This window comes from Solea senegalensis, linkage group LG8, assembly GCF_019176455.1.
Source record: "Solea senegalensis isolate Sse05_10M linkage group LG8, IFAPA_SoseM_1, whole genome shotgun sequence".
Classification (NCBI taxonomy): domain Eukaryota; kingdom Metazoa; phylum Chordata; class Actinopteri; order Pleuronectiformes; family Soleidae; genus Solea; species Solea senegalensis.
In genome coordinates this window covers 7,868,620-8,156,977 of record NC_058028.1, presented here as the reverse complement: position 1 = coordinate 8,156,977, position 288,358 = coordinate 7,868,620, and the positions used below count along the sequence as shown (strand labels likewise).

At 39.8% G+C, this 288,358-nt stretch overlaps 9 protein-coding genes across 25 annotated transcripts in view; 7 read left to right on the top strand and 2 right to left on the bottom strand.

Annotated features, from left to right (window-relative positions):
* Window positions 1-3,042, top strand: part of LOC122773340 (integrin-linked kinase-associated serine/threonine phosphatase) — a 6,694-nt gene extending 3,652 nt beyond the window's left edge. For all 3 annotated transcript variants that reach the window (XM_044031949.1, XM_044031950.1, XM_044031951.1), the window contains 3 exons: window positions 267-386; window positions 1,923-2,004; window positions 2,776-3,042. In XM_044031949.1, the coding sequence (XP_043887884.1) occupies window positions 267-386; window positions 1,923-2,004; window positions 2,776-2,916 (343 nt within the window). In that variant the 3' untranslated portion in view covers window positions 2,917-3,042. The remainder of the gene's footprint in view (window positions 1-266; window positions 387-1,922; window positions 2,005-2,775) is intronic.
* A 493-nt stretch (window positions 3,043-3,535) lies between these two features.
* zgc:162872 (BAR_ACAPs and ArfGap_ACAP domain-containing protein) lies at window positions 3,536-13,458 on the top strand. Its single transcript, XM_044031948.1, has 22 exons — window positions 3,536-3,929; window positions 4,009-4,066; window positions 5,096-5,215; window positions 5,328-5,381; window positions 5,556-5,614; window positions 5,781-5,964; window positions 6,078-6,122; window positions 6,218-6,313; window positions 6,404-6,478; window positions 7,546-7,649; window positions 7,736-7,787; window positions 8,045-8,145; window positions 8,407-8,518; window positions 8,748-8,941; window positions 9,152-9,221; window positions 9,417-9,511; window positions 9,913-9,989; window positions 10,063-10,214; window positions 10,372-10,481; window positions 10,571-10,681; window positions 10,948-11,009; window positions 11,094-13,458. Exons 1-22 carry the CDS (start codon window positions 3,877-3,879, stop codon window positions 11,231-11,233), a joined length of 2,124 nt encoding a protein of 707 aa, XP_043887883.1. The 5' UTR covers window positions 3,536-3,876; the 3' UTR covers window positions 11,234-13,458.
* Window positions 13,459-14,867: 1,409 nt separating this feature from the next.
* wdr74 (WD repeat domain 74) lies at window positions 14,868-17,360 on the bottom strand. The gene is made up of 2 exons (XM_044031447.1): window positions 16,632-17,360; window positions 14,868-16,044 (listed from the first exon to the last, which is right to left on the bottom strand). The coding sequence occupies exons 1-2, from the start codon at window positions 17,238-17,240 to the stop codon at window positions 15,466-15,468; spliced, it is 1,188 nt and encodes a 395-aa protein (XP_043887382.1). The 5' UTR covers window positions 17,241-17,360; the 3' UTR covers window positions 14,868-15,465.
* Window positions 17,361-18,066: 706 nt separating this feature from the next.
* Window positions 18,067-33,154, top strand: LOC122773373 (protein IWS1 homolog). Of its 2 annotated transcripts, XM_044032010.1 has the most exons (15): window positions 18,067-18,267; window positions 19,084-19,166; window positions 19,754-20,432; window positions 22,148-22,207; window positions 22,410-22,608; window positions 22,685-22,742; window positions 22,830-22,939; window positions 23,018-23,168; window positions 23,246-23,328; window positions 23,934-24,063; window positions 24,155-24,272; window positions 24,420-24,531; window positions 27,146-27,202; window positions 27,483-27,594; window positions 31,038-33,154. In XM_044032010.1, the coding sequence occupies exons 1-15, from the start codon at window positions 18,225-18,227 to the stop codon at window positions 31,161-31,163; spliced, it is 2,121 nt and encodes a 706-aa protein (XP_043887945.1). In that variant the 5' UTR covers window positions 18,067-18,224; the 3' UTR covers window positions 31,164-33,154. The 2 variants fall into 2 exon arrangements, with proteins under 2 accessions (XP_043887945.1, XP_043887946.1); XM_044032011.1 differs by lacking the exons at window positions 27,146-27,202; window positions 27,483-27,594; window positions 31,038-33,154 and adding an exon at window positions 25,704-26,370.
* A 1,258-nt stretch (window positions 33,155-34,412) lies between these two features.
* On the bottom strand, window positions 34,413-42,410 carry ostn (osteocrin). Its single transcript, XM_044032012.1, has 5 exons — window positions 42,367-42,410; window positions 40,034-40,123; window positions 38,060-38,292; window positions 36,868-37,013; window positions 34,413-36,763 (listed from the first exon to the last, which is right to left on the bottom strand). The coding sequence occupies exons 1-4, from the start codon at window positions 42,370-42,372 to the stop codon at window positions 36,926-36,928; spliced, it is 417 nt and encodes a 138-aa protein (XP_043887947.1). The 5' UTR covers window positions 42,373-42,410; the 3' UTR covers window positions 34,413-36,763; window positions 36,868-36,925.
* Window positions 42,411-62,428: 20,018 nt separating this feature from the next.
* On the top strand, window positions 62,429-68,268 carry gmnc (geminin coiled-coil domain containing). Its single transcript, XM_044031506.1, has 5 exons — window positions 62,429-62,691; window positions 65,115-65,306; window positions 66,061-66,146; window positions 66,616-66,732; window positions 66,827-68,268. Exons 2-5 carry the CDS (start codon window positions 65,174-65,176, stop codon window positions 67,844-67,846), a joined length of 1,356 nt encoding a protein of 451 aa, XP_043887441.1. The 5' UTR covers window positions 62,429-62,691; window positions 65,115-65,173; the 3' UTR covers window positions 67,847-68,268.
* Window positions 68,269-115,611: 47,343 nt separating this feature from the next.
* On the top strand, window positions 115,612-161,194 carry LOC122773699 (elastin-like). 5 transcript variants are annotated; one of them, XM_044032556.1, is made up of 51 exons: window positions 115,612-115,922; window positions 125,364-125,432; window positions 126,047-126,094; window positions 126,898-126,984; window positions 127,184-127,210; window positions 138,780-138,830; window positions 139,007-139,078; window positions 140,022-140,051; window positions 141,237-141,311; window positions 141,699-141,776; window positions 142,974-143,021; window positions 143,157-143,219; window positions 143,453-143,488; window positions 143,568-143,642; window positions 144,931-144,972; window positions 145,070-145,150; window positions 145,262-145,312; window positions 145,434-145,565; window positions 145,840-145,872; window positions 146,202-146,405; window positions 146,561-146,707; window positions 146,837-147,023; window positions 147,222-147,307; window positions 147,425-147,592; window positions 147,680-147,763; window positions 148,639-148,797; window positions 148,903-148,971; window positions 149,059-149,091; window positions 149,237-149,287; window positions 149,418-149,456; window positions 149,562-149,678; window positions 150,518-150,637; window positions 150,748-150,783; window positions 151,058-151,108; window positions 152,059-152,061; window positions 152,160-152,186; window positions 152,289-152,303; window positions 152,380-152,409; window positions 152,496-152,525; window positions 152,695-152,718; window positions 152,903-152,950; window positions 154,515-154,553; window positions 154,635-154,841; window positions 155,099-155,152; window positions 155,385-155,420; window positions 155,776-155,844; window positions 156,407-156,463; window positions 156,914-156,970; window positions 158,092-158,127; window positions 158,800-158,883; window positions 159,610-161,194. In XM_044032556.1, exons 1-51 carry the CDS (start codon window positions 115,847-115,849, stop codon window positions 159,654-159,656), a joined length of 3,588 nt encoding a protein of 1,195 aa, XP_043888491.1. In that variant the 5' UTR covers window positions 115,612-115,846; the 3' UTR covers window positions 159,657-161,194. The 5 variants fall into 5 exon arrangements, with proteins under 5 accessions (XP_043888491.1, XP_043888488.1, XP_043888487.1 ...); XM_044032553.1 differs by lacking the exons at window positions 146,202-146,405; window positions 146,561-146,707; window positions 146,837-147,023; ... (1 more) ...; window positions 147,425-147,592; window positions 147,680-147,763; XM_044032552.1 differs by lacking the exons at window positions 146,202-146,405; window positions 146,561-146,707; window positions 146,837-147,023; ... (1 more) ...; window positions 147,425-147,592; window positions 147,680-147,763 and having other exon boundaries at window positions 127,181-127,210.
* Window positions 161,195-162,356: 1,162 nt separating this feature from the next.
* Window positions 162,357-207,827, top strand: limk1a (LIM domain kinase 1a). 3 transcript variants are annotated; one of them, XM_044032190.1, is made up of 16 exons: window positions 162,357-162,679; window positions 164,558-164,657; window positions 180,822-180,960; window positions 193,224-193,333; window positions 195,331-195,540; window positions 195,812-195,917; window positions 196,839-197,050; window positions 197,664-197,850; window positions 198,104-198,190; window positions 200,350-200,481; window positions 201,120-201,179; window positions 201,574-201,639; window positions 202,077-202,245; window positions 202,404-202,459; window positions 202,965-203,122; window positions 203,810-207,827. In XM_044032190.1, exons 1-16 carry the CDS (start codon window positions 162,619-162,621, stop codon window positions 203,976-203,978), a joined length of 2,022 nt encoding a protein of 673 aa, XP_043888125.1. In that variant the 5' UTR covers window positions 162,357-162,618; the 3' UTR covers window positions 203,979-207,827. The 3 variants fall into 3 exon arrangements, with proteins under 3 accessions (XP_043888125.1, XP_043888126.1, XP_043888127.1); XM_044032191.1 differs by lacking the exons at window positions 162,357-162,679; window positions 164,558-164,657 and adding an exon at window positions 169,810-169,891; XM_044032192.1 differs by lacking the exons at window positions 162,357-162,679; window positions 164,558-164,657; window positions 180,822-180,960 and adding an exon at window positions 187,994-188,198.
* A 1,354-nt stretch (window positions 207,828-209,181) lies between these two features.
* On the top strand, window positions 209,182-250,695 carry sept4b (septin 4b). 8 transcript variants are annotated; one of them, XM_044032559.1, is made up of 13 exons: window positions 235,844-236,195; window positions 242,354-242,500; window positions 243,727-244,065; window positions 244,429-244,525; window positions 244,642-244,728; window positions 245,249-245,372; window positions 245,552-245,686; window positions 246,425-246,542; window positions 246,628-246,729; window positions 246,912-247,008; window positions 247,107-247,269; window positions 248,690-248,789; window positions 250,162-250,695. In XM_044032559.1, exons 1-13 carry the CDS (start codon window positions 236,160-236,162, stop codon window positions 250,228-250,230), a joined length of 1,614 nt encoding a protein of 537 aa, XP_043888494.1. In that variant the 5' UTR covers window positions 235,844-236,159; the 3' UTR covers window positions 250,231-250,695. The 8 variants fall into 8 exon arrangements, with proteins under 8 accessions (XP_043888498.1, XP_043888500.1, XP_043888496.1 ...); XM_044032561.1 differs by lacking the exon at window positions 248,690-248,789 and having other exon boundaries at window positions 235,842-236,195; window positions 250,162-250,226; XM_044032558.1 differs by lacking the exon at window positions 250,162-250,695 and having other exon boundaries at window positions 235,842-236,195; window positions 248,690-249,642.
* Window positions 250,696-288,358: the final 37,663 nt, after the last annotated feature.

The following is a 288,358-nucleotide window of genomic DNA, read 5'->3' as shown; positions in this document are numbered from 1 at the left end:
CAAAACTTATTACTGAAAATGGCAAAGTAATGAAAATCCTATTAATCCTATCGTGGGTGCCATTTCAGAAACACTCTTAAACAGTTGCTCATTCACAACAGAGCGTTCCAGCTGACTAATCAGACCCGACTGTGATTTTTGGGAGGATGGGGCTAAGCATTGAAAAAGGATCGACAGTTTAACATTACAGACAACGAAGAATTAGGTGATTAATGAATCTCAAAGATGAAGTGAGGAAACATTTAACTGTTGTGCATGTTTTGCAGAGATGGCAGGGTGCTGGGAGTCCTCGAGGTCTCCCGCTCTATCGGAGATGGTCAGTATAAACGCTGTGGCGTCGTTTCTACGCCCGACTTGAGGAGGTGTCAGCTCACAGCCAATGACAGGCAAGAACTAAATCTTTTTCAAACAACTCGCTCATCTTTATTCCCTTCCATCACTCAGTCGACCACAGAATCACTGCTGTTCCTTTCCATGGCGACTTCTTACTTGGTTGACTAAATCCTGCTTCAGTACCAGTGTTTGGAATAACGCCGTTTAAAAGAACGGCGTTAGGTATCAGCGTTATTTTTTCAGTAACGGGGTAATCTAACTAATTACTTTTCCCGTCGTTACAGCGCCGTTAACGTTACTGGACGTAAAGTGCGGTGCGTTACTATGCATTGATTGAATAAACTGTGTAATCCCAACGCACCCCTGGCTCACAGCTAGTGAGGAGGCGGGTTAATAACGAGGTAAGCGATTATGATTGACCAAGGCAGAGTCACGTTTCACGCATTCCAGCATACGCGCCACACACACACACACACAACAGCTAAACAGAGAATCGATGAAGCAGCAGAGATGGCAAGTCAGGACTCCGATGTAAAGTTGGCATTTTCATTGTTTGTGGCGATAAAATCACTTCTTCAAGTTCATTGTGATCAAAGGCAAGAACGTATATGAAATGTGTACATTATGTCCCGAAGCAAAAACTCCGTTGTAAGCAATTCTAATTTAATGAAGCATCTCACAATGGCACACACATCTACAAAGTTAGTTGCCAAAAACACTGATTATTGAGAGTTTGATTTATTTAATTAAGAATAAGACTACAGAGCTAAACACACTTTTTGTTGATTAAAAGTTTACATTTGTTGTCTCAGGTTGAGAGAGTTTGATTTAATTTGCTAGAGTTAAATGCACTTTATTTGGTGTAACTGTTTACTTTTCTTACAAAGATAATACTTGAAGTTCAGGATAAACATCTTGCTGTCTGTCAACGTGCAATAAATATGTTCTACTCATTTCAACTGACTCGTAAAAACTACACAAAAAAATCCAAATTCTTTATATATTTGACTTTAGTCAACAGTAACGCAAATAGTTACTTTCCCTGGTAACGAGTTACTTTTATTATAGAGTAATTCAGTTACTAACTCAGTTACTTTTTGAAACAAGTAGTGAGTATCTATAACTAATTACTTTTTTGAAATTAACGTTCCCAACACTGTTCAGTACTGATTTTTTTTTCTTTTTTTTTCTGATGACTTTGACACATGTCGGATCTGGTCTCTCTGGGATTGTTTTGTCAAGTTCTCTTTTGGTTTGGAATGTGTTTCTACAGATTTATTTGATCAAGCACCTATTTGGATAATCAGTCAGTTTCTAAAGTGTTGCTGTGATTTTAGCTTCTTAAATGTAAATATGTTCTGGTTTCTTTGCTGCTCTCTGACAGTTTGTTTGTGAACATCATTATTTTTGAGGCTTGGGAATTACTTATATTAATTACACATTTTATGAACCAAAAAGTTATTGATTAAGTTTCAGCCCTACTGAGGACTCATAGTTACATAGACTGACATCCCTTGGATAAAAAGCTGCAGCCTCTTGTAACTGTCTCTGATGAATGTGTGTAATGTTCATGTGTCTTCTCTCCTTAGGTTCATCATTCTGGCCTGTGATGGTTTGTTTAAAGTCTTTTCTGCTGATGAAGCTGTTAAATTTGTCCTCAACATCATGGAGGTGGGAAACTTCTATGCTCATAGTTTCTCACTTTAGTTTTTTGTATTTCACAAGAGTTTTTTAGTGGACATTGAATTAGTTTCTGGTAATTTTTTAATGGATTTTTTGAGTTTTGTCCTTCTGAATCTTTTGTTTTCCGACAGTCAAAAGTAATACCTTTGAATCATTAATCAGTCAAATTTTAACATACACTCAAAATAAACATGTTTATTTTCACTTTGCTGAATTGTCACAATCTCTGTAATAAATGTCTGTCACTACACCGGGAGAAATAACTACAGTGGCCCTGAGAGGTCAGGGCGCTGCAAATATCAAAACACATAAAGAAAAACACGCTGCAAATATCACAACACAACGGAAGTGTTTTCAGGGGACACTTGAAAGTGATGCACATCTGTCTCCACACCTGCAGGCAGGGGGATCTCTACAGTAAACAACTGTGGTCAAGCCATGGTAAATGCATTGAAACGATCCCGTACGAGTGGACTGGCAGGATTAGGACATCCGGTTTTCAAAATAGCGTTTCGTAATATGTTGTGTTGTGGGGTTTGCAGCGTGTTTTTCTTAAGGTGTTGTGTTGTGATATTTGCAGTGCCCTGACCTCTCAGGGCCACTGTAAATAACAGGGAAAAAAACTATTTCTTATAATTCAATAGAACTTAATGTTAGTTTGTTATGAATTTATATTTTCAAAAAATGTTTGATGTTTTTGTCATTACCGCCAAGGTGTACTTAGTCCTAACCCTCCTATCGTCTCCTCTACCCCTGCAGGAGGGCAGTGTAGAGCCAAAGTCGGGCCTGACGGAGGAGGAGGTGCGGTTTGAAGCTGCCTGCCAACAGCTCGCCAGTGAGGCAGTGAGACGAGGTTGTGCTGACAATGTCACTGTCATCCTGGTTTCTATTGGCTGCTAAATACATCCATCATTCATCATCATGAATGCAACATACATGTGCATGGTGGACCCTGACACACACACACACACAGTAACAATTGATCTGACAGTCTTAATTTGTTTTGTTTATTTTCCAATAAAAACATTTTTCTTTACTGGTGGTTTATTGATCAGAGTATTTGTGTTTCTCTCTGTCCATTGAGTGATGGATGAATAATGAACTTAATTGGAAAGTCTAACAAGGAACAGGAATTACCCTCAGCAAGAAATCCTTTGTTTTTCTTTGATAAATAAACTAATAAACAATATACAATACAGATAACTGCAACTACTTCACTGTGATACTGAGGGGAATATAAAAACAGTAACTTTATAATCAGGTTCTTAGCTGCAGTTTTGTATATACTCTGATACTGTGAGAGTCACTAATTGTAAACATTTTCCTGTGTGGATTTCTCATGTCCATGTGTGACTGCTACTGCATGGTGACCGATATTGATCATTTAGATAAATCTATATTTTAAAAAAGTGGATAAAAAGTTGGTGAATCAACATTAAACTATGGTGTGTGTGGCTGTAGTCCCACCCCCACCCGCTATGTGTCGCTGTTTCCCAGCTGTCTGGACGTGATCCAACCGGATCTTTGGCGGAACTTAGCGGTCGGTTAGCAACGACCACATCAACAGGAGGATGCTGGGAGTGGGACAGCTGTCACCCTGAACCACTACAAACTGCGTTTTAACCGTATGTTTGTTCAAATTACGCCAATGTGCATAGTGCGCTGTAGCGCGTGCATGACACCTAATTGTTCTCCCGGTCTTCCGGTTAGCAGAGAGTTTGAAAATATGAGCGAGACGAGTCACCGGAGACGAACAAATAAGACACCCGTTACTGTCGTTGCTGCAGCGCGAACAAGCTAACGAGCTAAAGAATGACGCAGTCTTAAAAGTTTTTTTCAACTGCAGCGCAGGCAGCTAACATGGACTCACTGTTGGGCTTTGAGGAGTGTGTCAAAGATTCACCGGAGTTCAGGTAAACACACACACACACACGCGCTATCTGAAACTGCGCATGTGCAGTCGTCCTAATTGTGGCTGATTGTTTTATTCAGACTGAACCTGGATCAGTTTGAGAAGGAGGTTTCACTGCTGGAGTCACACCTGGACAAGGTACTGCAACTACAGCTGCTCTTGCTACTGTTGATACACTCACTGCTACTACCTCACGACTATTACTACCACTGCTTTTTCTATTGTTATTGGTACAACCTCATTTTTCAATATTATTTTCACTGTAGTTACTACAATTAGTACTAATACTGCCATTGTTGTTACTGTTACTGCTGCTCCTGCTACTACTAGTAATTGTGCTTTTGCTACTTTTATTGTTGTACTCTTACCACTACGGTTGATGCTGTTGCTATTGTAACTGATGTTATTATTGTGACTGCTGCTGCTACTACTGTAGTTTCCATTTAGTACTATTACTGCAATTATTTGTAATACTCTATTATCACTAAGTTACTACTGCTAATACTCAATTCTGTGACATTGCCAGTAGTAGGGATGGGAATTACAGGGTATCTCACGATACAATGTGTGATACATGCTCCACGATAACAACAATATCACAATACAACGATTCTGTGACACTCAATATATTATATTATATCAATATATAGCGAAACATCACAAGTGAAACAGAAAGTGCATTAAGTCTATATATTGAACATGGATCTCTTAATGTAGCTTTCTCCACCATTATCCCACTGTAAACTACCTCATCTTTGGCCAGTTTACTTTGCCCAAGTTTCCTTTACTTTATTTCTTTGAGCAGCAGTGCCACAAGGAGACATGAAGTAGTAACGCCTGGCAAGTGAAATTTGTTAATTAAAATATCGATATTTGCACAGGCGAATCGATTCTTGTATTGCATGAGGAAGGACAACAATATATTACCAAATCGATATTTTGACCCACCCCTAATCACTAGTACTAACTATTTCTATAAATACCATGATGATTTCAAAATGTTACTACTATTATAAATATAACTGTACTGTTTTTGTTTCTGCTGTAACTGTCACTACTGCTCTTAAACTGAACATCACTAGTGTTACTACTACTACACTACGGTACTACTGTATTCTTGTGTGAAGGCTTTTGATTGGTTGATAATGTGTGTCTTCCACCCATCAGGTGATGAAGCTGTGTGGTAGGATGGTGGAGGCGGGACAGGTGTACAGTTCAACCAATCAGCTGTTTCTGAGCAGCCTGGCCGACCTCTCCACGTACCAGGAGACAAATGGAGTTGTCACTGTATGGAGCTACATGATGCTAATGCTAACAAGAGAACAGATGTTCAGCTCATTGTTTTCATGTTTTCCTGTGAAATGTTTCACACCTACTTCCTGTTTCCTTCTTCCTCCAGAATTGTCTGAACCAGTTTAACCAGGGCCTGCAGGAGATGGTCAGCTTTCACACTGTGAGTACACATACACACACACACGCACACGCACATGCACACGCACACGCACACACACACACACACACATTACTGGGGTTTATGTAGTGACTTGTTTACATTTATCAGATTTCAACTGCTATGTTTAAAATTACATTTTAAAGTTAAATAGTGTATGTTGTGTCTTGTCCTCAGATGTTGTTTGATCAGACACAGAGAGCCATTAGTCAACAGCTGAACAACCTCTGTACACAGTAAGTCCAACACTCACATTCATTTACTAAAGGTCTGGCTTAAGATGGTCGTTCAGATTTTTTGATTTCTCCTTGGCCCTCCATCGACCTAAGAGTCACCATGTGCAGTCTCCTGGCTGACACGGATGGTAACGACGACAATGATGAAGGTCTTTCTGGTTCTCAGGTTTCTCCCTCAGCTGGCAGAGACCAGGAGAGAGTTTGTTCGGATCGGTGAGGATCTGGAGACGGCAGCTCTAAAAAACGCTCAGGTGTCACGCCACAAAGCCAGTGAAGCAGAGAGGGCAAGTCACCTGCTGCTGGCCACACAGAAATGCTACCAACACTTCGCCTTGGACTACTGTCTGCAGGTACACTAAGCATAGAGATCTGATGTTGTGACGTCCTAATGTCAACATTCCTTGGACGTCTGTGTCAGACATTTTGTTTACTGAAGGCCTCCTTGCTGTTTCTTTTTCTTTAGCTGAACAGCTTCAAGATTCAGCAGAGGGCAGATATCTTAAACTCCGTGAGTTCATCTGCTGTTTTTTTTAAAAGCTGTATTCAAATTCAAATATTAGCTAATGTAACATCAGTTTATTTGTGTGTCTGTGTGTGTGTCAGGTCTTCTCCTTTGTCCACGCTCAGTTCACCTTCTTCCATCAAGGCTTTGACCTGCTTAGAGACATGGAGCCCACCATGAAGACCATGGCAGCACAGGTCTTGACCCTTAAGATCACTCTGCCTTTCCTTCACTTAATTAGAATACACATTGTCTTATATCGTCTCATGGATGTGTCTTGTCCTCAGCTCTCCCAGCTGTCAGCCGACTGTGTGTCAAAAAGAAAAGACCTGGAGAACAAACACCTACTGGTGCAGCAGAGAGTGAGGGGCTATTTATTATCATTCTTTTAGAAGTACTGTACCTTTTAATTGTAGCACAATCCTTGGGTCAGAATTAGGGCTGAACGATATGGACAAAATTTCATATCTCGATATTCATGCCAGATATCTCGATATCGATATGATACGATATGACTACGGGTTCGGTGAAAAGCAAGCATTTTTCAGAAAAATAAAAACATCATAATACAAAAGACTGTGGAAACTTTCCACATGGAAAGTGTTTTATTGATGAGAACTCACTGTGAGACTGTGTACACGGGTACCATGTCTTTTGCAATGTGGCATGTTATAGCGTCTGTAACGCCTTTATGTCTGGTGGACGTCGACTCATATGGTGTAACACTACTGAACGCATCAGTAAACACACTTAACTTGGGCTTCTTTTGGGATACCTGAGAAGTCCCCGGTGTTTCTCTCATTGTAATACACTCTTCGTGCAGCACGCGATGGTGTTGTTTCAGGTGGTGAAACATGTTTGTTGTGCTACCTTGGTTCGTTGCAATTTTCGCCAAGCACGACCTGCACAACACCTCACTCGGGTTGACATCCTTTTTAAAATCCAAAATACCTCCAAATAATGGAGGATGATTTATGTTTTGGCACAAAATCGCCACCGGCCGCATTATCTTCTGTCACTTTTCTTTCCCGCTGTGTATGTCGTGTGTGTGTGTGTATGTGTGTGTGTATGTGCGTGTCTCAGTCCCCGTCTCCCTCCCGCCCTCCTATGTTTGTCATTGGTTGGCTTCAGCTGTCGTTCCACAGCAAGCATAAAATAAGGTTTGTGGTTGGCTGGCCGTAGTGGTGCATTCAAGGGCAATCGTAAAAATGAAGTTTATTGTGACTGCCAGAGCTGTACATGCAGGGCGAGCGCGGGGGAAAATCTATTTTGTTTATATCGTTGCTTTTTCGATATGAATATCTTGAATGTTCATATCTAGATATCGATACGATAACGATATATCGTTCAGCCCTAGTCAGAATTCTATAAAGTCTATCTTGCCATTTGTCTCGTGGATAACCCGGGATATCCCGTTTGTATATGTCAGGATGCTTCAGGTGAGCAGATGGTCAGCCCGTGTCCGGGAAGTGATGACATCATCCAAGGTTACCTGTTCAAACGTTGCAGGAGGAAATCTAAAACCTGGAAGAGGTACGCAGTGTATTATACAGATAAAGGACCACAAAATAATAAAATAAAATCATTACTATGTTGATCAATATGTATTTTTGTTTCAGATGTTGGTTTACAATCAGAGACAATCAGCTTATTTACAGAAAATCACACAAGGTAAGACTGAATATGAACTTATTGAGCAGTATCAGTTTTGTATTGTTACAGAATCACTACAATGAATTATTGTTTATTGACTAACAATTTAGCCATAAAACCAGAGATTACAAAATCTGTTGGGAGGGAAATGACGTACACCTTGAAGATGTTCAGCAGCATACAGAGACACAGAATGTCAACAATATTTCAGCAGCTGTATGTTGTTATTTATGTTGTAAATAGATAAATAAACAGGAGACTGTTTTTTGCTGCAGGATGACACCATGGTTCTGTTTGAGGATCTCAGACTATGTGCTGTCAAATCCCTGGAGCACACCGACCGACGATTCTGCTTTGAGCTGCTTTCAGTCCAGAAGTGAGATTCTCTCGCTCTCACACTCACACATACGCACACTTTTATGCTCAGAGCCAGGTTAAAGCTAGTTAAACCTGTTTAAACCTGTTGAATCCCAATTTACTTTTTCAACCTGATTTGAATCCAGTCAACTCTGTTTTATCCTGTTTTAAACCTAGTTAAAATGGAGTAAACCTGGATTAATTCTGTCAAAATCCAATATGTGTGTGTTTGTGGTTGAAGTTAATTTTCACACATGTGGTGTTTCCTTGTTTGTGTCAGGAGCTGTGCTCTGCAGGCCGACTCGGAGCAGCTTAAGCAGGCGTGGCTCAGCGCTCTGCAGGGCAGCATTGACCTTGCCTACAGAGAGAGAGGAGGCACACCCCTCACACAAGTGGGTGTCTGTCTTATTTTATTTCTGTTATTTTGTCTGTTTCAATGACTGTTAAAAAAAAGATCTCCTCTCCTCCTCCAAACATGTGGATTGCCTCCTGGTGGCTGGTTGTAATAAAGGTCATAAACCCCACTGCCTTCATTTTAGCAGATAGAACAGAGTTGTAATAAAGTGAAACATCTGTTAACACTGTCTTCCTGGTAATTGTATCTTCTTTACCCATCTGCAGCCAAAAGAACCCCCCTCTCTACTGTGTGGAGAGGAAAACCCACCGGTGCCCCCAACTCAGAGGCCAGCTGCCCTGGGTGTTGCTCTGAGTGGCCCCGGGAACCAGCGGTGCTGCGATTGTGGGGAGGAGGAACCTCGCTGGGCCTCCATCAACCTGGGAGTCACCATGTGCATTGAGTGCTCTGGCATACACAGGTAACCACAGCAGGACATGTGTCTTTTTATTGTGCTGCTGCACCCTTATATGTTAGCTTTAACACCATTGCTATGGTTACAGTCTCAAAAGCTGGGACTTTAGGTTAACACTGCTGCTCCTGTTTTATTCTGAAAACTGCGGGGAGGCATTTTACTGTGGACAAACAGAAACTAAGACTTTTATTTTGAAAACTGTGTTTGTGTTTGTAGGAGCCTGGGTGTTCACCTGTCAAAGGTGCGATCTCTCACTCTGGACTCATGGGAGGCTGAACAGCTGAAGGTAGCTTTTATAAAGAATTACATTTTCAGTTAGATACTAATGTTTTGTGAGCTGAGACCCATGGCTGATAAACAACACCTGCCTTCGTCAGACACATAGACTGCTTCCTCCGAAGGCGGCAAACCCCAAATTGAGCCACAGCTTTATACATTTTTGTCACTCTTGTCACATGATATGGAACAACTCTTTCTGCAGCTACTGTGCATTCTGGGAAATGATATCATGAATGGAATCTATGAGGCGCGGTGTTCAGAGGAAGGAAGAGTTAAACCCACAGCTGACAGCCCACGGTAAAGTCACTCATCTGCACTACACTGCACAGTCTTGTGCAACATGTCCCAAAACCAGCCTGAGACATGGAGGCTTGTTATCAGTGGGGACACAAGGAAAAAAAAACATAGCCACATAACCACAGTCTCAATATACAAGATCTAAGTGAGTCGAAGTCTGTAATATCATGAAAAATATGTGAAGAATATGATACATTTATTTCACTATTGACGGGCTCTTTCAACAAGAAATATGTTGTGTTACTTCGTAAATCTTACAAAAATCAATAGAGAAAATCAACATTTTTAGCCGATGGTGACAAGGGACTTGCTAGTTTACTTTTGCCTATACTGAGACACAGAATGAAGCGAATTCTGATGTGAAGCTTTTTGTTGACCTGCTGCCCCTGATTTTTCCTCAGACCAGAGAAAGAGATGTGGATCAAAGAGAAGTATGTGGAGAAGAGATTTGTGCAGAGCAGTGGTTCTGATGCAGCTCGTAAGTCTACCAGTCTTAAGTGACACAAATTCACTTGTAACTGCAGAATATGTAAAATATGTGTCTGCTTCAGAGTGTCCTAAGGTCAACCCTGGGCATCTTTACCAGGCAGCTTTGGCTGGCGACCTAGTTGCCATGGCAAAGGCATTGGCTGAAGGAGCAGAGGTCAGTGGCTGTGTCCCTGAGGAGGAGGGACGCACAGCACTGATTGGAGCTGCTGTTGGGGTAAGAAGGTTTCCCATAAAGTAAAGTATATATACTCTTCTGGAAGCAGGTTTACGTCTTCATTTGACCTACGCCTCATATCAGAGATAAGATTTGATCATTGACTTTGTTCAAATGATCCTTTTTCAGTGTTCGTGATTCTCCATGTGCCCTACAGGGGTCACTGTTGGCCTGCGAGTTCCTGCTGCAGAACGGAGCAAACATCAACTACCGAGACCTGAGAGGACAGGGAGCACTGCACGCAGCTGCCACTGCTGGACACACTGGGTAATCACACCTATAGGATTCACACATGTAGTTCAACACTGATTTGTTTAAATAAAGCCAAAACAGAGCTTCTTCATTGGCGGCTGTAGACAGGTGTGTCTGCTGCTGAAGAGAGGAGCTAATCAGTACGCTGTGGACGAGACAGGACAGGATCCACTGGCCATCGCCGTGGAAGCCGCTAACGCTGACATTGTCACACTGTGAGCCACAGCTTATTATCTTTTTGCAGTTACACTCTGTATGTCTGCTCTATGTTTTTCCCTTTCCCTTGAAAAATGTGTAGTCATGTGACCCTCACCATGCATGTTGAAAGTCTAGAATCTTCTTAAGTGTAGGTCACAACTTGACGCCACCCTCAGGACAAACTGAGATCCAGCAGCTGTTTTTGGTCAAATAGTTTGAAAACAAATAAAAAAAACTGGGTCTAATAATAAAGATAAATAATCTGTTTTGTGTGTGGTCTCAGGCTGAGGATGGCCCGGATGAATGAAGAGATGAGAGATTCAGAGGGCATCTTTGGAGCCATGGGTCAGTAGACTTTGTTCGACCTCTAACCTGTTGCTGTCTGTAAAATGGCAGTGAGCTGATTGTACATGTGACGTCATTTCTCAGGAGATGACCAGACTTTTCAGGACATCTTCCGCGACTTCAGTGATATGGCCTCTCACGACCCAGAGAAACTCAGCAGACGGCAGCTCATTCGTGGAGGAGACAGCGAGCTTGGCGAGGACAAGGAGCGGGATAAATATTGAACAGGGACAGCAGTGTTGGAAAGATGTAAGACATTTGTCATTTGACAGCGGATCTCCTCACGCACGGTAGACTCACTGAAACCTCAGACACATTACATTTCAAGATTTTACTGTCTAATGACAGACAAGTTAACAGTCTAAATAACTTTTTTCAGGTCTTTCTTCAATAGAAAAATGTGGCGATTTTGTAAATTGTGTTTCCTTTTAGAGGAAAATTGATGAAATAATTCCATACATTTATATTTAACATACAGTTACTGTGACTGGACAAAATGTTACAGTGCTGAAGATGACTGAAACCGACTAATCATTAATAGTCAGTCTGACAATAATGATTTGATTTTTTTTTAAATGTCTGAAAATGTGTTTTAATTTAAACATTTTAGCTTAATCTTCAAGCTGTGAATATTAATTAATATTAATGATTCTTTTTAAAAATTAAGAAAACCACTAACTAAATATTTACTTTTGGAAACCTCCCCCAAAAAATGTCCTTCAAAAAGGTAAAAAGTCTCGGAGAAACTTTTCCAGGCAAGGATTCAGAGGTAATATTTTGTAAGAAGTAGACGAAGCAAAGGACAAGAGAAGAAGGCAGGGATGCAACGTTACAGATGCTAACTGATGTTAAACCCCAAGAAGAAGAAAAACAAAGAGACACTTTTACAGTATCTTATTTACTTCACTCTGATGATGAAGTTAAGACATTTGTTGATGAATACATGCCCCGCCCCCTCACCCAACCTGTTCATCCAACATCATTGACAGCAGCTTTCAGGTCATAAGGTCATAAGAGGTCATAAGACATCAAAAAGTCCTTCATCTTTTCTCTTAATGGTGACAAATATTTTAGTGCTTTTAGCTTTTATATGTAATTTAATTGCTTAATTGGTCCATTTGTTTATGGAAGTCATGATTAATGGTTAATTGATTAACTTGCTAGTGTGAAACACCTCATCCTTGTTACTTATGCACCTGTTTAGACAGGTGTCAAGTTACATTTCATAAAAAATGTTTTAATGGAAAACAATAGTGTCGATGCAAACTCAAAGCATTTGCACTAAAATGTGTTTAACTTGATGTGGACGTTTTTACTTGATTGTGTCCTACTGGAGACACTTGTGTCCTCTTAGTCCTCCTCATTCATCTGAGGGAGTCTTCACCCTAAACACAACCTCTTCTTCTTCTGTAGCAGTGAACGCAGTGTTGGTGATGATTGTGTTTGGTTGATGCAGTCAGTGATGGTGGATTCACTGCTCTTCCAACAATTTCTCTCAGAGTCACATGTCTCTTCTTTATGGTTGAAAGGACATGTACATGTACTCAGCATTTATTAAATTTTTATTAATGCCACACACTAACAAAAGTGGGATTTATAGAGGGTTTTTTTATGCTTGCAGTTTCTAACTTGACATACTTTCCTCTTATTGTTTGGCTTCATGTTTTCAGGTCATCTGATTCAAGAATAATTCAGTGAAGCTTTTATTTTATTTATTTATTTTATTTTATTTTTACAAATTCACAAAAATGCTACAATGTCCTGAACTCTCTTTAGATTTTTTCTTTATTTTAACTGAAGATGGAAAAGTATTGTTGAAAAGGTCAAGGTCATGTCACACGTTGTTTAACTGAAGCATGTCTGTCTTTAAAGTTGTTAGATACCAAGTAAAGTAGTTCAAAGTTTAAACATTCCTCTTCCTCATCAACCAGCTGGGACACTTTATTGCCCCCTCAGGATTGACTGAGAGTTCATATATAGCGCCACCAGCAGGTCATCATTACAATGGGTCTCAAACTTTACTGGTTAATGACTAGAGAGTGTACAGAGGTGGCATCACTGCCAATATTTCACTGGATCTTACTTGTAATGCTAAAGCTAATGCTAATGTTACATATATTTTGATGTAAAACAGGGTTTGATGTTGCGCATGTTTATTCGTTGATATTTAGATAAATTTGTATAGTTTATTAGTGACTCGTGGTCTTGCCGATCATAGATGATGGACCTTCACTTGCTGCTGTAACTCACTGCCAGCTGTTTTATTTTATTTTACTTTTCCTTTATTTAGCCAGGAAGGTCCCGTTGAGATACAAGATCTCTTTCAGGGAGTCAGGGTCCTATAAATATCTACGAAGACAAAGCAATTTCAGATATAAACAACAAAATGTGGGCCACACGGTGGTGTAGTGGTTAGCACTCTCGCCTTGCAGCGAGAAGACCCGGGTTCGAGCCCCGGTTGGAACAAGGGCCTTTCTGCATGGAGTTTGCATGTTCTCCCCGTGTGTGCGTGGGTTCTCTCCGGGTACTCCGGCTTCCTCCCACAGTCCAAAAACATAAAAAATTGGTAAATTGGACACTCTAAATTGACCGTAGGAGTGAGTGTGAGAGTGAATGGTTGTTTGTCTCTATCTGTGTGTGGCCCTGCGATGGACTGGCGAACTGTCCAGGGTGTACCCCGCCTATCGCCCGATGTAGCTGAGATTGGCACAGCACCCCCCGTGACCCTCTGGTGGAGGATAAAGCGGTTAGATGATGACTGATGACTGACAACAAAATGTAAACGCTAAAAATACAGTCAGTGCTTACCAAATGTTCACATTGAAACTGCCTTCAAAATGTGTACGTTTTTGAACGCATCATCGTCGGTGTCATGAGAACACTGTTGCTAGGCAAAGATAAACAAACAGTGCAAATATTGTCATGCTCTCTCCCTATAGGTCAAAGGCACATTTACATGAGCCAATGTTAACCATCAGGCCAAATGGAACTAGTGACTGAGCAGCATTTCGTCATGTGTTCTGTAGCTGCGCGTGGATTAAGGAATTGACCACTCTGTTTTGTTCCGTTCAAATAGCGATAGTTGATGTTACAGAAGTCTTGATGGTGCATTTAAAGACCTGTATGGATTTCGGTTTGTTTTGAGGTGCCTTCAGGATGTTCCTTATGACATACGGTTCTACTGTGTTTTATTAACTTTGATGTTTTACTGTGTGACAAAGGGATGTAAAGGGATGTGACGTCACACTGACTGACGTGTGTCTCATTTCAGAGTCTTAATGGATTGAATTAACCAATCGAAATAAGCCCTGAAGCAGAAATCACAGGTCTCTGCTGTTAAGTCTCTGTTTTCACTGAGAGTTTAATCCTATATGGTTCCTCTGCCTCATTTCAGAATCATGGTTCTGATCCTTTTCCTCTCCTTCAGGGTGAATTTCTGACTGAAATGAGATGTAAACATTTCACTCACTGTTACAAATGTAATGTTAATGTGATGCTACTGCTAAATAAAAAAAGTTTTAACTCATGTTGGTGAGTCTGTATGCAAGTCTATACATTAACATATTCAATCTCGTGTAGTTGGTTCCATTTAAAACACGATGAACATATATATATATGTTCAATTGGTTTCAGATGGGGCTCTGTCAGGAGGTTCATGACCCTGTGAACATGGATTTATAAGAAAGCAAACTTCCCATGGGGCCTTGACAGAATGAGTACTTTTACTTTACTCAGACATAATAAAAATCTTATCCTTCATAGCAAAATAGCTGCTTTTCAGTGACAGTCACTGGGGATGAGCAGACATAATCAGGGAACATGACACCAATGCTTTAAACAGGTAGAATATCCAGCCAATCAGATTCAATCTTTATTGACAAACTGAGAACAGACATTTTCATCAATAAAGACCTTAAATATTAATGTTCATTTAACATTAATGTATAGGTGTGAGAGTCAATGTAGCAAAACAGTTTTGAAACATCACTGCTTTTTCAATCCTTGATCTGAGTACAGTGATGATTTTTACCGTTTGACTATAAAAGTTTCTTTTAATAGATGAATATTTTCTAGTTTTACTTTGCTGCTTGAAGACAAAAATAAAAATATATTTGAGGACACTGCTATTGTGAGGTTTAAGAAAACAAATCAACATTTGACAATTTTCTTGACAAAATAACTTGGTTGATCAATAAAAAAACAGATTAATTGATTATGAAAACAATTATGTTGAAACATGTTTGCATTTACTGTAGGTGACAAGTAGTCATCTCTGCGACTCATTTAAAGTTTAAAGTTTTATTGGCTGTTAAATGACAGAGAAGATGAGTGAAGGCACAACTGTGGCATGACGTATTCAGATTGAGACTTTCAGGTGAGTCTTGGTCTTAAAATCATGTGTTTCAGTCTGACAGTTTTCAAATGTCCCACACTCCGATCACACCTCAAACACCTCTCAGTCTTGTCCTTTCTTCCTCTTCTTCTTGCTCTTCTTCTGTGGTTGTGGTTGTTCTTCCTCCTCCCCCTCCTCCTCCTCCTCCTCCGTTATTGTTGTTTTTCTCTTTGGCTTCTCCACCTCCTTCACCTGCTCCATTGTGTCCCACACTTCGTCCTCCTCCTCCTCCTCCCCTTCCTCTTTCTTCACCTCCTGATTGCCTTCTTCTGCCCCTGCTCCTCCATCCTCCAGGTTGCGGCTGGACAGCAGGAGGCAGTTGAGTCTGGACTTGAGGTAGACTTTGTGCTGCAGCTTGCGGTCCTCCAGATCATGAATACGGAGGAAGCGATCCAGCCCACAGGACGCCACCACCTGTTGGGAGGGGTGACACTGCAGCCACCGCACACCCCCCGCCAGCCCTTTTAGGCACCCACGGACCAGACCTTTCCTCAGGTCCAGCAGGGCGATCTGACCATGGGTGTTCCCCACCACCACTGTGTTACCAGTTGAGGGCAGCGACAGAGCTGTGAGAGGGTATTCTCCGTAATCAGCCTCCAGCACAGGACGGCGCTGAGGGGAGGACGGGTCAAAGACATGGACCTGGGGAGACAGGACAGAGGTGTCAGAGATGTCACTGGTTTAAAAGGGACAGGTCGGCGTATTTGAAATATGGCTGTATGAGGTACTGACAACGCTGAGTGCACACACCAGCCTGACACATGGTGTCCCTGTGAGACAAATATGATTTGTTTTCTATGGACTTTGCTATGGGAGAGTGAGCAGTTTATAAACTTCAGTTGTTGTTGGATAAGGCTGTCCAAAAGCCTGGTAAAACAGAACATAAATACACCAGTCTGACTAAACCCAGACTTCTAAAAAGGTACATAAACATGTTAGTAAAACTACAATTGTACAAAGCCGAGTTTGGATGGATGTAAATACCAGGTTTGCCAGTGGCACCTCAAAAAACCTATCCCATTAAACAGTTTGACTTTTCAAACTTCTTTTACTGACCTGTTTTATTTACGGAATGTCCCTGTAATGAATGACACGGTCAGACATTCATCAGACCATGTGTGTTTCAAAGTTAAAGGTTAAATTGGTCATATTTTGAATGGGATTTGGTTTGTGTAGCGTCTCTGATTTGAAGCTCACTATTCCCACTGTCAGCAGCGCCGTGAACTCACTTGGTGGAAGCCTGTACAGGTGACCACTTTGTCGGAGTCCGGGATGAAGGCCATGTCTCTGACCCAGTGCGGCCTCCGCAGGTCCAGCCAGTCGTCCCGCAGGTTTTTGGCGGTGAACACGGGTTTCTCCGGCCGCTCCAGGTCCCAGATCTTCAGTCCGTTCTCCTTCCCGCCGGTCGCCACCTTGTGTGGGTGAACCGGACTCTGTCGCATCCTGCTCACGTTCTTCCCGGCGTCCAGCTCTGTGACGGGTTCGCCGCTGTCCTCCCTCCAGACCCGCAACGCACCGTGCTCCCCGCAGGTGATCAGCGCAGAACCGCCGAGTGCGGCCAGTCCGGTGAAGCAGCCCTCCGTCGGGTCCCCGCAGCGCCGGGCCTCCGTGAACTCGCCCTTCTCGGTGCTGAACGTCTTCACGAAGCCGTCCACGGAGCCGACCAGCAGCTCACTCTCCGCGGGGTCTCCCCAGCACAGAGCCCGGACCTCCTGGTCGCGGCTCAAGTGGCTCGTGTTGCAGAAGTTAAAAGCCTGTTTCTGGGCCACACTGACTCCCTTCAGGATGCCAGTCTCCGAGCCCAACCACACAGAGCACAGCCGACTCCGCTCCCCCATCACCACGGTTTTAAATGGACCGAGGACTGGATCAAAAACTTGACTTCAGTTGCTGTGGATCCTGGTCTTGACAACACGCGTGGTTCGTTCGTGTCGCACGTAAATTACGTCACTCTCTCTGTTTGCTTGTACTTCTTCTTGATCGTTTTATTGGTGGTTGGCAAACGAAGTCAAGGTGTATTACCGCCATCAACTGGTAAGGTGTGTGGACCCTGATCGCTACATATGAATATTTTGTATAAATAAATAAAATTACAATAATAAATCCAGTTTTCAGAATATGCTGAAACTAATATTTGAAACAAATTTGAAACGTTGATTTTATGAACTTGTTCGGGAAATCCAGGGTCGGCAAATAAAAGCGTGTATAACACTTCAATCGTTTTATTTTATTGAGAAAGTGCTCGCAGGAACAACTTGTAGGTGATCATGTCCGCTTTTACAGGTTGCAATTTGCATAAAGCCTCCTACGGTCAGTTCACTTTAAATTTAATTTGTAGGTTAGGTTAGGTTATGTTGTGAGTAACATTACTGCTAATGTAGTTACATACTATGTCCACCAGATGCCGGTGTACACACATAACGTGTTGGTCAGTTAGATTTATTACATCAGTTGGACACAGACTGACGAAAGGTGTGTTAAATTATGTTCCAATCACAATTAATACCGTTTTAATGCATATATTTAAATCAGTGACTTTAAATATATTTATTTATAAATTTTTCAAAAGCGTAAAATGCTTTGTCAACGTCTGTGTTGATAATAAAGTTTCATTTAAAGTTGTAGTGACGCGATTACGCAGCGACCGCGTGCGCAGATGACGCAGTTCCTCCATTTTGGGTCTGTGGCTTCTGTAGTTAGCTGCACATATTAGCTGGCGAAACGCGTCGTGACTTTGTTCGGGGTGTTTTTTCCCGCTTTGATATCCAAGTGTAGTTGTGTCCGTGTTCAGGTGTGAACCTGAATCCGCCTTAGTCTGACAAATGGACGGAGAAGACGACGACTTTATGTCCGGAAGCCACTCTGGTAAAATAACACATTGCTGCTCTGCTTTGTTTCCCAGTGAAGTAGCAAACACAGCCTTACTTTTTTATGACTGTTTGCCATCTTCGGTGTGTTTTCAGTTAAGTTTTACGTCACACACACGTGTCGGAGGAAGACAAATACAAGTTAAATGTAAAAGCAATGATAATTTAGCCTCCTGGCATCGCGCCGATGAAGCTCTGTTTCGTAACAACCAGAATGCTTCTCTGTTGTTCAGTGTTTATCATATTAGCAGAAGTCACAAAACAATAACAGAAAACCTCACCCAGTATTCTAATTTTTATGCACATTGTCTATGTTGAGAATTATAAATGTGTTTCTACCACGTGCCTTTTATCTACTAACCCTACAATGCATGTCGTTTGCATGGGGCTAGTGTGTTGACTGTACACGCTACCGTTATTATTGTTTTAACGTGTTTGCAGTAGAGCCATTGATTTGTAATGGTTTACCAATTAAATTAAATGTCGTTTCTCAAATTTCTTTCACTTAACAGTCTGTCTGTAATATGTGTTACTGCAGATGGTAATTTGGAAAATGAGGAAAAAGCAGTGTTGAGTAGAATTTATCTGGTGATAAAGGTACAACATTGAATCAATTGCCACAATAATCTCTTACTACTGTTTTGACAATGGATACATTAGTTTGTTTTTTTGTGATTTCAGCTTAGTAAATGTATATGTGTTCTTGTTTGCTCCTATGTGGCAGTTTATTTAAGGATGTCATTATGATGGTGTTTAAAAACAACATCAGTTAACATTTTCTCACAATTTTCCCTAACCAAACTTTGTTTTGCAGATGATGGCGGCGGCACTCCAGTTCAGGATGAACACCCAGCATCCGATGGTGAGGACATGAGGAGTGATGGACACCAATCTGAGGTAAGACTAATGTTTAACCACTCTGTTCTCAGTCGTTTTCATCATTAATGAAATATATCTACAGAAAGTGCTGTTTTTCCAACACAAGTTGTGTGTGAGTCTCTGTGTCTCAAACAACTACATTTCTATAAAACTGAGATATCCTTTTAACAGTTTATTTAACGTTTGGGTGCCTGATACTGAAAGATATTCTTCATGTTAATGTTGTGTGATGCTCACTCTTGGGGGCATTTGGCAATAAGTTCAGGTGGTAGAACTTTGATGATCTAAACATTTACTGACGATGATGATGATGATAGACATCCTCCTTTATCTTCGTTTCCATTTTCCAACTGGAACTGAGCCCCTGGAAGCTTTTAAGAAAGTAAATGTTTACTCCAGACTGAAGTTAGTCTGTGTTTAAAGACCAGGGAGTGCCCTGACCTATGAAAGACCAGTGTCTCCAGCACGTGATAGACCACCACCAGTGTCGGATATATTAAAGGGAGTTTGTGTGCTGGTCTGTGACATGGTTAGATCCTCCAGTTTTATTAAATGATGTTTATGTTTTTCCATTGCCAATGACCTACTGCCGTTTGTCTCAAAAGGATGAGGGCAGCAATGATGCCCACGCCATGGAGACCAGCAGGGCAGCCAGTGGTTCTGAAAACGAGGGCCACGGAGGAGCCGACAGCGACTCAGAGGTCGAGGCCCCCCAGGGCCAAGGTGGTGTGGACGAAAAGAGTGACTCTGAAGAGGAGGCTACTCGCCCGGGTGACAGCGACGAAGATGAAACCCCGGTCAAACGCAGGATAACCGATTCAGACAATGAGGACTCGTCTCCTGTCAAACACAGAGGTTCAGATAATGAGGAGGGGGAAGGGTCATCTCCTGTTGCAAAACACAGAGGGAGCAGTTCGGACATGGAAGATGGGGAGGACCGACCCAGAGCAGCCGCAGACAGTGACTCGGACAATGAGGATGCTAAACCAGCAGCGTCCAGCAGGTCAAATGCTGATAGTGACTCTGACACAGAGATGCCAGCCAGACGCAAGGCAGCACAGATAGACTCTGATGAGGAGGGGGAGGGGGAGGGAGATGGGGGGAAACAGCAGGAAGATACAGAGGAAGCAACAGGAGGAGGAAAGTGGAAAGCTGTGATGCAGTCCGACAGTGAGAACGAGGATGAGGAGGGAGGAAGGAAGAAGGTTGCAGCAGGAAGTGATGACGAACAACAAGAGGAGAAGGAGAGGGAACCTGCTGATGACAGCGACGATGAGAAGCCAGGTACTTACTTCGTAACAGCTCACACATGAACGTCACTGCAGTCACACTGATGCTGGAAGTAGGCATAGGATGATGTGAAAAATTCCTGTCACGATTATCCTGACCACAATAGTTCAGATTCAAGATATAATCGTGGGAATGAAAAGCCGTAATGTGTATCAAACCATTGTCAAATTAGTTTACATGACTCCTTCCTCAATGTAGCATTGTTTTGTTTTCATGTCTGTGGTGACACAGAGTGATGCGTTTGCCATCATGACTGATGGAGGGGAGGCAGAAGCACAACAGCTACACTCACAATGTGAGAAGACAGTGAAATTTAGGTTAAATAATTATCCCCGGTTCTCAAGGTAGTAAAAGTACTTCAGCTTAAGGAATTATCACTGGACATCTGAAACATGAGTGAGGTGAAACGATTCTCGAAAGTGAACTTTAGGTTAAGAAACTAACCCCGAATCGCTGAGGAGGGGGGGTAGCGACACTAGAAGTGTTTTAGCAAAATAATATACACCCTGGAGCTTTACGATGTTGTAGTTTGTTGTTTTTTTACTTTGTCTATAATCAACCTTCATTTGATGAGTAAGTAAATGGTAAGCTTTAAGAAAAGGTCTACATTTTCTGAAATGTAACGCCATCAACAGTAATGTCTAGATGCCTAGGCTTGACACTGCAACCAGTTAGCTACTCGATACTTGCTATATCTGCTCCTGTGTTTGAGTGGAATTTGTCAACTTGCAATCAAGAGGATACAGTAAATCCTGAATTTGTAGTAGGCAGAAAACATCGTTATCAGATTGTGAGTGTGGGAGTGTTAAAGTGAACTTGGTGAACAATTCCATTTAAAGGGGACATATTATACCCTATTTCCCCCATTAAAATAGTTCCCTGGTGTCCTAATGAACATGTCAGTGACATGCTTTGGTCAAAATACCATAAGGATGAAGCATCATAGCAGTTCAATAACCCTGCTAAACCCGCCCCTTTAAGAACGCTCGGTTTTCATGCATGGTCCCTTTATATGCAAATTAACTGCACACATGTCCCTCCGTGTTGACATGATACCACTCTTCCTCCCTCGCCTGCACTCTCGCAGGGACAAGGTGGAGCTAAGGTGGAGCTCTCGAAGTAAACTTACTGGTAGGGTGGTAACATTTGCGGTGAAATGCGCATGCTGCCGTCATAAGCGCAGGGAATTCAACATCGAGTGTTTTATCGCCTATACTTACACTAAGGGGGACCACGAAAACATGACTGAGTATTCTTTTTCCACACTTTGGCGACTGGTAGGGCCTCCAGAGTCCCAAATATAAGTATTGAAATGGTTAAAAAGTTGATATTGCATAATATTTTCCCTTTAAGCACAGCATTTTTCTAAACAGAGTCCAGCATTTCCAATGGTACTCAAATGCAACAGGTGGACTGGTGGCTTGATAACACACAGGAGGAATGTGATGTCAAATATGACACAGTGCAAATCTGAATGTTGAATATTGGAGCTGCAATGTGAAGCCAAACTCTGACTGACTGATTTCTCTAAGAAGCATGTTTGATCTGGTTCAGTCTCGTGGCTTACAGTCAGTTTACATCGTGTCACAGCATCAGTCATGAAAGTTGATCCTGTAACTAGGCAAATGCATTTAATCTCTTATTTCCTCAGAGGTAATGTCAAAGGGACCGATTAGGAACTTAATTCATGTCTGTGTGCGACTTTGCAGTGAAGAGAAAGAAAGCCATTTTGTCCGACAGTGAGGATGAGGAGAAGGCCGAAACACCAGGTAAGAGACATCAGTGTTTTATTACCTTAACCATGTGATGTTTATCTTTGAATATTCTGTGTGATAAAAACCCTTATTTGATTATAATATTAAGATGAAAATTAAGCATGAGATGAACATTTCCTGTCTCAATTATTCTGAGCAAAATAATTGTGATTCACAATTTTATTGCAATAATTATTTTTAAAAATGCTTTACATAGCGAAGAGGAGTCGGGCGGTGTCGGATGATGATGAGAATTCGGACAGTGATGATGGAGGTCCAGATAAGAGTCTAAAGGCCAAACTGAGAGAGCTCGGCTCTGACAGTGGAAGCGAGGATGAGAGCTCGAAGGCGACAGCAGAGAAGAAGGATGAGAAAGCGCTGTTTGGCAGCGACAGCGACTCTGGAGACGAGGAGGAGTGAGTGCTACTCTGAGTTCACAGTTTAATTTAAAGCCTAGCCTGCTGTGACATTTAACCTTTGTGTTTCCTGCAGGAAAATGATTGCAGACATCTTTGGAGAGTCTGGGGATGAGGAGGAGGAAGAGTTCACAGTGAGTCATCATCATCCTGTCTGATTACAAAGAATCTACTGCTTTTCTGCTTTTTATCACATGACATCTGTCTGCTCCTGCTGTTAGGGTTTCAACCAGGAGGATCTGGATGGAGACAAGGTGCAGGCGAAGGAGAAGAAGCAGCAACTGCAGGAAGAGTCTGACTCTGATGAAGGAGTTGACCGCAGTGGACAAGAGTAAATCAGTTTCAGCTATCTTTATTCTTTTTTTTCTCTACTTATAAATATACTTACATACATTGTGTGTGTGTTCAGCACAAGCTTCATGTCTGACTTCGACATCATGCTCGCTCGGAGAAAAGCCATGAATAGCAAGAAAAGAAGACACCGTGACGGAGGGACGTTCATCAGCGACGCTGATGATGTGGTCAGCGCCATGATCACAAAGATGAATGAGGCTGCAGAGGTCCGCCTTTCAAAAGATAAGCTCTGATGCATTTCTGTTTAGTGTGAGTCCAAACTGAAGATGTTTTGTTTTTGCAGGAGGATCGAACTCTGAACAGTCAGAAGAAACCAGCCCTGAAAAAACTCACCCTGCTGCCTCAGGTCGTCATGCACTTGAAGAAGTAAGAGCGCCACTATGTGGGTCACATCCTCAACACAGCTAGTGATGCTAACAGTAGCTGCACTTTTAACTTTAATGACTGTTGGTACCAGGAGGCTGCACAGTTCCATTAGCAGCAGCAGGAACATCATATACACTCCAGCTTTATAGACTGTGTGTACCTGTGTGAACAATTTGCCTTGGGTTTTGGTGTGACTGATTTAACCTCAGCCCAGCTTTGTTCAGAAGTTGTTTTGATTAACCTAAATTAACTATTTTTTCCCCTTTGTATGAGCGACATCTTTGACAGTTGTTTACTTTTTTAATAGTTAGGTTAATGAAATCTGACAAGAGTTTTAACTATATTATGTCTGTATGTTTGTCTAAATAATCAGTCCCCAATTTAAGTGGGGGCTTGCTCAAGGGGTCCAGAATAAATCATGGGTCAGGAGATTATGAGATAACAAGACAACAAACTTGAAACATTTATTCACACTTTCTTTATTTTATTCTTGTTAATTCATTTCTCGTAAGTGTAAAACTAAAGCAGTTTGAGGAGTAATCCCATTGTTGTTTTCCTCTACTTGAGCTGTGGTTTGAGGTGTTGTGTTGCTGTTTGTCCCTCAGACAGGACTTGAAGGACACGTTCATTGACAGCGGAGTGATGTCAGCTATCAAAGAGTGGATCAGTCCTCTTCCAGATAAGTCTCTGCCTGCGCTCAGGATCAGGGAGGAACTGCTGAGGATCCTGCAGGAGGTAAGGACACTGGGTCACCTGCGACTCACAGTTTAAAAAAAAAAACGAGAATTCACTGTTTTCACTGTTTCATTTATATTCTCTCCCGTAGCTGCCCAGCGTGAGTCAGGAGACACTGAAGCACAGCGGCATTGGCCGATCCGTCATGTTCCTCTACAAACATCCCAAAGAGTCTCGATCCAACAAAGACCTCGCGCTCAAGCTCATCAGTAAGAGCCACAGTCACTTTGCTCGCTGCAGTTGTTTTCTTGTTTTAGTTTCAGTAGTAAAACAAACAGAAGTGAGAAAATTAACCAGTTAGTTTGAGGTGTCAGTTTGACCATGTAATGAACACTGCATCTGTGTTTTGTGTCCAGATGAATGGTCGCGGCCAATCTTTGGTTTGACATCCAACTACAAAGGAATGACGAGAGAAGAGCGACAGCAGAGAGACCTGGACCAGCAGATGCCTCAGAGACGAAGACTCAGGTAATGACGTAAACCAGCCACGCTTCTATAACCAAGCTGTGTAGAACAAATGGAAATAAGGTACAACAATAATTATTTATTTGTTGTTAAAATGAGACATAAAAAAACATGTCAAAGTAGAATAAAAATTAAAAGGTCCACTGAGGGCACAGACCAGCACTAGGTGCTTCTTATCTAAATAGTTAGAGATTAATTTAGCACAGTTTGATGTCAGATATTAAAAGTGTTGGAATCACATTTAGATTTAGGACAGAGCTCAACTGACATAATAATACAAGGCATGTTTTATTGCAGTTGAACGACATTTTAATTTATTTTAGTATCTTGGGTTGTTTCCACATTTGGTCAGTGGTAATTTCACTGAAAAGTTTGGGTAGAATAAGGTGATGACTGCATATGCTCAGTGATAACATGGCTCCTAGGAAAAAAAAACCTAAAAAACCTACTTGATTTGAGATGACAACTGCTGTATGCTGTGACTTTAAATCACAGATTTCTTTCATTTGACATGTGAGTCAGCGCAGTCATTGCTAACTATATATCGGTACCTTTTTACAAGCACACTTCAAAAAACCTCAACTAGCCCATTAATATGGCTTTCACTCTTTTTCAACTTTTTGGGGCATGTCTCTCTTTATCCTCCATAATCTGTCTGCTCTGTTTCGCATTCATTTTGTAGACCATGATGTCCTGCCGTGATCCTGTAATTAACCCTATTTTTATTTTTATAGTTTTGATAACATAAATTGTTGTTTTGCACTGTAACTGTATGACTCATGCTCACTTTCATACAGGCTGGTGCTGCTCTCATCCAGACAGAGAGCAAAACCTTTTTTACCCTCAGCTGTGCACTAGTGTCACTCTGGCTCTGTGAGCCTGTCGGTGCCGTGGCTACATATGCACACTATGGTAGTATTACGGTAAATTAATGGCATTAAAATAAAAATGAAAACTGCCCCCAGCTGTGTGCTCCCACCATATTCAGATAAATGAAACAAGAAACACCATCTGTCTCCTTCAGTTGCCTAACATGTTTCTGTTCGTTCTACCTCCTCTTCACCACCTCCCATTCTTCCTCCTATGGCATTTCTGTTTTAATGTTCTTCACTTTTTTTTTTCCACTCTTCATGTTTTTTTTCTTTTGTTCCTCTTCATCCTTCCATCCCCCCCAGTCAGCCTCAGAAGGTGGAGAGGGCGGAGGAACCTGATGTCTTTTCTCCGCCAATCAGGTTCAGTCATACAATTTGCATGGTTGCACTGCAAGCCTCTGTTCCAAGACAGAATTGAACAGAAAACTAACAGGCAGAAAGGCTGGATATCCTTCTGTGGGCCTGGAAACAGGAAGTGGTCAAGATAGGTTTTTTTTTCATGTCAATAAAGATCATAGATGTGTTCGACCATTGACCCAGGACTGATGTTCATAAATTAAACTGAATACACAAAGTAACAACGTTGGGTTATTTTGACAAGTCTGAGTAAAGTTGTTGATTTGTTAGTTGACATAATGGACTGTCATGGCATCAGGATCAAAATTTAGGCCTTGCTTAGACCGGATTTTAACATCCTTCCTGATCACAAAGTTGAGCCCCACGTTTGTTTGTTTGTTCAGGCCTTGTGGATGCATTCACAATGCATTCTGTTTATGGGCCCTGTAAAAATACTTTGACTTTACTGTGAAACTGCAGTGGGTCAGAGGATGTCAGCTGAGGAAGCAGGTCTTAAAAGGGCTAATTTGTGTTTTGGGAATTGTGGCCGTATAAAGTACGTTGTCGGTGCAAAATCTGCAACTTTACATCAGGGCACACAGGAGTTGTTGATCCCCTGCTGCCTCCATTAATAAGTTCTAATGTGTTCATTTGTGACATTGGTGTTTGAAATCCTTCATTTAGATTTACATAAATAAAACAAACTTGCCAGATGAAGCAACAGTAACAGCACTTGTGACACTCTGAGATAAAAATTCTGATTGGAGAGTGAGTGTTCTACTAACTTCAATTTCCTATTAGAAAAGGCTGTCAAACAGAGAGATGGGGTAGCAGACATATTCAAGATATTGTAGACCTTTAGATTTTATTCAGAGAGCCTTATGTTAAATGGCTAAAATATTTTTTTTTCTCTGGCGTCTGTGTCTCAGGTTAGTTCTCAGCTCAGAGGGCATGCACAGTGCAGTTGGTGTTCATTCTTGTCAGTACGTCACACAACTACACTTTCTGAGGGATTCTGAACTATCCCGTTAATGTGTCTGTTTGCACATACAAAAAAGGATTCAGAGTGATTACATTTGATGTATTCAGGACGTTCACATCTGGTCGGTTCACAGAGGACTGATGCTAACAGTTCTGAACCAGGCCTAAATGTACTCTCTGGTTCCTTGAGGTGCAGGTGAGTATTACCTGACTCTGTTTCTGGGCCACAGGTTACAGACGTGTCAGAGTTTATAGCACTGAATTGCCGACTAACTGCTGTGAAGTGGAGAACGCTAATAAAAGCATGGATACAATTGGGTTTTTCTCAAGTGAGAAGAAAGTTCTTCAGCTGCGAGGGGTTCTTCTCCTGTCATGGTTACCTGTTGATTCATTGTATAATGATGTTGTGTCTCTGTGTCTACCTTTAGTTCAGGGGGACAGACACCTCGGAGGGACCTGGAGAAGCAGCTAACTGGAGAGGAAAAGTAAGTGGTGATGTTTTCCTGCTGCGTTTGTGTGAACACGAATCATATTTGAGGCTGTTAGGAAGTCAGGAAACTTTAACCAGAACCTGGATCCACACCAAACGTAGGAAAAATGTGTTGAATCATCTTCTCAATTTGCTGAAATTGAGTTTAATACAAAATAAGCCACCAAAGCCAAAATAATTACGATATAAATTGTTACATTGAAAAAGGATTATACCCTTTATTGTGTTGAGATATTAGCAGCATCTTTTTGACTGGACTCTCCTCCCTCCTGCAGAGCTTTGCGACCTGGTGACCCTGGGTTCTGTGCCCGGGCTCGAGTTCCCATGCCCTCTAACAAAGACTATGTAGTACGACCCAAGTGGAACGTGGAAGGAGACTCCAGCAGGGTGAGTACGACCTTAGCAGTTAGGCCGTTATGTGAACTTAATTTTGAAAGGGCACCTTCTCACTGTTTGAGTTTACCACTGAGGTGTATTCAGGTGTTTATTTGAGTTTGGACAAAGAGGCTTCAGATGTATCCCCCAAAGAAAGTATCTAAATAGAAATTAATGATCCATAAAATAATCACCCTTAAAACAGTAATTATAATAATTTAACTGAATCATATACAGTTAAATCATTATTTCATTTGTTTCAATTGAATTATTAACCTTAACCTTTTTTTAGTTTTTTTAAACTTTCATTTGAGGTACTGACACAAAGTACATGTCTTACAAACTGGTGAGTGCCTAGTGAACTTTAACCCACAGAAGACAGGCAGGTGCACCAGGTAAAACAGATGGTAGCTAACTAACAAAAGGCTGACAAAGTCGGTGATATTTTCAGAATACGTCCACTGTTTTATCTTGCCATGATAGAGCTTTTTCCATCAGTGCAATAAAAGCAAACATGAGGTTTACCAAAGTTACCTGTTGTACTGTTAGCGAGATGAAGCAACAATCAAGTGGTTACGATCTGGTTTACCTGGTGTTCCCTCCAGCAGCCATGTTTGTCACTGAATGTGCGGCACTCTCAGTACAATCAGCTCTGATTATTTCAGTACCTCATACAACCCTTCACAACTATTACTTAAAACAGTAATGTTGATAGTAGAGAGTTAAATAATTCATTATTTTAATCGAAATCTCTTTAAATGTGAATTGGCAAAATTTATTTGATAAAATGACATTGAAACATTGCTCTGAGTAGGGCTGGGCAAACGAGACACCCACAAAAAATAATTGTTTTCCGTTATATTTTGGCTGACAAGCAATAAATCTTATTTGTTCCGTTATATATAACCCTGTGCCGTTACCAGCTCCAATGTAATTAATCACTGCACCTTCCCCCCAAACAAACACACACACACACACGCGCACACACAATGCTCTGGACTCAGGTGTGCAACCTATAATGTGCCATAAAAATTGTCATACTCATTAATTGTGTGGGGATCAGAACCTGGTCCTAAAGAGGCAGAACCTCATGTCTGAGGAATGGGTAAAGTTTAGGGGTGAGATTTTAATTGTGTTTAGGGTTATATTAAGGACTATGGATAAGAGTTTTTTTAGGCTGTCCAAATGAACAGAAGTCAATGCTGTGTTCCAAGAAGAATGGTTACATTTTTAGAAATAATTAAAGCTCCACTACTCACTTGCAATTGGAAACAAAATGTTAACAATTAGAAGTCAATAGTGTCAAATAAATTAAAGCCTTGGTTCAGTTTAGTGTGAAAATAATGATCACGGCTTTACACTGAGATATCATTCTATACCACATTTGAAAATATATTGATATAATTTTAAAAACTTCTGCCTGGCCCTAGCTCTGAGGTATGTGATGGAATTTGTGTTTGTTATAGGTTCATAATAGTAAATGTTTATAATATTAAATGTGATAAAATGTTAGTTTGAAGAACTTGTTGTTGCATAAATGTAAGAAACAAACCCAAAACATTACATTACATTAGTCACTAATAATTAAAAGTGTTTAATTTATATAAAGTTATTTTAAGTTGTGATGTTTAAGATACTACATAATTCACCCTTTCATAAACATAATTTTTTACCACAAAAAAATTATACATTTGAGTGGAGGTGTGAGCTGTGATTGGTCCTCTTTAGTGTGGCTTTAAGAAAGGCGTCAGCCTGCTGGAGAAGCACAAGCGTCGCTTTGCTGAGGAGAGGAAACTGCGTCGCCCACAGGGAGCAGTCAAGATCAGCATAGAGGGAAACAGAATGCCCTTATAGTTCCTGCAGTTCACCAGCGGGGGGCAGTAAGTCCTGCTGCATGGTGTGATGGTCCAGGTGACCACACTAACATGGCAGCCCATGGGTGGAGGATTTTTTGTTCATGACTTACTGTGCATGACGTCCAAAAAAGTTGTCGCTTGTCTTCCAGGTGACATCACTTCCTGTGACGGCTGTAACATGGTGGTGGTTTGTCAGACGATGTTTGATGGGTTTAAGTGATGTCAACGTCTGACGTGAGCTGGCAGCTGAGCTCGTAGTAGGCACCAGTCGACAGCATTGTAGGTGGAGCTGAAACGATTAGTGGATCAATTATGTAAATGAGATGATAATCGTTAAAGCTGCAGTAGAACATTCAGCTTCTCAAATCTGAAAAAAACCTTATTTCTCATCTGATATTTTAATAGATATTTCTTTTAATGAAAATCATATTCTTGTCCCTGTAGATGAGTAAAAACAGCAAATATATAATATATTTGAGAAGATGAAATCAGGTGAAAATGACAAAACAGTTCTGAAATTGCTGCAGACTAAATATCAATCAAAGAAGCACGGATTAATCGTTTCAGTTCTGTGACTCAGTGATTCCTGCACATATTTCACATGAGTGTCCAAATGCAGCTTGAGTGGCTGATTTAAATATGAAACATGTGCAGGAAGTGTGGTTTCAATGGACAATTGTCTATTGGTGGAAGTACTAAAAAACCTTAATTTTAAGGTATTAATGTTGAGTAATATTCCTGTATTCAATATCATGCCTCAACTATATTTTACTTTCCTGTTGCACATTCGTTGTAAACAAAGTCTTCACATCCTTCCATCCTACCAAAATAAAAGCTAAACATTCCTGTTTCAGGTGATGGCTACAATTGCTGTAACCAGTTTAGGATGGCAGTGCTTGTATTAGTTAGTTTTTTGCCTTTTTTCATACAGTGAGTCGAGCATAGGGATGGGTATCATTAGAATTATATTGACACCAACAATGGCACTGATTAACAATACCGATATTTTGAATTTTAAATGATTTAATGATAGTTTCTGCATTTAGTTAGTTAGTTTGTGTGCCATAATGACAGGAGATTAAACAATGCAGTCCAGTGTCAGATGTAATCGCCTGACACAGTTGGAATTGATGTAACATAAACATCTAAAGCGACACCATAGCGACACACACATTGGTACCAACCAATGAGAAACTATTAATTTGCTACCAGTTCTCGATACCTCGTCCCATCTATCCTAAAATACAGTTTTCAGTTGTGTTGCTATCTTAGATGGCAGGAGATGTCATTTACACGACACAGGATGGCATTCACTTAGGCATTTACTTATTTAGTAAATACAACACAAGGCACAAGATACTTTGCTTTGTGTTTTTATATCAGGCCTTTATTTGTTTACAACAGCATCATCACCAGCTGTGAGTTTGACCCCATTTTTTTAAGAAATGTATGCTTGTGATTTCTCAGCAACAAAAACTATACTGATTTTGCTAAAATGTTTCCCAGGTGTTAGTAACACACGTAGATGGTAGAGATATGTTTTTCCTAATTACATTGTTTTTCTGACTCCCTGTTTCTGTGTCTGTTTTTATCTCTCAGGGTCCGATGAAGAAGGGAATGTCCCGGGTTGATAAACAGATGCGTAGAATTGCTGATATTCGCCGTCTAACGAAGCCAGGTCATGCTGTTAAAATCAGTGTTGAAGGCAACCGGATGCCGTTGTGATTTTTAAACGCCATAGGATTTATTTACTTTTTTTTTCTTATTAATGTTTTGTTTCATGAACAATACCATTGTTGTCCTCTCCCATCCCTCCATCCTCCCTGCTGAGGTCCAGCCTCACCCTACTGCCGACTGAAGGTTTAAGGTCACCTGCTGATGTCACAGACTTGACTGTGTCTGGCCAGAAAATATTAAATATCATCCAGAATGATCCTTGGAACGAGAGATTACTGCCTTTTATGTGAGCAATCACAGCTGCCTATCTTAGTATGGGAGTCCGTAACGCTGACCTTTGAGCTAGAACTGAACTCAATATGTTCATAATTGTTGATAATGTTAGCAGTCTGCTACATTACCTTTATTTTCTCAGCCAATCATGTTTCTAGAAACATTAGCTGTGTTAGCTGTGTAGCATACAGCTACATTAGCTTTAGGTCCATTTTCTTAAAGTGAACTCCTGTCGCCCCCATGAGGAATTCAGATTAATTACTAAAAATATCAATGAACATTTTATGAGTGCTTCATGGAGCTTTCAGTCATATTTACTGTTTGCAGCACTGTGTTGCTGTTGCTTTGTCTCAATCACAACATGACGTAAATGAATTGTATCCTGTGCAAAGAGCAAAGAATATCACCAGTCGGCATGAGAACAAAACACCACTTTACTGAGGAATCGAGTCACAGAGGAGCTGACATGCTTGATCACCATTCTGTGATCAAGCGATGTGATCCGCTCTACACTTTTCACAACTGTTCACATTGTGTTAGAGGTTAGCAGTGAGCTATCCATCCATCTTCTACCACTAGTCCATCACAGGGCCACATAGAGACAGACAACCATTCACTCTCACAGTCAGTGGTCAATTTAGAGTGTCCAGTTTGCTTAATTGAACAATCTGCATATTTTTGGACTGGGAGGAAACTGGAGAACCGGGAGAAAACCCACAAGAACATGCAAACTCCATGTGACCGGGTCATAAACCCAGGTCGTCTTGCTGCAAAGGCAAGAGTGCTAACCTCTTCACTGCAATGAGCCATCTTTATCTTTAACGTCATTGGCTTATGTTGGCAGCCAACTGCACATGCTTTATTTATTGTTAATAAATGGTAGCATTGAATTTGATTCTCTAATGAACTAAGTTGGCAATATAAGTTAAAACTGTTAAAGCTAGCTTATGTTAGCATTCACTGGTATAAATTTGATATATTTAATTTGATATACATAATTAATTATCAATTAATTATGCATTTGTTCAGAGTCGGATTAGATCAGAATACACTCACACCAGGGGAAGTCACTTGATTAAGCAGCAAAGAGGTCAGAGGAAGACGAAATGGAATAGAAGCTATGTTAGCTCTTTCTGCCAACAATACATCTGTCTACTATAGACTCGTTTATACATTTTCTGAAAACGAACAAAACAAGGTGAATATGCCATGTCTCTGTGATACAGTAAAAATAAAAAGTGTAACATTCTAAATTAATGTAAATTTAATCTACAAATCTCACTCAAAGGGCACATTTTCCTCTTGCACATTTTCCTCTTGCTTTAAGAAAAGAAGAAGAAATGTGCGTAATAAAAATCCTCCCAAAATGAGGGTTTTAAATTTAATAACTTGATTCAAGTAAAACTAAAGCAGCTAAAAAAGAGTGAGTAATGTGGCGTTGGTGGCTTGGAGATAAACCTGTAGCTTGTCCAAGGATCATTTTGGAGATATTGAGTTTTTTTGACCTTAGAAGCCTGAACTTCAACTTTCCTGGACTCAAGAACCAAATGTTCTTTCCCACCTCTTATTTCTTTCTAAATGTGAAGGTGTTTGTATATAGGCCGATGCGTCTCCCCCTCTCTGCCACCTTAGCAGCTGTACAGACGCGTGGAAATTGTGTGCTGAACACTGTTCACACACACGAGATAACATGAGGTTCAGGTCTGTGCACTGTTCTGTATCAGGTAATACTTTTCTTAATAAAGACTCCACACAAACTCTCTGAACTCTTGTGTTATATCAAGTTCTGTCCAAGTCATTCATCAGCACGTAAATAATCACATATTCACTTTAGCCTTTTATTATTTTATTGGAGGGACTGAAATTAAAGCTGCATGCAATGCTGAATGGGGACTCAATATTTGAGCCAGATCTGGTCATTTCATCAGAAAAAGTACAATAAATGTAGAACATTTAACATTTATTCCTCCATTTTCCAGTAGGTGGAGCAATGAGTATACACGTAACTATTGACATGGATGTCTTCAGCTCCAGGGGCCTATTGCAGAGTCTTCATCTGTGCCACTAAGTTCATCCTCACTTAGTCCATTGCACGAACATCGTCCCAGGATAAGAAGGCCCAGCTTGGTCAAGTCAGGTGTAATTTATCCTGGTAAGTGCACGTTCACGTCTCTTTGAAGTAGACCGTGATCACAGATTTACATTTTGTCACCAAGCTAAAAACAGCTTATAATGGAAACTTATGAGATGAAGAGATGAAACACTTGATACTTATCACATACAGTTCTGATAGGACAGTAAATCCTGTGACTATAAGAAAATGCAAAACTGATAGTAATGTAGTCCCTGCCTGATCATCTCACAGCTCTGTACAGTGTGATGATTAATTTAAGATGATTAATCACTTATCTCATGAAACAACGTGTCCCCTCAGAAAGTTTGTCTAAGTATCAGAGCATCATCATCATCTAAAACATCACTGTGACACAAACACAGATGAATGAATGAGTATTTTATATAATTGCTCTCGACACTGACTTGAATGACACCACTTTTACAACCTCAGCTGTTTCTAATCCTCTAAGACTTCTAAGGTCTTTATGCAATCATTCAAGACTAATCACAGTTAAAATGACATTGAACCACATGTAATCACTGTAATATTTTTATGCAGGTTAATAAAATTCCAAAAACATGAATAACGTGTCAAACAGATGCATTTCTGAACAGGACGTCTGGGCAACACTGAAAAATGTATTTAACATCCACAAAAACCTCCACTTTACAGTGTTGCCAAGAAACAATGCATAGGTTAAATATGTAGTATTTTGTTTTAAAATTAACAAACGTGTAAAATGCTCAAATTTTGAAAATGTAAGTGAAGTCAAATATTTGTTTAGGTGGTATTTCCTGTAACCACACGGTGGTGCTGTCACTGTACCTGAACATTGACATGTCAAGTGTGAGGCAGGGAGACAGTTTAATGAATCAGATTAACCTCCTCTAATGTTGACGTTGATTATTTGCCATGCAGCCACAGGCATAGTGTCTAAAATATAGTATTTCAAAGACTGACACAGTCTGACAACTGCAGATTATACAACAACTTAGAAATGGCTTACTTTCTGTTGGCTTTACGTTTTATAGAGATCTGAGTCCATCAGTCTTGTAATGAAAAGTGGCAAGTGTTGTATTTTTTGGCCACATTTGTCCCTTTACAAACAAAAAGTGTGAGCATGGGATCATTAACTCTTTATTAAAGCACAATGAAAATCAAGGCAGTGAAAAGCATTAAAAACCAGCAGCAGTGAGCAGGACTGAACACAGACAGGAACAATGAGATGAGGTTTGAACCTCCACTGCACCACCGTGTCGCACCGTCGTCCTATAAATCCTCTTTATGGTTCATTTCATACACTGATGCTGCGCTGATGCAGCAGAACCTGAATCTGCAGCTGACAGGAAGTTGTTTTTCACCAGAAAACATCACTGCCGGGCGTCGGCTCTTACAGGAATATTCTGGAAGTTGGACATGTCTTAAACAAATTTAGAAACAATACATTTTCCATTCATCTTTTATCGAGGAAACGTCTTTAATACAAGGTTAAAAAAAAAAAAACAACCTGACCACTTGAATTTTCTGATGGGAAACTTACCCTGAGAGGAGACTGCATTTCTATTCACTCTATCACTTAGACATGTACATGCTTCTCTAACCTAACTAGAAGTTACAAGTCAGAAAACCCATTTGTTTGGAAACCCACGCTGTGGAATTGATCAGAAACGATGCACAAAAGTAAAAATGGACCTGACTTCTTTCCATTTTTTGAACATTGACTAAAGATTAAATGTTCAACAGAAATGTAATTAAATAGCCGTGTAACGACTCCTGAAACCAGAAACTGACTTTTACTTTCGATGATCAGTCAGTAGTGTTTATTTTTGACCTTATCGCAAAGGCTGTTTTCCAGGTGGTAAACTCTGGAAATGGTTGTGCCAAAGCATGGACTCTGCATTCATAACTGTTTACTTAAAAATTCCCACATGGCAGGAGCTGAGGAGGCTAGCCTAGCATTAAGCAATTACGAGCAGGTCAACGAAAGCACAATTACTAAATTAATCATCAACTGTATATTTATTCAAGGGTAAAAATTGCTTAAAATGAAAATTATTAAGTCGAAGGCTTTTTATATGTACAGTTGACAAAGGGCGTGCTTTAACAAAGTCGTACATGGCGCTCACACAGAAGGTAATGGTATTAAACATAGTCAGGATGTCGTCTCCTGCACACAGCCAATTATAGAAGTGAATCTGTTGTTGCTGTGGACTAATGGGCCCCTGATCTCAACTCAGGATCCCAGGTAATCCCTCTGTTGCTAGGCTCCTGCTTTCACATAAGTGGTGTCACTGTGCAGCGTTAATATCTCAGTGTGTCGTCCTGCTGTAAACAGCCCTGCACTGCTGATAAAAAAAACTCAAGTCAAGTCGTGTCAGTCTGAGTGTTGAGGCGGCAGACTCCTCTGGTCGGGTGGTGACACGTTCAAGTGCATTTGTTTGTTTTTGATAGTCAGAGAGTTACAAAACGGAGGGATTCAGATTGGAACACATTTTGAATTCAGTCTCATTTGAAGTTTTGTTAATGTGTGGTTATAGAAGGTACTGACTCCACATTCCCACTGGTTAAAAAACAAACAAACCTAAAAAAAATAAAACAAAAAATAATTGAAACCCCTCACTCTCCCAAACTAAAGGTCCAGTGCAAATGTGTGATTTAGGTGTTAAATCTGCATTCTGATTTACTTATATATTATACAAACATAGCAAAGATTGATTTTATCTACGGACCTTGGTGTGAGAGAGTGAGTCGTTTACAAACTTTAGTTTCCTCTTAGAAAAGGCTATGTAAGAGCGAGATAAAGAAAGACTTAAGTAGATGCAGATTTTATTCGGTGAGACTTTGTGTTGTGGCTTAACTCTGTTTTTCCTTGTGTTCCCATCATTGACTTTATATCAGTACCTCACACAACCACACTGTAACTGTGATTTTAGTCGTGGAAACGACACAGTTTTGATTATGTTTCTGTTTTATATTAAGACTGTACGGCTGTGACATAAATATTTAATCTGATCAATTATCGATCACATTTCATGGATCTGAGAAAAGATTTAGTTTTAGTCTTTTCTTTGGTCCTGACACATCTGAACGTGTTATGGATCTACAGAGCAACACCTGAACACATCGTCATTAAACATTCATGGCTGTGAGGGGGCAAAGGTGAAAGGATGAATGACGGGTGAGAGGCTGTGGTGGGCGTGTCCCAGCAAGTGACTGGCAGTCTGTGATTGGCTGTTTCATGCATCTGTGGGGGAGTCATCTATGAAGAGAGAGGGTACAAAGGCCATTTCAACTTTTTTAAAATGCCATTAATCACAAATGAAACGTATTAAATGATGTGAACGACAGCTGCAGTGACTGTACCTGGTCAAAGGAGGGCACTATGGAGAGGGGGCGGGTCATCTGGGGAAGTAGTTGTTGTCTACCCTCTGCTGTTTGGTAGACGACTCATGCCAATCCTGTCCATGGGTGGAGGATTGACTCGTCGGCGTGGCGACTCCACAACTTTGCTGGGACGAAAACAGAAGATTAAGAGGTGAACGTTGTCGTAGATTAACCAAAACAAAAGTTTGTACAAAAGGGGCAAAATACAGTTTAACAGGAGAAGACCTGTGAAAGCAACTTAAAGGTTGTGTTTGCAGGCTTTCGAGTGGTGAAATGGCTGATATCAAACAAGTAAAAGTCTCTGTTCATCATCTAGTCTAACAGCTCGCACTGAAAAATCAGCGATCACAGGTTAATCACAATGAATTTTGTGTCAGTCATTCCAGGTTAGAGCATGGAGACCCCGATCCCAGCTCCTGACTGGTTGAGTTGGGTTGAAATGATTGTCGGACTTGTGTCAGATTCCTTCACTAAAGTTGCTTTAATGAAACACAGGGTGAATTTAAATGCTGTTCAAGGTGATTTATTGAAAATTTGGTGTAAACATTTAACAAACATATGCATCAGTCATCATCTACCGCTTTATCCTCCACCAGAGGGTCGCGGGGGGTGCTGTGTCAATCTCAGCTACATCGGGCGATAGGCGGGGTACACCCTGGACAGTTCGCCAGTCCATCGCAGGAGAGACCCAACCCGGAGAGAACATGCAAACTCCATGCAGAAAGGCCCTTGTTCCAACCGGGGCTCGAACCCGGGTCTTCAGAAAAATGTGGCCTGAGCCGCACTCTATTCAAGGTAATGTGAATTTTTGGGACATTAATTTTGCTTTGTTTGCTTCAGTCACTCCAACACTGAACTTTAGTACATATTTGCGTGACGCAAACGTCTTGAAATGGAGGGCAGTTGCTGCATTACCCAGTGAAGAAGGAGAGGGTTGAGGAGAAAGTGTGTGACGATTATGGACTACCTGATAACTTCTGAAAATAAGAGTGTGTCACTTGATTTAAGCATTTGGTCACACTTTACTATAAATGTAGTAAACTAAGCATTAACCACATTTCTAAAAATGTACTGGTCTAGCATCAAACAACTTGAAAGAAACCTCTTGTTATTAAAAGGAGAAAAGTGTCGTCCTCTAACAGAGCCACAGATTTCATCACACTCGTCCTACCTCTGCTTGTTTGTTGTCTGTTTGGTTTCCATGGAGCTGATTGACAGGCGGTCCAGAGGTGAGCTGTTCCCGGGGAAACTCCTCTTCCTCTTTGGCTCCATGACATCGTTCTCCATTCTCACCAGGTCGTCCATCCGGAGCAGTTTGGCTGTTAGCTCCTCCCCTTCCCTCTTCACTCCTCCAGGGCGGAGGTGCAGAGCCATCAGAGGCCTGGACACGGGTCGGTCCACACGCTGCAACACAGACGTGAGAAATTACAGGTGAGTGGATATTAAAACTACAACTTTTCATCAGTCTCAGTCCTCATCTGACTCTTCGTCAGTCTCTCAAAGCTACAGTGCTGAACCTCTTTTGTCCCCTGTGCAATTCTAAGTAATTACCCAGTACAGTAACACTGTGGTCTCTATAACCATGTTTCCATCATGGTATGGTACAGTTTGGAACGGTAAAGCCCTCAGTCAGCCTTGCGTTTTTGACTGATAACAGTACCTTTACTTGGTAGGCAGAATGTGCGCTGTGCCTGATGGCCGCGTCAGCGAGATACGTAGCGCGTACAGGTGCGACGACAATGTCAATGTGACACAAGAGACAACAACGGAGGACATCCAGCAGGTTTTTTTCCTGCTCAGTTGGTATGAGACAAGACTGCGGACATTGAAGAAACACCAGTCATAAGGGAGTGACGTTTTTCTGTCTCCCAATCAGCTGGCTGTGGTGGGTCTGGCTCCATCCGTACCGTACCATTACTCTGGTACCCAAAGGCAAGTGTACCAAAAAAAGGGAACGGTTGGGGCCAGTTATTTTGGTACTATTCCTAAAGGAAACGCAAAAAAAAGAGACATGGACAGAAGTGGAGCATCTTCTTTCTACATCCACTCTTTAAGTCTGTCTGTCTTTTGCTGTGACCTCACTTGTCCTGCTTTTGTTCCACTGTGTGCTTCTTCCGCCTCGCCTGTTCAATCACAACATGAAATGTGTCGCCTGTTGCACCCACGCAACAATCATTTCCAACTCCTACCATCACGAAGGAGATTCAAACGTATGACATGCCCGCTTCAGCAGAAGCCTAATGTTCAGCCATCTCTACTTAAACAAAACCAAAGCTAACTAACTAACTGGAGTGTGGGAATGTCGGCAACACAGAGAGACTCGTGTGGAACTTCTTCACCTGAATCTTCATCAGCCAACTCTTCCTCAGTGGACCCGTCGTCGTCCAACTCTTTATCACCACTGACTCTTCCTGAATCAACTCTTCATAACCTGTCTCTTTCTCATGTCTGCGATGTGTTTTCTCTGAGGGCGTCTCCGTACAGAAAACACTGGCCTCGGCGGAGACAAGTCTCCCGCTCCGTTCACTGTTTTCTTACGTCAGGACACCATCACCTCTTACATCATGACCCCGACAGTCTGACTTCCCGTCCGCCCTCGGCCCTCGATGACTCAGACGATCGGGTTTCGTCCAGACTAAACAGAAACCACCTTGATCAGCTGATGTTGGCAACAGGCTCCTAAGGGGGCGGAGCCATTTGGTTTGGCTTCGTCAGTGATTTGATACCACACTGTGTGTGCGTGTGTGTGAGATACTTGTAGTTGATACCTCTTTAATTTTTCTGGCATAAACAGAAGACTCCATGGGAACTACTGCTCCTCACAAGGACCAAAACCTGGTCCTAATGAGGCAGAACCACATTTCTGAGGCTCTGTTTAAGTTAAGATTTGGATCGTGGTTAGGTGAAGGTTTTAGCGTTAACTGGCCCTGGTAAAGTTAAAGGATAAGGTTTTGCTTACCCTTAACTTAGACTAAAACCAAGTCCCCGTCATGTAAATTGTTACATTTTAAGGTGAAGACATATGGTTAGGATGAGGTTCAGGTTAGGTCAAGGTTAAGGTAAGCCTCCAGGAAGTCAATGTCAATGTAAAGTCCTCTGAAGTCATGGAAACCAGACTGTGTGTGTGTGTGTGTGTGTGTCTGACCTGATGTTGGACTCTGAAGCCATCCACATGACAGTGCAGCACAGTAATGACCAGCAGGCAGGTAAACAGCAAACAGCCACAGGACTGCATCTACAACAACATCAACATAAACATTAACTGGTGACGTAAAAACACCCAGATGTTTTGTGACAGTGTGGACATCGAGAAACAGTTAGACAGGCTTTACTTTCATGTGGTCAGTTCAAATGTGAGTGGCATAAGTTGTTTATTGAACCTGGGGCTTACATAGTTTTCCTTAAAATACTTTTTCAACATGTTTTTTTTTTTCCCTGTGGAGGGCAACATTTTGCGTCTCAGTGAACAGCTGGTCTGTATTGTTAAAAGAAGAACAAGTTGTATTTTTGAAGCACATTTGTACTTGAGTTTTTTTATTTCTAATAATTGTGTCTAGTTTTTCTCCATAGTTTTTTTTTCTCCACTTCATATCCTAAAAAGAAAATAACACTTTTTCACTGATATATTGTGTCTTTCTCACATTGTTTCTTAAATGTTCTTCTACTAAAGAGGATGCTGGCATCCTCACTCTGGTCCCGACAGATAAGAGCCTTAATTTCAGCACATTTGGGTAACGTTGCTGATCTGTCGTCATAACTTACATTTTGGTCTAACATTGGTGGTGAATAAACGTATTGATTCTAACCCAATGAACCAGTTTCACCTTAACCTGTTTCTGCTTAAGTCTGCAAGAACTACTTTAAAGGTTACACACTTTTTCTTTTACTCAGTGGTCAGATTCCACGTCAGATACTACATAAACCACCACCCTGACCCTAACCTGGAGGGAGCACCGTGATGCAAATGTTAGTGAAACTTTGTAACCATCTTTTGTACTTGTGTCAGTGTAATATATACACCTGCAAAAAATGTGTCTGCATCTTTTCCAGCGATCTAAAATGATTCTGTTTTAAAGCAGGACTGACAGGAAAGAAGTGTTACATGTTGGTTGTCTACATTTGTGACATCAAACACGATTCACTGGAGAAAAAAACAAAAGGAATCAAACTACTTTTGTTTCAGTATTTTTTTTTTTTTGCAGGTTTACCTGTGTTTACCCACACATAGAGAGAACAGAGAGGTACTGTTCAAGTTAGTGCTCAGGAATGTGTCTGTAATGTTTTAAACTGACTGAAAATTACACTTTATTGCTCTAATTCTAGGTTGAAAGAATTACTTTTGACTAGTACTTGATTTGACTGGTACTTGATTTGACTGAAAATCTGCAGAGAACTCATTTGAAGCCTGGAATTGGGACGTGACATTTTCTCAAGTTTTAAAGTCATCTACCATGATACCACACACACACACACACACACACAGCAGGACAGTTTTAGCTCAGTTGATGGGCAAAGTGTATTGTCCAGCAACATCTGCTAATTTTAGCATTTTCCATCCCTGCAAATAAACGCCTTCTGAACAGCACGTGCACGCTCTCCGACATGCACGCTCTTGCATTCCCCCTCCTTACACACACGCACACACAGAAACAAACCTTTGCCTTCAGCCTAACACACATTCTTAATGACGCAGACACTTGTGCGCACAACACACACGCAGACAGATCAGATGCTGATGCTGTCATTCATGCACATGTGAATACACACAAACACACACACACACACACATATTCACATAAATCCCCTATTTCCTCCCTGCAGAGCACCAGACTGAACCTTCACTTTAACAGATTCATTCACTTGAACGCACCATCAGCAGTTAAACTGCATCAACACTTTAACACTAAATTAAAACTTTGATGTTCGTCCACCTGTTCATCACCACATGTTAAATGTCTCTCATCAGAAAACCACACTGGACACAGCTTTGTTAATCATCAATAAAACAATTACTACTTTAAGTATTTTTTAACTGTACATGGCATGAGTCATGCACAGGATCCGATCACAGCTGTAATCAAAGCTCAAATTTAAACTTAAAATCAGCTGCTGAAAATGTGACCTGCCGCTGCAAGAGTGTAAACCTATGTACACCTGTGTGCATGCACGTGCACACACACACACACACACACACACACATATGTTTGCATAGCATTCATATTGAGGACATTCATTGACATAATGCATTCCCTAGTCCCTTTCCCTAACCTTAACCATCACAACTAAGTGCCTAGCCCTAACCTAAACTGAATTCTAACCCTAACCCTAAAACCAGGTCTTGAAAAAGCCATTGTTATGGGTGTCAGAATGTGAGGACCAGCCAAAATGTCCTCACTTTCCCAAAATGTCCTCACTTCCTGAGATATATAAGTTTTTTGGTCATCACAAAGATACCCATACAGGAACACACACTCGTACCTTCATTGTAGGAATCTCTGTGAGAGGAGGAGCAACTCTCTGTGTCTCTGTCCTTCTGTGTCGTCTCTTCTTGTTGCTTCACATCAGGTTTTATAGCAGCTGCCCGGGAATCTCCTGTCCAATGAGAATCCCCGCTCCTGTGACATTACTTCCTGTGCTTCTTTTCCTCACAATGTGTGTGTGTGTGTCATCATCAGACCTATTACCTCTTAATGAAAGCTCCAGGGACTCATCACACCTCCTTCCTTTCCTCCTCCTCCTCTCTCCTCCTTCTACAGGTCACTTTCCACTTTTTTGTAAAAATAAATTGGTCAGCAATTTTACCTCACAGCGACACACGAGTTGGTGATCCCCTGCTGCTTCCATCAGTGAGTTCAAATGTGTTATTTTGAGACTTCATTCAGCAGCAGACCACCGTGTCACCACAAGCTGAAAACACTTATTTTCTCCGTGGCCTTTGGTGTGAGAGAGTGAGCAGTTTACAAACTTCAGTTTCCTGTTGAAAAAAGGCTGTTTATCAGCGACATAATGCAGTGAAAGTGTTCTTAAGATGTGGTTAGTTTAGGCTGGCGTAGCTGAGCCTTTTGTTAAGTTTAATAATGTCATCATTTTAAAGTGTTTGACACCCAGAGTCAGTATGCTACCAAATATCTTGTTTTAAATAACTCGCAAAGCTAATGTACATGAGTAACAGGTCGTTTCATAATTTACTTATTGTCTTATCTTTGTTTGACTGGAATCAGGTGTGTTGACTTGCATTGTTTGTGTGCGCTTTAACAATAAGTTTGACAACAAGGATGGGATTTGAACCCATGCGTGCAGAACACAATGGATTAGCAGCCCAGGGAAAATCATGGAAAAACTAGTATATTTTGACAAATTCTTGGAAACATTTAGCCTTTTTCTATTTTGTATTCTGCTCTTATTTTGACTTTGAACCCTTGTTTAAGTGCCTGATTCTTGATTCCTCTCATTTCCTTTTTCTAAATAAGCACCAATCATAAGATGCAAGACAAAGTTTGTCGACGAGGATGGGAAAAGTTTCCCCTTGCATCTCTGCTGGTAGCCATGTTTTTACTCAATGCATGCCTTCCTGGAACAAACAGAGAGAGCAAGACGACCTTCTGGTTCTCCGTTGTTTCTACAAAAGAGGAAACGAGTACCTAAACTATCACCTGCTAAATGTTTATTTTGGGGTAAGTAGTACTTAATCTGATCCATCCATCTATCTTCTACTGCATTATCCTTTACATGAGGGTCACGGGGGGCTTTTGTCAGTCTCAGCTGACACAGGGCAAAAGGCGGGGTACACCCTGAACGGTTCACCAGTCCATCACAGGGTCGTATAGAGACAAACAACCATTCACACTCACACTTACAGTCAACTTAGAGTGTCCAATGTGTCTGCATGTTTTTGGACTGTGGGAGGAAACTGGGGAACCTGGAGAAAACCCACGCACACATGGGGAAAACATGCAAACTCTATGCAGAAAGATCCTTGTTCTGACCGGGTCACAAAACCAGGTTTTCTTGTTGCAAGGGCAGGAGTGCTAACCACTACACCAACCATGTGACTTAGTCTCATTTAAGACACATTTGTGGTGTGAGTTTAGTGAGCGAACGAGTGGGTAAGTGCCCACAACTCGACCCAGGCCCCGCCCCTTTTCTGGATGTTCCTGCTGGTGGGAACACATCTGACCTGATCTTCTTCACATGTAAACAGAAGAATCCAGTGTTCAAATCTGACAATAGCTTCTTATGTGATCATAATATGAATTTCTCTGCGCTCGTGGCCAAAGAATACAGATTTTATTCGTAAACATGTTTCTGACTCTGCATGATAACTTTAATTCCTCTCTTCGGGATGGAGGTTCAAGTTCGTGCAGAGGATTTTGTTTTTGTGTTGCTGTTGCTAGGGGTTACAGGCTTCTCTCCCATGGTGGCCTGTCCCCCCGGGGCCCGATGACCTCCATTCATCTCTTCATTCATCCTTCTCTCCATTCATTCAGGACGGAGGATTGGATCATTGAGAAAACACACCTGGGCTAATAGTGGTAATGACACTGCAGCTAACAGGCTAATAATGACGGAAAAACCCCCCTCAGTCTGCCCGCCCTTTAATTAGCGACGACCTTCTGTGCTCATGGTGATGTCATGTGACCTCCCTGATCACCCCCCCAACTCATTCAACATCACACACACGTAACACACACGTGTTGGACCTGCAGGACTCAGACCAGCACCTCTTCTTCAAAAACATGACAGGATAAACCAGGTTTGCTGGAGTCTGGTGCAGTAGGACCATCATGCTTCATCTGCTCCGTCGAGTGCCACCAGTGGCGTCAGTGGTGTCCCATGGCTCTCTGGTTTGACTTGGCCCCACAGAGATGTCTGTGATGCTGGACAGGAATGAGCAGAGGTCAAACAGTAAAGTTTAAACTCACACAACCTGCCATTAAGGTGAGAAACACCGAGAGTCATGACTCTGGCTCTCAGTGTTTTTGGACCACTGACGTTGGTAACGTCACTGTAGCAACAAGGGCAACATGATCATCCCGTAGTAACGACCACAGGAAGGACACTCGGGAGCCAACATGGTGGACAGTCATGCTCAATTTAAAGTAAAGAATAGCGCATAATCTCTCAATATAAAAGGACCATTCCCAGGTTTTTTTCTGCACTGTCGGGGCCTTCACATGGTGTTCCTCGTGTTCATGAGATTCCAACACTTTCCTCATGTCATGTTTACATCAGAGTTCGTAAGTTGAGATGTTTTTGCTGATAATGTTGAAATCGGCAGATCCCATAAAAGTTTATTTTGTAGTGGAAGGTACCAGCGGCCCCTGTGGCCCTCATGCGGAAGATGAAGCGGTAGAAGAAGAGTGAGTGAAAGAGAGAGAGAGTTCACAATAATTTAATATGAAAAGTAAAAGTTTCGTAATGTATTATGTTAGGGTTACCTGCAAACATCTGTTTTTGGCAAAGTGCTCACAAATGTACTATTTGACTGCTAAGCCTCCATCCATCCATCTTCTACCAGTTTATCCTCCACATGAGGGTCGTCGGGGGCGCTGGTGCCAATCCCAGTTGACATTGGACGAGAGGCGGGGGACATCCTGGACAGGGCGCCAGTCCATCACAGGACACAGCTAAGCATGTCTTTTTCAAAATGTATGTGTTACATTTGAAAGCAATTTTGCTGTTGTACTTTTTCCCAGATTTATTTCAAATGTGTCGTCCTGGCCAAAGACTGCATCACAGCACTGTAAGTGATTGGTTGATTTTCTCAGTACAGCTAATGCATCAAAACCACACAGTGCTGCTTTATATTGACGTTTGCCAGTAGTTTTAGAGTTTTATTTGAAGGAGGCAGTGACATAACAGGTGCCTGCCAGAAAACACCAAAGAATGAAAAGAAGACAATGAACCAAATGCTTCAGTCATCGGTACATGCACTAAAAAGACTAATCAAACCAGGTTAGCCTGTGATTGTTTACGTGGTGTAAATAAGTCGAGCAAAGTCAACAACAGGCTTTTCATATATTTATTCATCCTCCTCTTCTTCCTCACATACTTCACACACTGGTATAGTGAAATTAGATTAAGATAGAGTGAAAGATAAGGTGACTCTCATTTTTTTTATTCCACTCTGATCACATACCCTGGTTTATACAGTAGAATATTATTTATTTACCACCACCTCCAAGTACCACCAGAGGAAGCTTGTGTAGCACTGGTGGTGCACGCACTACAGTTTGAGAACCACAAGTTTAACACACTGTGTGCTAGGTTCATGATTTGGTTATCTGTCTATGTATAAAGGCAAGGAATGTCTGTCTATCTGTCAGCAGCAGTTTGTCAGGCGCCGGTGTTGAACTGTCCTGATGATATAACCTGTCAAGCTAACCTCCTGTTTCACAGCTCTGGGTGGAGCCTTTTACACAGGGATGAACTTCAGCTGATGACCATAACAGAGCTCTATAAAATGTTCTGGAGACTCCTGTAATTCTGTGTTCGAGGAAAAATCTAATTTCCCAAAAGGGAACGGATACCCAGAAGTAAAAACACAGAAGCTTTAATGTGTCCAGTGAAGGACACAACACTTATCAAAGACAAACAGAGGGTGTTGCTCATTTGTGTCCCTGCAGGATTTGACCCAGTTGTCCTGCTGACTCGGCAGTCATGATGTAATTGTAAAGCTTCAGTTGGTGATGATCACTGCTGGTGCTTCACAGAGATCAAATGACTCAGATCTTGAGAACGAAGCATCTCTCAGCCAAATCGAGACTGAAGGATTCCCCTGGTTTCCCTGCTGTCCTTCGTCTCTTGCCTCCAGCTTTCCACGACCTCACTGTTTACTCAGACTGTATTCACACTGACAACTGACACTTAAAGTGGCAGTTCATGGTTTTTCATTTTTGAAGTGTAGCTGTATTAGAAACAGACACAGTTATTGCTGACAGTGCTGTGACAGTGCTGTGTTCACCCCTTCCATCATGCTACAGTTTGGTTTGGTACAGTACGGTACAGTTTGGAACAGTGAAGCCTGAGGTTCTTGTGGGGTCATGCTTCTGTCCCATCTGTCGTTACCAAGCAACCAATACCTGGGAGCTGCTGAGACGATGATGAATTCAGCGTCACTGCTGCATGATGCATTTGTGGGAAAAAAAATGCTGTCCTGTCACCAACTGATTCAGGAGCTCCGGTTGAAAGCTTATTTCAGAGAAGACAAAGTTCTGTTTGACTTATTTCTCTGGGACCCACAAATCAGTGCTCACTGCAAAATATAAAATGAGAAGAAAGATAGAGCTTCAGTGCAGACACATGATTAAGACCTTCTTGTTGTATTTCACCTGCAGAAATCGCTCAGACAAAATGAGGCTCCTCCAGCAGCTGTGTTCCTTACGTCCGCTCCCAGAAGGAACCCGAGTGTGTTCTGACTTCATTTCCAAGAGACGGATATAATTCATTTCCTGATTTTTGAATAACAGAGTCTGTAAAAGTGGAGTATTAGATAGACAGTGATACATGCACACGCACACTGACTCATGTTGTAACCATAGACTGTAAGTCTCTGTGTCTGAAACCGGTGTGTATGTTCCCTGAGACCTGCATTCTCTTGAATGTCCATCAGGGGCACACTCCACTGGTTTGTATGTAATTTTATGAGGATTTTGACAGGATTCTGAATATAACATAAGAAGAACTATTTTCTGTGATATCTTAAAAATACCAGCGTGATTGACAGCTGATGTCATGCAATAGATGCCTGTTGCAGGTGATGACAGAAGAATCCCCATTGTTATGACATCACTACCAGTTGCCACTTGGGTTACTGGACATAAAGCAGTAAATCTATTCTTACATTAAAATAATCTATGAATCAATTCATGCATTAAGTGTCTACCAATTGTTTATCCTTAATGCTCCACATGAGGGTCACAGGGCCCACTGTAGCCAGTCACAGCCAACACATAGCTGGGGTGACGGTAGCTCAGTGGTAGAGAGAGTTGTAAGACAATTCTGCCCAACTGTAAATCTTGTAGTGTGTCTCCATCTTAAATCACACAGGAGCAGCTTTCTGCAAAGCAGGATTCTGCTGTGATTCTGCTGTGATTCTGCCGTGATCGTGCTGTGATTCTGCTGTGATTCTGCTGTGATTCTGCCATGATTCTGTCGTTTGATACATGCAGATGTGTGAATGGTGAATGGCAAAACTGTAGTATAAATCAGCTTTGAGTGGTCATCAGGACTAGGAAAGCGCTATATAAATACAGACAGACCATAACATAGGGTAAAAGGCGGGGTCACACCCTGGACAGGTCACCAGTCCATCACAGGTCAGGAAAACAACCGTTCACTCTCACATTCACTCCTACCGGCAGTTTAGAGCGTCTAATTACCCTCTGCATGTTTTTGGACTGTGAGAGGAAACTGAAGAACCCGGAGAAAAACGTGCACACACACACACACACACAAGAGGAGAACATGTAAACTCCATGCAGAGGCCCTCAAGGTCCTTGGTATGAATTATAAGTTTATAATTTATAGATATGGTAGACATAAGCAGAAGCCATGCCTCCTTGTCTCAGGTTGGTTCTTGGCAAAGGGGGCACTCGCACTTCAAAAAACTTTAAATCTCACTTTAAAATTGGCATTTTTGATTTAAAATATCTATATAATGATTTTAAAATAGAAAAAGAGTTGCTTGTTCTTCATCTTTCACAGCAGGTGTGTTGGTCAGGTCCGACTTTAGTGCAGAGAGTGGAGATGTCTGCGTGAAGTTCTCTGGGTGAATGTAGGAGGAGGAGGAATCAGTTGCTCAGTGCTTCAGTTAATGTGGTGGGAAAAAGCCTCAAACCAACTCTCCTGTGTCTGCTGCTCCAACATGAGGCAGACTGCTGAGATGTGTGTGAGGTTACACTGATACTAAGTAAACACAGCGGTGTTTCGGTGCAGACACACAGAAGTCTGCTGCTGTTTGATGGATGACCAGGTCCTGCTGCTCACAGAGAAGGGGTCATGAGACAAAAAAGGTCTGAGGTTCAATTCCCACTCCAGCTGCAGAGTGCCATTCGGCACAGCGTTGAACTTTCGTACTCGCCTCTGCCTCACAGCTGCAGCACCTGATGTAGTTTACAGATGAGAACAAATATAATGAAGCCTCTGCAGACACGACCTGCTTGTTTCTGTGTGTCTGTGATAATGACAGCTGCAGGGTGCTGGACGGGCTGATGGAAAAGGACAAATTTATTTAACACATACAGCTAGTGGAGTGGTGGGCCGGAGGTGGTGGGGGTGTGGGGACTGGGGATTCCCAGTTTCCAGTGTCTCTAACCTGCAGAAGCTCCCACACACTCACATTTAACGTTTTCAGTCACGACTTCCTGGATTTGAGTGAGAGTCGACCCGTCCTTACAAAACAACCTGAAGCTGCAAAAACCATCAAAGACTGCCTGAAACTCTCCACTGGCAGCAACACTGCTGGAGATAAAGGCACCGTTCACACACGGAAGGAATAGAGTGAGGTATAACAGTGGTTCTCCCAAACCTTTTGTACCAAGTACCACCTGAGAAAATAATGAGCTCCTGAAGTAAATTTGTAAAATTTATTCCAAAAGATAATTCACTCTCTCATTATCCTCCTCTTCCTCACATATATTTCAGACATTGGAATAATGAAATTGGATCGAGATAAGTTGACTTTGATTATTATTATATAATTTATTTAGTTTTCTAGGCACTCAGCTCCACTGTGATCACATACTCTGGGATACACAGAAGAACGCAGTAGAACAGTATTTCTGATTTTCCTCCAAGTACCACCAGAGGAAGCTCACGTACCACTGGTGGTACAGTACACGTACCACAGTTTGAGAACCGTAGATGTATATGATAGTAAGCTGTATGGTTGCAAAGTCATGGTAAATTTCCAGAAACTTTCCATGGAAACTTTAGTTTGGGAATTTTGGAAATATTCCAAATTGGAAACTTTCCACAGGAATTATGAAAATTTTGGAAATGTGTGGGAATGCATTTAAAGAAACGGAGGCATTCACCAACATTAATATAAACATTTTGTTTTGTCATAAGCAGACATTGTTGCAAAAGGATACTATTAAAAATTATTGTAAGTAGAATTTTATAACACTTAATTCTTTCATTGAACAATCAATTCTATCACTGAACAACAAAAGCATTTCCATCAACATACTGGGTGGCGTATGTAGCATTTTTCTCTTATATAAGATGACAAAAATGCAGATATGTAGATAGTTAGCTGAACTAATGGAAAGGTCTTCAAAACATTTTACAATTTGATGTATGAAATATTGCGTGGTTACAATAAACTGTCAAGCAGGAGGCAGGACAAACAGCTAGCACCATCACAAGCTAGTTTCCATTTAGCATATAAGAGTAAGTAAGCCATACATACACATCAAATCTGATTGTTTTAGTTAAGATTATGCTACAATATTATTGTTGTTTTTTTGTTGTTTTGTACCATATTTATGTTTGACACTGAGAGACTAAATGGTTTACAAAGTGACACAAATTCAGTTTCCTTTGTTTTTTTAAAAAATGCTGTCAAACAGCAGGATAAAGCAGTAATCATATGCGTAAAATATCGTAGCCTCAAGCTTTCAGTTTAAGATTTCATAGGTGAGTCTTTTGTGAAGTGGCTCAAATCTGATTTGATGATGGCCATGATGTACAGAAATGCTATTTTTGTGGAAAACAGGTCCCAGAGTAGGAAAATCGTACAATGCCAAAATAAGGTTTGTACACAGCATGCATGCTTTATGTGTGTTCCATGTCGTCTTCTTTGTTTTTGGTGTATTTTTGTGGTGGCCTTACAGTGCTACACGCAGGCCTGGCATATGTACTACAGCGTTTTGTGTGGATAAAGACATTTGTTGAAACAATGGCCATGTTTGCCTTTTTAAAAACGAAATATAAAACAGATCTTTCCCTATATATATATATATACATATGGGACATTCTGTTTTATGTGTGAATAAGGCCTGAACCATTTGTTGTCTTTTCAGTTGTATCTGCTGTTTCACATTACACACATTATCCTCTTTTTCCATCTTATTAACCTGTATGTGTGTGTTCTACACACGTGCACGTGCCTGTGTGTGTGTGTTCACATGGTCCATGTTAACTGGTGTTGTGGTGCCTAACTCTGTGAATGTATGAACAGTGTGGAGACCTATCTGTCACATAATGAATTGTCCTCTAAAGTAACAAGACACAAGATTATGTGTGTGTGTGTGTGTGTGTGTGTGTGTGTGTGTGTGTGTGTGTGTGTGTGTGTGTGTGTGTGTGTGTCAGTGAGCTGTGTGATTGGCTCTTGACTGAGTAAACAAACAATAAGACCCATCCGACCAATCAGCAAAAAGAAAATATACCTCTCCTGTGCTTTCCCAGAATCCCCTGGGAAAGAGGAGGTGCACTTAAAACTCAATGAGCTGACACTGAAGCTGGAGTGAGTTCTTCTGTTCATCCCATTAAACTTGTGATGGAAACGTACCACTGAACTCCACACAGTCAAAACTTTACAATTATGTTTTACTGATAATCCATAATGGAATTATACAGTACTGTGCAAAAGTCTTATTGTAGAAGACTTATTTCCTTTTGAGAGTGACCTTGCTGGTGCAGACAAGCAGAACAAATGCAGACATTACCGTTGATATTAATCACAGTTCCACAACAGGATCCTGCAAATGTTCAAGCAAAAGAGGAAATCACACTAAATACTTTAAAAAAATACTGTAGAAGCAGAATTTTGTTCATTCCTGTAATACTACTCATAATGAAGACATTGAGGAAACTTTTAGACACTTATTACAGTATTGCTGAAAACAACAGTTCTAATGGTTTCCTAAGACCTTTGCGCAATCTTTTTCTAGCTCTGTCACAGATGTAGGTTCCCATATGGCCACTAGTCGGCAGCAAAGTAGAGCAGGAGTGGACGCTGACACAGAAAGAGCAGTAGAGTCTGTTAGAATGATCAAACACAGTCAGGTAAATATGATCCTGGCTGTAATATGTTATATAGTTTATTATATACATGTGTTATCGTGAGCTGATATACATTTTAAACCTTTATTTATTTATTTTTTTAACTTCCAAACAGGAGACATTAAAAACCATCAGAAGGAATACACAGTCCATGTCAAGCACCTTTTGAAGGGTGGTTGCATGTAAGTACTGACTCATTATTATTCAGCACTGACTGTACTGTAAGTGCCCCCTGCTGGCCGCTTGGGCCTCTACCACTCACACACTAACAGATTTCTCTGCCAACTAGCCAACTGTCCCCAACTAGTGCTGACCAATGCAGATTCTGCCCAACTGTGAATCTTGTAGTGTGTCTCCATCTTAAATCACACAGGAGCAGCTGTCTATGATTTTGCTGTGATTGTGCAGTGATTCTGCTTTGATTCTACTGTGATTCTACTGTGATTGATTCTGATTTGCTCTACTGTGACTGTGATGATGATTCTGCTTTGATTCTTGATTGATTCTGATTCTGCTGTGATTCCTACTTTGATTCTGCTTGAGTGATTCTGATTCTGTGCGTGATTCTGCAGTGATTCTGCTGTGATTCTGTGATTCTGCTGTGATTCTGCAGTGATTCTGCAGTGATTCTGCAGTGATTCTGCAGTGATTCTGCAGTGATTCTGCTGTGATTCTGCTGTGATTCTGCAGTGATTCTGCAGTGATTCTGCTGTGATTCTGCTGTGATTCTTCGAATCCAAATGAAGGATTTCAAACACCAAAGTCACAAGAAAAACCCACATCTGAGCTACATGATGGAGGCAGCAGTGGATCCTGTCTGACAAGTTTAAGTGAAACTGACTTCAGTTTCAAAAGACAACAAGATATTGTAGACTTTTCTTCTGTGATGTTTTTGTTCAGTGACTGACAGCAGTTACACTTTCTAAGTCATTTAAGCTGCCGCTTTAATCTGTTGGATCAGACAACACTTTAGAATCCTGTTATCTCACTGATCGTCTGTCCCTCACAGTGTTTCTGCTGTCGAGTCATATCTGTTTACCTACAGCACTGACATTTTAAACATGTAACACGAAAACGTCATCTCCTTTAAAAGCTAATCATCAGTGAGTCAGCAGACAGGGTTAGAGGCTCCTGCTGGCAACAGATGAAAGCAGCACCTTGACGTGACGTGCTACTCACCAAAAGGTTTACTAGCCATGTTTTCAACGTAAAACATACCTTTGATGTTGCTAAGATGTGAGATTGACCCCAGATTAGGAAGATGAAACAGCCACAAACGTTTTAGACGAAAAAAGAAACATGAGAGTTTTTTTCGCTTGACTAGAAATCGGGTCATAAATCAACTTCTCATTTCATTACATCGTGTGCCTTATTTTTATTTAATTCGTCAAAAAATCCTAATTTTGTGCCCTAGGCTGCGTGTGTGTGTTGGGGGCGCCCGAGGGCTTGGACGGCCTTTTCATGTCGTTAATAACAAAAGCTTCACCTGTCTGTGACCTGACCTCTGATCCCGTCATGTGATTCAGCAGCACCACATTTTAGGAACATTATTGTTTATTCATTTGTTAATATTTATTATTTGCAAGAGAGAACACACAAATGAGGGCGACTGGGAATAGAAAATCATTTTTATTTTCATTGTTTTAAAAATTTAAAACAATGAAAATTTGTTTTCATTGAAAAAAAAATTTATTTATTTTTTTGCTGGAGGGGCGCCTCGCAGCGCCCCTCCAGCAGATGGCGCTCTAGGCGACCGCCTATATCGCCTATGCCAAGAGCCGGCCCTGCGTGTGCGTGTGCGTGTGTGTTTGTGCGTGCGTGTGTGTGTTTGTGTGTGTGTGTATATGTCCATGTCCATTACCTCTTTAGGACCTGTTTTGGCATTAATACTGGCCTTCTCAGGACCAGTAGTCCTCATGGAGACCATGCAGAACCTTGTCCTAACGGAATTGTGGTTATGTTAAGGTTAATGTCAATGAATGAAACTCAATGTAGTTTTGTGAAAAGAATAACTGCACAAACCTGTGTGTGTGTGTGAGAGAGAGAGAGTGAGAGAGAGAGAGAGAAACAGCAGTGTCTCTTTTCACCATAGTGATGGACTGAGGCCAAAGTGTCCCCTGCTGAGTCTGCTCAGACCAGAGTGAAATTCACCAATCACAGCACTGCTGCTGCATTTTCACTCACTCCCAATAACACACACTCACACTCACGCACACACACACACACACACACACTCACAGAGGTTTGCATGGCTACTCTCATTAGGACTCTCCACGTTTGTTCATATTTACTTTAGTGATTTATTTATTTATTTATATGTTTATTTCGGTCATGCGAATGACCTGCAGCTTCAACACACATTTTCTCTATGGACTCTGGTTACAAATCAGTCAGTGAATCAGCCTTCAATTATATCGCACAGAGAGGTAGAGTTATAGATCAATAAATAAATAATACGCTATAAAATTTGCAGAATTAAAAACATGTAATAAATAGGGTGATCTAAGAATGAGATCCATGGATTCAACTGTGACATTCAGACCAGAATCAGCCGTCCATGACAAAGGAGCTGAATATAAACACCAGTCTATTCGCAAGGAAACAACAGAGATGGATAGATACACAGGTTGAATAGATAATAAATCTGTAGGTAATAAGTGGCAGAATTGTAAATAAAGAAGTAGTCATTAGTTTCCACTATTAAAAAGTGGAAACTAAGTAGGAATTCAATTAAAAGCCAGACTAAAAAGGTAGATCTTTAGTCTCCATTGTGAAACAAACTTCAGTTTCCTGTTAGAAAAGTCTGTATTTGTTTTTTAGTGGCTTAAATCAAGTTTTCTGAGTCTGTGTTTGTGTGTCAGGCAGGTTCTTGGTACAGTGCTGCTCTATGTGTCATACAATCACGCTTCAGAAAGCTTAACTTTACTTATTATGTCCTTGTCCCCACCGTGGAGACATGTTTCACACCAATGTCGCCACACTGTCAAATGTCCAAAACATTATTTTTTGTTGATTTTGTGGCATTATTCATTTTGAGCCAACAGTTTAAAGCAAAATTCCACCTGTTTTCACAGAGTAACACATTAAACTGTGCCATCAATGAATAGGTCTGCCTCTCTACTACTACTGTTACCAAGACGACCACAGTTGTTGGCTCGCTGGTCGCCCCTTCAGGCTTGGCGGCTGCCCACACCCCCACACACACACACACACACACACTTTGACACAGGGTAAATGGTTTAGAGACACAACAGCCACCAGCAATGCCTCTCTCTGCCTTTTCTCCTCTGTTTCACCATGTTTTTGTGTCTGAAGGTGTGTATGTGTGTGAGTGTGTGTGTGTGATTCTTAAATGACCATATTTTAATACCAAAATAATGAATAAAGCATGATATAAATAATATTTATATTTTTTTTATTAAAGGTTTCAACACTGTACTGTACACTTAACAACATGAGATTTTAAAGAAGGATTTCAAAATGAAACACTTTATCATTAGTGACCTTTGACCTCAGCATTTGTGGCTATGACGATGATGATGTTCCAGCTCTGGGCTTTTTTTGGGGTGGACATTAGCCACAGAGTGTTAAATTGAGCCGTCTTAGCTCAAAGCTCTAATATGGAAGTAATGAAAAGTTGTGTGGTGGGATTACAGAGTCACTTGGTTTGATGGATTCCTGTTGGGATTAAATTAGATTAGTTTGTGACACAGAGGAAACCTGCAGAGGGAACAACTGAATGCAGGACCGATATCTTCAACTCACCGCATACAAACACTTCTGTACAAAGTGAGTGAGAGTGTCTCATAGCAGCAGTCACAGCCAATCACAGCTTTTCTTATTGTGTGTAATGTTGAGTTGTTGCAGTGAAAAGTACCTCTTTTTATCGTCCCAGCTCACCTTGGCACAGCTCGAGTCTACACGGTTCAGTTTTTTTTCCATTAAGTACCTCCTCAACGTGGGCAGAGTCATCACTGCACGGCTGCATGAAACTTATTTTTACACTTAACATACAAAAACTAGTGACTAGTTGTTTTCAGTGTAACTGAATCATTAGACTAAGTTAATTAAAAAGATTAGTTCAGTACTTCCTGCATGACTGGACCACAGACTGCGTCTGTCACTGATCTGAAATACGGCTGCAGGGGTTGTGATGCGGTCGCTAAATACACCAGACTCCTCTGTTAAATGTTGGCCTTGCTAAATGTTGGCAAGTGTTTCAGGAGTTTCAAGTGTTTTTAAATGATCTACAGTTCGGCATTGTTTTTTTTTATTGTTATTCTTGTGTAAAACATCTTGCTCATGCCTCTTCCAGTGGCGTCACTCTCTGACCAATCAGTGGCCGGCAGCCTGACCACGTCACGCATCGTGTCGGCTCAACTCGCTTGGAACCTCGACAGAGCAGGTACTAAAGAAGGACCAGGTATTATCGCTAATGGAAAAGCAAAACAAATGTGCCGTGCCGTGCTGTGGCGAGTCGAGTCGTGCCGGGACCATGTAGTGGAAAAGCGGCATTATTGCGAAAACATGACTGACAGCAGGGACACCAGGAAAACAGATGTGAGCCACATAATATCATAATATGGTTTATGATGGCATCACAATCTGCTTTATATCACTGTGAGACAGTAAACTGCTCACTCTCCCACACCAAAGTCCATAGAGAAAATCTGTGGGGTTTTTTTTAGCTCGCATGGACACAAGAGGTCCACTGCTGCCTTGTTTGGTAAGTTTTTGTTACTGAGGTAAATCAGAACAAAGATTCACAAAATGTCACCTTTGGACTCACTGATGGATTCAGACGTGGTCTGAAGCTAACGTGACACGTGTATTCAGTTTGGTTAGGTGATGTTCTGTGGTGTGTGTGTATGGAAGAAATCATACCATACTGAGAGTTAATGACAGTATACAAGTAAAATAAACAACACACACACACAGAAGTAATATCAGATCTCTCTCTCTTTACACTACGGTAACCAGAAAGAACTCTTTGTTCAAACGCAACAAAAAGCATTTACAACGCTTCAGTGGCGGCACACGTTTGGCCACACACATTGACCCACACACACACACACTGAGACAGCTACTCAGGTGAGTGTCGGTGTATTGTTGAGAAAGTGGAGGGGAGGCACGCTGCCCGGCGACACCCGACTCCTCTCCACTGTTAAAGGTGTCAGTAACGTGTCATTAACCACCTCATTTTCAACTTAATCTGATTACACTGAGCTGCACTGGTCCAGGAACATAATCATCTCTAACAACACAAATTCATGTTCTTTCAAAAAACAGATCCATCCACAAACTGTCTTTGTCTCGTTACCTGGAAGATTTAAATGCTTCTTTCACACTGCATTCCAGTTTTACTCAGCGCTCATACTTTACCTTAGTGGGACATAAGAAATTCTGCCCACTGGTATACTGTTTACATATTACTACTGTACTTTGATTAGGGATGGGAATCGGTATTGGTCCAATACTGGTCAAAATCGATGGATCGGATATCAGACAGAAAAACATTTTAAATCCGATACGATCCAAAAATCCTTGATGCTTCTTTTTGAACTGACTGTGATATCGTCCCATCCTTAGATTTAATGCATGAAATAGCACTGATGTGTTAATAGACTACATTAACTTGTATCAACCTTAACATTAAAGGTTTTTATGTGCCTTTTTATAAATCTTCATAATTCTAGACTGTTTTCTTTTTTTATCCTGTTGTTTGCACTGCTGATTTGTGTGTTTTCTAAATGATAGAATTGTGTTATTTGTTTAAGTTATTGTGTACTGCTCGTGGAGTCCACCTCCACAAAAAACAAATCTTGTCATTCCTAGTTCTCACTAAGGAGGAAACAGTAAACACTATGAAAATGACAGTGAAGTGTGAGGTCACGACTGTGTCTCCATCACAAGACCAGGTGTCATCGCACAGGTACAGGCGCTGACCCGTCATCGCGTCAGCCACGCACAGAAATCCCGATATGAAAATATATTTTGAAAGCAGCTGCTTTGCCTGTGATCAGCATGCTGGGCGAGCGAGGTTTGAGACCTGGAGGTGTTTCTCTTCCTCTCGCTCTCCCTGTCTGTCTCCCTCTCTCTTTCACTTGCTCTCTCTGGGCTTTAATTGGCCTTGAGCTGTCAGCGGGATGCCATTGTGGCCATAAGAGAAGCTTAAACAGCATGGCACCAATGTCCATACACACACATACACACACAGATGTGTTTGCACAATTATCTGTGTAAGTAGGTGTTAGGATGGTATTACAAGTCCTGCATGTCTACATTTGTCTTCTGAGGGGGGTAGTTAATATGTGTGCGTGTGTGTGTGTGCGTGTGTGTGTGTGTGTCCAGGCGCAGTGACCTCCTGTGCAGGAGTCAGCCGTTCCAGCCTGTTGTCTTTAGTTCATCTCCATGGGGAACAAACACATTCAGGATTAACCAGGCAGGTTAACACACACACACACACACACACACACACCTGAACATGAACTAGTCAAGATTTAAGAACAAAGATGACTGAATTTTCACCTTTGACCATATTAAGCATATGATAATTAAAAGATGACTGTACTATTGTTGTAACACTACACTGCACTCACAGGTTCGTTAACATGGACCCACAGGTGTGTACGTGTTGTTATAGTGTTGATGCACAAAAATGATGATTTAAAGTAGAGGTCAAACTCGTGGCCTGTGAGTCAAATGTGGCCCTACACTTAACATCCGAAACAAGTTATATTGAGTTATTTATGTATGTTTTTTTTTAACTATAAATAAATGCATCTTATTATGTATATATATATATATATATAAACACTATGAAATTCTGTGAAAAATCATACATATTATTGTCTCTGCTATATCATGATTAAAAAAAGGCACAATATAATTTTAGCTCATATCACCCATGTTTACGGGAACAGTTGTTTTTTTCCCAAACTGTTGGATGACCAGCCCCCTCCTGACCAGACTATGGACGCTCACTGGCCCCCAGGACATTTGAGTTTGAGGCCCCTGAAGTCAAGTTTACAACAAGCTTGAATGACACATAATATCTTTCAAGTCATATTGTGTTTTTGAGCTTTGAGCTAAGCAGTGGCTGTTTGTGTTGATTAATATAGTTATCATTGCCACCTCACAGCAAAAAGGTCACAGGTTTGACCTCTGTGTAACTGTGTGTGTGCGTGTGCGTGTGCGTGTGCTTCTTTCTCCCACATTCCAAAAACATGCTGATTGGGGTTAAGTTCATTAGACTCTAAATTGACCCTAGGTGTGAATGTTTTTGTGAATGATAAATGGTTTGTCTCTGTATCGTTGGTCTTGTGATTGACCTTTGACCTTCCAAGGATGAGCTGTAGATATTATTAATTTACGAATGTTATTCCACTTTTTCCCTCTGCCCACACAGAACAAAGATTGTATAACAAGAAACAGAAACGTAATTGTGTGTAAAAGTAATCAGGTCTGAAGTTGCTCTACACATGATCATGAGTTATTTTTAATCGATAATTCTGTAATTATGTATGACACACGTATGTGCCAAGTGTTTCTCGTCTGCATGGATTTCAGATGGTGCCACAGTTTGACTGCAGCGTAGAACGTACAGGTACAAGAGTGGTTACAGTAGTAACTGTGTGATCTGTGGTCATTCTTATGGTTGATGTGGTCGACAGACGTGTGTGGGTGGAGCTGTGGTTGTTAACGTTCATTAGTCGTCTATGTGAGTGTGTGTGTGTGTGTGTGTGTGCGTGTGCGTGCGTGTGTGGACATCCAGTAGAGAACAGGCTGCTGGCAGTCGAGGCAGCCGCCGCTGTTGTCCAACAAATCCTCCTGTCCGTCCCCCTGTCATTAGGATCCCAGCAGGGGGTGAGTTGGGGGTATTGGGTAGGGGTGTGGGTGGTTAACATCTGCCCCTGAGGCAGAGTTAGGTCACCAGGTCACCCACCTGTAACCTGCTGCTGCTGCTGCTCCTTACTGCCCTCCTACTGAAGGGTAATTATCGGTCAATTGTGTCTCATACAGTGCTACGCGGACGTCTCAAGAGCTTTGTTGTTTTTATGTCAGTGTCATTTGGATCGGAACGATGTGACTGAAATCTGGTCTGATATATATTGACGAGCTGTCCATTCGTTTAACTCATACATACAACATGTGTAAAACTCAAGCATGTCTTGAATAAACCTGGTGTAATAGAACAGAGTTTAGCTGTAACTTTTATTAGTGCAGTCTTGTATAAAGTACCTAAAAGGTTAAAATACGTAAGTAAAAGTACAAGTATCATACCAGATAATGACTTTGGTAGAAGTTGAAGTCACTTCATATAATATTACTTACATAATATTATTACTTAACTAACTTAGTAGTAAGTCTTAAAGTATATGACATTTACTGTACTTCAAAAGTCATTTTCTGATATAAAATGTACTTGTAAAGTAAAAGCATTAAAAAGGTGAGGAGTTAGGGTTGAGCCATGGTAGTTCAGTGGTAGGGAGAGTTGTCTTTCAACAGGAAGGTTGTGGGTTCAATTCCTAGCTCTGCTAGTCTATATGTATCCTTGAGCAAGACACTAAACTCCACGTTGAAGTGTATGAAAGATGTGTGAAGAGCTCTATATAAATACAGACCATTACCAACTTCTTATTTTATTTGTTAGTAACGAGTCACAAAGATAGTTAGAGAAAATGCAGTGGAGTAAAAGTAAAAGTTGCTAGAGATATTAATACTAAAATAAAGATAATAATAAAAGAATTTTGTACAGTAAGGAAATATTTGTACTTCGTTCCATTACAAGACTGAATTAGTTCCGTGCTATTGTTAAATTTTAAGGGTATAGGTCACACTAAATACTTGACACTTTAACCTGTAGAAGTTATTTTAAAAGTGCAAACAGGTTTCCCGTGTTTTCTAGATGTGTTCCGGTAAAGCGATTGAGAAATAATTACACTGAATGTTCCTAATTGCTAAAACAACCAATCTACTGGTGGCCTAAGACTTTTGCAGTACACATAATCGTCAAATACACAGTATATACAGTAGGTTTAAATCATATATACACAATATACAGAACATTGCTGTCATACAGTTTGTATATATGTATTTAACGTGTGTGACCTGTGGCAAGTTGACTTCAGGCTATTTGTGGCTCCTCAGCACAGACACGTGTCTGTGAATGACAGCAGCTGCTGTTGAACCTGAGGCCACAGAGGTTCAGTAATCCTCCGACCTGCGGGTCGCTACGGCAACTCGCAGTTTCCGTTTAATTGACGGAGGGCCGTCCCGGTCGACGGGCGACAAATGAGACCTCAGCATGTCACCCGGTCACATCAAAGAGGAGCTGAGGACGACCTGCTGACACACACACACACAGGGGGAGAGAGAGAGAGAGAGTCAGCCGGTCAGTTAAACTGCATCAACAGATTAGAGAATTGGTGGTGATACATTAAGAGGAGAGGAGACAAGGGGGGAGGAAAGAAGAGAATTACAGGAGGACACAGGGAAGAGAGGGAGAAGATAAAGTCTGGTGTGATGCTGCCTTCATTGTTTTCTGTTTTAAATGTTCAGAGTCTTATGAGGAGAGGATAATGTTAGTGGCAGAAGTGTGTTGACCTCCAGCTGAGGGACAAATCTGTCCACCACACACACACACACACACACACACATCTGACCATTAAAATTGACTTTTACCGTCAGCTTTTGTGGCTGGTTAAGTGGTCGTGGAGGGGGGTTAATCACCTCCGCCGGCTGCAAATCAAATAGCAGCAGAGTGAACATGGCAGCAGCGGCGGCGAGAGCGGCCATATGGAATCTGCAGGAGAGGACACATGCAGGATGTCGTCATGTCTGACTTATAAGTCAACAGCTTTGTCGGTCGATGTCCTTTAATGTCTTGTGTTTCTGGATAGAAAACTTATCGTCAATAAGACAAGTGCAAAGGACAGATGGACAGAGCTGAGACAAAATTAAGAAATAAAAAGATTATTAGACATCTTAAAAAATAAAACTCTTATAAAGGGAGCAACTCTGGAAACTGTACAAACACAGAAAGCCACACAATATCCAGGTCAAAATGGGGAACTTTCTGTATATTTTTCTTTTCTAGGTTTTCTACTGTTTAGCTTGCTAAATTCTGGATTATATATCTTTATATTCTAATTGTTTTTAGACCTAGGATTAGGACAATATGTGAATTCATGGCAATGCAGCACAATAATTCTTTCCACTTTTTAATATTAAAAAATGGTGTATTTCATGATTCATGTAAATAACTTAAATGATCTGTCTGTGAAGGTTCTCAGTCTTCCAGGTCATACGGAACTGGACTTTAAAAATATAAAATATCAGTACAGTAAGTATATGCACTGTAGTAGTTATAGTACCATTCAGATCTATTGACAGTTTTCTGTATAAATTATATTTATATTTTTCTTCTTTCACCTGAGCGCGTGAACTAACAGTTGAATGTCTGGACCGCCCACGTCACAGCTGTGACCGAGCAGCTGATTGGACGGAGCGATCTGTCGCCACACACACTCACAGACACCTGCGTGTCAGTGAGCTGGAGTTTTTTCTTCGAGTCTCTCTGAGGATGACTTAGCTCCTCACGTCTTCTCTCAGGATTTACTTCACTTCTGCTTTCACTCTGAAACAGAATCAAACATTTAAACTTCTTCCTCTTTTTTTTTTTTTTTTTACTTGTGTCAGTTGTTGCTCTTGGAGACTGCGGCGCGCTTTTACGCACAGCTTGACGCAGCACGTGCAGCGGAAAGACGCAGATCGTGGGCAGATTTGAGCGCAGTGAGTTCACACACACACACACACACATCATCATCATCATCGTCATCTGTGTATATTTCTGTCAGTTCAAATCAACCGCTGAAAGTGAGTCAAAAAAGATTGAAAAGTAAGAACATATAAACTGTGTGTGTTTAAAATGCATCTATAATTCAATATGTAAAATATGCAATGTATTAAATAATATAGAAAACGAGTTTTTTTATTAAGTCATTAAAAAGTTTTTTTAGTATTACTATTTTCCTGTGATGTCACCAGGGGCGTTTTATTGGACCTGGGGGGCCCTACACACAAAAAATAAGAACACATCATGGTTCATTAATGAAGTAATTGGTTTTGAAAAATATCTCTCCATTGATTTATTATTCGAAAATATAACATATATACCTCATTAACTTCTAATCCCAGGTTACTGGGATACAATGGATTACACACATACGGCCAAAATTATGCAGTTAAATTATGTGTTTTTCCTGGTTTGGACATATTCGTTCAGCTGTATAGAGCAGTGATCATTAAAGACTTGGTTGGGACCTACACATTTGCATAATTTCCTTTATCTTTGAGTTAAGATTTAAGTTTATATGTTGTTAGTCAATTACCAAACACCTCTAGGAGATTTTGCTCTTTTCATGATTAATATTGTGATTTGGATATTAAAAAAGTGGGTTCCCATATAAAAGGTTTGGGAAACACAACTTTAGAGAACAAAAGTGTTTAGGTCACTTTGCACAAAGACAATTTTGTAAGTTAAAAAAGTGCAGGGGTCTCAAACTCCACTGACCTGGGGGCCACTGAGTATCTAGTCTGGTATCATGGTATCAAAAAACAATATTTGTATACTGAATTTCAAAATAAAAGTGTCTGTGTTGATATGGAACGATATGTTTATATATGTATATATATATATATATATATATATATATATATATATATATATATATATATGTATACATATATACATATATGTATATATGTATATATATATACATATATGTATATATGTATATATAGGTATTCAAATGTAACTCTGTTGCAAAATGAAAAAAACACTCATTATACACTAATTATAATATAGTATATATTATATACTAATTATATACTAATTCTATTCTATTATAACTCTTTATAACTTGATATTAAGTGGCGGGCTGCCTGAAATCGATTGGAGGGCCACATGTAGACCTCTGAGATAGTGCTTCACAGAGGAAATAACACTTAAAACATCCACATATACACAGATATCAAACTGATAAACACAAACAAACACAGAACATAGAGTAAAAGGCAGTAGCCAAGATGGTACAAAATCAAGGCATGAATTTAATGATTATTAATAAGGAATGGGGTGACGTGAAAATGACGTCATGATTATACTGAATATATGATATCACTCACATTATTGTTTTAAAATTATTAAATTATTTAAATGTTTCTGAAAAAAACAACTGAAATCACTTTAACTTACATGTGGTTTACATTTGTCATAAAATACACACAACTTTCACCTGGGGCAGAGTTTTGATCACGATTCATGCTCCACCCTGTGAGCAAAAATAAATCACCACTCTCAAGTGAAATATTGCAAGTTTTACCCTCTTAATAGTTGGAATAACGGAAATCTACCATGATCAGATTATTGTGAGAGTCCCATTCAACACCCTGGACAATGACTGTGATCCAAACCTTAGTTTGCATTAGTTAGTTTGCATGAAAGTTGAAAAAAACCTGAACAATTTAGTCTGAAACCACTAAAAGGCAGACTAACACATCCAGATTATGTAATTGGGAGTGGGATTATTACTGCATGTGAACCATCTCTCCGACCAGAGTTGGCCTGACCTCTCCGCAATATCCAGAAATAACAGAAGAAGCCGACACACCAAAAGAAAAAACACAGCATCAACAAAAACAAATTCAGAATGAGACTCTTTTGGATTTAGCTGAAAGGATTTAATATTACAAAGTTCACAGACAACAAGTTCAACTGGAAACTGGCCTAATAGTAAAAAGTAGAAAAGGCAGCGTATCGCCACCTAGTGTCATGGAAGCCGGCACACTTCAGTCTATTTCCCCCGTCAGTGCTTATGTACTGGGACGAGGACAGTAGTGTGTGAGTTTCAGGACCAGCAGAAGGAGCTGAGTCTGTTAGAGCATCACATTAAAGTCTACAGCAGAGAGGGATCAGGTGTCCACATACTTTAGAATTTATGTTTTACAAATGTGAGCTATTATTATTCTGCTGAGGTTGGAAGGAAAACTGTTTTTTGTTTGTCTGCATTTAAAATGTGAGTGAAGTGTTTATCGCCATCACCATATCAACACACAGTCTGCTGGCACTGTTCCACACACACACACACACACACACACACACACACACACTCCCTTCTTTTCATTCACACACAACTCTCTCTAACTCTCTGCAGGGAATTCCCCCCTCTTCCACCTCTTCCTACTCCTCCTCCTTCATCATCATCATCACCTCATGCTTCAGGACTTCACCCTTGGCCCTGACACTGTTGACGTTTCCATGGAGACCCTGGCCTCAGTTTGGGCCCCTGACCCCTGTGTTCTGAGTGACCCCGGAGAGAAGCGGCACGTGCCATCCACCGTGTGGGGTGAGTTCACTTCTCAGAGATCTCAGATCGCACAAGTAAAGAAACACAAACACAAACAAACGATGTATATATTTTTGCTAATTGATTTACTTTTTTTTGGACTCCACATTCACAATGTTTAATCTTGAATCTTAAAAAGCTGTCAAATATCTTTCATCACAGAAACAGGAAAAATATTCAGGTCATATTATGACCTGAATAAAAATCAGCATCACATCTGAAATAATATGTGTGTGTGTGTGTGTGTGTGAGGGACAGAGGTGTGGGGACGTAAATCACATTATGGGGACTTGTCTTCCTGATAAGGACAAAAACCATTTCCCCATGACGTACATTGTTACATTTTAAGGTGATGACATGTTATATGGTTAGGATGTAAGTCAATGTAATGTCCTCTAAAGTCATGGAAATCAGTGTGTGTGTGTGTGTGTATACTCCTGGCTGATTCTGCCTGATCTGTCTCCACTCTCTCTCTCTCTGATGATGATGATGATGGAAATATCCAGACAATTTATATTAAGATTCATCCTTTAATTTTCTTGATGTCGCTTTCCTCTGACACTTCAATTTATCACTTAATTCTGAGAGTAACAGAATTCACTGAGCTGGTGTCTCCTTCTGGTGTCAGAATCACAAGCTACATTTCCACTCATGGTCACTGGGAGCTGCTCCTGTCTCTTTACGTGAATAACACACAGTATAATAACAATAACAACTCAACATCTCTCTCTGTATGTCTGTGTTTGTGTGTCAGAGTCTCCTCGTGTCCTTAGCCGCTCGCCCCCTGCTGGTCTGACGTGGACAGAGCAGTTTTCGCCTCATCTGCAGAGAAACAGACAGGTACTATCACTTGCACAGCATCCAGCTAAAACTGCACTTCTTATAGCCTTGTCTATTTATCTTTATAAATAAAGTGATTTCACTTGTCTTGAGTTGAATTACTGAACACAAAGTGGGCCCAAGCAATTTATAAAAACCGAGACATTTATTTCAAAAAACATAGGGCTGGGTTTTAGTGTGAAAAATGAGACGTTTGGACAAACAGGAACTAAGAATTTGCCCATGTTCTCTTCCTCAGTCATCACTCGAATACCACCATTGAATCACAGTATTTCATCAGTGATTCATCCATTCCCATTTCACTTTTTCTGAGCAACTTCTGTTCGGTAACAGAAAGAAGCTTTTAAGAAGTGTTTTCAGGAGAGTTTGTGTGGTCACAGGTTCATTCATTCATTCATTCTTTTTAAAATAAATAAAAGATTGTTTGTGTGTGTTGCATATTTTAACATGGCATTAACATGTTTGGCAGCTTCATGACACTCTGCTGCAGCGAGAGGAGGAGCTGGTACGACTGCAGGAGGAAAACATCAAGCTCAGGGAGTTTCTCACCTCCTCATTTGTCAGGAACCTTCAGGAGAAGGCTAAAGTTAGTTCACTAACTCATAAATGTTTGCATATAGAGTCCCTAACCAATAAAATGTTACTCACTATAGTGAATTTTCTCTGTGCCTCCACAACAGAAACTGCCCATTGATAGGAAGAGAAAGCTGAAGAGAAACCTGATGCATGTCGATGAAAGACCTCTCCAGATCTGTGGTCATCAGCATGTGGCCTCACAGCACGTCAGTAAGAGAGTCTGCAGAAACCTTACTGCCGAGTTCTGCTCTGAATCCTCGGAAACGTCATCATCCTCAGAGCCGAACCTTGACCTATGGGTTCTACGAACGCTGGGACTGAAGGACAGAGACACTATCGATACATCTGCTGATTCCTTGTCGTCACCGGGACACAGCCTCAATAGTTTTGGTTACGATGCTGCAGTCACCTCGTCCTCATCCTCTCCCACATCCTCTGCATGCTCCTTAAACTCTTTCAACCCTTCTGCTGCTGCTTCACTGCCCCACAGCGTCTGTCAAAGTTCAACACATCAAACCAAGTATCAATACAGTCCTGTCCAGTGTCAAGAATCAAACCACAGCGATCCTGCTCAGAATTGCACACTCTCACCAGGTCAGAACTCCAACTTCACTGCCAAACATCTGTCCGCACAGTGCGGAGAAGCTCCTAAAACTGCCTTCCATTGTCCACCAGTAACAGACGAATCACCCTTCACCCAGTCACCAGACACAGCTGAGATCTGCACAGTCACTGCCTTGAGTCAAGCACTCTGTCCGCAGGGAAACCTGGCTTACCATCCAGCAAACTGGTCTCCACTGGAAGGCAGCCGGACACCATCCAAGGACACCATCCCGTTCAGTCAACCAGGAGAAAGAATCAGTTTCTCTCCCGTTTCCTCTTCAAGTCCGATCAACATGAAACAACATTGGACGCCTGGGTGGACACCAATGACCCCATCAGAAGAATCCCTTCCCCCTGCCACACCTGAGACACCTCGAACTCGGACAGATTTGGCATTTAGTATGTCACTAAGCCCCTCTAGCAGTGTCAAGACCCACAGCTTTCCCCAGGGACAAGCCTTTGTCAGAAAGGACATGGAGGGAAGATGGAACTTCACTTGGCTGCCCAGACAAGGACCGTAAGCAGCTTGTAGGTCTTCCCTCAAAGGACTTTTAAAATAAAAATTAAAAACCCAGGCTTCCTGAACAAGCAGTTCTGAACAACATTTTCTTGACATAGGTATATGTTGAACTTGTTGCTGAGGTTCTAATTATATGAGAAACAAAGGTCTTTAAAAGGTCCTGGGGCAACACTTAAAGGTAGAGTTGGAGATCCAAAAATTCAAGCCTTCTTCAGACTTCCCTCCAAAGCTATGCCTCCAGAGCACAGGAACGTGCAATGCTTGTTTGCGAAGAGTGTTGCGTTGGTTACACACAGACTCATGAGCACTGCGCAGCGTTGGTAACTTTTGGCACTTTTCAGTGATGCTAACCTTTTTGGATACTTAGTTCAAATGACAATGTGATGCCGAAAAAAAACACATTTTCTCAAAAGATCACAAAGACATAAAGTAAACCTACCTGTCCAGTAGAAACAGAGCCAGGGCATCACTTTGCAGCCCTTTCTGTCGCCACTGTTCGAACGCAGCACCAATGTTCACTTTGCTCTACATCAGCCTTTTTCTTGGTAGTAGCTTTCCCAAAAAACGTCTTTCATTTGTGACCAATACCTGTTGTTGGCACCTTTTCTGCCATGAAGTTGCTGCAACTGTCTTGTGTCTCGTCAAATTTTTATCAAGCTAGCATAAGCTGGCGTTGTCTTCTGAGTATGCACATGCACGATTGATGCATGAAGCGGGGTGCGTGCATAGGGGAGAGGGAGGGTTAGATGGCAGTTTGATTGATGCATCGCGATTAAATTGCTACCTCCAATTGCTACCTTTAACACCAAACGTGATGCAAGTAGTAGTCACACATTTCACGTCAGCTGTGACAAGCGTTATAAATCACGGGTCTTGCAAAATACACAAAATCATATTAATGTAAGGTCACGAAAGTCTATAGGCATTGAAATTCTTCCAACGTCCAAATGTTGTTAATGAAATGGAGGACAGTTTAGTGAGACCAGGCACAAGAAGGAGAATGCTGGGCAGAAAGTGGAACATTTGAAATATGTGTGAAAAATCACTTCAGTCGCACTTCAGTATGAATTCACCATGAAGCTGCTTTCAGACCTAAACTGAGGACATTTTCCAGAACTTTTACTGCCAGCTCCTGACTCAAATCTCTGGACAATGTTCCAGTGAACTATTGAAAATGAAAAAGTTAACCTGTGTTGTGCAATGAGACTAAAGCGGCTTGGTTTAGGATTTACAGTCAAACTGTGAAGATTAGGGATCAGTTTACATTTTTTGTTTCTAATTACAACTAAACCTCCAAAAAAAGTGTGATTCTAAAAACTAACAGAAACGCCTTAAACATTTTGTACGTGTTGAATTATTTATTCAGTTTGTCTGTGTAACTGTCACTTTAAAAAAAAAACTAAAAACACTGGTGCCACCTTTGTATGTTTTTCCATCGGGATGGTGCTGATGCCACTTTACAGCAGTTCACACATCACAAACACAAACATTGTTTGTCAGCTGCCAATAAACAACTGCCAGTAAATACGATTTTATAGCACACGATGGGGTTAATGTAATTTTTGCTCTGTTTGTTTTCTATAATTTAAATTTTTAAATTGGTTCTGTATTCCTGTATTGGCTCCTTCCATTCTATATTATTTGTCAAAAAAAATTAAGTTGATAAAAAATAATAAAAAATGTTCATCTGTAAAGTTTATTCATTCGCTTGTATTTTAAGTGTAAGTCCATGTGTGATCACCACATAAAAATATTTACTATGAATACAATAAAATGCTGTTTTCACATGTGATGTTTTCAAACATGTTTTTAAGACATTCACATGTGTGTCACATGTGATTGTCCTGGAGCAGCAGCTGAGTGTGTTCAACCCATTTCTCTGTTTTATATGAACATGTTGACATAAAACTATTGACTAACAGAAAAAAAACGCCCAAGTCTCTGTTTATTTGACAATGAGCTGACACTCGAAATGTTATTTGATGTGTGACGTCACCATGATCATAATGAACTTCAGTCTCATGTCACACGATTCCCCTTTTACAGAGTCTGTGACTAAGTGTAATGTGTATGAAGTCATTCATTCATTCATTCATAGTCTACCACGTTATCATGCACATGAGGGCCACTGGAGAAGACTCCACACAGAAGGCCTTCAGTCAGACCAGGTCACGAACCTGGAACTTCTTGCTGTGACATAAACAGTGCTATCCACTATTCCACCCTGTGACCCTAATCAAGTCACTGTGAGCAAATCAGTTGCAGTCACTGATTCCTCAACCAATTACTGCACAAAAACATGCTGAGACTCTGGGTTTGGGTCTAAGGCTTTTAATTCTGGAAGATTAAATGTATTGACTCTACTTTGTGTTAAAGAGACACAAACTTACCAAATGAGGCAGCAGAAGACTAGCAATTCCTGTGTCCCTGTGAGCTAAAAACACTGATTTTCTCTAAGGACTTTGGTGCTGAAGTAGCAGATTGACTTAAGATGAGTTAAGGTCACAAGGTCACACACACATTATTTAAAATATATACCCCCATACACTAAAGGAGCTCCATTCACAATAAAATGAAGTACAAAAGATTTAAAAGAAAAAAACAAGTTCCCATAACAAAGTGAACATATTCTTAAAGTTGCAGTGTGTGACTTAAATATAAATGAATTGAATAGAGTGCCAAATGAGTTCACAAAACATTGATTAAGCCTATCAGACGACTAATTTCATGTCACCTGGCAACACACGTGGTGGTAAACGTCAAGACTGACAATGCTTTAAGCTAAATTTCATTAAATGAGCTTTTTGTGGCTATAATCAGTTTTTCCTTGTGTCCCAGCTGGGAGGGTTCTCACCACAGGGGGCGCCCACAGAACAGTCAGTTCTGTGTATCTGTACCTTGTACAAGCAGACTTCAAAAAAACAAAACAACTGAACTATCCCTTTAATGGATTAATGTGTTCAAAGCTTATTAAACGTCTCAGAGCCTGATGTTTGTATATGTGTTTGGAATCATTAATTAATCCAAAAGTGTTTTCTAGTTGTCCTCACATTTTTTAGACAAACAGTAAATTTGGACTTTCAATTATTGTTTCGAAACAATAAAAACTGAAATTATGATTCTATTTTATTCATTTATTTATATTTTGTTTCTTGGAGAAAACCCATTTTCTTTTGTAAAAATAGCAAGTGAGACCTGAATTGGTCAGATCTTCCTCAGATCTAGAACGGACTCAGTAAGACTGGGATTCGTCACCGTTTCCTTTCCTCGCTCTTTAGCTCAGTTACCAGTTAAACCAGTTGGACCAGCCTCCTCCACCTCCGTCTCCCTCTCTAACAAAGGGAGTCCCACCGACTCCCTAGGGACACACCTCCTCTTCCACCCTGATCCGCCCCCACAGGTAACGATGAAGGGGTTTCCTCTCCTTTGGGGTTCCCAGCACCAGGTCCTGGCTCTGCCCCAGGTCCCCTGAGAACAAGTCAGGGCCAAGGGAAAGTTGTGAGTGAGCTGTGTCCGTGGCGGGCCGAGCAAGTGGTCTATCTCTAATAACAAGGTAAGATGGGCTGCAGATGTCCAACAGATTGGAGGCTGTTTCAGCAGCAGGAATGTGAACGCAGCGCCGCTCTGGATCACAGGCTCTGTTGTTGGCAGCGGGCTGAGGCTCGGCCAGAGAATGGGGTCATTAAGGAGGCCGGCCGGCTGAAACTCAATCCGCCCCGCCTGATCTGGGGGAACGGTCTCGCTGCCACATTCTCGCAGAACCTGACAGCTTGGCTCACCTCAAAACACATCGACTAATGAGTCGACAGTGCCGCACTCACGGGAAACAAGTCGCTCCCAGAGTCGCAAAGTGTTTCAGCTTCATGAAACACACTGAGCTCCATGAGAAACAAGTAACCTCAGCGCCTGGGATCAGATACATCACCACTGATATCAATGTCAAAACTGATATTGACACAGGTATCAGAACTGATAGCAATAGGAATACATCATTAGCAATGTTAGTAAAACTACAGATATAAAGAGCTAGAAATACCAATACCCATATCAATACCAATACCAATAATGTAACAAAGTACAAATACTTTGTTACTGTACAAAATTCACATATCTGTACTTTACTTTGTTACTTTTACGTTTAGCAACTTTTACTTTTCCTCCACTACATTTCCCATAAATCTTTGTTTGGTAATGGTCTGTAGAAAATTACTTTTGATGCTTAAGTACAATAAATGTCATATAATTTAAAACTCTACTTAAGTAATATTATAAAACAGTGACTTCAACTTCTACCAAAGTAATTTTCTGGTAAGATACTTGTACTTTTACTCAAGTATCCCTTTAAGGTACTTTATACAAGACTGATCAATACTGAAAACATTATCAAATTGATATCAATACAGGAAGTAGTTCCCCAAGTTTTCCATGTCCACTTCTGACAAAATAATTATTGTTCTGCACATAATTATTTTGTCAGATGTCGTATCCAGACAGACAGCGACTCCAAGCACATGTCTACTTCCTGGTCCATTCAGCAGCCAATACAAAACTTAGTAGCCAATCAGCAAGCGGCTCCCTAAGGCCCGCCCATGGTCAGAATCGCAAACAAAAAAAACACTGAGAACAAGAAGAAGTGAGGGAGCAATGCAATTCTGATCATTGCAAACAAAAGTGTATTTTCAAACAAATAAAATACAATATTTTTGAATGATTAATTTTATATTTTATTTACTATATGTGCATTTTGGTTGTATCGTTCATTTTTGTTTGCTCAATTCATAAAGTGTTGCTTTGCTTTGTGAAAAGTGTTGTTTGAAAAATCTAATTCCATAGTTTTTGAGTTTTACATCGTAACAGCTGAAAAACTGTCAGAAAAGGGAAGTTCAGCAGTTAGTTATTGAATGATTGATGAGGGAACCTTCACACTGGGGAATGTGGACAAAAAAAATGACACATTTACACACACACACACACACAGAGTAACATGTGACAGTGTAGCACACTAATTGGTTTTTGGTAATATGTCATGTATAAGTGTACGGATGCAGCTGACCTCTGACCTCGGGAGGGAGTGATCAGTGAGGGATAAAACCAGAAGAACACACACATACAACTCAGCTGAACACTGTTTAATGGTTCACGAGTCTTTATAGTTTTCTGTGTGATGATGAATAACGACATACAAAGAGCTGCATTCCTCAGCAACAATCAACAATTAACCTGAGACACACACACACACACACACAGATAGAAAGAGAACAATGAGTGACTTGTCAGTTAATATCTTAGTAACTTCACCCGACTGAGTGGGAGTCAAGTATTATTTTGGTGGCTCTGTCTGTCTGTCTGTGAATCCGCACTTGCACTTGCCAACATGACCAACAGATTCCACCAGAGGCTTGTTGCAAGAATGGGGTGAAGTCTGCTATTTCTGACTGCCTTGTATGCCTTCCAAAATGTGACTATGTCATCCAAATTTTGACGAAAAAGTCATAGGTGAGTATGTTGTCTAAATTTTCAAAACAAAATCATACTTTAGTATGTCGTCCAGATTTTGACAAAAAAGTCATAGGTTAGTTTGTCGTCCAGATTTTGACAAAAAAGTCATACTTTAGTATGTCGTGCAAAATGTGACCAAAATGTCATACTTTAGTATGTTGTCCAAATTCTCAAAAAACGTCATACTCTAGTATGTCATCCAAAATGTGACCACAATGTCATATTTAATTATATCGTCCAAATTTTGACAAAAAAGTCATACTTTATTATGTCGTCCAAATTTTGACAAAATGTCATACTTTAGTATGTTGTCCAAATTTTCACAAAAAAGTGATACTTTAGTAAGCTGTCGAAAATCTGACCAAAAAGTCATAGGTTAGTATGTCATCCAAATTTTGAAAAAAATGTCATACATTAGTATGTCGTCCAAATTTTGAAAAATAGTCATACTTTAGTATGTCGTCCAAAAAGTAACAAAAAAGTCATAGGTTAGTATATTGTCCAAATTTTGAACAAAATGTCATACTTTAGTATGTCGTGCAAAATGTGACCAAAATGTCATATTTTAGTATGTCGTTCAAATTTTGACAAAAAAGTCATAGGTGAGTATGTCATCCAAATTTTCACAAAAATGTCATACTTTAGTATGTAGTCCAAATACTCAAAAAAAGGCATACTTTAGTATGGAGTCCAAATTCTCAAAAAAAGGCATACTTTAGTATGGAGTCCAAATTCTCAAAAAAAGGCATACTTTAGTATGTCATCCAAATTTTGACAAAAAAGTCATACTTTAGTATGTCGTCCAAATTTTGACAAAAAAGTCATACTTTACTATGTGGTCCAAATTTTGACAAAAAAGTCATACTTTAGTATGTCGTCCAAATTTTGACAAAAAAGTCATACTTTAGTAAGTGGTCCAAATTGTGACAAAAAAGTCAAACTTAAGTATGGAGCTGTAGCACCGCAGCGCTCTCACCAGGAGGATTTTCTTCATTTTTTTTGGATTTTGAAGCCATTACTTACACCTCTGCTTGTAAACTACAATAACATCCTAAAGTCGTTCAGTGTTCAAAATAAACTGAAGTGTGGTATTTTCAAGAATAAGTACACGTTTACATTACATTTTATGTCTATAGTTTGTGTTGTATTGTTGCTATGTTAAAACAATTTCCCCTTGGGGATGAATAAAGTATTTCTATTCTATTCTATCACATTGTTGAGTTTCTTTGACTGGCTGTTTTCATAGTGCATGAATAATAATTATCAACTGTAACAGACAACAATAGGTCGTACGTTAAAGGTATTGGATTATTCTCTGACATGTAAACAGTACATAACAAGGGCAGCATCAGCGAGGAAGGAAAAAAAACACGTCAAGTTGGTGTCATTGTTTTTATACAGATGGTTTTAACTTGTCAAAATAAAGAAACTCCAGGCCTAACTAATAAAAAATAATGATGGCTCTGTTTAATTTAGATGAATCATAAAGTCATGCCAAGGAGCCAGTACTGTGTCAGGAGTGCCTGGAGCTCAAGCACAAAGCTTTTATTACAGTTATTAATCACATGTGTGGTTTCCCTGCAATGACATGTAAAAATGTCTGCAGGGTAAAGGTATTGTTTCTTTCAGTGGACAGCAGCACCGAACCAGACATCAGAGTATGTTTGTAGCACATAATATACAAAACATTTTAGAGGGAAATGAGGATAAATATAAATATAATGGGAACTGATGACAAAGACCAGAGAGGCTAAAGAGGAGTATAGGAGGACGCTGCAGACCAAACCTCAGCAAAATAACATGCAGGAAAATCTAGAGGGTTCTGAAAACCATCCCTGGTTTCAGACCATCTGGTAATGGAGGAATCATGGGCGTGCAGACTGAATGAGATTAATCTGTTTTTTGATAGATTTGACTTGATCCAGATCTTCTTGCCCCTGACTCATCTGTTATCACCCTCCAGTCAAAGCCATCTCCTCATAATCCCCCCTCCATCCCACAGAGAGACAACAGCCCTCCCTGACTGTAACCTCTGTGGTGAACACCTGAAAATATTGACAGCTGATGAGACTTAACTCAGGCAAGGCCGCAGAAGATGAAAGTTCTGTCTTCATTCCTCTTCACCCTCTACACCACAGACTTCAGCTTGTGGCTTGACAGAGTCTTGCCACCTTCAGAAGGTTTCTGATGAGGGACCAGCAGTGCCCCAACTTTCTGAGGAGGTTGCAGTTCTTCACAAACATCTTCAGGGTGTTTTATGAGTCTTCTGGTGGCCAGTACTGTCCTCCTTGCTGTTGCATACTGGGACTTAAGAAGGATGTTTCTTAAGATAGCAGCATCCTGGATGACACTTCCCACCCCTTCAATAGTGTGCTTGTCCAACTTCCTTCAGTGACAGACTTATCCCACCAGGTTGCACTACCGAGCACCACAGGAAATCATTCCTGCCTGCTGCCATTAAAGCATTTAATTCATCCCTGTAGGTTTGATGGCATAATCACATTTTAAAGGTTCAAGGTTCAAGGTTCAAGGTTCAAGGTTTTTATTTGCCATTTGTGCTTAAACAAGCCCGTGGCCAAGTGGAAAGGGAACTTGACTTGTAACCAGAGGGTCGCCGGTTCAAAATCCCCACCCGGCCAAAAAGTTCTGGGGTTCCCCTGAGCAAGGTACCCAACCCCCAATGCTCCCCGGGCGCTACTCAGTGTGGCAGCCCACTGCTCCTAATTCTAGGATGGGTCAAAATGCAGATGACTACTTTCCCTAAGGGGATTAATAAAAAACTAACTAACTTTAAACAGACAGTCCAGGCACATTGGAAATCTTGTGCGGGTTCTCCGAGTCAGTTGTAAGAGACAGAAACACACTTAAGTATAAATATAAATATAAAAGTAGACCTCAAATTAAAGTCTATACAGAGTAAAATGTGGATGTGGAGAAATAAAAAAATATATACAGATATACAGCATATTATGGGGTGTATTGCACAGTTCTGACATTGCACATTTATCAGGGAGAGGAATATTGCACATAATATTACACATGGTTAGGTGAGGTAGTGTCTGGTTATTTAACAGAGAGTTCAGTGGTTTTGATTTGCCATCAGTCTGACTGTGGCTGGGAAAAAGCTGTTAAAAAAGCGAGTTCTGTGTGTTATGATGCTGTCCACTCTGCTGTGCCTCAGGTTGTACTTGCAGCGTTTGTGTTTGAGCAGAGTGTGAGTGTGTTGGAGTGAGTCTCTGATGATTTCCTCTGCTCTTTTCCTACAACGCATAATCACATTTTAAAGTCACTTTAACTGTTTTTATGTACATACGTTACATTCACACATTTTTATTTATTATTCAGTTGAATTTATTGTCGTAGAACTTAGACGACATATCACTTAATAAGTACAAACTTATGTCATATAGTAGTTGTTGTTGTTACGGTATATATTTGACCTTTTCTTGATCTTATTCCTTAATTCTGAAGGAGCAAATGTAATTTATTTCCAAACTGTTCAACCTGAGCTGTCCCTCCAATGTGTGTTAATTTCTCTTCAGCTCTGCCACCTCCAACTCCTCCTCCTGCCACTGTCACTGTGAGGCATACATCATAGCTGGTCTCACTGCCATCTTGTAGACCTTCCCTTTCACTTTCACATCCAAAAACACTGGCTTTTATTATCCTCAGCTGGTATCCCGGGATAAACATGTGGGTCTCAGATGGATATGGGAACCCTTTATTTGACAAGTGGGATTTGTGTTAAGAGCAACAGAAGCTCCACTGTACAAACTACACTGCAATTACACCTTGGTCATAAAAAGCACTGCTAAAGAAAGAAAACATTATAACAACAACAACAATATATGAACTATCAGTGAGATATGACATATAAAATAACCTAAGTTGTTACGTTTAATTTGAAAGTATATGCACAACCAAACAAGATTTATAAACATCAAGGTAAGAAGTCTAGACTGAATACATGAATAAATACCTTCCAAAACATATTACATTTGTTGAACAGGTGAGGGCGCTACAATTCAACTCATGGCCTATATATATGTGCACTATACACAAGTGATCTTGTGTGATGGATCAGCTCAGATGAATTTGCAGATGAATGATGAAAAGAGTGATGGGATTGTAGCCATGAAGGAATTTAGTCCAGGTGAGACTGATTTCTTATTTGAAAGAGTGACGATGTGTCTAACAGGGACCACATTTTCTAGAGTCTTCTTAACTGTGGGAGAAACAGCACTTACCAACAGAGGAATTTAGAGACAATGGAGGGATTTGATGTGAGTTCAAAGACATTAATCACATGAATATTTTCTCTTTCAAGCGTTTTGGATTAACAAATGCCAAATTGTGGATACGTCTGAGCATTCCTGAGAAGATGTGGGCTACTCATTTGATTTGCAATTTTTAAGGTGGCTTATTTTGAGCAAGGCATATTTTTTTCATATATATTTTGCACTTATTCTCTATTTTTTTTTTTTTACTTTATTTTAAAAGACATTTCACAATTTTTTTGCAAATTACTGCATTCGCACTTCTCTGCACATATCATGGACCTCATTAATAAATCCAGAAATTCAAGATTCAAGATTCTTTATTGTCATTCCAACACACATGAAGTGAAAAATGAAGTAGGAGGTAGGAGCTTGAGAAGCTGCTGCACTCACGCGCGCCGCCATGTTTATAATCCATCTGTTAAATATCCATCTGTTTTTCTGCGTTTCTGTTGGTTTGACCTTTGACAGTCACTCATCCAAGAAACGTCATAGTTGAAACCGCACTTATATGGACCCTCACCAACACACCTGCTAAGTTTTAAGTTGGCTTGTCTCGAAAATCATGTAAGTCCAGCAAGCAGGCAATAATATTTGTTGATCCATTAATGGAACTACTTTTTAAAAATGTCTGTATGTCCCATACATGTCCTGGTTTGGCGCTTCCCTGTAGCTCCAACATCACTCATCATTGACTAGATTTAACTTTTAGATACAATGCATTTCAGTAATCTGATGCTCTGAGAAATACAGCTGTGAAAACAGCTGACATGAAGCCTTATAATGCCATAAAAAAAAAGCATGGATGACATTTATCCGGTAGTTTAAAATATATAAAAAAGCTCTTTGCCTAACTCTGTGGAAACCACAAGGCTTAATCCTCCAAGCCAACCTCTCGTATACAGTATGTCCTTGGTGGATATTCAGAAAATTGAACATCTCCAATTCAAATTATTAACCGGCAGTCTTTGCAGTTTCCCATCCACCTCTGCTTATTGTCTTTGGCTTTATTATGTACATGCTTGCTCTTTAAGAAATGCTGTTGGACTTGTGAGAAAATATTCCGGACATATTAATAGTCACCGCTCCTTGTCAGGGTACTGCAGTGAGAAAATGCAGCACCACAGCAGACCTTTGAAATATCATTAATAAACTACTGTAAATCTGTGTTTATATTTTAATTAAGTAATACTCATGACAATATAAAGTTATTTCCAAAGTGTTCTGGCTCAATGGACAGACAGAAAATATGTATATATTTTGGTGCTGTCTGTTCAGATCAAAATGACACTTTTAATTTAACCAGATAAAAAGATAGAATTAATGGTTAAGAACTGCACAGTATCGTGGCACCTGCTGTGTTACTGCTCTGCCATGGTCAGCTTTACACATTTCCATCCTTTCACAGCCATTGTGAACCCAGTGAAAGAATTATGGTATTATTTACACAACCTAATAACCGAGGAAAAGTGCCATTACTTATCAAGGTAGTGCCCGAATGGGTGACACAAAGGAAAAGGGACAAACCCAACACCAAAGCACAGCACTTTACATATACAAAAGAAGAGATTAATCACTGGAGCTCACTTATTTTAGCTTTATTAGTCATCAGACATCATAGTCGGGGGTGGAGTGGCTCAGTGGTTAAGACCGGTACCCTATGTGCGAAAAACATCATGGTCGCAATGGTCGCAAGTTCGATTCCACCCCTCGCTGACTGTACTCAATTCCATTGTAAGTCGCTTTGGATAAAAGCGTCTGCTAAATGACATGTAATGTAATGTAAAAAAAATGTAAATAGTCCTGTAGAGTGCAAAGAAATGCTGACTCGTCCGATTAGATCAGACATATTGATATATGGATTTTACATTCACTTGTTAGCAAACGGGTCAGAGGTAGACAAGTGACAAAATATTAGAATAATAATATTAATTAATAGAATAAGCCATAAAAAATACGAAAAAACACTATATGTGTATATACATATATATGGAAATAGAATAATCATTAAAATATTAAAATAAGAAAAAAAATACAAGGCAGGGTATTAAAAAAAGGTATTTATATAATATGTAATATATCACTTTCATTGTGGAAAGAGTTACAGAAAATGGATTATTCAATTTCACAGTTTTGTACTGATACAGTGAGGGGAAAAGAACATTTCAAAAGGAAACCACCAAACCTACCATAATATATTATTTAAAATAATAATATATTGTTTTTTTTTGCTTTTGGCTTCTCCCTATATTTGTCACAACTATTATGAAAAAGGCTCTGGCTTGTGTGACATGTTCTAGTAAGTAGATTCCTCAATTGGTCTTCGAGAATGGCCAGAGATCCTGAATTATTTGATGACATCGAACTTTAGACTCTGTCTAGCTTTCCAGTCTCAGGCAACTGCTGCAATGCTGCACTCCCTCTCAGACATAAGGTCAGAGGTGCATGATGAAAAATGAAGTGGGCAGTATGAGGGCCAAGAATAGGACTTTTAAGAGAGTGAGAACAAACTTCTCGAGCGTGGTCTTCTTTCACCTGGTTTTTCTGGAATCTATTTAGCCTTTACATCACCTCCTAAGAGAAATGTATCCACCGATTACCCTTTCTAAAAAAAATAAAAAAAATCATACATTACAGGAACCGAGCTCCATGATCCACTGATTTTAATTATTGAAAGAGATGACAGAAAAACCATGGGCTGTCTTCCCACTGCTCAACATTGGGCATGTGTGAGAGAACGTGCTTTAGGGGATTTGATGGATGAATGGTAGGCCTAAATATTTTCTCTCTTTTGTCCTCATGTGGTATTTCAGACCACATGTTTTCTCATGATTTTCTTGGGAGAGGCAGATACTTTGCTATAATTAAATCAATCATTATACCATCTGGCCCACTGCATTTGGAAAAACAAAACTAGTATCTGTTAAGGAATATTTTAATAATTCTTGCCAACAGGGGCGTTGTAGTTGGGAGGAAAGTGGGATTAAACTACTGAGAGTTCCAGTGAGGGGAATCCCTGGAAAAGACTGGCATGAAGGGCTTATTTTTAATCTACCTTTTGTTTTTCTTTAATTTCTCAATTGTTTGTGTCAATATATTGGGACAACTGAATTTTGCATAAAACATGAATACCATTATAGAGGCACATTTAGTTTATTTTTCTCAGCCCCCTACCAAAATGGTTTTGTCCAGCCCGCCACACCTGCAGCTAATGCAGGTAAGCATCACTGATGGCAGGCACCTGCAAAGATTTATGTTTTTCATCCAAGCAAAGCATCAGAAATTAGGATACCAAATGTTTATTTTAATTTAACCATTATTTAACCAGAACCGTTTCTCCTTTTCAAAGGAGATATGACAGAGACCGGCAGCAGCACAAATGAATCACAAAACAGCAGAAAACCCTTTGAGCCGTTTGCACAGCAACCATTTTTGATAGGGCACAGGTGTAACTTCAGACAATAACACATTATTAATTAATGAGTGGCCATGAGTTATGTATCTTGTATGATTTGGTGAGAGTTAATTCCTTCTGCTGTTGTTTCTGTGTCACAGTTGCAGAAAGAACGAGGGAAATGAGGCTAATTAGCGAGCACAACGGTGAACACAGATTCATGCTGCCTTCACCTGTTTTCGGAATTATTGTAAATTCGATTTCCCGATGTGCAAAATGCCACTTTTCAATTGGAAAATCATTTTGATACATGAGTTCCGGAGTGGAGATAACCTTTGGCATTTCAAGATGGCGGAGAATAAGACAAGATTCGTCATGAATGGTAAGTAATTCCTTATTACCATTATTATAATTATTATAATTCATTTATTGTTGATTGTGTACAAAATGTTAATGTTCTATCTACTCAAAAACGAAGCAGGTAAGGGTGAACCGTGTGTCAGCCATTTTTCCATTTCGCTCCAACAACAAAAGTACTTGCACAATGGGAAGTTTCATCTTACTGATAGCACCTGAAGGCAGCATAAAGAAGCTAATGTAATAGTTGTGGCTAATGTTAGCAGTTGTTTTAGGTACAGGTAACATTACCTAGCAAATTAGCATCGTAAAACATGGTTGAAAACAAGGCCCTTCACTTGTTACTTATGGGAAAAGCTTAATCCATAAAGAGGTAACTAAAAGGTTTTTTTTAAAAGCAGTAATTTTATACTCATGTGAAAGTTGCAGTGAAAACACATACTGTATGCCTAGTTGTGTTATGTAGCTTCTGTCCTTAATTAACAGTAAAGCTATTTACAAGCACTGTGACTTTATATATATATATATATATATATATATATATATATATATATATATATATATATATATATAAAAAACATAGTAAATCAATTTATCTGTTTTCAATATAGTTGGCAATAAATTTTGTTGCAGCCCTATTAGCGAGAACAACATGTTCCCTTCTTCTGTAGTGAAACTGTTAGGCCCATTGTATGAATTACAATTGAATAGGACAATGGAATTTGGGAACCTTCTTAACCAAGATAAATGACACTGATGGGCAGAAATATGTGGAATCCATTTGTTAGTCAGTTTTACATAAAATGGACAGTATCATTTCTGTCTGATTACACTTTTCTCTCACTAAATCTGCTGGATGGAGGGGATTTCTGTAACTGAGAGATTTCAGAACAACATTTGCAAATGATTAACCCACCATTGACTTTTTGTATAGTTAAAAAGAATTAAACATGTTTATTCCTACAATACATCTAATGAAGACCATGATGACATAATTGTACAGGACGAGTACACTGGGGGTCCAGTGTCATTACAGTGTTATTTAGTTTGTTTGCAGTCAGTCAGGAAAGCTGTGAACATCTACATCCACTGACATGGCAAAGAATGGCACCCAGTGTAGTTTTCTGCTACTGTAGGCCATCTGATCCAAGGTTTGGCCATTGTCTCTGACCTGTGGCATCAACAAATCATGTTTGCCCAGAGAACTCCCACTCACTGGACATGTACTCTTTTTTTTTTTTTTTTGGACCATCTAAAGATGGTTGTGCATGAAAATCCCAGTAGATCAGAAATTTCTGAAATACTTAGACAAGCCCATCTGGCACCAACTACCCTGCCACATGTTTGAACTCGAGGGGGTCATTTTTGTTTATATCCTAAAATGCACTGAGTTGCCACCATGCAATCGGCTGACTAGATATTTATGTCATGGCGCAGTTTAACAGGCGTACCTAATAAAGCGATTGGTGAGTTTATTGTTGTATATAACATGAATCAATCCATGTCTAAGCTGGCATGTAACATTATCTATCAGAATTACTTTTCTTAACATTGATGTTGGGCAGGTAGCCAGGGCTTTCATCATCTTAAATAATCTCATGTATCACAGTGGAAACATTATACTAAGCAAACATTTGTAACAGTTTCATATGAAAGAAAACCTAAACAACACTAATAAATGAAGAAGTCTGTAAAACAGTTAAAGAGACAACTCCTAATGCTTGTTGACAGGTCTGGCCTTGTAGTAGTTAGTGAGCAAGAGGATGCATTAGAGTACGATGGAAATGAAGAGAGTAACGAAAATGAAATTTGCTTTGAGGGCAGCAAGAGGGATGAGAAGTGTTTGCCAGAGAATTTAGGACTATGGCCAAAGACGTTAACAAATAAACAGAGAGACACAATGGTAAATAATTAGAAATGAACAAAATAATGTTGTCTTTGCACGCTACAGTTACCAGTTACTTTTACACAAGCCAAAGCCTGAAAAACAAAAGTGGTCTTCAATAGGGAATTGCTAGCAGACATGGCCCGATTCCTCAACAGACAAGAAAAATACCATGGATTTTATGTTTTATATCTGTATCTGTATTACATGAATGAAACAGCACTTATTAGGACTGTGTCTGTGTATGACAACAAAGTAAGTTTAACTGACTGCAACAGAATAGAAGTGAATGGGTCACAGGTTTGTAAATTGCAGTGATTGGTTTGAGTTTGTATTTCTTATTGGGTGTGGTCTGTTTTATCTCACCAAAATCTACAGCAGAGCAACTTTGACCTGTAGCACTGAAGGCCAGATGCGAGGGCTCTCTGTATGACTTTATTCTGAGGTAAGAGACCCAGTGCGTTCATCACACACAACACAGATGTGAAGTAACAAACTGAATGGGAGACTTTGTTCCTTTTTACATAGTAGAGGGAAAGAAGAAATGACACTTTGCATTGCAACTACCAAAGCAGAGCAAACCTGGAATATGGTAGACTCAAAGAAAACATACAAAAGTTTGGATGAAAGCTATTTAGAATATATATTAATCTTGCTAAATTTTCAGCCCATCGGCTTCCAAGGTTTTGCTTCAATAAACAGATCTGATGAGATAGTCGGAAGAGGTATGTAAAAACAGCTTTGTAATGTTAGCTGAAAAAAACACCTTCAAATTGGACTGGACAACAGACGTTTGCTAAGCTCTGTTGAAAAACTATATGGTCTTGGATTTTCTTTGTCAAAACTAAAGCACAAATCGGGGTTTCAAGCTTATAGTGTCTCCATGGTAAGCCTGTTTCAGACTGCATATTTGGCACACTGCCTTCATCTCCTCACACAGCTGAGGTCTTAGGCATTTTCGTTTCTTCTGCAAAGGGAGTGGGAATTGAAAAACATGATTTTTACCCAGTAAACAAATCATCAAATAATCCGCAGATAATTGCAACAGAGAATTAACTAATCATTAATAATAAACAAACTAAGGACATATTACTTCTTATGCCTGCTGTGAAGTAGACTTATTTCCCAGAGGTTTCTATTAAAAGCAATATGATGACTGACTGAAAACTAACAATATATACATACATATTTTGCTGTATGAGTAACACATTTAAAGGCCACTAAAATATAATGATTTGATTGTTCATCCAGGACAAGAAAGCCAAGGAACATGATGCATTATTTATCCTTTTTTTTTAAAGCACATAGAATTTTTCACTCATAAGATTTCTGCACAAAACCTAAAGAAGGAAAATTATCTTTTTAATTGTGTAATAATCCAGCTGCAAAAGAGTAATGTGATCTTGTGTGATTTCCACATGGAATAGCATCAATATCTCTGGAGAGGACCAGAGTGTACCATATGTGAGCATAAATGTCAATAACAAACAGCTCATAGAGTAATTAGCATAAAATAGCTCAACCGGCGTTGTAACTGTGAGTAAATGCATGGCTTGACACACTGTGAAACACCACTTAAGTATCATAAAACCTGTTGTTTGTTTCTCAGTAACATGTGCATGTTTTTGTAACAGCTGAATAGGCACATCCCATTTATAGTACTTGTAATGTATATTAATGAAAATAATGTGCGTGTGTATTAGCTCCTATCTACATTCATATTCCATATTGGTAATTTTTTTTCCCACACACATCATCAATAAAAACTATGTTTTGGGCATAGGAATGTCTGACAAAATAATGTGCTCAAAATACGGCATGTACCCATTTCGATTGAAGAAGATTGCAACACATGTCAGTAATGTAATGTATTAGATACAAGGCTGTTGTAAGAAGTTCCGTTTACTGTGGAAGACAGCAACACATGGTTCTACTTGAAGAGGAAATCCTGTCGGGTTTATTTTTCAATGGCTTTTGCTTGTTCGATAATATTCTCATGGTGGTTTAGTGTTTATTATGCAGAAACACGCATCTCCAAACGGGCAGGGTGTTCCCGTAAGATTATGAGAAGGTCCTCCAAGAGAGATGATGCTGTCAGTATCATGGAAAGATATTCTGACAGAATGTGGCAAACATTGCTTCCATGTGAGAGTAATTTCCTGCTTATGCTTTAAGACGGCGTCAGGAAGGAAAAATGCCCTGTAAAATCAATAAGCATGATTTTCTATTCTGCCGTAGCCTAGATTGATAGATACATGTCAAATTATGGCCTCTGATTTTATGCAGGTATGAAAAAACCTGTGACATAAAAATTTCTTTCTCTATAAAATACACAGACTATACTTTTTAATCTTGTGAGAAACAAAATATTGGTATCAACATATTGCTTGATCCTGCTTAAGTCTTCACTTACATGTAACCTAACTTTTATTTATTTAATTTGTACAGTGCAAAATCAAAACGTACACTTTAAGGCGCTTTACAATATTAGAATAAACCTAAGCAATAAAATGTGATATGTATGAAATGTCCAAGAGCCTGTAGGCCATGATCATAACTTTGTAACTGTAAACCCATTCATGATCATTTTTCTTCTGGTTTTAACTTTTTATTAGAAACCTATTATATCACAAATTAACTCATCGTTCAGCAGTTATATTCACGGCTTATTTTTCCCGAGCAGTATTAAACAATAATTCAGTGTTAGTGTATTCTGGGAAAGATGAAACTTTGATGATGATGATCTGTAGCATGTGTGAAATTTCTTCACCATTTGGCCTTTGTCATAAATCAACAGCGCTAAAACTTGGAAAAGTTAGCTGAAGTGGGAGTTTAGGTTTTTATGGCTGCAGTTTTGGGGGAAATGATCTTACTCCTGTCCTCAAAGCTGCACCTTTTTAATGTTTAATAACTTTTTCCAAAATTTTAATTTATTGTGGAAGGTTAGCAGCACTGCTTTTACTTCATAAATTGTGTATCCTCCCAAAACATTATGAATTGTAGCACTTACCAAGGGGATGTTTTCTACTGATGTCACTTTTAGAAGTTTCTGACTAAAATATCAAGCCTGCACTCCATGAATCAGATGCTTTGAAGAATCTGTATGTTACAAAAAAAATCCATTTGTTTTTTACTTCACTCACTGGCCACTATAATAGGTACACAGGATACCTGAGGCAAGAGTGGTACCCAGTGTGGTCTTCTACTAGTGCAGCCCATCTGCTTCAAGGTTGGACGGGTTGGATGTGTTTGTGTGCATACCTTTGCTGTAACCAGTTGTAATTTGAGTTACTGTTGCCTTTCTATCATGTTGTTGTAACCTGGTCATTCTCCTCCGACTTCTGGCACCAACAAAGCATTTTCACTCAGAGAACTGCTGCTCACTGGATATTTTCACTTTTTTGGACCATTCTCTGTAAACACTAGAGATGGGTGTATGTGACAAAATCCCAGTAAATCAGCAGTTTCTGAAATACCCAGACCAGCCTGTCTGGCACCAAGAACAATACCATGTTCAAAGTCATTTAAATCATTCACAAAAGATTCATACTGTCTTCTTCGTAATATACTTAAGCTTAAGTTTCGTTCAGTCAGACAGAAAAAAAAGTTTTTTTTGATTACCTTGACATGTCTCAACCTCACGTGATGTTGTCTTGCTTCCTGTTTTATACAGGTTTGTCTGACGTCCTGTTGGGGACAGACAGCATCCCAGGTGTGTGATTGGATGACCACTACAAAAGTTAAATCACATCATGGACTGGGAAAAAGGCCAAAGTCACAAGTAAACAAACACCACCACTGTATTAGCCATCAACGTCTGGATGAGTGATCTTACATCCTATCACACACCTGGGAAGCTGTCCTCAACAGCAGGGGGCGTAGTCATCCCCTGTCTGACAAACCTGTATAAAACAGGAAGCAAGACACGTCACATGTAACATCACCTGACCCTTCTGCAGAAGACCACAGGAAGTGGTTGAAACATGTCAAGGTAAACAAAAAGAACCTTGTTTTTCTGTCTCACCAAACAAAACTTGAGCAAATTTAAATCATATTTCGTCCCCATTCTGGAGCTTAGTTTCAGGTGTACCCAATAAAGTGGCCGGAGAGTTTATGATAAACTATTCTGATTTCTCTACACCAATCATCACAGTCGGTTATGAAGCATGTGAAGTGTTGCTCACGTTGGGCTGTAACACTATCTCTCTGTAATCTTACCAAGTTTTTCCACAACTGCAATCATGAGCACAATGTTGCAGTCTGATTTGTCAACACATTACATTCTTCAGAAATACTGTTGCTGGATGTTATTTGGCCGTGCACTGGGCATTAGACTCTGCCAATGCGGCTTTGATGTCTTCTATGCAATTTCAAAGTCTGAGAAGCCAAACACTCCAGCAGATGTAATCATTTGGTTCACTTTGTGCCAACACGGTCGTACATTAAGGGGGATTGATTTTAGTCTTTTTGGATTTTGAATCATTTCATTGTTAACAGCATCTGAGTCGTCACTGGAAAACCCAGTTTGACATGAGCATGTTTGTCTATTCCGCCGTAAACACGATTAATGAGGTGTTTGTGTTAACGTGAGGGGTGTCATTAAGGTTAGATCGAGCGTTATTACTGGTATCTGGATTTTCATCACGCTGAGTGCTGTCCAGCAAACACAGTTTTTTTACTCGGCTTATGAATTAATTGTAAATATTTTGAAAATAGTTTTATTTTTTTCCTTTTGTATTTTAATCCCCTTGAGCTGTTGAAATGGTTGAGAGCTGTAGCTATCGTCATCTTGTACCTCAGATTGATTGCCGTTTCATATTTTCTTGAAAGCATAACATTTTCTAAAAGCATCCGTCTGCAGGCACTTCACCTGACACTGTTTAAATTCAGTTTGTCTGTCGAATACTGAAACAGGCAGCTTCTATCTACACACACGATTCAGACTTACTAATTAACTGTCTCGTCTTGAATCAATAACCCGAGGCCCAGGAGTTCGAATACCTTTGTCATGTGTTTTGGAGTATTGAATTAATGGTAAACTACTGATGATTTGTATGACTGAAATTTACAGAACACTTGGCATTTACTAAAGAGTACGATTCCTTCAAGTTATCCCACACACTTTTACACCTGAAGCAACAAATGGAGGCCTTGGCAGACTGTCAGGACGGTTATCAATTAATACGTGAAGACAGTTCTGTCCTCAAAGCAGTATGTTTGCTAATAAACTGTGAGACCCCTGTGCATTGAACTGTTTTGTAGAGGAAATGGAAACAATTTGATCCACATGTAAAAAAAAAGGTTAAAAGGTTTTGTTCTCTCTTATTGTGTATTTGTAACAGTGGCAGTTAAAGGAGGAAAGAAGGTGCTTGGTAACGCTATAGTAAACCTAAAATTAACATTAATTTTGCAAACGTCACAACCAGGCACCTATTGGATAATGCCAGATATCAGTCACACTGACTCCACTCATCATCATCTAAATGGGAACATCATTTACAACACTGACATTATTCGTTATTAAAGAAGACCTGAAACTAGGAATTGAGACCATGATCTCCATGGGAAAATGTTCCCTGACGTGGTGAGAAGTAGGCTCATTTTCCCATATATTATATCCTTATCTCTGGGTTGTTTTTCTCCTGCAAACCGGAATGTTACATCCAGTTTTGAATGTGGTCTATGGTTATACGTCTACATACTGGGAGTAAAATTAATACCACATTCTGTGTTTGCACTCACCCATGTGATTTCCACTGAGACAATGATGAACTGTTGCCGCCATAAAAGATAAAATGTTGATAACATTTAGTACAGCAGATTGCGTGTTGTGTGCCACTCGTTTTTGCCAATACCCAGTGTCTGGTGTTTAAATGTTGACTCAAGAGCTGAGCTGTGAACAGAACCCAAAATTTGTCCAACTGATGATGGAAAGACAGAAAACAGGTGGAAAACTGCAAACCTATCATAAAGTATTAAGAGGCCAGACATAAGAATGACCAACTTTAACAAAGCATGCTTTCTCTTTCCTGTGATGCTTTTGTCACAAGGGAATAATATCACAGTTTTTTTTCTACTTGTAAATCTGACATGCAGGGTTGTATCCAGTCCAATGAATAATGAGCCTCATTCTGTCTTCTTTTGCTTGTAAAGCCATACACTTGTCGCCAGTCAAAATACAACTTTGCAGATGTTATTGTTGAGTTTAAATTACAACTATATCCTCTCCCTGTTTACTGTGTAATGCAGGAGGATATTGTTCAAGATTGCACGTACGGTTTGTTTCTCTAGTAAAAACTCAAATATTTATAATATGTTTTTAGTAACATAGATTTCCCCACCGTTTAATGGCAAAGAGTTTAACTTAACTGGCACTGAATGACATGATTGCTGCCCTCTAAATAAACACTTAAACACAGTATTCAGCGTCTTTGACTTTGGATGATTTCTATTTTATGTACATTAGAATTTCAACTCTATTTTAAAGTTCCATTTTGCTGTTAGACCAGCTCGTTTTATTGCAAAACAAAGAAGGGCAGTGGTTTGTAGCAGAAACCACCTGCACAAGTGCAAGCTCTTATGTCATCAAGGTAATTAGGACCATGTCGTTCAAGTCTGCACGCGCACTCGATGCAGCAGAGTTCTTACCCAGGTGTTAGCTGTTATGTCATGAGGTTCATTGAGTTTATCAGACTTAAATGCACACTTATGACCGTGAAGTGATGCTTAGATTTACTGTAAATGCACTTCAACCATTTACTGATTCTACATAATTTCAGTGTCAGTGTTGCTTGATCACCATAACATGAAAATCGTATCAAACGTAAAAAAATAAATAAAAAAAGAATGGATTTATGACCCATAGTGGCTTAGTGGTTAAAGCAGTGTACTTTGGTGTGATTTACATCGGTTTGACTCTCATGTTAAACTTTTACACTCTATACCATGTGACACGCTAATTTTCTTTTTTATGTAATTGTCTGTATTTTACAGCCTAACCCTAACCTCACTAACACTTGTGCCTAGTTGAGTTGCAACGTACCAGTATTCTAAAAACACTTTAGACTATGGGTCGTATTCAGGGGTTTGCCAAAACGACCCATATTTACATTTCAGTTGGAGGACAGGTCGGCCACACACGCGTGTTTGTGCAGCTATTCTTTTAGGACACAACTGTCAATTTCATTCTTTTGGTCAGCCTAAACAAAGCTTTATCCACAACATTAACCCTAACCAGATCATTTGTAACCCAAACCACAATTCGAATCGTAGCCGTGCACTTAACCAGTTCCAAAGAGATGACAGACCAGGTTTTGGTCTCCATGAGGACTACTGGTCCTGACAGACTCCATGTTTATGCCAGAAAAGGTTCTAAAGAGGTAACAAATACCAGTACACATGCACGCACGCACAGAGCTAAGGCATTATGTCATCACCTGATGAGTCTTATTATGGTCCATTTGGTTGCAAACTCTGAATTCCATAACTCATACTGTAGATATCAGTAGACACTCTTGAAGTAAATCTGGTTTTACTCACTGACTATCATTGGGTTACATACTTCTCACAGTGTTCTGATCAGCTCACCAGACTTGGAGTGAGCATCAAATAGGCTACAGTCTGCCAATGACAACTTGGTGACCCATCAACATTATTTTGCAGCTGTTATTTTAAGGCAAAGTTGCTTTGAGCAAATAAGCAAATGCCCTCAAATACACCTAAAGCTGCTGTAGGCACAATGACAAGAAAAAGTGTCATTTTCTGTCTCTCGGATTGCTTGATTTGCATTATGCTGGAAGGTTACACTAGACACATTGCAGTCCATTGATTGTAGACCGGTACTGTGCATTGACCCTTAGAACACAGAGTATTTAGGCTGCTATTAAAACTGCTATATTAAAACGTATATACTCTATAGAGGTTATAAGAATGTGCAATATAGTGTCTTATACCCTTTTTTCAGCACAACCTTTTTTCGTTTTCACCAACTATATAACACACCTGAGCAAAAAGTAAAATTTTTATTATTTTTTTTAATCAAATTGAATTTGTGAAATTCGGAAATGTCACATTTCAAAGTTCGCTTGAAAAAAATGGTCTATTTGGTATCTGGTATTTGGTATAAGTATCACTACTCCCGTTCTTTGTTAAAAATATGCGATATAGAATGAATCATAACATTGACTCAATAACACATGAGAACATGGAAGAACACATTTCGTAAAATCTGAATATGTGATCTATAAACACACTCCCCCAGGATGCCCATATAAAAATGTGTATTATTCTCACAACCTTACTAAGGCACAGATCTGAGAAGATTGTATTTCTTTGTTAATGTAATTGTATTTACTGTCACATTCTTCTTCTTTATTGAATGTATTATTGGGTTACACATAGTTGCACTGGTATATTGTCACTATATGCATTGCTCACATAATGTTGAGCTCTTCCACACAGTCCCTGATGTAAAATGGGGCTTTATTTCTCTTCAGAATAAACTTCTCAATAAAATGTACACACAGTAACATGAAACAAATACCCCTTAACTTTACCACCTTCACCCTGTGCCTGCATTAGTACACTCTACAAATACCAATTGTATTGCCAGCATGGTGACAGACAGGATACACTGCTGCACAGCTAAATGCTTATCGCTTTAATGTTTTTACTATGTTTGGCTTTCCCAGGATTTCTTAATTCCACTGAAGGTGATTAATTACTCCTAAACCAGGGGTCATGTGAAATTACTTGCAGCCTGCCACCTTGCATTTTCTTTCTCATTCATTTGAGGTAAATGAAATGTGAAATTATTTGAATGTAAATATAATAAGAATCAATACTTATATACAGTCTATGTATATAAATATTGTACTTCCCTATCCACATTTTTTTTAAATGTTCAGTGAATTTTAATACTGAATGGATTTTGGATTTTTATTCTGAGCTATACTACTATAAGCTTTTATCGCTACACTTTTAAACATGGTTCATTCTGTGTGACATCAAATGTAAAGTAGCACATATGTCAGGATGAAAGTTGGACTAGTTGTCTTCACAGTCATTTTCTGTCGGTGATCCTCTTTCTTAGATTGGGTACCAACAAATAACTTTTTTCTCCTTGCATAGACCGACAGCCCTTGGGGCCAAATCGGTGTCCACTGTTTGATTCCTGGAAAGGGAATATATCTTTTTTGGATATTGTAAGTAATTTCAGGGTAGCATAAACATCAGTATTTGCAATTTGCCTTTCTATTCTTGTTTGTGTAAAGGTAATTCAAGCAGCAGCAGTTTCTATGATTACATGTGCTGTGATTTTCAAGGAAACAAGGATGATATTTAAATTGAGGGATTGTAACAGCATCTTTGCTTCTCCTGCAGTGAGGTCAAGGGGCTCCAGCTCACTCTGATCCTCCATCACACATCTCAAAAATCCACTGGCCTCATCAACGTTTTTGACATTGCACTGATGGAAAAGCACATATTTCTAAAACAGCGACGGTGGCTTTGCCACACTGTCCTGACCACATGAACTGAACAGTGAGCCAACATGTACATTGTTACTGAGGGAAGCTAAATGGAACTGTGCCTTTCCACCAGTGTACTGCAAAATTGCTGCTGTGAAAAAGGCTGGTGGTTTTCTGCGTACTTCACAGTCATGGAAGTTGTAGGATATTCGGTACCTCGCTGCATTGTTGCAGTACATTATTTGACTGTGCTGCTGTCTATTGAGGGTCAATGGCTTGCATCACTTTTACCACTACAGTCTACATATTCCTGACATACAGTAGATACACACAGGAAACCAAGGATTGAGGAATGTATTAAAAAGAGAACATCCTAACTCATTGGCAGTAAAAAAGCCACATTATTATTCCTATTGGGCTGGAATTTGATTCACATTCATGATTGAGATAAGTTTCCATTTTGATGTAATGTTATCATGAGTGACTGATTGATAACAGATATTCCACATGCCTTGTTACATTAGGTAAGATATATATGAGCTAAGGACTGCATGCTTGGTTGATCTTTTAGGTCACAGATGCTGACCTAAAAAGAAAGCTACTTGTGAGTCTTGAATCATGCACCCTAGTCACTTCCAACAATAATTTATGTGTAAAATTGCTGATATTTCCACAACATACCACTTCAGTTCCTTTACAGAAAGCCAGACCAAAATGTCTTGCTTGCCAATTATGCAATGCTTTATATTATTTTTTTTAAAATTAGATTTCACTGCACATTTCCATAATTTGACATGGTTTCTTTACTTCCAGTGAGAAACTTTGTGAACACCACAGTGGTGACAGTTTTGCATCGTCATGAAGGTCCAGAGTTTTGGCATGTGTTTTGTTGATTTTTTAGTCAAAGTAAAACCATATTAGATCAGTCACCTATGAAGCCAATGTAGGTCCTTTTGTTTAACTGTTGTGGCTCCTAAAACTTAGGTACATAATTCTGCTTTTAGATACAAATATCTTGTGCTCAAATATATACAGTTTTGCTCTATGTTTGTCTTTTTTTGGTCCATTGTCTCTCAAAATGTATCTCAGTTTTATGTTACAAAGACATCTATCAGTAACCCCCCGCCCCACCCCAGAATAAAGGAATATTCTGACAAGTGTAACAAGACACTTCATGGTGCATCAGGATTTCTCATTTATGCCAAGTCTCGTCAAACCTTAGTGCCAGGAGTTTGATCTAACAAAGGGCCCATTAGGAAAGTGCCATGCTATAGTTGCACCAAAAACATTTTTGTGTTATTTTCCTGGCAAATTCTGTGGAAAAACGTCTGTTCTGGGCTTTTACTGCTTTCTCTCAGTCAGACAGTTTGTCCTACCTGTCAAAACGCTTGACCAGTCATTCAGTTCTGACGACTTATGGGCCAATGACACGGAATCTTGACAAAGTAGTGGTCGTAATGTTTTGTTTCTATTTCGTCCCCATTTCATACGAGCGTCTTCGATTGGATATCGCGTTGACATTTCATATCAAATGAAGGTAAACTGCAATATGTCTGTGATCTTATAGAAAACATGATGTAGAGTGACTTTCCATATTTTTAATTTGTCAGGCTAGTTCAGTATCCTCTGACATGATTAATTAGCAGCTGCTGTTTCTTTTACAGTATATACACACACAGTATATCATGAAACTGAAAAAGCGGTTTAATTTTCAGCATCAATGACATTTTAATAGATTTTTTTTATGATAGTATTAACAAAACAAAAGCAGTTTATGTTAGACAGCTTGTATTTTCCCTTGCTGTAAATACTAGCAGTTGAGCCAACCGGCTGTTATAAGGGTGAGCACTGATCATGCTCCATGTGCAGTCAGCTGTCAGCCAACAATCCTTCATTTTGTCTCGAGCTTCCACTGCCTCAGAGCTGAGCACTCCTGACAGATCAAGCTCCAGAGGCTGAGGGGCATTGAAGAGAAGCAGTCAGCCTGCATCACTGATACAGTAACATCACAGCTATGAGAGACAGCATTGGAGAAGCAGCAGAGCAAGCCATGAAAAAAAAGATCTGTTTAATCAATCATCTTGACAGCTTAGGCTGGAAAAGTAGACAATGACCCATTTTATAGAGGCCTTACACACACAAGTTTATTTATGCATATTTATTTATTTTCCTTTTTACTTATAGTCATAATGTGTATGCATTAATTCAGTTCTGTTGGGTCATAAAATCTCCAAGTGTGTGTAGGACACACAGCACATGAAATTAAGCCTATTATACTTGTCATGGCTTTCATCTGACCATGTTTTAGTCCAATATGTGAGTATGATTTGTAATTTTGTCTTTGGTTTCTTAGCCAGATTAGCCTGGAAAAGAGGAGTTAATTCCCACAATGGCTCGTAAAGTTACATTTATTTACTAGTGAAGTTTCAGGTGTTATGTCCTTAGTACAGTCCAAATGTATAAATATTATGACTGAAGACTCATTGTAACCTTAATATTGTCTGTCTTCATTGATAATGAGTCGGTTACAACACCAGGTTCAAAGTTTGGACAAATAAAGGAACAACAACCCTATGTAAAATAATGAAGGATGGCACATTACGTAGCTTTGAGATGCTCAAAGAGAAGTACTCATTAGAAACACAAAACTTTTATTGCTACCTGCAGATGAGACACTTTATTTCGAGGTAAAATATGTAGAGCAAACCATTCCTAGACCTGTTTAAAAGAGCAGGTGATTCTAATACAGATAAAGGCATAATCTCAGGTCTCTATAAAAGCCTTACAAACTTGAAAAGACACTCAACCCTATGTTAAATCATAGTGGGAAACGGAAGGAGGAATTCAAATATCAAAGGAAGAGTGGACAATGATATGGTCACATCAATGGAAATGCAGCAGTTCACAGAGTTGGAGGGAGTTTGGCTGGAAAAGTATGATCAGATATTTTGTCACGCCTTCTCAGAAGGCTCAATATGAAGGGAACTCGGCGACTTGTTGGAGAAATTGTGGAAATACGAACACAATCACTATCTACTATATATTTTTGGGTCTGTTCGGTAATTCAAAATTACTGGAAAGGAATACATAATGCACTACAAATAATTTTTAGATGTCACCTGCCCCTACAAACCAAAACTAAACTATGGATTTTTGTGCGATTCTGGACATTTTTGTTACTTTATAGACGACATACTAAACTATGACATTTTTGTAACTTTTTAGACGACATACTAAACTATGACATTTTTGTAACTTTTTAGACCACATACTAAACTGTGACATTTTTGTAACTTTTTAGACCACATACTAAACTAAGAATTTTTGGTGCGATTTTGGACGACACATTTTGGTGATTGTTTGGATGACTACGTAAACTATGACATTTTGGTGTCCTCTCTGAACCCATTGTTTCTATGTTAACTTTTACATGTCAACAGTGTGTTTTTGTCATCTGCATCAAGTTCATCTTAACGCTGGGGGAAATTCTTTTGACTGTCAAAATCTCTCAGTTCACAAACATTGTGTTCTCCTTTTGTTTGGAACTATTGATTCCTGAATAGTTAAGCAGTTGCATCCTTTTATTACACGCAACAACAGTCTCATGAGTTTTCTTTAAGGTTTATTTCACAACATGCCAGCAAAGACTTTATTTTATCCATAATATGCCTGTCACACAGTATTTGTTGAGGGAGGCAGTGCCAGGGAATGAGTCATTTGTGTTCCATCAGTGACTTTGAGACAAGCTATTATGTGATTTACTGGCCCTCTGGTAGATATTAAGCTGACATCAAATCCCTATGTTCTTATTTCAAAAAAATGGCACTGCACAAGAAACATGCATATCATTTCTCGAGAACCAAGGACACACAATATCTCAACCTTAGACTCACTTAGCAGGGGGTGTTGAATGTTCCTGATGCGTATCCATCTGACATAAAAAACAAAAATAAACTGAATCCAAGCTTGTAAAACTTTCCTTTTAGTTGATGTTTCCATTTACTGCAGTCATGATAAATAAAATAATGATGTTAAATAGATTTGCTCCCAACCAACCTGTTGAACCAATCTTTACTGCTACATCAGGTGCTCTGAGGTAAAGAAAAAAAAATTAACAGTGTATAAATAGCTCTGACATTAACATGGGCAAAGCTGTATTATCACCAGAGGCAACATGTGCAGGCAATTATTAGTTTAATTAATCTTGTCCACAATAACATGCTGTTGGAGTCTTGCATCGACATACTGTTTTCTGTTTATTTTTGTAAATTAGTAGGTGCATGTATTTCCATCCTTTATGATCCTGTTTAAATTGTGCTCATGTGACGGGACCTCATGCAGTCACTCGTCATAATCATGTAGTGCTCTACAGTCTTCCTCTCCCTGTAATATCTGGTACCAATTAGGTAAACAAGAAGCTGCCCGCCTTTGCCCCATGGGCTTGGCTCTGTTCAGGGAGGAGGACATGTGCAGTCTGTCATGCAAATGTCAGAGCCTGAGAGATGTTCTCCTTGTTTTTGTCCCATTTTTAGACTTTCACTGGCGCTAAAAGATTTCCTGGTGCCAGGCCATACCCACTCATCCTACATTGTCTTACATGCAACGAAAAGGCAAATAGAAAATATAATGAATATGAAGCAGCAAATGACTTAACTTAACGTATATAGTTACTTGCTCTGTTTTAAATCCTCGGGAGTAGCATTAGTGGGTGCTTTAGTGGGTACCAAGTAGTGGGTAGTAGCATTACCTACTACCAGTAGTTTCTTGGGTAGTAGCATTAGTGGGTACTCTCCTGACACTGACCCTTTGCATGTTCACAACCTGTGAGCATAGCCAGACTCAGGCCCACAGGCCCTGCACTGCTCCAGGCCACCCTGCACTTACCAGATAAGATAAAAGAACAGAAGCAGCAACGAACTGCAGAGGTGATGTGCCCGACTCAAGCTTTTCTTCAAGTGCAGATAACTGCGTTCAATCCATGTACCTACAGATAATAAGCAACCAGAAAAGCTGGTGTGCATTAATATTGCATTCTTGTTGCTTCTTCAGCTTGGTCCTGATTGGCTGAGGGTGATGTCAAACAGGACTAATGCCAGTTATCAAAAACGCAGACAGGAATAGCATCCAGCTGGAGAGACCATGATGACAAGAATAATCACATGTACACTGAAGACCCAACATCTAGATTCCTGGATACCGTTTTAGAAATGACTTAAGTTAGCGTGATGCTACTACGGCGTATTAACAATGAGTCCTATTTAATGACACATCTTGTGTAACTCACTGCTAAACTTATGCAGACGTCTGGTGTTGTAGTCATTGTCTTTTAGGTCAGGAAACTTATGAAGATGTCTGGTGTTGGAGTCATTGTCTGTTAGGTCAGGAGTTGTAAAGTAACAAACTATTTAAATATGTTGTTTCTTTTGAAATCAGACCAGTTTTCTCAAATGAAGTGGAAATCCACATCTATTCAGCCTGCCACGTCTTGAATCACACTGGGGTGGGGTCGCGTTAAGTTTTGTATCTCAGCTGAAAACAGAATTAGAAAATTAGTCCCTGATGTAGCGGTCACCAAATTTTATTTATTTGCAAATAAAAACTAATTTGAGTGCTATGAAGTTCCTATAAATACCAAAACTCTGAGCAGCAAACACATTCCAACACCTGCAAAAGGCCTCAAGATACAAGTCTTTTTTAAGGAAGGAAGCCGTTCCTGGATGCCATTCCTGGACCCACTGAGTCTCCTGAGACGGCCTGACCTCGCTGTTGCTATTTGACGTAGTATAAAGACAAGTTATGCTTTTTCTTTTGGCAAAATCCACAGACATGGAAAAGCACAGTTCCTAAATCAGAGAGGGAAAATGTTAGGTTTCAGGTTCAAATCACCTTAGAAATCTGTCAGTGCGAGAAACACATCAGAGGGTAGAATATAAAGATCAATGCATGCTTCATGTCTGATGTGAAAGCTGACAATCTCAAGACAGTTTCTTAATTCTTACAGATAGGAGTTTATGTGTTTTTCCATTTGGCTTCTTTGTTTTTCTTTCTTTCTTATGTTGGCGGGGTGATTCTTTTTGAAATGCATGGCTGTTTGGGCTTCTGTAGAAATCTGCTGGCTCAAGATGATGGCATGTAAGGCATGGCTCTTAGTCATTATACACTTAAACATTCAGACTAGAGCTGCAACTGAAGATTTTTTTCATAATCGATTAATCTGTCGATTATTTTCGCGATTAATCATTTGGTGTTCAGAATATCAGAAAACCTTTTTAAACCTCAAAAAATGTTGATCAGTGTTTGTCAAACCGGGAAATGATGATGTTCTCAAATGTCTTGTTTTGTCCACAAACCAAAATGATTTACTTTTAATGATTTCTTTGTTATCCAGAGCAAAGAAATTAAGAAAATATTCACATTTAAGAAGCTTAAACAATCGGAAATCTTGATTAATTTGGTAATCGATTTATAATCGGTTCATCGATTAATCCTTTTAGCTCTAATTCAGACTTATGGATAGTGTATTGCAGCGATGTCCTGTCACGCCCCCCCCAGTGGGCCGTGACAGGACATAAAATATAATTAAGTAAATGTTTTAATAAAAAATGTTGTTATTATTATTAGTAATTATTACTATTGAAACTGAAGGAGTTATTAAGTTTTAAATTACTGTACAGATTTTAAGAAATACTTGTCTTATCATACAAATGTATGGCGTTTTAATTACGTGTTATTTTTCTTCTTTCTGACCTAGTATAGCAGGTGTCGCCATATTTGTTGATCCGCCTAATTAACGCCGGAACGTAGCCTAACCCTAAAGTGAATGCCATGAGTAAACGTTCAAGTGATACTTTCTGCTTGCTAAAGGCTTCTTCATGTCTTCTTCTGTTGCTGCATATTTACACACTTTGAGTGAGCACTTTGTTGTGAAGCTAAACCTTTCAAATATTTAATGGAGCCCAGCTGTGATAACCACATGCATGTGTTGAAAGATTATTGATTCTATCTCGTGTGTTGATCGGAGTGGTGATTTAAGGTTAAGGTGGGCCTCAGAGGATTTTTTAGATTTCAAAGTGGACCCCGACACTCAAGTTTTGGAATGACTGGTGTATTCAATTTCTGCCTATAAAACCTTCAAAATGTCACACATTGGACCTTTTAAATACTTAAGAAATATATAAATAATAAGATGATGTGACGCAATTTGATCAGAGCAGGTAATTAATTACTTGGTCATACTGACACGCAAATGCACCTAAAAAAAAAGAAAAAAGTATATACAGCTGCTGTTTAATAATGTAATGAGTGCCACCTGTTCATCAGTCTGTGGCGGTGCTTACAAACAGTGACACGCTTTTTAAAACATGGAGGACTGCAACAACAGACATTAGTTGCTCCAAAAAACAAAGAGGAAAAAAACGACACATCCCGGGCACATCTTAGTTCACATTTTCCTTTCGTCATTCCCTCCCAGGCGAGCACAGCTGCTGCAAAACAAGAGAACAAGAGAACAAGAGCCGCTTCAGGAGAGCTGAAGTAACTCTGGTGCCTACTCTCTAACCAAACTAGCGGCGCTTAATTAGCTCACATACAAAACAATAATGCCAAACCCTTCCTAAGCATGTGGATACATCACAGACATTACACAATGGATTTGCCCCATTAAGCACCTTATATTTTTATGCCAAGAAATACATCTACAAATGAACAGGCCACTGAATAAATGTGGCACAATTACAACAATGTGGCAAAGGGATTGTCAGGAAAAGACCCCTACTACTGAATAATGCATCTGTTTCTTGAGGAAATGTTCACTCTAAATGCCACCACTACTGAACAGAACCTGTGCCTGTCAAAACAGCACTGCCATAAAGTACTGGCTGGATTGAGTGCTTGGAAAAGAAATTCATGTGAAATAAATAAATACAGAAGTCTGGAATGCTTAAGTTTGTGAAATCAGTGGAAAATGTGACTCAGGCCCAAAAGGTGAGCAAAACAGTACTTAACACAATTACAGTAGCTGTAAATAATGGAAACAGAAAGAGTAAATGCCGTAAGTAGGTTGATTGGTGCGATCCTGTTTCATAATCAGCCTTCGATTTCACATGTCAAGAGAATTACCTGCTTAAAGATGATAATGCTACCCTACAAGGGTAGGCTAAAATCCCATTTTTAAGTACAGCTTAGTCCAGTTCAGTGGAAGTGGGACTGTAGCCTACCTGTCAGTTATTTGTGTTTCCATTGTCAAATGTTGAGATAACTAAAAGGTACCATCCCAGTTCATGGAACCCTTCAGTTGGGGGGCCAAGCACAGTGGCCAGGCTCTTACAGGTGGCACTAGGCACACTGCAGTCTGTTGATTTATCAACAGCAAATCAAACCGTACATATGATGGTAGGGAAAAACAGCAGTGTTTTTCCATGCAGCCTGCAGCCTCCTCTCAAACAAAGCTTGTCTTCTTCTTGTGATGAACCACCGCACGCCAAGAAGAAACAACACGGAATGCTGGATGTCCTCCATTGTTGCTCTTAGTTTTCTGTGTCTCGTTCTTCTTCATGAAATTTTTTGGCGAGCAACACAATGTTGCACTGGTATGACGTTAGGCTATTATGAAGCTTACGCATTTTATGTAAATAGCTCCGTAATTTACATCTGGCCCACACACCCAATGGTGAAACGCAAGTCAGATCATGGTGTATTGTTCCAAACCACACCATGGAAACATGAACTGCACTCTACAGCTTGGTGGAAATTAGAAGGTCTCAAGCAAAGCTCCTGGTCAGATCCAACACAGAGTTAAATAATCAGGTGAAAATTGACTGTGCTGGAGATTCGGATCACTACAGGGGAATTTCTGGGGTTATGGTAAGCCTCTGCCTATGGCTCTGGAGCAACCCAAAAGAAGAGTTAAGGGTGTGCTCACACCAACTGTGTTTACTCCCCTGAATTCAACCCTGGTGCATTTAAACCACTGGTGTGGTTTGTTTGGGTTAGTTTGGAAACAGTCAAAAAGTTTCTGATGAGGAACTAAGGAGCTGGACTCTGCTCTGGTTAAAATAGGTGGTATCGGACTGCTTGCAAATCAGCTCTGGAGCGGATCATCACTGTTGTGAACATCATCTCATCCTCACTAATTACAGGAAGTGTTGCATTTATAGCTACACCCTCTGCATTCTCATCCACTGGAGGAAATAGGATAAATGCTGTTCGATGGTGCTGAGTCAGCTGAGGACAGAGGACCATCATCTGGGTGAATAATGCTATAATGACAATGGAAATGGAGCATCAGAGATGAAGATGATCTAACCTTACGTTTGTGTATCTCACTCTTTTTTTACTGTGTATGGTGATTTGTCCATTCATAATCTTTCACTTTTCCTCCAGTTAGATCACACAAACAGTTCATAAATAATATACACCTACACAACCTAACTTCCTCTCTTTTCTATATAAGACGGACAGAAGACGCTGAAATTGATGAATGTATGGGTAAAAAGGCATTAAATAAAATACGATTGAGAAATGATTCGCGATATCAGAGGAAATGGTCATTTTTACATGATTCTCATTGCCATTCGAAAAATATATTTAAAAGGATTACTTCATATTTATGCAAGTCTGTGAGAAACAAAGATGTTCTCTTCAGTGTGTAGAATAACTTGTGTATAGATCAGGAAAATAAATCATATAAAACTATATTTTGACACACATTTTGGCTTTGACAAATATTGCACCTCCTGCAGTCAGTTGCAGTAGGCCCTACTGGCCAGGTGAAGAAAACAGTGATGCATGTATAAAGTGTGGCACGACCTGACAGTTGTTTAAATATCGAATTAGTGAGCCCTCTCCCCTTCATTTCTATTTCGTACCAGTGAACAGATGACACATGTTTGTGCTTAAACCATGCAAAAATTGTAATGGTGTATAGGGTTTTATGAGTGATGTCATTTTGCTGTTCAGTACAGTAAAAATATGGCACAGAGTAGCTCTCTCTAATGACCGAAATAGGGTGACAAACGGTTATTGAATAAAGTTCAGCGATTACATGTACATGTTTACACTGAGAGCAAGGACCTCAGCTGTTAATGTGGCTCTGGTAGTAGTAATACAGGATTAAGTGCTGTAATTCCGTCTACTTATAAAGCTCATCTCTCTTATAAAAGAGACGGGAGGGAGAAGAAAATAAGTACTTTAAGACTGAATCTGTGTGCCACAACTACTGAGACAAAAATGAAAGTGCCCGAAAGCCCCGTAATAGATGCTCTAATGAAGTCTTGACTGTACGAATCAGCTGGTTGTGATTGTGGTGCATAGTAATTCAGAAACTCAGCACGTTCGATGATGTTTAGCACACTGATGCAAATTATCCGCAGTGTCTCCATGGAGATTTGTGTCATAATTAACAACAGGGCTGCAGAGTTCTACTCTTTTATCTTTTATATCGTAATTTGAAAAAGGCAATAGTTTCCTGTTTAATTGCCAGTAGACATGTGAAGTTTTTTTTTTTCCTGCCGTGTCACGTTCAGAATCACAATGCATCCGAATGAAAAGTGTTGATCAACAACAGTAATCAAAAGACAAAGTTGACTATGTTAAAGCACTCGCTTTATTATTTAGATTCACTGTAGGATGACAGTCAGTAATGTTTATATGATGTTACAAAAAGACCTTTTAGTGCGACTAAAACCAGACTTTTAAAAGACACATTTGTTAATTTTCTCAATGTTAACATGCAAAAGTAATATGACTGGCAGTAGAATTACTAATGCATGTATATTTTCAGACAGACTGAGCCAGGCTTGGGCACTCTATGCATGTTCCACAGTTGCCATCCCCTTTATAATTCTAATAATAATAGAAGAATCTGCTACACAGAGGAGAAGAATATAGGAAGAAAAATGTGACCAAATTCAGAGCATTGCAGAGACCGGATTTTTGTTCTGTCAGCTTAAACAATTAAAGGCGAGATACTCTATCTAAAATATGTACAACAGCAACCTTTAGTATTTAAAATGGTTACCATTTTTTCCTGAAATAAGGAAATACACATGCCTTAGTCACATACACATGCGTAACTGTGCCATTGTCTGTTTTGTTTTAATACTTTTGCGTTGATTGTATTCGGTTAATTTTAGCTTTTTAAGGTTCAGCAAAAGTGTCTGCAGTAGGGAATTATGTGATGAGAGGAGGCGACGACTGTAAAGGACCATTTATAGACATGTTAAATATCAACAGACATAATGAGTGAGAAAAAAAGAGACTTGGCTGTTTTACTTCCTTGTCAGGGAGAAACTGGCATGTCTGTCCTCAACTTTCTCTCTACTGCAGACCCCTGTTTTTCTTCTTGAGATGATTTTGAGAGGGTTAGTGAGGGTTTATAGTTTGGTAATTTTGTGACTGCTCACTAACAGACCTAAACACCAAAAGAAAACATAACCAGAGTTTGTGGCCTGCAAATGAGAACTCGTTTTGTGAATATACTGGATGTACCATTGTTATCACTGAAGCCAGCATTTCAATTCAAAAGCACATTTCAATTTCTTTGAAGTTAATAGATGGTAGAAGGAGTATCCTCCAGTTAAACTGTTGTCTGTGATTTGTCAACCAGGAAATGCCTCTTAACTAAGGGGAAAAATCGCTACCTAGTGTAAATGGAGACGGACACACTTCATTTAATAAGTCGAGTCCACACAGTTGCTTATACACTGGGACAAGGACAGTAGTCCAATTGAGCGGCATTGTTAATTTACAACTGTACTTAACTATAATATGTTTACACTGACTGAACCGCTGTTGCAGTGCATGTTGTTTAAAACTTTTAGTAACAACTAGAATGTTGATGACTGCCATTGTTTTAGTGTTAATGGGAATCGTTATGAGTTCCAATAAAGAGAGTTTATGGAGGAAACATAAGATTGTGCTCTGCAGGTTTGGTTTTATAGTTCCCTTGGGTATTTTATAAAGTAATGTAGAATGGTATACGGTATGCAGACTGTCGAATAAAACTACGAAAACATTGTTTAGTGGATGAAAGAGCCATTTTGACATTAACAGGGTTTTTAGATGTGAATAAGTCAGAAAATGAGATTCTCCGTGTCTAAAGTGGTTGCAGTAGTGATGGTGAATTTCAAGTGATGTTTCCTTATTCTACAGAAAATCTTCAAATGACAATTTATATACACATGTATAAAAATAGAAAAAGTGCATACATAGGAAATGTGCAATTTCATGTAATTTTATGTAAATAATGACATTAGAATGTGATGAAGTAATTATTGTGTGGAGATGAATTGTCTTATTGCAGTGGGGATAAATGACCTGCACTTCTTGCACTGAGGGTGTTGCAGTCTTGTACTGTGGGAGCTTCTCAGTGTGGTGCAGGGAGTGGGAGGTGTGGTCCATTATATATATTAATATAACTAACATCCCCCAGTGTGCCACCTCCTCCATGAAGTCCAGTGGGCAGCCCAGGACAGAGCCGGCTCTCCTAACCAGTTTATTTAGTCTTTTCCTATCTCTGTCTCTGCTGCCTCTTGCCACAGAGGCCACTGCAGTATTTAAAAAAAAAGTCCAGAGAAGTGCTCTGCTCACATCGAAGGCCCTCAGACTTCTCAACAGGTGGAGACAACATTGGCCCGTCTTGGAAAGAGCGCTGGTGTTCCTCAACGAGTTCAGTTTATTGTTAAGGTGAACACTCCGTTATCTGAATCTCTCAGCCATCTTTGTGTCAGATCCTTGGATATTCACCTATGGCTGTTGCCTTGTCTGACATCATTCTGTGCACAGCTACAGCTCTTTGAACGCCTGATTATTACATTATGTTAAAGTCTTGGTAGTATAGGTGTCGTACATGTGACACAATGCTGCCTTTAAAAAAGGGTTATAAATGTGTTTGTTCACCCCAGGGTCATGTTTACCTTTGACTGTCTCTGTAGAAGTACAGCATCACATCGCCACCAGCCCCTGACGTAACAATCAAGTCCTTCAATTAAATCCCGTCAGTTTGCACCTTTAATGCCCCCTCAATTTTAAATGTTATTACTCCAAACCATAAGCCAGGCACTTTGTAGTTAATTTAATGAAGTGTTTCATTGTGACCATGCATACTAGAGACATACAGCGTTCATAAAACATCTGAATTACACAATACCTCTATTTCTGACTTCAGTGCAGCACTTACTCAGTCTGTGTTTGCCTATGAAGATTAAACGTAGATTCTCTCCCAAACAATACATTACAATTAACAATACAACGTTTGGAGAGCTTATGTGTAAATTTATAACTTTACAAGCCAGAGATGAATTAGGATAATGATCATTTTGGGGGTTGTAGAAGTGAAGCTCAAGATATTTGTCAAAATTGACATTTATACTCCTTGTTAATTAAATGTCTTTGCTAGTGTAATGATACTTCAGCATTGGGAGTTCTTGGGTTTAATCTAATGTGATCTCACTCTAGGTAAACATCCGCCCTGGCATGGAAGCTCTAGCAGCTGCACCCGGAATGTAATGACTTTTCTACAGAATTACACTGTGTGTGTATATGGCCAAACAATTTGAATTAAAAATAAAAAAAAATAAAAAATTACAATGAGCGAAACATATATATAACACGGCCAGAATATTACTAAACTCCAAAATTATGAAATGGTTTTAAAAAATAATTTGTTGCCTTGCAGACATCAGGTTTACACTTTAACCACTACTATTGTCTCCCTTTACGTACAATAGTTACATAGTGCAAAACATAAATAACATACACATCATTTATGTACTGCGTTTTCGGCCTGTTTTTACTTCGTAGCCCTTGAGTATTTTTTTTACTCGACAGAGCAGTTTATCCGTCTGTGTGGTCAGAATAAGCAAAGCCAAACAAATTCTTTTATTTATTTTGCTATGTCGTCTATTTTTTTAAGGAATCTGCTTCAAACCTGTTTCATGTGACTCCATGTTTCTGCTTTGTTACTGTTGGTTTTCAAGTCATTAGTGAAAAACAGCAGATCCTCTTTTTGGTGCACAAACAAAAAGCCAGAAGCAGACAAAGGTCAATGGACTGACGTCTTCCAGCAACAGCGTCTGCACCTGACGGCTCTGTATTTTTCCATTTTTCTGTCAGTAAGCAATGTTGCTTAAGTTTGGCTGCTGTTTTTTCATTTACTTTTGTCAAAGTAAATATCAAACCTCACAACTGATTATTACATTATCATTGCAGTTTTCTTTCTGTTCTTAAAATGTCTTGAAGAGCTCTGTACCCAGAGTTAACTATGTGAACATTTCAAGCAATACATTTTATTCTTTTCAAATAATATTTATGAATATTTATGTACCTGGACTGTAAATGTAGCCGGTGACACCAGATGATGTCTATCATTCTAGTCTCTGTGTTCAGTCATTATTCAACCCTCTACTGATTTATGTGCAATTCAGTTACTGGCCCAGAATGCAGTATTTACAACAGAGATGTATCAGTTACATAATTATTTAAAAGCACCAGTGATTCCAGCAGTTATTCATGTCTCATGACTCTTTCTGCCAGTTTGAAAGAAGCCTCATTAAGCAAACATGGAATTTATATTTTGTGAGATTCCCGTTTTGAGCCAAAACAAAGTCCAGAGACATGCTCTCCTGTCTTTGTTGGACAGTTTGTTTTTCAGAGACAGAGTGTGCTGCAGGCTGAGCTGTCAATATAAGTGTCCATTGCTTTTCTATGGATTTGCTTAACACTGCTTAACTGATTCTGCTGAAGCTTAAATTTCTAATATTTTACAATGCAAGTACCTCAAAGGTGACACAGTGATTTTTATTGATGGTGCCTCTGTTTGGTTTTCTAACTGACATGTGTTTATATTTAAAAGCTGTGCCCTACAGTTTTAAGTACACTCTTTAAAGCATTCTCTTCTCCATTTGCATAATGAACAATCTACATGGCAATTATTTAAAACAGAGTAAACAAAGTAATCAACGTTTGATTTTATAAAACCAACCAACAGTGCTCAAATGGCTGAGTTCGCTGTAACCCATATATAGTTTTAAAACCTGTCTTTAACAGGTCTTGGTCTTATTAGTGATTTTATATACCATATAAGGAGTCCGCATTTTAGCTTTCTTAACCAAAATATTATTTATCTATTCCTCATGTCTGTATTGCTTTTTTAAAAATCATGGCCAACATTTATTATGTTGATATTGCAATCTGGCTGTCATCATTCAGTATCCTGTTATCTCTCATTAAGTGCTATCATTAAGTTATTAAGTTATTTTTGCTTGGATCAGAGCATCTCTTATGATGATAATGATTTATTAGTGCAGAGCAATATGTTCAACAATGTTTCATTGTGAGGTTTGTTCAAAAACTAAACTAAAATGACCCAAATCTGTCCGTATTTCAGTAATTTAGGCCTAAATTAAGGCACCGTGTGTAAAATGTGACAATTAATGGTGAAGTTGCATGTTGCAGCTGAATATCCCTCACCTCACTCTTCCCTGCCAAATCTGTTGGAGAACATGTTGCCTCCAGTTAGCTTCAAAACTCAAAATATGTTTTTAGTTTGTCCTTTGTTGGCTATTCTAAAAAATTATATAAAATATAAGCAGCTCATTGTCGGGTAATACAAATCTACAATCGATACAAGCAGGTGATTGTACAATTATGAATCTTCAATCTTCAATTTCTGCACAATGAAAATATTATGTATATTACATATAAACATTAAGTAAGTAAGTGTTTACAGACACAGTTTAATCGCGCTAAGGCTGTAGTCTGGCTAAGTCTAGCTAAGATTATACATGCACATCAATTTATTGGCTGTGTACATCTAACTCCGCCTCGTAGGTGGCACTGTATCTCTTTATAAGCTAACGCGTATTGAATTAGTTTCCTGTTGACCTTTACCTCACAGGAAAAATAAACAGCAAACGATGAAATGGATTGTGAGATGCATGGTGCTCTGGTTCTGTTTTGTACCTGCTGTACATGTTAATTGTGATACAAATTAGATGGAGCATGGCTCTTGTGGTTGCTATGTTGTCTGAAGAAAGACACAGCCGCCCCCACAGTTTATACATTGTCTCCTTCTACTTCGGGGAGTAATCGGACTATGAAACGCATTATGCAGGTACGTTAGTCCTACTAAGATGAACTCGATTTTAGTCGGACTACTGTGTTTACATGACATTAAGCAAACCAAATTATTGTCTTAGTCCGACTTTGACTGATTGTGAGGATCACAGTTAGCGAGATTAATTGAAACCACTAAGGGTGTGGATGATTATAGCACAGCTATTTGTTACTGTTTAGATGAAAACACATACACATGACGTCTCCAAAAGTCACTTAATCAATAACAAATGTGGTTGTCTGTTCATATTATGTTTGTTGGATTTTTTTTGTTCGGTCAATGAACTAACATCCGTGAAAGGCTGCCCTCCATATCCAGTAATGTTCTTATTAAAAACAACAGATTATTATAATAATATTGCTCTATTTAAATAAAGATTAAGGCCTAATTCCTGAAGTTGATGTCACTTTTTTCTTTAGCTTGTTTTCATTAACCACATATTTGGGAAGTGTCTCCTCTGTGGGTGTGACCCAGTTTGACTTGGTGAGAAAACATGCAGCCTTATCTGTGGATTGGGTCAGTGTTTTTTTCACATTCTCTCCTGCATCGTTATTAAATGACCATGGATTCTTGTTCACACAGTAGGAGCACCTCTCACTTAGCTAGCACTTATCAGATGAGGACAACTCCCTCCTGTTGGCCATAGAGCTTGTCCTGATGCTTCCGTTATGGAGACATAGGGAAGGTAAAACAATGTTAAGGAAGTGTGTTAGTGTGGCCGTCGGAAATGACTTTCACTGCACTTAATTGAGCTATGAAAATGAAGTGAAACTAAAAGCAGCTGCAGAGATATTTTATAAGTTTGTAACTTTGATCTTTAGTAGCAGGGAAAAATTCCCCTTTGTTGATCTCAGGGTTGGCTTTTGTAGTTGTGAAAAGTTGATGAAGTGCATGAGAATGCCTCACTGAATCGGTTTTCCCATGTCTTGGGTACAACCGCAACTGCGTGTTATTAACAACTCACTTGATGTTTACAGAATCTCAAGCTTGTCAGTCGGTGGACACCATCTGATATGATGAAAGGTTATTTCAGCAGCATTTTTTATGGCCTGTGCTTTCTGCTGCCTACACTCTTTCTCACTATTTGGTGGCCAGAATTTCCTGCTGCGGAGTCCCAAAGTGAGCCTGAGAAACTCTCTGATAAGCCGAAGATCAAACATTGCCCACTACAAATGTAAACAGTACCTTTCACTGTAAAGTGTCATTTGCTCACACTGCCAACTCGGCCATTTTTTTTTTAGATAGTGGCAAGAGTAAGAGCTTTTTGGGTTGTGAATGTGTCACCTCAGTGTAACTGAATGATATTGTGAAAACCCACGTGCAGATTCTTTTCGAGTGACTTTTTCTCAATGATGGATTCAAAATGATCACTTGTCTCTAGAAAGAGCCGAAACGGCATAACACTGCAGTAACTCATGATCATTACCTTTGACACAACTGGAGTTGCTGACCAAATATTTGGCATTAACACTCACGCTACAGGTAGGATACACTTCCCATTACATTAATTTAATACCACAGTGCAAAGTTGGTTTATGTTCAACTCGGGATCTAAAGGTTCGACACAGACTAAACTGAGAATAACTCACCCACCATTGTGAACAGCCAAAAGCTTTGCACATGAACAACAGCGAAAACACAGATTTTATTGCAGTACTCCTCCCAAACAACTAATAATGGAAAAAACTGACTCAGTGCTTGAGGGTGGTGTGATGAATCCCTGTTTATTCTTAATCCCTCAATTTGATCTTTCAACAGATAAACCAATTTAATCGATGAAACTGAAAAGCTAGGATGGATTCAGCGATGACATGTCTAATTTCTGCTTTAGGTTTGACTAAATGTAACCATGACATTCATGTACAATCATGATCACAATGGCAAGAAACTTAAACATTTTCACTTGAATGCATTCAAACCTTTTCTTTCTTTCTTTTTTTAAAGTCAGAGTCTGAAAGATTTTAATGCCAAATGTGAGTCACCCAGCTGCCTAGTCTGGCTCTTACCAGAACTCATCAGTTTTCCCTGGGCGCCTGGGCTTGGATCTGATGTTCACTGGGACCTGCCTCATACAGAGCAATGTTAACTGCAGCAAAACCACATCTGGAGTGTGGTCTGGATGTGTGTATCACACTTTGGAGGCAGGCCAGTCTACTTGTCTGTGTGTGCTGGTGACACCACAGGCCACTGAAGGAATGATGTTTGCACTGCAGCAGCGTTCTCCACATGCACCAGTCTGTAATAGCCTTCACTCTGCAGAGTCTTACTGTTCAAAGATGAAGACAGTAGGCAGGCTGAAAGAATAACTTCTAATCTGTGGTCAAGTGTGACCACTATGGTTTTCTTGCATGTTCTTTGTTAGCTTAAAATATTGTGGATGGGCTTAAACCCAGCCTGTGTAGTTTCAGCTGTAGAAAAAGAAGATCCAAAAAATATTGGCATGCCAACATGTCCTTTATGCCAGAACCACCCAACATGGCTGACCAACTTCATTCGGTGATCACTGCATGATAATGATCTCTGAGCTGATCCAGTGCAGCACCCCATAGCAAGATGTAAACACTTATCCAGTAAACAAAGGTTCATTGTATCAATAGTAGTCCATGTGTAGAGTGTTAAACCATAATCTCCCCTCATGCTACAAGAAAATACACATTGAAACAACACCATCTGGATCAGTGTGCCAGTTGTTTGAAACTTAAGATAGTCACAGGCAGCCAAATCAGTTTCCCATGCACACCACCAGAGGAGGTAAAACATTTCTGCTCTGAAAACAGATCTTTATCATATCATTTATCACATGTGACATAATCTCCTTTTGATATAGGTGGGATGTAAAGGGCGAGTGGGTGTGTTTGTGCCAAACCAGGTGATTTTAACTGGAATATTGCAACTGGCTGGTTTTAAATTGGTACCTGAACTGTTGAAACTCGGCCATTAGGTTATACCGCAGAGAATTCATTAGTTTGTCTGTTCGTAAATGAACATCCTGCTGCCTTGAACTTTAATGTACTTCAACCTCAGTGAGTTGATATGGTGTCTGGCAGAAACCTCAAAAGTTGTCTTTATAGACTTAATTTTTCTTCCGCTAAAGCCAAAAGTGCTTGGAAGTTTGCAGTGGATTATATTGTGATGTTCTGCCAACTATGCCGGCAGATGCAGAGCCATTATAGCAGGGGGCTTTTGTAATCCTTGTTTGTCTCCAGGAGAGCTGCTTCTAGTACAAAAAATGTCATGGCATGTCGGGCAATGTAATGTGACAAAAACTTAAATAAGGGCGAAACTCTAGGAGAAATAGACTTGTATGAAGCAAGCCAAACTCTTGAGCTCAGTCTCAGTCTCGTAATATGATTAGCTTGGGACCCAATGGTGAAGGAATTTATTAAGCTTATCCACTATCTTCTAACCACACTCTGAAACATCTGCTTAAATAATCTGATAGTAGACAGACACCACCACTGGCAGGAAAAATGCTTTAATTCTGAAATAAAGAAATAAAGTGCCTTTCGGGTTGGGTTGTGATTCAAATGGATTATAATGAACACAGAGGGAGAATAAAATCCATGTTCTGTTCAGTGCCACAGTGTTAAAGCTGCAGTAGGCAGGGTCGCTGGAAAACTATTTGATTGTTGAGTTTATTAAAACTGGTCTCTCTGCCCTGAGCCCCTGTCATCAGGTGGTATGGTTAAAAAAAAAATGACACCATTGAACTCAAGAATTGATGACTACCAGACATTAGCTCAAAAAAATGTTTTTGACTCCAATCTAGAATACACTTGTGTCCAAAACATCAAAATAATCTCACGTAATTATCAATTAAGGAATGATTTATTGTTAACACAATAGCTGAGAAATCACAATTCAGATGTTTTTCTTGTCATTGGCTCTAAAAGTTGTTTGGACTCATGTAGCGTGTGTTTTTTTCATGTATCTGAAATCATTGCTAGACCATTTATTGATCTTATACACAAACCTTTTCCCATGGTTTCTTAATTTGGCAGCTCATATTATTTACTTGCTGGGACACTAGGTTTGTTTACATATGACAGCTATGACCATATTGCTGCCTCACACAAGACTTTTTTTGGGATTTAGAGATTAGATTAGATTAGTGTAACTATGTTATTTTGCGCTGCCGTATGTAAATCACAACATACATTTACTACTTTTGCAGTTAAAGCAGAATCAGTATCTGAGTAAAGAAATGTAAGTTTATCTGTACCTGTATGACTGTATCTCATAAGTCAAGTGAAAACATGCTGTGCATTTATTCTGAAGTACATCTAACAACTGATACTTTTTATGTGTCTGGCCTATTTAAAAGAAATCAGCAATATGGGATATGAAAACAATGTTGGATGTCACAAACATAAAAGATGCTGTTTGTCTTGGAAGGCCGAAGCCATTAGTATACGTGCAACAGCCTGTCAATCAGCCTGTTGCGCTTGTGTCTGAGAGAATAATGACTTTGGCTGCAGCTCCTGCCAATGAAAAAGTGCTGCTGCTCAACCTTGTCAAGTGGAAATCTCAGATACTTGTCCCAGGGTGGAAAAAGAAATGAACAGTGATGGCCAACACCTCAGAGTTGAGGTGTTTCCTAAGTAATGGCTCCATATGTTGAGCCAAATGAACGTGCACACCAGGTGTCTGGAGAGGATATATCATGTTAGTAATAGATCTCCAGTGCAAATATTCTATCAATGTGACATTTGTGAAACAGTTAATCAGTGAAATCAGCAAAATTGAGAAAGATCTTTTGTTTATTTATGAACCAGTGAATTAAAAGGAATTTGCCAAAATAACCATTTGTCCTAGAAAGAAAGAAAGTTATTTGGCAAATTTTTTATGTTTGTTGTTTTGTTGTGACTGAATGGAACACGTTGGCATTGCCAGAGGATATGAATACGATATGGGTCAAAACGACAGGACAGAGACTGATAGTCATATCCACAGTCTCTGTGTTTGGGTTGAGGCAACAAAAGCCCTTTGGCTTATAGGGAAGGTTTTTGTGGAAGTCACTGATAGATTGTCCTGTAATAACCTATGCTTTGATGTTTCTTTGATCCTAAACACATGCTTTAAACATAACCATAAAAAATTTTTTTTCAAATGAATATGGTACTGAAAGGCTGGACAGTGTGGCAGAAAAAAACAAGTCTGCTGCCTGTGAACATATTACTATAGGTTCAATATCAACATATTTTCATCTTGGCATGTAGGCAACATCATGTTCTTATTACATTCACCAGCCAATCTATGACGTGCACCTGTTGATGCAAAACTCTATTCAGCCTATCACTCATTTAGGCATGTACATATGGTCAAGACAACCTGCTGATTCTCAAACTGCAGAACAGAAAGGAGAAGAAATGTGATTTAAATGATTTTAAACATGGCATGATTGTTGGTGCCAGATGAGCTGATCGGACTGTTTCAAAAAATGCTGTTTGCCGGGATCTCCACACAATGAGTGGTAGTTCTCAGGGCCAGAGTAGGTCAGAAGAGAATGACCAGACTGGTGATAAAAAAGCAACAATAACTCAAAAACCCAGTGATAACAACCAAAAAGTGGGGAAAAAACCTCTCTGAACAAATTACTTGTTGACCCTTGAACCGGATGGGCCATAGCAGCAGATGACCTGTGCACCTAATAAAGTGGCCGGAGAATGTACATTAGCACAAAATACGCTAACTGTAGAAAGAATTTGTAGGTGACAAATGTGACAGAAAAATGTTAACATACTGAAAATTGCTGTGACACAGGAAGCTAAACTAAGACTTTACAATAATTAGTAATTATTCAGCCTACTTGGTCTTTGTGAACAGAAATAATGCAACATTATTTGTATGCTGCATCCCTCATCAGAAAAAGGACTCTGTCAAGCAAAACTATCAGACCTGACTGAAGGAGTGTTTGTGATTATGCCATCAATCTACTGAACTATTTGGTTTTCTGCAGCGGTCTGTCTTTACTAGCACAGTGCCGCTTCTGAACAAATCCGTTCTTGTTTTGCAGTGCAGAAATGTCACAGTGCAACACAAAGCCACACATAGGCAAGACTGGCTGTTAAAAGTGCGGTGTTGATTGATGAGCCAGTAGTGACGTGTATCAACTCCTGATCACAGAAGCTACCGTTGAGAACAGCATAACAAGGTTGGTCCTTTGCTCTTCTTCTAATCACTTTTAACAAGACTGATAAGCACAGTAATAATCCCAGTGAAGTGGCTGAGGAACTGCAGACGAGCAGGCTTATGTTTCTTGGGTTCATCTGTGTCATCTGCGTGTGATGCCAACACTTTTCTCATTTCTTAACCCGGTGACTGACACCCGCACACACACTGCCAGACACTCTGCACTGTTATTTCCCTCTTATCCATGCAGCCAGTGACTTTGTAATGTCTTGTTCTGATGCATTGCACTTGCATGTCGATAGTTTCCACGTTCCTTTCATTTTACCATTAGATTACTATCTGAAGAGGAACAGTGAAACTGATGTTTCAAACTAACCAGCTCACTGTTGGAGCCACAGAGAGAAGGTAATTATCTGGGTATGTGGTTAGCTCTTTCTCAGTCTCCCTCTCTCCCTCTCTCTGTCTCTTGACTCTAACAGATAATATGGACCATGTCCATGCAAATGCTTGGCAGACAGTTCAATTCCTTCTGGATGAGAGTGGGGGTGGGGTGGGGGTGGGGGGGTCTCTCTCTCTCTCTCTCTGTTCTTGTCTGTGTGCTGTTCCCTCTCTCTCTCTTTCCTTGTTGGCAGTAGCGTCTGTGCTGTTGGCAGGAGTGACCAGAACAAAAACAGCAACACCAGACAGGGGAGGAAAAAAAGCAAAGTGATCCATTGAACCATTGAGTCTTTGCCCTCTCCTAATTACGTAGAGTCTCGTATCTTTTCCCTTTTTTTCACCTTTTTCCTCACACTGCATGACTTTGGGCTCAGGGTAATTAGCTTGAAGAGAATAAAACCAGCTGATCGGGAGAGCGGTGGTGCATTTTGAAGCGAGATGGCTAACAGAAACACTCTGTTGCTCTTCTGTGGACTCTTCCTCTTAGCACTGCTTCAGCCCTCTCTTCAAGGAGGTAAGTGCATGCTCCAGGTGAGCTGAGCCATGATCTATATGCATCAATCACAGACAAAGGGCAGATGCAATTATTTTTGTCTGTGCATTTTCTCCTTTAGACATGACATTGTTTTTGTTTTTTTGATTAAAGGTTTTGCTGATGCTCACCAAATATCAAAAAAAGTACTTTCAATTATTTATTTGACATATGTTAATATAACTTTTGGTCTGCTGCAGTGTAACTTCATTTACATTTGTACAAAACGGAATCCATGTGTTTCTTGATAACTTTGATTGATTATTGTTTCTTTTGGTTTTGTTCCTTCGCTGCTGCAGCTTAACTTTGCACTCCTGTGTGTTTCTTTGGTTTCGTGATTTAAATAAAGTGATATTACAAAGCCACATCATGCATATTAAAGATAGTTTACTTTGGCTGAGCTTTTGCACCGGCACTCAATCTCTGAACAAACAATAAAGAGAAATTGTACTTTGCATGATAGCTGATGTTAGAAGTGTCCATATTAATTCAGATTAAAAGCATAGATTATGACCTTACAATAATATTAACTGCTAATGTTCAAATTTAACAGCTAAAATGTTAATTAAAATTGTGCAAATAGCTATAATAGTTTCTTATGAATATGTATTTTACTGGTATTTCAGACAATGAAACTGTCCTGCACACACAATGATAGTGTTGGTGTCCGTGGCTGCAGAACATATTCTATAACATCTCAGGAAGTGAAGTTTGCAGCCGTCCCCACTCTGGAAAACCACCGTCTAAATTCACCCCTGATGAACTCCCACAGGGAGTGGGAGTGTACATGTCACTGTCACAACTTTGACTGGCTCTTCTGTTGAGGTTCAAGCGGCAACATGCGGGTTCACAGGGGATAGTTTGAAAACAGCGCCTTATCTGTTTCAGACAGACAGAAAATGAGAACGAGGTTCCTATTATTCTCATTCAGCCTTGTGTTTGTTTTCTCTTTTCTCTCTGTGTAGCTCTGACTTGGTTCTTGTGATCCGTGTTTTGGCTGAGATGCTCTTGCGGTATTCAGCCCCCAACTGGAAAACATGTTAAGCATCTGGGGCTTGATATGCTGGAGTCAAGTACATTCTCTGCTGTATTGATTGGCTTAAGTCTCACGGCTGTTTATTTTCCTTATCTTTCAGTGTCCAAGTGTCCTTTCAGAAGCATCATGTTTATGCTATTTGTTAGATTCTTAAAACCAATATTTTGTCCACATAAAGGTTAATTCTCCCATCTGTTCAATTGCCTTGTCAAACTTGATCATGCTGACAAATGTCAGGCACCGTAACATCCAAAAAATAACTTTACCTTTATTCTCTCTGTCTCAGAACAAGAATAAATCCTTTTCTGTGACATGCACACTTCAAGGTGCATTCAAGCAAAATATATCGCAAGTGAAAGAGCCAGCAAATACCAACACCGGCATAGCAACTTTGATCTCAACCGAGTTTTGAAGCCATCCGTATTTAACATTTCTTTGAGGCTCAAATAAGTTCTATGTGTTCTTACTAAGAAAAAAAAACATGCTTCTCATTCCAGAGGTTAATTATCTGTGAGTAACATGAGCCTCATTAACACCCAACAGTTCATTTAATGTCTCCGCACCAAAACACCTTCAACACTTGTAAAATTCTCCCCTTAAATTATGATGGCACATAAGACTAGTTTGACACTTTTATGGCCCCAGAGGAAACACCTGTGACGGAGTTAGGTAACAAATGTTCCCCCTTTCGTGTTACTCTGTGAACATGTGCAGGTTATTTTGTTTGTTTGTCACACTGTATGTTAAATTAAATGAAACAGAACCTGTCACACCAATGCAATGAAGTGAATGTTAGTCCAGAATTATACACCGTTTTTTTTGTTTTTTTTGTCCCCGTAGGCAGCCTTTATGGGCAGTTTGCGGGCGAAAAAGAATGGGCTTCATTCATGGCCTCTGTTTTCTTATTGCTTAATTAAATAACTGAATCAAAGCCAGGTCTAAACGGATGATAAAATTCCTTGAATAGATTAATCAACTTAGGAATTTAATCAGTCTCTCTCTTTGCTACAGGGAAAAGTGCACAGCTCATGAGGGTCATGCAATCACCACCACCACCAACCACAAAAAAAAGCTTTGAGAATGTATCAAGTGTCACATCACTCTTACCGTGACATACTGTATGTCACAATTCCCTAAACAACCTGAGCAAATAATTGGCCAAGTTAGTACTTTGCCTTTTATGACATGACACAGTTAATGGCCGAGTTCTTGACGGGGCAGAGACCGATGGGAGATGAAGAAGGAAAAAGAGTTGCTCTGTTCTTTCAGCATCTCCACAGAATTAAAAATGTTGTGTGATGTTTTTCTTTAGAGCAGCTGGAAGGCAGTTTACCTCATTTGGCTTTGGCCAGGTTCAACCGCAAAGGCCTCAGAGGAATTTCGCACATGAATCGGTGGCATTCGCCTGGCAAGAAGTGAAGTCGATTGAAATATATCGGTGCATATTGGCTGTCGCGATGAATATGTGATGATGAGTGTAGCGTTACCACAGCATTACTGGTCGATACCCAACCTGGTTGTCTCGGTCCCCCAAAGACGTGTGGCTTCAGTCTTTATTGGTTGCATATGTTGAGAGAACCTTTTTGGCTTGTTATCCCTCTTCTGGCAGGGTTGAGTGAGTAATGTGTGTAGTCATCCAAGCAGTTAACACTGCTCTACACTGCAATTAAAAGAATCAGCCATTTTTTTAAGTGGTTTTCGTTTAGACATGTTTTTGTTCAGCTTTAATGCTGGATCTACAAAGGCATTTCAGTCTGTTAGTGTTGAATGGTTTGTTGTAATTTGCAGAGAGGTGACCTCAGTCAGTACTCATTTGGGTAGGGACATTTTGGTTACAAGCAGTGAATGACCAGGGTTTGCGATTGTGAAAGAGCTGTTATTCCATGCATTCTTGTCCTGCTCTGGCTCACATCAAGGCAAAGTGTTGGGAGATCCATGGCTTTCAGCTATCTATCACAGCATGCAATACGGCCAGGAAGCCCCTCTCTGCATTAAAGATTCCAGCCAGAAATTCTGTAATTACTACAATATTTTGGCCAACAGATTTTTCTATCATATATTTTTATTGTTACTACTGTTAAAGAGTGTTTTTGGGACCAGAGGTCCGGGATGGAGAGGTTGTTTTATTAAATGTAATGTCATTTTAAAGGTCGGAACGCCCAAGCAATATACACATCAATTTACTTTTGATAAGCGGATTGTTTAAATCAATCCAGTTCCATTGTAAATGAATGACTTACTTTGAGATTTGCAGCCCAAAATCTAAAAGCCTTTATTTCTACATACATCGATATAGAGCATGTGTACTGTTACTATGAGAATATTCACTCACAAGTGAGTCCTCACCATTGTTTAAATCACATATTAATTAATAATTTATTTAGCTCTTGCTCTGTTGTAGATTAAATGTCAGTCCTATCCTCTTGATGTTTGGTCTGCTCGACCAGTGCCAGCTTTTCAACAAAGACGCACATTAACTCAGATGATTCATTCCAGCCACTCTGTAAGCAGACCTCACCAGGCTGTGAGCCCTTTCACTGGGCCAGAAATCTGAAATGGCTCCTGACACGAATGTTTTCATCTTAACCCGCCACTGACTACTGTCCAAGCTTTTCTAGGTTTGCAAACAACATGACAGCATCAGCACAACATTGATATAACAACTGCGTTATTCATAAATCCCCATCACTGATGACAAAAGATGGTAATAAAGTGAACTTCTGATTAAACACATTACGTCAATTTAAGTGGAGCCCTCTAGCATGAAAACATAGTGTGCTGTGTTGCATCAGTTTCAGTGCACTTTCGTATGGGAGTGGCTAGATGTTAATATGGCACCTTTAAGTCGTTTGCTTCAACGACTTGGTCCAAACCAAACAAAACTGCGTTTTTTGTTGGTGTTTTCTCAGATTTTAGCAGCATGACTATTCCAAAAGGTCTTGAAAGAACACATACACTTTATAAAATGGCTGCAGAGGCTAATTGTAAATCTTCCCTCATAGAATGATACTTTCCCTATTCAACTATGTAAATGTCCTTTGTAGGATAAAAGTGAAAAGAGAATGTCACTATCGTAGGTCGTAAATATGATTGATTCTTCCCCCATTTCCTTCACCGCAAGTCAGATCTATTTCATTCCAAAACTCCACTTGGTTTGAAAACAAAAACTTGCTTTATGTCCTACACGTTCAGTCTTATTTTTTCATATTTTGACATGTCACATCAGATTACTTCACTCATATGTTAAAGAAAAATGAAACGGTGTGTTGGATTTTCTCTGACATGTCACATTTTATGAAGGCGAAAGTAATGTAAGGCAAATGAAAACATATTCAGGGTGAACAATTCTTTATGGCCATACAATCTTAACTGCGTAAGTTCTATTTGCATAAATTGGTGTCTGTAATAGTCTTCATATGAGGAGTTTTCTCCACTTGTGATCTTACTTTGGATGGATATCTTCAATGATCTTCAGTGATTCCGTATTCACTTACAGCTAAATCTGTAAATTATTATTTGAAAACACTGTATTAAAACACATTTGATTTGCATCCACACGAGCACTGAAGCTCCGTTTTGGAAATAATCTGCATCCATACTAACACACCTGCAATTGTATATCACATGAGCATTCACAAACACTGGGCATCCACATCTCAGTGTAAACAGGAGGCAGAGCATTTGTTTGCTTAGTTTCAGAAAATACTTCTAACGACAAGCCGCTACGGTAAAAATAAGAGCAAGGTTTTCTGTTAAGAGATTATGAGGTGTAACTGAAATTGAAATAGTTGCTGATAAAAAAACTAAAAGTGAACACAGCTTTTTGGGCTCAAAAATGTTGGATTATAGTTTGGATGACAGGAGGAACCTGAGCAGAATATGTGTTTTTAAATGAAGAGTAGAGTGGATGTTGCCTTACACGTGTTTAAGTTTCAAATATGTGTACATTAGAGCCCACAGCTGTTCCAAACCCCTTTCAAATTCTAGTTTCAAAGTCATGTTATAACGACTTCCTATCAGCTTCCAATGGCAACCAGTGGTACTGATCTGTGGTCTGTGAGCCTGTTTTCCAGCTGCATATTGTGAAACAGGCTCACAGACCACAGATCACCAGTGGTGCTGATCTGTGGTCTATGAGCCTGTTTTCCAGCTGCGTATACTTTCTCACAATGATGATGATCTGCATTACAGATTCCCTCAGACAATGTAGGAATGTAAGAAAAAGATAAGGTGAAATCAGGTTACAAAAATAAAGCACATTCTTCCATTTAAACTTTAATTTTCTGTCCATTTGAATCATTTTTCTCCTCCGACCTGCAACCTTGACCGTCCAACGTACTCTGGAAAATGGACAGAGTAATAGGTGATAGTAGGCTGATAGTAAACCAGCTGTCACGTGTCTGATAATGAGACGTGTAAGGGTGCCAGGAACCTCAGTGTTTACTTCACTTCACTGTAGCTCTGTGTTGCAGCAAAAGACTTTTCCATGAAGACAGAATCAAACTTTCTCATCTGGGACAGTGGTTTTTGGACAGAACTGAGTGCAGCAAACAGTTTGCCAGACTATTTTCAAATATTAAAATAGTGGTGCAGAACTGTGTATAGATCAGAAGATTGAAGTAGGATAAACACATTTTAGAGTTTTCCTTTGCATGTGGAGTGCAGTTCTGCGATTAAAGTCCTACAAGTCTTTTGTAAAGGATTTTGTGACTTTATCATGTTTGTTCTGTCAACTCCAAGGCATCTAATTATTTAGTTCAATATCAATTAAAACCACCACGGTACTGGGTTGTGGAAATATCACATTACTCACTTTCTTGTTGTAAATGAGGTGACGCTAAACTCTTTCAAGTCTCAGAGGAAATCTCACTAACACGGAAGGGGCTATGGAAAAACCTGTCATTGGTTTTCCTAACTTAACCCCTATGTTTCCTTACTTGTCTGCAACTGAGTCAATATTTGTGTGTGTGTAATGTTGGCCATAAAGTGAGGTGTTGTAAGCCAGGATAAAGTTTCCACTTTGACTGTACGCTGTAGATAAATTCACAAATCCCACACTTTCTCTGGAGACTGTATCACCATTGTTGATGTTGAGGCAAAATATCAAATAAATCATCGCGCCAGGTAAACAGTTGATAAACATGTCACTTCCTACTTTCCAAGCCAATGCTCAAACATAATACAAAGCTAAACATACAAGGGGCTGGATACAATCCTTTTCACCTGGTGGCCTGCGCTTGATGAATTACGTAATTTGATCAGCGTTCATATCAAGGCAAGTCGAGATACCAAAACATGTGTTGTGTATAAAATGATTGTTATCTAAGCCTTTGAACTTTTCTCACAGTGAACTCCTTGATTTTTATGAATACTTTTTATTTTTATCTGAGGGTGTTTACTGGTGGGATTGTCCCAACTTTATCATGCTAAATAATTTAAAATGATAAAGAAACATCAAAGAGGTTAGGTTGTTTAGTGCAGTATTTATATGGCCCTTATAGAAAGACTACAAGCTACATAGATGATACATATCTGCAAAAACTGCACATTAAGATCTTTCTTTTTCAATCTTCACTTGAAGTTTTAGTGCTTCAAATTCAAAATTTCCATCTCTTTACCCATTTTTTAGTGGATATTCACACAGACAGATGTTTCTTTCATTAATATTATCAGCATTTCCATGACCAATAATATGGTATAGTAATTTATTTTTCTTGTCAGTGACAGGGCCTCTTTCAGACACAGAAAGGTGCCCCGTGTGTCTGTAAGACAGAACGGCAGTATGTGACACTCTTTAATTGACCACAGGCTGCCAAAAAGGGACCCATACATGGATATTCTTACATGTAGAGTATATAATTGCCCCAACACTTGTCCTATGATAGAGTTGGAGTTGTAGTTTAGGGGTTGGCAGGAAAACATTTCAGTTACATGTCAGTGTCTCACATATTTCACCCTTATTTCCAAGTTACTGATGACTGGTTGCATTCATGGCTTACTGACACCACTGTCAGTAAGTAGTCTGCCATGAGTGAGTCTTGATACTGCCAGGATTCCTGTGAATGCATGCCATGGTCAGATCATCATCATCCTCGCAATGCGCTGACAGCAACTCTCTGCTCAATCAACAGCAGTACAGAGTTCACTTCACAGCCTGTCACTCTGTTTAACAGGCAGTGGAAACAACAAGAGTTTAGATGACGACAACTGGACTTGCTTTCGTTAAGTTGATTTTTACAGAACTGAAGAAGCTTCTCGGATGACAAACATCTTCAAACATCATCAAATGAAACATCTTCATTCTTCTAAAACAAGTCCACTCGCCTGTATCTAAAGTCTTGAAATACACTGACACTTCACAGATCACCAATAAAAGTCACTACATCGTAATAAATGTTCAAATTTTAATTTTTGTTCATAATTTTTTTAAATCATCATGCAACTCCGGACAAACATTTGACTAGTGTCAACTGTCCAATGAAAAAGGACCCTGTTGACTCTCTTGAGGTCTGTACGTCAATCTTGTCCTTTCTACGCATTCCAGCACATTCCCAAAACCTGGCGGAGTTCACGAGGAGCGTCAGTTCATGATGATGATGACGATAATAATGGCAATCATGAATAAATCTTCAGATTTATAGGGGTAGTTCAGGTCACTTGGCAGAGATCAGTGTGTGCCTTATTGGGATGCACAGTCACAGTGAACTTGATGCACTCTGTACAAAAAAACCCAGAAAAAATTGGTACAGTAGCATGATGTGATTCTAAGCAAAAGGAAAAGTGGAGAAAAAGCACACTCCCTCTCGCCTCGTTCACAGTGCCGAGACAGGAAATCCTCCTTTTGATTGTGAACTGAAGGAGCAAAGTTAAGAACAATCACTCCACCTCTGTCGTGTCTTGCCTGCACCTAAAGTCACTGCCACAGAGGCAGCGCTGTGTGGGCACAGTGACAGAATCACAGAAACAGAGACACATATTTCTTGCATTGGCTTTGATAATCAAATACTGAACCCTGAACATTGTTCATTCTTATTCGAGCCTGCAGGACTTGGACATTTCTTTGGTTGTAAGTATAACAAAACTCAAGAAATCTGTTCAGTTATAACTTCGTCCAGCTCCAGCTCACAGACTCGTAGAGAAAAACAATAGATTGTTTTACGGTGGCTTTGGAAAAATAAAAACAGAGATGTGTTGCAGATGACAATTTTTAGTCCAGAAAATAGTTCAAACCGCTCAAACAAAAAGAGCAAACAGTTTATTCCCCCAATTCCAGTCAGATTTGCAGAGCAGTCTTGAATAGGTTTATATGACAATGTTGTCTTTATTAACTTGAACAAAAACAAATTCAGCTTATATCAACACTTGAGAAATTCTGCAGAGTGGACTTAATATAATTTGGTCGATTTTCAGAATGTTTTTACCAAAATGAAGTCAAGCCTGTTGCACTTAACTGGTTTCCATCAATGACTGGCACATGCTGCTCATTTTCATAACCTCAGCTTTGCAATACACATAATATTAATGTTATTATGGCTCAAACCCAATAAATGTGTCACAACTTGTTGGTGAAAAGGCTAAAGCTGCCCTTCAACTAGATCGAATAGTAATACAATGTAATGTTCTTCCCTAATGGCCGCCCTCAGTGGACGGAACTCAAAGTGCCGTGTTCACACACTTTTTACTAATAAACACATGAATGCATCTGACATGTGGTTTGAATTAATTTGCCTCCCAACACATGTAAGAGCCATTAAACATAATCATTGTGGTTCTCCAGCCTCGATCTCTCCATTTTACTGATACAAACCAGGTTTTGCCCTCCAAAAAATATAACTGCAATTTTTGCCTTAGATCACTGCTCCCATTGGAATTGGTTGTTAGTCGTCCCAGAACAACTGCAGTCTTTTTTTGTCGCCCCCTTCCTTTTATATCTGTTATTCCTTGCACACATGAGGCCACCATGTCTGGGATCGAGAACGACCATCTCAGGAGTTACTTTGGAGTGCAGCCAGAGGGGGATGTAGGTGTCCACAGTGCTACAGCAGCTTTCTGACAGAGGATTTCCAAATGTAATACCTCATCAGAATGGAAACAGTTGGAATTGTGTGCTAATGAAGCCAACAATGTGCTATTTATTTATTTTTTTTGTGTCATTCTGGCTCTGGTTGGAGTTGCTATGTTTACATTACATTATGAACCCCATCACTGCTCTGACCTGATCTAGGGCGCGAGTACAGATTTCATTTGTGTTGTTCAGGTCACAGATGATTAATGCCGGGTCAGTGTTTTGAAATGGCGTCACAAATGTTGCCATAAAAGCACTTATGGTTTAAAACCATTTTGGCATGTGGATGGTGACCTTTTGCTTTTGCCATTGCATCTTTCAGGTGTCTATGTGCCACCTGGTGCTGGGATCGGGCCAGGAGGAGCTGGAACAGGAACTGGATTCTTTCCAGGTAACAGAGCCTGCGATGACTGTCTGGACAGTTTGAATGAAAATAATCCAGAATGTAGCCACAACAAAGTCTGTTTATGATTAGCAGATGTACAACAGTCCAATTGCACTGCATACCAGAGGTTTTATTAAAACAAAACATGAGCATAAAAACACTTTGACTTAATGTGAATCTCAGGTTGAACTTAAAGTAAAGACACTTTACTAACATATTTTGACTTAATAGACTGTTACTCAAATGAAAAGGATAATTACCACTTGTCTACTCATGATTGTTTCTTATTGTCTGCAGTGTAACTTATGCTGCACTGTTACTGTTGTACTTGTACTTGCATTTTAGCAACAATGACACAGTGTAAAAATATTATCGAAACAAATGAACGTGCAGCTTATCTTGTTTCTTGTATTTACAACAGCATAACAGTTAGAAAATAGAACATAGATGGTGAACTACTCAAAATGTCTGCATGGACATGTGTAACAACTTGCATACAGTGCCTATTATACAGGTATATATAAAATGTCCTGAATGAAAAGCCACAAAATTGTTTATTATATGCCCATGTGGGCACATCTTTACTCCACACTCATCAGCATTACTTTTTGTTTCACCAGGTGCTGCTGGAGGAGTCCCCGCAGGCTACAAACCGGCTAAAGCTGCAGGTGAATAAAAGAGTAAAATACATTAGATTTAATTTCTTATCATATGTACCACCACCAGCTTTGATGTTTTCATGTCTGTCAGATTGTGGGATCATTGGCATTTGGATTTGACTGCTGTGGCGGAAAGTTGGTCTCATATATTAACAAGCTGTCACTGAGTTTAACTCATACAACATATAATTATGTGTAATGTTCAAGCATATGTTGAATGTAATAGACCATGTAGGGCAAACGCGGGTTGCCACATTACTCTTTTTCCCTGAAAAAATAAAACATTTAAGACTGCATACGTGTTAGCCGTAGTTTCTGGATGTGTTACTGACGTGTCCATCTGCTGGGGTCTGCCTCAATGTGTTCTTCTGAGAGAACTTTACAATATAAGAATTTACATATAAGACATTTGAAATTTTTTTTGGTTGTGCCCAACGGTTTTATGTTAAAATAAAATCAAGGAGAAACACTTTGCTTTTTAAGGACAAATTAAACTCCCTGTCAACACTCAGTTTTGGTGTAGTCAGATCTGGGGGAAACACACACTGCGACTTCCTTGGCACACCACCACAAATGAGAATAGTTAAACTCAGGATATTGCTGCGGCAATAAACAATTTGTTCCAGGCCAACCGCTATTATTACAGCGGTTTATTGGAAGACATTACAAGTCTGAGGTTTGGAAATTAGGGGTCTGTTACGCATTTCTCCACTACAACCTGATGAACTATGATGCCGGTTAAAATTGACTGTATATGACTGTATTATGATGGCTTTATTAAGTACAATCATCATTTTTTATCCTCACTCTAGGAGGTTATGGAGGCGGTGGAGGCCAAGGTTTGGTTCCAGGTGGTTTGGTGCCAGGCGGTGTTGGTCCCGGTGGTTTGGGCATTGCAGGTATGAAGATTCAAAGTGTGTTAGTTAATGTTAACCTGTGCCTTTTACCTGGAAGTCACACATTTAAACTGCATGCCATAAAACTACAATGTCCTCTTTGATTTGATTCTGTCAGGGAGACTTCTGCTGCATGTCTAAATCTTATGGCACGTTTAAATAACAGGAAAATCCTCACATACATCTTGTTTTCACCCAGCAGGACAAGGTGGAAAGGCCCCTAAACCAGGTAAGTTAGAACATTCATATACATGTTGAATACCGTTTATTTAAATAATGCATTAAATATTTTCATAAATTCTGTAAGACGTGCTGTAATAGAGGGAGACCTATTTCTCTCTTTCCTCTCCGATATTAAAAAGGAAACATATGAGGCAATGACTTTAGAGAAACAGGTTTTTGAGAGGTTGTCACCAAGTTCTTCTTATCACCCCCTCGAGTTGGTTAACACTGGCGCTGCAGCTGTGTGGGGCGTCATTTGTCTGTGTGGGACTGTGCAAAGATTCCACCACGCCTTCCCTCTCAGCTGTATTCAGGAGTGATGATTGGCAGAGTGCAAACAGCCATCAACGCCAGCCAAACAATGGTGCCAGAGCACTGATTAATGTTATTGTAATGTTAGAACCCTACAATATCTGGAAACCTCCTCTGACATTTACCACAGCCTTTCTCTCAGATATCTCACAGTAAATATTTTTCTTTTGCTGTGATTTAGTTAAGCACTGCATTAGTGCTTCAGCAATGTTTAGCCATCGTTTAATTTCCGTACATACTGCTGATACAATCTCAGCTTACCTCTATGTGTTTACAAAGATAAGGAACCATGCAATTGTCTTATAGTCCCGATAAGTCAGGGAGCCTGTTACTGAGGGGGTCCCTCTGGACGGCCACACCCCTGCTGTCACACACAAGAGTTGCTGGGGAGCAATGTTTGCAAAAATGACCTAATTTCCAGTATTTTGTGGAAGTTGATGTTGGCTTGGATCAATAGAGTTTCACAAGGGGCATATTGTGTCAAGGTGTCCCTTTCCCGCACAAGAGCTGCATGGCATAAATTACATTAATGAGAAAAGGGGAAGCAGCAAGTGTTAAAGGCAGCTTCATGTCCTTTTTTGTACATTTGGGTGTAGGTGCTCCTTTCCACATTCCATTACAAACCTCTGTTGTACTGAGAAAATGAAAGCCTTTAACGCAGACTGCACAGCTGGGGTCAGCTAAGGTTTTACATACTTTTGAAATGAAGGGGGAGATTTAAATTCACAGTAGGGTTGTAATATATTTTGCTCCATGACTGTGACTATGTTCAGTAATCTCTTAATGTTCCGAATGTTTCCATCATCCGTGACTTTTCATATCACTTTCCTTCTGAAGAAAAGTGCCAGAGGCGATCCAAATTTGGACTGGAGAACTTAATGCATTATTTTAAGTATGAAATGTTCATGACCACACAAATGTACACCTACAGTTCACCGGTATGTAACCCTCCCACATTGGCAGATTCACTGTAAAAAAAAAAAAACCAGCACATAAAAAAGTAATTTCACCTTTTTCATTAACCGCAAATGATGTATGGAGCAGGATTCTGTTGCTAAAATTTCTCCTCATACAAATGTCAAGCTGCCATTCATCCTTACATGGAAGCCAAGCAGTGACACTGCATCCCCAGATATGCACCTTGCCTGGCCAGTAATGAAGAACAGCAGCTGGCAATGTGAGTAGCGTGACTGGAGTGAATTGCAGCGTAGCTCATGCAAGACCTTGTAAATGTTACACTAATTGTGAAGCCTGTCAGCATCCAACATTGACAATGCACTAAAAACTGGAGAGAGCGGGGTTTCTTTTTATGAACAGCTGTTGGACAACATCTCCTTTCCTGTGTTCCCCCAAGCAAAGGTGGATTCAAGCCTCAGCTTTGTGATTTCTAAAAACTTGGCTCTCATTGTCTCGCCTCTTGTCACTTTTAGGCAAGTGTGAAGGGAGTTAACAAGAAACACAGGGCTCACTGTTTTCGCTGTTGGTGTAGCTTTGTTGTACCATTACAAAATGTCTAGTTTATGTAAAAAAATATGTCTGGATGGGATCTATTCAGTGCGTGTGCATGCTTAGCTTGCCAGTTGACCCTGCGTGAGCAAATTGAAGACAACATGCTGTCTGCTCTACCTTCCTCTCCCTGTCTGATGACTGACGAAGAGATGTTACACAAGGCTGCGGTCATTTCAGAACAATGAAACATCAAAATCAGCCTGTCTGTAGGTAACTACATTTAGCATTTCCTCTTAGAAAATGGTAAATACTTGGTAGCCACTGTGTTTTTAATATTGCATCTATCCCTTTTATTAGTGAGAGTCGACATGACCACTATTAGAAATCAGCTCTTTGATGTTGTCAAGGTTAATACTTGATATTACATGGAAAGTGAGTGTGAGAGAACACAGCAATGACTTAATGAAAGAAACTGGGAGCTGGCTAAAGTCTTTTGTCGAGGACAGTGATTCCCAGAGTATGGGCTGTGGCCCCCTGGTGGGACATGAAGCTGCTGCAGGTGGGCAATAACAAGTCAGTGAAAATAAACACATAAATAGGGGTTAACATTTTTGAAGTACATTTTAAAATAATCAATAAATATTCACGAAGAAGTAAAGTAAGTAAGTAAAACTGAGCCACAGGATTTCTAATGCATGCTATTCCTTTGTATACATCGTCACAAATGTTTTTTTTATGAGACTAAAATGGGCCATGGCATTTTTACGTTCTGGAATGGCTGGTGTAGGGCTTCCCTTGAGATGGCATTATCATCCAAACAATGCTCCTCTTAGATATCCTTCTTTCATTGCTTGTGGTTGATGCAAAAAAAATAATCCAATCAGATAAAGAAAGTCACAAAAACTGACTCAGTAAAGTTCACCATCAGCTTTGTGGCCTTGACTTTCAATTTATATTATCGCAGAGTAATATAAGCCTATTACTCAACATAACGTTATATACAGTAGTAATACAACTCGATAGCACCATCCATAGCTTCCAAAATACGTAGCATAATGACTGTAGGATTTATTTCAGGGCTGTTGTGTTGCATTAGTCTTAGACAATAACTGATAGCTGAGTGGAACTAGTCCTACTTTAATTTTGGCTCAACATTTCCACCGAATACATATAACAATTTGAAGTAATTGAGAAATAACACAAAATAGTTCAGACTATTAGGTGAAAGATAACATCACGGTTGGACAAACACGTATAATTTGAATGATGGATTGCACTGGTCAGTGCAGCAACATGTCCGTGTGTGGATATAACAGGCCAGACTGCTGTAAAACTGAGCTTCTTGAAGTGTTCATTGCCTGAACACTTAACTTTGTTTTGACATTGGAACTTAAAAGCTGTTGCAATCGGTTTTGCTCATATGCAGCGATTATCCACCCAGTCATTATGAAGCAAAGAAACTCTGGATCATTTGAAAGATTAGATCATGTGTAACGTTCTATGCAATCTGTACACCTGTTTCTTTTGGTTCATCTTCAAAGCCTCTGGTTTACATCAGGATATTTGTCTGAAGACAGACTAAGTGTGCGTGTCCGCTTCATGACAGGCAATGTCAAGTGGAAGAGTAGATATGGGACGGTATGAATGAGGAAGAATGGATAACTCCAGTCCAGTCTTTTACCACCGATACCCAGATCATTCATGCATGCCGCACACATGCTTAGAGAGTTTGCCAAAATAAAATAGACGGATAGATGGAGGTGAAGATGAACGTGTTTAGCTAAAAGAAGATGAGCTTGGAGGAGGTTCCGTCTCGCACATGTTTTTCATTAGTGAAGCTTAGACCTGGAAGCATCTGCTTGTAAATTTGAGCGTACAATTGCAAATGTGAGCACATGCACACATAAACACACATATTTATATCTAGTCAGTTCTAAAATACTTATCCTGACATAGGTTTTGGGGACATAAAGCATACATTTCAGCTCACAGAGACGCACACCATAAATTAAGTGATTGTTCTGCTTGGCCTCCACACACCTATCCTTCTCTTCGCCCCTCAATCTGTTCTACACCAGGTCTCCGAGCCAAGCTTTCATTAGCTAGGAACCTGAACTGTCTGCAGGGGAAACTTTTTTTTATATCAGACAAACACTGCTCCCACACTCGACACAGAGCCCACCCAATACACTCACAGCCATCAGAGCTTGTTCACTCTGGAAAAGCCTGTTGTTTCCCTAACAATTTTTCTTGTGTGATCTCACCACATGTTGTTGTTAGTGTCTACAATAATCTCACTAATTCATCTTGGGAATATAATTCATATCGCAGTAAATCAAGATAAGGGCTTTATTAGATTCTATTGGTGTTTAATTCATCATGCATGCCACACATTACATTTTGCAATTGTGGTATTTCCCCCCACGTTGGATCAACACGTTCACGATGACTCAACAGCAGTTTCTCAGCCTTTCACCAGCCTGTTCTGTGCTTGCTCTTTAGCGAGCATGTTATAGCCAGTGTGGTTCTTTTCCATGTTCACTGTATTAGCTGATGAACACACCTTGGCGTACTCTCAACCTCTCCCCTGCTCTTTTTTTTGTCAGCAGCTCTGAAGCATGGGCCCACTGTCCATCTGGCAGCGCAGTCAGACTGGTGTTTATGTAGTGACGGAGACCTTTCTTGCTGTTATTTCCTGGAGAGTCCACAAAGACAGATAAGCAGTTGAACGACCTTGCTGCCGTCACTGGTAGAACTGGATTAAACGTAGATGACATAAAGCTGTTGAAATGATTTTTTCCGAACAAGTAGGAGCAACAACAGTTTAATTTAGTGCAGAACATTGGTTTAGGTCGTACATTTTGTCTACAACAAGACACAAAACAAGGGCTAGAATGTACATACTGTAGAAATGGTATGGCAATGATAGAAATGTTCCAGCTGTACAGAGGTGAATTACTTCATTTAGAAACTGAGATGTGTAAAGGGAATAAATTAAAATGACTGCTTTGATGTCTTACTTAAAACGACATACTGTATAAGTACTATTATTTAGGTAGATAGCCTTAAAGTATGGTTTCAAATAGTCACTGTAAAACGTGTCCTTAATTATTCTTGTCTCAAAGGTCCTGTGTGTAACATTTACAAGGGCTCATTGACAGATTGATCATAATACCCATAAATGAGTGTATAATCGCCATTTATATAACTTTTTTGCAAACAAGGAATAACAACATCATCTCAGTTCCCTGACGCACTTTGGAAAGGGAGGGATGAACAGAGGAGTCCTCTGTTTGTTATAATCTGCAGTCTCGCCATTAAAGGTCACAAATTATTGGACACTGAACCTTTATTTTAAAAAGTACATTTATCCAGAGATGATTTTCCAGAACTTATCAAGTCCTTGTGCTGGGTGAAATTGACTTGTGAAGATTTCAGCTTTGGGGTCAGAACAAGGGCCTTTCTGTTTGCATGTTCTCCCTGTGTGTGCATGTTCTCCGGTTTCCTCCCACAGTCCAAAAACTTGCACATTTGGAGATTAGGAGAATTGGATGCTCTAAATTGACCAATATTGTGAGAGTGAATGGTTGTTTGTTTCTATGTGGTGTACCCTGCCTTTCACCCTCTATCAGTTAGGATTGTCACCGGGGCCACCCGCAACCCTCATGTTGAGGATAAAACAGTAGAAGATGAGTGAGTGAGGTTTCAGCTTTGGCCCTGTAGGCCATATAGATATCCGGATGTGTTCATCCATAAATCAGTACCGCTGCAAAGGCCTACAGACCATACTGATACTGTGATGCACATTTGATAAATGGCATTTCTACTGTAACAGACACATTTCGTCTCTTGTAACTGTTTTCCTCTGTATGCCATCCCATATGTTTCTCATAGTGAAATGCTTCACATGGCTGTGCAATGATGACTGTCTTTTGTTGAAGCCGACTCCGTGAATCTAACGTCACTGTTTCAATTTGCATGTTTTGACTTGAGCCAACCTGTCGAACGCTAGCCTCTCTTCTCGACCCTGAGTTGTCAGAACAGTGGAAAAGCAGTTAGATGCATATGTGGACCATCTGGGAGAGGAAACACTCTTGGCCAACTTTACATACCATAGCTACAGTACAGACTGTGTTTGTTAACTGGTTTTCTCACCTTATGCATCGTTTGTGCAATTGCACTTCTCTAGACATGGAACATGCTTATCACAAAAGAGCTGCTGGTTCCTTTGGTCAGTGTGGCCTGCTGTGCTCTCTAATACTTGCCGAGTGTTTCTGCTTTTTCTGTTTGTCTTTAGCGAACATGTTCTAAGTGAAGGTGCCAAGCTCAAATGGGTGATGGAATGAGATCTGGTTTAGGGATACTCCTCAGACATATTCAGGGTCTCTGTGTTGGCAGACCAACTGTGACATTCCTGTACAAGTGGATAAAAGCGTAGAAAAAGCAGAGCCTCTCGACTCCCACACAAACACGTGAAAGGGTGATATGTTTGGTCGACTTGAAATCTCATAGCATAGCGTATTCTGCTCTGTATGACTTGTTGCATAAACAATGACATCATAAACCACAACACGATGAATTACTTATCACAGTTTGAATTAAGGAACAGCAGCAACAGTCTTGACATAGGTGTATTTGAAATAAGCCATGAGTCTGTGGAGGTGTGAGACACACAAGGACTCGGGCTGGTGAGGTCAGACAGCTGCAGGCGTCACTGGGCAAGGCAGTAATGGTGTAATTTTACAGATGCCATTCATTTGGAGCCTTTTTTTTAGGAATTGCTCAATGCCTCAATGACATTATGTATTTGTTATGAGGCCTAAGTGGGTGTGTTGGTGAGGGTCGAAAGTTAGTAAGGTGCTTCATCGATGTAAGTACTCACCACATAATGAAGCAGAGCATTCACTTCCTGTCATTGTATGAAGCAACTGTTTCCAATCAGTTACAAATAATAAGCCTGAAACAACAATAAATAACTGCACATCAGAGTTTTTAAAATCCGGTTTTACTTCATGACTGCATCTTAGGACCTAACAGTTGTGCACTTGTGGTCATCTGGCAAAGATCAAGACTCAGGGCTTTGGGACCTCTCATTGATTGTGACCATGACTCCATGGAAGAGGAAAGCAAAAACAATAAAAGGCTTGCAGCCAGTGTCTGGTGGCTCACACCAGCATGCAAGAGAGAGTTTGTGTACAGCGTTGAAACTGGGCGAATGTGTAAATTAGTCCAACATGCGACTTGTCACAAGAGGAAGGGGGACAGAAAACAAGGGAAGCTTCAGTGTGACCATTTATCTCGTTCACACACAAATGGGAAGACTGCAGCATCTCACATCATTCTGCTTTCATCCAGCTCTCTTGCGTCACATCTTAAGCATGCAATCTATTCAGGAACTTGGAAGTGGATCACTGTGCTAATTTGATACTGATAAAAATCTGGTGTCATGACAGTGCAGGACATAATGATAGGCTTAGCTTTCAAAGTGAAAATGTATGTGGGATGTATGTGTATGTATCGTCCCGTCAATCACAGTTAACATGAAGATCCTCCAGGGACTCTAAGAGCCCCTGAGGATTACCATCATGTTAAAGAATCACGTTGAAAAAAATTACAGCATATGTATTGCCAAAGCATGCCTCTGTGCTTTTTTGCAGACAGCCTTAACTCCTCTCACATCATTGTGGTTCTTCTGTTGATTTTTCAGAAAATCAAGTGTTACTATAGTTGAACCAAAAACATAATCCTCTGAGACCCTCCTGTCTCAGAGGACCAGTATCACACTCTGATGACACTTTTAAAGAAACAAGTGGAATTTAATTGTCCTTTTAATTGACCATTTGTTTGATTAAATATCAGCTAAAACAAGGGAGGTCCTGATCAGCTCAGCTCAGCTAAAAAAAAAAATAATATTGTCACTCTAGGTATAACAAGTAAGATGTCCCGTCTAAAGTTAATAGAGAAACCAGAAAAGAAAGAAGAACAGACTCCTGCTGTGAGGCTGCAGGTACCGCTGAACTGTCCCAAAAAAAGTGCTGCTTCATTTCACAGCTGAGCGACATGAAGAACCTGCTCACTAAAGCAACATGTGGTGAGATTTAGAGTAAAAGATTGGGGAGAGGTGATGTTGGGGTTTTGTGTTGCCGATCTCCAATCTGTTAAAAAATGCCAAAATGGGCGCCAATCTGACACTCAAGATTTCGATCAGGACATCCCCCCTCAAAACAGAGAATACAGTGACAAACATTTCACACACAGAAAAAAGATTCCTGGACATTCCAGAGTTCCAGCTCCAAAGTCTTCTTTCCAAGCGTCTGCCATTAGTTAAAGTGGATCCCCGCCATGGAATTCTTCCCTCTCTTAAATTAAACCCCTCACCAGGTCCAGCTGTTCACAGAGTAGAGAGCAGGGGGGAGAGGTAAAGGAAAATGGAGAGAAGCAAACAAATCCATCTTTCACTTTTCACGCTTGGCTTCTTCTGATTGCTGCCATTATCACCTCCTGTCTGGCCAACACAACACCGTAGACACAGTTTCAGGAGAAAAGAGTGAAAATGAGGGAAATAAGGATAAAGGAATGGGGAAAATGAGAAAGTGAAAGACACTGAGGGCTGAAGATAATATTTTGATTTATGTGTCTTGTATTTCTCTGATCCGCTAAAACAGGATTACTGTAATAGAGCATGAGCAAGATGTATCAGCGGTGAGATGGAAACCAGATATTTACCTCCACACTGGCTCATATCCCTCACTTGTACTGGACCTGAGTTTGAGAAAATGACTTAACTTAATTGAAAGGACTGGACATACTGCCCTTGTGTCAACTGTATTCTGGAGCAAATACACAGCATGACACAGCAGGAAACAGCAGAGGTGGCAGCTTGTTTTTCATCACATTTTGGTTCCTCTGAAAACAGGACTCCTAGTTTGTCTGAGAACGTCTGGACTTCATATTCACGTGTGTGCCCTCCATGAAGTCATCTGTAAACCAGCCACCTCCGCTGTTTGCAAAGCTCAATCATCTGCTGCCACACTATCCCAGATTTCACCTCAACAACCTGCTACTACACTTGTCCATACACAGCTGTGAAAGCCAGTGGTCTTTTCTGAAAGGAAACTGGCGTGCAAAACATGTTTCGATCGTACTGTTTTTTTTTTATTTTTTAACAACTTTAAACTGAGTAAACTATGATGCATTGCAGTACTGCATCACTTACCTTCCACTTTCTTTGGCCCTCAGTACTCCCTCCTGTGTAGTATTTGGTTTCTGCCCCTTCCATCTTGTATTCAGACTGGTGACCTCATGTAGGGTTCCTTTGTCCAAGGTCCAAAGCCAGTTGGGCTTTCAAGTGGTCTCTCGGGCTTCCTTCTCTGCCTTGAGCACTGCTGAGAACAACTTAGCCACTAAATTAGTGTAGAGAAATCCTTCAGCTTGTCAAAATTCGACTAAATACTTGGAGTAGCACCAAGAAAAAGCAATGATTAGATATTATGTTCATGGTGCAGCTTTTCCATGTGTGTGGTTCAGGACAACAAACAACATTGGAGAAGACGTCCAATAATGTGTGAGCTAAGACAGATCTGTTTGTGTGAGCTGACGTGCTGCAGTGATGGCAGTCCAACGAAAGCATGCGGGTTTGAGCTGACATGATGCCGTAAATATGGCTAAAAAGAGAGCCTTTGTACAAAATCTCTGCCTTCACTCTCCCAAAGATACAATCAGTTTTGTACCTCGGACCAACAAAGAATCTGATTTTGTTAGCATGTCCTCTCGCTTTGACCCCTGAAAGTACACAACCTTCAGGGAAGTATGTTTTTCACTGGAGAGAACCACAGAAAATGTTTTCTTCCTAGTCATACGTCTGCCCTTTTGCACGTCTGCATCTCATCTCTCAATCTCAAATCAGTGAGCCAGAGCCAGGTGGGGTCATGGACATGTCATCGCAGGTGGGCCAAATGATGGATGGACAAGCTATATGTCTCCACAGTTCGGCCTGATTCTGATGTCCCACATAATCTTTCTACTGTGCAAACTGTGCCGCACGTCTCCTCAGACTGGCCAGTGAGACATTCTGTGATCTGGAGCGAAGACCAGACGGTATATTTTCAAATGAAAATTTCAAGCCAGACCTTTTAGGGTTTTTTTTAGGGGTTTTAGGCATCCATGATGTCTCGTAAATCTTCAGACTCCTTTGTTTTGTGTCAGTTTCCCGTCAATTCAACTTTTTTATGGTATGTGGTGCTCACTGATAAAAATGAGACAAATGATGCAGATTCCTTGTGTCAGCACAGGAGACACTGGAGATGAAAAGGCCCTACATCACTTTGATTTATATACCAAGTGATTACTGTTGTTATTACTTCAAGGTGTGTCTGGGGATGGTTGAGCACTCGAGGAGAATCGTGCTTAAAACTTTGATGGGGGAGATGGATTATCACAAGGATGCTTTGCTTAGCGTCTGGGCTTGCATTGCATGCTCGCTCTGTTTGCCAAGTCCTTGGCAAGGCTCGTGCCCACGTTTGTTTTGACGACGTCATGAAACTCTTTCCCTGCGTCTGTCCCAACACATTCCTCCTCCTCCTCCTTGTAGAATCACTACCTGCACTGCAAACCACTGGACTCACTCCAAGCTCCCTCGCCCTCCATGTATCTCTGTCTCTCACTTGTTCAGCTTGTTTCCCATGCGGAGTTGTTCTCACCCCAGATTGTCTGGCTTACAAGTATTGATGAAAACAAGTTCCTTGGTGGACCTGCTTATTGGCCGCGTTCACATTCCTCATTTCAGAAACCGTCTCCATTACTCCAGCATGTTTGTCTCTGGTCTGTGAACTTGTTCAACTCAGCTTCTTTTAATCCTTACATACAGTTCATATTTCATGCTGTCACATTCTGGTCTGGGCCAATCTTGACCCGGGAGGAACTTATCTATCAATAATAAGTGAATGGATAATCCTTAAATAATGTTTCAGAGTGTATTTTTTTGGTTTCACACCACTCGTTTTTGGCGAAAACAAAATCTAGTACTACACAATATCATGTCTTGTTTTACCTCAGGCATGACAATATCACAGCCATCATTTCTATTTATTTTATAAGGTGAACATAGCAGCCAGGTGTGTTTGACTAATTCTGCTGCCAACCCGTATGTCATAGTGCTATGAGCTGCGTTATTGGATGGTTTGCTGTGAGTGGCACAACAGACAAACATAAATTATAATTTGCAGACTGCAAAGTAAAATTAGAAATGTGAATCTCCCACATGCACAATTATCAGTGAAGCAACTCTTGACACATCATGGTCGTGTTGTTGTTTAATAGAATACATTTCTTAAATTTACACCCATTAATGTCTCCGTTGAACTCTGTCACCACTGAGCTGACTTTGTTATGCATCAAGTCAAGCACAAATATTTATGTCTCACGAAGAACAGAGTGCCATATTTTAAAATAAAGCGCAACCAGAACACAATCATGTTACGTCTATCATAATTCTCAGTCAGCTGTTTCCATTGTTCCCAAAATCTGGACCTTGGCTCTCGAAACACAAATGAGAGTGTTGTAAATCACATTTAATCAATTATTATTACTTAGAAATCTATAGTTTGCAGAACTTGCAGGTCCTGGAAAATGCGTTGATGACAGAGTGAGTGATGGGTTGTTTTTATTCAAGCCTAGTAACTGCTGAATGATTTTTTTTCCTTCATGGTGATGAAAGCTCTAGTGTTTTTTTTTTTCTTTGACCCTTTTAGTTGCTTCTTTATACTATTTCTTTTGCACTACTCTACTGCCCATATATCATTTCCTTTCCCATCCAGGTTATGGCAACTTAGGAGGCGTTGGTGTTCGAGGTGTCGGGCAGGGAGGAGGTGAGTGCCGTGAAACTGTGAAACTGCAATATGGAACATTCAATGTTACAGAGGTTACGGGCATTATATAATACGGAACATACAGTATGATATAATAGATCATACAAAATACATCTAAAGTATCTTTTGGCTCAAAGCCAGAACTTACTGACTTTCGCTGTCGTTGTTTTATTCAGGTGTTTACGGTGGATATGGTGGTGGCGCTGGAGGCTTTTTCCCAGGAGTTGGACAGAAGGCTGCCAAGCGAGGTACAGCTTCTTCTTCTTTTTCCTCCTCAGCGTCTCAGAGTGCAGTAAGATTTCAAAAGTAATTTCCCATTTTGATATACTGTATTAGCTTTATTTCAGCTTGGTATCTGTTCAGTTTTTGGTGCTTTGGTATGAACGCAGCCACGGGAGGAAGATCTGTCCAGTTATTGATACAATAACTGTATACTTTTACAATGATGTACTGTATTTAGCACCGGTCTCTGTGGCATCCCCTGGTGTATATTTAGCTGTGTTTGGACGGACCTCTGCCCAAAGCATTTTTTCACACTGTAAAAACAGATGTGTCTTTTTTGATCACGACTTTGATAGAATGCAGCACAAATGAGACCTTTGATGCTGGTTTATCTTTCTGTATTTTAATAGGAATATGAGAGGCATGTTTGCATTTGCTGCAAGGCTGAATAATCTTTTGTTTATTAATCCACTGGACACAAAACAAAGTCTTGATTTCTTGGAAACTCGGGGTCATCAGACATGATGTAATATTGGTTATTAGACCGAGACCATGATTATGTTCCTCTTGTTTGTCAGTTGTTTGTGTCATTGGGTGATGTTTTGTGGGCTTGTAATACCTCAAATTCAAGTTTGGCTGTAATGTCCATATTTAAGTGGTAAAAGATGCATCTAGAGGCATAAGTGCAGGGTATGTTTGTCTCTTCTTTGTTTTAAAAGAGCTTTGGAGCGGTTTATTACAAATATTTGAATGAAAGCTCAAATTTAGAGCTTGAGTTATAACCATATTATCATTCACTTTAAATATTTACTATTGTTTCACACAATATGTGGTGTCAACCTCCCTCCAGCCTGGGTCTCTATACACTAGACAAGCATAAATGTATCATTAATTCTGATTAAGCTCCTTAAATTGTTGTTTCCTGATTCTTAATGAATACAGCTGACATTCTTGTTGTCTTATCCACAGGTGCAGGGGGCCATCTGCTACCACAGGGAGGTAAGATGATTCCAGGCCTGATGACGGACTTTAAATCTACTGAATAATGACGCAAAGCTTTTCATCGCTTTAAAAACAGCGTTTGGCAAACACACTTTCATTTTTTATTGTGTGCCTGCAGACAGTTTGAACTTCAGCAGAGCCCAGTATGACCTGAGGGTCTGAGCCGTGTGTGTGCGCATGATTTGCTTTCATTTAGGCAGGCTGATTAAGCATGGACTCCGGATTGTCCAATCATGGCAAAGAGCCCATTCTTAAGTATTGGTTGGCAATGGCAAAACTGCAGTCCCTAGAATCGGTCTGCACTGTTTTCATGACAGTGAAAAAAGAGCACAGATAAAACAAAACATTGCCTTGCCAAACTTTTCCTCACCAGATCTCCCAGGCCACATACTTTCAGGCAGTGCGCAACGTCTGTCCAGCAAAGTATGGGGAATTTTAAAAAATGTTTTAAAAGCTAAAACAAATAAATGAATGTGTTTTATTCTGCTGCCAATCTCCCTTAAAAGCAAAGGGTGACAGCTCATTTCCTTCACAAGAGGACAGCCAAAGAAATGATGCATTTGATGAGGCAAGGCAAATGCCCTGCATGCTGGCCGACACTCCTGATTTGATTAAACATTGCCCATGTTGTTTTTCATCACGCAGTGATGACAGACTAGAAGGACCAGATTAGCAGCTTTCACTACAAATGGTCACTCTGGATCTGGCACAAACCATGTTGTACAGTACCTGCTTCTTATGCCTTATAAGTGTCACAGGGCCCTCTGGTGGTGATGGGATATATTACTACAGCAGAGCTTTTCAGACTTCAGAGGACTGAGGGCCATACAACTATTGCAAATCTTCTTGATTCTATTCTATTCTAAAAAACATGGGATAGAGTGGGATGTCATATTTTTATCTTTAATCTTTAATATCTTTTAATCATTTTTTTCCTTGCACAAAGACTATATGCTTATAAATATGGTAAATGAAATGATAGATAGATAGATAGACAGATAGACAGACAGACAGATAGATAATGCAATCACAGTCATGTCATGTTTCCTTTTCAATGCTGCTTGTTATTGTTGACTGTGATATGTTGCCAGGTTTTAGATCCAACATTTTTTTTCTTTATCTTAATCTGAAGTTTGAGGTGTGTACTGTACAGTATGTCTAAATTGTATATTCTATATACAGGTACTGGAGGAACTGTGCTGGGGGCAGGAGGAGTTCCCGGTGGCACAGGACCTGGAGCTGCTTTACCAGCTGGAGGCAAGTCATTGTTTATTTTGTTTCACACTGCTTGTTATTAATGAGAAACCCGATTTGTTTTAGCTACAGCTTGTATTTACTATACTGTGATTTCTGCCTCATAAGTACAGTATTTCAAGACCATAACTTGCTCTTCTTCAGGAACAGAGGAATTAATTTCTCTGACATTTCTTTGAAGAGTCAGTATGAAATCCAACACAGTACATTTCCTAATAAAATAAAGCAGCAAGTTTAAAGAGAGCATAAAAGTGCCCTTGTGAGGCAGGAATCACAGTTACAGTTGTTTGGACTCGGCCCCTGGACAAGAAAGATGTGCATATGTTTTTTACATTGATCATAGTCCCTCAATGGGCCAAGTAACATTTTATGATTCCTTTCTTTTTTCAGTGCCTGTTATTCCTCAGACTGGCCTTCCAGGAGGAGGTGCTGGTGGTGCCGCGGGAAAGAAAGCGTCCAAAGTGCCAGGTTTCGTAGACTCAACAATAAACACATAAAGCATCAGGCAGACAGGATGTCATTCACCGGGAGGAAGCAGAGCAACATCAAACTCATTTTATGTTGCATATGAGAGGTGTTCAGGGTCACTGCAGTAAAACAAGGCGTACAAAAAAAAATATTCAAATAATTGCTTTGCAAAATCTGGATTTTCATTTGCACTCTCAGTATTTCAGAGTTCATTCAATGTCCAAGAAGAAAGTCGAGGAATCATAAATATTGAACAAAGACAAAATCAAGGAAAGTAATAAAAAGTTTAGATTTGCACAGCTTGATCTTAATGTTGTGGAATGCATTGACTATTGTGAGGATCTAATACTGTTTGTTCTTGTTTTGTGACATTTGTTTCTTCACCAAGTCACGTGACTGACCTAAAAAACACATACAAGAAATTGATCAAATAATTCATATCATAGAAATTAAATGTATATGAAAAGAACTGATATTCTAGAGATTCTTAAGTGTGTAACCCGGAAAAAATCTAATTAAAAAAAGACAATTGTTATTTACAAAAGAGGGAATAATGGCTATATATACATTCTACAAAACATGATACAGACTATTCATAGTGCAGGAAACATAAATGAACATTCAGCAGTGCCTTTTTTGATAAAGATTATGGTTAAAGAAAACTCAAATTGGTAAAAAAGAGTCAATAAAACGGTAATAAAGAGTTTTTTGGAGTTCAAATAATTATTAAATTAAATTAAATTAAATTAAATTAAATTAAATTAAATTAAATTAAATTAAATATACAACACAAACTGCAAGATAAATTATGAAAGACTTGCACTCTGTGGTAATTTATTTCCTGTTGAAATGCAGGTGAAGCAACAGTATAAATAACTCATTTAATTTGTAGAGGCCAAGCCAAACAGAGGAACTCCTCCTCTGCATGTGCACTGAGTAGCTGCTAGAGAAAGATAACGAAAATCCAGCAATTAAAAAGTTCTGTTAGATCCAGATCCATAGCACCTGCTCTGGCTTCACTGAGACAACTTTGTGTTTGCATTTTGTTTTTATGAATAACTGAAAGAATTTTTCCTGGTGTCGTTATGTTTTTCATGAATACCTTACAAAACAGCTTGTTACTGCTCGTGCATGCCAGACCTTTCACATGTTGTGGAATGTGGAAATAGATCTGACTTCTCTCACTGGCTGTGGCAGGTGTGGGTGTGCCTGGACTTTACCAAGGTGGACTGGTGCCAGGACAAGGTTTATCTCTTTCATTGATTTATCTCAGGCAGTATTTCGCAAATGATTCACACAATGAATGGTCAGTATTTTGCTTTAAAGGGCTCTTTTGGAGATTTAATTAATTTGTTTCCTGGTTTCTTGTGGCTCATTCAGGGTTTGGTGGACGTGGCGTTCTGCCCGGGGTGCCAACCGGCACTGACCTGAATCCTAAATCCAGTAAGGTCTATTTTTTTTTTTTTATTCAGGGTAACACTTTTTTAGGTTATTATACACAATAACCTCAATAGAAAATATTTCAAAAATAACTTCACACACAACAGATGAATGAGTAAAAACATTAAATTACAGATTGATTTAAGTGGTGGTGAACCACAGTGACACTGTTCAGTCACACAATGATTCCAGTTATTTCCTTTATCTTGTTAAATGTTGTGATTTTTCTTGCACAGTTGGAGGTGGAGGACAAGGCGGCGGTCAAGGACCAGGTAATCCTATTCATGCTTTATATGTGTACTGTCCCTGGTTTTAGCTGATTGCGATTCAAAAATTGTGTTCCTGACACAGGAAGCCGTGGTTACGGTGGACAGATGCAGCCAGGGGTTTTCCATGGATACCCCCTAAAATCACCCAAAACACAAGGTGAGACCTGAATCTAGACTATTCTGAATCTAATTTTTAAGCAGCTCTTTCTTTTACAAACCTCACTGCAGCTCAGTTAGATGGCTAACCTATGTTCTTGTTGCCTTGACTTTACCCTCTAGCCATCCCCTCCATGGGGGGCATTGCTCTTTATGGCTCATGTTGTTCATCTTGTAGCCAAGCTTTCTGGGGATTACTGATGCTGCTGCATATATCAGCTTATTGGTCCAAGTGATGTTGTTAGTTGGAATAGCAGTGACAATATCAAGTCATCTAGTAGAGATTTTGATGGTACCTTTTCACTTAGCCTTGCCAAGAGGGAGGGAGGAAATTTGCGTCTCTCCAGGATTTCAACTTTGTTACAATCTTGTTTTTAATTTTTTTGGAGTGTGCGTTGTTATTACTGGGGCAATTTGTCTTTTGGGGGTCCCTGATGGCCCTAAAAGCCTCCAAACATCCAGTGGTGAGACTGTGCGATGTAAAAGCACAGGAATCACCCCTCCTGTTCCCATGTGTGTCAGGAAACTATGGTGGCCTTCAACTTCACATACCAGAGAGGACTCTCCACTCTCTCTTTACTCAGTCATTACTCAGAAACAAGGTGCTACAAGATGGTAGCCACGAAAAGCAAGGCTTTTGCCTACGTACAAATAAAAGGCTTATTCTAAAATTCTTAGTTATATGATTTTACACTTTTACAACAGCGTTTTCTTCAGAGCATATTCAGTGGTACAGAATGGAACATTAACTGAATGAATTAGATTTCATTTTCTAGTTTTATCACTTACCTCAAAATCACTGAAAAACTGGAAAGAGGGACAGAGCAAGACATCTGACTGCACTCCGGTATACTGGGTATCTGGAATGCAGTATATTTGTATTACTATCAGATCTTGTGAAATGTGATGTACATGTTTCACGGTGGCAAGTCAAACTTGATAAGCCCCAGCTGTTCTTACTTGAATATATGAACTTAGTATGACAGGGATCTGTATACAGAGAAGATTCCTGGTGCAGCTCACATGCAGACAGACTGACCATGAACCTTTGCAGAGCAATTTCAGAGTTTATTCCACTATGGATGAAAAGATCATAGTCTACGTCAACATTAGTTAAGGCTGGATGAGCGGAGACTCTCAAGGTCCAAAGCTGGTTCAGGATGGCAAAAAATCTAAAACAACATTCCAAAATGTTGGTTCGACATATTATTCTTCACACATTTAAAACTATGGAATTATAATTGGTTGATGTTTGTTACTGAAGATGTTTGCATGTCGTTTCTCCTCAGGTGCCTATGGAGCAAAACAAGGAGGCGGAACTCTTCCCTTTGGTACAAATGTTTTTCAAACATTTTTGCAGAGAACGGCATAACTGTGGCATCCGTGCAGATGCACAGGATTCTGATTTGTCATATTAATATGTTTCAGGTTATGGGGGCTTTGGTGCCGGTGGAGCTGGACTGCCAGGAGGACTAGGGGTTTCACAGCCTGGATATCCAGTTGGAACTGGTGAGTGCTTTTTTTTCAAATCTACTGAAAACTGATATGAAGTTGAAGGTAGAAAATACTAAACCATATATATATAAATTCATGATGTACTTTTTTTTTGACTCTCTGCAGGAGTGGGACCAGGGGGGATATCACCTGCTCAGGCTAAAGCTGCCAAATATGGTAGTTTTATTATAGTTGTTGCCATTCCTGTTGTTTTTGCTTTTCTATAAACTGGTCTTACGTGTTGCATAACATCTGGACTAAACTTATTTGATTCTGATGTCTGTGTTCTCTACTCCAGGTTTGGGTGGTGTCGGAGGCGTTGGCGGCATAGGAGGTGTCGGAGGTGTTGGAGGTGTTGGTGGTGTTGGTGGTGTTGGAGGTGTTGGAGGTGTTGGAGGTGGTGGACTGTATCCAGGTCAAGTGCCAGGAGGTATAGTATTTACATAAAAAAAAAACTAAATTAAAAGTATATAGTGATGTCAAAGAACATTTGACTGACAATGTCCAGAAAGGCGAAAGAAGAGGTTGATACATGATCAGTTCTTTTTGACTAAATAAATGGTAGCTATAGATTTCCTGCTCTCCTCTGACAATATATGAAATCAAAGATACTGTTCCTCTTAGAGCCCCATGTGTCATTCTATGTGCTTTAGTTGTAAAAATGTGATTATATCATTTATTTTCTTTTTAATGTTTTACCACAGGATATGGAGCTGCATCCAAAGCTGCTAAATATGGTAATGGTATATAATATAATATAATATAATATAATATAATATAATATAATATAATATAATATAATATAATATAATATAATATAATAATATATTATAATATATTATAATATAATATATATATGTGTATATATATATATATATATATATAATATATATGTATATGTATGTATATATGTATATAGATATATACATATATATACACATATGTATATGTCCTTACATATCTTTTTACGTTATGTTGTCTTGGACCTCTACCCTTAATATAAACATTCTCTCTGTATCCTAACACACTCAACCTGTTTCTTCCACTGGTTATCCACTCTGGGCAGGTGTACCTGGTGGAGTTCCTGGTGGTGTTCCTGGTGGATTTCCTGGTGGCGTTCCTGGTGGATTTCCAGGTGGAGTTCCTGGTGGCGTTCCTGGTGGGGTACCAGGAGGGATACCACTTTGGGTACCAGGTGGAGGACAAGGAGCTGCACCCATTGGAAGATTTCCAGTTGGATATTCACCAGCAGACAAAGCTGCCAAATATGGTATTATGCATAATTTGAATTATCATATGTACGTTTTTAAACTCAACACTATGTCAGATTATGAGCTAAGAAAATGTGCATATAAAGAACAAAGGTACCAAATTAACAGTGTGTAAATTAGCTATAATATTAGCTATAATCTCTTTCCCTTCCAGGAGCCGGAGGACAACTCGGAGCCGGAGGACAACTCGGAGCTGGAGGACAACTAGGAGCAGGGGGACTAGGAACAGGGGGACAATTTGGAGCAGGAGGACAACTAGGGACAGGGGGATACTCTGCTGCTGCCAAAGCTGCTAAATATGGTATTATGTATAAATTTAATTATTATTTGCACATTTTTAACTCAACACTATGTCAGATTATGAGCTAAAAAAAAAATATATATAGTACAGATGATCTCTTAAAGTACCAAATTCCTCTTTCCCTCCAAGGGATAGGACAACTTGGAGCCGGAGGACAACTTGGAGCCGGAGGACAACTTGGAGCCGGAGGACAACTTGGAGCCGGAGGACAACTAGGAGCCGGGGGACAACTAGGAGCAGGGGGACAAGGAACAGGAGGACAACTAGGAACTGGGGGATACTCTCCTGCTGCCAAAGCTGCTAAATATGGTATTATGTATAAATTGAATTATTTTATGCACGTGTTAAAGTCAGATAATAAGCTAAATAATGTACATATACAGTACAGATGATCTTAAAAAGTACCAAATTCTTCTTTCCCTCCCAGGGATAGGACAACTCGGAGCCGGAGGACAACTAGGAGCAGGGGACTAGGGGACTAGGAACAGGGGACTAGGAACAGGACTAGGAGCAGGGGACAACTAGGAGCAGGGGGACTAGGAACAGGAGGACAACTAGGAGCAGGAGGATACTCTCCTGCTGCCAAAGCTGCTAAATATGGTATGATGTATACAGTGAATTGTTATATGTCCTTTTTTCTTTAACCCAACATTATGTCAGATTATGAGCTGCTGTACAAATGTTAGCTATAATTATATTTCCCTTTTTCCCTCTCAGGTATTGGCAGACAACTAGGAGCAGGAGGACAACTAGGAGCAGGAGGACAATTAGGAGCAGGAGGACAATTAGGAGCAGGAGGACAATTAGGAGCAGGAGGACAACTAGGAGCAGGAGGACAATTAGGAACAGGGGGATATATCCTTACTAGCAAATTAGCTAAATATGGTATGGTTATATATTTATAGATTCCTTTTTTTTTTATAATCTGAGAGTGTACTTCACAGCTGGTTCCTTTAAATCTGCTTTACACAGGAATAGGGGGACTTGGAGGAGGGCTGGGAGGAGCAGGAGGACAACTTGCCGCTGCTGCTGCTGCGGCTAAAGCTGCTAAATATGGTAAGATTAGTAATAGATCTAAGAAAATCTTGTGTTTTTGTGAGCAGATGTGGATTTCTGGCTGCAGAACCCACTGATATCAGATGAGGAAACTTTAAAAAAAGGATGAGGTTGAAGTTGAGATCACAAGTTTTTTCAGCAACAGAGAAATAAGCACCTCAACTCTTTTCTTCTGAAGGTGCGGGACTGGCAGAACACAAAGTCCAAAAATAGTTAGACCGCGTACATTTACTACTTTGCCACAACTTTTTTGAGGGCACAATGTTATTGATTGAATCTCGACCTAATTTTTGAAATATTGCGAAGGTGAGAAAAACACACAATCTTGCTTCCTTAATGTGCTGATTTAATGTGCTGAATGTCTTATTTATGCTTGAGTATTAGGTCATTTAAGAACAAAGCTTTAGTGAACAATAACTGAATAAGACCAAATTTAATAATTTTTGCTCAACTTTTATCATTAAGAGGTCTCTCAGCAAGGCTGTTGGCAGAGAAGTCATTTCATATTTTGAGACAGTGACCTCTCACCATTGGTTATGTGAACGGGGTCTGGAAACAGTCTGAAAAATTAAAAAAAATAAGCCTACAAGTCTAGATCTAGCAGTGTCTCTAATCACCTGCATCCTTCTGAGTGCTGTTGAAGAGGGATAGAAGTGGTGTGACATATAGCTGTTTACAGTGTGTATGTATAGTTCATGAAAAGGGAGAGCTATTTATTCAGCTATTTATAGAACATGAATGAATCCTGAAATTGTGTTTGGTCTTTAAGCCCATATCAATTAGGGACCTTTATAGGTTGTTGTCATTGTATTGCAGAAATAAACAATATTAAGCCATACCACCTGCTTTAGAGAAGAATAAAATTGTTTACACAGGACAAGGAGCTGGAGGAGGAACAGGTCTTGGAGGAACAGGTCTTGGAGGAACAGGTCTTGGAGGGACAGGACTAGGAGGAACAGGACTTGGAAGGACAGGACTAGGAGGAACAGGACTGGGAGGCGGATACTCTGCTGCTGCTAAAGCTGCTAAATACGGTAACTGCAGTTAAAAAAACACTAAAGAAAATAATGTAACTAAATATATAATGTAATATGTGTATCATAATTTAAAAGAAATAATGACCTTAATAACCATTAAAGGTCCAGGTGGGGGTGCTGGTGGAGTTGGAGGAGTCATTCCTGGAGTCCCACTTTTACCAGGATATGGATGTAAGCATCTGTCAGATGTTTTCATACGTTATTGAAAGAATTAAACTTTTTTATAATCTAAACTTATCTGGGTACATTGTGTTGCAGCTTTGGCAGGTGGTGCTAAACCTCCCAAGTATGGTGAGTGTAACGATTAACATGCGATTCACGGTACTGATCTTTTCATTTCATATCAACTGTAAAACTAAAAAGATTACAGTCAACATTTTTTTCTTTTTATTTTCATTATTGGGGATAAATCTGATTTTTAATGACTTCTCTACAGGAGTTCAAGGAGGAGCAGGACAGCTTGTACCCGGGTTGGGCGGCTATGGTGGTGAGTTATTGAACTGACACATTGTTGCAGACTAAAAGGTTTTGCATTGCTGATGTTTCCTTTATGATAACAGTATTTCACCATGTTTGAGTGAAGTGTCAGTCACAAACGTGAGGCTGTGTCTTAACAGGTTACGGAGCTGGTGCCGGAGTCAAACCCGAAAAGTATGGTAAGAGGTTTTCTTGTGTGTCTACTGGTTTTAACAAAATTAAATGAATTTATAAATGTATTCTTATAGGACTTATAGGCAACTTGCTTTATTGCCCGCACATAGGTGTTTCGGGGGGAGCTGGTCCAGGGTTGGGAGCTGGAGGAACTGGGTTAGGAGGAACAGGAGGAGCAATAGGAGCAGATGGACAATACTCTGCTGCTGCAAAAGCTGCTAAATATGGCAAGTGAAACAAACACTAACATATAGGAGACATTCACATTTCACACATTTCCCATGTTCACGACACCCAAATTAGTTTAATTTAATCCCTACAGAGGTGATGTACCATATTATCATAGTACAGCATCCTGCAGCCACCGACTGCCCTACTGAGCCTTAACCCTTTAATACTGAGCGTGTGGCAGAAGCGCACTTTGCATTACCGTTTTTAAGCGACAGTTTGTGCTATCGGAAAGATTCCAATGGTTTCTGAAAGCCGAGAAGTTGCACATCTAAGCCACCATGTGTATATCATGGTAATTTCACTAGGGCTGTTTCAGGAAGCCGCCTTTTTTGCCAGAGAGGCGAGTATGGGAAAAACACCTGTACATAGTTTTCATTTTTTGGCCTGTTTTTGCACATTGAGAGGCAAAGACTCAAAACATGTGACTGTAAATATGTTTTATACTGTTCCAATTTAAAATTTCTTCATTTTTAATTGTTAAAACAGTATTTTGACATGCAGTAAATTGTAAATAATTGCCAGATATTGGAAGTTATTCTGGAAAAATGGGCAAAAGCACTTAGTTACAGGACATTTTCTGGCCCTTTTATGGTTAAAATAAGCAATAAAAACATTTGAGGCTTATATTAAAGTGTTAAATCCTGTGTATCAGGTGTGGGCTTGATGTCACCAGCTTAATATCATCTGTTTGTGCTGAACCTATGGGATTTAGGTTCAGTTTTTCACAGGTCCATCATAGAGTGTGTACAGAGGGAAACATGAGATACATTAGATCCACATTTCTTAGCATTTTAAAAGGCGACACTAGAGTTGACATCATGTGTCCTTCTTGCAGGAGGCATCACTGGAGTAGGACTCGCCGTTCCAGGACCAACTCCAGATACAACTATCAGAGTTGTTCCAGATGGTTCTGCTGTTTTGGTACCAGGCAGTACAGGTGTTCCTCTAAAACCAGGTAAAACCTGGAATACAGCCTTATCATTATTATTATCATTATTCATATTTTATTATTGTTTTCAGGTGACACTCTTAAATGTGATTGACCATTTTTTATTACTTTTAAAGCAAAGGAGTTTATCCCGGCTGGAACTGCTGCACCAGGTAGAGTTTATGTATGTTATTGCTGCAACTGTATAGTTAGCTGTACAGTATATTATAGTGCTGTTTTGTTTTGTTATTACCTCCACATTCTCTTTGGCCATTTTCCGATCCCTCAAATCTAATTTTTGATTGTTTTTGCGAGTGCTACCAGCTATTGACCACCTTTAGCTTACAGCTCATCATGGTCCACTTCACAGCATCTTTCCCAGTCTCTCGCACACTACTATAGTTTATAGCAGAGTGGATGAAACTGGAACATGTTGTCTTTTGACAGAGCTCACGCCTATTTCTGCTACTGGCAAGGCCCCAGAGGTCCCGCAGCCCAGTAAGACTTGCTGTTTGCATGAAATCTTTTCCATAAAGTGAAGCCTATGGCTTTTAGCATGTATTTGATTGTAGTTGAATTGTATTGCATGATGTAGAATGTGACCATATCTTAATAAAGCTTAAACACATTGATTTATGTAGGTAAAGCCCAGATTATTTTCCTGATAGCTTTCATCTGATCCAAGCTGCATGTTTTCTTTTCCGTGGCATAGAAATGTCATTGTTTTTAATGTCCAAAAGTTATTAATTTTCTCAAATACTGTTTGGAAAAACAATTGAAAAACATACTTTTTCAGCATACATTGCTTGCTTCTACTGCAAAGACTGACATTATTCAGTTACCTCTTTCAGTATCACACATAATAAATGAAAGTGGTGTTGTGTACTTGGGCCAAACACAAGAGCACTTACCCGTGACAGCTGTGCTTCATGTGGCACTGAAAGAAGAGTGGATTTGATCTGTCCGACCTCTGCGACGCCACCATTTTTACCGTGTGACACTTTTTTTCTCAGGAGTCGGCTACTTGTCTTGTGCACTGTTTACTAACAGCTCACTGTTCTTGGTATCATTTTTCTGTCCGACGTATGTCACACGATGATGATATTTATCTATGTATATTACCTTCCAGTGGATGGCTGTTTGGTGTGTCTGCTGTCTTTTCAGTTTTAAACATCAATTCAAATGTATGCTGTATGTATATTTTGTCATTTTATTCTTGAAAGCGTCGGTATCTTCCTTCCTTCTTTAACATGTAGAAATTAATGTAGAAATTCATAACGATAAACAGTGAAGCCACACATGTATATTTCGTCATCATTGATGTAACCAGTGAGACAAAATAGCTTAAATTCAGTGTTTATAAAGCTGGACTAATGTTGCTTTTTTCTTTTTTTTAATTCTTCGCACTCTCAACTTCGCACTCTTGTGGTGGACGTGTGAAAAAACAGGCGGTGGGTTCACATCAACTCAATCATCTATAATTATTTGCTTCTATTTAATCTAATTTTGTTCTCAATCCGCATTTTCTAATGTGCCCTTTTCCTTACAGTTTCTGGTGGAATTATTCAGCCTGGTGGTGAGTCATAAATATTTTATTTTATTCCGGCTTTACTGTGACAATTATAATGAAATGTAACTGCGTAATTTCATCGTATTCTTTTATTCTTTTCTTTCACAGGTGGCACAAGTGTTGGTAAATATGCAAATCTCATATTTGTGCAGGTTGTATTTAGAGATTAGATGTGAAATTTAAAAAGCTCGTTTTGCAGGTGGAGCAGGCGTTGGAGGACCTACTGTTGGTAGGAGCAGTGTTTGTTTCTCTTTTTGTGTATGAATTATGTTCAATGACAGTGAAGTTGTATTGATCTTCTGATTGTGGTTTTAGTGGGCACAGGCACAGGCCAAGGCCAGCCGGGTAAGTCCAAACAACCTCTGAACTCATCTGTTTATTTACATTTACTTACACTCCATTCTTTTTAAATTTACTACATACAGTAGTTGTAGCTCAGTGTTGGAAATATTATACAGTTGCTACCCAACCCTCCTTTGATGTTGAATGTCTTAAACTCTATTCCCTCCTTTAGCTGTACCTGTCCAACAGCCTGCAGGTATGTCAGCTCACTGAACTGATACACAGCTTTTTAAATAAATGATGTAAATAATGTGTTGTCATTGAAAGTGTACGGATGTTATAATAAATCCTTCTCGCCACATGGTGGAGACAAAAAACAAAATACAGAATGCCTATCTGCTGCAGTATGTGATTATAATTATTAACTCTGCTGTTTTCAGGTGTTCCTCTTGGCACAGGCGTCAAGGGTCCTAAACCATTTTTACCAGGTGAATATGAATAACATCCACATTTTAAAGACAACATCTTTCAAATTCTGTTTAATACTGTGACTGCAAACCGTATCGTGTTTGTGCACGACTTAGTTAAAGTTTGCAGCTTAAGCTTAAAGCCCCGCTTTTTTTCTTGTGGTTCACAAACATTATACTTCCATATTATCTATACATTTATTTGCCACAAAATCAGGAGTTGATAATTTGTACACACTACTGTATAATCTAGGAAGAGGCTCTAGACTCTATGATGGAGAGGCCTAACTCCAACACAACACAATTCAAATCTTAACCATAAACTTAACACGTTCCTCAGAAATGAGGTTCTTCCAACTGGTCCTGACAAGGTCAGTGTTTATGTTTTACAGTACGTAAGGCCTTGTCACTTTAAAATCAAAACATCCCCACGAGGCCATCATTTAGCTGTACACCTTTCATGCTCCTGTTTGAGGTTATGGCTCACTCACACACAGGCTGTGTGTTAGTCTTACTGTGCACATTCAGTCTAGACAGTTAATAATGGCTCCACTCAAATCGATAGTAGCGGCAGTTAATGAGGAAAAGCTGCATCAGGCCTTTTTTTTACCCAATTATCCTCCCAACAAAATGAAGAGTCAACTCCTCCGTTTTCATCACTTTTTTTTTTTTGCTGTTCTGCACTTCTAATCTCGTGATGGACATGAGAACAAGTCCAAGTCCCTGTATTTTCATTGAGTCAGTCAAATATTGAGAGCAATTCTGTAGCGTCTCTGAGAGGAAAGCAATTTAATGTCAACACCCACCTGGGATCAATGGCACTGATTGGACATAAGATTAACAATTTATATGATTTATGCAAGTGATGTGTGTCGATGTCCTTAAAGGGAAACTAACAATTACATGTAGCTGATAAGAAAACAGCATAAAATAAAGTGTTTTCATTTGTCATATTGTCAAAACTCTCAGACGTCTATGCGGAGCCAACACTGAGTCACTTCATTGCTTTCAAACAAATTCACAAACTCTCTTCTCTGTCAAAGTTCCACCACCTGCAAAACCCTACACTTTGTTCAAAACAGGTAAAAACACTCATCAAAACAGAATGATGAGGGAAAATGTGGATTTCTGCTGTCGCCACATTGAGATCTATAGAAAACAATATAAAAGATATTGACAATAAAATGTGACGATGATATTAATATTAATTCCAAACATGGTTTAATGTAGTTTGTAGCTGAAAACCTACCCAGGTGACCTGTGTGTTTTTTCTTTAGAGAGGGAGTAATTATGTTCTGCATGTTTTTTGAGTTGCATTTTTATCTGTGTACAGTAAAATCTTTATTTTTTTGTAAGTACCGTAAATTATTGTGAAAAGGAGTAGAAAGTATAAATACACTCAATAAAGTGCAAATAAAATACTGATTTATCTGGAAAATAAAATGAAATTAAAATGTTAGTATTTCAGGACTTGTTGTCTGTGTTGTGGATGTTTTGTAGGTGAGATGAGCTGTTTGACAATGACACATGTTGCTAATACAAGTAGCTTCAGTTTGTTAGCAATTGAATTTTTTTTTTCCCACAGGAGCTGGAGCTGGTTATCCCTATGGTGGAACATATGGAGGTAAGGTATTTATATTTTCTGTCTGACATAATGTAGACATTGATTAAATCACAGTGGATATTGCTTCTTTTGGTGCTTTAGTTCCTTATGGTGCCGGGACCAACACTGGAGCTGGAACTGGGTTTGGACCTGGACCCGGAACTGGATTTGGACCTGGAACTGGAACTGGAACTGGGTTTGGACCTGGAGCTGGAACTGGGTTTGGGCCAGGAGCTGGAACTGGGTTTGGGCCTGGAGCTGGAGCAGGAACAGTACCACTGTCTGGAGCAAAGCCTCCTAAACTTCCAGGTGTGTGTGTGTGTTCTAGTATTTATTACCTCCCAATGATTTTCTGGCATAAAGGTTTTAATTGGGGTTTAAGGTGAGGGTAAAGCTTTAAACCGTTATGGTTAGAGATAATCCCTGGTTTATGTTGCCCAAAGGAATGGCGATCAAGAAGAATAGCCGCACAAACCTGTGTGTGTACTTGCACATGTATATATTTCAGTGATTATTATTTTTTTTAATTTCATATGATGTTTTTGTGTTTGTACTATTTGTTGTAGTGGGTGGAGCAGGAGGACGAGTTGGAATTCCACTGGCAGCAGGGGGTTATCAAGGTGAGAGCATGTACTTTTCATTTAGAATAATAAAGTATGCATTTTCTAAAACTTGGATAGACGGTAAACCAATGACTAAATATATTGTAGGTGTCATTTAGCGAGAAAGAGATTCAAACTTTTTCCCACAGTTCCTACGAAATCTTCCACAAACTGGTCCCCAACACAAACTGTAATCGACGAAAGAACCTTTCAGACAATAATACTACTTTTCTCTGTCATCATGATTCAGGCGGATACAATCCATATCTTCAAGGTTATGGGCAGGGTATGTATGAAACGAGAGGAGGCCTGACAGCATTAATACACAATATTCCCCCAACTTTAAACAACAACTGTAACGTTCGGCTCCAGTGCTCAAAGTGGCAGTTGGTCAGGAGACAACATTTCTTTAAGCTTCCTGTGCAGGAAATTGTCCAGCGTGCTGATAAGTTTGTGTTTGTGTTTTGGTCTGGGCGCAGTGTCAAGAATGACAAACCAGCTGGATGCTTTGATGAAGGAAATCTTCATCTGGTCTTTTTGCAGAGGCTCACCGTCCCTCTACATTTTATTTGCAGTACATCAATTCTGTTTGTGGGTCTTGATCATCCCCTCTAAATCAGTTCTTGTGTCTGTCGTGGCAGGTGGGTTGACGTATCCCGCTGCAGGCGGACTAGGAGGTGCAGGTGCTGGAGCTAAAGCACCTAAACCAGGTAATGTAATAAACACATGAAAGCCTTGTGTATGTGTGAACTTAACACGCATACATTATATATTATACTCCAGAAATCAGTGAGCGATGACAAACAGAGAGACAAACAGAGTAGCAAATGAAAACAGTCAGAGTGTGACTGAAAAATAAGTTACATAAAACAACTGCATCTGGTCATGAGTGTTTTCTGAGTCCTGATATCAAATTTCTAAAAAAGGTGATGTGCTGCATTTCGCTCCATGAGCATTTTTTCATTCAAAAATCCAGCTGCTCCACCAGTGATGCCTGCAGTGCTACGGCACACAACACGAGTTGAAGCAATGAAGCAAAGAGCTCTACACCACTTCCCAAAGGAAACTGAGGACCGTTAGTTAAACTGTGTACAACATCAAAGTGTGGCTGTGTTTGAAGATAAGACAAACCTCTGGAGATCGCTGCCCTGAAAGTGCAGAACTCTGCCAGAGGAAGTTTTGGATGAGCCGTTGCGTCTACGTGTGACAGCAGATGCTGAAGCAATTCACGTAAAGAAAAATGTCCTCATGATTTCATTTTCAATTTCACAGGCTACGGCAATCTTGGAGGCGGTGCTGCTGGTGGTGGTGGTGGTGTATATCAGCCAGGTATTTGTTATTATTTTCTGCTTCTTTTAAATAGAAAATAATAAATGAATGTGAAAGTTAATGTGGCAGACGTGTCACAGCTGCTCTGTGCCTGTAACTCCTCTTCCTCTGTCCATCCGTGAGGGATGAGTGTAATCACAAGGCAGCAGCCAACATTTCTCTGCCGCACAGATACTGAACCACATAATCATATAAAGTCATGGCTCTAATCCTTCTCCCACTGACATCCGTCTGTGTGAAATGCTGCCACAGATGGTTTAATAACTTTTAATTATGCACACCGTTTTTTTGGAAATGTCCAAAATGGAAATGAGGTCAAATTCATTTTATTTACAATAATATGTATGATTAAAAGTGAATAATTTACATGCAGGACTTTATCTGTTTTACATGATTATTTTTTTCTGTTTCTTATTCTGTTTACCGAGTCTCTTTGTCGCTCACTTTCAGGTTTGGTCCCTGTATCTCCTGGTTTTGGAGGCGCTTACCCCCAGCAGTTCTACCAAGGTATTACTTGCCTCCCATGTCAAAAGTACATTTTTGAAACTCACACTTGCTGATAAAGACGTTGTATCATGAATTGCCTGGAGATTGTGTGTCAAACACACAAACACCCTCTGTGTTTATAGACTCGCAATCAGGCAATCAGGATGCCAAATTTAGAGATACAGTATAAATGAAGAATGTGAGTCTCTGAGTACATGTACAAGTAACATATTGTATATTTGTGTTGGTAGTAAACAGCATTTTATGTTGTGACCTCTTAAGAGCATCCAGTGTGCAATTCATTAGTGAGAAGGAGCCAACAGGCGACTGCATACAGTCATTCATCATGTGGAGGTGTAGGAGGATGGTGGTGTGTGTGTGTGTGTGTGGGGAATTCAGAGCACAGGTGATTCTTGAGGATTGGGAAGAAAGGGAGATGGGAACAGTCTCCTGTTGCATACTTATTTAAATGTGTCTTACTTTACTGGTCGTCCTTTCATGCCCAGTTAAGTATGAGAATCAATCTAAATGTAAATGTCAGTTAAAAGCTCACCAGCTCTGGAACTTTGACTGACCGCACTCACTCACTCACTCACTCACTCACTCACTCACTCACTCACTCACTCTCCATCCTGTTATCCTGAACTCTCTCACATGTCTCAACACTTCACATGTAGAATCTGCACACACCGCTGTCTGCGTTCTCTTCTAATCCCCTCTGCAAAATGTGTATTTTACAGTCGTAGAAGTTGATGTACACAGTTGATGTTTGTTACAGATACAGTACATGAATACATTTAATCCAGATTATACAAAATACTATGGGATATTTTCTTAATTTCTCTCAGCAAAACATCGTTTTAGGGATTTTTGTTGATGTTGCTGGAGGAAATGAAATTGTCATCTCTGTACCCCAGATTATTGTTGACAGAGAACTTTGAATAATAATGATGAGAAGCGTGGCTTTTTATCAGGTTGAGAAGATAATTATACTGTAGAGTTTCAAATACCAGGTATAAGAGCCTCCCATGTGACTGTCTCTAACATCAACAGTTTTCTTCTTGCTGAAGAAATAGACTGTCCACTGTGGTTTCATCTTATCTCCTCATATCCAACACTAACTTATGTCTCCTTTGTCTTAGGCGTATATGTTCCAGCCCCGCTGACTCCTCAGCAAGGTATCAAACACCTGCCTGCTCACATTTCCCCACTCCGTAAACCATAAACCACACTTTTGTGACAGGGAATATAAATTTCAGTAATCCAGATTCTGTGTCATAAATCCCGCTCTTTGGCAGAAGACGCCAACATGTCATGTTATTTGGATGAAGAGTTGAGTGTGGGTACTGTGTGTTCTCGTCAGTGCAGATGGCACAGCACAATGCTGCATGTGTGGTAATCTGCATTTTCCTGAACACCAGAGATTACCTGGCAGTGGGATTATTTCTGTGAAAGCTTGTGTCACGGTGTCTCAATGAATGATGACATGTAAACGTAAGAAAAGAAGATCTATTCGACACAAATGCAGCCCTGTATTATAGCATCAGGGATGAGTGAGTAAAACTGTTTCTTCTTCAGACTCATTTGCATTTCCATAGCTGTTCTGAACTCATCTCTCCATCATCAATGAATCCATCTGTTTTCATTCACAGCACCGGTGTTTGATTCAGTGTTAGTGTAAACCAGTTCCTGGTTGGTGCTGTGGAAAAACACCACATGAGCACTCATAAATCATAAACCCCACTCATCTGTGCGAGGAAAACACTCATGAGGCATTTGTAGTCCAGAAAAACGTTTCCACAGTTAAAGTAAATAGCTCATACTGTTTGTTACGTCTGTTGTTTTTACAGCCAAAGCAGCCAAGTACGGGGCACTGCAGGGCTTCCTCGGTGGTGCAGGAGGTGGTGGAGGAGGCGGAGGAGGCGTCTTCAGAGGTAGAAGACTTGTCTTTCTTCTAATGACTAAGTTAATGCGTAATCAGACACCATTGTTTAATTGTATGTGTCTTTTTTAAACCCAGAACTACACATAGAACTATGTGATTTCAAAGAGACTCAGGTCTATCAAATGCCAACCAGGTCATCTTAAAATAAAGGGTCAACATGGGTGACTGCCATCCTGTATGCAACAAGATCACGTGTTAGCATCACAACAAAATAATCCAGTTTAGAATGTCCTGAGAAACTCAGACAGAAAGATAGAGAGAGAGAGAGCCCAGTCAACCACGCAGAGTAGGTGTCCAATTGGAAGTCAACTGTCAGATGCCAATATATTACGGACACTATCGGTGCCTAGAGTGGTTAGTTTGCCTCAGCTATTAGTCGTGCATCTGTTTTTCTGACAGTCAAGGCAAAGGATCGCAACTTCCAGTCTTTGTCAATAAATTGTGCCGTGACACCCAGGTAGTTATAAAACTTTAGTTTTATCAATGGTTCCGTTGCTCAGCTTCTTAAAATGAAATCGCCCAACAATCCCTCACCTCTCTCCATCTTAAGTTACTATGTCAGCCTCTCCTCTCTGACTGACTGTTTAGTGCGGATAATTCCCAGCTTTCACGCGTTAAAATTATTTTAATCGTGCTTATCTCGGCTGTATTAACGCGTTAACTTTGACAGCCCTAAGTAAGGCGTCATTGTAAATGTGATTGGTCTTTGCTGCAGGTGGAGTTGCAGGATGCCAGGGCAAATACTGCGGGAGGAGGAAGTAGAAGCTCTCCAGTGATCCAGTGTGACCTCACAAAACTATGGTGCTACTGCATGATTGAGAATGTACATTTTACATGCAAACAAACCCCCATTAGACAATGTGCAAAGATCTTTTTGTTACTGACTTGACTTCCATGTCTGGTTTTAAACAAACCCACCGACCCAGAGTTTTGTACACGTTCCGATGTGACGTATGTTATTGATAGTTGCTTTAATCAATTATGAGGTCAAGTTAATCCGCTTTAACTCCCTGTACTGCACCAGCCTACTTAAAATACAGTGTTTTTGTGTCACCGTGTCAGTGTGTGTGTGTGTAAGATGTGTAAGAGGTATGTGTGTTTCTTGTTTCGGCATTTGGTTTGTACTGTTGTGTGAAAGACTGTCTGAATCGCTGCCTGCCGATGTGACCTACAAATAACTCCAGGTTCATGTTAAAGCACGGTGATCTGTCCTCAGTGTTAGAGCCACACTGTCGCACCTCGCTGTGCATATCTCCTCTTTTTGACATATCACAGAGGCTGGGTTGGTCGCGGCTTGTCCAAAAAACTGATGAAATCTGGCCAATCTCAGCATCGGTTCTGGCTCCCTGTCCGCTCTGCTGCTATTTTTAGGCCTGCTGGGTAAAAAGCAGCGGGAACACAGGGCTTTCGGCCAACCCATCTGCTCTCAGTAACTTTGCTGAATCTCGTTGCTATGCAGTTCAGTTTTCTCAGCATTTTCTTTGTTGCCAAACTTGTGATGTATGAAGAGCAGCCCCTGCTCTGAGGACAGGTGTGCTCAAGACAATAAAAATAACAGTTTAATTCATCACAGGAGGATTTTTTTTTTTAAATAAAAATACAAAAAGCAGTTTTGCCTTTAAGATCCAAACACAGCAGAATATCATTATCTGGTATGTACATTATGTATGTATGAATGTGTCACTGTCCTCGATGGGATGGCGTGCTTTACTCCGCTTCACATTTTTAGTCTCATCGCAGCACTTATTTACATTTATGTAACTTGTCATAACATGAATATTCAAGTTTTTATTTTATTTTGCACCATGTTTTGACTCATAGCTTTATTGTTATCAGGAGTGTGTGAACATTAAAACAAGAACAATTCTTTGCTTTTGCGTTTATTTACTGTCATAAATTGTAATGCGGTGTGTGAGGCATAAGCTCCCATTGTCTTTTCATTTACTTGAGCTGCTTTTAAAAAACAAGGCTTTACTGACCAAAGGTTTGTTAGCGCTGTTGCCAAGTGACCCCACATTTCTTCTCTGTAACTGTGTACTGTATTTTGTACTAATTTGATGTAAACCGGCTGCAGTTCCATCACTCGGTGCTGTGTAAGAACTGTCTTTGAGCCTCGCTGGGTCAGACCCTGTCTTATGTGCCTTGGGATACTCTTCATCTTTATTTAAAACTGTTTTTATAAGGAGGAACAGTGTGGTTTTGCACTTTTTATATTTCCATGACACACATGTGACTTGTTCCTGGACATCCCAGCATTTTATTTGCTTTAATAAATAACAAAATAAAATGTGTTAAAAGATCTTTGTGTCCTCCAGTGTGCATTTGTCCTCCATCTTCAGGCTTTAAAAAGCAGCAACAGCAGCAGCTTGTCCTGAGACCTGATCAAAACCACCTGGTCTGGAGTGTCTTTGTGGATCAGTTTGCTAAAATCAACATACCACAAAGTGGTATCCTAGGTAACATCAAGGGTTCTAGGACTCTCTGCTTGGGACCTTTGACACATCTCAGTTCCTCCCCCATTGGATAAACTGAGTCAGGGACCATCACATTTATTAATGTATTTTCAAATGTGATTTCTTCTTCTTGGAAAAAGGGAACCCAAGTTCATATGCCGTCATTTTTACCAGTGCCTCAGAATTATGTTGATAAACTGTGCTTGTTTTACCAGCTGGAAACAATGAACTCCAGCTGCTGTTCACTGGTGATCTCCTGGGAAAACCTCTGACCCATGATCCATATTCTGGAAAAAGTAGCTTACACCTTGTTCCATAAGAAGAAAGCTTTCATCTAAAAATGTCCCACCTCTAAAATATGAAGCTGCGGAATGATGATACAGAACTATTCAAACATCTTATGATTTATTTTCCGTGCCTCCCAGTGACCTTTCAATAGTCAATACAGGAGTCAATCACAGGCAAATAAAATTATAATTAAGACCCACCTTCCATATTTCTTATCGTCCTTTTTTTTACCCAGACTAAAAGATTTGTTTAATCACTGTCATTAGAAAGTAACACCAGTTATAATGAAACTATTCTTTCATACAATGTCTTACAATGTATTCTTAAATCCTAAAAAGTTGGAATTAGAATGAGTGATTTTTGCACACACACCAAATAGTGAAACCCAATCTTTTTACACAAGCTAGGCACAGGAGCAGTGGGCGAGACTTGTCTGTGCCCGAAGCAATGGGGGATTGGGTGCCTTGCTCAGGGGCACACCAGTAACCTGTTTAAAAGCTCATTTAAAAGGCTAAAGAGCAATTTTTTTATTATTATTTTAAAGCCCTTATATACACTTATTTAGTTTAAGTGCTTTAAAATGACTTACTTACTTACTTATTTAGGATCAGTATAACATTGCCATAACAACATTGGAGTTCACCACACCCTCCTCCTCCTCCTCCTTACTCCTCCAGTATGACCCCCGCCCCCGCCCGTCCCGCCCGGAAACAGCGCATTAATTATCCAGGCAACATAGCTGGTTGGCGGTGGTTCCGTGTCTTCTCCTCCGCCTCAGAAGCCCCATTGGTCCGCGGCTCTCTTGAATGAAGCGCCGCAGAAACGCGCAGGCAGCAGCAGCGAATGAAGGAGGAAGCAGCGCGGGCCACAGGCAGGGACAACAAGCCGACGTGCACGCACTCAGCGACGCGACCGGCGGCGGCGGGGCGGACACTGGCGGTTATCTGTGGACCAGAGGCGGCTGGCTCTCTCCCGGAGAGTGAATGAGGTTGATGCTGCTCTGCTGCACGTGGAAGGACGAACGCATGGGAGAGGAGGAAGGAGGTGAGAGTCTGCGGGAGGTTTGGTTAGTTTTGAAGCCGCCGGTGGTGGGAGTGCAGCGGTGGTGAGGAGGGAGGGAGGGAGGGAGGCGCGGGGAAGAGCAGCGCACCCTCTGCTGCTGCTGCTGCAAACACAGAAGATGCTGCAGGGATAGTAAACACATGCTCTGTATGCTCAGACGCGTATTTCCCCTCATTGTGAGTGTCACATATAGTGGTGCACATAGTGTCACATTATAGTGGTGCACATAGTGTCACATACTGTTATAGTGGTGCATGTATGTCCCACAGGGAGCGTCAGCCTGTGAGTCCTGATACTGAGCTGCAGCCGGAGCCATGTTTTCTTCTGTCCATCCTGTTTGTATTCTGCTCAGCCTCATCTCCTCATCAGTCCAAACTCTCTCTACTCATTAACACGTTGTTACAGCATAATAATCTGAAGGAATCTGAAGCTGATCAGATATTCTTCACACCGAGGAGTAAAGTTATCCTCTCAAACTGACAGAAACGCTGTTAAACTTATGACTCTAATGTATATGAAGGCCACAGTCCTCATGCAAAAGCTGCAAATGTAATTTTTTCAAGATTAAAAACGAATAGGACTGTGCATCCTCACTTGGGCTGAATCGATTCATCTGTATTAAAACAAGTTTTTTGATATTTGAGCTTAAATGTGAATATTTTTTGGGTTTCTTTGCTCCATGTAATAAATACATAATTCAAACTGAATCATTTTGGTTTGTGGACAAAACAAGACATTTGAGAATCATTTTGGGAAACACAGATGAACATTTTTCACTGGTTGCAACTTTAATCTTCACAGATCTCAGGGTTTGATTGGATTTGATTAGTACGATCATGTCAGTCGTCACTATTCATTGCTTATCAGAGCTGTAACTGTTGACTGCTTTAAAATGAAAATTGCGATTTCAAACGACACAATTGGCTGATTGCAAAGGCAGAAGTGTAATCATTGTGCTTTTATGGTTCAATCTTCTATGCCATTTTCTTTAAATGTAATACACAAATGTTAGAAACTGTTTCTATCCTTAAGTCGAAGTAAAGTGTAGTAGTTCATACTTTGAGGATATCTCACGTGGCAATGAACATCTACAACACAGTAAATATTGAGCTGATGTTTTACTGAAAAAGGTGCAAATCAAATCGTGAACACATTATATCAGAAAATGATCAATTAGATATTTTACCCCAATTTTATTTAATAATACAAGTACAAAGTCTGATATGGACTAAAAAAAAATGATATTAAAGCTTTAATGTGTAACTTCTGCCACGAAAACACTGCTAGTGTTTCCATCATGGTTCAGTACGGTGCGGTCTGGAACAGCAAAGCACTGCTTACGTTTCCACTGAGAACAGTACCTGTTAATGCAGGTCTCTCTGTTGTGTATATATGTACTTTATTGTTTGTGATTTTTTTTTGTTGTTGTTGGTGATAATAAAAAAAAAGAATCAGGTTCAATCAAACAAAAAAAAGTACAGAAAGAGTGCATATGCGAGCCACATAAGTAGAGTGATATCACAGGAAGCCTTTGCCTACAGCTGCCAGAGTCTCCAATACCAGCATATGACAATCATGGAGACCTCATGTCTTCAAAGACACGGGCAGTGGACATGAAATAACAAGAAATACGTGTGACCAACCCCGTAGAGAATATTTGTACTTCCTGGAGCTTCAGTTGGATCATTAACCAGTGGTGGTGCTTTGCATCGAGGGCGAGATAAGGACAGAGATAAGAGTCACATGCCAACCTTCTTCAGCAGGGATTACGTCTCTTACGTCCATGACATGAGTCACTGTGTACATACAGGACAGTACAGTAAATACAGTATGATAAATGACATGTTGTTGTTGTTGCAGCTGGAGGTAGTTTGCCCGTGTGCGCGGGATGCAAACAGAGGATCTACGATGAGCAGTACCTCCAGGCCCTCAACACTGACTGGCACACCGTCTGCTTCAGGTACTTTTCAACACCAACACAACAGCTGCTCTTGTTTCTGGTTCCCGACCCAGCACGTTGTCACCGAAGTAAATTGGCTCAGAACCAGCGACAACCAAATAATACCTGGCTTTTCCTTGCGATCGGTTGCATCATGTGATGACAATGGTTTTACTTACTATTTTGTTTTAGCAGAGGGGATCAGGATGCTTTTAGAACCTGCCTTGTTGCATCTTTAGTGTTCTGTACCTGCGTCTGGAGGGATGGATTGTGAAGTCGTGGTGTAGTGGTTTGGTGGTGTCTTGTGATACTTGGTTGGGAGTGGGGAGTCCTATTATTTTGGTTGTGTGAGTGAGTTTTTGACACTGAACATATTGAAGAAGCATGTGAAACAGTAGAGCAGTACAGGCTGAATAATGCTTTTGTATAGCAATAGTAGATGAGACATTGTGTCCTTTTAGTTTGCGGATGACAAAGGTTTGGAGCAATGTATAATAAATGACCCACCTCGTGTGATTCACATTTATGACCTTCAATCATTACAACCTCGTGCAGCCTTCAGGCTGAAGAAACCACAAGCAACAGCGTCAGTTTTTTTCTGTGGTAAAACTCTGTAAATGACTCAATTCTAATGGATGATAATGTTTTTTTTATATTGAGTCCTGATATGAGACCTGCAGCTGCCACAGTGCTGCCTGTCAGTTTGGTTTTACTTTACAAAGGTTTTGTTTGGAGTGAAGAACAGTCAGGTTTGTGTTTCAGGTTCAGGCAGGTTCCTCTCCTATGTGAAGAATTATTAAATGCAGACTGTGTGCTAAATGTGTCTTTGTCTTCTCAGTTACATACTGGTAAATGAGTCTGTGGCATGTTGTGTGTGGGCAGTGAGATGGTATGTGTCGTCGTGAAGGAAATAGACTCTCATTCTGTGCTGTTTTTTTTTTTAAGAGCATCAGTCTTGTCTTGTCTGTTGATCTTTCAACAGCAGCAGAATACATACATGAATATTTTATAATTAAATCATTAAAACATTAAAAAAAACAACTATAAAATACTGTAATACAGACATACAGTTAATTGGGACAACATGGAATGGTTCACTGGTGCACCTGTGTGACCTGACTACCTGCACTTGCAGTGAAACTGGAGGTGGGATGTATAAGTTGCATCTTCTCCCACTCGCTTTTCAAGACTTACCGACCCTTTTTTTAAAAAAAACAAAGTGTTGAAGTTTAAGCCTCGCTAAATCTTCAGATCAATACACTTAAAACAGATTGACTGATGTTTGAGATGCACTAAGGCTAATCAATATTTTAAGTGCAAGTTGAGATTTCCGTCGGGAGGAGCTTCCGTCGAGCTTGTTGAGGCGAAGGAAGTTGTGCAAATTAGATTTTTTCGATTCTAAGGCAGCGAGTACCAGCACTGTCCTTAAGCACATGCAAAGCAAATTCATCAAACTGAAACTGAGTGAGTCTCAAAGCTGTTCTACATATTACTCATGGAGCACAGTTTTTGTGACTGATCTTACGTAACTTCTCTCACTTTCTTTGCTCTTTGCTCCATCTTTTGGACTTCAGAAGAGTGGAACAAGCAGTTCGGCTGAAACACTTACACAGCATTTAGAAATCAAACTGCATTTTATTTATAATAATATAGTAGTAAATGTAATAATAAAACAATACACTTTATTTAAAAAGCTCTTTCCAAGATTGGTGCTAATTAAATTAAATTAAATTAAATTAAATTAAATTAAATTAAATTAAATTATAGAATCGCACGTTATTCCTGACAAGAGAAAGCCATTTTAATAGTTTGAAAGTCACAGAGCTCAGTTTAAAGACCCTAAACGACTATTAAGAGTAAGTAAGTGCAAAATGATCTCAAAGCAATGCAAAACAACAACATATAAAACATTAAATAAGACATCAGAAAGTGTTTATTTTTATATCTCTGCCCACAGTGATGATGAAACATAGAAACAAAGCCTGCGGTTTAATGATAAAAAGTTGTTGCTTCCGCCTGCAAATTCCATCATTTGAGTAAGGACTCAGTGCTGCTGTGATGAAACAAGTGCAGATGAGAAGAAAAGTGAAGGTGGGAATGAAAGTACCAGACTGCAAGACTTTGGGGAGTCCCTCTGGTCCAGCGGCCCGTCTAAAAATAGCAGCAAGTTCACTGGACTGTTGGTTTCATGGGAAAATGAACTTGTGTGTATCCCACCACTCACCATACAGACATGAAAACACCACCGTGAGTGTGTTATTATTTTCATTTATTGCCAGCAGTTACTAAACTAGCAGCATTGTTTTTATTGATCACTTTATCATTCGACCCGGGAACTTATTTCTCCATGGTTCCTCAAAATGTATTGATTTTTGTAACACAGTTGTGTGCTCTTATTGCCACCACAACCGTTCATTCATTTATCTCATGTAACACTGTGTAAGATGCATCATCGTCTCAATTTCAGCTAGCTTTTCCTGTGCTGCTCTTGTATTTTTGGTGATGACAGGACTCTGGATTCTGTCACAACCTTCACTGCCTCTTTATAACGAGGAATAAAAAGATTTAAAGTGCACCAGTGGCAGTTGCTTGTCTTTAAAACAGACAAAGTTATTCATACATAAATTCTGCAAATGAACAACTACAACAAGGAAACGCGATAATTACGCAAAACTGAAAAGCTACAATCGTGTTTTTATTCAACACTGTCAATCAAAAACTGGTTCTGCCTTTCAGACAGTTCATCCAATCATCATGCAGAAGCCCAGCATCCGTGCACGCCCACTGCTCCGTTGACTCTGAGAAAAGCTGAGCTTCTGTGGAAGTGACATTTTTACCGCATTTGTCCAATCACTGTGGATTGGACAAAAAACCCGTTCTGTGTCGTCCCATAGAGAACACTTGAAGCTGAAGCTTCAAGTGGTAAGTATTGAAATGTAAATACAACACAGATTTTAGAGGAAGCTGAGCTTCAAATTGCACATTTCAAATAAATCAGTTCTATGATATAGACTGTAACACCAGGTCTAAATCATTTATCCATCCATCTTCTCAAAGCTAACAATTTTCGGTTCCCAGAACATTCTGGGAAGGTTCCCTGAAGGTTCCCCCCCTTGGTTCTCCTGTGGTTGATATGGAAAATTTTCCTAACGTTAGTTTCACATTCCGTTCCCAGAACGTTACTTTGTCACAACCTTCATACAACCATAGGGTGAAAGGCGGGGTACATCCTGGACAGGTCACCAGTCCATCACAGGACCATATAAAGACAAAAAACCATCCACTCTTACACTCACACCTACAGTCAATTTAGAGTGTCCAATTTGCTTAAATCATTTTTCTTTTGGTCATAAAAATGAATATGGAAATGTACATGAAACTGGATAAATAAATAGTGAAAATCCACACCTGTTCATCGTCTATAAATACATTTTTACTCCCGTTCTGAAACCTCCTCTCATGCTGCAGTGTCTCTGCATAACGGTGCAGTGCTGTCCTTTGCTCAATAAAACATATTTCTGCTCGACCACCTCAGCAGTCTTTATGAAGGATTAATCTCTTTTTGTTAGAGCTCAGCTAATAAACACCCAATACTGACGTAGAATTAAGTGTGATTTTCCATCACATACTCAGAAGTGGAAGATTAAGTGGTGAAATATCTTCTGCACCACATTTTTGGTCCTGCTCTCTCCTGCAGTGAAGTTGTGCTTAGTAAACATAGCGGGCTGCAGTGACTCAGCTGTTTTCCTGCCTGCAGATGAACTCTGCCTGGTAACAGATGCTGCAGGAAGCGATGCAGGCAGACAGAAGATAAGATAATTCATCCACACCATGTGTCTCCATGTTAACTGAGTTGAGGAAGAAATTTTCCGTGTACGTGAGCCAAACCGTCAGTGTGATGTATATTAGTCACAAGCCCAGACGTTTCTATGGCGACCAGAGCCAAACTCTGGCTTCATGGCAGTGACTTATACTGTGTGTGTCTCAGCAGCATCCGTCTTGGTGATGAAGACTGCTGATTTGTCTTCAGATAGATGTCCTTTAGGTTTTAAGTGGAGGCAAAGTTGACAATAAAAGTTGCTGCAAAGACATGAATCTCTTTTCACAGCAAACAGTCAAGACTCTAAACTTTTAATTATAACCTCACTTTAATGTAATATCTATCAATGACATTTATGTTTGCAAATGTTTTTTTTTACACATTTACAAATCTCATCACACACACTCCAAAATTGAGTTAATGCCTCACCCTAACCTTAACCTAAACCCTTTTCACATCTTAGGCCAGGGGTGTCAAATGTACGGCCCGTGGGCCAGAATCAGCCCTCCAGAGGGTCCAATCTGGAAATTTCAGTTTGTTCATAAAAAAAGTCTTGAAAAAATGAACTTTGTTAAATGTGAAACAATGGGGAAGATTTGGAGTTCTTGTTGTTTTTAGGTTATTATGCTATTATGTTACTGGTCTGTCTCACTTGAGATCAAATTGTGCTGTATGTGGCCCCTGAACTAAAATGAGCCCTGGGTTAAACCTTTAACCACATCCTTAGGAACAGTCAGCATTTACTCAGTCCTAAAGAGGTAACAAAACATAGCACACACACAAGCACATGAATAAGAATTATTGCTGCATCATTGGCCCCATAGTTGTTGACACTGAAGTGATGACATAATCTGACTCAGTCGATTTGTCTGAAGCTGCTTGAACACTTTCTACATGAGGGAGTTTATGAGTGATAAAAGAGGAGATGCTGTTTGACCTCCATCTCTTCCTTTAGGAAACGTAGCAGGCTCATCTCCTGGACTCACAGGAGGAGGACGCTGGTAAATCAAATTATTTGAGAGGACGTTGAAGCTTTCATGGACAGTAGGTCAACGTGATTTGTGCAGAACAAAACCTCTAAATGTCCTGAACAGTGCAGGAAATGGTGGAGTCTTCATTAGGTTTGGAAAAGCAGCTTTGCGTTAACGTCACAGGGTCACAGTTGCTCCCACAGGGCAAGCAGACGACAGGAAGTAGTCAGAGAAGAAGAGCGACCCCTCGGTGCAGCTGCACCGAGAGAGGAAGTAGAGGAAGGGAGAGACACAGACAAAGAGACAGAGAGAGAGTGTGTGTGTGTCATTGATGGTTTAGGCCGGTGGAGCTGTGAAACATCAGATCTGCTGTCCTCTTACTGTCTAAACAAGACCCTCATTCCCACGGGAGACATGTCAGCAAAGGTCCGACACAGCAGCGAGAAGCCACTGCCGCACACAAAGTAAGTAAACCAGTGGAGGAATAATGTCTTCTTATAATTGTCTTCTTTATCAGATTGTTTGACAGATTTGTCATTATTCTTAGACCCGATGGTCATCACATCCACACAGTTTAAAATATCGTGAAACCAATAGAGACTGATTTCTTTATCATTTAAACTCCATACACATTAACTGTTAGATCATTTGGACACAGAGTTGTTAACATTACCTTAATACTTACTTCAATGGACAATTTATTATGTTTCTATCATGAATAGAAAGTAAAACCAAAAGACACATTCTACACAATTCTTTTGATATTTTCTAGGTTTCCAAAAACCCATTGCACCACTTTATCTTTTACGTCCTAGTGTGTTTTCACATAGTATATGAACAGCATTTGTAGTAAGAGGGATGTGGGCATTGAGATGTGGTTTGAATGACTTAATCATTCCTCTTTAAATTGTCTCTTACTTCCTCGTCCAGCAAACATGAGTCCACTGTGTCAGTCACACTTCTGTCTCTCTGAAGCCACAAACACTCCGGATTTTGTTGCGACTTCTCTCTTTTCAAAGCAAGACAATGAATCAAACACTGCTGTCGCACATGGGACTGTCATGATGTATGATATGATAATTCCGCACATATAAAGGTGACGTATTTTTATCATGAGGGAAGTCACAGGACTCATGTTTGTGTCTATACTTGCTTCATTGATTTTTGTTGATGTGAACATTTTGCACATGGAAAATATTGGCGCTCATAAAGCAACATTTAAGCAGCGGTTCATCTTTATTGTCATTATACAAATTGCACAACGAAATTTCAGTGTCAGATGGAGGGTTGATCAGAGCCGCTGCGCCGCCACAAGGGACCAACCTGTCTAACATTCTTACATGTTTTAATTTGATTTTAATGAATCCTCACTGATCACGTTAATGCAACATAACATACACGCACCAGCAAGAATAAAGTCGTAAAATGATGACTTTTTAAAGTGGTAATATTTGAACCTGTTGTTTTAGAAGAGGAGAGTTGTTAAATTGAGGGTGGTGGAGCATTTCGTGGAATTGTACTTAGGTTTCACAAACAAGGAGATACTTAGTCCTTTGGCACATCAGCATCACATTGTATCACATAAGTATCTGGACTTTAAAAAGAATATGTGCATAAAGAACCAGGCGGACTTGGAGGAAATCGCTGGAACTGGTCAACTGCAGGGTTATCGGTGGATGCATCAGCGGGTCATTCAGAGGGGTTTTGTGGTTTCTCAAGAAACAATCCGACTGATAACTAAGATTTTGGATCCAGAGGGAGTCGAGGTTCGGTGAGCACAGACCTCGGACGCTGGCAGTATAGTACGACTTTTATTCTCGTAAATGTACAACTTTATTCTCGTAAATTAAGACTTTATTCTTATTCTTTTTTCTTTTTTTTCTCAATGTGGCACTTGTACAATACTGTGCAAAAGTCTTTGTTGTTTGAGTGTCTGTCACATTCTGCGATCCTTAACATTTCGATCGGAAAGATTTAATACAACATTTGCATGTAAAGCTCAAGCATGTCATGAATAAACCTGGCGTAATAGAGCGTTTTCACCGCAGATGTTTTTCGACATGAAACAGTTGGACAAACTTGTTCAAGTGTAAGTGTAGGTCACACTGAATACTTGACACATTTACCTGTAGAAGCTGTTCTCTTTATTATTATTTCTGAAACATATGTTATTTTAAAACTACATACATAGAGAAATAATTACACTGTATGGTAATTATAGCGTCGCTACAACAACAAATCTAATGGTGGCCTAAGGCGTTTGCACAGTATTATACGTTTGTGTGTAAGTGGGTAAGTGTTAACTTGTGGCAGCTAGAGGTGAATGATTAGTCTGTAAAACTGTCAGTAACACATGATTGACATGTCATGATAGAGATGATTTGATGGCATAGGCTCAGTATCACATCCCTGTCTGTGTCCGTCTCTGAGCACATCCTCACCTGAATGCCACAGCAGCTGATAACATTTAGGGAAAGAGATCACCCTGTGTGATTTGTGGCATTTGCATTAATTGCATTTTCCCAAGCCCCTGAACTTTGGCTCTCACTTCAGAACTTTAATCACATGTGGAAATTAAATTCTGTCACTTTTGCAACAGATAGAGAGCCCAGACTTAAACCCTAAATGTAATTAAAGTATGGCAGATTAACGCCCTTATTCTCCTGCTGTTTAGTCAGTCAGGGGTGACATTGACCAAAATGGGGCTTAAAACTTAATCTGCTCACTACTCAAAAACTATGCAAAAGTTAGACATTTACCTTTCATTGGACAAGATCATGAAAATGACAGCACTGCCCCTGGTGGCACAATACAGTATGTATTTCTGCCACTAGGGATTTCTCTCTCATTCAAAGATAGTAAGAAAGCAGCATGGGATCATGAGCGTTGGCTCACTTACTGATTAAGTGACTGATGCTCTTTGTTTCACTTTGTAGTCCAGCTTTTTTTCATTGCATGCATCACACACAGCAATCAGCTGTTTTTAAAAAGTGTGATGGAAACAGGGGCCACACGGTCGTTGTTAGCACTCTTGCCTTTGCAGCAAGTTCGCCCCAGTTGGAAAAAAGTTTCTTTCTGCATGGAGTTTGCATGTTCTCCCTGTGTGTGCCTGGGTTTTCTTCAGGTTCTCTGGTTTCCTCCCACAGTCTAAAAACATGCAATATGGGGATTAGGTAAATTGGACACTCTAAATTCACCGTAAGTGTGAGTGTGAGAGTGGATGGTTGTTTGTGTCCCTGTGATGGACTGTCGAACTGTCCAGACTGTGACCCCGCCTATCGCCCTGTGTCAGCTGTGATTGGCACAGCGCCCCCCCGTGACCCTCCTGTGGAGGACAAAGCGGTAGAAGATGGATGAATGGTGACAGCGACTCACTGACTACTCTCTTTCTCTCCCTCTCAGTTCCCTTCCAACTTGGCCATGGGCTGATGAGGAAGAGGAGGAGGCAGAGTGCTGAAGTGTGTGTCCCTGTGAAAATACTGTAGCATTGACTTCAGACCAGGTTTTTGTTGGTCGGTGACGCAGGAATGCAAGGCACTAACATTGTGCCTGACCGCACCTCATTTTAAGACTAACACACACATGGGTGCACTGATGAGACCAAGTGCATTTTCTACCTACACAACATGGGTGCTGGGCTTGAAAATGACACCTGCACAAGTTGGAGACTGGCCATGACTCTGCTCCTGGTCTCACGTCTGTCTCTACCTCGCCTCCCTCTTCTCCTCTCTCACCCAGATTTCTTCCTGTTAAAAGAGAGTTTTTTCTCTCTGCTCCACCTGCGCATTGTGTGAAATGTGAAGTTTCTCTTCTCTCTATAATATTGTAAAGGTTTCTGCCTTACTGTGTACACTGCCTTGAGATAATGTATGTTGTGATTTGCCGCTATACAAGTAATGGCTGTTTATGGCTGTAGAATTGTTAAAAAATGATGAATGTGTGAGTACATCTGCCCTGTTTTTTTAAAAAAGCTTTCACTTTTGATATCCGTCAGTTATGCAAACGTCTTCTACTCCTTTATCCTCTACATTAGGGTCATGCGGGAGGTGCTGTGACAGTCTCAGCATATATATGGCGAGAGGCGGGGTCACACCCTGGAGAAGTTTTTGAATTTTCTTGGTATCACAAATGGTCTAGTAGTTATGCTAATGAGACGTATGCATGCCAAATCCTGTCGGCGACAGCAACAGAAGGGTTTAGACGAGAAATACAATAAAAACCAGCTATTTTAGACATTTTAATTGGTTATAGCAGGAAAAGTCCACACGTATCAACAATGGCTCGTCCATCATGTGTCCCATGTCGTAAATGATGTCATTGTGTGACGATACACAACACAAGAGACACGGTTTCCTAAACTGAACCACCCGGGAACAAGAGACCTGATAATGAAAAACAGGAGGCTCTGCTGTCGCTCCTGAATCCTTCTTAACGTCTCTCATCGTGGATCCCAGAGCTCACTGAGGCCTTTCATCGTTTTTCCACAGCGCAACTGTGCCGCTGACAGTCAGTCAGTCTGCAGAGCTTAACAATCACAAAGGAAACTGCTGCTGTGCTTTTCATTTACTCACAGTCTGCCAGGGCTCGTGTTTACCAGCTGAATAGACCACCGAGCCTCCAATAAAGACACTGTCTCTTTCTCGTCTGAAACATTTGTTCTCCAGAGCAAAAACCACGGACTGCGCAATTATTTCCACTGATTAAAATGCACAACCTGCTTTCCTTTGCTACATTTTTTTTTTTTACCAAGAAGGTTTGGGAGATAAATTCTGTCATTAGCTTAATTCTGATGCTGAGCTTGTTTTGACAAGGTCACAGAACAATGAGTAACTCACTGAAAATAATATGAGACAAAGTTGGTGGAATCTACATCTTAATATAAACTACATTTCAAATGGTATGTTTTCAGCGCTGTGATTTTAACTAGCATAGCTGCAGAACAATGTAGCTTTTCTGTCATATAGTATCTGAACTGGCTATTATTTTACTTTCTATGCACCCTCTTGTGAGTTTTTAATGAAGTTTGAGTTGAATTGAATTATATTTCCTGAATAGGAGTTCAGTTGGATATTATGAAGCAAATGTAAGCCCAAGAAAACAAAGTCGGAGTGCAACTTTACTCAATAATACTGTTTCTAATATGAGGGCAATCTTTGTTCTGCAACAACACTTAAATATTTATATTTTCTTCACAGAAATACAGCCAATTAAAAGGATCAGACTGAAACCTGATTGGATGAGGGATTTCCTTTGAGGTGGTGAGGTAATGCCTTGTTGTGAGAGAGGGTGACATCATCGCTGTGGTATTCTCCGTTGCCATGGCAGGAGGCTCGTGGGTGGGTGGGATTTTCCAGGGGGCACAGTCAGGGATGCGTGGGAATGAGATAAAGGTGCTGGGTGTGGTAATGAGTAAAAAGAGGAATATATCAGCTGTGTTTTTAAAAGAAAATAATGGTGCTGTTTATTTTTGTCTTTTTCAAACTGAGATATAATGGCATTGTTATTGCTTGCAGAGACACAGGGAATCTCATTGAGGGATTAAAGATATAATCCCCAATGTATCTATAGTTCTGCTGATTGCAAATATGTTTTTTATTTTATTTTTTTAATTTTGTGTGATTGAGAAACTCAGTATGGTAATAGTATTTCTATATTGTTTTAATTTTACATCGATTCAAATAAGGCCTTGTATTTTAATTTATGGTTCTTCTCTTAGTTTGTTTCAACCACTTAATTAGATGTTAACTAGAATAGTAAATATTTCTTTACAATTATTTCTGGAGTTTGTACGATATGTTATTCTATGAGGTAGATTTTGTGATGAGGACACGCAGTTATCCATCCGTCCATCCATCCATTGTCTACTGATTTATCGTCCACATGAGGGTCTGGACACCCTGGACATGGTGACAGTCCATCACAAGTCAAACACGTAGAGACAAACATCCATTCTCTTTCACACTCACACCACAGGTGATTTAGAGTGTGCGATTAAAGGCCCTTGTTCCAATACCCAGGTCACATTGCTGCAAGGCAACAGCACTAGACTGTACTACGTCGCCCCGTGTGGCCCCGCAGACAGTCATGTTTGTCTTAATAGGTTTGGGAATCCACCAGCAAGTGGGAATCTTGGCTCTGGAAGAGGAATCCTATCCTATTTATGTCTCTGTGGAGTTGGAAGAAAGGGGTCTCCCTGAGACTTCCTGCTGTCTGAGTGTGTGTGTGTGTGTTCATGACCCCCTCTCCCTTTCCCAGAGGTTATATTTCTTCTTTCTCTGTGCGGATTTCACTTTTAGTCCATTCAGCTGAGCACTCTTGACAGAATCATGCAGCAGACACATTTGTTTCCGTCACTGTCATCCATTAAACTTGACCTTAGCTGTCGGTTTTTTTCACGACTCGGCCGACCGGAGTATTGGCTTATTGATTGAAAGTGCTCAAAGCTTTTCTGCTGTGTGTGCAGCTAGAAAGGAGATTTATGTCCCTCTCACATGGAGGCACATGATGAAAGATTTAATTTTTAATGAGGAGAATTGTGTATGTGTGTGTTGTCAGTGCCAGTGTTGTCCGCACCTCTACCAAGACACACACACACCCACCATATCCTTTTTAACTCCTCCTGCTTCCTGTAGCTGTGTCAGCCTGCACGTCATTTATGACCTGCAGTGACATGTTTGGACACACACGCACACACACACACGCGCGCACACAAAACACTGGATGACCAGCAGTGTTTGTGTTGGAGTCAGATAAAGTTGTGGTTACATTTTCCTGTGATGATTCATCAGTTAATGGATAAACTGCTTTAAATCTCATTGATTTTTCACACAAATCCATACAAATCAGTATTTACTTGCTTGCCTCCCAGATGACTTTGTTTTTCTAACGCCTATCATTATAAATTGAATATCTTTGTGTTTTTTGACTGTCGTTTAAAATACAGGACAATTTCATATTGAGCAGTGATGATGGATGTTGTTGTAATATTTCTTTTACTGTGTGAGTGTTGGTGTTTGTGGTGTAAAATAAAGGATTCATATTATCTCCACACAGCCCACAGTATCAGTTCTGCTTGACCTACAGACAATGGAAGCATTTAGCTAATTGCTGTGGGTTTGTAACTAATTAATAGATACAATTGAAATGATCTGCTTTGTTCTGCCAGAACATATAGAAATGATTTACTATTTGTGACAAAGTGAAAACTGTGAATCGTCACATTTAAGAAGCTGAAAGCAGAAAACCTCTGAAACTATCTAGCACTAATTTACTTTATTATGGATTAATAATCTGTCGATTGAGCAATTGTTTTACCGTTAAACCGTCATGAACAAAAAGCAATGTAATAAATTATGTCTAGTGTTTACATCTGTTCTACGTCTGTGAGCTAAATTAATATAATGTCATCATGTCTTCAGCAGGTTTGATTCCATCTATTCAGTCAGACACAGGTCGTTCCTTCTCTTTAACTTCAGCTCCTCTCACATCAGCGGGGACAACTTAATTACATATTGACCTGCATTACCAGTTAACATGATTAGTGTACAGTCATTCAAAAACATATCATTTCATAAAACTGTCCAGGGAATGATTCATTTGAATGGCAGACGGATTAAGAGCAGCACACACAGACTATGATTCAAAATTATAATATGAAAAAGCATTTCAGCTCAATCTCTCTCACACACACACACACACACACATATTTATATTTTATTTAATTTCAATTTGACTTTCTAAAATCCCTAATGATCAATTTGGTCTTGAGGCCAAAGTGCTGCCTCCCTTTGACCTGACAAAAGGAATTTATGTCTCTCTCAGACACTTTTAGTGAATTCCATCAGGGATCTGTCTCATCTTCTCTCTCACTGGTTGTTCATGGTGTCTGAAATCTGCCGTCTGAATATTGCATGTGCACACACACATGCAATATTTACCTTTCCCCCTACTATTTTAAATAAATGTGCACAGTAAGCATAGCACAGTGTTTTGGAGCATCATAGCAGAGACGGCAAAGACTCTCTTTCACATCCTCCTACATTTTCCTCCACACACAGACACAGCGACACAAAATACCTACATGTGAGAACAGAGTATCACACTGACTGCAGTCCTGGAGTAAGCTTTGATTTTGTATTGTGGTATTCTTTCATTTACGTGAAAGTACTTCCGCTGTCTGTTTTCACTTTCCTCTGAGATAAGATTCTTGTCCAGAGGGGAGAAATTTGGTCTTTCCATCTGGGAGTCACTAATGTATTCACCCATATCTTTAATATTCTGCTGCCACACCCAGCTCTGCTCACAGAGACACTTCTGAAGAAGCTGAACGTCATCGCATTAAAGACCCTCCTGTGTGTGCATGTGTGCAGAGTTCACTTATGTGTGTTACGTGCGAAACATGCAGCAGTATTGAGTGTCAGAAAGAGAAAGAACAGTTTAGTAGCTGAGGTCTTCCTGAAGCTTTGACCCAATTCCTCATATCCTCTCCCCTTTCCCCAGAAGCAGCTTTGACACAGTGTGCTGGTGCAGCAGACACTAAAAAGAGTGTGTGTGCCTAATCAGTCGAATAAAAACATAAAAGGTATCTGTGGCTGAATATGCTGCACAGTTGTGTACAGGATGTACTCTGTGAGTGTGCACAGGTTTACAATAGGAGCGGTACATTTTTAGTCCTGTTCCAACCAGCAAACAAGGTTGTCTGGGCATCAGTTTTTTTTTTTTTTGTCTTTCCACTGCTCCCTCTCTAGGGGTCGCCACAGCGGACAATCCGCACATTTGCTTTGGCAGAGATTTTCCTTCCTTACTCACTTTACTTGAGTGCTAACCACTACAACAACTGTGTGGCCAAATATTATGGGCAATAGTCATAATATAAATTTAGATTTAAAATAAAAATAAATAAATACAAAATGTATATGTGGTTTCTCCAATGGACTAAAACCCCAGGACAACACAGGAGATTGCAAAAATCTCCTCATTATTAGTAAATGATATTTATATTGCAGTAACCACAGTAGAACATCAAGATAAGATGAGAGATAAAATGCATTTTTCTGCTTCAGCTACTGAGGCCATTCATTTACAGTTTACAGAACAGACAGGCTTGGTTCTAAACTGATGGGAGCAGAGCTCAGCAGAGTCATGGGTGTTAGACATAAAGATTCAGAAGCCTGTGAGCAGTGCACTGACTCACTCATGCATCGATGTTTACTGTACGCTGAGGGATAAACACACATTTCAAATGTATGGCCTGATGCGGAGCAGAGGTGCACGCTTGCACCGTGTTTGAGAAAGCAGTAAATGTAGTGAAATATGTGCAGCAAATAGAGATTCAATCATAATTATCGATAGGAAAATGATTGAGCTCCAGTCATATGAGATCTTGAACATGCTCTTTCCATCTGTTTAGAAATAACCTTCAATCAGCCGTTTTCATCATTATTTTGAATATTACCCCACAGTGCAGCAACACAGAAGTGCAGTGGCTAGTATTGTTTCACAGAAGAAGGTCACCGGTTTGGATCCCAGTATGACCGAGGTCCTTTCTGTGTGGAGTTTGCATGTTCTCCCTGTGAGCATGTGGGTTCTCTCCAGGTTCTTCTCCCAGTCAAAAAACAATCAAATTAACAGGTTATTTGGACACTCTGAGTACAACTGACTGTAGGTGTGAGTGTGACAGTGAATGGTTGTTGGTTTCTGTATGTTGGCCCTGCAGTGGATCTGTGCAGGGTTCACCCCACCTCTCCCTCCCTATGTCTGTTGGGATTGGCTCCAGCTCCCCCACAACCCTCATGACGATAAACCAGTAGAAAATGAATGAATGAACCCAGTGGACTGTGTGTTTGTTTGTATTACCAGGGTATAAGGTGTGTGTAACCGTATCTTCACCTTGTGTCTGTCTCCATCTCTTAATCATCACCTGCCGTCACTCTATCACTCTGATGTCCATCAGTCTGATATTGCTCCGTATTCCTGCAACAGATTGTAATTGAACTGCGGTGACAGACAGACATTTCGAGAGACAGGCAGACAGTTAGAGATACAGAGAGCGATACAGAGAGACAGTTAGACAGAGAGAGAGAGAGAGAGAGAGAGACGGTTAGAGAGACAGACAGACGTACAGACAGGCAGAGAGAGAGAGACAGACAGATAGAAAGACAGACAGTTAGATGGAGAGAGAGAGAGAGAGAATTACAGAGATAGACAGACAGTTAGAGAGACAGACTGTCTCATGAATCCGTCTGCTGCTGCTCAGTATCTGACTCATGTGTCTGACGACTTCCTAAAATGGTAGCTGATAAAATGCAACTCCCTCCTGTTCACCTCCTAATTCCCTCCTTTACTCATACACTCCCTTTATATGCACAAAGAAACATCTTCATCATCATCTTAAAACTAAAATGATTTATTGGCAAAAATGTAAATGGGATCAGTTTTGTCTTTTGTGGTCCAAGCCTCTGAAACATAATCAGTTTATTTTGCCCGCAGCTCTGGAATAAGCATTGATTTTTTGTTGTGGTATTTTTTTCATTTAGTATTGGAGTCTGTTTTTTGTCTCCTGTGAGATAAGATTCTTGTCCTGAAGGCAGACATATTCAGATATTTGAATAATACAAAAAGAAACGCTAGAAAATACTTACTCAACACAAAAAAAAACAATGGAAGCTGTTCAAAAATGCTACAGCAACGACATAAAGTAATTATTGAGAAAACATCTACAAGATGAAGGAATTGTCATCAGTAATTTGAGGTTTATCAGATTATGTAGACTGTAATCTCATCAGTTGCTTTATTGTACTGTTATACAGAACAAGGAAATGCTCTACCACTAAATATGGTTTTCTCACCGCACTGGAAATCATGTTGTTGTACAACGCTACAGTGATAGTGTTGTGTCACTGTGTTCATCTCTTTTTTGTTATTACTCTGTGTGTCTTTGTTGTTTACACTCAGGCACAGTTGTGTTGTGTTTTGGTGTGATCTCATACAGTCCACCTCGGCTGGGTCGGTGTTTAAATGAAAATATACAGTATATAAAGAGCTATAGATATTATTATTATCAGCATGTAAACTATAATTTGAGGCTCTGCAGTGTGTCATTACAAGGTTTAAAGTAGGATTCACTCACTGTGTGCAGTACAACATGTTGACATGTTGACATGACAGGTTTACTGATGTTTTCGACAAATCCTCCTGACAACGCTGGATTTATTAACTACTTGATCAATACACATGAATATTTATTATTATTATTATTAGTTTTTTTTTGTTTATCGAGAAAAATGCCAAAACTCAGCTTAAATTTTCTAAATATAGGGATGTTAATCATGCCATAATATCGGTGTAACGACTTGATTTTATGTTAAAACGTCTCTCTGCCTCTTCTTCTGTCAGGTGTTGTGAGTGCAGCGCCTCACTGTCCCACTGGTATTATGAAAAAGATGGACGGCTTTTCTGTAAGAAGGACTACTGGACCAAATTTGGACAGTTGTGCCACGGCTGCAACGACCCCATCACCACCGGCCTCATCATGGTAAGAGGATCCATCCTGTGACTCCCGCGTCTTGTCGCCAGTTCTTTGTTTGCTGATCAAACCTTGAGTGACAGCCACTCACTGGCCCGTGTGTGTGCTAACATACATACATGCATGTCCGATCGGTGCCAGACCTGTTACTGACCCTAAGTCCTTTGACCGCTGGGTCAGATTGTCTTACGGACCACCACAGAAAGTCGGAGCGGTTGTTACTGTGAAACACGAGAGCCAAGAGTGCTCTGAATACATGTGGCTCTAGCACCGGAAAACAGATAAACAATAGACTCTGTCCTCTGCTGATAAAGTGCTGCTGCATTATAGAGAGGACAAGAAACAGACTTGTGTCTATTTGTTGATTAGTCATGGAGTGACGCTCATTCACTGCTTGAAAACACTGATGAATACTGAATGTCTGTGTAATAAAATAAGTCTTTATGTCCAAAGGGCTTTATCTTCCTGCAACACAAAGCCATGAGTAGCACTAATGCAGGTGCAACATCATGTTAGTTGGATAGTTGCCTGTTTTTGTGTCTTGTGCTTGGTAATTTATTGGCCCCAGATGAACTCGCCTCTGCTGAGGTGGTTGGATTAGAACAGCTGAGACTGTGATTATACTTTTTCTGGTGGCTTTTTCCAGCATTTTAACAAGGTTTTGTTTGTGCCAGCTCAGGTCAGGCTTGTGATGAATGGTCATTTTTCTGTAGTTTAGTTTGTTGTTGTTGACTTGTATTACATTTTCATTAAAATACAACACATTTTATTCAAGCCATGTCTTATGTCTTATCAACATGGCTGCAGAGTAGATGCCAAATAAATGAGTTGACTATCAGAAAGTAAGTAAACTGTTTTAATAATCAGTTGAAAACGTGCCAGTTGTTTGTTCTTTGTAATGATTGATGATGATGATACAGTAAATCAATTCATTCAAAAAATGTTAAACAGATATTTAGAAAATGTATTTATTTGTATTTTTATTTAACCTTTATTCAATCAGACCTGGTCAACAGCTCAGCAGCACAGTGAATTGTACAGATTTAGGAAACAATCATTTTAGACGAAACACTAGTTTAACAGTGTGCAAAGTTAGCTTGACATTTAAAGTTCAGGAGTTGAGGTCACGATAATATTTTAAAAAACACAGCACTGTTTAAAGGTTTCTCGTCCGTCTAATAAGAAAGAACCAAAAGCTCCAAGTGAAATCAGATCAGACATTTTCAGTTCAGTCCGGAGAGTGTTCCTTTCATGCAGCGGGAACGCTCTTTTCCCCGTGTTTGAACAGACATGGGGAAAAGAGCAGATAAATAGAGAACTAAGGCCATTGTGGCTTTTGGTTCATTGAAGATTAAAATAGAATAAACATGTTCAGTTATATGTCACTAAACAAAATGGAGATATCCATGTATTTTCCCTGAGATGGTGAAAGGTGTTTACCTTAATATGGGAAACATAACCTGATAGAGGAAGCTTTTGCCAGAGAGTAAACTAGATGATGATGAATTTAGAATGACACTGTGTGTGTAGCATTGACCCATATTTAACAACAGTTAATCATATGAAGCCCACATTCCTCCTTCCTCATTCACCTCTGGAACGCTTTGCAGCGTTGATGCTGGTAATCCTTACAGTGTCCACTTGTGAGATAAAATTAGTATTATCAGCTGTGGCAGCAGACGATATGAAAACTATGTACTGTATGTCAGCTGTGCGAGGAAATGCCAAGCTCATAGTCTGGCAAACTACCGCCGCCTGTCTACTTTGCATGCAACACGTGACCGGAAGATACAGTATACAGAAAAAAACAAGCCGTTTATCCAAGTTAGGAGGTGTCAGGTTAGGTGTGACAGTGAAGAGTTTAAAGGTCCATTATCTTACTCATAGTTTACAAATGGACATTGTTCCTTCCCGGGCAAGTCAGGGAACTACGGTGGCCTTTGCATACCAGAAAGGACGTTGTTTTTCCTTCTTTTGTGTATTAAGCTTCCATTATTTCAAAATAACACACATCTGCCTGGTAAAAAAATGGCAGCCACTGTAAATCCAGACCCTTGCCTAAATAACATATGAACATATGAACATATGAAGTTAATTCATCAAGTCTTTTAAAGCAGTTATACACTTCTGCAAACATAATTATGAGTAATATTTATTCTGTCTACCAATAAGCCATCTTAAATATTATATACTGGACATTTAAATGATTATTGGGTGGGGATTTAACTTAAATTAAATCACTTTGACAATTTGCATTTCTGTTAAACACAATGTCAATCTTATGTTTAATTTCAACAAAATGTTTTTAATTTCCATTTTAATTGTTTCATAATCCAGTAATCCAATTTGTGACCAGTTAAGAGAATTAGCAGGTTCCCCAGCATCCAAAGTCAACAAACATAGTGTGTGTGTGTGTGTGTGTGTGTCTCTCTGTCTACCGTTGCTGGCATAAACACTGAGAACAAAACCTGGTCCTTATGAAGCAGAGCCTCATTCCTGAGGAACTGGTTAAGGTCAGGGCTAAGATTTTACTCATGGGTAGGTAACTGGTTATGTTAGGGATAATGTTTTGTATAGGTTGTCCAAGTGAATGCAAGCTAATGCATTGTCCTAAAAAAGATAGCTGTGCAAACGTGTGTGTGTGTGTGTGAGTCCATGCGTTGAACACTCTGGCTTCTCTGATTCTGCAGGACTTCATGCTTCATGGTCACGGTGAGCAGAAATGATTCATGACTCGACCCTTCACTGTGTGCGTGCGCGCGCGCGTGTGTGTGTGTGTGTGTGTGCTTCCTGACTGCTTGCCCTTTACAGTGTAATCTTAGTAATGAAACATGTAGGTGACTCAGAGTGAATTGGTTGGAGATGTTGCTGCACCATCTCTCCTCTTCTTTGTCCTTGTCTGCTTTACTGCTCCGTTTACAGTGTGAACCCTCTGATTGACTATCCCTGCAGTTTCACTTAAGTTAATCTAGATCAGTCCAGTCAAGCTCTCTGGCCAATATAGCCAGACCAATAAAATATTCTACAACTGTCGGCCTTGCCCAGAAAAAGAAGAAGCAAGCACACTGAAGTCCTGCAGAGTTCACCTGGTGCCTGTGCAGTGTAGGAGGCAATCTGTCACAATCCTATTTTTCATCACTTTGGCTGCAATGTGAATAAGTAGAGCCTCCTTTAGTTTTACCATAGTTTTTCTACTACACTATCAAAAAGTCTCCACTGAATTCTTTCTTTTACGTCTCTTCAGGAGGATAGAGTTTGCTAAGATGTTTAATTCCCCAGTATTTTGGTTTATTTTGGCCCAGAACAAACAAACAAACAAGTAACTAACTTTGAATAGAGAGATTATTATATCTGCCATTTCTAAAGTAAATGATGAACTGTGTGGCTCAAAGTACTTTTGTTTCCTCAGTAACAGTAGCTGCCCTGTAGACGGGGCCATTGTTCCGAGTACGATCTATTCCACTCTACGTAGCACAAACGGGACAAACTTTATTGTCCCCAGGGGGAGAATTTGTGGAGTGGCGCGGGTTCACATGAACAACAACATCAAAAACAGCAACATTAAAAAACCAGCAACGGAAGTTCATACCTAGGGCAATAACAGAATAACAGAAAGTGCACAGTGCACTAAAAAGACAGAAACACTATTGATTGCTATTGAAATAAAGGAGACATGAAGTCTTTTAGTCCTCCTTAAAGGTGACCTGAAACAGCGTCCAGAGGGCAGAAACTCAAACTCCCTGTGGAGCAGATGGTCAAGGCTGACCAGAATGACAATAACATCTAATAATACACTCTAGGAATTGTGTGTGGCTCCATCAGCAGCGTCAGTCTTGAGTAAACTGGTCATAATTGAGTCAGAGGATGTTACTGCGTTATTTCCTACCAACACTGGGAATGATTTATACCCTGAACTGATAGTTACCCAGTGTAATTTAATGATTTCCTCTCCAGTCGTTTTACAGACAGACAGACAGACAGACAGACAGACGGATGTGCAGTGATCGCAGCCATCTCCACTCTCTCCACTATAACATGTCATGGCAGCGAGGCCAAACATCGGCCTGTTTGCATTAGATGTCCAGAGTTTTTCTCTGTGTTATCTTTGTCATCAGCCTGCTCTTCACACTCTTTACAACTTCAGACTGTTTATCAGTCTGAAGTGTTTTAATCCCTGAGGAGACCCAGACATAGTGGTTTTAGAGATACTTGATAAAGATTGAGCTGCGATTTGAGTGGATTTGCGTGGATGAATAATTTCATACTATTCACGGATGAGTAATAAATGATTAAGAGAATTATTAACTCTTGACCTGCAGGAGATACACAATGGGTAGAAAGTTGGAAAAACTCATCATGTCAGTTATATGGACTAATCTGTGGATAAAAGAATAAAGTTGTAGAAATAGTTTGTGGGGAAAGTTAATAAATAAAAAAAGTGTGAGAATGACAGGTGTACAGGGTGGGTTAATGATGACATAATGATGACAGGCCCTAATATTCTTGTTCTGACTACAGACAGTATATAAAAATGGACCAAGTAATGTGATTTTAAATAGGAATATATTGAATTGCCACTAGGTGGCGACTTCACTGGATGCAAAAAGAACTGTTCAGAAACTTCTCCGTTGCTAGTTTCAGCTCTGTAAAATATGTTAGATAGACTATTTTGGCACGTGTGAGTGGACTCCAGTGTGATTGACAACTGCTGTCGTCCAATAGGAGCCTGCTGTGAACTGTGTTTGCAAAACATCCACATGGTGCAACCAAATATTCAGAGAGAGAGAGATTTCCGATTCTTATAGGTGATGTCACAATCAGGTGTCACTTGTTTTTAACATTACCATATATACATTTGCTACTTTCGTTATCATCTTAAAAAATCTGCTAAAAGTCTCACTTGTTATGTTAGATTCCGGGGTACTTTCTTTGTTTCTGTTTTGTTTTGCAACAAAACAGATTGCAACATGCACAAAAAACATGCTGAGAGTGAAATCTAAGAAAGTTTCCCTGAAATGAAAAGTACCCATGCATCACTGGAAGTTTTTTTTGACACCATATGCACCCTCACTAAAATTCAAATCATGTGTTGAGATTAAAACATGTGCTTTCCCCTCAGCTCATCCATTACTGGTCTTGTTTTTAATGTGGTAGATACACCTCATTGTTTTTACTCTTTTTCAGTTGAGTGCCATGTTGATCACCCGTGGTCTTTATGTAGGTAGAAAAAAAGTAACAAAACCACAGATAAAATACACACAAATAAGAAATCCACAAATTAAAAAAAAAACCTTACACTTGTAATGTAGTGCTGCAAATGAATGTGGATTTTTTTTTTTTATAATTTAACCTTTTAGCTTCATTGGCGGTGTTGCATATTTGTCATATTGTATATGAGTGCTATATGTGGTATTGAGTATTGAGAAATCGGGATGTTTTAGCGTTTTGCTGCCAAACCAATGGAAAATTCCCAGATTTAGTTCATCAACTCCCACTGGTGACAATCAGCCAGTTGTTTCTGTAAACGCCCGGTGATTGTTAAACAGAGTGAGGACACATGTGTAATAAATGTTGGGAAATGTTATTTGTTGAGATCAGGTTGTTCATTTTTGCTTTGTTGTTATTAGCAACTGGATCAGCTGTTAAACACAACCACGAGTCTGCACTCATATTTGAGATCAGGGCGTGCTCTCAAATTGCATCAGATAGGGTCACATAGAGAGGAAGGAGCCTGTGAAGTGGATGACTGTGGGTTTGTGGAAACTTGTTTTGCTTGAGTGGAAACACTGACGAGAGCAGCAGCCTCGCTGGAGTGAAGTCCCTCAAGTAGCACGACTGTGCACGGCAGCGAGGTTCCAGCATAAACTCAGCTTTTGGTTTTGATATATATTTTTAGATACAGTTGACTTGTTTATCTGCTGTGTACTTTCTGCTACGGTTGTGAATCTAAAGTAACTATCGATGGAAAAAATGTATTTAATTAAATTATTTCCACCTTTCACTGTTTCACAATCAGTGTTTGAAGCTTTAAAGCTCCAGTGTGTAACTTTTAGGTGTGAAATTTAATATACTATTTATAATGTTGAATATTCAATTTAAGTACATTTAAGTGCTACTTGTTGGACAAAGTGAGGCTTAAACACCATTAGCAGTAATGTTTGTGAATATCAGCTAACTGTGTGGTCACACTGGGTCACGGCACTATGAAGCCATTTAATTATCTTTTGAACATGGACCTATTTTATTACTTTTATGTAGAATTTCATTTGTTAGAGGAGATCTAGAGAGAGCTGTTCAATTAGTGCTGCCTGCAAGGTGTATTATTGAATCTTATTTTGTAAATATGTGAAATGAGGATGTCTGATGTTCTTGGCAAAACCGGTTAGTAGCCAGTTTAAAATTTACAATATCTTATTTAAATATCTTTATGTTTCTGATTGTCAGTCATGAAAAATGTATCCGTTTAAAGACTTGAAAGGCACACATATAGTGCGTGAACCCCATATTTCACAAATACTTTGAGGCTTTTTATACAGGCTTTGTACAAACGCAGAAGCGATAATCCTAGTTTCACAATTTTTGACATTTTAATTGTTTAATCGGTTGCAAAAATCACTTCCAGACTAATCGATGATGTAGATAATCAGGATTTGCAGCTGTTACAATAATATATAGTGACCAGACATTTTACCCGCTTAATGCTTAAAACAATGCCACACAGTGTACCAAAGATTTAGTACACAACAAATAAACAAATATCCACATTTTGCAAGTGTTTCACTCTGATATATTTTCTTGGTTTCAAAATGTGATTGCAGCACGGGAGAGGAATTTACAGAAGACACCAGGGGGTGAGGGGCAGTTGAAGTAGCCAGTCGACACATTTGCAAGAAGGGGCGGGGCTTAACAGGAAACGATGAGGTCATAGCAAAAGTGAGAGAAGAGGAAGGCAGGGTGGGAGGGGGAGGGAGTGAGGAGGAGTGTCACTGTTTCAAGGATGAGCTCAGCTGCAAAGGCGTGGGCTGGTCTCTCTCTCTCTCTCTCTCCCTGCCTCCCTCCCTCTTTCTCTCACTCTCTTCACCCCGAGCTCTGCCTCTCAGCCTGGGTTTTGTTGTGACAGCGTGAACCGGCTGCTTCACTGGAATGAGCTAGATCAGCAGGGAGAGACGCCAGCTCTTGCTGACATGGTGGGAGACTTATTTTTCTGGAGCTTCTGCTGTCTCAGGCTGTGGAAAAGAGATAAGAAGGTGAGGCTGTTCTCCTGTGATGCTGCTGCTCATGATGATGATGATGATGCTGATCTGGCTTCAGCTGGTCCCAAAAGGCTGCCGGTTGGGTTGAGATGGTGTGCCCGTTGCTTTTGCAGATTCGTCTCTGTTTTTCCTTTAATTATAGAAGTGTAACTCGAGTGAAATCACAGATTTGTTCCTCATTTTCTGTCTGAGCACCGTGTCATGAAAAACTGATGAGCCATGGCACGCGGGCTATTTTTAGAGAGCATTCTTCCTCAGATAAACGCAATCTTCAACGTGTGCTATCACATACAGCTGCCATGTCCATACATACAAGTCACACTGTAAATCAAGGCCACGTTTAACCATAGTGGAAGAAAGAGTCTCACAGAAGAGGCTGAATACAATAATAGCATTTCTAAAGCGGAGGCCTGTGTATGCTGTGGTACTGTATGTTTGAAGCAGAAGGGGGTTTCCATTCAGAGAGCATGAATGTGGCTTACTGTCTTCTCTCTCAGACTCTCACTCTAATTGTATTTGCCTAAATGATGTGTGCTGGAGCTGGGAAGTGTATAAGGGGTTTTTCTTGGCAGCATCATGTCATTATTTTTGTTGATTGCAGCTTTTGAGCTTCATCTTAGTCATGCATGTCATCTTTAAGCTTGAGGAGTTCCCTTTGACACTTTCTGTCCTCATTCAATCTGACCTCATTGTAGACCCCCCCCCACCACCACCCCTTCTGTGAGGAGTATCAGGTGCCATGTGCACGTTTTTACTATGAGGTCATTTTAAAAAACACTTTCCTCATGTTGTCTGTGGACTTTGCAGGCGTCCTCACATGTGGACTTAGTTTCTGAGCGAAGGAAGTGAAAGAGTGCATCACATCAAAGGTGAGGTTAAGGAGCATTTAGTGGAGAGGCAACAGTGGTGTTGATGATATGAGGTAATTGTGCTACATTTGGTTAGAGTGGAGTCACGGGGGTTTGAGTGGTGATAAATAGATGTGAAGGCCAAGGGTCAAGGCAGGGTCGTGATGAGGTCTTCCTCAATATAAACACATGTACTGTTTATGTTTTTGACACAATTATTAATAAAAAACATCTAATGATGTGACCTTTGTATGTTCAATAGGACTATACATTTGACAGAAGATAAATAGTAAATAGACTATTTCCTTTAGTTACAGTTCAGCTGTTCTTCAGGGCTGAAAAACACCCGATTTATCACAATAACTAATTGTTTCTTAGTCAAAGCCCCAAAGATATTCAGTTGCATACACACACAAGTGTTTTAAGTTGTTTTAAAAAGGCAATCAGCAACAACTTTCCCACTTTGGTTTATGAGGTGCTAAGCTATGACATATTATGAGTTTATGGCAGATCTATCTGCCGCCTGGTCCAATCAACAGATAAGACAGTTGGCTGTATATCTGTCTTATAAAGAGCTACAAAGAAGATTTTCAGCTAAATGAAAACATCATGAGAAAATCATAATATAATGTATAATATTTGATGTCTTAGATCTCAGCTCAGGAAAAAGTGCTCTGTGACTGGTTTGAAGGAATGTCACAAAACCCACTGACACTTGTCTGAAGTGTTTGGTGTTGCAGAAATCACTGCACAGTCATAAATTCCTCCAAATTGCTTAAAATTAAAAGCTACAGCCAACTTTTAAGGCCACACGCGTAAATTGTTAAAAACAAATAAAGCACACAGAGACTGACATGCCAGTACGTCAGTCTCTGTGTGTGATTATTGCTTTTTAGTTTTTTTGTGAGCACAGCACCACTGGCTTCAATTATTCATCGAGAACCGAGTAGTGAGCAATGGTTTTAACCCTTAAGTGCAAAGTATTTTTTTAAAAAAGGAACCCTTCCCTTTGTCTTTTCTGTTCTGCGAACAAAAGACACAGAGACTGCAGCCACTTTTCTGGAAGCTCTAAGAGTTTAGAGGAGATGTAGAAGGTCGCAAAGAGCTGACAATGTTTCTACTGTAGGTGAGTTAGGAACAAGGGTAAACCTCTGTCATGTCTACCATGGACGCTTCAAGATACATGTGGATGAGTGAAGAGGAGATGATGTTTTATTGGACGTGTGCATATGAGGGAAGGATGTAACATGAGCTGGACCTCAGTGTAACACTGTAAGTGTTTTTAGATTCAAAATCTGGATATGATTGTCTTAAATGTCTTATTTAACTGGAGTCTAAGTCTAAGACCAAGGTCTCCTTCGGCCACGGTGAAGAAAGCATTGTTCTACAAAAATTTTGTCCTGGACCCTCATCGATCCACTCACCCTTCTCCCTGAGGGCGACATGTGCGCGCCTTGTGGTTTGCTGCGAGAAGAAATGGCCACGATGTTGCTCAAGCAGCGAACACATGCAGTCACACATTCATGACCTTGATGAGCTAATGCACAAATCAAGACAAGAACTCCCAGAGGCTTGTTAGACACACATGCTGTGCTGAGCGGAGATAAAAAAAATTATAATTCAGAAGCAGTGGTGCTTTAATTCACGTGGAGTGTCTTGAATTTTGTCTTTTGAAAGATTTACAGTAACATCGTGTATCTGTCTCTCTGTCTTTATCGTTAACTCTTTGGAGAGGAAATGTCTCGTAAATTTGAGGGCAGCAGCTGTTGTCTTTCAGAGCTGTGTGTGTGTGTGTGTGTGTGCGTGTGTTGTCTGCATGACAAGCAAATGGCAGCCACCGTGTCAGGTTGTGCAGGGCCACACGCCCTTTTCATCTCCCTCCAGCTGTCCTCTTTTCCTGTCCTGACCATTTGTAGGCTGACACCTAACGTAACACATGCACTCACTCACGGAGCCAAACTCTCAGCTCTGACATACATTAGACCCCCCTAATTTATGCATTTATTTATTTAAATGTTAAAGTCTCTGATTGTTATTTTTTACTTTTACTTTTTTACTTTCTGAACCATTGTGTTTTCACTCACTGGCAATGTTTGACAGTAATTGTTTATGAGGCTGTTTGGAGCACAAATAAAGAAATTAAAATGGACATTAAGCCCCGCAGCTGCCGGTCTGGTTCCTCTGCCCATTACACAGCTGCTATATCTCTGTTTTTTTCCTCCTGCTTTGTGTCTCAGTCTCTCTGCTGTGATCTTGTGTTGTCAGCTTGGCCATTAAAACAAACATGCAGAGTCAAGAGGAGGGCGTTCTCGGCCCTAAATTAAAGCTGATTGCTTGCTATTGTTATTACAATTAGTGACACTAAACCTTTGTCATTGTACTGTACAAACGGAAAGATTCAAACCTCAAATAAGTGTTGTATTTTGTATGTTCAAAAGCATCTTCTCCTCCTCGTATTTACCTGGAAGCAGTGAATTAATTACTCAAAAAGCTGTTAATTAATAAACTGGCACAGTGTCTTCCTCCCTGCAGCCTCACGGCTCTTAGCATCTGCTTATCTGTTGTGCAGTTGTAGTTTTGCCCAGGCGGGTGGGGCAGCAGACACATGGCCTTAAACAATGATTTTATTGAATCTTTCCTCTGATTTTCTTCCCTTTCCCCTCATTTTGTTTCGCTTTTATTGGCCATTGAGGCATGTGTCTGTTACGCTTTATTTTGCTGTAAGGGCTACGAAAGCTCCATGTCTGTATCCATGGCAAAATAAATAATATTATTATATTTTCTGTCACAAATAACAAAGGAGATGCATCAAATACTCAAATTTAAGACGCTGGAAACAAGTTTGATATTTTTCTTGAGAAATAACGAGCTGAAACAATTACTCGATTAATCGATTACTAAATGAATCATCGACTATTTTGATAAACGATTAATCGGTTTGAACCTTTTTTCATTATTAAAACAAGTTTCAGCTTCTTAAATGTGAATATTTTCTTTGTTTCTTTGCTCCATATACCAAAGAAATCATTCAAACGCAATCATTTTGCTTTGTGGACAAAGCAAGACATTCAAGAATATCATCATCATTTCCAGGTTTGATAAACACTGATCGACATTTTTTTAACGTTTTCTGACATTTTATGGACCAAGCGATTACTCGATTAATCGTGAAAATAATCGACAGATTAATCGATTATGAAAACAATCGATAGTTGCGGCTCTAGAAATAACCACAATCACCAGGCTGTTAAAATAATGACTTGCTTGTGTTCTGTTGATTGACTGCTTGGTTATATGACTCATTTTAACGGCTGTAAATATCTTGCATTACTAAGGAAATATAATGCAAGTACATGTGTTTTCTCTTTGGTTTTACGTTAGCATTTAATTGATTATTGTTTATTGGGCAGTCCTGCGTCCCCTGACCCTCCTCACAGTCATTGTACACTGAATTAGCATTGCAGATTATTGCAGTTGAGATGCAGTCATGGGGACCTGCTGCTCCCTCCACATCTTTCTGCCACTCAAAGTATTAAGTGTAGCTCATGTTTAATCATAAAGACAATTAGGTGGGTTTGAGCGGGTGGGTCATTTGCATCAATGGGTCAAAATGTACCTTAAGGAGTTAAAAGGGTCAGTATTGATATGTGAAGGTGAGGGCCACTAAATCTTCAGAGTCACTACAAGCAAGGACACAGATTTAATGAACAGCGGCACGAGTGTGGTATCTTTCCTCTCCTCCTGTTGGTCTGAAGAACACCCAGGCCTGAAACCTTCAGCAGGACCATTGTGTCCCCCGATCTGCCAGTGTGATTAATCTACTCTCATTGCCCTCTTTGTTGTTCAGCCATAAGTCAAGTCCCTTTTTTTTTTCTAAACTGCCGTAAGCTCTGGAAAGAGATCTGGCTGCGGTAAACTCAATCCCCCAGCTTCTAATTCAGTATTACCCTTGGCAACCAGACCTCACCCTACTGTCATTCCACTTATTGAAGCCTCATGTTCACTGTTGCTCTGGTCACATCACAAATGCTGTTAGGAGGTCTTGATTTCTTTTGTACTGGTGCTTTCTCTCCACAACAGAGAGAACTTTATCTGACATCCATTTACACCACATTTTCATCATTTCATTGTCACTCAGTGTGAGGTTAAAAACTGGTTCTTTGTGTTACAGGTCGCAGGTGAACAGAAATATCATCCTGAGTGCTTCAGCTGTCTGAACTGCAGGACGTTCATCGGTGATGGAGACACATACGCTCTGGTGGAGAGATCCAAACTCTACTGGTGAGGCTAAGTCATGACACAGTGTAGTATCATAGTGCAATATTAACTAAATCAAAACATATTGTAGAGGTACACCTTTTTTGAATGAATGTAATTTCACGGCATAATGCAGTTTTCACTGCTTTGCTTTGTGTTGTATTTCCCTGTAACTTGTCCAACTCGTCCTTGTGTCTCTCTTCTGCCAAAATATAATCCAATTGACGTCCCTTTGAAGTTCAGCAAAGACCACAAAGCAGACACTAAAGCTGCTGTTAACTGACACAATCTGAAATTTATATAGTTAATCTTTGACTTCAAAGGACTTGTTGAAATGAAAACAAAATGTGGTAAAAAAAAAAGTGTTAAATTAGAGCAATCACACTTTTTGACGTGCACATACTGTATGAGTTTATTTTATTGGATTTTGGTGCATTTGGTCTCTTCTAAACTGGAGTTTTCAACCAGATGGATTGCAAAAGAAATGTGTTGCAGATAAAACCTCCCAGGAAGAGTTATTTCAGAGCAGATCGTGTGTATTAACTTATAAACTGCAGTTACAGACTCTGTGACAATATCTCCATCAATAAAGCTATAGATTCTAATGAGGAAGTTAATGATCATCATTAGTCTGTCGGGTCTTACTTCAGAGATTGGACTGATTCATTATCAGCATTGTTGATGTGGACTTAAGTGCCTTATCAGCTCCTGGACTGATGCCAGGGATCCACAGACTGATCTGATCAAAATCCAGGCCTGAGTCGTAGTCTGATGTTCCTATGAATGACATATATGATGTATGCACGTTTGCACAGGAGATGGGACGGTCCATATTGTTAAAAACAAGGTTCCTGTAGTAAATCTGAAATTTAAGAACAAACTCTGACTGGATGTAAGGTCTTTAAATATCAGCTGACACTAAACTGTTCAGTTTCAGTGCCGTGTAATCTTACACATAATCCCAGCAACAACAACAACAACAACAACAACAACAATAATATTAAAGAAGAGTTCTCTGGTATCAGAATTGGTGTCTGAATCTGCAGATGACCCAACCCAGTTAGTGAAATCAGATCAGACCTATGAAAAGCTTTATCTCTACTAGGGCTGTGCAGTTAATCAAAACTTGTGTTTCAATTACGATTATGGCACTAAATTATTATAAAAAACAAAAAATAAAAATAACAAAATAGAGGCTTTTATTCAGAAAATAACATTTTTAATGTTGTAACAGTGACTGACTTCCTGTCCCGCTCATGATCTGGCAATGGCAGAAATATAACACAGGCAATATACAGTAATTTATAGTTATTTTAAGGTAAATTCAAAAGGTTAATTGAAAATGTCATGTTCAAAGCCACTTTTTTACGTGCAATAAATATTTTAGGTTCATATGGTTCTTAACTTGTGTAGCCCCAGAGTTGTGTTGTTATTATTAGTATTATTATTATTGTGACCACCTTAGGCTTCAAAACTGAGTTTATTGTAAATAACAAGCTGAAAAGGACGGAGACACAGCGTCCCCTGTCTTCTTCTCTGTGTCCTCTGTGATTTAGTCACATTTACAGAGAGGGAAGCAGACAAGGAACTACACATAAATTGCTGTTAAGGACGGGGCGATATTTGCTTTGTGTTCAATAAAATGAAGCTCAGTGAGATTAGGTTTCAGCACTAATGTGTTTTAAAGTTATAAATCACCTCAGTTGTTTCAGGAGTCAAGTTCCCAGCATTCTCAGTGTTTTCGGGGGAAATAGTCATGTTTGTAAAAAACAGAACTTGACTTATCAATGGTCATGGTGACTTTCACTTCTGAACAATGAATGTACAGTTCTAAACCAACATCCTGTCAACAACATGTGATGCTGTGAAAACTGTTGTAACGAGAACACAACGTTTCTCTTTTGATTGCTTTGGTGCTTGTGGAGCCACGAAAACCTCACGTGGATTCATATTTTCTTTCTTTGGCCCTCCTACATTCTGTCCACCATTCCCCGCCTCATCTGTATCTCCTCTTCCTTTAGTGGTCACTGTTACTACCAGACCATCGTTACCCCGGTGCCAGACTCTCCATGCTCAAAAATCCCTCACACGGTCACACTGGTGTCCATCCCAGCCTCTGCCGAGGGCAACAATGGACGCAGAGGGCGAGGTTTCTCTGTGGCCATCGATCAGCCACTGAGCCCGACCAACGGCTTCAACCCTGATCATGGACACACTGTCCGAGTCTCACAGTGAGTCTGCTTCACCTGGTTTCTCTCTCTGTGTTTGCATGTTTTTCAGGGTAAAATGTCACTTTGTGTTTGTATGGGAGTAAGAAAGAGAGGGAGCAAAGGTGAGACTGTGGAGAAGAGAGAGGATTAAAAATGAAGGACTAATTTAAAATGTAAAGGAAAATCTAACTCTCTCACAGATATTCAAATCAGCTGAGAATGGTGATAAAGAATCATGTCTTACAAAGGTTCTTTGTCATTTATTATCTCCCTGTTCTTCTTCATTATCCAGGGTGGACACAGACTGCATCAGCCCAGACGTGAAGAATTCCATTCATGTTGGAGATAAAATACTAGAAATCAATGGGACGCCCATTCACAATGTTCCTCTAGATGAGGTATTCACTACTCACACTGTCAGTGTTACTGAAATATTATACTGTAAATGTGCAAATCAAACTGCAGTCCATTGAGCTTAAGATACTGAAGTTAGGGGTGAGATTATGTACGATTCTATTGTACACTGCATGACGAAAGCACTCAATAATAGAAGAACAATTTCAATTATCATTTAGGTTAAAGTCATTACATGTTACGTGAGTGATTTAAAATACTCATCCTAGTGGTTGATTTTAATGTGCCACAATGGGGAGACTCCATTCCATATTAATTTAGGTCCTAATAGGACCTATACCACAAAAATATGTATCCTCACTTTGACACAAAATAACATATTTGTTTCTTACCAAATGTAGGAAAACTGATTTCACTCACCGAATTTAAAACATATTTTTACAATTATTGCAAAACATATTTTGTTTAGTAATAGCAATGACATAAAATTACATATTGCTGCTTGATTACTTGTAGTTTTTATATAATAATTATTTGTGTTTGAGTTTTTTCATGAAATAAAAATGAAAATGGGGTGGAAAACAATAATAATAATATATACTTGTTGACAAAGGTCTGCTTAATACTTTCATAGTTTTATCTAATACAATATACTTATTTTAGACAGTAGATGAACAGGAAAAGTTAATGTCATTTAATTCACTGTGATCTACCTAATATCTAGTTCCTGTGTTGCTAATGGTTTTGCTACAAGTGCAGCAGACTCAGTATTTCTCTGTGTGAAATGAAATATTTATTCATCCCGGAGACATTAAGCAGCAGAATGAATTTCTCATCGCAACACTCTGAATAAACAGATACAAGCTGAGTGTTAAAAAGCTTTACTTCATCCATTAGACTATTTATTCAGCTGGCCGAAAGCACTCAAGTTCTGATTTGAATTCCTCCTCCTCTTCCTCCTCCAGATCGACCTGCTGATCCAGGAGACGAGTCGTCTGCTGCAGCTCACCATCGAACACGACCCTCACAGTCTGGGGCACGAGGGAGGCTCTTCAGAGGCTGAAGAACAACTGAACGACCCCCTGTCCTTCCCTCTGTCTGATGGACCCAGTCCCATCCTGCCCATCACTCAGCCCCCCAATTCAGACATCAGCAACCTCAGATCACGCATCATCACGTAAGAAACACGACTTAAAGTGTTTATAAGAAATAGTGACATTACATCTAATCGTGAGACTGGAGATTGTAACAAACAGAGGACACCTCCCCTCACTCTTTCTTCTCCTTAGCACATCAGGGAACTATGGTGGCCTGAGAATACCAGAATGGATGTTATTCATGTTTATTTGCTTCTCCTTAAAAGCTAGAAATGCAAACTGGCCGTTATTCCTTTTCAGCTCCTATAGAAACATGGTGCTACAAGATGCTGCCACTGTAAAGCAAGGCCCTTGCCTCAAGTACATAAAAAAGCCTTTTCTAAGTTTTATAATGTGTAGTATGTTCAATTTCTGCCAATAAACTCCCCTAATGGCCTTTTTTTATCTGTCAGCAACATATTTTTCATTCAATTTAACCTTTTACATTGCTTAATATTGTATAGATTCAATATGTGAATATAAGTGATTATATTAAATGCTTCTCACCAAATTCTTAGCATTTACTCTTGTTGTGTTCAATAAAAATGTCAAAGGAAAGCCTCTAAAGTATCGAAGTATTGAAATAAGAATAGTATTGTAATAATCTCACTTCAGCTGCATCCTCTTCATCCTGTCTCCCTTTTCTCTTCACAGACGGAGCTGCAGCATTGATAAGTCTCCAGGCTCGAGCAACGCAGCGTCTCCCATCTCACAGAGGAAAGATATCAATCGATCAGAATCACTCCGTGTCGTTTCAAACCGAACGCACCGCATCTTCCGCCCATCGGACCTCATCCACGGAGAGGTGCTGGGAAAGGGCTGCTTCGGACAAGCCATTAAGGTAAAATAAGGGCAGACACACTTTCATGTGCAGCATTCAATGTCGTCATACAGAAAATAGCCAGAAGATGGCAGCATTGTGGTGAATTCCTTGGAGGTAAATGTTTGTGGTTTTAGCAAATCATGGATCTTTCAGAATGTCCATACTGACATTCAGTAGGTTAAATATCAATGTCTTAACCAAATGTTTATGGTAAATGTTTCCCAGCTGATTGCTCAACTTGAATTGCTTACATCAATGTGTGTGTTTACAGGTGACTCACAGGGAGACAGGGGAGGTGATGGTGATGAAGGAGTTGATTCGCTTTGATGACGAGACACAGAAAACTTTCCTGAAAGAGGTAAGAGGAAGAGGAAAATTGCAGATGTTGCATTACTGAGGACGCAATTAAGTTCTCCAAAAGTAGCACCTGGATGTATATTTCTTGATGATGTCCTTGAATCCAAGAGACTTAAAACTATAACTATAACTATGGGTGAAGGAGAATCTACACAGACGATAATGTATATATAATGTATTTTTAAATATATTGATTCTGTTTTGATATATAAAAAGTTTCTTCCACTGCGAGAATATATTAAAAAGAACCTGGAACACAATAGTTCACAGTTCTGCATGCATCATCTGCAGAATTGTCTGTTATTGCTGCTATGTTTTGTTTTATTTATCTAACTTATTCCTATTTATTAAGGACCATAGACCCGTCCAAGGGAAAACAATATGAAAATGTGTCTTTGGCTATAATCTTATAATCTATTTAAATTTTTATTTTCTTAAATAAATCGACTTCAAATTAAATGAGAACCACATTTTCTTTTTGTTGTGTTTTGTTTTTACTGAAAACTTTAGGTTCAAATATCTGGACCAAGAGGGAAAATTCTTTTTCCCTGACAAGGATCTAGATTGTGGTTTATCAAGTATTTCTGTATGTGTGGGAACATGACTGAGAAACAGTTGTTTTTCCTGAATAAATAAAGGAAAAAAAGATTTTAAAAAAAATACCTCAAAAATTGGAAAAAGCTCTGTCTCTGCAAAAAATGATGAGCCAAATCTGTTTAACCTTCCTCCCAAAGTGTCAACTTACTCCTGCCCTTCCATTAATTGGATAAGATACCATAGGGTGACTCATGTACAGAAGTTTAAAGTAGAGGTTTAGTCGAGGTTAGACTCACTGACTCAAGATAAAAACCTTCTGATTTAATTGTTCTCCTTTGACTGTGATTATGTACAGTATGTGTGAGGGTTTTGTTATTCTGCGCTAACAATCTTTGGTTTGTAATTGGTGTGGATGACGCCACAGTAAAAGAAGGAGTCTATAAAATAAAACTTAACTACAATAAAGTGTGATTACAGCTCCTTCTGGCAGTTTGTTTGCTGGTGGTCCAGGTCTCGTGATCTTGTTCGGTGCTTCACTGCCTCCCTGGTGATAATTAGACTGGAATGTACCAAGCATTTCAAACTAAGACATCATGAGACTTGGAATGGTAGTAATTCTGATTTATGTTTGTGCATAAGACCGATGTGCCTCCTCCTCCTCCTCCACACAGGGGAGTATTTTATGAGGTGTCAGAGAAATGCTCTGAGCAGCACATGTAAACTATTAAAGCACACTTTGCAGCAGTGAACCATCCAAACTGTTATGAAAATGAAGAAGTAAAAAACTGTAGAACTCACTAAAACAAATCTGATTTGTAGAATATTACAGTAACAAAAGAACTCATCATGGGACAAAACTTTTGTTTTAGTGGAGATTAAACTAGTGGAGTCTAAAGTAGCAGAGATTCTGTGTTCATGCAGATATCTAATTATGATAATAATAAAAATAATTTTTTCAATCTGAATGCTTAATAGAAACGTAGGTGACCTAAAATCCTGTTTCACAGCAGCTATTTAAAGTGAAAACACAAGTGTTACTGATCACAATGTTCTAATACAATCTATATCTAAATAGAACAGGTCTTGATTACCTTAATTAACAACACCTGTGTTGGCTGAGTTCGAACTTAACTGAAACATCGTTAAGGTTATGAGTAACACCTGTGGCTCTTCCTGCTGAAACATTTCAATGTCTGTGCTGAAAAATCAGTGTGTGGCTTGTACAATTTTGTCTAACTAAAAACTGTCAGGTTTTGTTTGAATTCTCTACTCGAATTGGTATCATTTATAATTATTTTATGCACCCAATATTATGACTTTCTTGCCAAGAGTTAGATTAATGCCACTCTAATGGTTGCATAGTTACTGAAGCCAGCTGAGCTTAACTAAGATAAGGCAAAGTGATTGAAATGTTCTCACATATTGAACTTTTCATTTAAAGGTTATTTCACCCAAAGCTCATAAATTCATACACTTTTCCACATTAATGTTCAACCCAGTCTGTGGTGTTGTTTTATTGATTTGTAAGAAGAAAGCACAACAATAATGAGCAGAGAAGTAGTAATAGATTAAGATTGTCAGGTTGTGTCTCATAAATACTTTCTCTCTGCTCTGTTTCTGCAGGTGAAGGTCATGCGTTGCCTGGATCACCCTAATGTACTCAAGTTCATCGGAGTCCTCTACAAGGACAAGAGACTCAACTTCATCGCAGAGTACATCAAAGGAGGCACCCTGAGAGAAATCATCAAGAAAATGGTGAGAGTGGAGTACATGGCCCACACAATCATGAATATTTCCTGCTATGTACATTGTCATTAGGTGGGTTTTGCATCAGACTGTCTTCATGTGCATTGGAAACACAGAAAATTAAAAGAATCTTTAAAAACTCTAAGGATTTAAGTTTTATATGCAAAAAAGATGGTGTATTGTGAAAGGTAAAAGTCCCATAGAAACAGATTTAACAAATAAATGACACTTAGAAATCATGTTATTGAAAATAATGTAGATTAACTAGGAAACCATAACATCGCTTAAAACTTAGTGCAAGAAGCAAATATTACTACTTTAGTAGATTTTGAACCAGCTACTGTGTGTAGACTGAAAAACTCAAAAAGTTGGTTTGGAACCTGAAAAGTTAGTTCTGAGCTGGTTCTTCCTCACAAACCCTGACATCATCAGTGGGCGTGTCTTATTCTGAAGACGAGTGGGGAAGTAGAGGAAGTATGGAGATTTGCGTTGTGTTTACTTCCGCCTGAGTAACACGGAGTAGTGTCCTTCTACTTTGGTTCCTCTTAAACTGGTGTGAGCGAGAGCTGGTCAGCATGTGGATTTAAACACATCAATGCTTATTTTCTTTGACAGATTTAATTAGATTTTGTTTTGTTCCCTCACAGGACAGCAACTATCCCTGGAACCAGCGGGTCAGTTTTGCCAAGGACATCGCTGCTGGGATGGTGAGTACAAATGAATGAATATGCATGTGCACACTCAAAGCATTATACTACATAACACATTCATTTGCGCACACACACACACACACAAACCAATTACAAGTTTGGATTTAGTTTTCTGTCTCAGTACACAGAATCATGCAGATTGGTGCCACAGCCACAATGTAATTGTTGCAGGATTAGGTCATGGCTTACCAATGTTTTCCACTGATAGAAGAACAATGATGAATATCGTGCATGACTGGATTATTGTATTTACAGCACCAGCTACTTGAGATAAAACAAGGCAGGATTGTTTCTCTTGGCATGTGTTTGAGATCACCACTGAAGGCTTAATTCTGTGTTTTTTTTGTCCTCTCTCCTCCTTTCTCTCTCTCCTGTGCTTTCTGTCACTCAGTCATATCTGCATTCCATGAACATAATCCACCGGGACCTGAACTCACACAACTGTCTCGTCCGAGAGGTAAGAACATGTATAGTCCTGTAAGTATGTATGTTTGTGGACATACCTGTGCATGTGCCGCATGTTTTCTTTGAGGATTTAGAACAGTGCACCTGTCATTTGCGGATGATGCAAGAATAAAGGAGAGCTTTGTTAGCACTCGCTGTAAGAGTTAACTAAGCCTTCTTACAACATGGTCCACACAGCAGCAGCGGCTTAGTCAACTCAACCAGAAAGATCATGAAATAAAGTTTGTATTGTACAACTCACATCTGAAGTTTTCTCATTTCTATGATATCAGAATCTTAGTAGATTCTCATATCTAGATTTCAAACTTTAAAAAAAAAAAAGAAGCATTTCATTGCTACATACACTGCTAATTTGAATCTTGTAGTGACAGCTAAAATGTGCACTTGGAGCCTAACATTTATTTTTTATGATTCATTTTCTTTGTGTAGGATAACACAGTGGTGGTTGCAGACTTTGGCCTGGCCCGGCTCATGATCGACGACAAGCACGAGGAGAAATTGTCGCAGGGTAAACTGCCAGGTCTGAAGAAGCCCGACCGCAGGAAGAGGTACACGGTGGTGGGAAATCCGTACTGGATGGCTCCTGAGATGATTCACGGTATGAGCTATTGGAACACTCATGCCACTGCAGATTTATTCCGTTATACATATTCACTTGTTAACATATAAAAAGAAATACTGTCACTGCAGTGCTACAGTTGTTGATCGTGTGTTGCATTCCTCCTAAATTCAATTTGTTCCATTTGTACTTTTCAGGGAAGAGCTATGATGAGAAAGTAGACATCTTCTCTTTTGGCATTATGCTCTGTGAGGTAAGAGTTCCTAGAGATTACTTGACTGAATGTTTTTATGATTTTTATGTTTAATGTATCAAAGCATTACTCGTCACTTGATATGAAAGCCCTAAAGTGTGTTCTGCACTTTTACCTCGTGCTGAATAAGGCCAAAGTTCAGCCCTTTTTTTGAAGGTTTTAAGTTAAACGGTTAATTTCCAGTTAATTTCACGAGTATAAATTTCCATGTGTATCTGGAGGGGAAGTGTGGTCGGTTTTTTGGCCGCGCCTCAGACCATCCACAGATTGGTTCAGTCACTGGAAAGCCATAGATGGCCTGGATCTGTCAGAAAATAGTGCGGTGATTAGAGAGAGCAGAAAAGCAAAGTAGTCTTCTTGTGGTTTTTGACAGACAGACAAACAGCGATTATGGTCTCGTGGGGACTATGAGCTTCTGTTTGAAAGGTTTACTGGTTTTCACAGGATGGCGCGCACCCTGTTAGACCTCCCCATTTAACTCTTCTGTCTTTTTCTCACCCTCCAGATAATTGGCAGGGTGAATGCAGACCCAGACTACCTCCCCAGGGCGATGGACTTTGGACTAAATGTGTCTGGTTTCCTGGAGCACTTTTGTCCCCCAGATTGTCCCCCTGCCTTCTTCCCCATGGCTGCTGTATGCTGTGACCTCGATGCAGACAAACGGTCAGACATCCCAATAGATTCACACAAAAATATTTACTGAACCTAAAGAGACAGTTTATCTTTTGTAAACATTAGATCTTTTTTTCTAAGGTCAGGGAAATCTGTTTTTTGTAGCCCAATATACTCTGGTCACTTCATTAAGTACACAGGACATCTAATAAAGTAGGAAGTAAGTAGTTGGTAGTAGTAAGTAGGAAGGCCACCCAGTGTGGTTCTCCTGCTGTATCTCATCTGCTTCAAGGTAGCATACTTGGTTGTAACACATTATTATTATCGGAGCTACTGTTGCAATTATTATCTGGCATTAACAAAGCATTTTTCCAGAGAACTGTAAATCTTCTCACTAGAGACGGTTGTGTGTGAAAATCCCAGTAGATCACCATTTTCTAAAAAGAAAACTCAGACCAGCCCATCATGCTACGTTCAAAGTCACTGAAAGCACATTTATCTTCCCATTCTGATTCTCATTTCAAACTTCAGCAGGTCGTCGTCATCGTGTCTAAATCCGTAATGCATTGAGTTGCTGCCATGTGATTGGCTGAAGTTATTTGCATGAGCAAGCAGTGGAATAGATATAGCTTATAAAGTGACCAGTGAGCGAAATTTAAATCAGTTTGTGGTTCTTAAACTGATTTATTGAGTTGATTTAATTAATAAATAAAAAATACCTGCTTTCTTATTCCATAGCCCTGCTTTCACCAAGCTGGAGGAGTGGCTGGAGAACCTTAAGATGCACTTGGACATTGGTCTCCCTGTAGTTTCTGAACTGGACGTTCTGCACAAGGCCTTCTGGGACAACCACAGCATCAGGCGCCCTGAAAACGGCCTTCACACCCACCCTGAGCAGCTGGAGTAGCACTGAACACAACAGGAGGCGCGGGAAGGTAGAACTCGTCCCACCAGTGCAGCGACTGCCTGCGCCAGGTGGTGCAGTGATTGGAGGAGTCGTGTGAATGCCCCTCCATGTTTGACGCGGGCTCAGAATGGCTCAGGCTTACTGAACAGACTCAGGGGGAAAATGTGGATGTGAAAAGCCACAGACACTAGAATTCATTCAAATCAAGAGACGCGAACCATGATAGCCTGTTTCTGCGGCACTCAGTGCTACAGTGAACATGTCATGCAATCACACCCAACTTTAAAACCATTCAAGCTTCTGAATCATGCAGATTTAACTTAAGCGATCACGCCATTCAAGAATATGCTGTAGTGAACTGTAGTGTGTAAATCCTCATGGTCAAAGCAAACCTTCAGCTTGCTCACTCTGGGCCTCTAATTGTGCACTATGTGTTTGCAGGTGTTTCTGTGTGAGTTTGATTTTGCTTTTATTTTTGGTTTGGATCCTAAAACTGAATTTATGAAAAATGTGTAGGAGATGGGGCCTGTGTGTCGAGATGAGATACTTCTGTCGTTCCACTTGTGCAAATCAAACTAAATCTTTCAGCTTTAAATGGCTCATTGAAGAGTGCATGGGTGTAAAAACTGCTGCCAGGTTAGATCCTGCTTCTGCATTGTGTCCATCTGACCTCAGGCTTACTTGTCCTTGCAGCTCTGCTCCACTCCCTCATTCATTGTATAGCACTGACTTTACACTGAGGTACACATTATCGGCATACATTCGGTACTTTGTCTAATTTTAAGAGCAGTTAGTGTAACACGTCAACATTCACATAGCACCATGTATTTGTATCAGTGTACATAGCTAGCAACATTGTAAATGTTTTAAATACTGTAAATGTACAGACATATTTTATATATGCGACATTGCCATATTTTTATTGCCTGGTGAGTTGAAATTGAGGAGAGTCGTAATTTGAGAGCAGGCCACAGACGTTTAGCATCAGAGATAAGAGGAATCTCATCACCATATTCCTTGATCATCTCCCCACCATTGAATTAATATTCCCTGGCATTATTCAGCCTTTTCATACTGGATTATCTGATGGACCCTTTGCACAGCAGCCATTTTGACATGTTTTGCCAGAGAAGCAGAGGTTTTATGATGGATTTAAACACGTCTCATTCACTTTGAATGGAGCAGCATCTCTGCTGACTCTTTCCAAGCGTGATCTCAAGCATCAGCCAATCAAATCTTGTTATTCCAGTACAGGCTCTAGCCAATCAAATCACACTTAGTGTTATAGATTCAAGATAAACTTAATTGTCCCAGAGGGAAACACTATAGGCGACGTTTAATTAAAAAACTATGTCAAACACATAATCCTACAGAATCTAACAAATTATTTCATTGTGCAAGAGCAGCAGCAATTGAGATGTTGTCATTGTGCATTCAGTTTCCTATTTATACCTATATTTAAAGTTAATAAAAACACTTGAAATTTCTGAAACATAAATCCAGGGATTGTGACTAATAAATAGATGAGATAAAAAATAAATTGATATTAAAACCATAAAAGAATTTCTGGGAGCTAAAACATGGGATTTTTTTATCCTAATTAAGTACAGTTTTAGATTGAATTTAGTGATTCACACTGCACTGTTCAAACTGAGCTCTCCAACAAGGTTGTTCGCTCAGTTTAACAATGTTTTTTGTCAGATAAAGTGGACCCAACAATGGCAGATATGGACAACATAGCATCACCCTCACTTTTAGCAACACTAGCAACTCTTGTTACATAGTAGGCACTGTTGTGTTAACCTCCAGTACCATGTCATGTCCATCCACCATGATGTGTTAATGATCACATTAACGGTGTGATCCATCCAGTTCACGTCACAGTGTGGACAGTGTGGACAGTGAAACAGCAAGCACCCTGAATCTGAGTGAGCTAAAACTCAGCTATTAATCACAGCTGTGATTCTCCTAGTGCAGCCTGTAATGGCTGCTGTGCAAAGAGCCCAGTATATCAGTGTCAGAACAAGGTTTATTAATGAACCAAATTTGCATATTATGTTCAACTCAGATTATGCGATATATTTCTGAAGGCAATAGATTTGTCATTAATTGTTCACTTTCATCTCATGTGCTGCACTGTAGTTCAGGAGTGGGGATAATATCCATGGTACTGTGTCATCATGTCAGCTGTCTGTCCACATATCTGTCTCTCTTCCTCTCTCTTCCTGTGGATGACCCACACTTTTGTTTATATGTAACAGCTACCTGTAAATATCACTGTGCATATCTGTATGTCAGTTTGCCTGTATTGCATAAATATGTGCACTCCCCCAGAAATAATCTCCTCCCTTGGTCAAAATCTCTCTCTTGCACCTTCTAACATGAGATTTCTGTCTTTAATCTGTTATTTTCTTTCTTTCTTCCTGTTGTTTTGACAAGCTGCATGATATACTAGCTAGGTCTGTCCAGCTTCTGAGCCGAGCTTTCTTTGTCTCTTAATATTGTGACTTTAAATAAGAAAACAGAATGGAAAAAAAAAGTCATCAGATGAAGCCAGGCTAAAAATGAAACAAGGAAAAAAACCACAGCATTTCTTGTTTATATACATACATATATAGATATATATGTATCCTCTGAGATCTTTTTGTATAGATTTGAGTACTTTAATTTGCACTATATTACCAAATGGCTGGTTGAAGCCATGTTTATTAATTTCCTCTTGGGCTACTTGTGATATGGAAATAAATTACGTCAGTTCAGGTTGAAACATATGAATGCAAGACACTGATGGAGCCTTTAAACTGTAAAAATGGGATCTGGGGAATTCATCCTCTTGATAGCAAACTGGATCATGTAAGGAGTTATCTTTTTTGTGCACGGTTCAGCTTTTTAAAAAAACTGCATGTTTGATCCCTCTGCGATGTTAAATTTATACATCAGTGGAAATATTGATTATATTTTCCATGTTAAAGTCGGAATTCTCCTAAGAAACAGGGTTTTGCCATCTTTGCTACCAGGAGGATATGAAGCCCCAGCTCCGCCTGCTGCCTACAGACTGGTCCTTTGTGAATGATGTTGTGCGTCGTTTGTGACCGCTTGGTTTTACGTGTGATGCCCCTGGAGGCTGCAGCTTCTGCTGGTCACTTTTCATAATAGAGCACTTAACCTGGCGGCCTGTCTCACCTTCTCCTCACTCTCTTTTGGCTCAGGGCCGTAACTTTCTGGAGCTTACTTCACAATCCAGCAGCTTTATAGAAAATCAGCACGTAACACTAACAGAATAAGAAACTCAGCATGCAAACTTGTTTAAAGTAAACGCTGATAACACACGACACGCTTCTGTGAAACAGTCCCCTCTTGGTTGATGTGTTCGTCCGTGGGCATGCACTGTACATGAGTGGCTTTGCCATGTTTCTGTCTCCATCCCTGTTTGAGCCACGTCGAGCATGTTACATGCACGTCTGTGAGGACACATTGATGGTCAACAAGAATGCTTCAGCAGCACCTCTTTGCAAAGGATCATTACCTCTGAACAATGCTGTGCCTTTGTTGTAAGCTAGCCTTGCCAACGACTCTAAAAACATAAACCGATTTTCCTTTTTTTTTTCTTCTAAAGGTATCATAAGTGATAGCCTGATTCACGTGTGGATTGAACATTATTGCTGATGCTATGTTGTACTGGATTTCATCTTGTTCTGTATCATATTTATATTCTCCAGATCTAAATTGTCAGTTTTGATATTTTAATATTATATATTAGATTTGTTGTTAGATTTCTTTTTTCTTTCTTTTTTTTGGTCTTATTTAAGTTTTTTTACACAAGCTGTGAAAACAATTCTGCACTTTAATCCTGAACATGTACATTTAGACTCTGAGGAGGCAACTGTTTTGTTTTGTTTTCCTTTTGTCACAGCTAAAATAAAACTGTTGCTCCTTAAACAAACCAAAGACTCACTGTTTGTTCATTTTCCCCAGCACATAAAGAGAAAAAGTACAATAGCTGCAACAATGTGTGAGTTTACTTTAGAAGAACGCAACTATAAAACGAAACGTTGGTGTTTACAAGTCAACCACCAGAGGTCGCTACCTGCCTCTGCTTCTTTTTTATGATGAAGCAAGAAATACTGAACAACCAAAGGACTCTGATTTTTCAACCTTGAACATCATTTATACACCACTATCACACACTAGTAAATGCCTGTGGTGGAAGACGAATTCACATCTTCACCCAACTAACAATTGGGTAAAGTAGAGTAAATGCATTACGTTTATGAATAGAAAAGTCAACTGTAATCTAATGTTATTTGATTATTTTTGCACCATGACTGTGTAAGCATCATTTCTAATTTCGTGGCGCACTGCAATATTTCCAGGTAAATAAGTGTACAAGCATTATATGAAGATACTGTATTTGTTGATTTCTTAATTTGCTTATTAATTTGTTTATTTGCCGTACACGTAATTGACCCTGCTCTCATTACATCCACGTGCGAATGTTGTCATTTCGACGCAGCTGCGGGTGTCTCGTGACGTCATCGGCCTGCCAGGCAGGGGCGGGGAGGGACGGGTTGCCAGTTTAGACGGCTTTCCGCACAATTTGCTTCCTTCAGTCTTCACATGGCCGGTAAAAAAAAATAGAAATTGAGAGGGTCGTCTTGACTACAGCGACAATAAGACGGTGTGTGTTGATGCAAGGTTTCCCAAATACGAACACGTGAATGAAAATGCTCGAAAACGGCGTTACCAGTCTATTTTAAATGCACCCAAAATTAGTCCTACGCATTTTCAAATTAAATGTCGCTGACACCGTTAAATAATACTGCAGTGTTTTCCCTGAAACCCTCATATCACAGAAAAATACAGACGCTTAGTGTCTGCAGATGTTGCCTGAGAATTTTCACAATAAAGTTCAATACAACGGTCATTAATTTACCCTTTTCATTACATTTATAGGCTAAACAGGGGGAAACAAAGACTTACCGCAAAAGCTACTAGTTTTGTGAGTGAATGAGTAAAACTTGGCAACACAGTCGTACAGCGACATACAAACAAACAGGTTTACGTCTTTTCTTCTGGGGGACTCTCATTCATTTAGACAGTTTAAAGAAAGCGGTATCAATCACCAACAATTAATATTCGCCCTAAACTTAACCAGCTCCTCAGTTCTACTGGTTACTACGCGCACACACACACATGCACGCGCACACTCTCACACACGCAGAGGGGGGACGGGTTAGTCCGGTCAAACACTCCACGCAGTCTGTCATTTCACCGCAGTTGTTTGCAGATTGAGGGAGGAAATTAAGGAAATACCGAAGGAGCAGGAGCAGAAGACGAAGAAGAAGGAGCTGGACGCAGCCTCTGGCGTTTCAACTGAAAGTTAAAAAGCGATGGAAAATTCGTCCAGCAACCGCTTTCGGTCCGTAGCGTTTAACCACGGTGAGTGAGTGAGTGAGTCATGATCTCATCTGATACAGCGTGTGTGGTGTTGTTTCTCAGGTGATGCTTGTGTTATGTCTTAAATTACCTCTCACAGTGAACGCGTCTGCCTTTAAATTCGCTCAGTCAGAACACTCAACGGAGCATCTGTCCTGTTATCGAGCAAAAATAAAACCCTTTCAATCCAGGATTATGAGAGGACATGTTTTGTTATGGATGTAGAGGAATTACACACTGTGAACACACTGATTCAGTTGAATGAAATTCCCTGAACAGTCTGATAGTGTGAACTCCACACGGGACACAGCAGCAGCAGCAGCTGCACACCGTAATTCTGCAGTTATGCAAGAATGGTACCAAGACTGGCCACATTCAACTATTTCTGGACCTGGATAGAGATGTAGCTGCTGGGTTGAAACATTTTGAGGGTTATATAAGTATGTGATTTTAAGTATGTGTTTATGTGTATCATACACAGTGGCGTGTACAGACATTTGGAAGGGCAGGGGCAACATTTAAAAAGGGCACCTACTGCACGCTAGTGGGGCAGGCACCACTAGTATGTACATTTCTATGTACATTTCTACCTGTGTATACATATACAGAGATTGGCACTTCATAATGGCACCCTTTTTGTTTGGAAGGACACTTTTTGCATCACTATTCTCCACCAGCTCTATTAGAAACGATACATTTTTTAAATTCATATTTTGCTTTAGAAGCCACATATGAATGGCCACCACCAGGGTCCTCATGTTTTTACCACTCTAGAGGGCAGTGCAGTGTGTGGTGCACTTTTTTTTGTGTCAGGCTACAGATGCTTTTGTGACACTACACAAGACAACTGTTTCTTTTCTGCAGACATTTCCACAGCAGAGAGTACATATAGCAACTTATGTAATTGAGCTCTGAGTGCCTACACATTAAAAGATATGTTTTCCCCCTCCATTATGAGCGGAGTGTGGACGCTGGCAAGTACGTGACATCATCCGGAGAATGTCAGCGCTGATTGGCCATCGCATCGACACGATGGGCGTGCAATGGGCATGATTGACCCTGGTCAATCATGCCCATTTGTGCATGCCACTGATAACATAGTACAAGCATGTGTACATACATGGATATGTATTATATACAATACTTCTTTCCCTTTCCTCCTCTGGAGGATAGCTTTATTTTGGGGGGAAAATGTATGTCATGCACTTTTAAATATTCTGCTTCCAACTGTGCCTAGTTCAGTCACTGCTGTGTCATTGTTTATCATTGCCTATGCTGTTTGTGTTTGTGTGTAACCGATTAAACAGTTAAATGTATGTAAGGGCTGCAGTGTAGATAAGCAGTGGCATGCACAGACATTTAGAAGGGCAGGGAGCAAAAATTAAAAGTGCACCTACTGTGCACTGGTGGGGCAGGCGCCATTAGTACGCTTAAGGCAGGAATGTCCAAGTCTGACCTTGGGGACTGAATTTCATGGGGGGCACCCATAGGAAACGGAGCTGCAAGGGCATCTTATAGAACACTGCATCACTTTTCTCCACTAGAAAGGCACTTTAACGCAATGCATGTAGATTAGGCCTGTGTATTGGTAAGAATCTGGTGATATACATAACCCAATACAGGGGTGACAAAACAATCCATTGCGATATTCTAATTAAGGCAATAGATTGTATTTTTTCACTCCAAAACTGTAAAAATAGTAATGTTTTCCATAACCAATATACAATTTTCTTTGACAGTTGAGAGGAGTAGGGGGAATGAAATGGCCAAATTATTAATATTTTCTTACACCCCCGGCAGAGGTCTGCTTTACATCCCTCACAGACGAGCATCAGCTCATCTGCTTACTTATTTACTCTCCTGCAGCTGTCAAACAAGCAAGTCTGGCTCAGTGAATTGTGTTATGGAACACTATGCCAATATGCCTTGAAGATGTGGAGTCACTGCTTTGTAAATCCCTCTTCATACTGAACAATTTCCATTTGACCGTTTGCAGTAACACGTTGTAAATCAGCTGATTAATAATTTGCTATATAAAACACAAAAAAAAAAGCGAAGAAAATCATCACAATCTTGTTTTGCCTGATCAGCCCCAGAATATTGAATTTATTGTAATTTAGAACAAGAAAAGTTGTATATGCTCATACTTGTGAAGTTGAAACCATCATCATTTTGGTAGAATTAGCTAAAGCTGGACACGCCCAGTATTAGGTAGTATTCCGTTAAAAATGTAACTAGCAAATATAGTATTTTATTTACTATATTTATTGCATAAAAGCAGAAGAAAGTATCACTAAAATGTGTTGTTTTTCAGAGATGTTTGACAGGTTCTGCATGAAGTCTCAGTTACACTGAAACATCTGGCTTGTTAAAACTCCTGTCCCGTGGTGAACACAGAGGGAGAGTGTGTTGGAAACAAAGACAGAGCAGAGAAAGTGGGAGATTATGAGTGCACTTGTGCACAGTCTACACTGCAGATAGCAGACAGAGATAGCACTTAGCATTTTTGATGATGTTTTACACTGAATATCACATTAGATGATTGTATTTGATTATAAACGAAAGCCAAATTTGAGAAGGAATTTGAATACTCTAACATCTGTGCTAGGAGTCTCTAATCTGACAATGTCCATATCCAGTTGGAATTGACCTAAATATGATATTAAATTGCCAGTATACTCTGTACATAGGGCCAGACCTTCTTTAAATCAATTTTTTGCTGAAACTGCATGGCCAAAGATTCACCTCTAGTTCATTTTTGTTAAACCATCTCAGATTTTACAACTTGGTGTTAAGTTCAAATGTTAGCTTTTCCACATCTGCTCACTGGAGGCTTTTCCACATGATATTTTCTGCAGCACCATTGACACTTGTCAGAGGTGATATAACAACTTGCTTGCATGTACAATATTGAGGATGAAATTCCTCATGTAACTTCTGTTTCAAACTGAAATTAATTTTTAGCTGCAGATGGAACTTAGACCTGCTTTATTTATAGCCCGTAACCCACTTAACAAATTAAGCAAATCTAGTCGCTGGCATTAGACCAGGCTCCCTCAAAAAGCAAAGTGTTATTGTGAAAGGCTGCCAGCAGGGAAGTGGATAATGAGGATAGGTGTAGGCCTGTGATTTTCCTATTTATATTGAGGATTTTTATTTTTCTGATTCATAAAACCTTTAGGTCATTATGGCATGCCCTATTTCCAGTGTGCAAATCTCACAATACTATCAAAATCACCTCAAAACAACATCTTCTGATGAGCATAGAGAGCATGGATGCCAATCTGCACTCACAGCACCCTCTGCTTTTTAATTATTTTAAAATGTCTGATGGCGATTGTAGGAGGGATATTTTGAACTTGAATATGGTTTGACTTGTCATCTACAACTGCACGGTCAGATTGCACTGGGTGTTCATATTTAATTTAAAAAAGTGTATCATGTAAATATTATGGGGCTTAGTATTTAATGATGCAGCAGGTTAGAAAAAGCCAAATTTCATACAATTTGCAGCATTAGTGTTATGAAAGTCTCTTTCATAGCCAAGCAAAATTGGTATGGAAATATCTCATCAGCGATACTCAGCCCTTATGTGTGGCACAGTTAGCAGTGGATATCATTCCTCAGGGAAAGCCTTGTGGAAGGATACTACCAGTCTCGCTGCTGTCTGTGGCTGCACTGATAGCATAACTGATTGAAGACCTTTGCATGTAGGTCAAGAAATGAGCCATAAGAAAAATCTACAACTGAAGCAAGTAGTTGTTATGGTAGAGCACAGACATTTAATGTTGATAACATGGTTTTCATCTCGGTAATAAAATGTTTCCAGCTCAAAGTCTGCAGACATATTTGGGTGCCCACTAATACAGATTTAACCACATTTGAGCGAATTAAGTGTTGCATCGATTGTATATTTTGACTCATAGAATGTTGTGAATGAAACGTACCAAGGCCATTTCTGTTTAAAAGAGCAGCAGCAGTAATATGCACTTCATGCATTATACAGTTATTGGTCTACATGCTGGGACTTCTGAAGCAGCAGACTGTCAGTGCTTCAGAGGTGCTTGTAAATCTGTAGTGACGTCTCAGTCACCTGACCTGCCTCTCAGTCTGGTCTGTGATGGTCCTGAGTTTAAAGCAGTGAATCAATATTTGTTATACTGCCAGTAAGTTTCCCAGGACAGGCAGCTTAAAGCAAAGACATTTGGTTTTGCCTCTTACAGAATACCTAAAATGGCAAACAACATGAATAATCTTGTCTGCTCTTACCTTATCACTGGAGATGCTGTCTGATCTGAAAGCTGCAGACTTCACTGACAGTGCCACACTGCACACAGTTGGGATGTTTTCACTTTTGTGGAAATTGCAGTTTTCCTACAAGTGTCTTGTTCAATAATAAATAATGGAAAGGAGTTGCATTGTTTTCAGTAAAAATCAAATTCCTCAAGGAGATACTGATGTAAAAAAAACAAACCCAAAAGCCACTGCAACAAATCAGTTTGCCATTCTCAAGTATGTTCGAGCATTCAAGACAATCTTTGAAGAATGCACACAGTGTTTTGTAGCATCATCACTCAAACTATCACAAACATATGTGCACATGCACACTGGTGCTGTCATTCCACAAAAAGTGGAAATAAACAAACTGATATAGTTGGTGCAATATGTGTTTGTGGTTATTTACATATATGAATGACCTTAGATCTTAACCATAGTAAGAGTTGTTGATGAGATGCCAAAAAGTTTAGTTCATTCGATACATTTGCTCTACCTCCCATTATGGAATAACATTTCTTAATTGTCCTTGCCTTGAAAAAGCAACAAAGGTTTTTTTTTGGAGCCTTGTCAGTATAAAATGAATTAGTCAGTGATGTCTGGACAAGCTGCCAGCATTCTGATGTGTCCCATAATATATGACGACTACATATGCCTTCAAATCTCATCTCACCATGTCGGCTCCAATCAGTCTTTTCTCACATCATAATGTCGTGTATAATGAATATTCACTTAACTTGTGAGCTTAATATTAATAACATGTTTTTGTTCCTCTCCTATGTGTCTCACCCCTGTTCGATGTGGATTTTGAATTAACTTGCTGATCAATAATCCTCCTCTGACCAGACGATGAGGTAAGAAACCAGAGTTTTTCCTTTGTCTTGCAGCTGACGATGAAGTAGGTCAATGGTGAAGTGAGATTTGGCCGCTATTAACTCACCAAAATGAGGACATTGTGGTTTGTGATGTCAGCCCATTTTACCCCAGATGCCTACTGCTGCTTGTGTTGGGTTTTGGAGAGTTTCATTTAAAAATGGCTTCATGCGTTTGTGTGTTAAAGTGATTTGAGTTTGGAAACTTGATGCATGTGGCAAATGTTTCCATTCGCTTAATGTTCAAACTGAGCTGGTTGGTGTGTGCTGTGAACACACTGAGCTTGTGTGACTTATATGAGCCTATGTGCTTCGGGGTTTTACTTGACACCACAGCTATGTGAGAAAAGGTGTGTTCACAAAGCCTAGATTTTCTTGTTCCTTGTCTCACTAAGTGACAACTGAGAATTTTCTGTGTGTGTCAGCTTTGTTTGTAAACCTGCTGCTTTTGTATGTGTTTGACTGTTGACACATCAGTGGTATATAATTGCCTCTTCTTTTCTCCATTGCACATGTTGCAGACTCAGCAGCTCCCATGAATTGTATCATAGCTTCATAGTCATGGTGGTGATCTGATCTCATCACTTCAGTAGCCAACAGCCTGTCACCAGAGTGTCAAAGCTGCCCCATTCCTCCTCCATGCTCCTCTTATCAATGACACTGTCTGCATCCCAAAAAGCCCTGCAGCTGTGTTTAACCCGGCCGGGCGGGGATAACAAGGGGCTGTGTTTGTTTTCAAGCCCAAACAGTTCACAGTCGGGTGGAGAGGAGTGAATCTGTATGGGTGTGACAAACCCCGGTTCCTTCCTCAGCAGCATTCCAGGGTTATGTGACAAAGTTAATGCGTGTGCAGCCAGAGGGAACACCTTTTCATCAAACTATCAAACTTTAATCTAAGACCCAGTGACTGCTGCTGCTGCCATGACATTTAGCAGGTTAGACAGGTTAGTGACACTCTTGCTGGATATGATTAAATGCAACCTACAAACCTGATTTAAAATCCTGCTCTTCCAAAAAAAAAAAAGTTGGTAGCACTTTATTTTTATTGTCCATTGTTGACTCTATTAGTAAGAAACAGGTATTCAGTATCATGTCGACAGATTGACGCTTGTGCTCTACAGATTGTAACCCTAACACTATACAAACATTTTGCAGTATTATCAACCATCACTTCTCTGTCAGTATCTTATTTGTTGACTATCTACTAATGATTAATCTGTCACTTGAAAGTTAACAGGATCATGTCAACATATTGGTTGATTATCTGTTGACAATAGGTTTATAAATCATAGATTAGTTCACAATGAGTTGCTTATCAGCATAGTTGATAGTTACAGTATAGTTGACAATCAGTAGACTATTAGTAGGGATTCTCTCTTGCATCTGCGAATGTGTGTCAGGACTTTCTAATTAAAGTGAAAAACAGCGGATATAAATAAGTGTCAAATGATAATCTGTTGACATGATACTGAATACCTGTTGATTGCCAGTAGAGAGTCAACAACGGACTATCAAAATAAAGTGACAGCAAAAACGTTTTGTGACTCACACAAAACACAATGTACTGTATCTCTGTCCTGAAAGCCACTGTTCAGGCCAGGTTGACATAACTGGAGTGCCCTGCCCTTTCGTTTACACCCCGTGACTACAAACCACGCAGCACCACTCTGGGGTGTGGTGAAGCCAGAGGGTGGTTGTGGCTTTCTTTGTTAGCCTTAAAATGCCACAGAACCACATATACACAGACACAGAGTGACGTCACTGTTCTTGGGCAGTGCCAGCTGTGGACAGGGAAGCACGGAGGAGGGGGCGGCTGTCTCTCTGGAGAAGGTTGTCTTCACCATGGTGCATTCCTCTGTGGCTTTTAGTCAACTAGCCATTAGCCTCCTGTGCCTTCAATTGCTGCTTGGCTCTGCAGCTAAAGTATAGGCAGTCTATACTTGGGACTTTATTAGCCTATTAGCGAGTTAGCTTCTGCAGTGGTTGCTGGATTTCCCCTCCTCTCTGTTTCTGCTGTAGCTGTGTCTGTTTTTCTCATTTGCTGTCACCGCCAGCATGAGCCCGTTCCTATAAGTCATTTGCAAACTGGAATGGCAGAATGTGCAGATTTGCTGAACCACACCCGTCTGTGCACTGATTGACACATCAGCTGCAATTAAATCAAGGGAATGTCAAATGAAGGGTGTGAGACGTCATCTTAAGTGACATTTACTTACACTATGTTCATTTCTTCATGCATCTCTTCTCTGTTAAATGCAGTGGAAACTCAAGCACTCGACTGAATTCCTTCTCCCAGATCTTGTCTTGTTTGTTATTATGGATAAATGTGTGTAGCAATCCCCCCAATTACTTCACATCCGAATCAGCAGTTTGATAGGATCACCTTTCATAGAAGCCAATTCAACTCGGGGTGCTTCACAGGATAAAAAAAAATAACAAGGAAGAACCGCCCACCCCTCTGATCAACCATCACATTAACACATAAGATAATGACAAATATTAAACATAAAACAAGCCATGTTTCCACCGAGTGGAACACTTCAATAAGGTACGGTGCATATTCTTTTCTGTTTGCATTAAGAATAGTACCACAATAACCAGCCCCAACCATTCCATTTTTGGCACCCTTCCCTTGGGGTACCAGAAATGCTATGGTACAGCCTGAGTGGAGCTAGAGCGGCTCCACCCATGTCAGCCGGCTGATAGAGTGACAGAAAAGCATCACCCCCGGCGACCCACAGTCTATTCTCATACAAAGCTTGACATCTTGTTGAGACAAACAGCCACAAACTGCAACATTCAACAACATTCGTTGTTGCATATCACGTTTTCCTAGTGTTATATAGCCTAATTTCTTATCATGTGATTCTTAACTACCTATTAAAGGTAAACATGATACTCTGTCCTGTGCAGTTATTATATCATCCACTACGTCATCTTGCTGAAGCCACACACAAACAATGAGGCCACACTTGTCTGTGGGCCCTTCAGTCAGAGAGGGTGACGCTGTTTTTTCAGTGAAACCTGACCCATCATTGTGTGTAACTCTTCACTGGGTTAAGTGTGTAGGCTTTATTCTCTGAGCATGCAGTGATGACACAGTGGCGATGCAGACACTGAGGCCACAGCAGCAGCAGTAGCAACATCAGTGGGGATTTGGCCTATAGTCTTAGCTTTTGACAGACTGCCCCTCGAGGCTTTTTCAGTTTGATGTGAGGGCAAACAATCAGGTTAGGGAGCATGCAGGAATCACTTGACTGAATATGAGGGGGCCAAATGACAAACAATGAAGAGCCAGTGGCAGATGTGTGTTTACTGAGGGATTTGCTGAAAACATCAGCATTATGTGTTCACTTTTATTTTATAAGCTGGATTGTTAGGAAAATATCCCTTTTTATCTTTATGAATTATGTAGCTAGTAATCTAACAACATTATCTCCATCACAAGGGTGAAATGTCTTTTCAAAGCATTGCAGAGGGAAATGTGGTGTTTTTGGTATACATTTGTGTGTATTTCCCTCTGTGTGCTGCAGTCTAATTTTGAAGATACAGATCACAAACAATAGCTGGATTCTATTAAGCTGCTTTGTTTGTAGGTTTCTGGTGGAGTTCCTGTTAGTTAATGCCATAATTAATGGCAATGTCTTTTAAAAGGCTGCTCATTAACTTTGAATAGGACGTGTTGCCAAACTGGACTGTGGATCCATAGGTTTGCTTTGTTCGTTCTGTGTGAGGCAGAAGTTCAACTTTCCAACTGACAGCACGAGCCCCAGCAAATAAATTAATGTTATGCAAATATTCGAGCAGAGGCAGTAGTTAGTCAAATCACATTTATTTGCTTAAGCTCAAATACTGCACCGTCCAAATGGAGTTCTCGGCCAAACCCATTCTCTCTATTGCCAGTGTTGGACATCTATTGCCCTTGTTGCCATTGGTTTAGCAACATTTGCAACCCTTAATGCAAAGTCTTCTATGACACTGGTGTGCTTCCGACAACTGCTTCCAGCACCAACTGTCAGACATTAAATATATTAAAATACTTTAACTGAATGCCATTAAAACACTTGGAATACAGGCCTTAAAATGTGTTATTAATTGCAGTTGCCACAGAAATAATGCAATCAAGCTAAACATCCCCTCTCCCTTTTTGCATTCCTCTACAATCCTCCATGGATTATGTGCTTGAGGACTGCTGTTGAACTTAATAGTCCTCACTTTAAAATCCTTCTCTGAATTGCTTTATTTGGTCGTCCACTGAGATAACTTCCTATGCTCACCGCTTCCTTCCTGTCCCTGCTGGGCCTGCTCGCCAGAACCACCAGCTAACTGGTTTGGTTCTTCATCTCTGCAGATGTCCCACATCAGCCTGAGCTAGCCTCCCAACCTCTGGCCTCAACGCTCGGCTGAAGCTTTGGTCAGAGATCAACCTCAGAAATGTCTCTAAAGCATTGTAGAGCCCCCACCCCACCCCACTGCTATAAATAATCCCAGCCCAGTTCCCATGGCCCCCACTTGAGGTTCCAGCTCACACGTACCCAGGCACAATGTGCCACAACTTCACCAGAGTGAGCACCACAGCTCAGGGATGAAGTGCGACAAGTGATGAGGTCACCAGAGTTCTAATCAGAGTGGTCTAACCACTGTGATTAGAGGGAGTAAAGGGACATTCCTGTATAAAAATCATTTGTCTGTGCTTCAGCCATCTTTGGTTTGTCATAGCAGTGGCGGTTGCTACTCTTTGAAACAGGGGAAGCTCCTTTCAAGCCTGGTTATTTATATATAAATTCTGCCCTCGGTTCCTTATGCAGAAAAGGCTGGATTTGTATCGTAGAGATCAACCGCTGGTTTTAATGCGTCATGCTACCGCGGGAATGTTTGAAAAGAAAATAGCCTCAGATGATCTGTGATAACCAGCTGATTCTGAACCAACTATTCATATCATTAATCGTTTTCTAGCACACGTTCAGTAATGAAACATAAATACAACAGCACATACTTGACCATTTACAGTATTTTATGACATTTTAGTGGAAGCAGAGATTCTCCTGCTGACATCGAAAAATTGCCCCTGCTTCACAGTTTTTCTACTGTGCTTGGTGATGTAGCTGAGGAGCTGACTAGAGGCTTTGGCACCACATTGAAGCTTACATCTCTCACATTGTACCGTTATAGTATTTGCATCATACACTCCTAACCTCTAACTCCTGAGGGACAACTCTCAAATTCCTCAAGCTTTTTTACTCTGTGGTTTGGATGGCTCATGTCTAAAACTTCTGGAATCAGCCTGTTGAAAACATACTTACATGAAGGGATGTACTTATAGTTGAGCTTTTGTGTGTCTAGCCCATCTTGTCATTAAGTCATAATTCTGTGTTTGGTAACTAAAATGAAAACCATAAATGGAGCATTGACTCTACTGCTAAATCTGCTCATTTGCTCAAGTTTATTACTTCACATTTTTTTAACCACTAAAACAGGAAAAAAGTGAGACAGTATTCACTTTTCTCCATGTTTGGAGCTTAAGGAAAAATAATAAATAAAGCAGTTTTCCAAACTCTTTACCAGACATGATTTAATTTAAGCTTTTTGTATTATTTTGCATATTACTAAAAGATTCCTGCAGCGATGTCCTATACAAGATGGGTGATGGCAAATCAGCCAGACTGATGTTCATCAGGATGAACAGTAGCCTAGGCTGAAAGCCAGGAAGCCTTGATCTAATCTCCGTCTTCTTCTGGGAGCAAAGTCAGTGAGTGTTTACTCTAAATGACTCTAAATGGAGGCACTTTGAAGACACAGTTACATGTCAGACAGATAACAAATTAGGACAGTCAGTAAAATATGAGTTTTAGAGCTGCTACATACTTTCACAGTAGACGCAAACCAACGATTCTGACACGTGATGTCTGCAGGAAAATGAAAAGCTGTCTTTGACACAACTAAACAAAGACTGTGAATGTTTTCAATCCCATAAAACAATTTATTTTTTAGTGCAACCTTCACCTAAGGCCATCTACAGCGATTGAAATGATTCACCATCTTATTAGGTTGATAAAACATGTCCCCCTCTTCATTCTGATATTTTTGGTACTTTAAATTCAATTTTTTTATGCAAGTTTGACATCATCTGTGCATAGTAGTAGAGTGACTGTGCATGCATGCTAATATGAATGAGATGACAGGTCTGCGTGTCTGGAGGCAGCATGCTCCTCAGCTGCAGCAGCCTCCACTCCCTCTAAGAAAACACTTCCAGATGCTCCCACCATGCTGCAAGACAGTGAGAGGAAATGCCAGGGAAGCCTAGAGGAAGAGCAGCAGAGATGGAGGAGATCCTGCTGAGGACAGGGGATGTAGTGTAGGGTGGTTAATGTCCTTGGAGAGCATACAACCTGTATATCGATGTAATCTGAGTAAATGTAACTGAGCCCTGTATCTTCAGGATGTGGGAGTTAAACATGAAAGAGAAGTTGATATTAAACAACTGGATATAACATGGAGAAAATGGAAATTAAAAGATTATATGGTGTTGAGAAAAGCACAACGTAAAACTGTGGCTCATGAGAGTCAAAGGGAAAACAATGAAGATTGTTCGACTTTGTTGAAGAACACTGATTACAAAAGATAAGAAAGCTTAAACCAGTGATGGCTTAGGTTAGCAGCTCTCAATTTCCTGAAGAGGCTTCTCCACCAATCCACTCACATCCAGCGTGAACTTCTCCAGAATACAAAAGGCCAGTGAAGACTCCTCAAGCTACTTTCTTCTTCTCCTCACATACCATCAGCATCTGCACAACCAGCAGGGGCACACAGAGCAGACCGATACGAATACAGATGGTGGTATCAGATTTAAGCACTCGGGTGTAAGTTAAGGTTGGAATGTGTCAGCATGCTGTGACATGACAATAGATGTGAGTTAAGAAATGCTCGGATTTAAAGACACAACCACCATATGTAGGGATTGGCACTGGGATTTGGATTTAGGAAGTGGTTAGATAAGTTCTTTGACTTTTGATTCTGCTTTTTTCACGACACAAAAGATGTTGATGCCTCGAGGCCCAACTGCTACAGGTAGACGCTGCACAAACGCACAACAGATGTGCACTAAATTGTAATGGTGGACCAATCACAATGACGATGACCATGTGAATTTTCCCTGCTACACACATCACGGCAGAGTCAGAACTATGCGTCTGTCTCCAAAAATCATTGAATCACTAGAAACTGGACTTCCTTGCTAAATGTGTTGTGTAAATGTACATATATATTGTACTGATATATACAACGTACGAGCCTATCTTTGTGAGGACATTTTGTCCTTGTGGGGACATTTTGTCTGGGCCCCACAACGTACCTTTTCAAGGTTAAGACCTGGTTTTAGAATTTGGGTTAGAGTTGGGTTTAGGTGAGGGTTAGGCACTTTGTTGTGATGGTTAAGGTTATGATAAGGGGCATTGTCTATGATGTGTCCTCACTGTGTGTACTTGTACATATTCTAGCATAATCACTGACCTTGTCGGGGCCATTGTCCTCATCAAAACCAAAACCTGGTCCTCAGATTAGCTTACAGTAGCAAAATGTATATTAATAAAAAAAAAAAATAGAACCTCGTGAGGAGCTAGTTTAAGTTTAGAGCTAAGATTTTAAATTGTGGTTACAGGTTATGGTTTGGCTTTAACTGGTTATGATTAAGGTAAGGGATAAGGCTTTGTTTAGGCTGTCCATAAGTCAGTGGTGAGTCCTAAGAAGAATAGTACTGTGTGTGTGTGTGTGTGTGTGTGTGTGAAAACCCTTTAGAAACTAGACACTACAGCTGTAACCGCAGCACTATAGCTCACCACCATTTAGAAAATATCCACTGCTCTTTGAAAAGTATTCCCATTTTAATTCTTTATTGCAGGTCTTTTCATGATCTGGACACAGATAAGATGTATTCAGTTTCCAGTAATGTAGGTGCAGGTGACTCAGCAGTGTAGGAGTTTCGCCCATTAACTGACTGCTGTTATGCACATGTCCAAATGCAGCTTATGATGAAATCTCTTTTATTATTTTTGGGATATTGGTCTGTTTTATCTTGAAGATCTGCACAAACGTATGACATTAAAAGTTTCTGTCTTTTGAAAGCTGTCATTTATTTTCATAGTTCATGGTCCTTGCTGTTTGGTCAGTATGGATGAGGTCATAGATCTCATGACCTTTCTGGGTATTGAATTTTTTCTATGATCACAATGTTTTGTTTCTGTTTGCAGGGTCATTTGATCATTGCCTCTGTTGTGTGATAAATGCTCAATGTTTACAGACTCTGAAGCATTTGAAGTGTATTTCTGAGGATTGGTTTCATACGAACTTCGGGAACAACACAACATGTGCCTTTGATTGAAGGATCAAATGAGGAGACACGTGACTCCTGCTTCCCTTGATCCCTTGAGCCTTCTCCCCCCTTCACCTCTCTTTTCTCTCTCTGCTCCCTTCTTTCCAAACTTTCTTTGCTCTTTGTTTTCCCATGTAGCCGACCTCAATATGCTCTAATCTCATTTATAAGACTCCTCTCTGGTGACTTCAGGTTTTCTCTCTTTAAACTCATCTTAAGCATTTTGACTGGCCTTTTTTTTACAGGAGCTCTAATCCCAGCAGGATACATCTCCACCTCTCTATGTATTTTAATACCTTCCATGTAAAGGACAAACCTTTGAAAACCACAAATTATCAGTTAGATTTCTTTCTGGAAAGAATCTGCTTTAGATTGTCCTTACCTAAAGTGTGTGAATGCTGCACAGTTAACATGATTATATGTTGGGTGTGGAAACCAATTTTAGAAGATATATTTGGCAGTACATATATACACACACATGTTTTAATATATATAAAAATGTAAGGTCCTCTTTTATTCAGTCAGTCTTCAGATGTTTCTGTGTCTCTGCTGAAGACCATCTAAGACTCTAAGTAAATCAGTAAACGAGTAAATCAGTAAACAAGTCTGCCCAGCACAAATCGAGATTTATTTTTTTTAAATACCTGAGATTTTCGTTTTTTTACAGAATATGCAAGTTGAAATTTCGAAGAAGCCACTCAGTGTTTCAAATCACAGTATTTTGGGTCTTAAAACCATAAGCTTCGAATTAGGGTTGTTTGATCGCTGTGAATCGATTCCTAGTTAGGGTGTGGTGATATCACTTTCCAGTGCTGCTCCTCACAGAAGAAACACATGGCTACTTAATATACAGCTTTGGGTTTTTGGTTCTTATGGCTGGACAAAATCAGAATATGCTAGTGACCTTAATTACTGTACTGAAAATGTCAGTTAAGCTGGTTTGTACTAAAAGATTTACGGTACACTGTGTCAACATCTGCTATTACTTTTCTACTCCAAATTTTCAATTCAACCATTTTCCATTAAATCCAGATAAAGTCGCGAACATTTCCAACATCACTAATGCCTGTATTACAGTTTGTTCTTTATTTCGGGTAACACCAATAAAGATTTTATGATATTTTTTTTTTTGCCAAAATTGCTAAAATATGGACTGTTCAAAACCCTCTGGCAGTGTCGCCCATCAGGAAACCACATACTCATTTACTCTTACTCTGTGTGAAGCAGCTTTAATTACAGGTGTGTGTGTGTGTGTGTGTGTGTGTGTGTGTGTGTGTGTGTGTGTGTGTGTGTGTGTGTGTGTGTGTGTGTGTGTGTGTGTGTGTGTGTGTGTGTGTGTGTGTGTGTGTGTGTGTGTGTGTGTGTGTGTGTGTGTGTGTGTGTGTGTGTGTGTGTGTTCTTCAAAGGGCGATAGGACACAAAACATGGATGCCCATTACTGACTGCTTTATGGAGCTGGTCTTACTTATTAAAGCAGAAGCACCATAATCAGTATCGACTTCCTTATTTTTACAGTTTAAAATTCTTTGAGACTTTTTAGGCTCCTGCTGGTCAGTGACAGGAAGCAAGAAAAACATGTGGCAGTTTCAGCAGATCAACAGGTTGCCATGGGCAACTCTTTATCTAGTCTGTATTATCCCCTGCATTTCTTTTAATTGTTTTGGGGGTTAACTTTGTTTACAGCCTGGTTTTTTGTTTTCTTGTGTGGATAATAAATAAAGTTAATTCTCATTGCTGAGGATATATATAAATATATATGTATATCTATATCTATATATATATAGATATATATATATATATATGATAGATAGATAGATAGATATACATATACATACACATATATGTGTATATATATATGTATTTGTGTATATATATATATATATATATATATATATATATATATATATATATATATATATATATATAACATTTACTGTACATTTACTGTGTAGCAAGTGTATATTAATTCAAAAGTAAAAGAGCCTTGATCAACCTGTTCAGTCCTAGTACCTAGGTTTCAGGTATAAGCTGATACCAAGTAAATATCACATCTTTTTGGTTAATATTCAGAATAACGCCTTTGCCCTTAAAACATCGGCTTTGCATATCACGTAGCTGAGGAAATTGTCAGTGTAGTGAGCATGAAATACCTCCAAACTGCTGACCCTTTGTTTTTAGAAAGACCTCCTTGGGTTCCTGTGGTCTACCACCACAAACGAGACTATAGGGCAGTAAATTAATGGCCTCACTGTCCTTGACCTTCCACTCCACCTGTTAACCACCACAGCAGACTGGCAGCCGCCCTCTTCTGCCAGCAGTCTGTGATATTTATGATTGTCAGGAATGTGACATATTGTAGGAGCTCCGTGAGTGAGGTGGCATGTTTTTAAAATCTGCTGCGATGATTCAGATCAAATTACAAAAGTCACCCTGACGATACTTAAATATGTACTTTGTTAGTGGTTAGAGGCACAGTGTAACTTTTCATTTTAAACTAAAATAGACCATTGTTTTGGCGTAACCTTGTCATTATGTTAAAACTGATTGTAATTGCAATAGAAAAGCAAAACAATACGCGTTTATATTAAGTCCTGCTTTAGCAATATTCTCTTTGCCATCAGGGTCGGGGGTTTGCGGGGAAAATGATTTACAGCACAAAAGAGGTCCGTTATTCTGCATCCAAAACAATGAAGAGAGGAGTGTTCAGCTATCCTGTTTTTCATTGAGAGGTGCTTATTATGACACCACAATGTACTGGTCATGAGGAAAGAGTACCTGCCTTCTTACCAGTGGAAGTCTTTCTACTGCTCTGTCTTTTAAGATAGTGACCAAAATGGATCAGATAGGGACAGGAAAGTTGTCTGGTGCCTCTTGAGCACTGTGTGCTAATGAAGCAGAAATTAATGGGTATTTCAGACCTTGTTTTCAACAGTTTTCTTATCATTGTATTTCTTACTCAATAGGGTGACATTTTGTCGATCTGAAACCATGTTGCTCTAAAGTCAAGGTCATTGGCTATTCCACTCAGCCACTTTGCATATTTTGTTGTTTTCAGTGGGAAAACTACAGCATGATAGAGATGAAGACACCTTGGAATTACATCCCAAGACAATGTGAGCCAGTCCCTCTGCTCTTAAAACCTCACACAGACACACAGTGTAGGAATCCTTTTGTGACACAAAGATGCTTGAACAGTAACTTTCTTTTGCTATAAAACACACAGTGAGTCATAGGTTTTGGCATGTCTAAAACAGTATGTCAAAAGGCTGATTTAGAGCTCCCTCCCTCTCGTCAGTGTCAGAGCTGCAGTGCACCAAAACTCTCTAAATACCTTTTTGTTTTCAGAGTCTGGGGACAAAAGGCCAGTTTTCTCACTGTGAGTGAGCACTGTGGTTATGGCATAGCAGTGTCTGTCTCGGATTGAACGCTGCTTTCCTTGGACATGTGCCAAATGGGATACCACGTTTTTGCTGTTAAGAAAATGACATTCTTTGCACTGAAATAATGCAAACTGATCTCTCTGCTTTACAAGATACATGTTTTATCCTATATAGTTAGGACTTAACTTTAAGTTCTTCACTGTAAGCAGTATTGTGCCTTTTCTTGAATGAACTGAGAAAGCAATTCAGGAGCATTGTTTTTCTTTCTAATCAACAGCCGGATCCATCTAGAGCCAGACTAAAGCAGGGCCTGGTGAACACGCTCTGGCTGCTGACTTAGGAGTCTTGTGCACACTAGTGTCTGGGCTATTAATAGAGTTAGCCTGAGAATTTAGACTAAGGTCAGCAATCAGATTCCTGCTCCCAACTGATGGAAGGGAACAAAAAAAGCAAAAGTCCCTCCCTGAAAATTAAGCATTTTTCACATTTCTATTCATGTATGTAAACTGAACTTCCTCTCATGCAGGATGTCTTTACTGTGAGGTAGAGGTCCTCGCTCCTGCTGACACTCATTTCCTTCCTGAAAGTGGCAGCTGTCGTGTTCTGCTATCTACACTGGCTTACTGCGTTAAGATTATTTTAATGTAATTCACGCGGTGAAAGGTTAATTATATGATTTCTCTGTCCTCTGCAAGTTAATTTTGTCTCGATAATGCAGGAACGATTATTCAGTGTAGCTATTTCTAAATGGATTTCCCTCCTAAAGGTTTCCTTGAAGAAGAAAACATTTTGACATTAGTTTTGCTAACCTTTTTCTCTCCAGTGCTACAACATATCATGTCATCAACTTCCCCTTCACATTAAGCCATCTATATTTTAAGGCATCTCCAGTGCACACCTTTTTCTTCTCCTTGAGTTGAGACATTTTTGAGAAGGGTACCAAGACTTTTTTTTATTTCAGTCTCGTTAGCAGCTGGCTGCTCTTTGCTCATTCTGCTGGCATGTGTGTTGAAGTGCTGCGAGTTGCATTATTTGATAGTTGTGGTGGATAGTGCAAAACACCAAACATAACATAAACAGAGTTCGCATTTTGTGTTGTTCATGTTGTGGCTCCACCATTGTGTGTTTTAATTTAACTTGTTTCTTTCATCTCTTTTATTTGTATGTGTTTGTAAAATCCTATCATCTTTCTTTGCGTCACCGATGGATTATTGTTGTTCGCAGCAGTGCAGCTACTGGTGTGCTGATGGGAGCTTCTTCAGCTGACTTAGATGTAGGTGTTGTTTTTTTGTATTTGTGGTAGACATGTTTGCCAGCAATAACACTCATTTAAACAAGAAAAAGAAAAAAAGACAGAACCAGCTGTTCTTCAGTCACTGTTTTCTTGTAATCTCCATCTGGTCTGTACATCATAGCCCGAACAGATTACAATGAGTGACAGTGATGTGTTTTTTTCCTTCTTGAATGTGTGCTTTTCTCACTTTGTGTAAATCTCCTATTTTTGGTTTATGTAGATTTTACTATGAACATCTGGTGCCATGCTGAGTTCTGCCCCTGCAACAGATTGCAATAACAGACTACTTTCCAAAGAACAGTTTTAATGGTTATTTTTGCCAAATTTAACTTTTCTAATTAAGCAGAGAATGAAATACAGGAATATTTCATCAAGGATCAAGTGCACAGAGCTGCCTTGTGGACAGTTAGGTGATCATTTGATTCTGGTCTTCAGATCTGTGGATAACTGTGCTTCAGTCTCTGTTTGGCTCAGAGCTTTTTCTCTTCTCTTGTCTTTCCATCACTGTTCTTAATTCTTCTTAACTTGGCCTTCACCTACTTCCATCTCTCCACATTACTGTCACATTGTGCCACGGGGCTCAGTCCCTCTTGTCCCAGCAGCCATTAAGAGAAGACCCAAAACTTTTATGCTGGGGTTCATCACTTTATTTAGCTCCACTCACAGCGCAGGCTATGTCAGCCTGAAGCTCCATTTAAATGGCTTCTAGCAGTTCTCGATGAGTTACTCTCTTGGAAAGGCTTTGTGCCATTTTGCATTGTGTCTTTGCCAGCTGAAAGGTTAGTTGTCAGCCAGGTTTAACTCTCTTTGTTTCCACACTCTGCAGTCAAGCCAGGTTTGTGTGTTAGGATTTGGCTGCTGAATAAGAATATCCAGTGATCATAAAGAAAAGTTTTCCTCCAGTTCAGGAAACAAAGGTCTGAAAGTCTGAAACATTAATAGACCAATTCATTTCTGGATATTCTGGTATTTAATAGGTTTACACAAAATCCTCAATCTACTTGACTGTATACAGCATATTATGTTACAGTTCAGGAATAAAGTAGGATATATTTCCACAAAAGCATGGCAGTTGATTTCTAACCAATAGTATAATTTATTAAATAAGACCCAAACCTTTCCCAGCAAAAAACATAGTATTTAAAGCTGTGTTTGCAGTGCATTCTTTTTTTTGCATTCCATTAGGAATAGAACCACAATATCCATTCTTTCACTCTTTTTTTGGACACCTTATTTACTCGAGGTGTGAGTGCTCATGATCCACACCATGCGCTATACATAGTTTCCTGCTGTTTGATTCAAGAATCGTGCAGAAGCCCACAGCAGTGCTCTCAGTGCATCTCAGTGAATATATAATTGATGCTGAGATTAAAATAAATTCAGGTAATCAGCAAAAGAAACGGCTGTAGCCTCCTCAGCGCTGTTTTATGTACAGTACATGCAGTGCAAGCCCGGTTGCAGATTTTTGTACTGAATTTTACTCTGGACCATGAAGGGGTTTCAAACTTGAGAGGGAGCAGGAGATGCAAAGTTTATATAAATATTATCATGCTCCACTAAATGTACCCAAACACACTCCAGCAAGGGCATCGGTTACCTAAACAAGTCAGAGGTGTGACATCTCTTTCCACAGTAGTTAAACCTCACGTGTTGCAAAAGTTGACTGTGTTAATTCCACAGCAGTAACCTCAGGTTTATTGTTTGTGTCGGCGTTTAATGAACCATAGATAAGTGTACTGTTGTTGATCAGTAAACATCAATCATAGGCAAAGATTTATTTAATATGCTGGGCTCTGTGGGACTGGGAAGCTAAACTTCTTAAAATTGTCTTCATTTCAACTCACAAAATCAGGGAAATATCATATAATGACACTTTTCACACATTTCTTTTGCCCTGTTTCTGTTTAATCCTCGCACTCCTCCTTTATTGCTGCTCCTCTTGCAGCAGCAGCAGCAGCAGCAGCAGTCGATCAGCCCAGGATGCAGCAGTGCCTGTGCTCAGCATTACATTACTAATGTCTGGCTGTAAGACTGTGTAGCACTGCTTGAGCTGAAGGTGCAGATGGTTTGTCCGCACAGACCTGGAGCAGCTTGTGGTTTGTCACTGTTCTCTACTGGGGTGTGTGTGTGCGGAGAATCTTGACTATCTACATAATGGTGAGTGCAGCATTTCTTCTGTGTTGCAATGAGAAGCTTGGCTACACAGCACAAATATTCTGTCACAGAGGATTTTTGTGACAGAACATTTACTCATATTGTAAAGATTTTTCATCAAACTGTCTTTTGTTTTTTTCTGACTAATAAGGATGTGATAGGGCAATCGTTCCTATGGATATATGGAAGACGAGTTTAATTAAGGATAAGGTGTAGATTACACAGGGGATGCTTGAGCTGCATGTGCTTAAGTCACATGATGATGAGTCAGCTGGCAAAGTGTCCCATGTCCCCGTGTTGTGTGGGCACTTTCTTTTCCAAATGTGTGTATTTTGTGTGGCTCCTGGTTGTTTGGGCATTGAGATTAGAGAAGCAGATTATATCCAGGCAGATGAAAACAGATGGAAAGGGAACAATAATGTGTATTTGATTTTGGAGGGCATGCCAATCTGGCACTGACCAAGAAGTCATCATCGCCATCTGCTGAGGATATGCAAGGCCCTGATAAAGAGTAAGCGTTTGTGTTTTAGTCCCAGGTCACACTACCACAATGGTCAGCCGACGGCAAAGAATTATGACCAACTGCCTCAGATTGGCATGTGTCAGGGATATGGGGGCTGCTTCTTGTCAGTGATGCTGTTGGGAGCATAACAATCGTTGGCATATGAGATAAATGTCTTGGGCATCAGAGTGATAACCTCAGGTGACCCATGAGGGGTTGTGAGGAAACCAAAGCAGATAAAATTTCACGTTCTCGTTGTCTGCTTTATATTTATGTTCTTTCACCCCAAACTTTATTTACAGTATGTGAGTCCACAGACCACAGAACGGTCAGGTGCCTGAAATGGTGCTTTCTTTGGAAAGGAGCTGGTAAAATGGGATTATTCTCTCATATGCTTAGGGTTTGTTCTGCTTTATTGGAATTTAACACGTATTTAACAATAAATGGACACATTTTCTAATAGCAGCTCACCAAAAACTGTACTGATCTACTGACCAGCAGTCATAATTTGCATCTAGTTTGAATATGCATACAGAATTGTTGACACTGATTCCATAGTTTTTGTGGAAAGATACTATAGGTCCAATCTTTTTTGGTCAGTACATTACCAGAGAGATATGAGCTTGTACTGTATTATAAGCATTTTCTTATCCTGTTTTAGAAATCCTAATCTCTGAGACAGTCTGAGAAATTCTGACCTATAAACCTTACATGCCGTCAAAAACGTTTTCCCACAGATATCTTTAGATTTGAATGGAAACTAAATTCTTGTTAAAATAATACATTATACTCTAATAAATACCAGTTGTGTCTTTCTCCTGTTTATTCATTATGTAGCCTTTAGAACAATGGCTACATGCCCATTTGATTCGCACAGCTGCTCTTTAATGACCCCGTCACCTGTTATTCGAAACAGTGTTGGTAAGAAACAGGTAAACACATTTTGTTTATTGCTACAGGAGTCTGAGATGAATTGAAGGGGCACAACCCTGGAAAATGAAGCTTTAAATTTGACAGAATATGGCTGACAAAGTTAATGTGGTAGTAAAGCTGCAGGTTGTTAAACTTTGGTGATTACCGCCCAGACATGTGTTTTGCCCGCAGTGGTAACCCACTCCCAATTCAAACCTCTTTTATAAATATTACATGCACTTTACACATGATGTAATGATCAAACATCCTCCCAACGTTGCCTGCCCTTGGGACTTATGACTGCTGTTTCTTAATCTTCTGTTTTAAGGCTAATGAATGTGAGAATAGTTAAGCTACTTATTGTTTGTTTCCATTCAGTTGGCACTTTTTTAGCAAGACAGGAAACTCAGTCCAGACTCTAATGTAATTTCTCTTATTGAATCTGGTACGAGACACAATGCCACCACTGTTTCAGCAAATCTAAGGGTCTGACTTTGGACTGCGCAGTCTCTGAAAGAGTTGTGATAAGGCTCAGCAGGAGCCAAAAATCACAAGGTGGTTTTGTGTGAATGTAATGTGGGAGGAATTCAGTGCCACAGAAGTGAGGCCACACAACAACCCAGTCACTACCTCTCATCAGGCCAAATAGAGTTCAGCACTACAGATGTTGGACTTGTTATGTCTGACATTTTTGTGGTTTTTACAGTGCTATAATGTTGCAAAACATCAGACTAATCAATGTTAATAGCATCAATATCATTTATTTTTTATTTATTTATTTACTCTCCTCGTCCTCTGCAGCAGTGTGTTCAGTGATTATATGATGTGATTCAGTATAAATGAAAGTGTGTTCCTGGTTTTACTTTTGAATAATGACAGCGATCAAACAGGATAAATGGTAAACATCTGTGTCTTTATACTAAGGTGGTGGGATAACATGTGCTAACTGAGCTCAGGGGAAACCACACCCGTTGTTGTGGCATTTGAAGTGTAATTTCAGCACCTTGTGCTGATTCTGACCACAATCTGCTTAATATTTTAAATAATTATTTTGTAATTGATCCTGTTTATATTATACCATCCTTACCACTGCTAATGGTGCCAATGGTGCTAATGGTTCCTATGGCCGTAATTGCACTCATTTTCTGCTGTTTTACCACTGATTCTTTGTTTTCTCTCACAAAAGGAATCAGCAGAAATAGAAAAATGTTGCTAAAGAGGTCCTGAGACAGATTTTCGACCAGCTGGAAATCATACTCTCTGTGGGCAGAGCTGGTGTGAGTCCATGTGGGTCAGTAGAGACACAAGCTGGACAAACTACAGGTGATAGTACATACTCAGTTATCTGGAAGTGTATTATAGTATAGTCACAGCTTAAGTGCTTAAATTTTTTACATGACTTTAATTCATATCCAACGGAAATTCCTCCACTCACCAAAGCAACATGAGCCATTGTTGCAACATGCCACTTTTTAAGGGGAAAAAAACAAAGTGAGAACATACTTAAGCTCTGTTCCAACAGGAATCTCTCTGTATCAGATAAAAAGCCATAATTGAATGGAGGAGGAAGTGTAGGAAGTGTAAGTTCAGCAGTTCCAGCATCTCCTCGTTCCTCACTATTGTGGAATAATATTTATGTTCCTGCAGAGGTGGTGAATATCTGCTTCAGAGGGCGTTAGCATTCACCGTGTGTTACTGCACTGTTTAGATGTTTCATCCAGTTTCTCAGGGAGTTCCGAAGAAAATGTCTATCTAATTCATGTTCTCTGCATATTTCTTTTCTGCCTCTAAGAACTTCATTTCTGGATTGTCCACACAGAGTCACCGCATTGTCCATGTGTAGGTCTCCCTGCAACAAAACAAGTACAGAAAATAAACAATATTTAATTATTTAAAGCAATGCATATCAACACATAGTTCATCATAATTAGATGTCATTTTGCCATTTCTCCTATGTTGTATTAATATACAGTACGTTGATATAAGATGTTCATTATATAATATTGATACCACAATGTCACTATCTTGTTTTAGGGAAGAATAAAATAACAAAGATGTTGTGAATATTATTAGTAACACCTTTACTTGTCTTGCTGGAAATCCTTCTGGAAGGAGACAGTGTTAGTGAAAGCCTTAATTTTAAACATGTAATGTCTCTCTGCAACTTAGTCAGGCAAGTGTTCTGGAGATAAAAACTAATAAGATAAAAGAAATTCATATACAGTAAATAAAACATAACACATGTATGTCAACCCCTGATGACTATGTGGTAAGACATTTTAATCATTAGGTGCCAAATTGCCAATATAGACGGTCCTTTTTTCAGATTGAACAAACATGATTATGCACCCTAAGCACTTTGGGGTGAGCCGAATCCTTTTTGTATACAAGAATCTGGTAGAGACCTTTAATCTGGTGGTTTTATACAGACACTTGCTCACACAGCTTTTTTTCTGTAAAAGGAGCAACATCTTGGCACTTGCTACCTGATCATTTGAAATCAACTGTAAACTTCCGAATTTTCCACATTGTGAGCTATAAAGTTTAACCTAACCTAAATGTCCTATACATATACACAAATGCAATGTGCAATGTCTCACACACGCACAGTAGCTTCGACAGCAAAGTCAAAAGCCGCTTCCTTGCACAAACAGCAGGTGGCACTGACCCCCCTTCACTGTCTGCTCCCATGGGACAGTGGCAGTTCTGTAATAGGTCAATAAACTCAGCATTTACAGCCTATAGCCCCACATAGATGCAACACACAGTGGTGTTTAGTGCAGATGCAGTTTGTAGATCAGCTCTCCTCTCTGGGTTGTTGGGTCCTGGACATTTTTGAATAGCACTGTTTGTTGCTGGTCTGCTGTGGTTTGTGCAGTGGCTTTTATTGTGGAACTCATTCCAGCACTGCTGGTCCTGAGCCAAACAACCATACAATGTAAACGGGGCAAAGACATTTTAATTAGTACAACCGATGTGATCCTAACTGCACCATAGACGACACTCTGCTGTCACGTCAGTGATGTCTTCATGTGGTCTTGCTCGTGTGCAGACCAACACATACATGACTGAGTACGAGATTATATACTGGATCTACAGCATCTTTCCCTTGGGCAACGTCAGCCCTTTCAGGCAGTGCATGATAATCACTCTTCATCATAATGAAGGCCAGTCACAGAGGCTTAAAGCAGGCCTGAATTCTTCTCTCCTCAAACACCATCTTTGCTTACAGGAAGTAAAGTCTCCTGTCTGTTAGCTTTGTTTTTTCTGGCCCCTCTCTCTCAGGACAACTCTCTGCCTGCATGTGTTAAATGGAGGTTTCAGTGAGATTTGCCCGCTGTGTGGTTTGCTAGACTGGCATGTCTGTTCACCCGATACTATTTGTGTTACTCTCTGTCTACTACTTATGGTAGTTATTACTGTTGTATAAGTTGGCATATTGCAGTGAGAGCTATTAAGACTGGGATCATGTTACATTTACTTCTTCCTCCCAAAGGCAGAAAATGAATTCTCAGCTGAATTCTGCATTGTTACTCTCTGCCCTCCTCTTGCGTGTTTAACTTCAGTATGTATCAGATTAGATCCTGTCCTGGGCAAAAAGCTGAGCTTTAGTAGATTTTGTTTCTTTGTGCCATAGCTCAGATTTATAGAGCCTGTTTGATTCTGTAAAAAACTACAAGCACTCACAACTTAATCACACAATCCTAATTCCTAAAGAATGAGTATTATAAGAGCTGCAAAGCACAGGGATCCACGAAGATTAACAGAAAAGCTTTGTGCTGTGGCCCACTTAAGTGTGTGTGTGTGTGTGTGTGTGTGTGTGTGTGTGTGTGTGTGTGTGTGTGTGTGTGTGTGTGTGTGTGTGTGTGTGTGTGTGTGTGTGTGTGTGTGTGTGTGTGTGTGTGTGTGTGTGTGTGTGTGTGTGTGTGTGTGTGTGTGTGTGTGTGTGTGTGTGTGTGTGTGTGTGTGTGTGTGTGTGTTGAGTATCCGTGCATCTACATGCATGTGTGTAAAGATAAAAAGATTATTTGTAGCATGTAGGCCACAAGCCAGTCTGGGTTTGCTATTCTTCTGCATTGATGTCCATTCATTTGGACAGCCTAAACAAAGTAACCTCAACCATAACAGTTATGCCTAACCCTAACATTAACCTAAGCACAATTCAAATCTTAAGCCCAAACTTGACAATTGTCTCAGAAATTAGGTTCTGCCTCATTAGGATCAGGTTTTGGTCTTCACAGGGACTACAGGTCCTGACAAGGTCAGGTCAATAATGGCTTTTTGGCACATGCATGCACACACACAAACACAAAACACAGATTTCTCTTGTGCCACTCTAGCCCTGGTACTGTCAGCTGGGAGGTCTGTGGCTGAGACGGCCATTGTGAGATGTGGGCATGCTGCTGTTGTTGTTGTTGTCATCAGTCTTCGCTCTTAAAATCTTAACCTTATTCCATTCATTTATAAACTGGCACATTCACTATTATTCTCTCCTTTAATTCACATGTGCTGGTGACAATGGCAACAAGATTTAATGTGCATGAGTGTAAGCGCAATGATTGACGTTGTGTGTTGAGGTCTCACACATGGCTTTAAGAAATAGGGCACAAGAGGCTTGTTGCAAAGCTGCAGGACAGATGTTGTCTAGCTCCTCACAGAGCAGCATCTCTTCTTCTGCGGTCAGGACCACTCTGCACACACAAACTGCTGATGCTATTGCTGCTTATTTGCATATCAGCTGCAGACTGGCCTTGGATGGCTCCAGATACAGAGTGACAGAGGTTGATGGTGTACCTCAAGATGTGTGAGGGGCATGTGTAGAAATGGCACATTGTCAAATTTGTTGACAATGAGACTGAGGAGCCTCTTTACTGCTTTCTGTCTCTTTTCTTCTTTCTGCTGTGTGGAGAAATGTGAGGAATAGCCAACTGTGAAGCATGATGACATTTGAGGAATAGCCTACCAATTTCTGGTTATGGAGGCATGATATGGCGGCAATTTCAGAAATGAGCAGTGATACGGAGGTATGTGGTTGTTGTTTTCCTTCTCACATACCCGCCAATTAAAACTGTGTGTGTGTCACTCACTCCCTGTTTTTCCACAACCATCAAAGGCAGTTATCTGCAGCTGTACTTTTCCTCTGTGCATGTGCAGAGTTGTTGGTTCATTGCAGTTTAGATGACACCCATGAAGCCACACACTTACCAGACCATTCACATGAGAGTACGTAACCAGGGCCTTGTTCTTAAGTGAGAGCAATGACAAGTTTCTGCTCAGCTATTGAAAAATGTTGTCCCATATGACTGTGGATAGTTTTCCTGCCGCCAACATGGCGGTTCATAGAAACCCAGTCATGTGAAGTTTTGGAGCTCTATTAGCGAACTGTCAATTGGTTTAACTTATACCACGTGTGTGTGTGTGTGTGTGTGTGTGTGTGTGTGTGTGTGTGTAATGGTCAAGCATGTGTTGAATAAACCTGTCTTAATAGACCTAAATAGTAGTAATAGTCAGGGATGTGCTGTGGATTAAGTGTAAGCGTATGTCACACTAAATACTTGATGTTTTTAAACCTGTAGAAGCTTGTTTTTTTTTTGTTACTTACTTATTTTTTCAGATAAAATTTTTCTTTTAAAGCGGCATACATGTTTCCCATATATTCTGCAACAATTACATTTTGCACAGTACTGTGTAAATTTACATGAGCTCTATAGCTGTGGGAGTGTATGATGTTGGCTGGGCTATTTCTGTTTCCTCCCTCTCTCTCACTCTCTCTCTCGCTCTCTCTCTTTCTCTCTCTCTCTCCCCCCCCTCCCTCTGTGTGTGTGTGTGTGTGTGTGTGTGCGCGTGTGTGTGTATTGAGCCAGCTTCACACAGAGCCCACTATAACGATGAAAACAACCACAGCATTCACACAGAGTGCACATGGCTTACTTCACCACCTGCTACTGGCCTCGCCACAAGGGGAAACCTCACTAGTTTTCAGCCTGTGCATCATACAAAATTCACTTTTTAAGGAAACATAAGCAGACTGGTGTGTCTGATAGTGAATGTCCACATTTTGGTTCATCCTTTTTCTTGCAAAACTGAAATGGAGGAGTAGTTTAATGTACAAACCCATCATTTACCCGCATGTAGCTTAATAAGCATTTGTGACACAAAGGGTAACTTCTGCCAAGCATTCACTGAATAATAGCATAATAATTATTGTAGCTGAGACATAAATGACTGCATGTTGACTGCATCTCCTCTGCAGCTGAAATCTGTTTCCATCAAAAAAGGTCAATAACATGCTGTGTAGTTTCTTTATGACTTTTGGCCACATTTGATTGCATTTCCCATGTTAAATACAGGGGGTATTTGAAGTAGGATTTCCCCCCTGGGAGCTGTTTTCATATAATGAATCATCGTCCATCATCACTGCAGCAGAAAAACCCACCACCACAATCCAACATCTACAAAACAGCAAGTTCAAATATACAACAGGTTTCATGTCCTTCAGTTGTTTCTCATGGACCATATGCCATAGTTTTGTCACTTTACTGTAAAATGTCTTGACATGCTTACGTTCGTCTTTTTGAAAGGCTTTGAAGAAAAGACTACAAAGCACATGATTTGTTTTTGTTACTGTGAAAGCTACCATTTGTCTTTCAGACCTACTAATTATATTTCATTAAAATGATCTGATCCATTGGTCTGGACTTCACATGCACTAAACAACTCTACGGTCGAACTGATGCTTAAGCCTCACTTTACATATTTACATAACAGGACATTCCAGGCCAACATCTCCTACAGAGCAGATCTTAGATCCCGCACGAGCTGTAGGCTGACATCAAAACACCACAAGAGCATTTTTTATCAGTGTAGCAGGAAATGCCAAAGAAGCAGCTGCTGACAAAGTCAAATGTGTTGTTATTAACAAAGCCTTAATGTTCCCGTCTGCATACCATTGTTTAATTGTCCCTGTTCATGTAGATATTATGAATGGATTTTGTAAGGAAGTCTTTAAAGCTAATCAAGCTGGTGTTGTTTTACTGTATATGAAGGCTCATTTGTCCCAGAGTTTTCCCATGTATCTCGCTCCAGCTGCATCATTCCAGCCGCACTGTGGTTTCAGCTGGTCTGAGGCTCATTGCTTTTCATCACAGGCAAACTCTGCAGGCTGTCACTGATGATATAAGGTTACTTCCACTAAAATGTCACTTTGGCCAATTATAGAAATTGTAATTGGCTCAGGTCTCAGCTGAGAATCACTCCTGTGGGACACTGTGTGTGTGGGTGTGGGTGTGGGTGTGTGTGTGTCAGCCTCAAGAAGATGTGTGTAACTGACGTCAGAGCCCAGTAGGGGCATCTTCAAGTTAATATTGACAATTTTGTTAATCCTACATGAAGGTATGCCACAGTGGAAGGTGTTTGGCTGCTTTCTTAACTTTATCTGAAGAGTTTTTATGGTATGTTTCATTTATGAGTTTGTCATTGTGGATGATATATAGTAGTTTTTGTTTTAGGTATCTTATGGCGCTTTTCCACCACCCAGTTTCGTGGGTTTTTTTTTGCTTTTCTATTAGCGATAGTACCTGGTACCTGGTTTAGTTCCTGCTCTGACAAGGTTCCAAGCGAGCTGAGCCGATACTATGTGTGACGTCGACAGACTGCCATCCACTGATTGGTCAGAGTCATGAGTGCAACATCCAACACAAGAATCAAAACCGAACAATGCCAAACTGTAGATCAGTTAAACAGACTTAAAAATCCTGAAGACATGCGTTAATCTCCAACATTTAGCATGTAAATGTCAAAAATCACAACATTTAACTGGTGTGTTTAGCGACTGCACTGACGACGTCTGTGCTCCGGTCGTGCAGGAAGTAGTGAGCAATTCTGTAAACAAATCTCTGAGTCTAATGATTCGGTACATGGAAAACAACTGCTTTGCAAGTCACTAGTTTGTGTTTGTGTCGCGTATAAAAGAAAGTCTCAGCAGTTTCAGTCAGCCATGCTATGATGACTCCGCCCACGTTGAGTAGGTACTATAGTAATGGAAAACTATACCAAACCATGCAGGGCTGTGCCAAGCCGAAGCGTGCTGGAACTGGATAGTGGAAAAGTGGCATCAGTAACTTATCTACTTGATACACGACAGCATGACTTTGGTTTTCTTTGATCGAGATGTTTCAATGTAACTTGAATATTTAAACATAAGAAGTAGCTGCCAGTGAGAGGCAGTTTTCATTGATCTCACTCAGTTTTATTTGTATAGCAGTGAATCAGATTGAACTTGCAAAAGTCAAGAGAGAGAGAAACCTGAAATGTTCATTAGCAATTTGTTCAAATATTACAGCCGAGCATTTTATTCTCAACACTCTTAACTTTTAAACATTGTCAATGACTTCATATCTTGACAAAGTCAGAAACACACTGGTCAGCCACTACATTAAACCCAGTCACCTGTTTTATTGTTGTGGCTGATCTGTTTATGTTGTTTGTTTTTGCAAAGATAATATGCTACAAAATCATAGTAATTTTGTCCGTTTGTTTTTCCTGTAAATAAACAATTCATCTTTCATTATACGTTAAGAATGATTATAACTTTTGCTGGGTAAATATTTCTCTTTCCTCTCCAACTGTGTTACCTCCAAAGTCACACACACGCCTCAGTCCACAGTTGGCCTCGATAACTACTATAATAGCATTAAATGATCTGCTCTTTCATGTCTTGTGATTCCCGTGGCTACATGTCGTCTCCTGATGACATGTTTTGACTGCTGATTGGCTTGGAAGAGTAAAAACTTCACCTGCTGTGCAATTAATCTTTGGGAAACTGGTATGAAGGAGTGACGCAAAAGAGCAATTTAGTTGGATTAAACTCATGGATAAATTGCTACTTGTGTGTGAGAGCAGGATGGCTTAATTCAGTTGAACAAACTCCTGGGTGTGGACACAATAAAGTGACTGGAAAGACTAATTTCATATCAAGAGTTTTTCCTGCTGTGGAACAAAAAGCAGCTCTGGGTGGATAAGTCTGTCCAACTGTGAAACACGATGACATCAACTCTATCGAAACCAAACTTCACCAGTGTTAATCTATCTTTATCTTGTGCGTCTACTTTGTTGTGATATCTCTGACAGTGTTTTCTTCCAGCTGACTCCAAATGAATAAGCTCAAGAGAAATCAACAGATTATTTTAATACTCCTATAATCCTTTTAGGGACCCTTTAAGGGCGTTATGTTTTGATTTGTTATAGTCGCAGTAATAAATGGAACATTTTAATTTGTTCTAGTAACTTAAGCACATTTTTTTTCCAAAACCTTTAATATCAACAATGATCATATCACGGATCAACACTCATCTGGTTTAGAGGAACAGGAAAGAGGTGATGTTCAGATGTGTCAGGAGTGTGGGTGGAGCTGCAGAAACGCTCTGCATAACAGTTGTTTAAATGTAAGTTTTTAATGGAGTGCAGTAGGAGAATTGATGAAGGATGAGCTAAGTGTCTTGCCTTGTGAGGCTGTATCCTAGACATTTCATCATTGTGCATGGGAATGTCTCTCCAAAAGACAAACACACACACCATTTGGAGCATCTTGCTGCATCTACTGCATTTGAATGAGTTCTCCTTTAATGCTTAATGTGGTATGTGAAGACAAACACTGCCAGATAAATAGTTTATGATCCGCTTGATTAGTGAAGTCATTAGCGCAGCAGGCTGTGTTTAATAGATAATTTATGAGTGCAGCAGCTCTTGACGCTGATCTCACAGTTTGGTGACAATTAATTTACAGTCCTTGCTTTTTTTTTCTCTTTTAATGTTGCTGCTTGGTAAAATGATTGGCAGAGTAATCCATTAGTCGAGTGACTCCAAAATAAAATATCTTGCTCTCGCCAAAGTGAGAATTGTGTAAGAGAACTGTTTTATTGTCTGCAGCTGTAAACGTGTGTATTTCGTTTGTTTGTTGGTTGGTGTGTTTTTTGTGAACGGTGACATGTTGCTCATCAGTGCTGCTGATCAGTTCCCCCGGGCACTGAGTGGCTCGATGGGATGGAAGGACGTTGTGTCCTCTCGGCCAGTGGAGTATAAATGCCGCAGCCTGCTGTGTCTGCTGCCTGTTAGAGCGAGCATGAGGAGCAGTTCACTCGGAGGCAAGAAGAAGAGACTGCACACGCTGGTGAGAGGTTCTAGAGGTGAGGCCCTGCATGGAGCAATGGAGAGCAACGGTCTGTGTTATAACTCTAAAAACTAAGTTTTCTGTGGGAGAATCGACTTGTGCTTTAATGTTGTTTTCCGCAGTAGTGTAAGTTGTGATTTCCACGAGAGTGTAACTGATATTGCTTAAGAAAATGTTCATGTCTCTTTGAAAAAGAAAGTGTGAAATTCAACAGTAAACTTTGTATTTTAGCTCCAAAGTTGTTTGAGCTTTGTGATCAACCATCTCCTCTATGTAGGTCACAGGATGCACCACGTCGGACATTGATCTCTAGATCTTTGGTTGTGAGCACAGGAAATCAGGTCACTGATTTACTGATTTCAACTATCAATTGCTTCTCTTCCATTAAGCTTTAAATAGCAACATGATTAAAACAAGGATGGAGGACGTGGATCTTTTTTTATGGTTTTACGAGAAGCTTTTTGACTCTGTTTGAACATTGATGGAAGGTTATCAAACTTGCATCAGGCTTTAAGTAGTTTCCAGTGAGGTTAACATGTAATGGCATGAAACAGTTGGTGATTCTTGACTGCAGAGTGACTTGACAGTAATGCATTAAAATTTTCATCAACCTTTTGAATGGTTCTCTCATAACTAAATGTAACAGTCTGATCTGTTGCCACTGACAGTGGCTGGAGCAGTGGTGAGGAAGACATTATAGGATCTAATAGAATTGACAGGAGGCCAGGATGTTGGACCAATTACATTATGTTACAGTGAAAAGTGGAAACAACAGCTCCCAAAAGGCCATTGCACATCGATCACTCATCTTCAAACCAAACATTTATCTCATCTGCTCTGCTTTCATACCATTTACCACACGCTGCCTTTTAACTTTGCTTTTATTTAATGTTTTTTTCTTTCTTTTCTTTTCTTTTTCTTCCATCTTCCCTTTTGTCTCCATTGCTTGGACACATTCACTCCTCTTGTCAAACCCCTTCTTTTTTTTTCATCATTCAAAAACCTGCACACAAGTCTATTCCCTTCTGGTTGGAGATTGCAGAGTGCTCTGTTGCCCCAGTTGCAATGGAGGACAGTGACCATGAGGCCCACTCTTCATCAGACGAGCAGGACTGCTGCCCTGCCACCCCTGATCATAACAGGGACCATGCCGGTGAACAGGTATTAATCATGTCAAAACCCCTTAACTCCCCTGAATTCTCCTTATCCATTCATAGTTTCTGATTGATCAGAGTTAAGCGACAAAATCATGATCTACTCGACTTCACCTGCTAAGCCTTTTGGGTCATTATTCTGATCAGAAGCTGCAACTTGGCGTTTCACGGGATTTGTCACAGAAAGCCATTCCACACTTACCCCTCATTACCATCTTCTGTGTGTTGTATATACATATAAACATGAGAGCAGAGTCACAGTATGGACCTACAGATGAATCTTAAATGGCCTCATTGCTTTCTGGGCGTCACTACATTATTTATCTTTGTGCTCCAGTTACAGCTGCTGTTACTGGTATATGCACAGTAGCTCAAACATCAGCTGGGTATCTCCTCATAGGTAAAGTTCTGTTTTTTTCCTATCTTCAGTTGTGAAGTGACCCGTCCTTCATTGGACGAATTAATGACATATTTCTCTCTCTATGAATGTACAATTACGCGCTCATTCTATATTAGTTTTACAGGAATCCAACAATCTCTTAAACGTGACTAAAATCTGCCTATTTGCAATGATTGCTCAACATCTGGCTCAAAAGACGAACATGTCTTTTCATTACTCTGTCTGTGTCTGGAGCTGAACTTCTGTGGTATTGAACTTCCTCTGTGTCACCTAAAATGTTTTGTCATTAGATGCCAAATATTGGTACCTGAGGAGTTTATCTTATCTATGTCAGTGAACCAAGAAACATGCATCATAGTCTTTGACTGAGATCTAACGGTGCTCATGATTGGCTGCCTCGAAGCGTGTGGAAATGTGTGACCAGAGACGGAGCTCATTTACCAAAATTGCGGAGGAAGACAGGGCTTAGCGTGCGTTGTGTTCTGAGAGATTGGTGCTTGTTTAATGAAGGAAGGTAATGTCGAGAAGGTCCAAGTGCACAGAAATGAGACTGCAAGAATGCGCCAAGATTTTTACAGCATTGTTTCCTGCAGTTTCGTCTTAAAATTGATTCAAAAACCACGGCCCAGCCCTATCTGCATCTCCCCAATGCATTATTTTTTTTTGACACCTGTAAAGTACAATGACTTCTGTAAAGAACAATTCTAAAGATGTTCTTTTTCTATTCCCTGCATCACTGTCTCTTCCCTGTTACACCTTTCCTCTGTCTTTGCCTCCACCTGTTTTTTCCGCTCCACCTCACCTCACTCTCTTCCTCCATGACGTCTCTCCAGCACTCAAGCCTGTCAGACGACTCAGAGGTAGAGAACATTATGCAAGACCCTCACCACCAGGGAGGGCACAGTCACCATCATCACCATGAACACCACCATGACTACCATGACCACCAGGGTATAGACCCTCATGATGCAGATGGGGAAGCTGTGGGTGAAGATCGTCCCCACACCCCGTCTTATTTGCAGCCCCCTGTGGCGAGTAGTGCACAGTCTGACTCAGGCTCAGACCCCAGTTTGCCGCAGAGCAGGAGTTTGGAGTTTGACGTGTCGTCCCTCGTCTGTCCTCCCAGGCCCAAGAGCCCTTGGGGTCGATTCGATCCTTATGAAAATAACGAGGTAACACATGGAGGTCTGAGCAGGGAAATCAAAGAGAAGGGGGGAAAAAACCCTGTGGGGTTTACTTTTTGCCATTAAGGTTCCAAATCTTCAGTGTGCTGTGATGTGTTTGACAGTTATCTCAAACTGCTGGTGTGTGATCGTATCAGGTTTGGAAGAAAAAGGTTGATATGTGCTTGTTTTCTTTTAGTGGAACAGTTTGAGTTGTTGGAAGCTTTCTGGTGGTAACATTGCTTCATTCTTGTATATCTTTTTTGGGACGCTTGATAGAAGCATGGAAAAATACCGTTTGAAATGTTATATCTATGTGGAGATGTGCGTCTCGCTGAGTTATTCTCACATCATATTTCTCTGCTTTTTCAGGACCAGGATAAGGAATATGTTGGTTTTGCAACATTGCCAAACCAGGTGCATCGCAAGTCGGTTAAGAAGGGATTTGACTTCACACTCATGGTGGCAGGTAAACCCCTCATATTCACATAAGCAGACACTAGATCTGAGGCACGGCCTTTGACTTTGACTTAACTGCACAGTCTTGACCTGAGTCATTTTGTCTTTGTTGTTCTTTGTTTGAAGGGGAGTCTGGCCTGGGAAAGTCCACTCTGGTCAACAGTCTGTTTCTCACAGATCTTTACAAAGATAGGAAGCTGCTTAATGCTGAAGGTGAGGAAGCTGTGATTTTAGCATCACCAAAATGCGATTTCTCACAGATATTGCTTTTTTTTGTTTTTGGAAAGATAGTGTTACCTTTATATTCACTCTGTAATAGACAAAAGACTAAACATTATATCCCAGTGTGTTGGATTTAGTGCCATCTAGGTGTAAAGTTGCATATTGCAATCAATTATGCTGTATGTTATGATAAAATAATATAAAAAGCTAATTAGAACATGAAGAAAACTGTACACTTTTTCTTTGATAATATTTTAATGAAAATACAGCTCAAATATGATATTAAATTTCTTATGCTGGACCTTTTAATGATGAGGAACACAAGGATAAAAACTTAAAATTAAAATTATGAATGTATTCCAGCTATTGGTTACATTTTTTGTAAGTTATTAAAGTTATTGCATTTTTTGCAGTTTGATAATTGCGTTGTTTCAAATCGAGTACAATTTATATTTTTTTTATATGTGTTTGATGGATATTTGTTTTACTGTGGTTTGTGTTTGTCCTCCAGAGCGAATCACACAAACAGTAGAAATCACCAAACACACAGTGGACATAGAGGAGAAAGGTGTCAAATTAAAGCTCACCATCGTGGACACGCCTGGGTTCGGAGATGCTGTCAACAACACTGAATGGTACATGTTGCATGAATAACACATTCTCAGTCTGAATGAATCTGGGAATCTTCACAGAGAGCAGCTGGATAACCTTATTTTAGCAGAGCTGTGATTTAAAAAGTCACGTGCAGCTGTTTCCCCAGAATGACTGTGTGTGTGCGTGTGTGTGTGTGTGTGTGTGTGTGTTTCTGCCGTAGCTGGAAGTCAGTCGCCGACTACATTGACCAGCAGTTCGAGCAGTACTTCAGGGACGAGAGCGGCCTCAACCGCAAGAACATCCAGGACAACCGCGTACACTGCTGCCTCTATTTCATCTCACCCTTTGGTCACGGGTACGACAAACCTGCAGAGCTCGTCCGGGGATTAGTTTCCCTCCCCGGCCTCCACAATAAAGAAAACAGCAGGAAGCGAGTCTCACTGTTGACCATTACCTTCCCATTTTCTGAAGAGCATTCATCACAGTTAATTCACCTTAGTCAAGCTCACTTAGCAAGCAGAATAATTTACTTTAAACATCTACTACTTCCTTTCAAAGATTCTGTCCCATAAATTGTTAATGTTGGAGGTTCTCTGCTGCCTTTAGCTGCATTTACGTCTGCTGCAGTCCTCCTGCTTTAATCAGACGTTTGAGTGCTGATGGTGGTTCTTTTCAGCACATTTGTCAACTTGTACTGTTCCACATTGCTGCACACACTGAGGCTCTACTGTGCCATAAACCTCCAGCAATGCGGCAGCGCTTTGTTTGAAAAGTCACATCAGTGGAGGAAGTGCTCCCTCTGTTGACGAGCTTCAGTTATTACTCCTCAGACTCAAACACGGTGCACCTGAAACATTGTGTTATTGTCTGAAAGAAATTTCAAAAGGGTCTAAATTAAATCACAGTCCGGAATTAGGTAGTTGAATAACTGAAACCGTTGTCCCGCATCATAATGTTGTTTATCCCAGAGTATATTTGGAAAGGTTCATTAACTACAACAGCTACAAATGTCACATCATGTAAAGAGTGTAGAGTATGAGAGTATTACAACAAACACAAGAGTGTTCTCTTTCATGTGTTTTATTTCCTCCAGCCTTCGACCTTTGGACGTGGAGTTTATGAAAGCTCTGCACGAGAAGGTTAACATCGTCCCCGTTTTGGCCAAAGCCGACACGCTCACCCCGAATGAAGTCAAGAAAAAGAAAATCAAGGCAAGAGATTCTGTCCCGTACAGGTTTTGAAACTGAGATGTCACAGCAGACGTGTGTTATTGTTGTTGTTGTCGTCACTCTGCAGATCAGAGAGGAGATCGAGCAGTACGGCATCAAGATATACCAGTTCCCTGACTGTGACTCTGACGAGGACGAGGAGTTTAAGCAGCAGGACCTGGAGCTAAAGGTGAGAGTTAGTAAACAAATGTGAACATGTACAGGGAATATGAGAACTGGATGCTGATATGTGTTACTCTATAAACAAAAAAGTAGGAATAATAGCATGTTCAATTTTAAGATTGCAAGAAAAGTAGTTCTCTTGTTCCTCTCACATTTTAATTGAATGACTTTTTGTGTTCTCCACACAAGGAGAGTATTCCCTTTGCAGTGATCGGCAGCAACACAGTGGTGGAGGCCAAAGGGAAGAGGGTGCGTGGTCGTCTATACCCCTGGGGCATCGTTGAAGGTAGAGCACATCTCTTCACGTCTCTACTTGCATATTATTATATTTATGAGATCAGTGAGATCTCTGGTGACAACTGATCTCCACGTTGTGTTTTGCAGTAGAGAACTCGGCACACTGTGACTTCGTGAAGCTGAGGAACATGCTCGTTCGCTCGCACATGCAAGATCTCAAGGACGTGACCCGAGAGACCCACTACGAGAACTACAGGGCCCAGTGCATCCAGAGCATGACCCGCATGGTCGTGAAGGAACGTAACCGCAAGTATGCTCAACACTGACGCACAGGACACACACACACAGACAGAGAGAGAAACAAACATACTCTACTACTCTGGTACTTTCATAGATTTCATAATTTCATAGACCATTGAAATCCACCAGGTTAGAATCTGCATTATCTCTTTAAATCTAATTTAAAGTTTAGACACCAAGAGAAATAAAGAGATAACACATATTCTTAAGTACTGTACATTATTTATAGAGAAGGTAGTGAAAATACTGTATTTAAAGTTACAGTGAAACATGTAAAACGTCTGATGATATTTGATACTTGATGTTATTATTCTGCCTGTAACATAATTTGTATGCTACATCTGAAAAAATTGGATCTATCAAGCAACACTATCACAGTGAGGGAGTGTTTGTGTGAATGCAGCAGCAGCTCAGGGGCAGACGGAGGCAAACTGCTGAATGACCAGGGGGTTTTTTTCTTTCTTTTTTACCTCTGAGAGCACAGTCGGTGCTCAATGTTGCTGTTGCTTCCGTCTGTCTTGCCAAAACAGTTCACCAAATCACTTCCTGCATGCAGCGTGCAAATGTCACTGGGCGACACAAGATCTAAACGCTGCTATTCTGAGGAACACAGAGAGAGAGAGACATGCATGTGGAGCTGATTGGCTCATTCAGCTCTGTGTGACCTCATTCGATTTGTTGATATATCGCCGTCCTTCCTCGTGCAATACGATCAGTGATACGATTGATTGATTGAGACTTTATGCACTTTGTTCACTATGTTGTGAATCAATAGAGAAATCCTGCACACTTAACTTTTTGTTATGTTTTGTTTTCTTCGGTTAGACAGATATCGCGATGCATCGATGTAAGATTGTCTTGCAGTAAATTGATTACACGTTGTAGTCTGTCGCATCGTGGAGCATGTATCGCGTGTCGTAGCACATCGTGAGGTACGCTGTGAATCCCATCCCTAAAATGTAACAGACTTCTGTTTGGATTTAAAAGTAATGCATCCACAGTTTTAAGTTAACATACAGGTTAAGTCACTGATTTGCAGTGTTTGCTCTGGGATGTTGGTCTCTTGTGAGAAACTCACAAGCACAACCCACAACCCATTATCCAGTCAGCAGCCAGACCTCCACAATCTCCACAAACTCCACACTCCTCTCAGCTTGTGAGGTTAAGCTGTTTGTCAGTGAAAAAAAGCCTCTCACGACTTGTGATGTAGGAGGGGAGGAGAAAGGAGAATGGGCAAAAATACTAAAACTACTTTTAAAGACATTGAGGTGGAAGAGACGCCATTCTCTGCACAGACAAACCACATTGGCAAATATGTGTAGCAACAATAACCTGTTAGTACTCTGAGGGGGATTTGTGTTGACATTTCCAAAAAACATCTGATAGCCAATTTTTTTTAACTTCTGTACAACTTGAATCCCCCCCTGCAGTAAATTAACCAGGGAGAGCGGAACAGACTTCCCCCTCCCTGCGGTGACCGGAGGGACAGACAGCGAGACGGAAAAGCTCATCCGGGAGAAAGATGACGAGGTACGGCCCGCAGACCATGAACTGGAGTCACATCAGCACCAACATGGTCACAGTGACCAGTGTGATCACAGCACTGAGCACCACAAGCTCTCACACTCTCAGCCCGAAGCCGAGACTCAGCCTCGCGTGATAAAGGATGAAGCTCTCTGAGTGTCTTTGTCTCACACAATCTTTGTTTTGAAACGCACTCAGGTCATGTTTTCTGAAGCTGACAATGAGCAGCTTAAAAAAACATGAATCAGTGTACACATAGAGTACTCCACACCCTGTGCCCACGGTTCTCACACTGAGCCTCCTCTGGTGGAGGAAAATCAGAAATACTCGGAGTGGAGCTGAGGAATGTTGACTGGAGTCAAAACATAATAATAAATGAAATATGAATAATTAGAGTCATCGTATATCATCGCTCCAATTTTAATCTAATGTCACTATACCAGTGTGTGAAGTATATGATGATCGTGAGAGAACAAAAGACCTATTTACACCTCTGTATTTAAACGTTGGTGATAATGGTGTTACTTTGAGAGCTCAATATTTTCTCAGAAGGTACTTTGGTATAAATCACTGGCCTTTATCCTCACTCATCCCCTGGACCTTAAAGCTTTATGTCCAACAAGTTCTATTTATTTATTTATTTATTTATTTATTTATTTATGATATAACCTCCGCCCTCAAAAAAACTCTCGTATCTCGGTAACTTTTTATTTTTAGCAACGCTGGTAATATAATCACTGAATATAAATTACTCTTTACTCATTGTAAAAGAAGACTTTTACCCTGACAGCAGAGGTCATCAGAAAATATGGAAATGAGAGGTTTTTAACTTGTGTCCTTTTTTTTTTTTAGCCCAAACCTTCAACTTAAGGAAAGGAAAGGAAAGGAAAGGAAAGCATCATACTGTCTCAATAAGAACAGTACATATGATAAGGAAGGTGCTGACGGTGTTTTTCTATCTAAGGTCTAAAAATAGTATCGACATAATAGATGTTTGTTAATTGGTATAATCTTAGAGTAGAAAGAGAAAGAATGTGTTAAAGATGTTAGGTAAAGATGGATAAAGCAGACATTCATCATTATGATTTCAAGTGCGTCCCTTTTCCGTTAATCCAATTATTTTGTCAAATAAAGACATCATTTGTGCCCACTTGTCTTTCTACTTTTTTTTGTGCAACCAACTTTAATGTGTTGTTAAAAATGAAAACATAAGCAGCTAACTGATTTGTCAGGGGAGGTCACATGATCTAGAAAGGACAGTCTTGTCTGGTGCATGTTATTGATTTTTTTTCTGATGATATTTTTTTGTTAAATAAAAATGATTGATTGATGCGTTTCTAACTTTGGGACTAACCCTGATCTCTTGTCTCGTTGTCAGCTGAGGCGGATGCAGGAGATGCTGCAGAGGATCCAGGATCAAATGCAGACTCAAAAAGATTCCTATTGACACAGGACACCAGTCACACTCCGTACGTTTCACTCTTTCACTGGGATTTAAAGAAAAAGAAAAACAAACAAACCGGAAAGCTAATTCCCCTCCGGAACATCGACCTTCCTTCATCAGTGACCGCTCACACGTGGATGACGCAGTGGTAAGACGGTCTGACATTTGCAGCCTCACAACTCTCTTTGTCCTCAATCTGTGACATTAACGACTCCACTGCTGCAAAAACACTCCACTGTTTATAAAAAAAACAAAAAACAAAGACCAGGTCTGATGTTTGTTTGAATTTCTCCGTCTCAGTTAGATCACATATCTGAACTGTATGTAGCCACATGATTGCAGGGTTTTTGTTTTATTTTTGTTTGGTTTTATGAGGTTTACATCATCATGTTCTGGTGACCTTCTCAGATTTTATTATCAGCACACTTTCTGGTGCAAGTGTTTATTTTCTTCTTCTAGGTCAACGTTCATATACTGTTGTAATTTAATTTTCCAACCTATATTAATAATCATTCAATCTACTTACTGACTTTTATTTAACGACACACGACAGCACTGCTCAACATTGTATGGATGACGTGTAGATGATTGTTGTCTGTGGGTTCATTTGGTTTAAAACGTTGTGTGACGGTTATTTCATTTAAAGTTAGTGTTTAGCAGTGTCTGCATGTTTTTGTTACGGCTGGCGCCGCCGCCTCTGCTGCCTCACAGTACGGACGTTAACCAGGTGTGACAGTCCATCATTTACTGATGTACCGCATTTAAAATAATTTTACATTTTTTTAAATGATGTAGAAGTCATTTTATCCCCAAAATACAGAGGTTTCACAGTAAATTCTTCCCATTTGCTGGTGATGTGACCACAAACTCACGACACTTATTTCACGACTTTATTGACATGAGGTGAGTGACTAAGGGAAGGGTCGCATCAGACGACATTCAGTGTATTGATTTAGTTTTCTGCAGATTACTGTAGTGATCACTCATTTATTTATGGGCAAAGAAAACATGTTCTGTTGAAGGATATACAGTATTTGGCAAAATGTGGATTTATTTTAATATTAATTTGGTTGGTTGAAATGATGTGTTTACTTTATGAAAACTGAACTCTTATAACCAAGGCCAGCAATGACTAAATTAAGTGTTTGCTTTGTTTTGTTTTTAATTGACGTGAACAATATTGTTTTGCTAATATTTAATCAAAGCCGAGTGTAATGATCAGGAGTGCCGAATCAAACTTGTCCTCTAATAATTTCTAGTACAAAAACTTTTATTTTTTGAAGTAGATTTTTTTGTAAAATTTTGGACCACATACTAACCTATGACTTTTTCGTCAAATTTTGGACCACATACTAACCTATGACTTTTTTGTCAAAATTTGGACCACATACTAAAGTATGACTTTTTTGTCAAAATTTGGACCACATACTTAAGTATGACTTTTTTGTCAAAGTTCGGACATCTTACTATTTATATATGTGTAATATAGCCTTTTTTCAACCCAACAGTGGTCAAGCCATGTGTCCTTGAAATCAAAGTGCACCTGTGCAAAGACCCTTATGTTAATTAAAACAGCCCATGATGGAGAAAGCTAAAATGCGCTTTCATTTTCCAGTGAAAAGATTGTTGTTGTTTGATTGTTGTTACACAATCACACATATAGTCCAAACTTGACCAGACTGGAGAGAATATAAACCTGACCCAAACATGGCAGACATTCTCTTTTGTTGCGTATGAACCTTAACCTCACCCGAGGCCAAACACTATCTTACAATCCAGCCTGACCTATTTGCTAACATTACCTGAGCTTGCACAGCACTGCGTTGCCGTGTAAAAGACATGCCAAGAATGAAGAATGTAGCCAACAAAGAAGCAGGCTTGTCCAGCCCAATGTGACAGAGCTCAAGAATAATTTCAAAAGTTTAGTTCTGAATCCCAGCTTGATCCATCAGATACCAGATGGAAGTGGATACTTTCAGTTAAATAAACAGGAACAAAAAAATAAAAAATTGGGTCATGTTGGAATGATATCATGAAGCTGTGATACTTGAGGATGCACACACATGGAACCACCACTTTTAACAAGTAAATAAATCATATTCCTATCTCACTGCAACTTGCACGTTTGAGGGATATTCATGTCAATATTTCCATATCTGCCATAAATACATGCAATATTATATGCTTTGGAAAATTCAGTTTTCCATCATCAAAGTAATCAAGATATAACGATCTGTACAACCAAGGGTGTTATTTTAGATTACTTCTCATGTGTCAATTTGCCATGGTACTGGCAAATTGACAAACTACTGCCTGAAAAATAGCCAAAAGAGTTGTGGTTATTGTATTTCTAATCTCAGAAACATGGTGACTACTGTGAATATTTCATTTACGCAGCAGGTAAGGCACCGTGGTGAATCACTACAGGCAACTGAAGACATTCATTTGAGTTCCTGCACTAACATTAGCAAACAGTTATGAACAGAATGAGCTGCTACTCAGTTTTAAATGTCTGGGGACCCCAACTAAGATGATTCAAATATTGCAGTAATTTACAGTCTTAAACAGTCTAACAGGTTTTTAGTCAGTAACAGTACTGCAAATATATGTTGCTGGAAGCTAAAGCGCAAGGGTGTGTAGTTGGGAAAAATAAAAACATCATACAAATCAATACTTTCATTTTATAATTTGGCAAAAAAAAAATCTATTCCATGGATCCTCTACTGCTATATCCTCCATGTGAGGGTTGTGGGGGAGAGCTGTGCCAAACTCAGCTGATTTATTTTCGTAGACAAACATTTTTATTCAAAAAGAACATGTGAGGTGATCTTTTGTGTCTACTTTTATTTGCATTGTTCACTGTCTTTTCTAAATATACCTGACAACGTTCGTGATGTCCGCCTCGACACATTATTATGTGCGATCTAGAAACTTCCACCTACAACTAATACAGTACAGATTCCATTTTAAGTCCAAAGACCAATCTGCCTTGTGCTTATGTAAATGTCACCTCCAGCTTCAACATGTAACCCTATTCAAAAGTTTTATAACACTCAATTAGAGAAAGGTCACTAGAATACTTTACCAGGTCTCATTCAGTTTTCATTCAAGCATGTCTCAATTTTACTCTTACTCCTCTCCATCTCCCTCACTATTTTCCCTCATTTAAAAAGTGCAAAATGTCACTGGAATAATCATTCTAGCCAGGAATGACAGCGATGTCAGATTGATACAAGCAGGTACACTCTGAAAATTAAAGGTTTCTCTGTGTTCTTGTAAATAGAATTTGGTTTCTAGAAGGCAACATGCAATGCTCAGCTAAGCCTGAAGCTTTACATAATGGTTTTCTTTGAAGGGTCTACATAACAGCCCTGCTGGAAGCTGCAGTTTGTGAATGTGGTGGGGAAGGAATCACACACAGATTGGGTCATGCACACAGCGACCATGAGTATTAGTCTCTCACAGCCAGGTCATCTCCACAGCATGTTATATCAGCATCACCGATTATTCTATTATGAGGGGAAAAACACACACACACACACACACACACTAAGCCCAAGATGCAGCAGTGATGTTTTGTGGAACACTGTAATGTCATAATGCGTAACTGTTTTCAAAAATAGCATTACAATGAACTGCAAAACGTCCTAAAAGGCACATTTCGATTTTTGCATGTAGGTGTGCAATTACATACCGAGTGTCCATGTTAGCAGTGAGCGGTAAAGTAACCTGTAATAGGTGCATAATAGCAACTCTCTGGTATAAACATGTATTTCCTATTGACCTGTGCTTGCAGGAAATTAGTCATTTTCGCAAACTGACTTTTTTATTTTTATGCATTTCTTTTAGCGTTCACTGGGAAACTAATGTAAATCATTAACAATATGTTGGTTATATATGTTGCTACAGGTTTTCTAAGGCCTCATCGTGCATTTCCCTTGGAATAGTTTGTAAGCTAATAATATAAGCTTTGTACATAACTTAACTTGTAATCATTGCTTGTCCACATCTCATGCTGCCTCTAAATGTGTTCTTTGGAAGCATAGTTGTGCTAGCTGTGCTTTTAGGCTGCAGCTATGCTCTGTAACAGTTGCATAAGCATGACATAAATAGGGACTTTATGTTATTCTGATGCCCCCAACACAGCTATTAGTATTATCCTTGCAATTCATTTCAAGGATAAGGACAGCGTGTTCGAGTGTGCCTACAGTCGTTAGTAGGTGGAGTGTGCTATATGCAAAAGAGACACATAAAATGTATGGAAATTGAAGGGTAAAGTGATTAATCATCAGTGGCATATTGTTCGTCTTGTGCTTTTATGAAATAAATATATATATGCGAATGATTTATTTTGGGGTTGTTTTGCAGTTGGCCTTCATTTGAGAGCTGACAGTGAGTCGAGTTAAGATAAGAGATGGGGATGCCATGTACGAAATGTCTAAGGGAAGAACATCTGAGTAAAATGTTTTACGTGGTTTATTATTTTTTGACATAAAAGTGAACCTAATAAGGAAACTAATAAGCTGTTTTTGGAACTGAGGATTAATTTATACTGTTTCATGATTTCCCATCTTGTTAGCTTGACATTTAAGGTGTGCATCGTCATCATACAATTGTAATTGTATTATACTGCATAGACTCCACATTCCTCTTGGCAAGTTTAATAATAAGCTACATTCCATGATGCCATTGTTTGGCTATGGTTGTCATCATGTAGTTTTGACTAGATGTACTGTAATTATACATCAATGTAGTCTTAATCTTTGGGTTTATCCAATTTAGATCCAATAAATGAACAATACATTTGTATTCCTCTAACAAGCTTATTAAATACTGAACAAACTCTCAGATTTCAAACATTATTATGTTAACATGAAAAAAAAACATATTATACATGGTGTATAAGACATTTGGATCTAGGCCGGAATTCAGATACATCTTACTAGAATTGTGTTTAAAAATGCATGTAACACTCTGGAGAAATATGAAAATACATATTTACAAGACATGCAACTCCATGTATTCCATGCATATTTTATTGGACAGGTGTCTAAAAGATTCATTATAAGACATCTAATGAGCTCTCTAACGTCGCGACAGGCACTTTTTGCGCACTAGATTCACCAACGCATCCCTGCAAAACATCAGAGTTGATACAAAGACACATTTGTGATGACGGTTTGATTAAAAGGTCATGGAACATTTGTTAAAATGCATGTAAATATCTCTGTTAAAACAAGAGGCTTTGCAGTTTTTGTGTATTTGTCCATTGTTCATTTGAAAGTATTAATTTAACGTCAGCAGAACAATCTACTATTTTAGATGAAAATCAGACTTCATATGTGCGTGATGTGAAGGGGGCAATACAATTAAACCAATCACACTTTTAATTAGGACTTGGCATTTCAGTGGCATTTCACTTTGGTAATTATGTATGTTATGTCGTCTTCCAGATGAGAGTGGGTATTGATTTTTTTTGTGTGACTTCTATCAAGTGATAACAATTTAATGATGTTATCTTGTGAAATATTATTTTATCCAGATTGCAAGTTAAATTAAAATCAAATTATCTGTGCAGAGCGGACTTTTGTACCTCCTGCTTCCTAATTTACTTTGATGTTTGGTAAGTGGTAACCCATGAGGGAAGAAAAAAATTAAAAAGAAAGATAATGTTTCATATCTTGAGGATCGAGATTAGTTTATTATATCTTTATCACTCTACTGGGCCTAAAAATGTTCTTAAAAACCATAGCTAAGCACAATTTCTTCAAACTGTTTTGAGTTTTAAGAATAGGGAATTCTCTTTATATTGTGAACCTGTAGGTTTTACTGGAGGACAATGTTCTCACATAAGACTAGGATTTTTATAATCTCTGATGATCAAAGTTACCTAGGTTATTATATGGTAATACATACACAGTATTCAGTAAAGTGCTAAAATCTAACAGCCTTTAAAGGTAGGGATTGTAACCAATTATTTAACAATATCTGTGGAATGGACCACAGATATGTAAAAACACCATCCAAACATATTGAACGCCCCTCCCCCCCCATCTGCGTACCCCTCTTCATACACTAATCGCGCATGCTCAGAAGAGAAGGCCAGAGTTTATGCCAGCTTGCTAACCATTAAATGAGACACGAGACACAGTTGCAGCAACGTTATGGCGGAAAAAGATGCCAACAACATGTGTTGGTCGCAATTTTTGGGGAAAAGGCTGATGCAGAGCGATCCGAGACCAGAGTGCACATCGGCGCTGCGTTTGAACGGTGGCGGCGACTGAAAGCCCAGAAGGAGCTGCAAAGTGATGCCATGTTGGCCCTGTTTTTAGTGGGCAGGTCGGTTAACTTTACGTCTTTGTGATCTTTTGACAGTGTCAGGTTGTCGTTTTTGAAAAGCTTGTGAATCCGCGTGAAACCAACGCTCTTCGCGAACAAGCATTTCGCGTTCCTGTGCTCTGGAGGCAAATTCAAAACGTACCTTTTTCAGTATTCGTCTTTTTGTCTTTTGCCATATTTGATTGGTTTTCAAATAATCACTTTAAATAGAGAATTTTAAATGTTGCTGAGCACAGTATCAGCCAACTGTTCCCTGGAATGTGACTGCATTCTTGGAGATTTACGACTCCCACTGCCCCCTTGAAGTCTGCATAATAGTAATTGCGTACAGATTTGCATGTCATTGACATGTCACTTCCCTAAGAAAAATCGCCTGTATGCATGCTGTGATCTGGGAGAGTCTGACAGTAACAGCAAACACTTTATGATTTGCCCCACACAGACACTTTCATATTTATCTTTGTATTTGCATACCAAATCCCGTGACAGTCGGACTGACAGCATGTGACAGCTCAACACAAGTTTCCCATTTATTTCAGGGTGCAAATGGCTCAGATTCGGAGAGAAATATATTTGCAATGTGACACATTTTGGAGTGTGTTTTCCCATCAACAAGACAAACTCATTGACAGGGCTTGAGAAAGCACACACATTTGGATTGTCAAATAACTCTTATTGAGCCCCAGAGAGACAATTACATCCAAGGCACAGTCGTCTTAGAACATGGCGCCAAACAGGAAGAGATATGATTTCACAAAGTGGAAGTTGTGCATACAAGAGCATATGCAACAGGATACATAGATAAAAATATACCTACCTACATACACATTTAATAGGATGATTCACAGTGTATGGACACTGTTTCTATGTGTTTTGGCACTTCTGTACCACATGTTCTTCTTACACATACATCAAAGTCTTTTTATTCCAATGGTGATAATTTCAGGTTTTACAGATGTATCAGTATCAGCCAATATTTGCAATATACACTGATATGAACAGCTTACAGTAAAGATGCTGTTCTAAGAGGTGTCTGTACCTTCAAGAGTGTAGATGAAGGCATTGCTTGCTTGAATTTTGTTCAAAGAAATTATTCCAAGAAATATTCTGTTATGATTAAGTGAATTATTTAAGGTTATTAAGATTATTAAGGTTGGTTATTCCAGTGATCGACACAACTGTTAAAGACATGTTTACAGTGCAGAAAATATGGGCATCGATGAATATAATCAAATCCAGACAGCAGCCTGTCCACTGGGACAGAGATGGACATCAAGATGGGTGGAAATCTTGAGCAAAATGTGTGATATATACTGTCACAGTATACTGTTTGTTGTTGTGTACTGGATGTTTTAGATTCTGCTGGAATTGAGATCATCCAAATGTAACCTTGTTAATCATCAACCCATTTGGATCTCAACATGAACTCAACCTAATGTCCTGTACCGCATGGCTCAAATTCTCATACCATTACACCCCTAAAGAGCACTGGATTTTACTTTTTATTTGTTTATTTATTGCTCAATGATATCTGTTTTGGCCCTTAATGCTTGAGTTGGAGTCGGTTTGGTTTAACCTTTCTGAACCCAGTTTAGAAAAAGCAATTACCCGATTTGTCACCTGGTTAAAGCATTTAGAGTGATTCGTGGGGTTGCGGTCGCACGGCTCAGACTCGCGGTTTTTCACAGTGACAGAAGCCAGTTAAGTCATAACAGTGTCACTTTCTGATACCTCTCACAACTCATTTTTAATTTCCACTTCTGTCAAACAGCTTAAAATCCAGCAACCAAAGCCCAGTTCAGCAGTACAACATGAGTTGCATCACTGATGAATTTCATCTTTCGTTTTCCTTTTTTATTTTCTGTCTCCATCACACAGCCATTTATTTCATCCATGTCATCTCATCTCATTTCAAACACTTGAAAATGGTCATTTGGTGTTTGGTGGCTCATTGTAACATAAAACAAGACTCTCAAAGTTAAGAACTAAACTGAGCCCCTCCCTAACCCAATCAACAAAGCAAATTTATCTCAGTCCGATCTAAGTCCATTATCAGCATGAAGCTAACAACAGCTGCTCTGTTGTAATAGAAATCTTAATTACACACATTAATTATGGTGGGATGAATGCAAGAGACGCGATATATAAGCCATTATCATCAAAATCAGTCAAACCATGCAAGACATAATGGACTCGAGCACGACATGCAGATGATTAGAAACGTGCTATAGTTAAAGCTGAATTTATGTTACATAGACCCCAGCGGAGCAGACACACGGCCTACTGAAGCCCTTTGCTTTGTTTTCATTCGTCCCCACCTTTGGCCATGATGGGATTTTTATCTGGAGACCTGAGGGAGGACTCTGTTTGAATAGAATCTGGACAGGCACTGAGATAGCCTGCTATTACTACCAACCTGCAACACAACAACCATCAATCTCTGCAAGTTTCTTCTTTTTCTGCAAGCAGGAGGCACAACAGTCATGAGTCATTGCCGCTTGTAGGATGCAGTTAGGATGAAATGATGTTTCTCCACCCCTCTGCCCGTCACTGTGGACACTCCTAATCAGGCTCAGTGGTGGATGTACTGTCGGTGTCAGGGGTATCTCACAGACACCGTGAGGAACAGCAAATACCTAACCAGTTATTACACTGACATTGTTCTTCCTGATTGCAATCAAATGTCATGGCTTTGTCTCTCAAAACCACCAATGCTCAGAGATTGTTGTGATTTCTCGTGCCACTTTTTCACAACCTGTCAGATCCACCTAGGCTGTATCATTTCCCACTTTGGCTGCACTGCCATCCCAAATAAATTTTCCTCAACAGCAGAGTATTGCTGGCCTCTATAATACAATCCGGCTATCCCTTCCTACTAAAGATTAGGTTACCACAAGTGGTTATATAAACTGAATTGAAACTGTTTTGTAGATACGTTGTTTTCACAACCGTTACTTATTTACAGGTATACAAACGTGCACATCAGTGTGATTAAATTGCTTTTGCATTCTTGGCATTTTAAAGGAAATTGGGGCAATAATTACCATTTCCTTATAGATTTGAGAATAAATAATTCTTTATTGTCATGTGTTAGGTGTTATGTTTGGTAGCTCTTGGCTTCAAAACAATACTTAAAACACACAAGACAAAATGATATTATTAATTATATATTTCAATGTGCATAGGGCTAGGAAAAGAGGGGTCTGTGCACAAAAAAAACAGTGACAGAAATTGAATATATCCATGAATATTACTACTAATAATAACTACATTAAAAAAAACAAAAAAAAAAAAACAGTTGGTTTTAGTAGACTTTTAGGCAAGGGCCTTACACGTGAAACACACACACGCACACACAAACGAATAGTTCAGCACTTCCTCCATGACCGGAGCACAGACTCTGTTTGACACAGTCACTGGACTGAAATACAGCGACTCAAATTAGTCCATATAAAACATTCACACATTAAATGCATTTGTCCGACACAAATAAGCACAGAAATACGATAACAAAAAAGATGTTATAGATTAATATCTGAGAGAAAAGACTAAAAATAAAAAAAATAAGCCGGTTGTTTTTTATTGCCCTTGTTTACTTGTATTGTCAGTGTTGGTTTCATTTGCAATTTACCATAAAATGATTATGCTGAAAAATCTGACCGTTCAAGCGTATACAAAGCTCTGTGGGAGACGAGAGATTGGCAAAGACCAGCACAGCACAGACATCAAGCCTACTTCAAATCAGAAATAAAGAAAAGAAGAGATGACGACTGTTTCACATAACGTCTGCTTTTGCTTTGTCAATCCATGAGACTGCGTTTTAAAACAAAGTCCTGAAGTCAATTTAAAATGTTTTCTGAAACATTAGTCTCACCAGCTTGATGTCTACTATCTGCGGCAACATTATTTTTACTTCAGGCAAAACACGCGGCCCAGTGATCAGGAGATGCTTCATGGTAAATATGCAATTACAATTATCTAAAGCAACTACAAGCAAAACCTTTGAGTGCTTTCAAATTGATATTTGTGCTGATAATAACATTTCTTTAAATCATTTTGGTGATATTTTACATCACTATAGTGATTATTTTACATGCTGTATTTAGTTTTCTTAAATGTAACGTTTCTTTCTCCGACAGACTGATGGAGTCATTTGTACAAAAATGATGACGTTTGGCTGGAGCTTGTCTTTCAAGCGACTTCATGCTTCAGCAATGATATTATAGTGTTTATGTAAAGTGGCACAAAATGACTGAGCCCCGAGGCTGGAGCATAGGTGCATTGTGGGAATGAAACGGTTTGATTAGGGTTTAATCTATTGAATATAAATTAGAATTAAAGCAGACTATTGTAACATGAATATTAGCTTTGATTTCTGTGGGATGGCTATTCTACTGCAATCACTTTATTCACACAAATACCACATTCATTTTGAGGAAGTTACAGTAAGTAAGTAAGCTGACTTTTTTTGCCTTCCTTTGAATTCTGCAAAGATCACCCGAAGCTCCCCTCAGTGAGATCAAAAGAAAATGGGGGTTTATTTATTTATCTGCTTTACACATTATTGGTTACTCAGTCTCATTCTATTGTTCTCTGTGGGAAGCGACACAGACGGTTTTGCTGCTCTCATGATAACCCATCATAAATGTATTTTGTACATTATGTATCTTGTCTTTCTTAATTGCTGAGGTTTGTTCGCAGCAGGAAAGAGGAGCCAAAGCCAGGGCAACGCTGGCTCTTTTTTATCTCTCCAGGCAACGACTGCGGCTCATTATGCAGGGGAAAGCAAATCATCTCTAATGATGATTCGCAAAAACAAAACTGACACTAAGCATGATGGCGTTATTTTTAGGTCCCCAATCACCATCATAGATTTACCCTGAAACCACCACTGCCAGAGTTTGTGGCTCAGATTCATCAAGCATTGACCCTAAATGTAAACGATAACATTCAGGATTTATTGTATATTCATGTAGACTGTGTGTCATGATGTGTGAGCTGCACAAAAACCTCTTTCAAAGACACTCTGAGAGGTTAAATATGTAGAAAATTAACACTCTCCCGGGTTGAAGCCAAAAGCAGAGGTTCCTGGAATCTGTATTCTACTGAATGGCCATTAGGGGGCGACTTCTATGGCTGCACAAAACAATGACTTTGTATGTAAGTGTATGGGAAAATGATTCTCATTTGACTTGTAATGATGGGGAACATTTTCCTAAGTAGTTTTTGATCTGAAGCACCATTCATTTCATAAATTGAGGTCCTATAAAAATGGATAATAACGCACAACGTGTACCGGGGGCATGTAGACTGTGTCAAAGACTGACAGCCAGCATCGTCCACTAAGTGCATGTTTGCATGTACAGGTGGACGTGCAGTGGACAAGCTCCATCAGGGCCACAAATGCCTTTTGATTGAGGCAGTTTTTATTTTTGTAAAGATTTTTTCAGCTAAAAAAAAAAAGCAATCTGCAAAATACTGGCTGCCAGATACTGGTTGCTATTAAAGAAAACTAACTTCTTTTACCACCTACAAAATATTGGATTGGAAAATCGTTGCTGTCAAACCTGAACCAGCAAATATGCTCACACGAAGCAAACTTTAGTCCTTTAGCGAAGAATCCTTTATAAAAAATGGATGTCAAATTTTCAGAAATGTACTAACAAGACTTTTACAAACACTTTTGAAGAATATTATCAAATATAATATATATTACGCCCTTACACTGAAGTTTGTTATTCATCAGTTTTGCGGATAATTTCAGATTCTAAACTTACAGCAAAGCTCAATTCTGCAGAGAACTTGGATAATTTCACCCGAAATGGGTCTGTTTTCTTAAACAAAGGTTAATGAAAGGTTAAACAAAAGTAATCAAACAGACTGATTATCATTCCGCCACGAGGGATGCTCCATTTTACAATGTCCTGTGAAACTGTCACAGAGTGATAGACTAATTTCCCCGCACTGATTCTTGTTGCCTCCCCTGATACTATTTTTGACAGCTGTCCCATCTGGCTGCTCTGCACAACAATATTACCCAATGAACTTTAATTTCCTCTGTTGTTAAATAGAAATGAATCTGCTCTCCATCACAGGTGGGAGGCACGCTTAATTGACTCGTGTTAACATCTTCCCAGGCCTTGTACACCTGCTCTCTTCCTATATACACATTCTATCAAAACGTTTTATTCCAATCTAGTCATTTGACAGATTACCCCCTGATGGACAGTCACATCTCATCAACACACTGATTTGACTTCAGATTTGCTTGAGACTTTCCTTTATTTATTTAATATCTATCGTCTCATCTCCCAAACTTTTACCAATGATGTAGGGTTCCCCCTGCCCTATGGGAAATTAGATATAGTGGACATGACTATTCTTCGTGGTCGCATGGAACGAGGTGATGTCAGCCTGAAGTAAAAAGAGAGGCTTGTGAGTTCGTAAAAAAGAGAGATAATTAAATCGTGAACTGAACACATAAGTTCCTTGCATAAATGTACGAGAAGTGATAACACATTATCATTATTATTATTCCATATAAGATAAATTAAAGCAAATAAACATAAAAGTTCATGGATTTATATAGCGCTCAGTATTTGGAGTATAATTGGGCCATAACATCAGTCTTATTTTTTAATAGAGATCATTACAGGTAGGAAGTATTTTAGGTTTCTTGTCTGGCATTTTTCCATTCAGCGACTTTACCACAATCTACTCAGGGTACATAAGGGTTCCGCCATGCACAGTGTTTTTTTTTTCTTTTCTTTGTAGAATTGAACTTAAAATTAAAACAGTGCAATTCATTTAATAAACAATATAACCCGCTGAGATTGATTTATTTTGTGACCAGTATTTACTATACTTGTAGGTACTTGTAGGTGATATTTTATGAAGTGCAAAAAGGACACTACAAAGCTCTGCATCAGGAAAAATCCAAATTGACCCTCAGTCTCATTTATCTTCCACTGCTCTGAAGAAAATGCTGAACAAATGAGAATCTGCTTCCTTTGTTTAATGGTTACCTATCTGTTTATCGTTTAATTTAGTTTTAGCCATTTTCCAATAGAGGGAGAACATAAAAATTATAATATGATGACAATAATAATAATAATATATATATATGTGTAGCCTTACAGAATGTGCTGTTACAAAATATCCAACAATGCCAGAGTAGCTATGGGGTTTGTCTGCAAAACACCAAATAATAATTAAAACAATATTTTCCGTCTGCAATAAAAATAAATGCCCTGCAGTGGGAATTCCTTTGGAATGAGCACTATTTAACGATTCAAAGTTATTCTTTTTACATAATGCACTGCAGAGTGATACAAGCTGATTCATATTACCCTATATCTCCTCCACAATTAACCTTGGGCTAATGCTAATTTAAGCCTTCAGTGCCCAGACAATGCTTCCTGGAAATGATGGGTAAACAGAGGAGAGCCAACAGCATAAACCTATAAAGAAATATGCTGATTTATATAATACGTGCAGTTTTCCAACACCCGTGAGTATAGAAGTCCGGATGTGGACAAACCTCCTGTACATCGTTACAAGGACAATGCAGAACTGCTCTGGCCTTGATCAGGTAAAGGTTACATCCATTAAATACAACAACGTACAAGGTTACTCCAAAGAATATTCCTCTGTGGCTCAGAGCTCCATCGTTGGATTGAGAGCTATTGAGAACACCACACAGTGTACATGAACCCTGGCCCTTGACATGAGGCACCTTATGCATTATTCCACAACTGGAATACAGTATATCCCTCCACAAAAGTGCAATTTCCTCTTGTTTGAGTAATGTTTTGCCAATATACAACTCTGAGGAAACTGCATCTGTATCACAAAATAACACAAACGGTTTCACTTTATAACTGTAGCGCACACGCGTCTCAGATGGAGGAGCTGAACACACACTTACACCCACACTGACTTATTCACTAAAGTGGGGACTGCACACACTGCTGTTTGTCAGCGTTTGTATGGAATATAAATGTAGACACAGGTCTAGGTCCTCTCTGCCACACACACATTCTGGCCTATTTGCATTATTGGGGACCAAAGTCTGCGAGCCTTGCTGTTTGTCAATGTTTGCACACGTTTCAAAATTCCTGTTCAACGAACATATAGAGTTTGCAGTTTAGAGTTAGTATAGCTTAAGTCCTGCTCTCTCTCTGTCTCTCTCCCTCTCCCCATCGTCTTTCTATGATACTTAATTTCCTTATCTTTAAGATGTTTAAATGAAGTTAGCAGAACTTTGCGTCAGTGTTTTTGCATCCAGGGAAGACACATATTCAGGACAAACACTGTACATCCAAGCAAGCTTAACAGAACGAGCTGTGTAAGGGGAGGTGCAGTTACTCTTGAGCGAATGAGTAAATGGTCCACATGTTCTCAACCACTAATTTCTAACATTTTTAGTGAAGGGCGGAATCTCTTAATCTCTTTTAAAATCCCTGCAGGAACTTTAAAAGTTCTGGCCCTGCTTCCTTCACTGTAAAACATCTTAGTCTTGTAAAACAGGTCTGCCGATGGCACCCGACCTCTGAAGGTCCTTACATTTCCTGCATGGTTTATATAATTCTCACACTGAAATACTGGGTTCTCACTGGGGCTGCATGCTGTATATATGGCCTATTCTGCCAAAGCTGTGTAAATCACAGGGGTGATCACTATGATGGTTTAAGTAGTACACTGTGTCTGCTGTGATTATTTTCTGAAAACAAGCATGTGGCAGGCGGATTAATGTGGTCCAGCGGTGTTTTTAGATCAGGAGGGGGCGAGAGAGACAAAGAGAGATAGATCGAGCGAGAGAGAGAGAGAGAGAGCAACCTGCAATTCAAGCCTTTGATCATCAGTGATGCTGAGTATAATGATTTATTGCACCCACAAAGCCTTTGAAGGCCCCGTTGCTGAAGGGATGGGGCCAGGCCAGTCCTCTGAGCTCCACTTATTTGTTTATTCATCTCTCTCTGAATGAACGCAAGATGAAACTCACGATTCTTTAAGAGTTTCGATACTTGTGCTGTGGGTATCGGCCGATACAGAGTACCGATATGATACCAGTGTGTTATAAAACAAATATACTTACATATACGTACATACTACGCCTGCATGACTGTGATATGATTATCACTGCTAGTAAGGTTTATTTATTTCGTTTTTCAGCTTGTTTTGACTCTGGTCCAAACAACGCAGCACTGGCAGAGCTTCATGTTTCCATGACGACTGACCGGGAAAGGACGCGCGTGACATAGTTTTTACATGACTCCAGATTGTTAAAATGAGTCTCTGAAGTAACGCTAAACTTTAAAAACAGAGGCATACATACGCAGGACACAGGTACGCTGGTTAGTAGTGGCGCTGCTCTTTTCGTTTAATAAACGGGCCGCTCCAGTTTGACTGTAGGCGCGCTAACGGAGCTAGTGCAACAAACAACGCTAACGGAGCTAACTAGTAAATACTGCCAAACCGCCGACATGATAATAAATTACGTGGTATCGGATCGGTGCATGGACTCCAGTACTCGCCGATGCCCACATTTTCGGCAGTATCAGAGGCATTCCCGATACCGGTATCGGAATCGGAACAACTCTATACACAGGTGCATCAGCAGCTTCAGATTCTGTTTGTGCTCTTGTTCAGTGAAGGGACTCTAATAGACCAACCATGTGACCGCACGTGTTAATAAATAATCATTGAGTATCTGGGGGTTTCTCTCTTGTACCGTGTTCGCCTCTTGTACCTAAAAGTCCAAGTGTATGTGTTGTAAATGCACAGCAACGGACGAGTTAAACAGTTCAAGGGGTTTATTTTTATGTAGTGATGAGTAATGGGGCTGGGCCGCTCTGGAGTGGCTGCCGTGTTGTCCAGTGGTCCAGAAGTAGTGAACAGGGATGCACAATCCACCAGAGGGTTCACACTAAAGCAGACAGCAAAGTTAATTAGTTGCAGCGGGAGAAAACAGGGCAAGAAAACACTGACTTAGCACTCTTCAAAGAAGAGCAAACCGTCTCATCCGTGTACCGCTGTGGCAGGCCAACGATCCGACGCTGAATAGAGGAAGCTCCAAGGCTTCAATGAGCCGATGAGCAGCAGGTGTGTTGTAATCATCCAATCACCATGCAAGGACCACACCCACACAGAGAGGAAGACACAAACAAAACCCTGATCGCACTGTGATGTCCACTATTCAAGATTCAAGATTCAAAGTGTTTATTGTCATATGCACAGTAAAGAAACACGTTTCCCTGTACAATGAAATTCTTACTTTGCTGTCCACTCACAAAACACCAGCATAAAGTAGAAAAAGAGATGCTTTTGTAGAAAAAAAAGTATAAATATACATAAGAAAAATATAAATATTACAAATAACTAAAATAACATATATGCATAAAATAAGTGTAAACATATGCATATATACAAGGAATAAGAGTATTACAAAAAAAAAACTAACATAACATATATGCATGCTATGGACACACTGTTGGTCCCTATAAATCAAACAAGTAATCACGCGTAACTTGCAAGTTAATAACGGTGAGAAAACACCAAATCTAAATATTTTTTAGAGGTTTAGTACAAAATAAAGCACATTGGACTCTGAATTGATTGAGGTGTGAGTCTGAGAGTGGCTAGTTCTTTGTCTCTATGTGGTCCTGTGATGAACTAACGCCCTCCGTGACCCTCATGTGAGTGAAGAGTACAAAATACAAATATACTATACAAAGTATGGAAGTGAATACACTGATCAGCTGATCGAAACCTTACACAGTTGCATTGCTATTAGCGTTTATGTTTGCCAATATGTAATGTTTACATAACTGGTTATACAGGAAGTATGGTGTATGGTGTGTCAAGCTGTATATAGGGATTACGTTTTCTTCTTAGGTGTTTACAATGCAGTTGATGAATAATTTGATAAGTCATTTTTGCCATTTGATTTTACTATACTATATACTATTAAATAGTGGTCTGTAAATTGGTATCAGATTTCACTTGACACCTAATATTGGTAAAAAAGTGTATGTATGGTAACAGAATAATCCTGCAATGAAGAAAGTCAAACTTGACTTTCTGCTGCCTTTAGAGATAAAGTCAAAAGTAGTGTAACCTTTTCAGTGTCAGGTCATGCTGTCAAACCATGGCAAATTAGTATTTACTGCAGAATGAAAATCTCACGCTTTTTTGCACCGCTGAAAAACAAGAAGACACAGAATAATGACAAGGCTCACCCTGAAGTAAGAAATTAGCACTTTGCTCAGTTAATGCTCATAAAACTGATGCATTTCATTAAATCAGATATAAATGTAATCTCTGATTGGCACAAGTTATGAAACAGTGACACTTCATTTTAAATGTGATGAATGTCATAATGATAGTGTCAAGTTTAATGTTTCCTTTCTGCGGCTCCTCACTCTGCCTGACAAATGTTGTCAAAGATAAATCATTTATGACGAGCTGCTTCCTTAGAAAATGTGTCTATCTTGTTCCATCAGTGACACTTTACACATCACTGTTAGACCTATGTTCCATATGTATAACTTTTCATTTTATTGTTTAGAAATGTATGCGTGTGAGAAGTCAACCTCCACAGTAAGAGTGAGGCATCAAGTCCAGAGTTTTCCACATAAGGGGCACTAACGTGTTCAAATGAAAACGTGTCACGCTCTGTCGCCGATAAAAAAGTCAAGTTCTCCACGAGGACTCCAGTTTGGACTTGAAGCATTCTTAGACTTAATACTAACCTGCTGTCTTTAATACAGCCAGCATTAGGTCCAATTAAAATTAATTTAATCATTATTAAGAAATGATATTACAGTAGAAGCTGCGAGGGCTCTGCAGGGAACTTACCTGCAGAACACGATAAGGTCTGACTCATTGAAATCAAAAGGTTAATGATGGATTTTGAACTCTGAAGAGTCTGGAACCAATAGTTTCTGCTCACATTAAAGGGCTGCATGTTACACAGTGTGTAACGTGTGGAAATTATTTTGAATATTTTACCTCTAATTTGTAAAATGTTCCACTGTTCAAAGCCAAGTTAAAAAGACCCTTTTTTTGGCTTATACAGTATATGTACGTAGGACGGACACCTTTCACGTTTACATTGATCCTTTATAAATGGAGCATTAACGACGAACAGGCTCTGAAGGAAAGTATCTTTGTCCAAACCATCTTACTGCTGCATCTTTACAAATAGAAAATGCTATAAGGACAAAAGCATGCTCATAATGACCAGTCAAACCACAAACAGCGTGTGTCTTGAACTTTGACTCAATCTGTATTTATCTGCCGTGTATTACAATAATCACTGTAGCACAACCAGCTGTGTTGTATTCAATATTTGTCATAAACTGTGGGCTTCGGATTAAAATGATGTTTCGGAAAGTTCTTCTTATACATTAGCAAAAGAAAGAGTGTTTCCCTGACCCCATCACTGTTTTGTTTTTGTTTTATTTTCAATAAGCATGTGTTCGGGTGATATATAGAATATTTTATATAATATATAATATTTTTTTGGGGTGGATTTTACCTGAGGTTAGGCTGTGCCACATGTCCCAGGAATTGATAGACCAAATAATAAGTTCCCAGCTGCATTATTTTTTTAGCGGGGGTATTATTCGTTAGCGATTGCCTAATTTTTCACAAATGTTAGGAGCTTTGTTTGTTTGGAAGTAAAAGAAGAGTACTTCAGTTTGCCATGTATTATTTTACTTTAATATATTCTGATGAGATGTATTTTTGTTTCAGGTATATTATATCGCATAAAATATACCCGGCGTTCCTGATGGTGTTACACAAATGAACGTTAGTGTTCTAGGGTTTTCTGCATGTGTTCCAATTAAGTGATTGAGGAATAATTTTACTGTTTATTTTCAGTCTGTTCGGGATTGTTTTGGACACTGTTACTCCTCAATATAAAAATCCTCCTCGCTGTCCTTCATCAGCCTTTCAGCATTTACCCATTCACACAAGAGTAACTGCACATGCACCTAAACCGCTCCTTTTGTTTGCCACAGCTTACTTAGATTTACAGTATTTGTCTTCCCTGGATGCAAAAACGCTCAGAAAAGTTGTGCTACTTCATTTAAACATCTTAAAGATAAGGAAAGTACCATGCGCTGCTAAAACAACACATCTGGTAGTCGCCTATGGCCGCACAGTAGCCAATTAAGGTGGATATTTATTGTTTATTATGATAACATTTTTGGTTTTTTTTTAATCACACAGTCCTTTAACATCCATCTACTTGAGGAACATGCTCTCCTTTGTTGCCCTGACCTTCAGTAAACACTAGCATTTGTTTCAACATGTTTAAACTGTAAAGCTCTCCGCAAGCATTGTCTACGCTGGGCTTTCTCCTTTGTGAAAGAGCCTGCAGTGTTTGTGCATTTCATATTCAACGAGCACAAAGCACAGCAGGCAAACACATGCAGCTGGAAATAAAGGGACCTGGGAACTGTGTGCAGGCTACACTGTGGGAATGCTCCAAGAAATCTTATTTGTGCCTTTCATGCCCTAAGCCTCTTGTCTCTAATCTATCCCACTTGATGTGTAGGTGTATATGGGTGTGAAATACGCTTTCCTTCCATGGCAATGATTCTGCAATGTTCTTGCCAACAGGAAGGGGAGAATGTTTGGCAAGCTGTGGCATGATTTTCTAGACTTCAAGCACCTACAAAGCAAATTCAAATGGGTAAAATAAAGAGCAGTTTTGCTCTGAGCAGTCGCTGGCATTGTGCGCACCATGACATCATCATTTCGTGGTAACAAGCAATTATGTCCATCACAATACGAGGATATGAAAGGATATGTCATGACCTGGATATGACGGCGGTGTCTTCAGGGAAGCCGTCAATAAAGAGACAAAAAGCCTCACGTTTCCGACACATTCCCCATTTGCATGAGCCACACACACACACACAGCTGCACTTCTCAACTTTGTCCAGCAGAACTGGGAGAGATTACTGTTTGTTACACTGAGGTGATGAAACTGCCATGAAATAGTTAGAACAGCATAAAATGTGAAGAATCCTGGGGAAAATAACCCGACTCAGAAGGTGATTCCCTCAGTCTGGTAATCCAAAGAAAACTCAGATGAGAGTTCCGCTGATGCAACGGGAGATTTTTTATTTATGACCTTAATGGAGATATGTGCAAGAGGACGTATTACACCGAGTCATAAAATGACCGTGATGCGTAATCAGAGATTAAGGAAAACTATTGTTATCACTGAGAACAATGGAGCCAGTTTATTGCAGCGAAGGGTAAGAAAATGTCAAACATTATCATTCTTGAAAAACCTTGCTACCCGTCAACCAAATGAGAAGAAAAGTGAGGGGTTTGCAGAGACGAGGTAAGAACGAGAGCAGAGGTGATGTTGATGCCAGTGAGGATCATTTTCTCCCAGACAGGGAAGCAAAACAGAAAGCTACAGACAAAGTAACTGTAGCTAATGTCCCCTCGCTCACACACACACACACACACACTTGTTATATATCTGACCTATCTAATGTTTTCAGAGCCCATTACTGTTGTCTCATCTTATCATTTGGAAATGCTCCAGCTCTGTACACATTCACTTTCTGCTCGTTGCTGAGATGCAAAAATTAATAAAATAGTTTAGTGTCTACAAAAATAAAAAAAAAACAGTGGCACGGTTTTTGTAAGCGGGAACACATTGAACATTGTGTTCTGTTTTCAGGAAAGCTTTACAATGCTAACCTTTTAACACTCAATATTAAGGAAACACATATTCACCATTAACTAGGTGCTTACTAACATGCATAATACTAGTCCTTTATTAGTAATTATTAAGGACATATTAACACCTTATTCTATCTAATACATGCTTAGTAATGACTAATAAAGGGCTGGAATGCTACTTATATACATGTATACATATATATATGTGTTCCTTAATACAAAGTGTTACCAAGGTAACTATTGTGCATATTTTACACACACACACACACACACACACATTTCTAGCGTATTTCATTTTGAAGAAATCCAATGTGCTTAACATAAGAGGCATCAACATAGACGAATGTATGAAAGCAATAAACAAACCATGATGTACAAACAAAATCAGTCAACACAACAGATTCTCTGTCCGTCTGGAGCTTATAATTGTAAGTATCTAACGTTTGTCAGATTATAAACGTTAGATACTTACAGGAAGCACAAAGAACAAGTGTACAAGAACAATACAATGCAATATTTTGGAACGATTCAATCGATATTGTATTTGTGTTGTTTGCGTCGTGAAAAGTCAGTCAGTCAGTCATCATCTAACTGCTTTATCCTCCACCAGAGGGTCGCTGGGGTAGCTGTGCCAATCTCAGCTACATCGGGCGATAGGCGGGGTACACCCTGGACAGTTCGCCAGTCCATTGCAGGGCCACACACAACTAGAGACAAACAACCATTCACTCTCACACTCACTCCTATGGTCAATTTAGAGTGTCCAATTTACCTAATTGCATGTTTTTGGACTGTGGGAGGAAGCCGGAGAACCCGGAGAGAACCCACGCACACACGGGGAGAACATGCAAACTCCATGCAGAAAGGCCCTTGTTCCAACCGGGGCTCGAACCCGGGTCTTCTCGCTGCAAGGCGAGAGTGTTAACCACTACACAACCGTGTGGCCCGTCGTGAAAAGTGTTGTTTGAAAATATTAAGACAAATCTACATGCTCATTCACAGTCACAGCCTGGGAGAAAAGACAAGTTTGTTCCAGAGTAAAGGACCATAATCTCTAAAAGCCCCCATCACCTGAATCTGATGCTGGGGACATTTGTTGCCTAATCTGCCTGATAACCCCAGAGGCATGGTTGGGTTTGAGTCATCAGTCTGTAACTCAAGAATACATCGATTGAATCATAAAATAAACAGGCCCAAATAAACCTCAACAATAACAAAAGTGCATTTCTTTAGCCAATAGCAGTAATTAATGCCATTTTTCTTGATCTCTTGATCAGATATCAGATAATACATCTACTTACTTGCTAATTTGTCTAATTTACCTCATCACACAACTGTTACTTTGCAGCATGTAGTGGTTCTACACGCAACCACTGACACAAATTGAGGCCATGACAGACTGAGGCAGACAAAACATTTCATTTGGCTTTGTAGTTGTTTTGCGCTGCTTTTTTGGCACTAAGTGTCCCTGTCTTTGTTGTGTGTCTGGTCCGGTTGAGTTCTGTCTCTCTGTGGGTATTCTGCGACTCCTTTTGCTCATTTTGCCTCTCTGTGTGGTTTCTCTTTGTTGCTTCATTGTGACGTCGTGTCTCTCGAAAACCTCTCTGCAGTGTTTCTTTTAGTCTTTGTAGTTGTTGTGTCTCTGCGTGGTCCTTTGCATCTGCTTTTAGAGGTTTCGCGTCTTATCTTTTGTGTTTGACGACACCAGGGATAGGACAAGATGGAGGCAGATGATCCGCTCTGGCGACCCCTAAAGGGAGAAGCTGCAAGAAGAGGAAGAAGAAGATGTCTCATCTTTTTGTTTCCCTTCATCCCTTGATCTCTGTGGCTATGTGGTCATGAGCCATTTTATGTTTCTTCATAAGGGTTTTTGGATCTTTGCGAATGGTTTGCGTCTTTGGCATTTTGCATCGTGTCCTTGGTTTGTGCTTTTATGACGGGTCTGTGTCTCTGTGAACATTACTACAATAAAGTAAATGTCGCGGATCCCTTGGGCTCCCGTTATTGTGCTTGGTAGTCCTGTCCAATTATCTATTCATAATGACTCTATAACGCTCTGTAAATTTCTGCATCATTATTATTTTCCTCCATACCAATTTACAAAAATGCCCTTTTGAAAATAAATGATTTTAAGTGTTCACCGGGCATTTCCACGTTCACTTGTAAAACCATTTAGTCTTCAGTCGTTCAAAGTAATACGTTGCAGTGCTCAGTGCTCGGACAAATCCGATTCACAGAGCTATATTAGATCATGATAAATGAAATCCATTGATCACGCTAAGTCGCAGCCGCTGTTGCGAGTGGAGAAGAAAAAGCCTAACATTGTTAAAGGAATGAACGCCGCTTCCGAGGTAAATTCAAAGAACATTATTGAATGTTGGTTTTCCGGCTGTCGACTGCACCCACTTATCTAAACAGTATGCAATCCATGTGCACAGGGCTATGAAAAAAACTGTAAAAAAATGCAGATCTCCAGTGACTGGCCACCAACGCTATAGCGAATAAGCAGGCAGTGGAGTACAAAGGTCATCTGATAAATGCACTGAACTGATGAACTGTGGTCACAGCCGGGTGCTGTGAAGGTATTTCTCTGCTTCCTACATGCATCATCTCACTTCGGATTCCTCACACGAGGCTTTACATTTTGCCCATTTATTGCACAATTTGAATCTCAGCTATGTTGATTATTTTATTGTTATTTGGCCCCAAAAAATGTCAGTAAATAAACAAAATTGATATTTTCATTGCCTCAAATGTTTGATGCAGTATATATTCATTATATATATGCATATATATATATACATCTATATATATATATATATCTATCTATCTATCTATCTATCTATCTATCTATATATATACATACATATATACATACATATATACATACATATATATACATACATATACATATATACATACATATACATATATATATATATATATATATATATATAAATGCACATTTAAGAACATGAAATCATAAAAAAAAAACCATCAGATTGATTGATTTAATATCCAGCTGGTGACAAATTGCAGCCCTAACTCATGCAGTGTACTATATATATATACATATAAAATTAAATGCAATCCCTTCCTTTGCTTCAGCGGCATTTGCAGCATTTCTCCTTATTTACCCTTTTTCTATTCCCACAGCAGCTAATGTGTCCATCAGCAGCGATATATGCTGCTGGTCCTGCCACAGCTCTGCCTACTCATTTATTATAAGTGAGCATTAGCTAAATGCATGTGCTGTATCTGAAAGAGACGGGAGGAGGTTGTCCATGCTGAGCCATAATAATAATAATAATAATACCAAGTCCCTGTTGTGGTGAAGGAGGAGGTAAGAAAAGGTGTAAAGACTTCTCAAACACACACAGAGACACACAATTCAGTGACGACACTCAAGAACATAGTGCAGTCTTTACACTTACCTCAACCATTACAACTAAATACCAACATCTAACCCTAATCCTAAAACCCAAGTCTCAATTGTCAGAAAGCCCTTTAAAGTTGTGAGGATCGGCTAAAAAAAAGTCCTGAAAATGTCCTCACAAAATTGTTTTTAATCAAAATATGTCCTCACATACTTCTTCAGACTTGTACACATGCAAACACACACGCACGCCACACAGAGGTGAGATTGTATGATGACAAGTACGACCCATGCAACACTTAAGAACTATGAATTAGTCGTTTGTGCTGCGGAACGTGTTGGAGAAAAACAAAAAGGCAGATGCTTCCTTGTTTTGAATCCCGCACAACAGAGAAGATTTCAATTTCTATCTCTCAAGTGCTCTTATTGCTAAATTTAATTAAGACACTCATTGGGGAACAAACGCTTGTTGAGGGCTAATCTTTCAACAGCAATGGAGTCATTGTGGTGGACGCGCGACGAGAACAACCGCCACACGAGGGAGACTCACAGTCTCATCGGTCGCTGCTGACAAAAGATTAGATTTGTATAAATAGACAGGGTTTCATGATCTTATAGCATAAGTATTTGAGATACTTATGCTCTCCTTCACTACTTTAACAAAACACGACAAGCATTTCTGGGAAAGAAAATCCTTAAAATGGGTTGGAAAAAGTTGTGTATGATTAAAGGTAAATGAGAAGGCGTGCTATAGAAACAGATTTGAGTGAATGAATGATGACATTTAGAAATAACGTGACTGAAAAGTCACTCCAGTTTCCACGCTGAAAAATTAGCCGAAAGGGCAGACGAGGAAACGGCATTATAGCCAGAAGCAATTATGACTACAATCATAAAAGCGAAGAAGCAACTGAATGCTTTCTCACCCCAGACACCACCTACTGCTTATCTGAACTCACTCCCAATATTGTCTTCACAGCAGTGGACGGAAACACACATATACACATGTGCACTTTCCTGTTTAAAAGTTGCGACACATTTTAATTTTGTGAGGCCACGACGACTGTGGACTTGTGGCATAATTTGAAAGGATTCGCTCAAAGCGTTATGGTAATGCGTTCACAAAAGGTTTCATCAGTATTCATCAGTTCATAAGTGAACGTTGCCTCAAGCTGTTCTTGGCATACTGTGTTTTAAGAACAGGACGGGCGGTCCACCCCAAAAACATCATCCATTAAACATTTAAATGATGCTGTTGTCACTATGGTATGAGTGGGTGTTCTACTCCAAGAGAGCATTTTGGCAGGAAATAAAAAAAACAGGGTTCATGTATAATCCAGCTGCAATTATGTTTCCTACAAAAGTCATTTACTGTTTAAAGAAATGTCATTTTTTTCCCTCGAGGCTGGGCTTGATAGTTTGTGCCTCGTTGGTTGTACGTACGTGCATGAATTAAGGCTAAATGCATCAGTGAGATACAATTATGCATATGATTGTATGAGTAAGTGAAGCACGAAGGCAACCGCCTCTGAATGAACAACAACAATGATGATGATGAGACAAACGAGAGCAGCCTGTTGCTGCTTTTGGCACAACAATGGGAACCTTGGGCCCTTGTTTGCCTGCGAGTCCATGCAAATACGCAGAATATTACCTTTTATTTTGGGCAAGTCGGTTCATGTTTGTCTGTGGTTGTTTTTTAATTCATGAACCGAAGATGATCAAAGTGACAACACACAAAAAAAAATGTTGTCAGTGTTACTTTAATTAAAAAAAAAAGAAAAAAGACACTTAATTAAATTCATTTTTTAATATAAAAACAACATGATTTTGGGCTCTCATCTCCCTGTGTCCCCGGTTTGGATTACACAGTGATATTTAGTTCAGTGTGTGCGAAACTACAGAGTTTTCCTGTCTGTTTTCATCAGTGGTGTCGAGATGACAGGCACCAGCAAATTTGGCAGGCTGAATCACGCAGGAGGTGAAGAGGGGGCTGGTTGCAAGGTTAATTGGCAATGGGAATAATTGGCCACTGGGCTCAATTTGTCTGATGGGAGGAATTGGAAAGCAATCTTACTGTCTGTTTGGAAGCTTTCCATGTAATTCCTCGACGGAGGGATCTTTATCCGATGCCCTGCATTCCTCCTCTCTGATCACCCCGTTATGATTTGTCGTGTTGGCGCTGTTTGTCTGTTGCAACCTGGGTAAAGTCACATTTGCAGTATTTCAGTATTTTGATTTTGTTTTTTTTCAAAACCTGCATTTCTCTGTGCACAGTAAAAGTAAAACGAAATAAAAACAATGTTTCATGCTTTCATTGACCCCGGCTGAGTTGTGAAAATGTGCACATAAAATTGATTATTATGGTTATTAAAACGTGTATGTAATATTAAGCACGCCGTTAAAATGCAATTTTGAGTTCATACCTGGCATTTCTTGCTGGTACATGGTATATTAACCGTCCTCCAGAACATTAATTTTACACATGGTGAGATAAAAAATGCGGGAACACTCTGGCCCGTGAAGGTGTGAGTTCAATATATTCTTTTGGACGGATTGTGTGTGCAGCTCGTCTTACTTCTGCTGCTTGCTAAGCACAGCCTTGTCTCGAGGGCATGATTTGTCTGCCTTTCTGTTCATGGCTATTCGTATCAGCAAAGAGGAGGTGGTGGTGGTGGTGGTGATGGCGGTGGCGGTGAGGGGAATCAACAGAATCAGCATTGGAAATTGATTTCTCCCTCTGACGACATTTAAATGAACTTTCTAATGATTTTTCGCCTCTAAGGCGAAATTTAATGGCATCCTGGTCTGCATGGTTTTTGTACGCATCAACACAGACACAGCCTAACATGATGACATGTGCCAGATAACATGAGAATAGTATTCAGCATGTGCACTTTGCTTGAGACGAGGATGTTAATGATTAACCGCTGCAATTTTTATTTACTTCCTTTAACCATTTAACACTGAACGCACCACAGACAACACTTTTGCGCAAGTTTACTTTGCACTCCCGCAATTACGCGACAGTTTGCAGGTCAAAGGCAACATGTGGTTATTATGGAGATTTCACGTGCGGTGTTGCAGGAAGCCTGCGAAACAGTGTCTTTGTCACCAGAGAGAAGAAAGTTGGATAAATGCCTTTACAGAGTTTCCATGTTTTGGCCTGTTTTGGACATGTACCACTGCAGTGTTTTTTTTTTTTTAATCAAACATTTTTTTATTCTTCATTTTAAATTGTTAATACACTATTTTAACATGCAGTAAATTGTGAATACCTGCCAGATATTGACAGTTATTCTGTAAAAAAATGGACAAAAGCACTTAGTTGCAGGACATTTTCTGGCCCTTTTATGGTTAAAATTTAAGGTATGATGGGTCATTAAGTGTGTCAGATAATTACTTTTAAACCAATCAGTTCAGAAAGAGAGGGCTCGGCTACTGGATGTTCTACTATACAGCTGAATGTGCATGATATAAATGAGTCTAAAAGAGAGTCCGAAAATTACATCACATCAAATCAATAGTCTGTTACAAACAAGTTAATTGATTATTCGTTGCATGCAATAGGAGAGCACGCTCTTTCTGAACTGTGCCGTGATTGGTCAAAACCTCCCGTCATGGACCAGATTTCTAATTAGATCCTAGAGGAGATGCTGAAGTGTGGTTCTCTCCCATATCATTCACACTATGCTACACCAGGTCAATACAGTGACTGATGTTGTGACTGGGTGTACATTAATATAAGACCCCTGTACATTTTCCACCTGCGACTCAACTTTAACGTGTTCAAAATGCTAACAGTAACTAACATGACATCAGTTTTTATTGTTATAGAGGTGGCTTTTGATGGGACAGTAGGCACTTACACAACGTATTTGCACGTCATCCTCTACAATTCAAATGACATATTATGAAAACAAATTAGAACATTCATTTAAGACGAAGAGGATTGATTTTTTTTTTTGTTTCTTTTAACCGTGAGACTCCAGGTCCTGTTTCAGTGATTACACAGAGTGATTGATTAGTCTTTGCAAACGCACGGACCTCAGCAATAGAAGTCATATGTAACTTTTGCTGAGCAAGCCAGTTGAGGTAAAAATATATATTCTTAGGCGAGGCAGATAAACCTTTTCCCTTTTCAGCATATTTTTGTGAAATAAATCCATGGAAAATATCTTTATTTCCAGACCATTTGAACACAATCATTACCCCATTCCAATTTCTCTCTACATTAACTGTGACTTGGTATATGAGGCTTTTGCTTAAAACTGAAGTTCTCCTAATTGGTTCCAAATCTACTCCGGCCAAATATGACAGTTTCTCACTAACCATTGACGATTCAATCACAGCTCCCTCCCCTAAGTCACGTCTGGTTGTCATACTTGACAGCACACTATAATTTGAAAATCACATCAATGATATCACTCTGTCAACCAATTTCCGCCTATATGCAATAACAACTGTCTCCACCCATCTCTGGCATCGGTGTCTAAATCAGAAAAGACAATTAAACTGTGAAGGTGAATGTTTTTTTCCTTCAACCAACCAACAAACCAGTCAGTTAGCGTCAAGACACATCTCCCAATTTGGTCAAAATCTCCCTTCTTTCCACCATCATTCCTGTAAATGACCCTGTGAGACATATTTGTCTTTCCAAAGCTTTCTGTTGTTTGGCTGGACATCCATGTGGGACCTCTACTAATCACTTTGTAATACTTGACTAAATAAATAACTTTAGAGGCAGATATATCTATATAACACTATATAACACAGCCCATTTTGATAATTGCAATTGCCTTTAGTGCACTCTACCACACTGCTCCTTTAATCTGGACTACACTATAGCAGGATCTTAAATTGTTCAGTTTGATGCCACAAGTGAATTTCAATCTTGTTTTTTTAGAGCACTAAAAAGAGACTCTTTGGAAATATGTCCGTGTTTTTAGTGTGTTCTGTTAATCTGCTTCTACTTGGCATTAAAATTGAATGTATTATGGTCATAGGACTAAGCATCACGTGTCCCAAGTACATTGACTTCAAGATCTGTCCTCTTACTTTCAAGACTTTTCAACTCTCTCTCACTCTCTGACCTTCTTTATTTCTATACATCTACCCAAACTCTTCATTTCATCTTCACTCCAAATGCGACTGAGCTACTGGATAATGAGAAAAATAAATAAATAAATGAAATGACATTATGAATAGTTGATTTGAACAAGTGAAACACAAGTAAACAATGCAGGCCAATCGGAGTTGAAATTGCATTCAATGACATCGATGCTGTAGAACAACTTAGTTCATTATGATGCACTTGTGGGATGTTCACCTCGTTCTGACTTTCCGCGCAAACAATCGTGAGTCAACCTCACATCCAAGAGCGCGGCTAAACAATGCTTCCCTGATCATTAAAGTGGCTAAGCCGGCAGATGAGCTCATTGGGTATAATGCACCCATCACAGTAATCATTACTGACAGGACATGCAGCTGCTAATGATCTTCTCTTAATCACACTTAATCAGGTAATAATGATTTTGAGGTGAGAGATGAAGTGCTCCCTCTCAGCTTTTGCCATGGAGAGGCCTTGTTTCACATGACTGGTTTGGTGATGGGGAGGCACCTTCCACTCACAGGGTCACTTGTTGTGATTCACAGCGAGGACGGTGTGTGTGTGTGTGTGTGTGTGTGTGTGAATTAGAACCTATAAAGATCATAAATGACCTCTATGGGGATGTGACAGCACATGGACATGTACACTTCCTGTGCTGCCAGGACAGTATAAAATGCTTCTTTCACCTTTTCAACCTTTCAGGTTGTTCAATTAAATAAAGACACATAAGCAGCACTGCTGTGTGACTCATCTCCATTACACCTTTCGTAGTTACATACGTCACTTTAATGACATTTACATGTTCACCCTCTACAACAGGAGCTGTGAGCCAATAAAAAAAAACATTTAGATGGATAGATTCATAGAAACTTATTAGAAACTCAAAAACGGTTTACTTTCAAGCAAAAGACACTTCACTACCAGAATAGGTTTGATTACGTTTTATATGGCCAATTATGGTCAGACCTGTTTCCATGGAAATAATAGAAAAATACAAACGTCAAGAAGCCCCACTTCACTACCTGATTCTTGCCATTTTGACATTTTCATAAATAATTCCCAACTATTTTCTCAGTTCTGCTCTGGAAATAATCACAGACAAGTGGGACGAGCATATTAATCATTATATCCCCTGCTGGGGGAAATAAAAAGGAATAATTGTACCATGCCTTCCAAAACTCACAGAGGCAATGTGAGCTCTGCCAAATGTAAGACGTTAAGACGTAAGTTTATAGGTGGTTTCAGGTTGTGGTTATACAAGACAGAATGAGAATAAAAAGCACCGCTCTGCACACAATGACTTTCAGTGTCTCTATGTCAGGCTGTTCTCATGGTGGTAAACATGTCCACTCACCCGTCCATTCTCTAAATCTGTTATTTCCATTGAGGTTCATGGGGATCTGGAGCCTGTCCCAGCATGCGCCGAGTGTCAGACATGCAGGACATTTCACAAGTCTATAATAACAGAGACAAGCCGAGACAAACTCACTCCTAAAGGCAATGTAAAGGTTCCAATTACGGACAGTGGTGTTTCTCTATGAGTCTTCCACATGTTCAAATGCCAGGACAAGTTCAAACTAAAAAAGGTAGGAAAAACATACTATACTATTTCTAGTGAAACATTTATAAATGATGGAACAGTCACACAACAACAGAAGGAGTGAGAAGACCTCCAAAAAGGCCTTGAATTGGATAAAAATGTCCATGTTATCAGGCCGAAACAAACACTGGATGTGGACTCAAAAGCACAACTTGACAACAGTCTCAGTTTGAAGAGAAAAATGCCTTTCCAGAAAACCACAAGGAGAAGCAAGATACAAAAATAGACTACTAGTAAATGATCTTAAATAAGAGAGGGGTGCTTACCTGTCGGCAGACAAGACGAACTGGCACAGAAAACATGCAGTCTGGAGGGTGAAACGCATCAGGACGGGGCAAGTAAGGAAAACTTTGTGATTTCCCCCGGACTTGGCCACGGGGGCAGTCCGTGGAAAAGTGGAAAGGGAACTTGACTTGTAACCAGAGGGTCGCCGGTTCAAATCCCCACCTGGCCAAAAAGGGCTGTTGTACCCCTGAGCAAGGTACCCAACCCCCAATGCTCCCCGGGCGCTACTCAGTGTGGCAGCCCACTGCTCCTAATTCTAGGATGGGTCAAAATGCAGAGGAATACTTTCCCTAAGGGGATTAATAAAAAAAAACTAACTTTGCAGAGGCAATGGTAATTTTTTCAAAATAAAACAGGAAACAACACAATACTGCACAGGATGTTACGTATGATCCTGTGATTACAAGTCAGCTGACTGATTGACAGTGTGCTTGGGAGAATTGTTTACATATTCTATGAAGTACTGAGTCAAGGGTTAAACGTGACCCAGGTCACACATCTATGACAGCTACGATCACTCCTATACAAGGTTAATACATACGTACGATACTGTTACAAACCGTTAAAACTGTTTTTCCCGGTGAAGCCATGCCAGGCCCGTATACCTGAAGATATAATAAACACTGATCTTGTATTCAGCAAATGAAATCGCTGCTCTCCTTTTCCACTCCGTGATTCAAGTGTGTTAAAGCCTCTCAAAATGTGCCCGCTCTCAGTGGCCATGCACGCAGCCCGCATGGCAGTGAACCATGGCCTTTACTAATTGTAAACTCAATGAAGCATTCTTAAACAGATGCTGGTGGAACGGCTCCATTAGGCCTTACAGACGGCTGTCACCCACATATCAAAGCCACGAGGAGTCAAACTGTCATTATCACACAGCTCAAACCACATCCATCCACCCGCCAATTTAATTCTTATTAAATGCACATTATAAGTGGAGATGGATGTCGTGGTCGAGTGGAGTTAGCACTTTGGAAAGACTTTTGGTAGGACACACACACACACAGAGAGAGAGAGAGAGACAGACAGAGAGAGAGAAACCAACTCAGATTCTCAATTATGTTTTGTAAGGCACATATTTTCCCCAAACCAAATTATATTGTTATTTACATTTCTGCAGCTGTGCGCATTTGTTTTTGGCAAGAATAATGTTTCCTAAGTGAGTAACCTGTGGTTAGGTTTAATAATAAAACCTTGTAATGGTCAGGAGGAAAAAAAAAATCCAGTTTTTTCTCATAGTGTCAACATTCTGTCCATAAAAACACAAAATAAAAGACACCATGTTGCAGCCACCGCTGAAGCCTTCACCTCCACTTTAAACCTTAGAACACAGAGCATTTTGGCTGCTTTTTTCCATCACTATGTTTAAACAGACAGCACAATCGCCAACTACATAAACACACCTGAGCAAAAAGTCAACATTCATCGGCTCCTTTTTATGAACAAAAACAAAAGACAAATGGTCTAATTTTGTGACTTTTGCACAATTATTGCTCATTTATATCACTGCTAAAAAATGTGATGTGAGATTTTAAAGCCTGAATATGTGACTTGTAAACACACCCTGAAGATTTCACCTCAAATACTTGTCAGCTATGTCAGTATTGTGCGGAATCTGACTGTGTGTAATCTGGAAGAAACATGTTTAATACACAACACCCTTTGAGAGCGCAGTTGCATTAGTTGTGTGAGAAAAAGAGTTGTGAGACAAAGCCCCAAATGTCACCAATGAACACAGCGTGCCATCTTTGCAGCTGGGAGATAAGGTTGGAGTGGAAATAATAACCCAATAAAATGAGTTTCAGGGCGTATGCTGACCCTCTGTAGACAGAGAAAAAACAAAGCCACTGCGTTCCTTTGTTGCGCTGCCAGCTTGATTCACAGCAACTGCATATGACACAACAATCAGGGCTTGGGCTGTGTGGTGCCAAGGCAACTCCCAGACCACAGTCCCTTATGTCGCTGCAGCGTAATTTTGAATGTTTCTTTTTCTGCTTAAATGAGGGATTAATTGTTGCCTCCAAAAAAAAAAGATGAGGAAGCTGCATTCCAAAGATAAATCTACTGTAGCTACTGTAGAATTTCTTCCCCCCTGAGGGGGAGATAAAAGAAAAAAGCGAGAGGGGGTTAAGTGGGCGGTTGGGTTGACGGTGGGGTAGAATGGTTTACGAAAGGCGGTGAAGTAAATAAACATGCACATTTAAACACATACTGTAGTCGATGCTTTTCTTTAATTAGCAAAACCAAACAGAGGCAATGCTGAAAATTCTGTGTGTGGGGGGTAGGGTGGGGTGGGGGCTATACATAGTTTTTCTTAAGTTGAGTTTGTTGATGTTCAAATGATTAATTCATGCACTTTACAATGCAATTAGCTCGCAATTAGCATTTTCACATTCAGCCATCCGAAGAAAATCAGACAATTATTTTTGTAATCACCAAGAGATTCTACAAGGCCGCACCATTATGCCTTCCTCCGTTCTCTTTCCTCGCGCCACATAACCCCCACGTTACCTTGAAAAAGGCCTTTAATGATCCGCAGTGTCGACGCTATTTCAGACAATCATGTGATTGTGACAAGGTGCGTGGTGAGTCTCCCGTGTGTGTGTGTGTGTGTGTGTGTGTGTGTGTAACAACAAGCCAGCTGCTCCTCGGGGACATTACCACAGACAACCTTTCTTGAATATTCATCAGGCACTGTTGCTGGCACACACAGACACACACACACAAAGATTATCATCATATAGCACAATGTTCCTCTGATCAAAGAGAGCTCATTATCATCCTGTCGAGTTCTGCCGAAATAACCACTCAGTTGAGGCTCTCGCGGTGTCGTTCTCTTTCTGCCTGTCTCAGCGCACCATCATCATTGCCTGGCAAGACTTTAAGCAAGACGCATGTGATTCCCTTCCTCACACCAAATGTTGATTTGAGAGTCTGTTCTGTGAGAGGCTTTTGATTGCATTAACTATAAATGAGAAAGTGTGTCTGATTTATCTCTAGTGTACTGTTCCGAGTCTGCGGAGATGAAGATTTCTCTGTGACAATCAGCCTCTTGAAATGAATACTGGAATCGTTCTTCAAGTTGTCCGATTTTATACGCATGGCTCGGCATTAATGCATATGTGATGACGGTCAATTTTTGAGAAGCGAGAACGCGATTTGACCTGGATGACTCACTTTTGGCACTGCCTGCATTACAGCCATAATCACAGATGCGATTAGTCAATTGACCTCGCCTCTCGTCAGACAGAACCTGCAGCAACTAATGATGACGCCCACAGGAGGATTCTTTCTTTTCTCTCTGTCATTAAAAGCAGCAGAGGCAATCATTTGTTGGCTCCTTATTTCCATATTCTGTAGATCTGATTCAAGTTAAAAGCAAAAAAAAACCAAAACAAACAAGTCAAGCAACAGAGCTGAGCACCATCGCTACACACTGTGTCAAAGTTACTTGTGCAACTTAGCGACAAGTGTACATCAAGGAGTTTAGTTACACCGCAGCGTTGAACTCAAAATCACATATCTGTCAAGGGTATGATGATATGTTGCAAGAGGGTAATTTTATATCATGTTGGGCATGTATTATGAATCAAGAAAGTTGCGGAAGCCTGAACTTTTATAGTTTGCTAAAGGCCATTTCATACCCAAATGATAAACACGCACTTTTCTCACTCCTGTAAACTAGGTCTTTGAACACGCTCACATGGTGAGTGATAATGAAATTAATGAGATGAGCATAGTCATCGGACTATTCTTTTGGTCCACCTTAAGTTAGTTGAATAGTGCACCTTGGTGAGAGGAGATGCCTGCCAATGGTAACTTTTTCATTTCATTCATGAAGCTGTACCACTGGATAATGCAAGGTTTAAATATTGGTAGATGAATAAGAACAATCTATGCGGCAGTCCCAGCAAGTGTCTTGAGTTTCTTCTTCAACCAGGACAAACGTACCCAACGAGTGACATTCATTTTCCACATTGTTTGCTGTGGACAAAAGTCCCTGAGTCAGGGGTTCGTTTTGAGCACTCAGTCACCTGAAGACTCTCTAGGACGCTTGTGTAGGTGGTAAAAGAGGTTGGTGTGGTGAGACTCAGTCTGCAGCATTCATTTCAAAGGCTTTTCTGCTCTGTGTCGGACTATTCATGCCCAAACTACATCCATGTGACAGACGAGGTGCTTGTTTTATTTGAAGGAATTCATCCGTTTGGTGTCAAATTCAGGCTCCTCCATGTGTTTGCAGCGTTACCTTCACGATCATTTTATTTCCATAGTACTGTGAACTACACGGGCCACGCGGCTGGTGTAGTGGTTAGCACTGCACGGAGGTTTGCATGTTCTCCCCGTGTGTGCATGGGTTTTCTCTGAGTTCTCGGGCTTCCTCCCACAGTCTAAAAACATGCAATATGGGGATTAGGTAAATTGGACACTCTAAATTGACCATAGGTGTGAGAGTGAATGGTTTGTCTCTATATGTGGCCCTGCGATGGACTGGTGAATTATCCAGCGTGGCTTTGGGTGGTGAAAAAAGTGACACTGGTAGGTTGCATCCTCCCAATCTTGTATACTACAGCTTTAAGGCACTAGCAGCACAACAGAGACATGGAATTGTTTTATCCATAGTCCGACAAATCTCAGTTTGCATTGACACAAATTAAAAGTCAGTCATTACATGGTCCAGGTAGATAACTGTATTTCAATCTCAGAGACTTCGATTGACAGTTAAATTAAGTTTATTGCTGTACACAATGCAGAAGGACTAATGCGGTTTTAATGTGATACTTTGGTGCTATTTGATGCTACCCGATGTAATGTCAATGTGATTAGAGAGGTATGAGGCCATGGAAACCCCCAAGGGTCCAGACACTGTTGGTGGTTGATGTGATGGAGACATGCTGCGGATCTTTGAGATGATTATGATTCTGCTGGGCTCCCCCCGGGCACTGATGTGAAGACTGGATGTGAAAAGGGTGCAGGAAGATCAAGGTGCATCTGAAATGACTATTGATGTTGCACGAGGGAGAAGAATGGCCTTTAATTTTGACAGTAACGTCTTGTTTGGTTGATTAAGACTGTGGTGAAAGGATAGAATAATAATGTTAGCTGATTAGAACAAGGTTAAGGTGTGAAAAGTGCGAGTCCTTCTAATTACAGTTGAGCTTCAGTAAATCTCGTGTCTGTAAGTGTGGAAAAGCTAGCAAAAAGCTGGCGACACAGCAACCCCCTCTTATCGGCCCTCACCCCAAAGCTCCGCCCCAAAACACTGTAAGTCATTCAGTCTGTGCACGTGCATGTTAAAAGTCAGATTTTAGTCAGATTAAGACAATAATTGGGTTTTCTTAATGTCATGTAAACAAATTTAGTCCAACTAAAATCAAGCCAGTCTTCATCCGACTGACATACCTGGATAATGTGATTCATAGCCCGATTACTGCCGCATGTATGCTTAGTCGGACTGGAGTTGGCGTTCTGCACATGCAGTGAAATTTTCTCCCCGGTCTTTGACACTGAAGGAGAAGACGATGTATCAACTGCAGGAAATCATATGGTGGTGGTGGCGTCTCAAGAGAGATACAGCGCCACCTACGGAGGTGGAGTCAGACATGCACGGCCAATAAATCTATTTTCTCCTCCTCATACTCGGACTCGGCAATTTGTCCAATTGCCTGTCTTAGTCAGACTAAAGCCTTAGCTCGATTAACTGTGCATGTAAATATACTGATTGTCTGTAGGGGAACTGGACATTTTGGCTGCACGTTCTCTGACTCTGTAAGCATTTCAGTCAGTTACACGTATGTTATCCAATTGTTCTATGAGGTCCAAATGAAATGAAGTAGTTTTTGATATTATGTGTAAAACACTGACCATAATGAAAGAGGAAAAAAACACACTATATTTTGTGGGAAATATAGCAGACGTCTCCTATGGTGCTCACACAGCAAGACGTCTTTGCTGATTGCAACTTGTTGCCTTGATAACTAATTCAGTCGGTGATAAATCAGCTCCACCTGTCTGCATGTAAAGGTTACAAATAACTACAAGGACAGGGGAGATGGGAAGAGATTCAAAGTGATGTTTCATGCACAGGCTCAGCAGTAAGAAGCTTAAGAGCACAGGGTAAGAGATCTGTGTCTGCACGAGGTGCTGACGCTTTCATCATTTCTATAGGTTCTGCACATGTTTCTGTGCAGCAGCAGCAGAAAGTCCTAATCTAACATAAACAGCAATCGGATGTTTAACATTACGACAGGCTTTTTCCAGCTCCCCTTGACTGATCTTTTTATGCATGAAACAGCAGACCCTTTTTATATATATGTATGTATATATATATACACACACACACACATATATATATATACATATATATATATATATACATATATGTGTATGTATGTATATATATATATATATATATATATATATATATATATATATATATATACGTAATAATATAATCCAATTGTATAATTGTATAATCCAACGTAATTTTATAATCAAAATATATGTATATATATATATATATATGTATATATATATATATATATATATATATATATATATATATATATATATATATATATATAATTGTATATTTGCTTTAATTTAGATTTATTTTCTCAGTCCAGTAAGCTAATGGTTTTCAGCACTCAGCCACAAGCAGAACCCTCCTGGGGTGTTTCAGAGTAATTTGGTTCCACCTGAGGAG

Coding starts and splice junctions, on each gene's coding strand:
- zgc:162872 (XM_044031948.1), top strand. CDS start 3,877: ATGGACTCACTGTTGGGCTTTGAGGAGTGTGTCAAAGATTCACCGGAG. Junction 9,512..9,912: donor CCCACAGCTGACAGCCCACG/GTAAAGTCACTC, acceptor ATTTTTCCTCAG/ACCAGAGAAAGAGATGTGGA. Junction 10,682..10,947: donor AACGCTGACATTGTCACACT/GTGAGCCACAGC, acceptor GTGTGGTCTCAG/GCTGAGGATGGCCCGGATGA.
- wdr74 (XM_044031447.1), bottom strand. CDS start 17,240: ATGGGGGAGCGGAGTCGGCTGTGCTCTGTGTGGTTGGGCTCGGAGACT. Junction 16,045..16,631: donor CCTGTACAGGCTTCCACCAA/GTGAGTTCACGG, acceptor CTGTCTCCCCAG/GTCCATGTCTTTGACCCGTC.
- LOC122773373 (XM_044032010.1), top strand. CDS start 18,225: ATGGACGGAGAAGACGACGACTTTATGTCCGGAAGCCACTCTG. Junction 22,743..22,829: donor AGGAGGAGGAAGAGTTCACA/GTGAGTCATCAT, acceptor TCCTGCTGTTAG/GGTTTCAACCAGGAGGATCT. Junction 24,273..24,419: donor CCTCGCGCTCAAGCTCATCA/GTAAGAGCCACA, acceptor TTTTGTGTCCAG/ATGAATGGTCGCGGCCAATC.
- ostn (XM_044032012.1), bottom strand. Junction 38,293..40,033: donor GCTTCAGAGTCCAACATCAG/GTCAGACACACA, acceptor TCTGTGTTGCAG/CGTGTGGACCGACCCGTGTC. Junction 37,014..38,059: donor CAGACAACAAACAAGCAGAG/GTAGGACGAGTG, acceptor TTTTCGTCCCAG/CAAAGTTGTGGAGTCGCCAC.
- gmnc (XM_044031506.1), top strand. CDS start 65,174: ATGCTTCAGGACTTCACCCTTGGCCCTGACACTGTTGACGTTTCCATG. Junction 65,307..66,060: donor CGTGCCATCCACCGTGTGGG/GTGAGTTCACTT, acceptor TTTGTGTGTCAG/AGTCTCCTCGTGTCCTTAGC. Junction 66,733..66,826: donor ACCTTCAGGAGAAGGCTAAA/GTTAGTTCACTA, acceptor CCTCCACAACAG/AAACTGCCCATTGATAGGAA.
- LOC122773699 (XM_044032556.1), top strand. CDS start 115,847: ATGGCTAACAGAAACACTCTGTTGCTCTTCTGTGGACTCTTCCTCTTA. Junction 143,022..143,156: donor TGGACTGGTGCCAGGACAAG/GTTTATCTCTTT, acceptor TGGCTCATTCAG/GGTTTGGTGGACGTGGCGTT. Junction 150,638..150,747: donor AGGTGTTCCTCTAAAACCAG/GTAAAACCTGGA, acceptor TTACTTTTAAAG/CAAAGGAGTTTATCCCGGCT.
- limk1a (XM_044032190.1), top strand. CDS start 162,619: ATGAGGTTGATGCTGCTCTGCTGCACGTGGAAGGACGAACGCATGGGA. Junction 180,961..193,223: donor TCACCACCGGCCTCATCATG/GTAAGAGGATCC, acceptor TTTGTGTTACAG/GTCGCAGGTGAACAGAAATA. Junction 201,640..202,076: donor ACAACTGTCTCGTCCGAGAG/GTAAGAACATGT, acceptor TTCTTTGTGTAG/GATAACACAGTGGTGGTTGC.
- sept4b (XM_044032558.1), top strand. CDS start 236,160: ATGGCGGCAATTTCAGAAATGAGCAGTGATACGGAG. Junction 236,196..242,353: donor AAATGAGCAGTGATACGGAG/GTATGTGGTTGT, acceptor CCTGCACACAAG/TCTATTCCCTTCTGGTTGGA. Junction 245,373..245,551: donor GCTGTCAACAACACTGAATG/GTACATGTTGCA, acceptor TTTCTGCCGTAG/CTGGAAGTCAGTCGCCGACT.